We start from the raw sequence: 288,358 nt of genomic DNA on the forward strand, positions 1-288,358 counted from the left end.
TATGCGCAGCTGGAGCAGGTGTATAATGCTGTCCGCAACGGGACGTTAAGATCGTCATCGATGATATAAACGCTCAGATAGGACGGGAGGCAATGAACAGACCAATGATCGTGCCGAATAGCCTGCACGCCGCACCAAATGATAACGGCCAACGATGTGTGAACTTTGCAGCCTCCCGCGGTATGGTAGTCAGAAGTGCCTTTCTCCCCCGCAAAGACATCCACAAACCCACTTGGAGATCACCTGACTTACAAGTGGAGAACCAAATTGACCACGCTCTAATCGATGGTAAATTCTTTTCAGATGTCACCAACATTCGCACTTACCGCAGTGCGAATTTTGATTCGGACCATTACCTTATTGCAGTATGCATGCGCTCAAAACTTTCGACGGTGCGAAACACGCGTCAAAGTCGCCAACCACAACCAAATATCGGGCAACTACAGGACGCCGAAATTGCACGGAAGTACGCGCAGCAGCTGGAAGCAGCACTACCAACGGAAGAGCAGCTTGGCGCAGCTACACTTGAACATGGCTGGAGGGAGAAACGATTGGTTTGACGACGAGTGCAAACAGTTAGTGGTAGAGAAGAATAGAGCACGAGCGAGAATGCTGCAACACCAAACGAGGGCAAACGTGGAGCGCTACGACGCGCACGGAGTAGACAAAACTCGGTCTTACGGAAGAAGAAGCACCAGGAGCAAGATCGAGATCGCGAGGCGATGGAGGAACTGTACCGTGCGAATGACACACGAAATTTCTACGAGAAGCTGAACAGTTCCCACATAGGCTATGTACCACAAGTCGACATGTGCAGGGACCTGGAAGGCAACCTTCTCATGAACAAGTGTGAGGTAATTGAAACGTGGAAACAGTACTACGATGAGCACCTTAATGGCGATGTAGCAGAGAACGACGACGGAGTGGTAGTAGATCTCAGATAACGGCAGAATTCCTGCCCATGACCTGCAGAAGGTTAGAAAGAAGATCGGCCGGCTGAAAAACGATAAAGACGCTGGAGCTGACCAACTCCTCAGCGAGCTGTTGAAACACGGTAGTGAATCACTGGCTAAGGCGCTACACTGGATTATTGGGTAGTGCGTAGTGCGAGTTTCAGGGACACTCTCGAGTCTCTTCGAATCTCTGAGAGGGTTACGGCAAGGCGATGGATTATCGTGCTTGCTATTCAACATCGCATTGAAAGGTGTGATACGTAGAGCTGGTATCGACACGAGTGGCATGATGTTTAGAAGCTCTGTTCAGCTTTTTGGCTTCGCCGATGACATTGTAGCACGAACCCTTGAGATGATGACCGAGGTGTAGTCAGACTGAAGGCTGAAGTCGGACGAATTGTACTGGCTATAAACGCATCAAAAACTAAGTACATGAGAAGAAGAGGTTCCAGAGAAGACAGTATAAACCTCCCGCCACGAATTCATATTAGCGGTGATGAAATCGAGGTGGTAGACGAGTTCGTGTACCTGGGCTCACTGGTGACTGCTGACAACGACACCAGCAGAGAAATTCGTCGACGCGTTATGGCAGGAAATCGTGTTTACTTTGGACTCCGAAGGACACTTCGCTCGAATAAAATCCGCCGCCGCACAAATTTAACCATTTACAAAACACTGATCAGACCAGTAGTGCTCTACAGCCACGAAACCTGGACCATGCACGTGGAGGATCAACGCGCCTTTGGGGTTTTCGAACGGAAGGTGCTGCGTACCATCTGTGGTGGAGTGCAGAAGGAAGATGGATCATGGCGGAAACGCATGAACCACGAGTTGCATCAGCTGCTGGGGGAACCACTCATCGTTCGAACGGCGAAAATCGGGAGATCCACTACTACGTGTTTTTCGCAAGGTGTTTCTTCGAAAATTTAAGATACAAAATTCCCAATAATGGTACAGTACGGTATCATTCTAAATATTTGCTAGGAATCAATTGTCGATGAATGTGATTGTGTGTTGATGATAATATATTGAAAATGATTAGGATAAATTTGTTTATTCTGTTCGGGAAATATATACGTCAAATAATAAATCGATTGTATGTAACTGTTTTTTCGGCTGGTAAAATTCAAATAAGCCTAAGCATTACTCTTGGTTTTTCGTTGTTCAAAAAGAAGGTAACCAAATTTTAAAAAAGCAACGTTGGCAACACTGCACTGCACATCCAAACTCCTTCAAAATGGTATGTCAAGATCATCCGTAGCTTTTCAGGATTCCGAGATATCTGCAAATCAAAAAGGATGTTTTTCAAGTAAATTTCTTTTTGAGCGTCTTAGTAGAATGGAATTGAATATTGAGAATAGGTTATGTTTCCATTTATTTCTACTACAAAAAATCGAATACCCTTTAATCGAATACCGTCCGCAGATACGTATTTCGGTTGGTTCGGTTGATTACAACCATCATCAGTGCTTATGTGGACTGTTGTTTTTCAATGAAGGTTCAATGAAGGTTAGTCCAAACTCTACGACAACTCCTAAGTCTCTGACTTTTTCACAATGTTCTATAGTTTGATTCCCTAATGATATTGTAGAGTTTGGTGTTGTTCTTTTTCGATAGAATGATATTAGGTTGCATTTTTTACATTTAACTCTAGTAAGATTCTTATATACCATGTGTAGAATATGTGTATTTCATTCTGAAATTGATTGATGTCTTATTTTTTTCTCATTTTCAAAAAGAGCTTCATATCGTCGGCATAAAATACCAGTTGTAGTTTTTTGAGAATAGAGCAAATGTCGATGTTAAACGGCCCTTTGAAAAGCCCTGTTGCTTCTCAGTTATTCGGATTTCGATTTGGAGGAATAGTTTTTTGTTAACATTTGCCTTGAATAGTTCGTCAATGCAAGAAATTATGGCTATTCCACGATAATTACGTATGTCAGATTTCCAGCCATTATCAAGCACTAGAAATGAACTTTCGCAAGTTATCCAACACCTGCAAACTATCCTGCACATGATGTTAGTTTGTGCCAATATTTCTCGAGAAGTCCGCATAAAATGCAAAATAATCGCAGTCAATCTGACCGAAATACATTCATTCCATCGGTATGGTGTTTGTAAAGAAATGGAATCAAAATTGTATTCAAACATTCGTTTACAAATCTTGATTGATAGCCAAACGCGCCATTTGGACAAGAAGAACGAAGTCTTTTTTGTCCTTTACCTTGGTCGCTCTTCCACTACCTTGCTGGCGAACTGTTGTTGCGGTTTGCACGAAACTATACACAGTCAAAACCAAAGGACTTTCGCTTTTAAAACTGTACAATGTGCTTGCACAAGGCTTCTTGTTTCGACGCCATTTTGAACAGAACTGAGCATGCATATAAAAACAAAGAAATACTGGCATAAATAGGAGAGAGAGCATAACTATAGAATGCCTGCACCGATATCCATTAAACTCGGCATACGAGTTATTATTATAAAGTAGATGGTCATAGAGGTATTGAAAAAGGGGAGGAGTAACCACTAACCACTCAATAGTCAAGAATATTCATGAATAATGGAAACTTTTTAAATGAATTTGATGGTTTTCGGGCCCTCGGTTATGTCTGGATGCCGGAAGTTGATGTTCAGAGACCGAAACATGCTATTCGACGCCTTTTATTACTCCACAATGGTGACTTCCGGTTTCTGGGAAGCCATATGAAACTGTGACAAACGCTCATAAACCACCAATATTAGTACTTTTGCAGCCAATATAACACTCAAGAATCGAATCTCGGTGTCCGACAATATTTTGAAACTCGAAATACCGAGTTCTGCTTTCGGGAAATTCCGCGAACATTGATTATGTACTCGGTGATATGGGTATTTTCGGAAGCGAGATGAATTCCGTCTTCTGAAAAAAATGAGTAAAATTAAGGAAAATGCTCAAAAAATCCAAAACTTTGTTAAGTTTTGTTTCGGACCTGACAATACGGTAAAGTCTCCGCCAACCACGCTCGACGCCTGGGTTCGAATCCCACCGCCGACATAGGTGTCGATGGTTGTGAGGTGGCGTGATCCACTCACAACCAACCCTACTGGTCTAGATTTAATCCTAGCCGACACCGGGAGATTTTCTGAGGCGAAAAATCTCTGGGATCACGCCTTCCATCGCATGAGGAAGTTAAGCCGTTGGCGCCGGTCCGTTTATAAAAACGGGTCGTGAGTTAGGGTCCTGGGTGTGGAGTCGCCTCCCTGGGCGTCGGTGATTGGCCACAACAGTGGCGGAACTAGACCGACGGAAAATAAGCGAGAATAAAAAAAAATACGACAAGAAGCAGTAAATGTGTGTTCGATACTATTTGAAGCTCGATGTGATGATTTCCAGTTTGTGAAAAGCTTAAAACGCTCTAATATCGGTATTTTCTCAGGCAGGCTGACACATAGAGGCTTTTAATTAGCTTTTTTAACATTTATAATTTTTTACATATTCATCAATATTACATAAACTAAATGATGTATAAAAGTGAAATATATTACGATACGATTCGTGAGATTTGAGATTTGATTATATTGTTCAAATTTTTTTTTTCCACATACTTATTACTTTTTTTTTTCTTCATCTATATATACTTATTACTTGACATGGCACAAATACAATTAATGTTAAACGGCGCCAATTATGAAAAAAAAATATTGACATTCTTGATTTATATTAGGCGAAATGGCCCATACGGAAACAAATTTTTACAATGCGGTTCAAATTATAGACTCAATAAAGATATAGAATATCAATTTTTGAGTTCAACCAATCAGCTCTTAGTAACTAGTTAATATTGGTTCCCGGGTAAACCGGCTACTTAACTTGTTATTATTAAAGTACTGAATGACTCAATTTCTTTCCATGTTTATGAATGTTTAGCATCCTAGCCTTTCCTTCGTTCTTTTGCTAGATACAGGTTGATCCTACAAATAGCGAAAGAGTTTCATTTATTTCATACTGATTAGTAAAAGTCGAAGAGGTTGTTTGTAATATACGACCGCAAGGTTAATGTAGAATTACGACAGCCTGTCTTATATCAATGATTTTTTTTGCAATAGCTTTGGAAATACACTCGGTTAGGGTTGATCAATTTAATGGTGTGAAGCGGTATATTTTTCCGTATACTTTCGTATATTGTTACATAAGTATGAAGGTCGAAATTCTGCTGTGATGTCAAACTATAACCGTCTTCTTCATGACGCTACATCCTTGTTAATGAAGTGTTGTGAAATTACTAAAACGGACTCAGCACCGTGAGCAGAACTTGCCGAACTTTTCTGTTTGAAATCGGATTTGTTTCGTTTATATTGCCTGTTATGTACAGTATCAAGAAATCGTAATAAACATCACACTGCTGTGCATTTTCAGCAGCATCAAACCACAGTTGCAGTTTAGTAATAACCATTCATTATGCTCTTCCAAATACATTGAAAAAGGCCGGTTGCTGCAATTGCAATTTTCATTCAATGATCGCATCAATGCTTCATGGTCAGATAGCGCGCGATATCCGCTCTCACATAACAAATTTTTCGAACGTTGTGGAATGGTATAACTGAAAAAAAAGTGTGACTTACTTATTTCCAGTTATACCATTCTACAACGTTCGAAAAATTTTATTTCGTATGTCGAAATACTTATGTACGAAAAATAGCGCGCGATATCCGCTCTGACATAACCAATTTTCCGAACGCTGTGGAATGGTATAACTGGGAAACTAAATTATTTCCAGTTATACCATTTTTTTGCTCTGTGTGGACTCATCACTGCGACCAGAGACATTTTGATCTATTGTGATATTGCCCAGGTGTTTTCTGTACTCCGCACTTCATATTATTGGCAGTATCACTATTGAAGTGAATGATACGCTTTTCATTCATACCCGTGCTTGTGTGTGAGAGTTTACCCTTTCATTTCCAGCTTACTGCTCTACTATACCGAGCCTCTTTTCTATCCTACCAATATCGCCAAATTACATTTACCTGAACTGAGGCTACACCTAACGTTCCTCTCTGGCCAGGTTTATTCTAAGAGGGACTTAGTATGTCAAGAGAAAGGATTCTTATCGAAACCCCGTTCCTCGTGCCAAATCGCCAATTACAATTCCCTGTAGAGGGTAAATATTTCTGAAATCAGTTTTTTTATAAGAAGGACTTATTTTGTCAAGAGGAAGGAGTCTTATCGAACCTCGTTCCTCCTACCAACATCGCGTCACAATCACAATTCCCTGAAGAGGCACTCATGCTTCACCTCTGGTCAGTTTCATTATAAGAAGGACCTATTTTGTCAAGAGGAAGGAGTCTTATCGAAACCTCGTTTCACTAACCAAGACCGCGCCATAATTACAATTCCCTGAATAGAACTATTATACGTTACTCAGACCAGTTTCATTATAAAAGAGACTTTTTTGTTAGGATGAAAGTCAGCAGGTACTATAGAATTCGTCACGATCTATAGAATTCGTCACGATCAGCAACCAACATCCGTGTGGTATCGGTACAGTCATGGAATGAATTATACATAAAACACAAAGCGCGCATTCTTAGTCAACTAGGTATATTTTGTCGACCTTGTTAGGGAAAGAAGCATTGTACTACCAATTAGAGATCGACATTTGCGTTTCGACAACGTTTGCCGTAAGACGTAATTCTACGTCAAAAATTTGTAATTTTCCTATGTGTTTTTTTTTTCTCTGTATGGCGATTCGACCTGTGTGGTCTAGGAAGTAGTCTTCGGAAAGATTTTCATCCGCTCGTGCCAAAACGCGATAAACATGGACCTAACTTTGTATCGTATGATGAATTCTCGAAATTCTTAAATGTACGAAGGGTTTTACACCAAACTACCAGACAAGTTTGTTTTGGTCTTCAATTGCAATTTATTTTTTCAAGAGTAACTTTTCAGACGGACGTATTCAAAAAATGTGTCTACAAATATCAAACAAATCTCAGTGCTACATTCCGTTATCGGATTACAAAAAAAAAATCTATTTGAACTATTATAGTTTAAATTATAGTTTTTACATTTGTCCTCTTTAATTGATTCGCACGTTCCTCTAATTTTCGTTAGAATATTTAGAACACTATGATGCTCTGTTATTGTTGGAACTCTCAGTTTTACTCCATGATCTTGCTTATTTTTCATTTTCACCAACTGTCGGAAAATAGCCACCGGTAAACTTTAATTTATAGCCCATTATCGCAGTTATGATTTTTACTATACATATAAGCATTACCGCTACCGTTAGCAAACAACTCATTAGCATTAATCTTTACCAAGCACTGTTCTAACTTACCTTCCGTGCACTATCAAATCAATGAGTAAACCGCTCTCCAGCACCAGTAGCGCTAAAGCCACCGAAGCGTCGCTGCTCAGATTAACGTTCCTGGCGGCGCGTAACTTTGTAGCTCAAAGTTATACGAACATTCAAAGCTCTGACGTGCCGGTATTTGTTTGTAAACACCACGTGGGCCGGCACAACTTAATTGGCTTCAATTTTAATCAATATTCCGTTCGAGCTTAATTAAGAATATGATGTTTTTTTCCTCTCCACTCTCTGACTGTTTGGTTCAAGATGGATGTTTTTTCTTCTCATGTAATTGCCTCTGTACTTATGCTTCTCTGCATCACAAACAATCGCATCAGAAACGAATCGCCGAATAAGCAATAAGAATTCTACACAACTACAGACGCACAAGCTTAAACTCAAGATGTTTCCTGAAATATCACTTATCTTTGAGGCTTATCTTTTCGGTTTCATCTGAACGTAATGACTATGCAGCACCTAGATAGAACCGCCTCAACTACTTTGTCTTCTGGTTGCACTATCAGACAGCACTATAAATGCGACGGTTTGTTTTGCTTTCAGTCTGTTCCGACCCGTTCTAGGTTCTTCTCTTCTGGCTACAAGGTTAAAAATAGACCCGGCATTTAAGTAGTTCTCTGATCCAATGACACGGATTTCAAGGGCACGATTATAGCGAACTCTGTGAACATCGATGTACGTGAGGGTGCCGAGTTATTCATGCAGGGTGGGGTGAATCTTATCACACAATCCGATAATTAGCGTAACCAAAGAATGTACAACGTACCGCACTCAACAATCTAGACAAAAAGCTTCGCCGGGTACACCAAACAAAAAACTACTCCGCCACGGAATTCTCATCTCTTGCAACCACCATCCAACTCACGGAAGGCGCTGTGAGAAAATAACGCAAATCGAGCCTCTGCGCAGCATTAAAAACCAAAACAAAACACGAACCGATAAACCTCGCGCGCTTGCTCTGGTGGTAAAACGTCTGCACCGAGGGTCGTTGGTGGGTGGTACGGAAGCTCCAACTTTTCAGGGGCTCATCTGCTGCGTTGCAACTCAATGTGTACACATCCAATCTGCCGGTTTCCAATAAGACTAAACCACACTTGTGAGAGACTAAGCAAATTTCTCTCCTCTCTTCCTCTCACACACTCTCTCTGTCTCTTCATTCACACTCTTTCTTTTCGATCGAATTCTCCCAATTTTCACCAACAGCTCTCTAATTTTTCTTATCTCTAGGAAATTTCCCCTTTGCAGCATCCGACGACGTCAACGGATAACTATCTCGATTTGTTTTTCTATAGGACTCTATATCTTCGTATTTGTTGCACGCTTATTTATGCGATAGGACGCGAGAGCACGCACATGGCAAAGGCTCTTAACGCAAACACAGATCATCCAAGACTGATGTGAGCTCACGTTTGCTAGCGCCTGCTATGCTGAGCCCGCGCGCGATGCTATCCGGGTGTCTATATGTACACAGTAGCGATGTGCGACGCAGTCGGCTTGCTGGCCTTGCGAAGGGCTTTATGGAGTGTTAGCTATTCATGAATGAAAATGGGCAAAATGTTGTTGATGTGATAGCGGCGCGCGTCACCTCGAGGGATCTGTATACAGGCAGTTAGTGGATAAATGTAATCACTATGAGCCAGTGTGAGAGGTTTTACGCTAGACAACATTTAAAACACTTCTGCTGGGCGAGTAGAAGTGCTTTGTTTATTTTGCTAGTGTTTTTTTTTTATAGCTGAACATCGGTCGTCAAGTAGCTTTAAAGGATTAGGATTAATATTTCAGAAAGTAAACGAATAGGGTGCAAATAAAGTCCTATCCTATTTTTGATCTAATCGTTAAAGCATGGCTTATAAATACATTTTTCGTTTTATGTTTTTATTTTTTTTTAGATTTTTTAGGCACTTCAAAAAGTTAACGATGTTTGACAACAACATTGCACAGTGAAACTAGGCAATGGAAAAACCAAGACAACCCTGGTAATACACAAAGATCATAATATTTCAGAGTTCGAACCCTTGTCAAATATTTTCAAAGCTCGAACCTTTGCAGCAAATTTGTCATTGCTGCCAACAAGGCATTGATTTTTCAAACGTCAAGGAAGAACTGTCAGAAATTGTTGAACTTTTTATTTTCGAATTTTCAAAAGTTATCTGTATTTGCTATGTTGAAAAAAAGTGCTATTGTACTGAAGCCAGTTTTATCCTGTTCATTTCTAAAACCAAGTTCTTATTTTTCATTCTAGTCTCTTATTGTTCCATAATCGTTAGATGTATATATGGCTATTTCGGGGTCCACAACGAATGGACAAATTTTTCCAGCTGATCGCGGGGCAGGCTACAAACTTCACAGTGGTTACATACTAGTTGATTGCCACTTTTTTCGATTGGAGATATACTTCAAATAATATGTGGACAAATGAGTTAAATAAAAAAGCAACCATCTACTGACTAATAACGAACAACGACAGTTGTTATCGAAATATCATCGAATACTGGAGTTGCTTATTCTCATTTCATTTTAATCATCAGGCCACTCTTGCGTTCATCTCAAATATTCCACACGCATTTCAAATGTTTTGCGTTTTAAAAATATTGTGTGTGAATTCTTAAATCCGCGTGAAAAGCACATGAACTCCGAAGTCCGCGATGTCCCACGATGGAGCTTTAATCATCTGATCACTTGAAAAATAATTATATTTTAGGTAGATTTCCTTGTCAAAAATAATAGCGTCTGTTCACCAAGATGGTGCGGCTCAAAACAGCGTCTGTTCTCTATGTTAGAAGCAGCGCACTCAGTACCCGCATTCTTTCCGACTAATTGAGGGTCTGAAAGTACGACATTGTGTGCATATAATAGCTGCCCAATACATGACGTCAAAATTGTCTTCGGAGATCTCAACGCTTAGGTCGGCCAGGAGGAGGAAATTAGACCGGTTATTGGGAAGAGCAGCTCACACCAACTCAGGAACGAAAACGGCTTACAGACTTCGCCGATACTCCCCGTATCGATACACCTGGCGATCACCACAACAGACCGAATCGCAAATCGTTCACGTTTTAATTGACGGAAGGCACTTGTCAGAAAGCATCAACAACCGAACCTGTCGTGGCACAAGCGGTGATTCTGACCGCTATCTCCTGATGATCAAATGGTCGGCGTGCGACCAGACCGAACCAAGCGCCATTTTTTTGAATATTGAGTTTTTAACACTAGTGGATGTTAAAATTGATAATCTATTTTTCATGAAGACACGAAATCATTTGAACAGTTTATAATGGTATTATAACAAAATTTCTCTGCAGCAGTTTGCAGGAAGCATACGGGGTGAGTAAACTTTGATCGCCGATCACTCGAAATAATGTTTTTGGCGCTTGGTTCGGTCTGGTCGCACGCCGACCAAATGCTCCAAAGACTTTCGGTTGTCAACAACATCCGCTACCGTCGCCCGCCACGGTATGACCTGAAGTGACTTAAACTCCCCGAAGCCGTCACTGAGTACGAGCAGAGCCTTGAGGAGGCGTTGCCGGATGAGATACAGCTCATCGAATCCCCTCTAGTGGACTATGGAAAAAGTAAGTAATGTAAAAGCAGCTAACCTAAGCGGAATCGACTTAACGGCTGACTCGATGAAGAGTGTCAGACGACTCTAGACTAAAAGAATGCAACGCGGGCATTGATACTTCAGCAAAAGAACTCGTCAAAATGCGATTTAAACAGCAACGAGATAGCATACCCATCTTTTCCAGGGCAATAGAAGGGGACGAGCTGGAGTGGAATTGGAACATCTGTATCGTTCTCAGGAAACACGTGAATTCTAAAATAAACTTAAAGTGTCTCGCGCAGACTTTGTACCACGAGACGAAATGTTTCGGGTTAAGGATGGCAGAATTTTAACGGGTGAACGTGAGGTGATCGAAGGGTGCAAACAGACAACAACTAAAACCTGAAGTGCACAGAGACGAAGGACTAAGACGGCGGGAGAAAAGCCTTCGTTAGCACAGCGGATGTGGGAGACATACCGCCCCCGCCCCCGTCAATCTGCGGCGGATCCTTCAAAAGTGTCGCGAACATCAAATCCCCACGCACCACCTTTTCATTGATTTTAAGCCGACCGACTATCGACCGTGTAGACCTATGGAAAATAATGGATGAAAATGGTTTCTCTGTGAAATTAACAAGACTGATCAAGGCCTCGATGCATGGTGTGCAGTGCTGTGTGAAAATTCCAGGTGCGTTAACCCATTCCCGGTGGGTGATGCCATACGGCCATTGTAACAACTATACTTGCAGTTTTGAACAACGAAACTATTTCATACGGTTAGAGAAAAGGTCGATACAGTTTGGGTCATGTAGTTGCTGAGTAATACAAGTTTGAAGGTCATTTTTCGGGGTAAAAGCTGATTTCTCTCCGCCGGGAACGGGTTAAGCACGCAAGTAACAGCGACAGGGACTGTAACATGCGAGGCACGATCTTCAATAAATCCAGCCAGTTCATCTGCTTTGATGACGATGCACTTAGGAGTAAATAAAGTAGAAACTGATCAAAAGTCAAAGAAGCAAAAGTTTATTAACCATGTTCTGCATAGTCTCATTTTGAAGTGTGATACCTACTGAATCTTTTGACAGCTCCGGAAGTATTGTTAACCTTTGTTATAGCTGGTTGAAATCGATGAAATTTTAGTTTTCTGTTGATGCATTCGATGCTCCCGTACCGTTCACTGTTTTTCAAAACTATCAAGTGCAACGTAGTGATTTATCATCAAACCAACTATGGTTATTGTCAAAAAAGGTTAGTTTGATCCATCTGTGAACTTAAAAGACTTATAAACATTTTCGATATTGCCAGGGGACATTTTAATAATCACAAAAATACTGTAAATGAAATTTTTTACATGTCATATTATTTGAAGTAAGTTGAGTATCAATGAGTATCGATGTTAGCATTGAATTGCAAATGAAAGCTTGTATGTTTCTGGTCAAACTGGTGGTATCAGAATATCCGAACCAATCCGAACTCGTGAGTTACATCATTTTGAAAATCATCGACAAATTTCAATTTTTCAGCTTCCAACAGTGTTGTTGCCTAAGTTCCAAGACATAGATACATCAAAGTTTGCAGATTACGTCCTTAAAACTGCTTAGCTCTACATTCGGCTTTATTCTTAATATCCAATGACTCCTACTTTGCATAAAGTAAAATAAAATATAAAAAAACGGTCAAACTTTTTCGTCAGAAGCTATGCAAATGTTTCGAGTGAAATGTTTGTACACGGACAATGAGGATAATACTAGTGACTCTTCAGATTATTCTGAGTGCTCAGATTGAATAATAAACAAATCAATGTTAACCCCGAACCTCACTGATCTAAAAAAACAGTTATATTTCATTCATAAAGGCTCAGCCATATATTGTAGAAAAGAAACTACCATTGAATCCGAACTGCATCATCAGAAAAGTAACAATTCGTTCAAAGGTGGGTTATTTCATGAAAACTTTCAGACAACTATTTGTTATACTATATTTCCGATCCATTATACGTTTTCAGTCTCTAAAATAATTTTGATCATGTTTGATGCTCTAAGTGCTCCACTGTGCGACGTGGACCTTGTTGAAAAAACGTTCCAGGCGATTAGGCGTCGTACACAAGTTACGTAACGCATGAAGGGTGGGGGAGGGGGATTTAGTCTGCGTTACTTATTGTTACATAGAGAATAGGTGGGGTGGGGGAGTAGGGACAGTTACGTAACTACTAAGACTCGCATAGGCAGTAGCGTAGTAATCGACGGAGAGGCGTTCAAGGTAATTGACGAATTTGTGTAGCTCAGATCATTGGTAACGCCAGACAGCAACTGCAGCAGAGAAATCCGTAGACATATCGTAGCTAGAAGTCGTGCCTACTACGAGCTTTACAAGGATTTTAGGTCTGGTAAACTTCGCCCTCATACCAAGTACACTATGTAAAAGACGCTTATAAGATATGTAGTCCTTTACGGGCACGTTTTTGAACGACGTGTTCTTAGGACCATCATCGGCGGAGTATGTCAAAATAACGTATGGAGGCGGAGAACGAACCACTTTACGGCGAGCCCAGTATCCAGAAAGTCGCTAAAGATGGAACGGAATAAGTAGGCTTAAGGTAACGGCATAAGTTTTTTTCTGTGTTTGTGTTTTGATATACTATGTGTCCGTTGACATACTATGAGTATTATAGTATTATCAATTTGCATTTATTTGACTGCATGGTTTGTAAAGGGGAGAAAACGCATTACTCACCGAAATATTTGAAACATACATGTTCATACGAATGCATAACTTACCTAATATTTTAGAAGATTTGGGCTCATGTTTCGGATAACATCGCGTGGATCTTGTTTAACAAATTTGCAAGTTTCGTTACAGGTGTAATGGAAACGAACGATATAGTTACACTTGTTACGGCCAGCTTCAGACGAGTTTCATTTGCTATTGATAACGCCAATTGGTAACGTCAAACCGTTGAATAATAAGCGTAGATTTTTTTTTATTTAAACTGATGCTTTCCCATTTGGAACTGGACATTCTGTTTATTATACACATACTTCGTGGTCCAGTGTTAAAGTGTACGGGACAATAGCGGGGCTAACTATTTTATTAACAGTAACAGTTTCTCCCGAGCCGAGACTCGAATTTACGACGGACGACTGGCTTGTTAGGCCAGCATCGTGCCTCAAGACCAGCTGGATGGACTATCAAAAAATAGTTAAATTACTATATTAATGATCTGAAAAACCTAGCTAATCAACTAGTAAAATAAATTGTAAATGAATAAACCGATAAATAACAACAACTTCTGCTCTTTGCAGTTTTGAAAATTCAAATTTGTGATATAATCAATTATCAACTGATTATAACTTTTTTCGTCTCACATAACATTCATGAAGGCAGTAGTATCATATAGATGCAATACAGTAAAGTCTTTTTATGCACGGTTTCATTGAACACGGTTTTTTACGACGCTTTTTCAAATACCGCGGTTTTTTACGTCGTTTTTTTTTTCAAATAACGCGGTTTTTTCACACAGTTTCTTTTTTTGACGTTGACTAACGTCTATATCGAAGTTAGGCGCCTGAATTTGAAAATCTAGTAATTCAACCAGGGAAAACCAGGGAAAAGTGGTCAGGTTTTGAGCGCTTTTTTTGCAGTCATCTATAATCAGGTTTTCGAGGTTTTGGCATCAATCAATCAGAAATTCTTTTATGGTTGAATTTATGTTACAAAAACAAACTATTGTTTGAGATACACTATTGAAAAATTGGTATTTAATATCGATTGTCTAAATCATACCGCGCAGCCAATCACTACCTCTCTTCCCAAGCACAGTCGACACTAACGGATACAATCGATCTGTCTTTGTTGTTATTGTTGTTGTCACTTTCTGTTTCCGATGTTTATTTGCGTTCCTTGTCAATCCATTCTCTACGTAGCCCCTCCTTCTTTCTAACTAACTGACGAAGCCTTGGTATAAAACGTACCGTTCGAACATTTCATCCCATCAGTTTCATTACTAAACCGTACCGATTACATGCGGATGCTAGGTGTTAGCAGCTGAAAGGAGGAAAGACAAAAAAGTACCGGTCATCTCGTGCCGGTTTCATCCGTAATGCTGTGGCTGTTAGTAGTACATGGCTACTGCAAAATACTAAAATGGCTGGAATTCCGGAAGAACTAACCAGAAAACAAGAATATAATCGGCAACTAGCCCCATTTAGTGCCTCGAAATTGTGTATTAGAAGCGGCTAATTGAATTATCTGTTTTACAAAATGCTACTGCTAGCGGATAAAACCTTGCAAATATGCATCTTTTTGTTGGTGTTAATTTTACGACAGCGGCCGGCGCCTCATCATTTTGATTCCAAAACCGCACCATTGCACTATGGTCGGAATCGTGAAATTTTACGACAAAAATCTGTAATTCGGAAACCATAGATGCTAGAAATTCCTTGGCTTCTAGAAAGTTCGTCTACTAAGAGAAATCTACATTTTGGTATGACTGGTTACTAGAGGGGTTCTATTGTACTCAAAATAAAAATTGTAACTTTTTTTTCTTACGACATAGAGCAATATAGTCTTCCACAAAATTATAGATAATTTAATTTTATGAAACTTTGTTAAAAAAAATTATTTCTCTATCTTGGTTTTTAACTGTTTAATGGCAATTTTGCTAAATTCATTCGGGGTAGTTCGGAAAAAAACACTATTATTGCTCTAGTTTTTTCAGCTTCATTCGGATTTCAAAGTGATGTCCCAGTGACTTTTAGAGCATAAAAAACTGACATATTTTGACACTAATAGATAATTGCCAACTGTTCAGAGAAAAAAGTTACAGGTATTTTTTTGTTCTAAAATGACACTTTTTGGAGGAACCCTACTTCCTTGTTTGCACATATATGCAACATTTACTCCTTAAATTAAAATTAAAAATAGCATGACTTTGCTTAGAATCGAAAAAAGGAAAGTAAAAATGTTTGTGACGCAAGTAGATGTTGCTGCTGGTAGAGATGGCAACTCACTGGCACGTTTCTATCTTTCACACTGAGAAGTCATTCCAACTTCCCCTGAGGGTGTTGAAACAATAGCCAGCTATGAATAATAGTCTCTACTGAGTAAATGTACGAAGTGCGAGAATTGGATAAGCGATACAAAACTCGATTCTAGAACTACGTCTTTAACGTTCTGCGGTGGTGTAACGGAAATACATCTGACCGGAGATTGGAAGTTGTGGGTTCGAGTCCCACCTGCTAGTTAGTGTAATTTTCTATCTTCATTACTACATTTACTCCTTTAATTAAAATCATATATGCAACAACAACACATTTAGGATGAAAGTATATAATTTCAGCTTCAAAATCCATGTTGTAGGATTTGTCAACTTTTGTGCCCTTTAGGCCTAAAATGCATTTCAAAACTTGGAGTATTCACATAAAAAATTGCTAATCCACCATTCAAAACCATCTAGTTATTCCAACTTGATTTTTATTCGGAAAATTCGTTCGAGTGACTTTTGGGGCATGAAAGAGCGCTTATTTCGATGCCAATAAATAGTTTCCAGTGCTTGTTGAAAATAAATTATCGTTGTTTTGAAATGTTGTTCATGAGCAAGATCGCGCCAAATGACCTATGGTCTAATATCGACCATTTTTGATTTGAATGAAACTTTGCACACGTATTTGGCTTAGCAAACTGAGCATTTTTCACAGATGGAGAGATTTTTAACACCCATGAGTTACATTCTAAAAGGGCGTTTGCCTTTTGGCATAGGTTTTATTCGAAGCATTGTAGCCCAGAAACCGTTGGTTGTATAGAAAAACTGTCTGAGAATGAGTTGTAGGGAATTAAATATGCACCATAAAAAAAATATACACTGTACAAAAAAAAATTTTTTTTTAAATAAACATTAAATTTCAATTTAAAAAAAAGGAGTTGAATTTTTTTTTAATTTTTTTTTGAAAGAAACTTGATGTTATTACGCAACTTTTAAAAAAAAGTCCAGGATGGAGAAATGAAAAATAATTTTTTATGGTAGATTATTTTTTTTAAATTCCAATTTAAACATTTTTCAAAATATTTGTATTCTGATGATTTTAAAAGATGCAGAGAGTCATTTTGAATCAAAAAGCTCTTGGTAGTAAACATTCTATTTCAGAGCTTCGTAGCCGCAAGGTTACAGAGTCCGCTTTGATGAGCGAGTGGTCGTGGGTTCGAATCTTAGTAGAATCAGGCCATTTGGTTGTCAAAGGACTTTAACATGGGTTCATTATCAAGCTCTCCACTACATACCCTTCCTTCAAGCTGAATTCTATAGTACCCTTGCTGACTTGCATCCTAACAAAAAAGTCCCTCTTATAATAAAACTGTTCTGAGTAACGTATAATAGTTCTCTTCAAGGAATTGTAATTATGACGCGGTCTGAAGGAACGAGGTTTCGATAAGACTCCTTCCTCTTGACAAAAATATAAGTCCTACTTATAGTAAACCTGACCAGAGGTGAAGCATTGAGTGCCTCTTCAGGGAATTGTGATTGTGACGCGGTGTTGGTAGTTGGAACGAGGTTCGATAAGACTCCTTCCTCTTGACAAAATAAGTCCTTCTTATAATAAAACTGATTCCAGAAATATTCACTCGCTACAGGGAATTGTAATTGGCGATATTGGCACGAGGAACGAGGTTTCGATAAGACTTTTTTCTCTTGACATAATAAGTCCCTCTTAGAATAAACCTGGCCAGAGAGGAACGTTAGGTGTAGCCTCAGTTCAGGGAATTGTAATTTGGCGATATTGGTAGGATAGAAAAGAGGCTCGGTATAGTAGAGCAGTAAGCTTGAAATGAAAGGGTAAACTCTCACACACAAGCACGGATATATAAAAAAAAGCGTATCATTCACTTCTATAGTGATACTGCCAATAATATGAAGTGCGGAGTACAGAAAACACCTGGGCAATTTCACAATAGATCAATATGTCTCTGGTCGCAGTGATGAGTCCACACAGAGGAAAAATACATTCTAAAGGCATTGGTTTTCGAGTTATTTTGAATTTAAGCTCGAAAAATTATTAATATTTCGGAAAATACACGTTTTTCTTAATTTGTCCATGGTTCTCCAGCAAAAACCATACGTTCATTGGAATGCTTAATCAAAAATATACAATTCATTCTTTGACAACAAAACGATTCGATGAATAACTCAAGCGCTAAACCTTAGCCTACCTACACGTTCCCCTTGCCGAATGTTTTATAAAAAAATATGTTTGTCGTGCAACACTACCTACTTGTTTACTAATAATAACTGTTTGTAAAGTACGCAACCAATAACTACTGGGTTATCTATAATATCTGTTTTCGTATATAAATACGATTGCACTACCTCAGATGTGTTAGTAACAGTTTGCATTTTGTGAAGATGAATAAAGTGAAAATGGAATACACCAAGCCCAAATGCTGTAAACCCTTTCCTGATCATCGGTGCTCATCAAGCTTACTCAAATTAAACGAAAACGTTATTGCAAAATTAAAAATATTGAACAGTCAAGCTCATTTAAATACGTCTTTATCGATTTGTGATTCGTGTAGTTATTGGAATGATAGTCAAGCCACCATTCATCCCTTCGTTGTTTACTATTCAGAATCTGGAACACTTAAGAATATCAGCTTCATCATAATACCGGAAGTACTCCATCATGATACTGTTGCGGTTCAGGTGTTCATTGCCTAATTAATGAGTTTTTTGAAAACAACAATAGAGTTGAAAAAAGCGATATTAATGTCTGTGTGAGGCAGCTTCAAAATCATCGTACGGTACATTTTTGAGTAATGGTCTTTTGAAGGTCGTAAAGTACAAAAAAGTGATATAAAAACGACGAAATACAAAAATGTACCGTGCGATGATTTTGGAATTTTGACCAGAGATTCTGGATGTCATAACGAATCGAATGGTGTACTCAGATTCTTTGGTGCATTTTATTTTATAATAACGGTCTGTTTGAACACCGTAATACGCCCTTTTAGAATGTAACTCATAGGTTTAAAAAATCTCTGCACCTGTGAAAAATGCTCAGTTTGCTAAGCCAAATACGTGTGCAAAGTTTCATTCAAATCAAAAATGGTCGATTAAATTTTCGCGTATTTCCAGGCGATTTGAAATGATTTAGCTCTCATGTGTCATATTGTTGTAAAAACAAAATAAATGCATAAAATAAACACTAAAGTCGCTTTTTGCGCGGGGTATACGTGCTGCGTAAAAAAACCGCGTGAATTCCGGAATCCGCGTAAAAAAACCGCGTAAATTCCGAAATCCGCGTAAATTCTGGAATCCGCGTAAAAAAACAGCGTTAATTCTGCAATTCGGGTGAAGAGAAACCGAAATCCGCGCAAAAGAAAACCGCGCAAATTCCGGAATCCGCGTAAAAAGCGACCTTAGTGTACTCGAATATAGCTAGAGAAAACATTTTCTGCATTTAAGTATCTATAAATGATAAAAAATGTTTCTAGCATCTAAACGGTTTGTTCGATCGGTATAGTGTCTTCGGCAAAGTTGTAGATAATAATTTTGTCCTCAAAAAAAAGTAATTTTTTTTTCGAGATATTCAATTTATATATTTTTTGTATTTATTTTTTCGCAACTCAAAAAAATCTTATGGCAAGTCTACCCCTCTCAACGGGATTTATGGGCGAACAAGGCTCTGAAGCTAGAAATAGGGGGCCGTTCAAAAATTACGTAAGCTTTTTTTCCACTTTTTCGACCCCCCTCCCTCCATTGTAAGACATCGTAAGATTTTTTGATACTTAAATTCAATTTCAATTCAATTTATTCAATTTTAAAACAACGATAATTGTTTTTCAACAAGCACTGGAAACTATTTATTGACATCGAAATAAGCGCTCTTTCATGCCCCAAAAGTCACTCGAACGAATTTTCCGAATAACTAGATGGTTTTGAATGGTGGATTAGCAAATTTTTATGTGAATACTCCAAGTTTTTAAAGTCCAAGTTTAAGTCTAAAGGACACAAAAGTTGACAAATCCTACAACATGGATTTTGAAGGTGAAGCTATGTACTTTCATCTTAAATGTGTTGTTGTTGCATATATGTGCAAACAAGGGAGTAGGGTGCCTCCAAAAAGTGTCATTTTGGAACAAAAAAATACCTGTAACTTTTTTCTTTGAATAGTTAGCAATTATCTATTAGTGTCAAAATAAGCAGTTTTTCATGCCCTAAAAGTTACTCGAACATCGCTTTGAAATCCGAATAAAGCTGAAAAAACTAGAGCAAAAATAGTGTTTAGAGAGATAGAGAAGATAGAGAAATAATTTTTTTAACAAAGTTTCATAAAATTAAATTACCTATAATATTGTGGAAGACAATATCGCTCTATGTCATAAGATAAAAAGTTACAATTTTTATTTTGAGTACAATAGGACCACCCTAGTAACCAGTCATACCAAAAGATAGATTTCTCTTAGCAGAGAATCTTTTTAGAAGAAAAGAAATTTCTAGCATCTATGGTTTCCGAATTACAGATTTTTGTCGTGAAATTTCACGTTTCCGCCCATAGTGCAGTGACATGCGAACGCTAGGTGTTAGCAGCTGGAAGGAAGAAAGACAAAAGAGTGCCGGTCATCTCGTGCCGGTTTCACCCGTAATGCTGGTGGCTGTTAGTAGTACATGGCTACTGCAAAATATTAAAATGGCTGGAATTCTGGAAGGACTAACCAGTAAACAAGAATAATCGGCAACTGGCACCTTTTAGTGCCTCGAAGTTTTGTAATAGAAGCGTTGCAGTTCCCTCTTCTATTTGTTTTAATGGAATATAAGTCATGCGGTCGTGTCTTGAATACCACCCTCCTACTATTTCACGATTTTTCGTCCTCGCGTAAAACAGTTATATCAAGTAACAGTAAGCGGTAACAGACTGAAGTAGGGTATTTTTTACACAGTTACGTTGAAACACGTTTTTTAGAGGTTCTTTTTTACGTCGTTTTTCCAAATAACGCGGTTTTTATACACTGTTTTTTTTGCACGTTACGTAGAATCGTGTAATGAAATACTTTACTGTAGTATAATTTCAAAAATGGGCAACCATTCTGGAATTGGCTATGAGCTTATGTAAAAATGGTATTGATGATTACAGATATATCAGAGCCACAACAATTTGTTTGATCGGTATGACGTCTTCGGCAAAGTTATATTTAGATAATAATTTTGTATTTCCAAAAAATATGCACCTTGAAATCTTATTTGCCAACAAAAAAAATAAAAAAAACTACAATAAAAACTTTTTTAAGGAAATCGCTCAATAATACTAAAATAAACGATAATGCCTTTCTATAATTTTCATTTGCTTAATTAGGACTTATACGTATATGAACAAAAAACAGTGATTAGCTGTTGCTAAGTGATACTTCTTATCTATCCCTCAAAAGCAATGTCTATATAAACTGATGACTTTTAAAGCGAGGAAGGAGTGGGTATGTTTTCAACGGCTTTGAGAACTCCAATGGAATATACAGCGGTCAATGACAAATAATAATTGAAAAGAAAAGTCCCTCCATAGAAGGGGTGAGATTAGGCCAAAGTTCATGTGTTTTTAGCAAAATTATAGTTTGTTGTAACTTAACCATATTTGCGGTAGTTGTTAACAAAACATTTAAGCATGCATTGACGTATTTTGGATCAAACTCATTGCTTAAATGTATGCGTTATAAACTAAGGAACAAACACGTATCTTTTTTTGGCACAATCTTACCCCGGCACACAGTCAAGAGTCCATCGTTTCGTGAATATTACAGCATTAATAAAGTGTGGCAATTTCTCGAAGCATAACAATAGACCTCACCGAATCTCTTTAACCTCACTTTCCTGACAGTTAGTGGTAACTTTGTTTACGTTTTGTGCTTTTCTCTGGTGAAGCAATTGTGTGTGTAGTGGAAATTTGGCTCAATTTATGATTGTTCTTTTTTTTTTTTCTCCGTGTTGGGTATTTTCGTCACTGCGACCAATTTTTTGATATTTTGTGACATATTCCCCCTTTTTAATTTTGCTTAGTCAGGATAACGTATCACTATTGGAAGTGGTCGTTATAGTCTGGCCAATAGCATTAGTCCAGTCCGGTATTATACTTCGTATGAAGTGCACAACCGTACTGGGATTTGTTCTCCAGATTTCAGAGGGTTCCAGAAGACCTCTCTCGAAGAACTTATATCTTTTGATAAAAATTGCCGGACATCGGCATAACAGATGTTCCGAGTTTTCTTTTTCCATGCCACATACTCGACATGTATCATCTTGAAGTTTTTTCATAACCTTCAAATGATAACGGCTCGGACAATGCCCTGTTATTAAACCAGTATACGTGCTTAGATCTTTTTTTGAAAGATCCAGTATTTTACGAGTCATAGAAACGTTCGGAGTGATGAACCGTTTCGACTGCCTACCGATGAAGGTGTTTGTCCAGTTGGATTCCACTTTCAGAGTTTCCCATGCTTTTAGTTCCATTCTAAGGGAACAAGCGGATAGACCACAGAAGGGTTCTGGTCCTATGAACTGATGAGACGATCCAAGTCTTGCCAATTCATCGGCTCTTTCGTTCCCATCTATTCCACAGTGACCAGGAACCCAGTATAAGTCTACTTGATTATTACAACCCAGTGTTTGGAGTGATTGAACACACTCCCAAACTAGTTTTGATGTGCATGTCGCAGACTTCAAAGCCTTCAACGCTGCTTGACTGTCGGACATCATGCAAATGTTTGAGTGTCTGTATTTCCTGCGTAGGCATATTTCAGAACATTCTAGTATTGCTTGGACTTCAGCTTGGAAGACAGTTGGCCATTGGCCCATTGGAACTGACAGGTCTATTCCTGGGCCAGTTACTCCTGCTCCCACTAGATTGTTCATTTTTGAACCATCTGTGTAGAAAATGATTGATCCTGGGCGGAGATCAGGACCACCGCGTTCCCAAACATCACGCTCAGGTTCAAACATTCGAAATCGTCTTTCAAAATTGTATCTTTTCTCCATCCGGTCTTCATTGTTTATCACTAGGGGATTGATACGAATAGTTTTTAGAATACCTAGATGACCCGTTAAATCACCCTCAAAGAGCCTTAATGATCTTTTGATCCGTAAGACACTCTTTTCGGCTTCTAATTGTATGAATTGATGCAGTGGAAGCATAAACAGTAGAGCTTCCAATGCCTTGGTGGGTGTGCTTCTCATTGCACCCGTTATTGAGAGAGTGGCTAGCCGTTGAAGTTTTTCCAATTGTTCTTAATGTAATGGCTCCTCAGGCGTCGTACACAAATTAAGTGACGCTAAAATCCATATTTTAGACCCCCTCTCCCGTATGTAACGATAAGTATCGCCCATCCCCCCACCCTAAAATTACGTAACGCTAAACCCCCCAAAAAAATGATTTTGAAGGAAAACCACAGTTATGTAACTGTTTCAACTAAAGTTCATTTTCAATATAGCGTTTAAACAATCGCCGTTTCCATGCCTATTTATTGCAGTCTCACTATCTTTCCACAGTGCAATTTATATTGATCAGCCACATATTTTTCAAGTCAACTAAACCTAAAGCAAACGCCGATTGTCGGTTCTAAATTCCTTATAACCGCTGCCGCCAAAGTAATGGCTTCAGTTTAAACGTGGAAGTTAGTTATAATTGCCATCGTTCCGAAATATTGTTAACAACATGAGATCCAGATGCTAATTTTCGAATTTGAATAATTATGAATCGTCGATTCTTTTAATTTGCTTCAATTGTGTACGCTGCGGAAGAGCAACAAGCAACAGGTAGGTATATTAAAATAGTTTAATCATTGAATATGATTACAACAAAGCGATCCCGAGGGTTTTTACAACATGCTTCATTATGAATCAAACTTGTAGCGGAGTAAACTACGATTGGTGACATAGCGGGCCGAGGGAAGGGGGCGGATAACTGACGGTAATACAATGTAATTACACCTGGAGATTCTCATCTCAGATAGAGGTATCGATGTTCACGCCACCGCTGAGACTAGAGCTGTCCGCATAATTATCCACGGAATGTCGTTTATGCTTCTCCTTCCCTATGGCTAAGCCGACTAGCTCACAGCTACCGGACCAGATACAGAACGGTTTCCCGGCAATTATAACAACAAGCGAGAATAGTTTTTGATTACAGAAACAGATGTGGTGAAAGATGAGTGCATGATATCACGTAAGCAGTTATTATGGATTCTCGATTTTGTACCATTATTGGTTACTCGTCGTCTTTTGAAAATAACTATCGGTTTGTTCTACCGACAGCGTATATTGCTTTTTCCTACATGTAAATGAGAAACAGTGGTGGAGATTAAACCACGTTCACATAGTATTTTTTCCTGTTCGATAATTTACTCATGATTATTGTTAATTTTCAAAGGTAGAATAGTAACTAGTTTTGATGATTCTTAACAGGCAAAGTACACTGAGAAAACTAAAACAACTCAATGTTATTGAAGTGAAAAATTTACCGGAATTAAAAATAATGATAGTGTGGTTAAAAGCCCCTTCTCACTCAAGGTAGGCACATTAACTCTTAATGTGCTCAGTAATATATTTTTGTTTTTTGAGGAATTGATTGGTTTTATCAAATTTTCACCAATTGGGCGTAGGAAAGCACGAATTTTTTGAAGGTTAAATTCTGGAAAAGTTGTTTCCTTGAATCTCTGCAACACCCATTCTATTTTTAACATTTTGCCAAGACATGAGTAGCTCTGCTGGGACAATCCAATGCGTCAACCTCTCGGCCAACAATGGAAATATTTGTCTAATCTTTATGCTTTGAAGTTCAAAGCTGTCCGTATCGATAATGTTTTCAAGGCGGTGGGCGACATGGTCAAGTTTCCCACGAATGCTTTTCCCCCTGTTTTCCAATCGATGTACAAACACAACAGGGATTGTTGTCCAGCACAGCATTTCATATTTACATATTTTATCATAATGAATTATGGTTTCACCGTTGAAGATTTGTGACAAGAAAAAAAAATCTAAAGCAAATCGATAGCTTGGTTTGCCACATTATAAAAGGATTCGCTCGGCCATTCGGAATTTACAGTTCGATTGTGGATCGCGTTTCGTAAAGTTACTGTCTAAACTCCTTCGTGGCATTAGAAAAAAAAGTGTTGTACGGTGAACATGTTTCTTCACAGGTTAGTTTTCAACTAGTAGAGTTCACAGTTTATGTAGCTTAGTGTAGATGTTAAGATTAATCAAAAAGCTGGCTGTAAAATTAGGAACCTGAGGAATTTCACGTATTACTCCACTTAATTCAACGCACTAAACTGTTTGTGTGTGTGTGTGTGTGTATGTCTGTAACGCTCTCCAATTTCAGAGATGGTTGAATCGATTTTTACAGTTTTATTGTCAAATGTAAGGCCTAATTATCCCATAGGTTCCTATTGATTTTATTGTGATTGGACTATAAGTTAAACGATGTTCGTTTAATGTGAAAATATTGAAATTTTTTTACCGCAGAGATTTCGATACCGATTTGAACAAAGTTGATTTAAAGAAACCGGATAAGGCGTGTGGCTCGAACATTACGGAAAGAGATGTGATAAAAAACCGTTAAAATAATATTTTTTAGAACATTACGATAATTTGAAAGTTGTAGTACTCTATCCATTGAAATGGGATCCTAAAGCTTCAAGCGGTTTTCTGATTTTTATATATCAGCTGGAGAAGTGCAATTTTCTGAGCAAAACGTGAGTTTTAAAGAATATTTATCGTTTTCCTTCGATTTTTAAATGAAACATAAAAAACTGCTCGAAATGCCTTAAATGACAGTTCTCTCATATACCGTACATGGGTGAAACGTAGGGTTACCATTTAATCGGAGTTAAAAATCAGAACAACTTTTTTCCAGCAAAAATTTGATTAAGCTATTTTTATTTTTTGAGGTATCAATAAATAAAACACATAATGTGAGATTTGCACTTCAAAAAACGCCAAAAGACTTATATTTAAAGTATTTCTCGAACGATTCAATTTTGCAACTTTGATTCATTAGGCGTTAGTAGATACCTAAAAAGTTCAACACTAGTAAACTGCTTGAAATAAACTTAACAATTGTCAAAAAACGTTTAACAGTTTCAATGACTAGACAATATCTCTCGTCAAGATTCAACCTTAGAAAAAATCCATCATTCAGATAAATCAGGACAAATGCTAAAATATGAAAAATAAATCAGGACGCTCCAAATGGGTCTTAAAATCAGGACATGTCCTACTAAATCAGGACGGATGGTATCCCTAGTGAAACGTCATCTAAGACCTTTCGAGCAGTTATTTTATTGTTCATTTAAAAATCGAAGGAAAACGATAGACATTTTTTAAAAATCACGTTTTACTCAGAAAACGCGGCTTTTTCAAACCTATCTATACCTATAAAAATGCAGTCCGGTCTGTCTGTCTGTCTGTCTGTCGGTCTGTCTGTCTGTCTGTCTGTCTGTCTGTCTGTCGGTCTGTCTGTCTGTCGGTCTGTCTGTCTGTCTGTCTGTCTGATCCATATAGGCTCAGAAACTACCGAACCGATCAACGTGAAAATTTGCATGTAGGAGTCTTAGGGGCCGACAAAGGTTCCTATGATGGTTTGAGAACCCTCCCTCTTCTGAAATGGAGGGGTCCCATACAAATGAAACACAAATTTCTGCACATCTCAAAAACTAACCTAGCAAATGGAACCAAATTTGGCATGTGGATGTTTTTAGGAGTAAAAAGTATGTCCATATTGGTTCGACACCCCTCCCTCTTCTGGAAGGGAAGGGTTCCATACAAATGAAACACAAATTTCTGCACATCTCGAGAACTAACCAAGTGAATAGAACCAAATTTGGTAGGTGGATGTTTTTAGGGATAACAAATATATCCATAATAGTTTGACCCACCTCCCTCTTCTACAAGGGAGGGGTCCCATACAAATGAAACACGAATTTCGCACAGCTCGAGAACCAATCAACCAAATACAACCAAATTTGGTATGTGAATGTTTTTAGAGGTAACAAATATGTTCATAATGGTTCAACTCCCATCCCTCTTTTGTGTGGGAGAGGTTCCAAAGAAATAAAACACAAATTTCTGCTTATCTCGAGAACTCACCAACTAAATGGAACCAAATTTGGCATGCGAATGTTTTCAGGGGTAACAAATATATCCATAATGGTTTGACACCCCTCCCTCTTCTATAAGGAAGGGGTCCCATACAAATGAAACTCAAATTTCGCACATCTCGAGAACCAATCAAGCAAATATAACCTTCAGACCTTCAGACAACATGTTGAAATGTAAGATGGCGACTTCCAGTGTCTGGAAAACAGCCGAAAATGACCAAGTACCACCCAATATGAGTGTTTTTTTACCAGATTGACGCTCAGAGGCCAAAAATTGTCTACTAATGCCTTTTCGTTTTGAAATTCAAGATGGCGAGCTCCGGTTTCGGAAAAACAGCGGCAAATGACCAAATACCACCCAATATGGGTATTTCCGGGATTGTTATGATGCACTGAAGCCACAAATCGACCTCAGACAACGTTTTGAATTGTAAGATGGTGACTCCCGGCGCTGGAAAACAGCCAAAAATGACAAAATACCACCCAGTATGAGTGTTTCTTTAACCAGAATGACGCTCAGGGGTCAGAAATTGTCTCCAAATGTCATTTTAAAATCCAAGATGGTGACTTACGGTTTCTGAAAAATAGCCTAAAGTGACCAAATACCACCCAATATGTGTATCACCAGATCCAGAATGATGCATGGAGTTAAAAATTGACCTCAGACACCAGTTTGAATTGTAAAATGGCAACTTCTGGGGAACAGCCGAAAGTAACCGAATACTACTACATATGGATATTTCCGTAATCGAAATGATGTATAGAAGCCAAGCATTGACCCTGGACACCATTTTGAATTCGAAGATGACCACTTTCAGTTTCTGGAAAATATTTCAATATATTTCCGGAATAGGATGAACAAAAGCCAAAAGTCGAGGATGTTGTCATTCCGATAAAACCAATCATTTCAAACGATATAAACAAATCGCAAGGAATCAATGAATTTGAAATTTTTAAAATTATTAAATTAAACACTAAAATAGGCGGGACGAAGTTTGCCGGGTCAGCTAGTGATTTATAAAAGCTGGTATAGCTTTAGAACCCAATTTTGATAGTATATACAGAATACCTGCCAAATACAGCTAAAATTATCAAAATAAAACCTTTCTGTCCGAGCTTATGCATATGAAGATAAATCGTAAACTGTAGAAGTAATATTAAGGTTTGTGCGAATGTGAAGCAGACGAAATGCAACTATTTAAACTCATTTAAATTCAACTTTGTTGCGAAGTCCCAGGTGGTTCCTTTCTGTCTGCGAGGGTACCAAAAAGTTGCTTTACGCTACCAACACATAAAAGCCCACATTTTTTCTTTCTTGTAGAAATCAACTGCTAGAAAAGCTCCTATGCTTCGCGTTGCTTTTCGCCGTGCTGACATCGAGCGTTTCGAACGCGCAAGTCACTTTTTCGCGCGACTGGAACGCTGGCAAGCGGTCACTAGTGGAAGCAACACCGGCCAACGCGGAATGTGCTGCACTCTGGCGAACAATCAACGGACTGTGCATTGCAATCACGGTGGGCGCTGAGCTATATCCCGAGATTGACGTGTTGATCTCGGAATTCATAATTTCTGGTTCTATTATATTTTCAGAAAAACATTCAACACCTTACACTGTGTGAGGCAAGATCACTCCTGAAAAATATACAAAACGATGACGCGTCAATGGAGAACAACAGTGCCAGCAATATTCCATTATTTTCGAGTAATCGACTGTAACTGAACTGAATACGGTTAAGAACACTTTTTGCGCTGAATTATATTTGGTAAATGGTATTGGATGATGTTCACAATAAACATATGCAGAAATACAAAACATCAATTGTATAAATTCTAACAAACTTTTTTTTTATCGTTCTTCCACATTGATTTTCTTAGTTATGAATTGTAATTTGATTAATGCCTAGGTAGCTGACAAGTTTTTTTTTTCCAATAATCTAGAAGAATGCTGAAAATAACATAAGTGAAACATAACTAATAAATTGGATAATGTCTAATTATGTACTATAAATTTTGCTTGCGATGGGTTTTCTGTAAACATTATTGAATCGAGTGTCGGTTTACAGACTACTTAAAACAGCGGTGATAAAGTGCACACTATCACAAATATTCAGTTATATTGTGTCTAAGCTAACCGCTTTTTATTAATATTTTTCCAACAGATTACTTTATTTATTATTGTTTTATTAATAGCATAAGTTGCCATCGATGTGACTGAGCTTAGCGAAAAGAAAACAGAGAGCGGGGAATACATGGAACACTCTCTTACTCTAATCAGAGCCAGCGATTGATGTGGGTAGTGTTGGTAGTAGTACCCACTCGAAAAATATCCTATGGGTACTTACCAACACGGAATTATCCAATAGTCCAACTAAACTTAAATGTCGAATGAAGACTTCTTCGAAAAGACGAATCTTTTAAGCCCTACTGCTTAATAAAAACAAAATGTCAATTTTTTTCCATGCATTCCTTTGGCACTCTATTGTTGATGCTCTGTCGATTTTTCGAAAAAAAATGTTCAGGTATCAACAGGTATCAGCCCCTGGCTATGCCTTTGTCTCCCCCCTTAAATTCCGAACAACCCAGTCAGTGTTATGCCGGCCCTGACTCTAATGAAACGCTTTTTCGAAGAATTTCAAAATATTTTCGAAATACACAAAAACTGGAAATCTAAATGAAACTGTCGAGCTAAGAAACTGTATAGAAGATTATTGCTTTTCAACCGCTCCTGTGATATGTGGTACTATTTACCAGCTCGGAAGTGCACAGTCTTCCGAGACTTTAATAAAGTTTTATCGTAAGCAAACGTAGAGGCGTCGTAGAGGCAAACAATTTTTCCTCCACGCTCTACTATCTTAGGGGCTCCCAAATTCACAGGAATTCATTCCTGTTTGAGTTGAAAAGCAAATTCTATGATGACCAGTATTATGGTACTGCAGCAAATTTTTCGCAAGGGGTCATCAATGTTTTTGATAAATTCCTTAGTGTAATATTCTTAATGTTTATAGAAAATAACTTTTGGAAGTCATAGAATACAATACAACAAACAAGGCAAAGAACATTAATGTTACGACAACTAGTTTCTTAGAGCTGCATCATGCCTCGAGACCAACTAAACTTATCTCCGAAACTAACTGTTGATCGACGAGTCGCTAGTTAGGGTTGACGATCAACATTGAAACGAAAATGTAAATCTTGGTTCCAGAATAATTCTTCTGAAGACTGTAAGGCGCTACAAAATTTGTAGAAAAAGTTATTCACCCTAAACTGATCGAATGTCTGACGAACGGCTCAACATTGAATTTTTCCAGCAACACTGCTGCAGCATGCTGCTGTTGCAAACTCAACAACGTGATGAGAAACAGTTTCGCGTAGAATTAAGCTTGAAAGCGTGATTTTTTGCTCATAGTATCTTCGGAGAAAATGCTTAGAATATCAATCACTATATTTTGATAGTATTCGTTGTGTGATTCATACCCCTAAAAGTGATAAATCAGCTTTCTAAACACCCCTACGTAGTGAAAAACATTTTCGTGTAGGATTAAGCTTGAAGGTATGATATTTTGCTCACGTTATCTTCATTATCGGAGAGCTTGCTTAAAATATTAACTATTAAGTTTTAATGTAGATTGATTACTCCCCCTAAAAGAGGGAAGTAAACTTTCTAAACACTCACCTCGTGTGACAACTTGGGTTCTGGTGCCAATTCAATAGATCATACCCTGGTGTCTTTCAGAAAGGAGTTTGGTAGATACATAGCTACAATTTGCGCAGATACATGGCCAGCAGGTCACTACGAACCAATGAGGTATACACAGGTATACACAGGCCTCTGAAATATTGAAAGGTGATAACTTTTGTTGTTGAATTTTTGTATATGTTTTAATCAATATAAATTGCAATAATTATCAGTAATAAAAAATTAAGTTGGAGCCAAAGATGTTTCCATTTTCAACAGACAGCGGTTTGCAATCAACACGGGGAGCTAAAGAAAAACTTTGAAAACCTACCCTTTTCCAGTTGTTTCGGATCTTTCAGCGGCCTACCTTGGTGCCCGCTCAACCAACATCCCGCCCAAAGATCAATACTCTCTTTTTCTCTTTTTCAATAGACTTCATTTACCGTGGTTCGTAGTGACCTGCTAGCCATGTATCTGCACAAATTGTAGCTATATATCTACCAAATTCTTTTCTGAAAGACACCAGAGTCACACGAGGTGGGTGTTTAGAAAGTTTACTTCCCTCTTTTAGGGGGAGTAATCAATCTACATTAAAACTTAATAATTAATATTTTAAGCAAGCTCTCCGATAATGAAGATAACGTGAGCAAAATATCATACCTTCAAGCTTTATCCTACACGAAAATGTTTTTCACTACGTAGGGGTATTTTGAAAGCTGATTTCTCACTTTTAGGGGCATGAATCACACAACGAATACTATCAAAATATAGGGATTGTTATTCTAAGCATTTTCTCCGAAGATACTATGAGCAAAAAATCACGCTTTCAAGCTTAATTCTACGCGAAACTGTTTCTCATCACGTTGTTGAGTTTGCAACAGCAGCATGCTGCAGCAGTGTTGCTGGAAAAATTCAATGTTGAGCCGTTCGTCAGACAATCGATCAGTTTAAGGTGAATAACTTTTTCTACAAATTTTGTAGCGCCTTACAGTCTTCAGAAGAATTATTCCCAGGAAAATTTCCTACAAATATCATGTATTGGTATATTTTTAGGAGCCAACTGGAAATTTCTAGAGGATAAGTTTTGAAAAAGTGGATTTTCCCATATAAAATCGTATGGAAACTTTAAAAATCGGGCGCAAATCAGGGGTTCCACCGATCGATCTGAAAAGTTACACAGTTGTTACAGGACCCATAAGGAACACGAAAAGTGCATTGGAGCTAGTACTTATTTTTTGTCCCACCCTAATGATCATGTTGTTCGAAAATCCGGTGAGATGGAAACACGCAATTTTTGAATATTTTATGTTTTGATACATGTTTTGGTTAGTTTTGAATGTTTCTTATAATATTAGCCTTACGATTCTAATAATGCTAGCGTCATTCTCAACGGAAGTCAAATTCAATTCATTTGAGCACACATCAAATGAATCCTCCATCCCAATTAGTGCACAAATCTCACGTTTTAAAGAAACTAAAATTTACATAAGCAAATATTCGTTCGATAATTTGAACCTGGCTCAACAGATTTATGGCACATTTCTCCACCCGCGAACGAGCCAAGCCAACAAATAATTGAATAGTTTCCGTAGTGAAAATATTTATTTTCCAAGACATTTATTATTTCAGAAAACAAAGCGAGCGATAATAACGGATGAGGATGAGTGTGATGAGCATTAATGATGACTGTTCTTACACATAATTCAACTGTCAAACGCTACTGCTTTAGCGGGTACACACTGATTCGACGTGTTCAAGCTTCCCAAGCTAAAATCGCTTTGTGTGTGTAATACGTGGCTTTAACCCACGAGATGCCGCCCAGCTGAAGTACGGTTGCTAAGCAGTTGCGTTCGCAGGAGGGGAAGCTGAGATTCTACAAATCCTCGTTTAGTATTTGATCAGAAACATAATTATTTTTAATATCTTTAATTAGGAAGTGAAATAAACAATAATTCTGAAACCATTACGCCCCCAGTTAAAATCCTGAAACCTCACTGACAGCGATTCGGAATAGGTACACATTTTGCGTAGCCAGTTCCAAGCAATGGCCAGACGGTTTCGGGCGCACGGAACTTCCACTGTCACGAGTGGCAACCACCGAGATGTACAAAGGATGATGGAAACATGAGTCGACAAAAACTCAAGATTAAGTTTTAAAAAACCATCAAATAAGCGCAAAGCCGCCGATAGCCAACCAGAGAAGAACTAAGTGTGTATTATTCAAAATGGCGGCTTCCTCCAAAGAAGATAATGCCTCTTCATTATTGACCAGTAGTCAATCATCCGTCCGCCTTTCCACAGAAGATCAATCATAGCATGAATAATAATAATTCCTCATGAATACCCTGAAGATGGTGGCGATTTCTACGCATTCGAACAGAGCTCTGTGTGCACATGGATTCTTTTGGCTCGCGGAAAACCTAGCTTTACCTACCTATCACTCTCGAGTGGCTCTTCGCTGATTTGTGTGAGCAATTGATTTCCATTTGACCAGTCATAATTGCCGACAAAGGTTTACACCCATGATGGAAGTGAGTTTAAGTGAGAAGGCTCGAACAATAGATGCCTTGTTGTGATGAATTGAATATTCTGCGTGTTTTCGAATATATTTTTCGAAAGAATTTGATAATCTTTTTCAATCTACAAAGAAACTCGGCTGCTTAGTGAAGTGTGTAGGTCGAGAGCTCCTGTATTTAACGTCTAGAAACGCATATTGCAGTTGATTACTTGTGTACAGGTTTGATTGCGAAAAAATTAATTTGCAGTACACTCCAGGCAACATAATATAGTGACTACCCGAACAAAGCTAGTATATTTCTTTGTCCTTCAGAAAGACAAAATTATTCCCGCAAAATTGCTCTAAAAAATTTTATAGTCTATGTTTTGTTTTGTTGTGACAATGTCAGTAGAAAATTTTAATGGAATTCAGTATATTGTAAAAATTTAGCGCAAACCTGAGCCTGAGAATCTCCTATGGCAAAATTCGCAAAATTTTGCCGAAAACTTAAAAAATACTTCACTAAATTTAGGGTAGAAGCATCGGTTTTGGCCATAGCACCAGTTTTGACCATGATAGAATGAAATTGATAATTGTAAAGAAGTATTTTGAATTACTCCTATTTCGAAGTCTTCTATTGAAACCGCTGATGTTATTCGACAAATACATTACTTAATGTAGCAAACAAATATGCGTATATTACTTTTGATAAAGGAACTAATTATACTCTCCTAGGTTCACTGTACAGTCTAATGTTTAGGTAATTTGCAAGATATTTTTGATAGAGCATAATCTTGTTTAAGTTTGTACATTTCGTTAGCAAATTTTGTTATCAGCATCAAGCATACCTTATTACAGCACATGGATAAAAAATAGGCATTACGGAATGATTTTTCTCTGCAATATCAAAAATAACAAATGATCCATTCTTGACCACATATCAAAGCAATTCCATAATTCATAATCCTGATATTGGCCATATGTAAACAAATCCATGGTAACGTATAAACATTGATGCAAAACATGAAAAATACGAAGTTTTTCGGGCTGTCATAAGATATCGCATGAGATTCGTGAAAACGCAAAACTGGTTTTGGATAAGAAAGATTCTATAACTTCAGCACCGCTATTTGATATAATATATCTGTTCAGTATAATATATCCGTTCCGTATAATATATCCGTTCTCTATTTGTTCAGATTATTTACAAAATTGTGGCTTCGGTTGTATCTACCGAAACTAACGCTTCGGACTATTAACTATAGTTGATAAATAATACGAATAAGTTTCTATGTGAAAAAAGCAAAGAGCGGAAGGTTATTAATAAAGATAAATGACAGAAGAAAAATTGACAAAGATCAATGATGTGATGGCAGTGTTATTAAATATCCTACTCAATTTAAATAAAATTCTAGCTCAAAGTACTTTGCACTGCTAGCTATGTTTGAATATAATATTCTTATTTATTTTGATTAATAGATATACTGGCCTTTTAGTTAGTTAAATAACGAGGACTTTCTGCTGATAAAATATATCTACATGGTCAAATTATAAAATACAATTATAAAATAAATCCGTGTGAATTCAACTTTTTCGCGAATTGGCCAAAATAGGAGCCGCGAGTGGCCAATTAAGAAATGCTATGGCCAAAATGAGAGCCTAGAGAAGTTTTTTAGTTGGAAAATATATCAACAAAATAACTAAATTTTACTATTTAAACTCAATGTTAGTGAAAAATGAAGACGAGTTTATCCGATTTCCACGTTGAACTGATTCAATAACATACTTTTCGAAGAAAGCAGGCCAAATATCTCTCATTAATAACATACTATGGCCAAAACCGGTGCTTTTACCCTATAAGTTGAACTCTTGTCAAATACTACGCACCTAGGATTTGAAAACAAATCGTCTAAATTGGTTAAGATTTTTCGTAAACGTTTTGGATTTTTGCCATTTCCGAGGTGGGCTTAAAATAATTTCACTTACATAAAATATGCAAATTTAGAACATTTAAAAATCGGGTAAATTTTAAAACTGATTTTTATAAATCATACTTTTGTAATACGTCACGATACGTTTATACATCAATACTAATAACTAGGTCTAGGTATCAAGCTCTGTGCCGTGTCAAATAAATGTTGTGTGAACAAAAACCCTAAAGCTTGGGTTATTTAGTCGACCTATCTAGGAAACCATGTTAATGAAATTAAAATGTTGAGTAGGCACTCAGAATGAAAGTCATTTATTACACATTGAAGAAAATACAGCGGAAAATGTATTCCGATTTGGTTTCGATGAAATTTCAAACTTTTCTTCGTATATCATTTGGGCGGCATCCATAAATTACGTAACGCTCATGGCGGGGAGGGGGGTTATCCTTGAGCGTTACGATTTGTTACATAGGGGAGAGGGGGGGGAGTAAGATCAGCGTTACGTAACAGAAAATCTCTAAAGAAACTCTCCAAAAAACGAGCATTTTTATTAAGCAAATTCTTCTACAGCGTTACGTAATTGTTATGGGGGGTATGTGTTGGCGTTACGTTTCGTTACTCATGGGGGGTGGGGGTCCAAATATTGGGTTTTTAGCGGATGTCGCCTTATCATATTTCGAACAATCTGTTAGCTAATCAAGCTGCCATTTTGTTTCGCCATCTCGTCTTCTTTGTCGCATCCCGAATTATCTTCACAGGTTCAAAGGTCCATTGTGTGCTTTAATGTTGAATAATACGTTTTTTGGCAGTTCTGCTTGTAAGTTTTGGAATTTTTGTTTGTTAAGAAAATCGGGGGTTTTTTGTCCGCAACTGCAAATATCTTGCCAGATCATAAGTTTCCTACTTTATTTTTCGAAAAAAAAAATTCAATTTACTAGGGACATCACCTTGAGCAGTGCACAAGAGTCCAGAGATCGAATGCAGAGGAAAATTTGGATCTAGAGTTCGATAGCAATATTCTAAAGAAAAACTTCTTTCGCACGGTGCTCCCACAGACCGTTATTATAAAAAAATGCACCAAAGGATCTGAGTACACCAGTCGATTCGTTATAACGTCCTGAATCTCTAAAAAAAGTGATATGAAAACGACGAAATACTTATTGTAAAGCACGTTTTTCAACCATTTTCTAAAATAACTTCCAAAATAGTTTCTACACATTCCAAGTATTATATTTCAAGACATTTACAATTGGTGGAAAAATTTATTCGAAAATACCTCTCTCTAATGATCTAATGATCTAATGTCTCTGATGATCAAAACAATTCAAAATGTTCTAAGGTTTTTTTAATTCAACTAAGCTGACCTCACGACTTTTTAGAATTTATTGTCTTGACAATCACAGAAAAAGTTATAGAAGAAAAACTGATCTTCAGTCTTCAGACGACTACTACAGTTTTTTAACCAAACGTTTTGCAATGCTGAAATCGTAAATATCTCGTAAAAATACGACATTTTCATTTGTTTCTTATTCTTTTTGGGGCAAACATGAAAAATATCTATGATTTCATTTTGAAGGGCATATTTGACTCTAGAGCAAGATCGCGCCAAATGACCTATGGTCGAATATCGACCATTTTTGATTTGAATGAAACTTTGCACACGTATTTGGCTTAGCAAGCTGAGCATTTTTCACAGGTGGAGAGATTTTTTACACCCACGAGTAACATTCTAAAAGGGCGTATGCCTTTAGGCATAGGTTTTATTCGAAGCATTGTAGCCCAGAAACCGTTGGTTGTATAGAAAAACTGTCTGAGAATGAGTTGTAGGGAATTAAAAATGCACCATAAAAAAATATCCACTGTACAAAAAAATTTTTTTTGACCAAAAAAAATTAAAAATAATCATTAAATATCAATTTAAAATAAAAAGAGTTGAATTTTTTTTCCAAAGAAACTTGACGTTAATACGCAACTTTTAAAACAAAGTTCAGGATGGAGAAGTAAAAAATAATTTTTTAATGGTAGATTAATTTTTTTATGAAAATTCTAATTCAAACATTTTTCAAAATATTGTCCATGGTTCTCCAACAAAAACCATACGTTCATTGGAATGCTTGATCAAAAATATACAATTCATTCTTTGACAACAAAACGATTGGATAAATAACTCAAGCGCCAAACCTTAGCCTACCTACACGTTGCCCCTTGCCGAATGTTTTATAAAAAAATATGTTTGTCGTGCAACACTACCTACTTCTTTACTAACAATAACTGTTTGTAAAGTACGTAACCAATAACTACTGGGTTACCTATAATATCTGTTTTCGTATATAAATACGATTGCACTACTCCAGATGTGTTAGTAACAGTTTGCATTTTGTGAAGATGAATAAAATGAAAATGGAATACACCAAGCCCAAATGCTGTAAACCCTTTCCTGATCATAGGTGCTCATCAAGCTTACGCAAATTATACGAAAACGTTATTGCAAAATTAAAAATATTGAACAGTCAAGCTCATTTTAATACGTCTTTATCAATTTGTGATTCGTGTAGTTATTGGAATGATAGTCAAGCCACCATTCATCCCTTCGTTGTTTACTATTCAGAATCTGGAACACTTAAGAATATCAGCTTCATCATAATATCGGAAGTACTCCATCATGATACTGTTGCGGTTCAGGTGTTCATTGCCAAATTAATAAGTTTTTTGAAAACAACAATAGAGTTGAAAAAAGCGATATTAATGTCTGATGGAGCTGCCTCACAATATAAAAATAGAAAAAACTTTGCAAGTTCGAAACAAAATATAACGTCGATGCAGAGTGGCATTTTTTGTTGCGACTTCTCATGTTAAAGGCCCATGCGATGCAATTGGTGGCATATTAAAACGAATGGCAGGAAATGCAAGTTTAGCTAAAGAACATGAACATCCCATTACAAGCGCAAAACAATTGTATAATTGTAATAAAAATTCATCAAAAATGTCATTTAGTTGGGTATCATATGAAGAATATGAACAAGGAGTAACCCCTTTTCTGACAAGTAGGTTTAAATCCCTACGAATGATAAGTCCTAATTGCGAAAGCAAACAAATCCTAACAATTAAAATTACAAATTTCTAACAGTGTTGAGAAGTCACCATTTGTGATTGGACACACATACTCATTATTTACTAATATTTATCATAAATACTTAAGCTACTAACAAACAAGGAGTAACAGAATGGAGCAATATTTTCGAAAAATCTATTATGATAGCTGCCACACAAAAGTATTATTCTTTTGTTCCGACTTCAGAAAATAAGATACAAACGAAGCTGTTTTGAAAAGATGACGAATCATTTACTTATGATGTATATAAAATATAAGGTGAAACTAGTTCTGTAAAGTATCTATGTCATAAAAAAATATGTTCCTAAGATAATAAAACTCGAAAATAAATAATTGATTCGTATATATATTTACATCGCTTAAAACATTTAACTCTTTTCTTGAGAACCGTTCTCCCAATCGTTGTTGTCCAAGAATGAATTGTATATTTTTGATCAAGCATTCCAATGAACGTCTGGTTTTTGCTGGAGAACTTTTCCCTGCTCCAAATAAATGAATTAATAAAAATCTACAACACGTCATCAAAAAAAAAAAAAAAAACTATGGACAAATTAAGAAAAACGTGTATTTTCTAAATAATTATGTTTTTTCGAGCTTAAATTAGAAATAACTCGAAAACCAATGCCTTTAGAATGTTTACTACCAAGAGCTTTTAGATTCAAAATGACTCTCTGCATCTTTTAAAATCATCAGAATACAAATATTTTGAAAAATGTTTGAATTAGAATTTTCATAAAAAAATTAATCTACCATAAAAAAATCATTTTTTATTTCTCCATCCTGAACTTTCTTTTAAAAGTTGTGTATTAACGTCAAGTTTCTTTGAAAAAAAAATTAAAAAAAAATTCAACTCTTTTTATTTTAAGTTGATATTTAATGATTATTTTTAATTTTTTTTGGTCAAAAAAATTTTTTTTTGTACAGTGGATATTTTTTATGATGCATTTTCGATTCGCTACAACTCATTCTCAGACATGTTTTCTATACAACCAACGGTTTCTGGGCTACAATGCTTCGAATAAAACCTATGCCAAAAGGCATACGCCCTTTTAGAATGTTACTCATGGGTGTCAAAAATCTCTCTACCTGTGAAAAATGCTCAGTTTGCTAAGCCAAATACGTGTGCAAAGTTTCATTCAAATCAAAAATGGTCGATTAAATTTTCGCGTATTTCCAGGTGATTTGAAATGATTTTGCACTCTATGTATGAAAAAAAATGTTATTTTTTAAATTTTAAATGATTTCAATCGGCAAACAGGACGTAAATATAACTTTTTTTTTAATTTTTGCATTCGAAAGTACACATATATGATTCTTTGTTTTTTTTTTCTGAAACTAGAAATAATTCTATTTAATTTGTTCTTGTTTGTTTGTCGACTGTAGCGGTTAATGTTGTAGATTTATCGGCTTAATGAGTCCGTGTATAGAAGCAAAAAAGATTTTTTTTTTCTTAATCCGACAGTTTCGGTGACTTTATTTTTGAAAAAGGTGAAATAAAATCACCGAAACTGTCGGATTAGGAAACAAAAAATCGTTTTTGCTTCTATTAACGATCTAAGCCGATGAATCTACAAAATTTAATTTATTCGATAAACATCCAAAATCGATTGACTGGTTTGAAAATTATGAACTTTTGGAAATAAAATTCATCGAATAAAACCGGTTTTTCCGGTCATCCTTCTTCAGATATGGTTGCTCACAGAGTTCCAGGTGTTCTCAAAATTGCAAGGATTTATTTCCATAGAAAATAATTAGACCCGTGTTTTTTGTTGGATCGTTAGGGCGACTAGTTCCGAAGCAGAGTGGCAAAAAACGGTTTTTTCGTTATATTTTAAAGTTAGGCTTTAGGTTACAAAGAAAATTTTGGTCACTCTAATTTGTTATAACATGAAAATAAACGCTTTATCATATGTAACAATTTTGTAGTAGCAAGTTTTTCTCTAGAATATTGCTATCGAACTATAGTTCCAAATTTCCCCGGTTTGGTTTCTGAACCATTGTGCAATGGCTCAAAAGAACTTTTACCTGCTAGATTTAACAATCGTAACAATCGACATGAGGTGTGGGGCCTAGCGTAGTTGGTAACATTTCCGCCAACCACGCTGGTGGCCTGGGTTCAAATCCCAACGCCAACCTAACAGGTCAGATTTAATCTTAGGCGACACCGGGAGATTTTCTGAGGCGAAAAATTTTTGGGATCACACCGTATGAGGAGGTAAAGCCGTTGGCGTCGGTTCGTTAAACAACGGCTCGTGAGTTATGGTCCTGGATGGAGTCGCCTCTCCGGGCGTCGGTGATTGGCACAACAACAGTGGCGGAACTAGACCGACGGCAAATAAGCGAGAATAAAAAAAAACCTAAATTAATCCACCTAGCGGTCAGACCCAGCCTTTCTCATTCAAACTTATTATTTGTAGAAATAGATTTACATGAACGCTTCAATCCAATAAATGTGTATTCTCTTTTTGGGTCCTAAAATAATGATGTTGTAATAGAAGTATAAAATATGAAATTTGACGAAATGTAAATGCTCAAGAATAGCGAAATAAAAGAAATGACTCTTTATTTCGAACAATTCAATCACGAGCGATACCGGGAACATTCAAATAGTACGATACCACATCTAAATTATATTGAGGCCACATATATCGATCAAAGCAGGTATTGTTTTAAATAGCATTTGAATTTCTTTTCTTTCCATTACTTTTGAACCACATATCAAATTGTTACGAAGTTTGTTATTTGTAAGTTTGAGAGATGACTCGTTCGTATGACACTAGTTATGTTCAAATAAGTCGTGTAATCTTTGAGATAATAGACTTTAGTTGTTTTATTAACAATTTAATACATAACGGTTGCTTAGTTCGATTATAATCAAATGAAATGGGAACGTATAGGGCAGCCAGACTTTGAAACCACGTGTTCAATCATAATTCATCAGTTAAGCCTTAACTAGCCCGTTCATCTGATATCAATATTGTTCAAATCGGTTGTGCACTTTCTGAGATAATGAAGTTTCGTGATTTTCACAATTCTGTACATTACAGACGAAGTTACAGTTCGATTACAGTAAAATTCAATAGGGTGTTATGAGTCAGCTAGACCTTTCATTTGACACTAATTTCGTGAAAATCGGTTCAGCCATCTCTGAGAAAAGTGAGTGAGCTTTTGTATTCTTCGGGATAAGTTTCTTTTCATAGCTGGATTTCACATTTTTAAACATAACAGGCAAAGTAATAGTCCGATTGCAAAAAAAAAATCAATAGGGTCTTATGGGGTAACTAGACCTTTCATATGACACTGATTCTGTGGAAATCGGTCCAGCCATCTCTGAGAAACATGAGTGAAATTAAACAGTCTTCAGAAGACGATTCTTTTCATAACTTTTGAACCACATGTTCAATCTATATAAAATTAAAAAGTTAAGGGTTTTTAAGATAGCCCGTTCATTTGATACCAATATTGTTGAAATCGGTTGTGTGGTTTCTGAGATATTGATGTTTCGTGATTTTTACATTCTTAAACATAACCTCCAAAATAAAAATCCAATTACAATGAAATTTAATAGGGTCTTATGGGGCAACTAGAACTTTCATTTGCATATAAATTCATTGAAATCGGTCCAGCCATCTCTGAGAAAAGTGAGTGAAAATAAAAATCTGCACATACACACACATATACATACAGAAAATGCTCAGCTCGTCGAACTGAGTCGAGTGATATATGCCATTCGGCCCTCTGGAGCACTTTCATATCTTCGGTTTTGCAAGTGATTGCTATACCTTTCTAGGAGAAAGGCAAAAAGTTAAAAAATTAATAATTAGGAGTAAAATATTCGTGCTGAAGAAATAGCGAAATAAAAGAAATGACTTTGAATTTCGTTCATTTCAATCACGAGCATTACCGGGAACGTACGAATAGCACAATACCAAGTTTAAATTTTGTTGAGGCCGTATGTTTTAATCAAAGCAGTTACAGTTAGTAGTCTTTGAATTTCGTTTCTTTTCATATTTTTTGAACCACATATCAAATTGCTATGAAATTTTTTACTTGTGAGTTTGAGAGACAACCCGTTCAAATGACACTAGATATGTTCAAATAAGTCGTGTGATCTTTGAGATAATAGACTTTCGTTTTTTTTTTTTCAATTAACGTTTATTTGACACGGCACAATACAAGTAAATGTTTTACGGAGCCAATTATATCTAGAATCTTACTTTATAAAGTATCTTAAAAACTAAAGACAAATTTTTTATCCTCGCTGCCGACTACGAGTTGAAATTAAATCTATGATTAAAACTAAAACTCGGTTTAAAATTGATGATTTGTTGTTGGGGCGTCATGATGTTCTTCAAACAGCCAAAAACAATGAGCAGCTATTTGTTATGTTCTGCTAATCCAAGACACGAACAGTTTTCCTCGGGCCTCTAGTTGCTGGTATCGTGCGGGGTCTAGTTGCTGGTTCGGGGGTCCAAACGTGTACTTGCGGTTGAGTTGTATGTAGGCGGAAAGGAGTGGGACTAGACTGGCGCATGGATGGATTTCAGGAAAATGTATATGGAGGACATGTAGGGTAGGTCAAGGCTCGCCAAGACATCACGAACAGGTACAGCCGGCTGTCTACCCTCGGCCTGCAGGGAAGCTATTAGTTTAGACCTGGCGCCACGGTGTTCAGGGCAAGACCAAACCACATGTTCTATGTCATGATAACCTTCCCCATTTTCCCCAGGAAATACGGAGAGTGCTTAACATCTTTCATCGATCGGAGAGCCTCAATGGAACTGAGACTGTCCGTAAAGATGAAATAATGGTCCGTGGGCATTTTTTCGATAATCCCTAGGGTGTACTGAATTGCAGCTAATTCTGCGACGTAAACAGAAGCAGGATTATCGAGCTTAAGGGAGACGGTTAAATTGTTTTTGAAAATACCGAAGCCAGTGGACCCAACAAGAAGTGATCCGTCAGTGTAGAACATATTGTCGCAGCTGATGTTTCGATATTTATTGGAGAAAATTTTGGGGATCCGCTGCACGCGTAAATGATCCGGGATTCCACGAGTTTCTTCTGTCATGGATGTATCGAAAAACACAGTAGAATCAGAAGTATTTCATAAGTCGACACGATTTGGAATATTCGAAGAAGGGTTAATATTTTGGGACATGTGATTGAAATACAATGTCATAAAACGGGTTTGAGAATTAAGTTCGATTAACCTTTCAAAATTTTCAATCACGGGACGGTTCAAGACCTCACATTTGATTAGAATACGAGAAGACAGGCTCCAGAAGCGGTTTTTCAATGGTAGTACTCCAGCTAAGACCTCCAAACTCATCGTCGATTGCATGCAACCCAAGGCGATACGCAAACAACGATATTGTACTCGCTCCAGTTTGATCAAATGTGTGTTTGCTGCGGAGCGGAAGCAGAAACACCCGTACTCAATAACAGACAATATCGTTGTTTAGTAAAGCCTTATAAGGTCTCCTGGATGGGCTCCCCACCATTGTCCGGTTATTGTACGAAGAAAATTCACTCTTTGTTGACATTTTTTCATCAGATACCTCACGTGACAACCCCAGGTGCCTTTAGAGTCGAACCAGACACTAAGATATTTGTGTACCAAAACCTGAGAAATCGTTTTACCTATTAATTGTGTTTGAAGCTGAGCAGGTTCATGCTTCCTAGAAAAAACTACTATCTTGGTCTTCTCCGGAGAGAATTCGATACCTAGCTGTAAAGCCCAAGCAGACAAATTGTCCAAGGTATCTTGTAATGGTCCTTGCAAATCGGCAGCTTTGGCTCCTGTAACAGAGATTACACTGTCGTCTGCAAGTTGTCTTATCGTGCATGAATTTGCCAGACATTCGTCGATGTCATTTACATAAAAATTGTAAAGAAGGGGGCTTAAACATGAGCCCTGGGGAAGACCCATGGAGCTAATTCGAAAAGTTGTCCAAATCGCCGTGCGTAAAATGCATGTGCTTTTCGGACAACAAATTGTGCAAAAAATTGTTTAAAATTGGAGAAAATCCTTGTCGGTGAAGTTTACCCGAAAGAATGTCAATAGAAACGGAATCAAAAGCCCCCTTAATGTCCAAGAACGCAGACGCCATTTGTTCTTTGCGAGCATACGCCAGCTGAATATCTTTTGAAAGCAACGCAAGACAATCATTCGTCCCTTTGGCACGGCGGAAGCCAAATTGAGTATCTGATAGCAGACCATTTGATTCGACCCAGTGGTCTAAGCGACGGAGTATCATTTTTTCCATCAATTTCCGGATACAGGATAGCATTGCAATCGGCCTATAAGAGTTGTGATCAGAAGCTGGTTTCCCTGGTTTTTGGATGGCGATCACCTTCACTTGCCTCCAATCCTGCGGTACAATGTTTTGCTCCAGGAACTTATTGAACAAGTTTAATAAGCGCCACTTGGCAATGCTGGGTAGATTCTTCAACAAGTTGAATTTAATTTTATCTAACCCAGGCGCGTTATTGTTACAGGACAGGAGGGCAACTGAAAATTCTGCCATCGTTAAAGGTGATTCTATCGCGTCGTGGCCCGGAATCGCATCGCGAACAATGTTTTGCTCAGGAACAGAGTCCGGACACACTTTCCTGGCAAAATCAAATATCCACCGACTTGAAGACTCCTCGCTTTCGTTGACCGTTATACGATTTCGCATTCTTCGGGCTGTGTTCCAAAGAGTGCTCATCGATGTCTCCCTCGACGTCTCATTTACGAACCGACGCCAATATCCGCGTTTCTTTGCTTTAGCCAAGCTTTTAAGCTTGGTATCAAGCTCCGAATACCGTATATAGTTGCCAGGTATACCTCCCTTCTGGAAGGCCAAAAACGCTTCGGATTATTGCGTGTAGACATCGGAGCACTCTTTGTCCCACCACGGAGTGGGAGGCCGTTCTTTGATCGTTACGCCGGGATATTTCTTCGTTTGGGCTTGCAACGCGGCGTCGAGAATCAAGCCCGCGAGGAGGTTGTATTCTTCAAGTGGTGGATGATGTTGAAGCGACTCGAACGCTTTTGAAATCATTTCCTCGTATAACTTCCAATCGACATTCCGTGTGAGGTCATACGGAATGACAACTGGTCGCATGCGAGTTGACTACCGTGAGGATCGAGGATTACCTTCCATGTGCAATCCAACCGTAGCGACGTCGAACATAAGGATAGATCCAAAGCGCTTGGGCGCGCTGGATGTTTCGGGATACGTGTCATTTCACCGTTGTTCAAAATAGTCATGTCGAAATCGTCGCAAAGGTTGTAGATCAAAGAGGAACGGTTATCATTGTAAGCGGAACCCCAAGCCACGCCATGAGAGTTAAAGTCTCCCAAAATCAAACGTGGCGAGGGGAGAAGTTCTATTAAATCAAAGAGCAGCCGTTGCCCAACCTGTGCTCTGGGAGGAATATATATTGAGGCAATACAAAGCTCTTTACCTTGTATTGTCATTTGACATGCGACAACTTCGATGCCTGGAATCGAGGGGAGGTTAATACGATAGAAAGCATATGGGGTGTCCCGATCAAGGCGAATAATATTAAAATTATGGAAGTTAAGATCAGTATTCGAAGTAAGCCAAGTTTCGCGAAGGGAAAATGCATCGCATTTGTTTTTATTTATCAAAACTTTAAACGAATCAATTTTTGGTAAAATACTTCTACAATTCCACTGTAAGACAGAGACAGAATCCTTCATATACGCAAATGAATTAGGCATCGAAGGATACAATCGCTGCAAGGAGGGGCCATTGGGCAGTCAACTGCTTCAAAAATGATCTAACTGTTGGGAGGAATGCTGTAAGAAAAATTTTAATTGGATCGGGTATATTGAAGTTTTCAAAAATCCAGTCCACAATATCTGAAAATTTCACCAATCCAGCATTTGATTTATCAACTGGATGTGCAAAAGGAACAACTGGGGTTTTAGATGTTCCTGGAAGTGCTGGGAACTCCTTCTGAGACTTTAAATTCCCGAGTCCAGGAGGAGTTTGCTTTGGTTTTTCCTCAGCACTTTTTGCAATGATTGTATTTTTCATTTCGCTTTGAGAAATCCTAGGACCTTTTCTGGGAAGCTTAGGAGAGGAAAGATTTTTCCTCTTTCTAGACTCTCCAGGTTTTACATAGGATGTTTCCGCTAGTGAATCGTCCGAATCGGTTTCATCAGAGGGCAATAGATCAAAGGGGTTTGAAGTGAAGGGGGAGGTGGTCGCGGTCTTTTTAAGCATGTCTGGGTAAGAACGCTTCGAACGCTCCTTGAGTGACCGCTTGATTTTATCCCTGCGCTGCATGTACACCGCGCATGTGGAGGGCTCATGCTGATTTTCCCCGCAGTGAATACGTTTTTCAGCATTTACTCCCCAAGTAACACGGTTAGTCTTTAATAAGATTAGATACCGTAAACTGGGGTGACTTTGATCACTTTTTTAATTGTATCTCAAATATTTTCAGAATATACTGAAAACAATATTCTTTGATATTTTTAAAATAAGTACTGGCATGCATTGAAAAAGACTCAGTCACTACTTCAAAAGTTTAGCAACAATTTTGCTGTTTTTAAATATGCTCTAAAAATTTTACACCAATAATCATTCCGGGGTGACTTTGATCACTTCATTGTTTTGATGAATTTGGAGTAACACTTTGCTACTTCCACTAAATTGAACAGCCTTAAACGACTTAAACGAGTTTATAAATATGGAAAGCAATTTGGGGGCCATTCACATTCCACGTGAACAGTTTATAATGGCGAATGTCCAAGATTCATAAAAAATTTTTAGAATATATATGAATGATTATTCACTGAGAGAGAAGGTCGTCTAAAATCGTCAAAAACTAGTCCACGAGGAATATGACTTATAAAATTGTCCAAATATGCATGTTACTTCACGTCTTGGGTTTTTGTTAAGATGAAATAGGTAATACGCTGTGGAGAAAATTGGGACTCAACATTGCCTTCGAGAAAAAACTTGCAAAAATAACAATAAAATGTATTGTTATAATATTTGTTCATCTTAAGAACTAATCTGGGAACAAAATAAATAAACTTTACGTATCGCAACTTGTTGTTTTGAATCTGCTTGAACCGATTGTTTGTATGCAACAAAAATCGCCAAAAATACACTTTATTTTCAAATAATATTTTAGCATGAAAAACACTCTTTCAATAGCAGGAAATGCATGAATAGTAGCAATGCGAACATATATCCACATAATCAGTGAAGATTACGACAAATCCCAAGCAAAACGAACGCTTTTTTACCACCTTTTCAGAAGAGAGGTATAGTGATCAAAGTCACCCCGGTGATCAAAGTCACCCCAGTTTACGGTAATTGTTATATAACAAATATCGTCACTATAACGTATAAACTTTTATACAACTTGTTAACAACTCAAAAAGCGCAAGGGACGGAGCCAATATAAAACATATATTCAACTTCAAATGAATTGTTCACACGACTTATATAAAACAACTTTATAACGACTATAACCACCACTCTTACATGTCCAGTACCAACAAATGGTGGCCTGTTATTAATAGGTCATAAACAAATTGCACAAATGAGTTGAAATTTCACTCGCTGATGATTGTTTCTAATACATACAAAACAGATGACCCACGAAAATAATCATGGCTCTTCATTTGAGAAATTACCAAGACAATTCATTGTTAGAATAGGGTGTTGGTATAGTTTTTTATTCTCGCTCATTTTCCGTCGGTCTAGTTCCGCCACTGTTGTGGCCAATCACCGATGCCCAGGGAGGCGACTCCACACCCAGGACCTTAACTCACGACCCGTTTATTAACGGACCGGCGCCAACGGCTTTACTTCCTCATGCGATGGAAGGCGTGATCCCAGAGATTTTTCGCCTCAGAAAATCTCCCGGTGTCGGCTAGGATTGAATCTAGACCAGTTGGGTTGGTTGTGAGTGGATCACGCCACCTCACAACCATCGACACCTATGTCGGCGGTGGGATTCGAACCCAGGCGTCGAGCGTGGTTGGCGGAGACGTTACCAACCACACTAGGCCCCCGCTATGTGTTGGTATAGTGATTCAATACAATAAATCTACGTGCGGTTTCAGATTTGTCGTGAATATTTGCCTTGTACTTCGTTAAAATTTACGCGCTTCGAAAATACCACAATATGATGGTAATCAATATCATATTTTTTTTTTAAATTTGAAATAAAGAAAAAAGTAACAGATGAACTCTAGAGGAATGAGCCTCAGGTATATATTTTCGATAGGATTATATTATGAAACGTGCCTTTAGCACAGAAAAATGGCGTTGAATATTATTTTAGCACGCCGCTTGCGCTAACGAGGCAGCCATGTTGATTATTAGCATTCGTTAAATGGGTACACCGATTGCCCAAAGATTTTGTCCGTTATATGACCACTATCTATAAGGTTTATTTCGGTAAAAATATCACAAAATAATTGGAAAAAATGTACATTGAAACATCAAGGTGAACTAAGATGTCATGCACTATGTACTAATTATTTGAACTTTCTTACTCTTTTAGCAAACCAAGCGAGGAGTAATTTCTGCCACAATTTGGAGATGGAATCTAAACTAAACCACGCATTAAGTAATCTATTTTGAAATTTAAGCTAAACAGAAATATTCAAACATTGATCTGGGGTTATTAACGATGATCAAAATAATAATAATAAAACCGAAGATCGTTGAGCAAGACAAAAAAGAGAATGGAAACAAATCATGGCCGATCAAATCAAACGATTTTTTTGTTTTAAGTAAATTGAATGATAAATTTATTGATTATAATTTACTGTCAAATTTATTATTTATGTTTAATCAAACATAAATGCCCTGGGTGTTTAAACATTTTATATATATTTTATTTTTTAAATATTTTAAATATTTTATTTTAAATATTTTATATAATTTTATATATTTTGAATAATTTTGAATATTATAACAGTATTTTTGATCTGCACTGTATTTGATGAAGAAGAAATAGTTCACACAATAAAATCACATTTACAACTGATTTAAAACTGAACTACAACTTTTGCGGCCATTTTTCAATTTTGTCTCCACTATACGTTTTGCTGTCAAACACATATTCACCACTGTTGTCTCTCTTGCATCCTCAAGAAAACTAGTTATAAACATGTTATAAATCAGTTTTTACAGCAATTCGTAATGTATTTACAACTTCAACTTGTTATTTCGATTTAAAACATCATTCCGATTTAAAACATCAATGCGAGTGAATTAAAACCCAATGTTTTCCCTGTAACTTATTTATGACTTATTTATAACTTTTTCCTTTTCATTTTTTTCGTAAAAGATGTTGCATGTGTTACTTGGGACTGCAGTTAACCTCAGCATGGGTCTCTCCACACTTGCTGCACCGTACCTTATTGCAGCAGTAGGCCGCAGTATGACCTAACTGCTTACAATTAGTGCAATTCATTACACGGGGCACATACAGGCGCACAGGTAGACTCACCCGGTGGATCGACACGTGGCTGGGCAGTGCAGACCCGGCGAACGTAGCCCGAAACGAGTCTGACGGGGTGTACACTTTTTTGCCGCCGACGAGCGACACTGACCGCAGTTGCTTACAATCAATGATCTTTACATCGGGGCATGCGGCGTTCTTAAAGCAACCGATTCCGCTTTCCAGTATACACTTAACCGACAGACTCGAATCGGTCACGACGCCGTCGATCTCCACGTCTCGTGCGGGTACATATACGCGGTATTCTCGGGTAAAGAGCTCGGAACAGGCTATATCGTTGGCCTGTTTCAGGTCATTGACCACAACACGGAGCTTGTTTGGTCTGACCTTTGAAATTTCGGTCACGGCCTTGAAACGTGACGTCAGGTCTTTGGAAATCTGCAAAATATTCAACGATTTCGACTTCGGCCCTGCTTTTGGCCTAAAGTACACAAAGAACCGGCTGCCCGCCGCTCCGTCAGGATAAAGCCTGGGGCGTGGGGTGACTGAAACAGGGTCCGAAGAGGATTGATCAGGAAGGACAGAGTTGATGGGGTTTGAGGACGGAGGATCGGGGGGTAAGGGATCTACATCCATTGCGCTTAGGTAAGCGCAATAGGTCCGACAAGAAGCACGTACCTCTTTCTTAGCGTTTTCCAAACGATGCCCGAGTTGTCTTCGACAGCACAATCACCAGATCACAGCCACACGCAGCAACACAGCCAAACAGTAGCAAGTAGTGATGCACAGCAGCACAGGAAACCGAAAGCCTTGAGCACGGGTTATATAAGGATCTGAGCTAATCAGGATTCAGGACAAACAATGCAGGAAAATTCGGGCAAACGATGCCAGTTATGTATTATTTTATCCGAGTTGAATTCCTTTGAAAAAAACGCGGACTCGTAAAATGACGTCTATTCGCAACGCACACGTCTACTTCGATGAAGACTTTCGTTGTTTTTATAATTTAATACATAACGGTTGGAATAAAAATACGATTATAGTTGAATAAAATGGGAACCTAAAGGAAAGCCAAACTTTTCATTTGACACTAAGATTGTTGAATTTAGTCCAGCCATTTTTGGGAAAACGAGTGAATTTGAAAAGTCACCGGAACATGTTCCTTTTCACAATTTTTGAACCACGTGTTTAATCACTATAAAAATCATCAATTAACCTTTAATTAGCCCGTTCATTTGATACCAATATTGTTCGAATCGGTTGTGTGCTTTCGGAGATAATGAAGTTTCGTGATTTTCATATTTTGATACATTACAGACAAAGTAACAGATCGATTACATTGAAATTCAATTGGGTGTTATGAGGCAGCTAGACGTTTCATTTAACACTAATTTCGTGGAAATCGGTTCTGCCATCTCTGAGAAAAGTGAGTGAGTTTAAGTAGTCTTCGGAATGTTTCTTTTCAAAGCTGGATTTCACATTTTTAAACATAACAGGCAAAGTAATAGTCCGATTGCAAAAAAAATCAATAGGGTCTTATGGGGTAACCAGACTTTCCAAATGACAATGATTTTGTGGAAATCGGTTCAGCCATCTCTGAGAAACATGAGTGAGATTAAACACTCTCCAGAACACGTTTCTTTAAATAACTTCTGAATTTCAATTTTCATGAAACTCAAAAGTTAAGGGTTTTTTAAGTAGCTCGTTCATTCAAAACCAGTTTTGTTAAAATCGGTTGAGTAGTTTCTGAGATAATGAGGTTTCGTGATTTTCACATTTTTAAACATAACCTCTAAACTAAAAATCCGATTGCAATGAAATTCAATAGGGTCTTATGGGGCAACTAGACCTTTCATTTGCAATCAATTTCATGAAGATCGGTCCAGCCATCTCTGAGAAAATCGAGTGAGATTGGAAGAGCGCTATACCTTTCTACGAGAAAGGCAAAACAATCGACATAGACCTAGGCCACGAACACAGAAACAGAAAACAGTAAACGATTGGAAATTGGGTACTTGGAACGTCCGATGCGAAGCTGGCTTACTTGCTCGAGAACTACAGCGGCAGGAAGTGGAAAACGCAGCGATTCTGGAGGATTGGTGCCCAAATTCCGAGAAAAAGTGCAGTAGGCCCTATTGTACACACTGCTTATTGTACACCACATCTATCACAGTGGCAGCAAAGCATAGGAACGGAGCATCGGGTTCGTAGTACTGGGAAAACAAGAATTATTCGGTGAACCTATATGCGTGTGAGGATTAAGGGCAAATTCTTCAACTACAGTTTAATCAACACCTACACACCGACAAACGACAAATCAGATGACGTCGAAGATAAGTTCTATGAAAAGCTTGAACGAATCTTTGAAGAGTGTCCAAAACTCGGTGTAAAAGTCGCCATCTGATATGCAAACGGAGGGAGGAATTCAGCCATCTGGTTATTGGAAGGCATGGACAAAATTTGGCGATTTTTCATGGGCTTACCTCTATACGCACTGACGAAACTACGTATGCAGCATCAATCATATCAGCAGAAAAAAATTGATAGCTCTATCAGTCGAACTCTAACCGTGATAGCTAAAACAGTGAAGTTACTCCGTTCAGAAGTATTGAAAGAAAGCCCGGTTCCGGACGGCCGACAACTCTGAGCGAAAAGAAGCTCCAAAGGATGCTGAAGAGGGAGACCGAGGAAAAAGTGACTACATCGCTGCGTGCTCTCGACCAGGATGTTGGTGCAACTGGCTAAACAGTGAAAAAGTACCTAGCGAACGTGAACATACATGTCTTGAAACACAGCCCCGTCCACTAGTCTCGGAGCGCCTGAATGAGATGGTCAAGTCGATTTTCCCGACAACTCACGACGTGGCGGTGGTGATGGAGGACGAGACATGGCTCACACTGGATGGCAACGACTGGCAGAGCACTTCGTAATTTACCTCCCCCACGAAGGAAGTTGGCACCGAGGTGAAGTTTATTTCACACACGAAGCTCCCTCAGAAGGTGCTGCTGTGGCTGACAATCAGCGAGAGAGGGATGTCAAAGTTGCTCTTCTTCCGCTTCGCACTGACCGTGAATGGGGAAATTTATAGTACTAAGTGCCTGCTGGAAGTTGCGTCGTTCATCAAGAAATACCAAAAGGCCGAAGACGCGTTGTTTAAACCGGATCTAGCGTCGGTTAGACTGCCGGAAGGCCGCACGCAATGACGTAAAATTTTTTTGCGAGAAAGCTAACATGATTACCTTCCATAGGAAATTTATCAAACTCAGTTATCTGTCTTAGTTTATTTTTCATCACCATCCAAAAAAGTCCATTTTTTAACGAATACGTTACCTGGAGGCATCCAAATGGAGAAGCCTGCTCCCAGATCGATCACGTATTGATCGACGGTCGGCACTTCTCGGACGTTACTTATATTAGGTCTTTTCGGAGACTAAACATTGACTCTGACCATTATCTCGTCTTTGTAAGATCCGTGAACGGTTGTCGAACTGGACTTTCAAGTGAGGTGAGGAGCAAGATGAGCGAAACAGGTACAGGAGATGGATTATGAGTGACGAACAAGCTTTGGAGCCACCACCACAGGAGGAGATTAAAAGACGACTAGTAGACTGAAAAACGGACAGGCCGTTAGGAAGGATGGTATTCCGGCCGAGCTTCTAAAAGCATGAAGCAAGCGGCTGTACTATGCGATCCATCAGATCATACTGAGGACCTGGATGAATGAACAATTACCGAAAGACTGGTTGAAAGGCCTCGTATACCGAATCTACAAGAAGGGCCATCGACTGGAACCCCGCAAACAAAGTGATCTCCCTTATTCGGTTTTTCAGATTGAGTCCGTTAACAGAATCCTTCGTCGGCGAATACCAGGCTAGTTTTCGACAGGGGCGTTCTACGACGGATTAAATTTTCACCCTGCGACAGATCCTCGATGTGTTCCGGAAGTTCAACTTGCAGACTCACCATCTGTTTGCAGATGTTTACCTTCTTATAATAAAACTGGTCTCAGGAATATTTATCCTCCCCAGGGAATTGTAATTGGCGATATTGGCACGGAGAACGAGGTTTCGATAATACTGCTTCCTCTTGACGTAATAAGTCCCTCTTTGAATATACCTAGCCAGAGAGGAAAGTTATTGCTCCGTTAATGCTGGATGTTCCGGTGGTGTTGGTGATGAAGTCGCTTTTGATGGGTAACGATTTGAAGTAGTTGATGAATTCTTTTATCTTGATACGCTTGTGACATTGACAAGCCGCAAAGTGAAACGACGAGTTGCAGCAGTAAACAAGGTTCCGTAGTTTGCAAACTCGTTGTATAGGATACTGATCCTCTTGGTGGCCCTTTACGAACATGAAGCATTGACGCTGAAGGAAGCTGATCGACGAGGCTCGGAGTTTTTGAGCGTTAAGTCCTGAGATCGACACTTGGCGGTAAATTAAAAGATGTAGTGTGGTGCAGGCGCATGGATCACGAGCTATGTCAACGAGCTATATTCAAATATGCTGATATAGCGAAGGTAATACAGCGGAGCAGGCTTCTGTGGGATGGAAATCTAGTCAGAATGCCGTTGCTCGGTTGCTCAAGACAAAAGAAACTGAACATCTTTAATTCGTTCGACATTTGGCCGGTGAACGATCCGTTGACCAACAAAGTAAGTAAGTAAGCATTCACAAGTAACATCCAAATGACAAATCTTGAATTTTTTGGATTTTAATGGAACAATTAATACGTCCTCATTTATTTGCAACTATCAACAGACATAAAATAACTAGGCCTAATGGTTATCAATACGAAACACTACGAAACAGCAATTTAAATTTGGAATGTAAAACCCGATAGATGAAAATCAAAGGCAGATGAAGCTAGGTTGAAAGGTGTGGCGAAAAGGCAGTTGCAGCGCAGGTTTCTGGATGGCGCGTTAAGGTTGATCAGGAGAATGGGTGGGCAATCAATCCGTGATGTCAAAACATCTTAAACTATCATGGCGTGTGCTGTTTCTCGACGGAGCAAAAGAGTATCGAGCTGGAAAAACTTGCAGCGGTCCCCGCAGCGTCTGTGCTGTCTTCAGAAAAGCATTCTATGAGCGTAACACACAAACCGGCGCTGGATGCTTTCCATGCGATTCATTTGTATTTGATTTTTATTAAAGGACACATGACCTTTCTGCAGGTCTTTAAATTATTTTGACTCAGAACGATGTTTGTTTTTACTGCTTGAGATAAATTAAATAATAGATAAATTTCACAACTTTCTGAATGATATCAATATTACATGGGTAAAATTTAAAAGAGATCAAAAAAGATTTTTTTGGCAACTTTTGTTCAACATTTTCATTCACTATTGAAATACAATAATTTTTTTGCGTATATATTTTATCAAGTCGACAAATCACTTGTCTACAATTCGTCCGATTTGGGTCCGGTCCGATTGGCTTCGTTCCGGTTCCGATCCGGAGTCCGGTCCGAAGTCCGGGAACAAAAGTTGCCAGTTTTTTCGAGAGCGTTATTTTAGTGCAAAAATATTATTTATGCATGTTGAAAAATGTTTGACTAAATCAATACAATACAAACTAAGTTTTGCAATTTGTTTTTCTATTTTTTTATTATATTATTTCCTAATTGAAAAATTTGGAGTGTAGTAACAAAAAAGGTTGGTTCTACAATTTTCCCAGTTTTGGAACATTTATTTAAGCCAATATTTTAGTAAAAGTAGCTGCCGAATTCTTTTCCTACTTAATCTGTATATGCGTGATGTGACGAGGACCCGTCCCGAAGAAAATTTGTTTTCGAGTGGAACACTCGATGCAGGAACACACAGGACGTCTCTTGCCATTAACGACAGGTTCGGAAATCTATTTTTTAACTCCTTCGGCCAACATGTATTTACTGTTGATTTTTCGACTTTTCATGGCTGAGATTTTGATTATTTCATTCAGCTAAAATCGGGATATAATTTAGAATCAATTTGTGCTTCATGTTTCAGAATATTTTCACATTAATTTTTTATTTATTTTGAACCGTTTTCTGGAACAATTTTCTGTCATTTTAGACTTACGTAAATAATTACTGGTTTAATTAAACTGTTTAACTTAAGCAATATTTGTAACTTTCTGCACTCTCTGGTTGAGATTTTCTGCGTTTTGTAGGACTGGTTTCTGCTTTTTCAAACGTTTATTATATATTTTTACAAATTTGGAATTTAATTCAAAGTTGTTTTGGCTGCTGTTGAGCTTCGGAAACGACAAATCTTTGAAATCATTTTCTATCATTTCAAGCCTTGTGAAATTTCATCAATTGTTTTTATGCTTTGTTACGAATTTTGGCCTTATTCAAAGTGCTTAATTAAAAATAAAATATAAAAATTCATTTTCCACTAATTCTAAATTGAATTCCAAATATGATTGTGGATTTTTTAAATTCAATTTGGAATCTTTTCTAGAGTTTCTTCTTCTGATTTCTCGTCAGACTAGAATTTAGCAATTTTTTAGCTAAATTCCCAATTCTGAGTTCATATTCTCTTTTGAAACCTAATTTTAAATTGAATTGATTTTAATTTTTTTTATTGAATTGACTTTAAAAAATTTTTATAATTTTTTTCTTATTTCCTGATAACTTGTTATGAACAAGTCATTTTTAGTTGATGAGAGAAAACGTTCTAGTTATTTTTCAGAGTTTTTAAAATAATTAGAACATATTTTTTGGCCCCGAATCGAGATAGTTTTTCGCCTTGCCTGAATCTGCAATGATAGCCGTTTCTGGCAATTTTAAATTTGTTTAAGAATAAATATAAATATAAAGAATAATTTTTTGCATTTTCAACCTAATCATTACCCATTTCCTAGTGTTCACACACTTCAGATTTGAAATTGATTTTAAATTGATATTATTAGTTTCTTTCAGGCTTCAATACAATTTTATTGCTACTTAGAAACAATTTTTGCCTTTTTGAGCTAAATAAGAAGATTGTTTTGTTTTTTTCTGAATCCGCGTTCTGAATTTGAAATTCTAGATTTAAATCAATTTAATTTTATTGCTACTTACAAACAATTTTTGCCTTTTTGAGCTAAATAAGAAGATTGGTTTGTGTTTTCTGATTCCGCGTTCTAGATTTCAGAATTTTCGACAAAAATCTATTTAAAAAAATTTAATTTATTACTTATATAATATCATTGAATTCTTTTCATATTTATGGTGCATTTCTGGCTTAAAATTAAAATCTGATTGCTGACTTTTATCGAGAACTTTAGGAACATTTGAACATATATTTTATCTTTTTATAGTCTCTGTAAACGTTTCATGGCAATTGTGAGCTGAATTATGAACAACTGTGTGTATTTCTGTCCTTCAAAATATTTTTCCCGTTTTCTTAAGGATCTCTTGAGGCTCAGTTATTGTCTTGACAATATAGAAAGGACTAATTTTGCCTTTAGATTTGCCTTTTTTATTTGAAAAATATGTCTTTTTGATTTTAGAGGAGTATGCAAGCAATTTGAGAAAAAACAAAGACAGGCTCTGCATTTTAGGCCTCTAGAATACTGTTCAATAAACTTTGAATTGAATTTTAAATTGTTTTCGTTGCATCTGGTTTTTGAAACGCAAATTCTTTAAAATCAATTTCTGAAATTTCTGGCCTGAAGACATTTTCTCTAAGCTTAACCGATTACCAGTGGAGAAAAATCAGGTTTACCTCAAACAATGAACATTAAACTCTTATTACTAATCAACTATATGCATAATTAACATAAACTGTATTGCATATTAAGCATCAATCTATTCTCTAACGATGCTGAATAGTTTCCTCGTGTAAATTTTCAAGTATGAATGTTGAACTCAAATCAAAGTTTGAATGTCAGGTAATGGGGCTTATCACGGGAGTCATTTCACGGTGAAGTGACAACCATAATAGGCACGGTGAAAGTGATTCCCATTTGATTGCACGCGTCTTTTTTCACCGTGAGATTTTTTCACTTCGTTTTCACCGTGAAGTGACTCCCGTAATAAGCCCCAATGCCATATGGCATCATACGCCGGGAATGGGTTAGGTTACGATTTTTTTATTTTTGCTTATTTTCTGATGGTCTATTTCTGTCACTATTATGTCAATCACCGACACCCGGGGAGGCGACTTCAACTAGAATCTTAATTAACGATCCGTTGATTAACGGACCGGTGCCAACGGCTCCACTTTCCCTTGCGATAGAAGAACCCAGAGATTTTTCGCCTCAGAAAATCTCCGGAGGATTGAATCTAGATCAGTTTTAGTTGATTGTAAGTGAATAACGTCACCACACAACCATCGACACCTATGGCGTTGGGATTCGAACCCAGATCCAGCGTGGTTGGAGGAGGCATTACTTGTTTCAGGTTTAAAATATTTTTTTATCATAGTTTAGTTTTTGCCTATTTTAAGTTAACATATAAAATTTTATTGGAATCAGGGCCGGATTTAGACGCTGGGAGGCCCGGGGCAAATTTGTCTGTGAGGCCCTCTTTTCTTAAAATATTTAGAGGTAACGTTCTGGAAGGTGACGAGCAAAAAAAAGGTCGCCCCAGGAATAGGGGGGCCCCTTGAATCGGTAGGCCCGGGGCATTTGCCCCTTTGCCTCCCCTCAAATCCGGGCCTGATTGGAATCATTCTTGACTTCTCTGGCCTTCAAAATATTTTTTAGTAATTTGAAGTTTTGACCTTCCCTGGGCTTTGTAGGTTTTTGTTGGCGATTTGTAACCCAAGATTCAAATCTTGTTTCTTTTAAAAGAGTATTTTTACATCTATTGTGAAGAATTCGGTACATAACTTTGAAACAAACTCAGCCATAAATGACATTAGACGTTGATCCTGTAAAGTGGTGGTTGTTTTGATGTTTGATCGCCACTTACTGTTGAGGCCCTAATCAGTGCGAATGAGAAGGGAGACAAATTAGAGAAAAACAATCGCAGCCAACTGTTAGTGTACAGAACAATTGCGGGACTAGTGCTAGGATCCTATCGACTCCAACGGTCGTCTCTCTTAGCCGAGATTCTAACGAATCACGACTGGTTTGTTACTCCAGCCCCTTACCTCGAAACCAACTGAATGGTTCCTTGAGCCTTCCAGTGTTTGTGAGATGGCTGAAGATGTATAGTGCGTTGAACTAATACAACAGATCCCAAGCATGTGTAAATAAAAAATAATGTTAAAAATGGACATGATAAATTTCCCGGTTTTTCCGGTTCAGTTTCGAATTCCCGGCTTTTTCCCGGTTTTCAAGGTTTTCCCGGTTCGCTGACCACCTTGAATTAAGCACAAACTCAGAACAAGTTGCGCGAGTCTATCAGTTGTTCACTAGTTTCGAAGTGATAGCAGGAGCAAAATTGAAATAGCAGAAAAAATGTAACAATCAATGTCTTTCTAATTTAATAAGAACCATGTGATCAATTAAAGCATATATTACAGGTTAGAAAGGCGAGCAAGGCTATATGGGTTGACTTTTAATAAAAGCAGCGAAGAAAATCAAAAAGGATGAAAAACTTGCTGCGTTCTATGACCTAAATTAATTTTTTTTTTCACCGAAAATGTCCGGGGTCCGGAAAGCATTACCCGGTCCGCTCCAAAGTCCGGATGTCTTCGTTCCGGTCCGGTCCGGAAAAAAATCGGACTTTAAAGGTTCCGGTCCGATCGGACTCCGGACCGGACTTTTACCGGACCCTACCCGGTCTGATGTCGAACACTACTTACGACTACAAATCGGTTGCAAATTGGTACACATCCTTTGAAAATAAGATGAACGTCTGTCTCTGTGGAATTACTGTACTTTTGAAATAATTACTGCGTTATCTGAATGCCACTTTTACGACTGTCCGTCAATCATGAATATTGCTCAATGTTTTATAAATCAACATGTGAATACGTTCTGCTTTTCATTTTAGAAATGTGGTCTTAAATTTATATTCATTAAATAAAATAACTATATTCCTTGTTCTTCTCAAACTTTTCCGCTAAAGCTTTTTCAAATGGAAAAATATCACTTGCAGCCAAAATTGTCACTGAGCCGCCCTATCCATTTCTACCAGAACAAGAAAAAAGCACAAATTATCATCACAAACGTTAATTTTTCAAGCTTCTCACCGTATTCTCGTCAACAGGTACGTGTCATTTTTTCCCCTCTGTTGTTTAATCCTGCTGTATTTTTCATTCATTGTCACTGTCTGCCGGCAGATCATCCAAAACGGAAATCTAAAGCTGGAAGTCAAAACGAAGAGAAAAAGATTAAGCCTCTGTAAGCGATACAGTGCAAGATGGGATCAATTTCACTGACTTTCTAGGCTCTGGCTAAATATTTGTTCGTTGCCCAGCTGCGGAAATTGATTTCGGAAATTCCGGACACCCGCTCTATTTTTTGACAAATCTGCTTTGCTATTCTTCTGCGGGATAATCCAATACATCGAATATTGGATTTATGCTATCATCATCAACACCATAGCGGTTTAAATCCAAGCCGAGCGATAACGCAGTTTTTCCTTATTATTCTTAGCCTTTTGGGCTACCTTTTATCAGGCATTTATGTGTTTCCTTCTGAATTTGATTACACTTGTTGTTCAACTCCTCGGGGACGCTAGATCAATTATACAATTTATGCGGCAGGAGAATCATAAACTAATGAAAATAAATCAAAAATTCGGTCACTGATCCTAAAACAACATTTTCTACTGCAGTTCACTTTGATGTTGTTTGGTGAAGTGTTTTGGGAGGCCGGCAACGCAGGCGGAGCGTTTCAAGTGGTAGGATTCTTGCCGAAAGAATAACGCTTGAATCATCGAAAATCAAAGAGAACGTGAGAAAATGTTTAAATCTGTCGAGTTGCTTCTGATGATTTAGCTGATTGTAAGCTGTCTGCCCCCGGGCATGGAAACGACATCAAGCTGCTGATTTTGTAATCTTCATCCATAATACATACCTACATATGTACTGCTGTTTATTACCTGCCATTGACTAAATATTCAGCCCTGAAATTGTCCTATATACTGTACAGTATATAGATTCCGCTAGATAAACTATTATACGCAGATCCTATGAAAATCATAAAAATATTGTTCTTTCTATTTAAACTTTCGTCGCGTGCCACCAGCTAAAACCAGTGACGGAAAGTCAACGTATTTCAAGAACAAATCTCGTTTACCTCATAAAAAATCCAAAGCGGTTTTGAATTTAATGCTTGATAATGACGGAACCATTTCCAGGACAGAAGCCTTTGTGACTTTCAAACCTTTGCAGCCCACCAGAGAATACCTGCATTGTATCGGTTCGATAATTTACGATTAATTTATTTTCTTCTGACGTCTTCTCATTTACAAACCCACAAATATTAGAGTTCGTTAAAATACTGTACACTGAAGAAACGGTAGTGTAACACATATTTGGTGTGACGGCGATTATAATTTATTTAATGTTCTTAATAATGATAAATATCATTATTATACACAGAAGTTTTCGGGTTTCTGTTACTCGTGTTCTCGTGAATTTGTATCACGATAGGAGAATTTGGAACCATCCAAATACAGAACAGAAGCTTCACAATCGATAATTGGTGGAAAAGCTTAGCGTGTTGATGAGACGTCAAGCAAACATTCGGTTTTCTTAAAAATCGAAAATATCATTCCGAATCACATGTTTCCGAACGATCAATCACATCTAAAACCTGAACCTATTAGTCGTACTAATGCAATTAAACGTGAGAACCATTTTCATCCATTCGGTAACGAATCGCCGACTTGAATAAAACATTCATAAGCGATCCTCACGAAATCAACAATACAGGTCACTACGGGGAGAACGGGAGGTGATTGAATTATAATTGAAACCGAAATTGGGGAGCGAAACGTGCCACAGAAGTTTTTTCACCGTCATCCTACACGGCACTTTGCCGAACTGGACGGAAATTCTCTACACAACAGCAGGCTGCTGGCGGCATGCATGATTAAACTCTTATGAGTAAGAATCAAAGTCACTCACTTAGGGTATTAAAAATATATGATATTTTTCGGTGCTAGTTTTACATGACTGCTTCATTTTCGGCTAACTTTTATAAATGAAACATAATATTAGACGAAATTAAGACTTTTCCAACGACGAGCTAAAACATAACAGAGAAATATATCAGTTTTAATTATGTCCGGGCGCGTAAAAGAGTTGATAGTTTGGTGAAACTTACAGCCGGGCAGCATTTCGTCCAGCGGCAAGCAGTCTTTTAAGCTGATGAGACGAAACCGCGCGTGAAACTCGATGGCTGTCGGAATATTTGCTACCGTTTAAAATCGGCTGCTATCTGCGGCACGGATGATGCTGTATGGTAGATGATAAAAAATTGCCGCCTTGGTGCCAAAGCGGGAACGATGAAATTTCGATCCGACAGCGGCAGTTGTCTGATAGGGGATTTACGTTCTTCATTCAACATGATACTGCGGCCTGGAAGAGTTCGCGACTCTAATGCAGCCCCGGGTTTTGTCTTGTTTCATTGATAATCACTAGGTATTTGTTTGTTCAAAGAAAACTAATCCATAATGGTATTTCTGTAGACTCTTGTGTTTTGATGATTTCAACTACTAATAAATTGGCAGTTCTCAGCAAAATGAAAAGACATTTTTTATTATTCACTGTTTGATTGCTTTTTTTTATTCAGTATTGAATTTTGACGATACCCTCTTCTTTTCTTCATTTATCAACTGCACGAAGTATTTTGACTTATTTTTCAGTTCAACGAGATTTTAGACATAAAAATTTCTTTTGTCCCCACGGGTTTAGAAATGACTCAATACAGAACCTGATTATCAGTTAAGAGTGATCGACCATACCATACTAAATATACATGGGTCGAAAACGGCACGCCAACGTAAGTTTAGTCGATTTTTTTTTTAACGTAGGTCTATGATTAACTATTTGGTTTCTCATTTCTCCATGATAGAACAGAACTACATACTTGTAAATTGCCCTTCAAGGTTTCATCCCCCCTTAACAAAATCCAGTCAAAATGGCGAACACAGAATGAAAAAAACACGGGAGGGTCGGTAGGAACTTGCATCACGGCGGTAGGAACTTGCATCTACAGCGGTCGCTCTTTGGCAGATTTTGCATTAAAATGCTGTAGAAAACCAGGCAAAGAAAACCGCCGCTGAAGTAGTCTCATAACCTACATAAATTTTTCACAGTTTCGTGAAGAACTAAATGTGAAACAGAGTTGTGATTGTTTATTTTACTAAAAAAATACGACATTATTTTGGTTGCAATTATGAGTATAGGAAAACGAACAACATTTTTGGGAATGTTCTATGTATGTATTGACTTTTAAATCTATCACTCGAATTGAAATTATGCACTTTAATAGAAATACAAATAAAGAAAACTGCAATGTAAATCTGCTGCTTGTGATTTGATTCACGTTGAGTTTGATTTTTACCGGACTTTTCCGGATCCACAAGGCATACCCTGTCCGAAAGTCCAGGCCGGTCCGAAGTTAAATCTAACCTTTAACACACGGTCCGATCTCACTTCGTACCGGACTTTGTGGATTCTACCTAGTCTGATGTCGAATATAAAGGAGCTCGTAGCCTTAAAGTTAAAGAGTTCGCATCGACGCATGTCAAAGTTCGAATCTTAGTAGAATAAGTCATGAATTCGAATCTTAGTAGAATCAGACCGTTCGGTGTCAGCGGAACATTAACGCATGGACTATAATTCTCAAGCTAGCTCCCTTTCCACTACTCGACTCTCCCCTCACGCTAAATTCTAGCAAAAAAAACTTACAAACAGTTGAATGAATACCTAGGAAATGCCTATGTTTGGCAGAGTAACTAACGAGGCTCGATAAAGAAGATCAGTAGAGCCTTTATACAGTCGTGTAGAGGGAAAGGTTAAAGTATAAGAGAACGTCACTTACAACGGTGACAAAAGTACGTATTCCGTTAAAGTCGTTAGATACGATTGTAACAATTCCTTCTTTTCTTCCCTAACCGACAGTAAGGACTTAGCCGGTGCCATGGGCGTAGCCAGAATTTCAAATAGGGGGGAGGGGGTTGGGGGGGGGGTTCAAGTTTTTCAAAATTTTAGAGGTAAAAAATGGTATTTTGAAAAATAGAAATAAATACTAGTGTTAAGTGGTTGTTACATCAAGGCAACCAGTGAAAAGTTGTCCTTGACATCAGAGTGGAAAATTTGATTATTCTTTGTCCAACCTCGAATATAAATAGATGTTATTTAGTAAAAACTCTTAAGTTCATTTATCTTTGGACATATCATTTTGGCGACGAGGATCTCAAGAATCCACGAACATGGCTGAAGATAGAGTTGATCGGCAGCCGCAACCGGGAATTCAAGATATGATTCTCTGGATAGCCCAAATTTTTCAGCAGATGGCGGCCCAGCAGCAGCAGCCTCAGTATCAGCAGATTTTGGAGTCCCTCTCATCGAACATCACCGAGTTTGTCTTCGACGAAGAAAACGCAGTTACCTCTTCGAGAACGATGCAGGCCAGCTGAATGATGCGGCGAAGACACGTCTTCTTCTCCGGAAGCTGGACACCCATTCGCACAGCCGCTATATCAACTACATCCTGCCAAATCTTCCCAAGAACGTGAAGTTGAAAGACACAGTCAAGATTCTCAATAAAATCTTCGAGCATCAAACGTCAACGTAGTGAAATGCGAATCTGAAGATATTATCAGCTACGGCGGCAACGTCAATCGAGCCTGTGAAGATTTTCAGTTCCAGAATCATTTCAAGTGCCGCTGTTCAACCATTGTTGACCTCAGCCAGGTTTTCACTCCACGTAATGTGCTGAACGAGCGTTCGATCGTGCATGTTTCACATGGTAAAGCAAATGCAATTTTATTTGCTTTCTCAGTCGCAGGAAAGTAAGAACGAGCTTTAACTAGCAAGTCTCTAAGATCTAGCTCTTCCATGTTCTTACGGTCTGCTCTCATGCTGCTGCAATATTGATACTAAACTCCACCTCTCCAACACAATTGTCAACTTCGTAAAAAATTACGAAAGCTTCGGTTTTGCGCTTGAACTCGTATGCGTATTACGTTAGCGGGATGCAGCAAGGACAACGCGTAGGCAGGTGCGATATCTTCACCGAACCGTGTTTCCAGTAAAGTAACAAGAGAATCAAGGTAAGGAATTGTCAACACTCGGTTCCAATACTCCAAGCTAGTTGATGCAGGCAGATTTGCCCGGTACTTTTGCCGCTGCAATTTCCTTGGTGGATCAACTGAAAAACCTGTGCGATTCCACGCAACATAGGGCAAGCATTTCAATCAATTATTTTTGATCGGGTTGATACTTTACACAGATGTTTCTATGGGCTAAAGATATCGTTTTGTGCTATTAGAGTTATTGAAAACAAAATTCTGCATCAATGTCAAAAACCAGACCCCCCCCCACCCCCTGCCAGATTCAACAGAGACAAAACAGATACAAGACAGAGACAAAATTAAGACACGACAGTGACACCAGTGATAAGACAGAGACAAGAAAATAAATAATCCTTTTAATAATAAAATTGGCTACATAGTATCAATAAGCTCCAATAAGAAGTGATGTTGACCCGCTTTCGCGAGGTTTGTAAATGGCTGGGCACGTGTCGCTTGAGATTCTATTGGGGTAATCCACCTCTATCCAGCAACTCCAATCCCAACCTCCAGGAGGTGCCGAAAGGGATACGAGTAGCCTTAGCGAAAATCCGGTAACCAACCTACGGTGGAAACTATGGTCGTAAGCTGACTGGGAAGGGAGATCGTACGTGGCTGTATCTCAATGCTAGGGGCGACATACAACAGCGTCTGACTTATTGGAAACTCGGTACTTGGAATGTAAGGACTCTACTCAAATCGGCACGTGCAGGTATTCTAGCTAGAGAGCTGCGGAAGGTTAATGTGGAGGTTACTGCCATACAGGAGGTGATGTGGCCGAAACGGGAGAACACGAATCCCGGGCAGTAGATGCCTATTGCAGGCACTTCATTTGAGTACCATATCTACTACAGTCCACAGTAGTGACATAAAAGCAGAAAGGGTATTCGGTTTCGTGCTCATAGGGAAACAGATGAAGCGTGTCATTAGATGAAGGCCGATCAGTTGTCCGACGGATGTAGGTGCTGAGGTGGTGTTAGTTGGTGTAACTTTTGAAGTAGTCGACGTATTTATTTACCTGGGTACATTAGTGACATGTGACAACGAGGTTAGCCGTGAGATAAAAGGGGGATAGCAGCTGCAAACAGGGCCACGGATCATGTAACCAGCTGAGGTCCCGCAGGCTGCAAACCCGTACTGAACGTGCACTCTACAAAACACTAACCTTTCCCGTGGTCCTTTACGGTCATGAAGCATGGACGTTGAAAGAAGCCGATTAGCGAGCTCTTGGTGTTTTTGAGTGTAGGATTTTGCGTTCAATTCTTGGCAGCAAACTGGAAAATGGTGTTTGGCACAGACGCATGAACCATAAAGTGTAACAGGCATACAAATCGGCGAATATAGTCAAGCGGATAAAACACGGCAGGTTGCAGTGGGCTTGGCATGTAACCAGAATGCCTGAAAAACGACCAGCGAAGACTATTATTTATTTATTCATTTGGCATTCCGTCATGACATAGCCTGATAAACAAAGTTTCTCCAATTCACTCGGTTATTGGATGTTGCTCTCCAATCCTTGGGACCCCGTGTACTCTCCGCCAGATCTCAGTCCACCTGGTCTACCCATCTTGCACGCTGCGCCCCTGGTCGTCTTCTTCCTGCCGGATTCGAGACAAACACCATCTTGACAGGGTAGTTGTCCGGCATTCTTGCAACGTGCCCTACTCACCGTATTCGTCCAGCTTTGGCCATCTTTTGAATACTGGGGCCGTAGAGTTGCGCGAGCTCATGGTTCATCCTTCGCCTCTATATTCCGTTCTCTTGCACGCCACCAAAAATCATCCTTAGTACCCGTCATTCGAAAACTTCGAGCACTCGCAGGTCCTTCTCGAGCATTATCCACGTATGAAACGCCCATGGAGAACAACCGCTTTTATGAGCGTTTTGTACAGGTTACACTTCGTACGAGAGCTCGTGGAGCCCATTGTAGGCACGACTTCCGCCGATAATACGCTTCCGGATCTCACGGCTGGTATCATTGTCCTCGGTTACCAGTGAGCCAAGATAGACATACTCGTCGACTACCTTGAACTCATCGCCGTCGATCGTAATGCTACTGCCTAACCAATGTCAGTCGGCGTCGGTTCCGCCGGCTAGCATATACTTCGTTTTAGACGTATTTATCTGCAACCCAATCTTCGCTGCTTCGCGTTTCAGTCTGGTGTACTTTTCTGCCACCGCCGCAGTTGTTCTGCCGACAATGTCCATGTCATCAGCAAAACCAACGCATTGACTGGATTTGTTGAAAATCGTATCCCGCGTGTTGATGTCCGCTTTATTACACCCTGTAGCGGAATATTGAATAACAGGCAGGAAAGACCATCACCCTGTCGAAGCCCCCGGCGGGATTTAAAAAGACCCGACAATCCACCGTAGCCTTTATTAGTCTTATCAGCTTCCCCAGAAAGCCGTTTTTGTCCATGACATTCCATAGCTCTTTTCGGTCGATGGTGTCATACGCGGCTTTGAGGTCGATGAATAGGTGGTGTGTAGGATTCTGTAGGATCTGCCGTATGGTAAAGATTTGGTCCGTCGTAGACCGTCCTTCCACGAAGCCGGCCTGATAACTTTCCACAAATCTGTTGGCTAGGGGTGAGAGGCGACGGAAAATGATTTGGGACAGCACTTTGTAGGCGGCATTCAGGACGGTGATCGCACGATAGTTCCCACAGTCCAATTTTTCGCCTTTTTTATAGATAGGGCAGATAACCCCATCCTTCCACTCCTCCGCTAGCTGTTCTGTATCCCAAATTCTTGCAATCAATAAATGCAATAAGCTCCGCTCCGAGGCCATCCTTCCCAACCGATTTATTGTTTTTCAGCTGCTCGATGGCATCCCTTACTTCGCCTATCGTTGGGGCTGGCACGTCTTCTACATTTGTCGCACCCGCTGGATCGCTTTTTCCGCCGCCATGGTCTCCTGCCTGGGCGCCATTCAGGTGTTCGTTGAAATGCTGCTTCCACCTTTCGGTCATCTCACGATCGTCCGTCAGAATACTATCATCCTTATCCACATTTCGGCTCGCGGCACAAAGCCTCTACGGGATGTGTTGAGCTTCTGATAAAATTTTCGCGTTTCCTGAGAATGATGCAGCTGTTCGAGCTCTGCAAACCCCTCCTCTTCCAGGCGGCCCTTTTCTCCGGGATGGTTTGGGTTCACTGCATCTTCTGTCTATGTCTTTCCACGTTCTGACGAGTGACACTGCGCATCTTAGTTGCCCGCGCAACATTCTCCTCATCATCCACCCTCCTACATTCGTCGTCGAACCACCCCTTCCGTTGAGTTCGTCCCACATGCCCGATGACGTTCTCCGCTCTGCTGTTGATGACTGTTCTGATGGTGTTCCAACAGTCCTCGAGAGGAGCTTCCTCCAGCTGGTCCTCTTCCGGCAGCGCAGCGTCGAGCGAATACGCGTAGTTTTCGGCGACGTTAGGCTACTTCAGTAGCGCGAGCGTTGAAATCTCCGATGACGATCTCGATATTATGTTTTGAGCAGCGGTCGTACTCACGCTCCAACTGCGCGTAGAATTCATCCTTGTCGTCTTCGGTACTTCCGAGGTGAGGGCTGTGCACGTTTATGATGCTGATGTTGAAGAGACGGCCCTTGATTCTTAACCTGCACATTCGAGGACTGATTGGCCACCACCCAATCACCAATTTCCGCATCTCGCCCATCACTATAAAAGCTGTCCTAAGCTTATGCGTATTGCCGCAGCTCCGGGATGGCATGACCATCCCGGAACGTACGTACCATTGAGCTCTTCCAGCACACCTCCTGCAGCGCTACGACGTCGAATCTGCGGGATTTCAATATTTCGCAAATCACTCGTGCGCTCCCTTGGATATTGAGAGACCGGCAGTTCCACGTTCCGAGTTTCCAATCGTTAGTCCGTTTTCGTCGCATGGGTCTGTGCCGATTGTTCTAGTCCGAATTTTTTGTTCCTCGTTCATTACTTGTAGGTGTTTTACGGTGGCGGCTTGTAAGGCCTGCGCACCAACCCCCTGTCTCGCCGGAGGACTATGGTGCACAAAACTGTTTAGAGTTCCACGTTGGCACAAGGACGTAATCGGCCGCCCCTAATCTGGAGTACAGACGCCGTTTCGAGCCACTCCAGTCCTAACATGGAGGATAGACGCTCGGAGACTCAAAAGATCCCTCCTTTCATGTCAGCATACGACCAAGTTCCCACCGGGATTGGTTACCCGATCTTCTCTTAGTTGCTCGTATCCCAGCTGGCACCGCGTGGAGGTCGGAATAGTAGTGGCTGGATAAGAGGCTAAGGATTACATATGGGGTCTATTTTATTCCAGTAGGCGCACTTGACCCCGATGGTACGCATTATCCAGCCGTTCAACCAGTGGAGACTATATTTAGCAGAAAACCCGATAGAGGCCATCGACTTCGAGGTAGGCCCCGCACTCGTTGAATGTGTGCTGTTGACGAGGATGTCCGCGAAATAGGTGTTAGGGGAGTTTGGAGGATAGCAGCCCAAGACCGAGTGACTTGACGACGTATTCTGGATTCGGCAATGGATCGATAATTGGTCTGTCGCCGTAAAGGTAAAATAATATAATAAATACAGTCAGTTTTTTTGCACACGGGAGGTACATTCCAAATTTATAAATATTTGTAAACCGCGTCAAAAATGTCTAAATTGTGTTGAATAATTAACGTAAAAATATTCTCAAAGCGTTTGAACTTTGTCTGAATATGATAGTGGTTAAGACCAAATTTCAATATTATAAATTTTCAGTATTCACACCATAATATGCGATTTCTTTTAATTGATATATGATTACGTTCAGGCCTCCCAGTAGAAATGGTCGGGTTTCGGGTTTTCAAACCCGAAACCCGAACCCGACCCGTACCCGTCGGGTTCACTAAACAGTTTTGTGCACCATAGTCCTCCGGCGAGACAGGGGGTTGGTGCGCAGGCCTTACATGCCGCCACCGTAAAACACCTACAAGTAATGAACGAGGAACAAAAAATTCGGACTAGAACAATCGGCACAGACCCATGCGACGAAAACGGACTAACGATTGGAAACTCGGAACGTGGAACTGCCGGTCTCTCAATATCCAAGGGAGCGCACGAGTGATTTGCGAAATATTGAAATCCCGCAGATTCGACGTCGTAGCGCTGCAGGAGGTGTGCTGGAAGAGCTCAATGGTACGTACGTTCCGGGATGGTCATGCCATCCCGGAGCTGCGGCAATACGCATAAGCTTAGGACAGCTTTTATAGTGATGGGCGAGATGCGGAAATTGGTGATTGGGTGGTGGCCAATCAGTCCTCGAATGTGCAGGTTGAGAATCAAGGGCCGTCTCTTCAACATCAGCATCATAAACGTGCACAGCCCTCACCTCGGAAGTACCGAAGACGACAAGGATGAATTCTACGCGCAGTTGGAGCGTGAGTACGACCGCTGCTCAAAACATAATATCGAGATCGTCATCGGAGATTTCAACGCTCGCGCTACTGAAGTAGCCTAACGTCGCCGAAAACTACGCGTATTCGCTCGACGCTGCGCTGCCGGAAGAGGACCAGCTGGAGAAGGCTCCTCTCGAGGACTGTTGGAACACCATCAGAACAGTCATCAACAGCATAGCGGAGAACGTCATCGGGCATGTGGGACGAACTCAACGGAAGGGGTGGTTCGACGACGAATGTAGGAGGGTGGATGATGAGGAGAATGTTGCGCGGGCAACTAAGATGCGCAGTGTCACTCGTGAGAACGTGGAAAGACATAGACAGAAGATGCAGTGAACCCAAACCATCCCGGAGAAAAGGGCCGCCTGGAAGAGGAGGGGTTTGCAGAGCTCGAACAGCTGCATCATTCTCAGGAAACGCGAAAATTTTATCAGAAGCTCAACACATCCCGTAGAGGCTTTGTGCCGCGAGCCGAAATGTGGATAAGGATGATAGCATTCTGACGGACGATCGTGAGATGACCGAAAGGTGGAAGCAGCATTTCAACGAACACCTGAATGGCGCCCAGGCAGGAGACCATGGCGGCGGAAAAAGCGATCCAGCGGGTGCGACAAATGTAGAAGACGTGCCAGCCCCAACGATAGGCGAAGTAAGGGATGCCATCGAGCAGCTGAAAAACAATAAATCGGCTGGGAAGGATGGCCTCGGAGCGGAGCTTATTGCATTTATTGATTGCAAGAATTTGGGATACAGAACAGCTAGCGGAGGAGTGGAAGGATGGGTTTATCTGCCCTATCTATAAAAAAGGCGAAAAATTGGACTGTGGGAACTATCGTGCGATCACCGTCCTGAATGCCGCCTACAAAGTGCTGTCCCAAATCATTTTCCGTCGCCTCTCACCCCTAGCCAACAGATTTGTGGAAAGTTATCAGGCCGGCTTCGTGGAAGGACGGTCTACGACGGACCAAATCTTTACCATACGGCAGATCCTACAGAATCCTACACACCACCTATTCATCGACCTCAAAGCCGCGTATGACACCATCGACCGAAAAGAGCTATGGAATGTCATGGACAAAAACGGCTTTCTGGGGAAGCTGATAAGACTAATAAAGGCTACGGTGGATGGGACGCAGTGCTGTGTGCGGATTTCGGGTGGATTGTCGGGTCCTTTTTAAGTCCCGCCGGGGGCTTCGACAGGGTGATGGTCTTTCCTGCCTGTTATTCAATATTCCGCTACAGGGTGTAATAAATCGAGCGGACATCAACACGCGGGATACGATTTTCAACAAATCCAGTCAATGCGTTGGTTTTGCTGATGACATGGACATTGTCGGCAGAACAACTGCGGCGGTGGCAGAAAAGTACACCAGACTGAAACGCGAAGCAGCGAAAATTGGGTTGCAGATAAATACGTCTAAAACGAAGTATATGCTAGCCGGCGGAACCGACGCCGACTGACATTGGTTAGGCAGTAGCATTACGATCGACGGCGATGAGTTCGAGGTAGTCGACGAGTATGTCTATCTTGGCTCACTGGTAACCGAGGACAATGATACCAGCCGTGAGATCCGGAAGCGTATTATCGGCGGAAGTCGTGCCTACAATGGGCTCCACGAGCTCTCGTGCGAAGTGTAACCTGTACAAAACGCTCATAAAAGCGGTTGTTCTCCATGGGCGTTTCATACGTGGATAATACTCGAGAAGGACCTGCGAGTGCTCGAAGTTTTCGAATGACGGGTACTAAGGATGATTTTTGGTGGCGTGCAAGAGAACGGAATATAGAGGCGAAGGATGAACCATGAGCTCGCGCAACTCTACGGCGAACCCAGTATTCAAAAGATGGCCAAAGCTGGACGAATACGGTGAGTAGGGCACGTTGCAAGAATGCCGGACAACTACCCTGTCAAGATGGTGTTTGTCTCGAATCCGGCAGGAAGAAGACGACCAGGGGCGCAGCGTGCAAGATGGGTAGACCAGGTGGACTGAGATCTGGCGGAGAGTACACGGGGTCCCAAGGATTGGAGAGCAACATCCAATAACCGAGTGAATTGGAGAAACTTTGTTTATCAGGCTATGTCATGACGGAATGCCAAATGAATAAATAAATAATAGTCTTCGCTGGTCGTTTTTCAGGCATTCTGGTTACATGCCAAGCCCACTTTCAACCTGCCGTGTTTTATCCGCTTGACTATATTCGCCGATTTGTATGCCTGTTACACTTTATGGTTCATGCGTCTGTGCCAAACACCATTTTCCAGTTTGCTGCCAAGAATTGAACGCAAAATCCTACACTCAAAAACACCAAGAGCTCGCTAATCGGCTTCTTTCAACGTCCATGCTTCATGACCGTAAAGGACCACGGGAAAGGTTAGTGTTTTGTAGAGTGCACGTTCAGTACGGGTTTGCAGCCTGCGGGACCTCAGCTGGTTACATGATCCGTGGCCCTGTTTGCAGCTGCTATCCCCCTTTTATCTCACGGCTAACCTCGTTGTCACATGTCACTAATGTACCCAGGTAAATAAATACGTCGACTACTTCAAAAGTTACACCAACTAACACCACCTCAGCACCTACATCCGTCGGACAACTGATCGGCCTTCATCTAATGACACGCTTCATCTGTTTCCCTATGAGCACGAAACCGACTACCCTTTCTGCTTTTATGTCACTACTGTGGACTGTAGTAGATATGGTACTCAAATGAAGTGCCTGCAATAGGCATCTACTGCCCGGGATTCGTGTTCTCCCGTTTCGGCCACATCACCTCCTGTATGGCAGTAACCTCCACATTAACCTTCCGCAGCTCTCTAGCTAGAATACCTGCACGTGCCGATTTGAGTAGAGTCCTTTCATTCCAAGTACCGAGTTTCCAATAAGTCAGACGCTGTTGTATGTCGCCCCTAGCATTGAGATACAGCCACGTACGATCTCCCTTCCCAGTCAGCTTACGACCATAGTTTCCACCGTAGGTTGGTTACCGGATTTTCGCTAAGGCTACTCGTATCCCTTTCGGCACCTCCTGGAGGTTGGGATTGGAGTTGCTGGATAGAGGTGGATTACCCCAATAGAATCTCAAGCGACACGTGCCCAGCCATTTACAAACCTCGCGAAAGCGGGTCAACATCACTTCTTATTGGAGCTTATTGATACTATGTAGCCAATTTTATTATTAAAAGGATTATTTATTTTCTTGTCTCTGTTTTATCACTGGTGTCACTGTCGTGTCTTTATTTTGTCTCTGTCTTGTATCTGTTTTGTCTCTGTTGAATCTGGCAGGGGGTGGGGGGGGCTGGTTTTTGACATTGATGCAGAATTTTGTTTTCAATAACTCTAATAGCACAAAACGATATCTTTAGCCCATAGAAACATCTGTGTAAAGTATCAACCCGATCAAAAATAATTGATTGAAATGCTTGCCCTATGTTGCGTGGAATCGCACAGGTTTTTCAGTTGATCCACCAAGGAAATTGCAGCGGCAAAAGTACCGGGCAAATCTGCCTGCATCAACTAGCTTGGAGTATTGGAACCGAGTGTTGACAATTCCTTACCTTGATTCTCTTGTAACTTTACTGGAAACACGGTTCGGTGAAGATATCGCACCTGCCTACGCGTTGTTCTTGCTGCATCTCGCTAACGTAATACGCATACGAGTTCAAGCGCAAAACCGAAGCTTCCGTAATTTTTTACGAAGTTGACAATTGTGTTGGAGAGGTGGAGTTTGGTATCAATATTGCAGCAGCATGAGAGCAGACCGTAAGAACATGGAAGAGCTAGATCTTAGAGACTTGCTAGTTGAAGCTCGTTCTTACTTTCCTGCGACTATGAAAGCAAATAAAATTGCATTTGCTTTACCATGTGAAACATGCACGATCGAACGCTCGTTCAGCACATTACGTCGAGTGAAAACCTGGCTGAGGTCAACAATGGTTGAACAGCGGCACTTGAAATGGTCCGATGTTAGATTCTGGAACTGGTACATTCCAAATTTATAAATATTTGTAAACCGCGTCAAAAATGTCTAAATTGTGTTGAATAATTAACGTAAAAATATTCTCAAAGCGTTTGAACTTTGTCTGAATATGATAGTGGTTAAGACCAAATTTCAATATCATAAATTTTCAGTATTCACACCATAATATGCGATTTCTTTTAATTGATATATGATTACGTTCAGACCTCCCAGTAGAAATGGTCGGGTTTCGGGTTTTCAAACCCGAAACCCGAACCCGGCCCGTACCCGTCGGGTTCGGGTCGGGTTCGGGTTTGAAAATTTTTGAAGGTGTCGGGTACGGGTCGGGTTCGGGATTGGTGGGAAAAAAAATTTCGGGTTCGGGTCGGGTTCGGGTTTAAAAAAGGTCGGGTTTAGGTCTGAAAACCGGAAACCCGACTATATCAAATAAGCATTTTTGTAAAATGATGATGTCTAATTTCATGCAACTGCAAAAACACTAGCATTTCAATACCATTCGAGGCCCAAAGCTTCAGGGCAGCCTCAAATCGGTGCAAAAAATCTACCCCTCGAAAAAAATCTCGGGTTCGGGTCGGGTTCGGATTTCACAGTTTCGGGTTCGGGTTTCACAGAAATAAAATTTTCGGGTTCGGGTCGGGCTCGGGTGTGATACCTCCCAGCTGGTCTCGAGGTACGATGCTCGCCTAACAAGCCTGAGACTGTTAGTATCAGTAGGATCGTAGCTCTTGCCCCGCAATTGTTCTGGGAAGTCTGTGTGTAATAAACAGAAGGTGAGTTCCGAAACGAAATGTAGCACCAAAGCTTTACAATTACGTTAATCCAAAAACGGAAAACGTGATTGTAATGATCTTGATATCTTGTACCGTTTCTGAGTTATTGAAAAAACGACCCGCGTAAAAACCTGACTGTAATTGACTTTGTTTTCATCGCCGCTGGAAATCAACTGCATAATATATAATTTAAAACCTGTAGCGTATTAATCCGCCTTATTAAGTTGGATAGAATTAATCAATCTATGATAATAGCAATTAATAGTAGAGGGATATTATTTTCTTCAGTAGCAGGCAAGTGCACAGTGCAAACCGCTAAATGCTTTTTTTTATTACACTTTGTGTAAAATTCACGCATGTCTCGTTTCAAGCCTAAAAGACCATCTCAAAATCGTGTAAGTCTATCGATACAAGGCAAATCCATCAACATGCGCCTCGATAGCAAATCATTTTTCGTTCATCCTCGTCATCTGCAGACAGAGATAAACTTAGCTTTTTTTATGACCAGAAATTGATTTTGATTGAATTTAATATGATTTTATTTGATTTATTTCACCTTTTATATCCTTGTTCGTTTTATTTTACGAGCTGTTGTTATCTTCGGTCCCATTTTCCTGCTTATTTCGCTTCATCTTTGCAAGTTATGGTTCCCCCTCTACCGTGCAAAAGAAATTAACTGCTGTCCACTTTGTTTTATTCGCATACACATGCAATGATGGATTTTTTATTCATCCTAAAACATGGGTCTCGTATTAATGTGATGATTTTGCCTGCGGGAAACAATATGCCATCATCACGGGCCAAATGATTCATTGATGAATTCACGGTGTCCATACCGACAAGAGATACCTTTCGAGCTTATCAACGATATTGGCGCTATGACAACTCACTGAATAACGAAGCGTTTCATGCTAACTTTTATTATTCATCTATTAGGTATATATATAATAGGTATTTTATTGTTCTAAAAACAAGCTGGCAGCGATCGAGTTGACAAGAGCAAAATCTAAACGTTTTGTTTAACTTTATATGGGATTAAAAAGAAACGGTAAGGTTTATTGAGGAATGATGGTCTTATCTAAGTAAACTCAAAAAAATTTCAATTTTAATCAGGAATAATGGTGAACAGATTTGGTATATGCCCTTTTAATCTACCAATAAAAACAACGAATTATTTGATTTTGCCTATTTTCATTTCAATCGCATTTCTCTCCCAATGTGTGTAATCAATTTCAAGATTACTTCTATAGTTTTAGCAACCTTTCAATCAATTTTCAATTTCAAATTAGTATCTTTCGGACAGACTTCATATCTTGTTTTTACTCTCCAATAATTCGTTGCGAACTTAATAAAACGAATTTGAAACAAGTGATAAATTATAATTTTTTACACCCTTAATACATAAATACAGCGTCTAGTCGTAAAGTTCTAGAAAATACACTCAAACATGATATAATTATCATTACAAAAAATTTTTTCACTGTTGCAGTTTCTAATGATGTCGACTCTCAAATGAATATTACAAACAATAGAATTCCATTTCATTCATTTGCAGTTTAACTATGGTTCCTTTATTCACTAGAAGTAATTTTATTATTATAGTTAACCGCAAATCCCGACTTGAACTATGACTGAGTGAATTGCATCTCATATTTGATGAATGCGATAACTAGAACTGATAGAACGCTGTTCCAACTCCAGTACATGTATGGAAATTAATTTTTCTAACCCATCTACAATAAATCAATTACAATTAATGGAATGCGTTCCACACGCTGTACATTATCGACACCAGGTGGCTTTTATAACGCATTTTTGTGGCATCTAATCAAAAACTTGATTATTCGTAAGAAGTCAACGTCTTTCAATACGAAAAAAACATCAAAGTGCAAAGGGGTGTGCAATAAATCGATATTACATATCGTAAATATAATCACCTTCTTTCTTTCCCTGCTTCAGACCTACAGCTTGGCGAGGGAATTGCACACGGTTGAAGTCATCCCAAAATTGAACAATAAACCTTAAAACACCTCGTCAAGCCGTGAAGAAATTGAACATTTAAATCGTTTTAATAATAAACTATTAAAATACATACGTAAGCCATATTAGAGCGGCCATCGACCAGTCTTATGATGAAGTCCCGAGTTTGGGCCGGGTTGTAAAAGCTCTTTCCAATCAATATTCGAACAGACATCGAAGGATCGATACAAACATACAAGTATACATGGGTGCGTTTTCAACAGCAACCGAGCGGTGGGACGAATTCAGGGTTTGCTGGTCTGGCAGAACAAAAATATGATCTTGATTCCGCAGATTTTGCTAGGTTTATACATATCACTATTTTCCTAGTACTAGCTCCCCATATTCGTCTACAATACATTTCTCCTAGATACGGGGCTGAGATCACTAAAAACCAGACATCGACAGCAATAATAACCGGCAGAGACGAAGACGAATGTGTCGTATTATTTATTTATACGCCTGCTGTAGGGATATGCCTAATGGAATGGATCTGGTAGATTCCACATAATAGGCTGCAGGATTATGGATTGGTAATTAAAGTTTTATGGTGATAGATTTAGAGCTATCATTTTTGAATCTCAGCTTGTTCTCCTCCTTAGTGAGCTTTTTCCACTGACGCCCTGTCTCAGCCGAGCAAATATTTGAAAGCCATGTATCCTTCGCAGTTTATGATTGTTTATTGCACCGTTGTTGACTGGCTGCGGCAACGAATCGTAACATAGGTGGTCTCGATGTTTTGGATGTTACCATTGCGTATAATATATTCAATTGAAAAAATATTAATTTTTAATTAAACATTCCGCCGACGATACCGATTTTGAAATCAAATAAACTTCATTATAGACGAAACGTTTCAATGGCAGCTCAGCGGGAAAATACAAATCTTACTCTTCTTTCTGACACTTTTTTGACAGCATCCGTGGCGAAGAGAAATTGCTAATAGTAAGGAATATTGTGATTTGCCTATATATGATACGGGAAATTTATAGGCAAATATCATGAGAGAGCAGTGAAAAATTGTTTTGTTGAGAGATTTATCGCTCTTCCGTTTCCTTCGAATCAGACAGCTTTGTGTGAACTCCGTCTAACCGTGCAGCTGTGCGACTTGGGTCAGTATGAACGACGGCAGGTAATATTTTAAAAACGTAAAAGCGCCGCTCGTTGGAAGTAAAATAAGAACAATTAAATTATTTCGTTTGATCTTAAATTGTTTTGTTCTAACTAATACAACTATGCAGTAACGACTTGCTTTTTTCGTGATTTGATTATCGGATGGTTCAGGGTAAGGTTAAGTGTTCGGGTATTTTGGCTATTGATTGAGGTGTATTTGAAGATGTATTTTGCATGTCTTGGGTGCAAACATAGTGAGTATTACGCTGTTGGCAGCGTTTTTCCCGGATCCATGTTTTTTCAACTAATGGTAAGTTTTTCTCAGCGTCTACTGAACCGATTTGGCTGAATTTTTTTTTCTAGTATATGAAAATGAATAATCTAGCTTATTACACAGCCGTTTTTCAATATCTGAATTTTTCAGTGTTTTATAATTTTTAAATAGTAATTTTTCAGAAAACAATTTAATTTTTGACTTTAATAGTCGTTATTTTGGCAATTTCAGGAATTTTCAAAAACGGCTATGTAACAAGTTAGATAATCTATTTTTACAATGACTATGACTTACATTTTAAGTTATGAAGTAGGCAATGTATGTGATTTTTTCAAAGATGCGAAAAATGAACACAGGCTGAGGGTATGATTTAAACTTGGAAAAATTTTCTCTCGTCCAAACGGGACTCGAACCCGCAATCTCCGATGTCTCCAGTATCGCCAAAACACCATGTCAGAAAAATGTAAGGCATAGGACAAAAAATGTAATTAGCTCATGAAGTATTCCCAGCCTTACGGAGCTCTTTCGTAAGATGCGTTTCGGTGGAAGATTCGCAATCAATTGAATCACCTAGTCGTCTCTTTCCATCATATATAGTAGGTCGCTATACAAAGTGTGAGAGTGGTAATCGCTTAATTATAAGATAACTTCCAAATAACTAAAAGCGCTCAAAAAACAGAGCAATTTTAATTTAACTGAAGCGTTCTATAAAGCATGAAAACCCAGAAACTCGAGCTTGTCTAGCGTAATTCACTTTGTTATTTGTTTGTTATTTATTGTTGTTAAATCATCTGACACATTGGTGGACTTAATGATAATAAAGATTACTAACTAAATGCTAATTAATATTTACACTTTAAAAACAATTGAAACACGCTTTAAAAACAATTAAACCTGTCGTCTACGAAGAATTTTTTGAATGTTGTTACTGAGATGTTAAAATCGGATGAATCTGCTACGACGTTGAAGCTAGCTGACATGAAACGAATGGGGTCGTGTTGCCCATATGATACTGTGCGATGCGGTAGCGGTAGAAAGCTTCTCCTCCTTAAAGACCTTTCAGAATTTACGGGGCGTCGATTTCACCGGTTAAAATTTTGAAGACAAACACAGTGTATCGAAACGTCTTTGCTACAGTGTTTCCATGCCCAAAAGCTGGTAGCGATCCGAACACGCCGGTGGCTGCTGCGGGTCTCGCCACGGAAGAAAACGTAAAGCGTACCGTACAAATTTCCTTTGCACGGATTCAATTCTTGCAATCCAGTTTGCGTTGAATGGACACCATACTACGGAGTTTGTTTCAAGGACAGATCGCACCAGAGAGTAGAATAATGATCGGAGGCACAGTGGATGATGAAAATCCGAGGCTACTTTAAAAATGAAACCGAATTGTCGGTTCGCCTTTGCTGTGATCTCATTATAGTGTGGCCTGAAGGACAGGGCTAAATCCAACGTAACACCCTAATCTCGGACCTGGTTAACCCTTGTCAGAGGTTGACCAAGCATAGTAAAGCTGAACATTTCCGGAACATTTTTTCATATGGAACGAAATCACACAGCATTTCAGGATACTACTAACTGTCAACAGGTTAATGGAGCACCACTTTAGAAAAACGTCGACTTGTCGCTGGAGTTCGAGACAATCTGAAGTATTTCTTATTGTCTTGAATAACTTGACATCGTCTGCAAAAAACATTCGGCAATTTTCTGGCCACACTAAAGATACATCACTTATGTACAAGGCAAAGAGCAGTGGTCCTAAATTACTGCCCTGCGGAACGCCTGATACATTTGAAAAATGAGCAGAATGTTGTGATCCAATCTTCACGTAGAGTGTATGATTTACCAAATAGGACCTCAGCCATTGTACCAGAGCGGGGGCCATTCCAAGTTTCTCCATCTCAGCGAGCAGGATACCATGGTCGACGCAGTCAAATGCAGCTTTTAAATCAGTATAAACCGCAACAATTTGGGCTCCTTCGGTCATATTCTGCAGGCGCGTTGTAGTGAATTGAACGTGGTTAGTAGCGGTAGAACGTTTTGGATAAAAACCATGCTGATCGATCGAGATATAGTGTTTACAACTAGCGAAAAGTGCATCATAAAAAACGATTTTTTGTGCACCGGAAACATGGTCGATATTTTCCAACTGGTTGGGAAAACACATTGTCGAAGCGACAAGTTAAATAGAAAGCAAAATGAACTTACGAAAACAGCTTTACATTTTTTCAGGACGCAAGAAGGAATGCCATCTGGCCCAGAAGCGAAAAAGGAATTCATTTTGTCGATTGTAGCTTTCACTTGGCGGTCGGTTACTGTGAATGAGCTGAAGTCAATGACGTCTCTGCTGCCGTGAGATGCCAAAGTGACGTAAGTGCCACTTTCTCGAATATGAGTTTTTCATGCCAATGTGTTCATTATTCGAAGACCTATCTTCTGGTATCTTCCTTTTCGTTGTTACTTATTCGTACGTTGCATAAAATCAAAAAACAAAACAAAGTGACGTTGGCATACATTTCCATACAAAAGTGACGAAGAATTCTTTCGTTTTTGGACCGTACTGAAAAACTGATCACTTGGATCTACGTCACAATGTCATCTCACGGCAGTCTGGGGATACCATCTACAGCTGAATCTATTTCTGTAGTTGTAGCAGTAGAGCAGCGGAAGATCTGCTGAAAATGTTGAGCAAATAAAGCGCACTTTTCGAATGTCGTGTTACCTTGACGATTGTTCAAAAACATGTTCTTTGGTAGACCTTCTCATTTCCTTTTGCTGTTAACAAACGACCAAAAACGTCGGGGGTTTCGTTTGATACAACTCTGCATCCGAAGAGTATACCGATTGTACAGGTAGCGATTATAAATCCGATAGGAGTAGTAACTTGAAGCTTGATTGAATGTTTGTTTCGTTAACTGGTTACGTGTTCTGCAATATTTGCGTAGCGCCAAAGACCGCTGTCGTTTTAGTTGGCGCGAGCGAGTGTTAGACCATGGAGGCTTAGGTGCTGGCCGGCGAATAGGAACACACTGAACAAGTGTAGTCTTGATGGAGTCATTAAAATACCCAATTGCAACATCGAGGGAGAGTCCACTTTCCAAAAATTGCCAGTCGATTTGAGGAATTAAATATCTCAAATGTTCGAAGTCAGTTCTGCGAAAATCTAAATTTTGTTCGGTTGGACAATTCTCAAATTCAACGGGCACTAATTGCTTGACCGTGATTGCCAGCGCAGGGTGGTTGAAGTCTAGAGGTACTAGCGGCTCATCTGCCTCAGAAAATGCACACAAGGTTTCATTATTAGTCAGGGCCAAATCAAGGAGACGGTCATTACTATTAGTCACGTAGTTTATTTGGGACAGATAGTTTAGGCTGAAACCATCCACTAAGGCTGAGCTCCCAGTTGAGATCTGCGACTGGATATAGTCAATAACTGGCATATTATTATTTCTACAACTCCAAATCAATCCAGACTGGTTGTAGTCACCAAATAGCAATGCGGGATCGTCCCGGTTCAAACGGGACAAAACAGATACGATGGATTGGACATGATTTTCAATAGCAGTAACATCGGCTCTGCGATCAGGAGGCAAATAGATAACGCCGACACTGATTTTGTAAAGCGGCTTTGTAACTAATACCCACAACTGTTCGAGAGTATTACAAACGGGAGCGGGGTCAGAATAGCTACTAAAACGGCTAGACACAGCAATCAAAACTCCTCCTCCACCCGTTTTAGAACTGTTGCTCTGATTGCGATCGCATCGATACACGGTGAAAGCGCTGCCAAAAAGCTGTACTGAATGAATCTTGTCGTCTAGCCACGTTTCAGTCAATACAACTACGTCGTACTCACAATCGGTAACGGCCACAAAGAAGTCATCTATTTTTGTCCGGAAACCGCAAACGTTCTGGAAGAATATCCGTAGGCCAGGATTAGTCACGATGTCGGAATGATTTTTCGGTGGATGTCTAGTAGGTGCGGGGATATCAGGTGTTGAATTGTTATATACAGTAGAATACTTGCTAACACTAGCAAGCTGGAAGGCCCCTTCTCCATACTCAAACACAGGACCGGGACGACTGATGAGCGCAGGCTGCAGTGACGTGACTGTGTTGAGCGAATCGGGGGCTTCCAAGTTGCATAATTCGGTGCGTCCAGGGCAGGATCTAGAAAGTACAAATTGGTCGTCAGTAAAATCCGTCAAGTCGATTGTAGTGGAAACGTCTTCAAGCGATGATTTAGCTGGAATAACCGTTGTCTGGGCACAAGCACGCAACGATGATCTCACAATTAGTTCAGAGGTGTAGCGTGTATACTGTTCGAAGCAGGCGGTTGCATTCCATGTACCGTGCGAGCAAATTTCGGTGCATTTGGTCCCCAAAAATCTATCGAACTATTACGTTCCTCAAAGGGGCCATCCACGTACCACGTGGACAGATTTTTGACGATTTTGACCCCCCCCCCTCCTCCTCCGTGGACAACTGCCCATATAAATTCTATTTAGGCCGGTGTTACCTGCCAAACTCTCAAGTGTATGCATAGCTATTTTTCGCATTTGAAAGCATTTTATACTTACCCAAATACACCAGAAGAAGCTTGAGCAACATTCAAGTCCCTTCATTATTCCTGATCAATAATTCATGAAAATGTTAAGGACGGCCGCCTAATAAGCCGGAAATAGGTTTTTTACCCTAGAGCTTACAGATTAGTTGAAAGTGCTCTAGTGCCTTGGAAAAACTGCAAGAATTAAACTGGAACCTTGGCATCTCTGCTACCAACAAAAAGACGAATAGAGACTGATAGAGACACTTTCTAGCGTAGGAGAGTACGTTTGTGTGCACTATACTGGGGTAAGTTCTGTGAGGTCTGCTGTACGAGACGAATGAATGGTGTGTGAAGTCTAAAAATAAAGAGAAGCCAAGACTCTCACCGTTATGATTACTGTAAACATCAAAACGAGCGTATGCTTTTGTATTGCCGTTATTCGTTTTGGCTTGACAGTTCCCATAGCGGCAAGCGCCTTGTCTTCTCTCTATGTGTAGTGTATAGGTTCCCTAGAACGGTAGTATGCGATCTTTGCGGTCTCCTAAAATCTCCTAAAATCTCGTTAAGCATAGCTGGAAACTCCGTGCGAAGTAAAAAGGTGTAAATTTTTGACAGTAAAATCAATCGGAAAAACCTGGCTATGAACCACCCAAATATTTTACTAACCTGTACCTTACCATCAATGTGAAGCGAAATCCATGAGTTTACACTACGAGCAAAGTCACTAATGTGTGCATGCGTGAAAATAGTAATCCAAAGTGAAAAAGATTTTCGCCTTATTTGGAACTTTAAACAGTTCTCAATTGTTGAAATCAAATTATGGAACAATATATGTAACTTTTACTATTAATAAGGCATTGGATATTAATTTCAACGCAATATCCATTCTTGCTAAAGAAAACTACGAACTGCTTGGCAACTCTGCCGTCATCCGAAACCGCGGCGAACGAACGGTGAGCGAAGCCGCAGTTTGAGATTCGAGTTGAAAGCAAAATGTCGGGAAAACGTTGGTCGGAAGGAGATTTTTTAAGTTTGTTCCAAAAAAAGTTCTGGACAGGTTTTCAATCCTGATTAAGCAAATTTATACAATCACGACGGACAATGGTCAAAATTTCATAAAAGCTTCCGGATTGTTTCAAAACAAGCAAATTGAAAATACTTTGTATAGTGACGACGATTACAAAATTGATGATGAAGAACTAGAGTTGGTCCTGGAAGATCCAGAATGCATAGATTACGCTGAGAACTATGAATTGACCAGGTAAATATTTCTGTAAAAATAACATAAAATACAATTGTCTACTTTTAGTGATGATCTTGAAATCGAAGACCTTGATGAGGAAGATGAAGACGAGTTTGAGCTCCTTGAATTGCAAGATGGTCTGCCTGTAGTGAACACTCATTCAACCAGCGTTAGATGCGCAGCGCACACAGTTCAGCTTTCTGTCTACGATGTACTAAAAACCAAATCACTGTCAAGGTTTCTTACTAACGCCAGAAAGCTCGTGAAGATTATGCGTTGTCAACCATATGTGAATTCCTTCAAGCTGGTCCAATCTCGAAATCTACCGTTTTTGGATGGCGATACGCGTTGGGGGTCCGCTTACTTAATGAATCGGTTGCAAGATGAAAAGGATTTTATAAAAAAAAGGATAATTATATAGCCTTCTACCGCCGCAACTATTGAAGTCATTCAACACAAAATTTTGGCAGCGAGTGGATCAATTCGTATTGGCAGCCAAACCGGTGTATATACTAACCAAACGTATTCAGGAGGTAACTTTGCCACGTGGTTCGTTTTACCTCAATTGGCAAGAGTGCTGTTTTGAGTTGCAGGAAATTGGAGATACAATTTCGAAGCAGCTGCTCAAGGCATTAAATCATCGCAGACACATGTGGATGGATAATGCTGCATTCCTGGCGGCTCTGTATGTCGATCCTCGCCTAACTGATTTTTAACCAGCGGTACTAACTTCGGAGCAGAAGGAAACAGCCATCGTATGTTTACACAGAAAAGTTATTTTAATTTATATATGATTTGTTTTTAAAATTTGTTTTTGATTTTAGCAACATTTACTGGTAACCTGGAGAGCCATTCAATCTCTACGAACTACTGCAACGACACCGGAAAAGACATCGACTTCTCTAACAGCAAGTCCGAGTCCGATCGACTTACATCGGGTTCAAAAGTTCCTGCTTTCTTATAGACTGTCGAAGTCATCTAGTGACTTCAAAAAAACAAAGGTTATAAAATCGGTCCAAAAAAGCAAAATAGATCTAAGATCCGGAGGGCCGAAACGTATATACCATTCGACTCAGCCCGACGAACTGAGCAATGTCTGTTCGTGTATATGTGTGTGTGTATGTATGTTGTCTGTATGTATGTGCCGCAAAAAACTAACGCACCTTTCTTACAGAACGCAATATCCGATTTTGATGATCTTATTCGCAAACGAAAGCTACTGTTCTCCCCCAGAATGCTACCGAGTGGATTTTCGATTAGTGGCTTAGATTTTGAATTATTGATCAAAGAGTATTTTTTATATGAGACATTTAACTTTTAAGGCAAAATGAATGGCACGGAGGGCCATGTGTTGTATACCAATCGACTCAGATCGACGAACTGAACAATTTCTGTATGTATGTGAATGTGTACTTGTATGTATAAATGTGTAAATATGTTGTTTATATGTGTAGTATATCAAAATCGAACAAAAAAAAAACACCCTTTTTACAGTACGCATATTCCGATTTTGATGTTCGCATGCTCAAAAGAAAGCCCCGGAGCTCTTTGAAAATCATACTGAGTGCGATTTTTTATTGGTTGCTGCAGAAAACATAAAAAAATCGCTGTTTTGTTTGCAATGCTACGTTTTTAACAGCTGCAAAATTTTTCAGTTGAACTTTTATTTGATGTTTAATATTAGGTTCTAAATATACTTTTAACTCGAGACCAAGAATTTAAAAAATTGTGAACATAGAGATGCGATCATTTGTAGTTTGGATGAAACTGAAGCAACTTTACATGGCTATACACGTTTACTAGTGTGCGCAGGTGGAAAGTCACTTATTCCTATGATATGATACACTACGCTCATATAAGATATAAATATTGGTTTCTAAATTAAGACAAAGTGCAAATATGTTATTCCATTTCTCGTTATCGCAGGAAGTTTTATAAAGTCTTTATTTCGGATTTTATCGTACAGCCTATGCCATCGAAAAGAATAATGTTCTCGTCTACACTCCGAAAATCCCAATCTCTCAAATGTCGCGAAAACTTTCATTTTCAGATTATGCATTTGAGATAGAATTGAATTGACAACTTTCGTCAATGGTTATATTTTTTTCTTTGTAATGCTGATCTGAGGTTAATAGAAGTTTGCTTCAATTCGTAAAAAAGACTTGATGCTGATTCATAATTCTAGGTCCTGCGATTTCTGAGAATAATGCGAATGTGGTATTCAAACCTGGATTATGGGGAATTAAAAAAAAAAGAACTGCCTCAAACTAACATACATATTTGCTGTTCTAGTACGAAATCAGCATCTTTGTTATCTATTACTATTTACTGTTTACTGTTTCTGTTTATTTAAAAAAAATATGTTGCTTCTGTCCAGCATTTAAAAATTGGTTCTCGATTTAAAAAATAAGACTTATATACTCCAGTGATAACATCCATAATATTTGCGAAAACCACGTCAAGCTATAGTTCAAAGATCGTCTTTGGTTCACCTTCTGAAAATTATCTATTGAATTCATTTTATTCATAATTGAAATTGGATTTACGTTGCTATACGATTTGTGATTTACTGACCTACTGCCTATAATCGCATACCAGTCCCACGTGCATTATTGTCGTTCTTATAGAGAAGTTATGGTAAATGTCTATCTCATTATATCATGTCGAAAATATGGGAATAAACCACGCTCAACAGTTGAAATAACTTAAGCACGAAAAATACCTTTACGTGCTGTTTTCTCAACTTGATGAAAATGAAGATGGGACTGATATGCGATTATAGGCAGCCTAATAAGTATACAATTATAGTTAGTATAACAAAGGTTTCTGCACGACTAGAAGGATTAATTTAGGTTTTTAACTTTCTTCAACGCCCGTGTTTTCTAACCGCACCGCTTGGACTCACACTGAGGTCTTTTTTTACGCGGTTGGTTGTACCGCGTTGAAAAAATCCGCGTATAAAAAATCCGCGTAATTTTTAAAAATCGCGTAAAAAAACTCCGTTCAAAAAAAATAGTTCCGATTAAAAATAATGGCACGTAAGTAAATATAAACTTAAAATATGATATAAAAATGGTAACGAAACACACAAAATTAGTTCATAGCGCTTCTAAAATGAAAATTCATTGAAGAACATGACAGTAACTTTTTTGTAATAGTTTTGCCACATGTTCAAGCTTTCGTTCCATAATCGGAAGTTAATCGCAACGACCCTGACTCGTATCGTTATACAATTATTCATGTAATTTTGTTTCTTCTTCCCGAATCAACGGAAATTGCTTATTATTTGATAATAACAGCAAATATATTAATTATTTAGATTAATGAAACAGAATATTTCATTGTCATGAACCATACGATTGATTTTTTACTTCATTGGATTTACTTATACTAAACTTATTTGATATCGCGTAAAAATAATCTTCCAAATCGCGTAAAAATAATCCGCGTTATTCAAAAAAAACGCGTAAAAATAATCCGCATTATTGTAAAAAATCGCGTAAAAAAGTCGCGTATAGAAAAACCGCGTGAAAATAACCCACGTAAAAAAAAGACCCCAGTGTATATGAAACCCGTGTACAATAAAGTCGTTTTTTTATTCGGGGGATACGTGCCGCGTAACTTCCGGAATCCGCGTAAAAAAACCTCGTAAATTCCGGAATCCGCTTTAAAAAAAACCGCGTAAATTCCGGAATCCGCGTAAAAAAAACCGCGTAAATTTCGGAATCTTCGTAAAAAAAAAGCCACGTCAAAAACCGCATCAAAAGCGACCTTAGTGTATTTAATACACTAGCGCCAGTGCAGGAATGAAATGCATAGTATTAATTATACATTTAGCATACCAATACATATAACCAGCCCATCGAGCAAACCAAAACGAGTTTCACAAAGTTTTACAAAGAGCCACTCTGTGTTTAGGAACAATTTACTTCCTCTTTGTGTGAGTTTTTCAATCCTCTGTGCTCTGTGCACGAGAAATTAGTCAAAACAACAAAGAGAAGAGCAGGCGATTTGAAAACAGAGCAGGGTCAGAATCTCACTTCTCTTGTATTTATTCTGGGGAGAAACCATCCCTGCTTCATACGATTGCTAAAATCGTTAAAAATTACATAGAAACACTCAAATCGGAAGTCCTACCTCACCCGCCATATTCTTCAGATATTGTGCTATCCGATTATAGCTTGTTCCGTTCGAGGGCACATAGTCTTGCTATTCAGCATTTCAGAAACATAGCTTGATTAGGAGATAGTCTAAAAAAAACACTTTAATAGCAAAGCTATTCGTGTTCTGCCTGGAAGTCAAAGAACAAAGTTGTAGCTACCTCCACAAAGAAAAATCACGCGGACGAACAATGAGAAACGGTAAAGCAAAATTTTACTCTTTGTTATTCTTTGTACTGAGAACTTGTTGTCATTGCACTTGCCATAAGTGCAAGATCGTGTAAGCACGTATAGACGCTCTCTCATCTTCACTTCTCGTTCGCAGCAATGTTTCCGTTGATATTGGCTAAGAAACTATGTTTGTAATTGCTAGGTCTACAATTTCCTTGTGTTTGTCATTAATTAACTTTGATTTTTTTGTTAAGCATAGCTGGAAACTCCGTGCGAAGTAAAAAGGTGTAAATTTTTGACAGTAAAATCAATCGGAAAAACCTGGCTATGAACCACCCAAATATTTTACTAACCTGTACCTTACCATCAATGTGAAGCGAAATCCATGAGTTTACACTACGAGCAAAGTCACTAATGTGTGCATGCGTGAAAATAGTAATCCAAAGTGAAAAAGATTTTCGCCTTATTTGGAACTTTAAACAGTTCTCAATTGTTGAAATCAAATTATGGAACAATATATGTAACTTTTACTATTAATAAGGCATTGGATATTAATTTCAACGCAATATCCATTCTTGCTAAAGAAAACTACGAACTGCTTGGCAACTCTGCCGTCATCCGAAACCGCGGCGAACGAACGGTGAGCGAAGCCGCAGTTTGAGATTCGAGTTGAAATCAAAATGTCGGGAAAACGTTGGTCGGAAGGAGATTTTTTAAGTTTGTTCCAAAAAAAGTTCTGGACAGGTTTTCAATCCTGATTAAGCAAATTTATACAATCACGACGGACAATGGTCAAAATTTCATAAAAGCTTCCGGATTGTTTCAAAACAAGCAAATTGAAAATACTTTGTATAGTGACGACGATTACAAAATTGATGATGAAGAACTAGAGTTGGTCCTGGAAGATCCAGAATGCATAGATTACGCTGAGAACTATGAATTGACCAGGTAAATATTTCTGTAAAAATAACATAAAATACAATTGTCTACTTTTAGTGATGATCTTGAAATCGAAGACCTTGATGAGGAAGATGAAGACGAGTTTGAGCTCCTTGAATTGCAAGATGGTCTGCCTGTAGTGAACACTCATTCAACCAGCGTTAGATGCGCAGCGCACACAGTTCAGCTCCCTGTCTACGATGTACTAAAAACCAAATCACTGTCAAGGTTTCTTACTAACGCCAGAAAGCTCGTGAAGATTATGCGTTGTCAACCATATGTGAATTCCTTCAAGCTGGTCCAATCTCGAAATCTACCGTTTTTGGATGGCGATACGCGTTGGGGGTCCGCTTACTTAATGAATCGGTTGCAAGATGAAAAGGATTTTATAAAAAAAAGGATAATTATATAGCCTTCTACCGCCGCAACTATTGAAGTCATTCAACACAAAATTTTGGCAGCGAGTGGATCAATTCGTATTGGCAGCCAAACCGGTGTATATACTAACCAAACGTATTCAGGAGGTAACTTTGCCACGTGGTTCGTTTTACCTCAATTGGCAAGAGTGCTGTCTTGAGTTGCAGGAAATTGGAGATACAATTTCGAAGCAGCTGCTCAAGGCATTAAATCATCGCAGACACATGTGGATGGATAATGCTGCATTCCTGGCGGCTCTGTATGTCGATCCTCGCCTAACTGATTTTTAACCAGCGGTACTAACTTCGGAGCAGAAGGAAACAGCCATCGTATGTTTACACAGAAAAGTTATTTTAATTTATATATGATTTGTTTTTAAAATTTGTTTTTGATTTTAGCAACATTTACTGGTAACCTGGAGAGCCATTCAATCTCTACGAACTACTGCAACGACACCGGAAAAGACATCGACTTCTCCAACAGCAAGTCCGAGTCCGATCGACTTACATCGGGTTCAAAAGTTCCTGCTTCCTTATAGACTGTCGAAGTCATCTAGTGACTTCAAAAAAACAAAGGTTATAAAATCGGTCCAAAAAAGCAAAATAGATCTAAGATCCGGAGGGCCGAAACGTATATACCATTCGACTCAGCCCGACGAACTGAGCAATGTCTGTTCGTGTATATGTGTGTGTGTATGTATGTTGTCTGTATGTATGTGCCGCAAAAAACTAACGCACCTTTCTTACAGAACGCAATATCCGATTTTGATGATCTTATTCGCAAACGAAATATAAATATATAAAATATTTAATCAATTGTACGTTGAACCCAGATTTGCGAAAAATAAGAAGCTTTTACAGCTTTCGGGGAGCATTGAAGCAAAACCTGATCCCACAGTGTGCAAATGTAACACAATTAGCGATGCAGAAAACATAATAAAATCGCTGTTTTGTTTGCAATGCTACGTTTTTAACAGCTGCAAAATTTTTCAGTTGAACTTTTATTTGATGTTTAATATTAGGTTCTAAATATACTTTTAACTTGTGACCAAGAATTTAAAAAATTGTGAACATAGAGATGCGATCATTTGTAGTTTGGATGAAACTGAAGCAACTTTACATGGCTATACACGTTTACTAGTGTGCGCAGGTGGAAAGTCACTTATTCCTATGATATGATACACTACGCTCATATAAGATATAAATATTGGTTTCTAAATTAAGACAAAGTGCAAATATGTTATTCCATTTCTCGTTATCGCAGGAAGTTTTATAAAGTCTTTATTTCGGATTTTATCGTACAGCCTATGCCATCGAAAAGAATAATGTTCTCGTCTACACTCCGAAAATCCCAATCTCTCAAATGTCGCGAAAACTTTCATTTTCAGATTATGCATTTGAGATAGAATTGAATTGACAACTTCCGTCAATGGTTATATTTTTTTCTTTGTAATGCTGATCTGAGGTTAATAGAAGTTTGCTTCAATTCGTAAAAAAGACTTGATGCTGATTCATAATTCTAGGTCCTGCGATTTCTGAGAATAATGCGAATGTGGTATTCAAACCTGGATTATGGGGAATTAAAAAAAAAGAACTGCCTCAAACTAACATACATATTTGCTGTTCTAGTACGAAATCAGCATCTTTGTTATCTATTACTATTTACTGTTTACTGTTTCTGTTTATTTAAAAAAAATATGTTGCTTCTATCCAGCATTTAAAAATTGGTTCTCGATTTAAAAAATAAGACTCATATAGTCCAGTGATAACATCCATAATATTTGCGAAAACCACGTCAAGCTATAGTTCAAAGATCGTCTTTGGTTCACCTTCTGAAAATTATCTATTGAATTCATTTTATTCATAATTGAAATTGGATTTACGTTGCTATACGATTTGTGATTTACTGACCTACTGCCTATAATCGCATACCAGTCCCACGTGCATTATTGTCGTTCTTATAGAGAAGTTATGGTAAATGTCTATCTTATTATATCATGTCGAAAATATGGGAATAAACCACGCTCAACAGTTGAAATAACTTAAGCACGAAAAATACCTTTACGTGCTGTTTTCTCAACTTGATGAAAATGAAGATGGGACTGATATGCGATTATAGGCAGCCTAATAAGTATACAATTATAGTTAGTATAACAAAGGTTTCTGCACGACTAGAAGGATTAATTTAGGTTTTTAACTTTCTTCAACGCCCGTGTTTTCTAACCGCACCGCTTGGACTCACACTGAGGTCTTTTTTTACGCGGTTGGTTGTACCGCGTTGAAAAAATCCGCGTATAAAAAATCCGCGTAATTTTTAAAAATCGCGTAAAAAAACTCCGTTAAAAAAAAATAGTTCCGATTAAAAATAATGGCACGTAAGTAAATATAAACTTAAAATATGATATAAAAATGGTAACGAAACACACAAAATTAGTTCATAGCGCTTCTAAAATGAAAATTCATTGAAGAACATGACAGTAACTTTTTTGTAATAGTTTTGCCACATGTTCAAGCTTTCGTTCCATAATCGGAAGTTAATCGCAACGACCCTGACTCGTATCGTTATACAATTATTCATGTAATTTTGTTTCTTCTTCCCGAATCAACGGAAATTGCTTATTATTTGATAATAACAGCAAATATATTAATTATTTAGATTAATGAAACAGAATATTTCATTGTCATGAACCATACGATTGATTTTTTACTTCATTGGATTTACTTATACTAAACTTATTTGATATCGCGTAAAAATAATCTTCCAAATCGCGTAAAAATAATCCGCGTTATTCAAAAAAAAACGCGTAAAAATAATCCGCATTATTGTAAAAAATCGCGTAAAAAAGTCGCGTATAGAAAAACCGCGTGAAAATAACCCACGTAAAAAAAGACCCCAGTGTATATGAAACCCGTGTACAATAAAGTCGTTTTTTTATTCGGGGGATACGTGCCGCGTAACTTCCGGAATCCGCGTAAATTCCGGAATCCGCTTTAAAAAAACCGCGTAAATTCCGGAATCCGCGTAAAAAAAACCGCGTAAATTTCGGAATCTTCGTAAAAAAAAAGCCACGTCAAAAACCGCATCAAAAGCGACCTTAGTGTATTTAATACACTAGCGCCAGTGCAGGAATGAAATGCATAGTATTAATTATACATTTAGCATACCAATACATATAACCAGCCCATCGAGCAAACCAAAACGAGTTTCACAAAGTTTTACAAAGAGCCACTCTGTGTTTAGGAACAATTTACTTCCTCTTTGTGTGAGTTTTTCAATCCTCTGTGCTCTGTGCACGAGAAATTAGTCAAAACAACAAAGAGAAGAGCAGGCGATTTGAAAACAGAGCAGGGTCAGAATCTCACTTCTCTTGTATTTATTCTGAGGAGAAACCATCCCTGCTTCATACGATTGCTAAAATCGTTAAAAATTACATAGAAACACTCAAATCGGAAGTCCTACCTCACCCGCCATATTCTTCAGATATTGTGCTATCCGATTATAGCTTGTTCCGTTCGAGGGCACATAGTCTTGCTATTCAGCATTTCAGAAACATAGCTTGATTAGGAGATAGTCTAAAAAAAAACACTTTAATAGCAAAGCTATTCGTGTTCTGCCTGGAAGTCAAAGAACAAAGTTGTAGCTAACGATGGGCAATACTTCGAATGTTCTATAGGTACCTAATTACTTTTTTTAAATGCTCTCTCTTTAACATCAGTTGGAAAATTTTGCTAAATGGTGCGACATCAACAGGATGATTCTACATTCAAATAAATGTACCGAGATTTCGCTGACCATAAAAAAGCGGCCCATTATTTTCGACTACCACCTAGAACTGAAGCTTTTCGAAAATAAGAACTTGTTATGAATTATAATTTTAGGGAATCTCTGAGTTTTGTAAAGTTTTCTGAATTTCAGTTTTCGTAATAATTCGGAACAAAAACACAGCAAAGGATTTTCTGATACAGCGTCCCAAAAAATGCAATAAAAGAAATCGATTGGATAGAGTATCAGAGCACTGGTCTATGTATTCCATGCAATAAACACATAGAAAGTGTATCTTTACATTAGTAAGTAAATTTAAATTTAAATTGAGATATCACTAAAACACAAAAAAACACATATTTCAAAATTTCAGAACATGAATATTTTTTTGTGGACAATTTAAAAAATGATCATGATTTGCTAATACATGCTATTCAGTGAAATAACTTAATCAAAAAATTGTGTATATTTTCGAATTTTGTGTCATACTTTTACTTCAGTACTCAAAAAATTTCCGTACTTAGAAAGCGAGGACGGAATTATTCAATCTATTGAAGGAAAACTTACATGCAATTGTTTTAGATGAACTCATACGATTATCACAAGAAAACGTGAAATTCAGACAAATTTTACAAAAACTCGTAGATCTCAGAAAGTGGAAAAAATTGAAATTTTGTGCATTTTACAAAGTTTTATAAAACTTTATAATCTACAACTTTGTCGAAAACCGCAAAGCTCCAACACGCACTGGCCGTATTTGAACGGAAAGTGTTGCGGACATTATTTAGTGGGGTACAATCCGAAAGCGGAAAATTGCACAAGAGTATGAATCACGAACTGCAGGCACTACTTGGAGAGATTCTCATTGGACATGTCGCGAGGATGCCGATTGTAGATTGAACAAATCTCGTGAAAAAATTCCATTCAATTAATCGATCCGATTAAAAATAATAATACGTAAAAATATATATATACTTGCTTATATAAAAATGGTAGCAAAACATACAAAATGCGTTTATAGTGTATCCACAATGAAAACTCACTAAAAAGCAGGGCAATAAGTTTTTCATAATGATTTTACTATGTTTTTAAGCTTTAGCATTCGTTCCTTTATCGAAACTGAATCGCAACGATCATGGCCCGTATCGGTATGTTATTTTAAATGTTTCTTCGTTTTTTCCCCGCATCAACCGCATTATGTATTTTAAAATAACAGAAATTTTGGAACATTATACTTGTTCCAAAATTTCTGTTATTAAAAATTTACATTGATTAGATTAAAAAAAACAGCAAACCTTATTTTCATTGATTGATTTCATTGATCATACGATTACTTTTAGTGTTTTTCACATTTTTCACTTTTCATCAGATTTACTTATACTAAACCTATTTGATACCGCGTAAAAATAATCTTCCAAACCGCGAAAAAATAATCCGCGTTAAATGAAAAAATCACGCAAATAAAGTCGCGCATAAAAACCGCACAAAAATGACCCGCGTAAAAACAGACCCCAGTGTATATTTTTTCCCTCTAAATCAATGAAATACCCGAAAATTCTTTGAAATTATATCATTCATCTTTGAAGTAAATCATTCAATATTTCGAACAGCAAAGCTTTAAGAAACTTTTTCGAAAAGTTTTTTGACTTTAACTAGATTCAACGATTTCCTATTGAAGGATGAAAGGACTCTAAAAACCCAGGCACATTTACAAGTTTTAACAACATTGAGATATCGTAGCAATAATTTGATATTTATTCCTTAAGAATTTTATGAAAATTTCCCAATGTGTGTATCGCTCAATTATTGGTTAATAATTTCTGAACTGACCGTTGAAACACCGCTGGGGGAAAATCTCAAAAAGTTGTTTCGACAAATGATCAATAGGATGGGACAAAAAATAAATGTTAGCTCTCATGCACTTTTCGTGTTCCTTATGGGTCCTATAAGGGACGATCCATTAGTGATGTCACGCAAAATTTGGAAAAAATTACCTCCCCCCTCCCCCTTGTCACAAGCTGTCACAGCTTCCTTGACCCTCCCCCTTAATTACGTCACGTTTTTAAACACCCCCCTCTCCCTTTTTTGGTAATAATTGATTGAAAATCGAGAAATTTGTTAGAAATGCATTTTTTCTTAATAAGAACGATTTTACTGAAAGAAAAACTGAAACTAAAAGGAAAAGAAGATTATAGAAGATAACTAGAAAGCGTTTAGATCTAAGTCCAAGGGTGCTGTTGATGGAGTCGTATATCGACGACATAGAAAGCCAAGACAGTAACTGCAGCATCATTGCTGATTTTTGAAAGACCATCAATATTTAGTTCCTCTTCTTCAATCAATTCGCAATCCAAATCTTCTCAACAAATACAATAGCCAAGCATTTTTATTTACGTTTTGTCACAAGTTTTGTATTTATTGATTGGATTGAGAGACACTAAAAATTAATGAAATTGCGCTGTTATTCATAAACGAACATGCACGGTAAAACAGAATTAACGAAAATTATGCTTTTTAACGTGAAAAAAAATTGTCATTTATTTTATCTAAAGCAAATCTACAGCAAAAAAAGGGATCGTAGAACTATAAATGAATGATGCAAATATCATAAATAGTTCTGAGTTGAACTCTCAAGCTCAAGCTAACCTCCCCTCCCCCATATGTCACAAAATGTCACAATAATTGAAACCCCCTCCCCCCCTAAACGCGTGACATCATTAATGGATGGTCCCTAACAACTGTGTAACTTTTCAGATCGATCGGTGAAACGCCCGATTTGTGCCCGATTTTAAAGTTTCCATACGATTTTATATGGGAAAATCCACTTTTTCAATACTTATTCTCTAGAGATGTCAAGTTGACTCTTAATAAATATCAATACATGGTATTTGTAGGAAATTTTCCTGGGAAATACTCTTCTGAAGACCGCAAGGCGCTACGATGCTTATAGAAACAGCTATTCACCCCAAACTAATTGACTGTCTGACGGACGGCTCACCATTGAAATTTTCCAGCAACACTGCTACAGCATGCTGCTATTGCAAACTTGCTTAATTATTAGAAATAATTTCGCGTGGTATTAATTTTCAAAGTGTGATTTTTGCTCATAGTATCTTCGGGAAAGCCTCCAAGATAAATTTAAGCGATATCATTTCTCATCACATGGTTGAATTTGCAACAGCAGCATGCTGCAGCAGTATTGCTAGTAAAATTCAATGGTGAGCCGTTCGTCAGATATTCAATCAGTCTGAGGTGAATATCTTTTTCACAAGCAAGGTAGCGCCTTGCGGTCTTCAGAAGAGTTTTTCCCAGGAAAATTTCCTATAAATATCATGTATTGATATATTTTTAGGAGCCAACTGGACATCTCTATAGAAAAAGTTTTGAAAAAGTGTTTTTTCCCATATAGAATCGTGTGGAAGCTTTAAAAATCGGGCGCAAATCAGGCGTTTCACCGATCGATCTGAAAAGTTACACAGTTGTTATAGGACCCATAAGGAACACGAAAAGTGCATGGGAGCGAAAAAATAACACCATCGCTTTTTTCCCATATAACCGTGTCACAGTCTAATGATCAATCATTGAACCGAATCTTATTATGTTTGATATGGTTTGACTTCTTTCGGATAAAAATCCTTTTTTTCAAACTACAAACCGTTATTGAAATTCACCCACGGTACGGTTTTAGAAATCCGAAGAAAGGAATCTCCGTCGCCAGAGTCATGCCATCACCCCACTCCCGGCGATGTAATACGAATCAATTCCATTCTTGTAAGACTGGGAGGATATAAGTTTAACAAGTTCTTTCCTGATAGTATTGATACTGTGTGAACGGGAAAAGATTGGAGAGAAAACATCTATGTGATTACAAACGATACTGGTGTAACATATAAATTCGGCAGCCCACGTTAGCATGTCTATTCTTCGGGGAGTGCATAGAAACCGGCGCTGATACGTTCTCACCATGATCATAGTCAAAACGAACGCGAAATGTAGCTTGATTCATGATTCTGTTTGTTCGCCTCCAGATATTGTGTTTATCGAAAATTAAATATTGTTTTTCGTAAAGTGTAAAACGTGATACGAAATCGACTCGTGTGTCCTGCACCCAGAATGTCCTGCTCAACTCTAGGAGGTAAGTGAACTATGTTCAAAAGTTACAGAAAGCTAAAGCTAATGGGGCATTTCGCACCCCGATGCTTTTCTAGACAACTTTTGCACCAGACAATGGTCGTGCTCGAAATTCGTCGAACCGACATCCATCATTCAGCATCAACATACAGCAGCGCCAAAAAGTAATTGACAACAAATCGTATTAAATCAAGTCGAATAAAACAAAATGTATGAATATGAAATAAATCGCGACGCTTTGCGCTTCTCGATTCAGACCGTCTATCGGGTCGTACTAACAGAGAGGGTGAGAAGCAAAAAAATGCTTTCCATCGTACGTCGCCTTGGCATGTAGTGTCGAATTCAAATCGCCCTAGCCGGATTACCATCAGCACAGGCTAGCAGAGTTTGAAAAATTTATAATCATAAAGCAAATGTCAATTGGCATTTAGAAAAACATAGCTTTCCGATCAATTGAGTATACATTTGCCTTAGCTGATGTATGAGTTTCGCAGTTTTGTTGCTTCCATCGTGCAATCCACCTACATGTTTCTGGGTATTTTTTTCGTGTGGCAAAAGTATAGTGAATATACTCAACGGGCAGTCCTGTCTAGCTAACATTTTGCAGAGATTTTTTTATGTTTTGAAAATAGTATTTTTGCTGACAAATGGGACCGTTGCTGCATGTTTTCGTCCTATACTGCACACCAATGAATGAGAAAAATTGCAAGTGCCTTGGTTTCGTAACATTTATTTATGATTTTTTTGTGACAATTGCTACTCTGAGGTTGCCATGATGACCCTACGTTCGATTCCTATGGCTTGTAAACTTTCAGAACAGATTATAAAATAATAATGTACAATTTATTTCAAGCACCCTTAACATCATCTTCGTATTCTGAATTCATCACATAATGCGATACATACGTTTAAAACAAGCGTACACCAGTCATAAATTTGAAATCAACGAGATTATTGAAAATAACGGAACGTGTAAAGAATTTCCCCATCGAAGCATCGATGCGTACCCGATCAGAAGAGCATAACTAAAAAATTTCAAAATTCTATCAACGGAAGATACAAATAACATATCTTGATACGATTTTGTTTTTTTCTCATTAGCTTTTGATAACATAATTGAATCTGAATGAGTTATAATAACGAATCATGAAATGGAGTTGTTCTGAAATAAACCTAACAATTTTTTCGTCTCTATCAAAACCTGTTGTTTAAAACAATGGTTGTTATTATACTGTTTTATGTGCTATCTTATTTTGTTAGAAAGCTGATACGTCAGTAACAAAGTTGGATATGGGTTTGATATTAGTAGAATATTTTTTGTTATGATTTCTGTTATTTTAACACCTAACGGGATCAACATTAAAACACAACCTGAAAGGTTTTTCACATAACAAACTAACAGCCTCTGTTACATTTTTGTTTTTTCTTTCTGATCGGGTAGGTACAGCAATGATTGTGTTGAAAGCCTCCTAACTCCATTCTGTTCCATAGCGTACATGAATAACCTCCCACCCACCTCATCAATGCTGATTGTGTTGGTGTGTGCAGCGCCGCGCAACCGAAATCCCATGTGTACCACTGGTAAACATTAAAATCATCGTCCCACTCTTTTCTCGCGCGATTGGCGAACGCCTTCCAGTTACTATCGGTTCCTCTCAATAGCTTAGTCGAAGAAAAACAATAAGAAAATACAATCAACTTACCAGAAAGTGAGTGAGGGAAGAGAATATAGCCATGTTAGATGTTGCAGAGCCTCCGGCACCAATCGAATGGCAACGGTAAACAATTATCGGATGTTTACGAAAATCTTAACTGGCAATGGATTTATGAAATCTGTTAAATATAAAAAGATGTGAGTTGCTTTATGATTCTTCGAGTCTCACTATTCACATGAAGCTGTTAGAAACGATCCAAATTATGTTTGTTTGAAGGCACATGTTAATTAAATAAAGGTATAGAATTTGTTCAATCAAGTCGATGAAATAACACTTTTCATGGACCCTTTGTTTTTCGTCAAAACTTGGCTCAGTAAAATTGCTCTAGATCTAGAACTTTGTTTTGGAATCACTTAAACTATAGTTAGTTGATGGTCGGCATTCGAACATGGCCACTGCTGAAATATCCAAAGACTTGACCGTTTGTTTTTTCAATCTTACCTTACTAATAAAATTGCTGCGATACATAATATTTTCATAGAATTAAAAATCTTCAAAACTTTGTCCCTGCAATAGTAATTCTCATTATTTTTTTAACAATATATTGTCGCATTTACAATTATGCTTATGCTAACACACGCAGTGATAAATGTTTAGACAATGAAAGATTATTAAAAACTCTGGACTGAAAAAATTCTGAAATGGAAATTATTTTGAATCATTTTAATTGTGTTTGAAAATTTTAATACATCTTAATTTTACTAACCAATGTATTCTAAAAAAATATCATAAAATCAGTATTTTTTAACATTTTCACGTTGCTTTTGAAGATCATCTTAATATTCAGGAATTTTAATTCGATTCATAATTTTTTTCTCAAATTAAAAGTATCATTGTTTAGCGAGTATTTCAAACGAAATTTTATATCTAATCTTGAATTTTTTTGAACAGAAACCTCCAACTTCGATCATCCTAATTACCTTTCAAAAGGAATTATTCAGAAGCGGTAACTGCCTGGCCATTATACCCTTATTACCCCTTTATTGAAGAATAATTCTTGAACACTCAATAATTGTAATTATCTAATGTACCAACATCTAATTCTACAATATTGATTGAACAGCCTATTTGATGACACAAAATTTTCTTTGAAAATCGGTTCATATTCATGCACCGAACATTCGGATCATTAACAGCGAATTATTGTGTGCTGCGTCATCAAATCGTAAGCATAAATAAAAATGGTCGTGAGTTGAAGTCCAATCGGATCGAATAAATTGTTCGTAGAATAGCGTCGATACGAGCGAAATAGAATTGATTCTATTGTGAATACAAAATGGCGTTGGCAACCCAAATTATATACTTACTGACGCAGATAAACTGAAAAATGAGCAGCCGTCGTTTCGTTCTTTATTCAGTTTTGGCGAAAGCACTTCATTTCAATCAATTAATTTTCCATTATGAATTAAATTTATTGGCCCTGCTGTCTGTTAATTCAATAAACTCATACAAATCAATTTGGTGTGGAGTGCGAAGTGTCGTTGCTCAGTTGAGCTAAGTTTCTAGGGGAGATTTTGAATAGGCTTTCAGTTTAATAGAATAAGCATCGTCATCGCGACGCATCGTAGTCTATGTAGGTGCAGGCAGATGTACCAAGTTGGGGTCCGGAGTATAGCACAATGACTTAATTTGTACGAATGTGATTTATTTCTATTAAACCGTTCACTATTTATCACAGCTTTGTTGCCTCATAAAGTGTGATTTCAAGTGAAAGAGTGGCACACCCTGTGAACTATCAATTTTGCCGAGTGAATTGTTGACAGTTAATTTCTTTGTATAAATGATGTCAATCTAATATTATTTGTTCATAAGAATACGTGTTTTTCGTACTTTTGAAGATTATCAAGATGATTTTCAGTGTGCGTTTATTAGACAATGCAATTAGAAGTTGCTATAATATGAATAAAATCTAAATCGGTGTTATAGTCTCATTCTAATCCTTAGTATAAATGATTACTCAAGCACAACAATGTGTTTTTATTAAAAACTTTTTTTATTTAAAAATTAAAAACCTAGTCGACTTTCGACAGTCAATCTTACACAAATTTCAATCCAAAAAACCAAAGCTAGCTCCGACCACTCATGTAGTGCACAAAACTCTTCTAGTTTTTTTTTTCTGTTAAATCTATCCTTTATCGATTAATCATTAGAATATTAAGAATCACGTTCTGAGGGGTAAACTATTTCCCCGTTTGATATGAGAGTGTCGTCAAACAAAAACTATCCGTAAATGGCAAATTAGGATTATTACCTTTTTGTGACACCCCTCAAATTCTCTATTCCAAAGGGAACGAAAGCAGATTCGGTACTGTTCTTTTTGTGTTCGCTGCCAGATGATCCTAATATCGACGACGAAAGAAGAGACAACAAAAGACGGCAAAATATTTTCAAAAAGCAAACCGTACAAAAAAAAATCTCTTTTCATTTAGATTTTGGCAATTAGAACAGTGACATAGTTTGCGAACACGGAACCAAAATTTAGATCTGTGAAAATGTGACCTACAGCATGAGTAGAATAATTTCCGTTGCCAAAATCAGGGACTGTCAGGACAATAAAACGAATTAGGATCAATTTCGGGATAATTGATTTCGGAACATCTGCGTGCTATTACCGTTGTTGACATTGTCGTTATTATGCGATCAACATAATTGGTATTTTTGACTTTTGCCAAGAAGGGATAGAAAGGTCCGACTTCGGCAAGAAATGATGCTAGAGCTGAGAAGACATTTCACGGTAGAAAAAATGCAACTGCATTCTGAATCAGCATCACAGTCTTGTATACTGAATAATGAACTTGAACGGTCAATATCTTGAGAACACGTCTATGTTTAAGCATCAATAATTTTCGTGGCCAAAATACCCTTTATTTGTATCATACTGTCATCTTTAATTTTTTCCATTTTTGCTACTCATCTAATTGTAATTAACAGCTAGTCTGGCAAGCTATCAGGCACACTTAACCCAACAGACGGAAAACGTGATGGAATTTAAAGTGTTTGGCTATCTTGGGCACTCTTAACGACAGCTCCCGCAGTTACAAAGCAAATGTTTCACCAGCATAAACATCCCGCCATTTACCTGCTACATTCGCCATGAGGAAGGCTCTCCTGTACAGTAAGCTCGCTACGGTAAATCTTTATATCTATGGATGGTATATATTAGCTGTATACCATCGAGCCGATCATTGCTATGCCACGTTAGTAAATGATTGACGAACAAACAATGGTATACATAAACAACAGAATGGCGGTAGCCCGCGAAGGTTACCTGATGGCAAGAAGGAAAAAATAATAATAAATAGCACAAAACAAAACCACCACCGGGCCATCAAGCTATTCGCTTAGATAGGGCTCATAAATATAAGAAACATAATAAAACTTTTTCCAAAGCCATTTCAAAAAATTATTAAATATCAATTTAAAATCAATCGTGCTTAATCCAGTCCGTCGCTGTCTTTCGTCGTTGCGCTCACATCGGGTAAGCTTTATCAATTATGCTCGATATATATTTATCATGAATAAACTGAGCAATGTTGTCGATGGGACGGTTCGACAACAGTATCGAATAAACCTCGAAAGGATTTGAACACAGTGGATATAAATGCCTATTGAATACACGAGTGTCGTCAACATTTAATAATTTCGAATTTTACTATCTCATTGGCATGGCAAGAGGGACGAGGTTAAGCAGAAAATTTGTTGAATTTGTCATTTGTAAACGCTAACTCGATCTCTGCACCAATTGGTGGTATACGATAGTTCTATACTTCGCTTCAATTCATTAACGTGGACAAATAAGAGGTAAATGGATCCTAATTCAAACTTGAGCAAGACAGTTTTGAGCAAGGAACTTATTTCTATGATATTGGTTTGGCTTATCTCTGCAGTGTAGTAACCTTTTTGACGTAGGACTACGTCTTACTTTAGTAGGGTGGCATGCTGTGAAAAGTGTAACGAACATGTGTTTTCTTCCAATGTTGCATATTATGTTACTACCACTGAACGGATTTTGATCTCTACCTATCGTCTTGATCGAAAGCAAAAACAGTATCTCAAACTTATGGTATAATAATCGACATATCTTTGCATTAAAAAAATATGAAAAGTTGAGTTGAAAATCACTATTTTCATTTTGATTTCGCAATCTTCATCCAATCACATCACTATTTCAAAGATTAGTGTCTTAATCAACAGCTAAAATAATACCCAAGATTGTGATATAATATTTAAACCTTTTCAATACTAAACTAGTTAAAAACTGTGTTGAAAACCTTCTATCTTCAACCAGCTACAAATTAGCTTCTCCTTCGCTCGCTTTTGGCAGCTTGCTAGCTTACTACATAGAGAATGTGCGAAAATCAATCGCTAATTTCAATTACATAGCCGTGATGCACAGACGGCATTCGAACCATACCCTTATGGGATAATCTTCTGCGCGGAGTGTCTATTAACGATAAAAAATAGCGTCTAGGCGGATTATTTGATCAGTATTGTGATTTCGGCAAAATTGTAGATAATAATTTTCTCCTCATAAAAAAATAAACACTGTAAAACAATTAGAAGATAAAAATTGTTTTCGGCAAAAATCATACCGTTTTTCAGTTATTATCCTACCATGTTCGAACAAGCATCAATATTTGGGTAACAGTGTGTAGTTTTTGTAAAAACGGATATTTAAAAAATAAACTTTTGAAGCTATTCAGTTTAGTATTATTCTTTTAACTTCATCCCATCAATTTGTTTTTTGTTCTTACAACAACAATAATATCTACAACTTCGCTGAAAACATAACATAATTCAAGCAAACCATTTTGCTCTAATAAAATAAATTGGTTTTTTTGAAAAAGTTTACGGTTTATTTGTTCTTAGAACCGTATTTTTATTAACTACAGCTTTGCCGAAAACACAATGCCAATCAAACAAATCGTTTTTCTGATAGAGACTATTTTATTCATTGTCACGATTTTGGATAGTTTCTTTGAAAGAGCAGTCATGAGCAGGGCTCTACATTTTCGCAACAAAACAGTGAAACTGAATATCTCGCGCTGTCATTTCGAATCAAACAGTTTCATTTTCACTTGATTCCTTTCGGCTACTGTCATCGAATCACTTCTTACTCTTTTTCCCGTCTGTTGTACATCGGATCATTTCAAATGAAACTGATGACTAACTGATGACGGAGAGGGAGACTCTTTCCTTTCCTTTACCGTCTCAATTGAAATTAGCACCGCATCGCGTCGTTTGGTGATAGTTTTCTTATAGCGCAAGCTGTAATTAGAAGGCAACGGCATCTAATAAATACGTCAAGCAAGTTCCGATCAATATTTCCTTCCTTTTTCCTATAGATGTTCGTTAAGTACTGTATAGAAGCCTCCTGCTTCCGTCAGCGCTCAATGTCATTTCCAATTGAGAATCGTCATGTGAGAGTGATGGTGATAATCTCCGCTTTCAATTGAAAAGCATTGGTATCAATTTCAAGCCCTTCAGTTGTCAAAATCAAAGCAAGAGCTTTCGACTGGGTGTCATGTGATTCACGAAGTGCTCGAAAATGATACAAAAACATTTCAATTGAAAGCGACGGGTCAAAGCGTCACTATAACCTGATAATTGTCAATTGAAAATGACTTTATCAGGCTCTGGTCGTGAATCACCATGAACAACTGATATCATAAAATAACCTCCCTTTCAAAAAAGAAAAAACTGTTGAAAATTTCAGCGAAATCGGAAATGGCATGTTAGAAGAATATTTAATCTTGTTCTCTGTTAATGAGCTGCATAAGTGAGTTAGAGTTCTCTGTTAATGATCTGTAACTTCACTTGTAAGTGATTAACACGGCAAGCATGTATTGCTGAGTCTACTTACCTAACCAATCAGACGAGAGTCGTGGTAGCTCGTGCTGTATCAAGAAGCTGTCGTCATGTTGCTCGGTTTTGGGCTGTGTTTCTCCAGTTTTCCAGACGTTTCATTACCCGCAAGTCTCTTTCGATCTGGTCGAGCCATCGTGGTACCGACAGGGTTACTAAAAAAAAGTGATGTCGCAGAGTTGTCGTCCGGCATCCTTACGACACGTGACCGGCCCACCGCAACCTATTGACTTTCGCGAGGTGTGCAATGGGTTTCTCTCCAAACAGCGCGTGCGGCTCGTGGTTGATGCGCCGTCACCATTCTCCGTCTTCCGTCTGTACTCCATCGTAGAAAGTCCGTAGCACCTTCCGTTCGAAAACTCCAAGAACGTTAGAGTCCTCCGCGAGAAACGTTGTTGTCTCTATTCCGTAGAGGACTATCAGTCTTATCAGGGCTTTGTACACCGTCACCTTTGTGCGTCGTCACACTCGACTCAATCGAAGTGTCTTCCGACGTGAAGAGTAAGCACGGTTTCCAGCCTGGATGCGTGTCTGAATCTCTTTGCGGGTGTTATTGTTGGCGGTCATTAGTGACCCCAAATACACGCACTCGTCGACCACCTCAAGCTCATCGCCGTTTGCAGACTTCAATTGGGATGCTGATGTTGTTCTCCTTGGAGCCTCTAACCCGCATGTGATTCGTTTTCTAAGCATTTATTCGCAGTCCGATTCGTTCGACTTTGGCTTTCAGTCGGGCGTAAGTTTCCTCCGCCGCCGCAAAGTTACGTGTTGTGATGTCAAAGTTATCCGCGAGGCCTAGAAGCTTAACAGACCTCATGAGAATCGTGCCATCCGGGTCGATGCCCGCCGTACGGATCACACCCTCAAGAGCGATGTTGAACAGTTAACAGGAAAGTCCGTCATCTTGTCTTAATCCTCTGCGCGATTCCTAAAACACGCACGTAGCACATCACTTGCGCCATGCTGGCCTTGATCAGTCGAGTCAGTTTATTCGGAAATCCGTTGTCGTGCATGATCTACCATAGCTGTTCTCGATCGACTGTATCATAGGCCACCGTGGAGTCGATGAAGATGTGATGTATGGGCACATTGTGCTCGCGGCTATTCTGTAAGATCTGTTGGATTGAGAAGTTATGGTCCGTGATGACACGGGCTTCCATGAAACCCGCTTGATACTAGCCTACGAACCTCCTTGTTAAGAGTGATGGACGACGAAACAGGAACTGTGAGAGTATTTTGTAGGCATACCATGGTAGTTGAGGCACTCCAGCTTGTCGTCCTTCTTGTAGATGGCGCAAACGACTCCCTCCATCCACTCGTCTGACAGTTTTTCCTCCTCTCAAATCCTGGAAATGATCCATTGCAGAGCTCCAGTCAACGCCACTCTCCCATTTTTTAAGAGCTCGCCTGGCAGTCTGTCTCTGCCTGCGGCTCCAGCTCCTCATGTTCACGATCCTCTTGCTGGCGCTTCTTTCGTCTGAGAATCGTGGTCATGTCGTTCCGTGCCCTTTTGTAATTGGCCTTATTCTACGCAAAGCTTCTCTGCCGTGGGTTAGTACCGCATCGAGCTTTTGTGCGTATTCCTTCACAGCCGGGGGTCCTGCAGTTGCTTGGTGTTGAGCCGCGGGATTCGGCGATGTCGCGCGAGATATACGGTCGACAGTATACGCAAAGATATCGCAACTAGGTAGTGGTCCAACCCAATATCCGCACCGCGATTGAAGCGTACGTTTGTAATGTCTGAGAAGAGCCGGTTGTCGATGAGACATGGTCAATTTGGTTTGCTGTACGTTGGTCAGGTGATCTCCAGGTGGATTTCCTTTCGGGGAAAGAAGGTACTTCGGATTGTCCGTCCTCGGACGGGGCTACCGTCTTGGGTTATTCCAATTGTCAAGACACCGCATTTAATAATACAGCCGTCCACTCCGGTTTCGACGCTGTTTGAGCCGCCCCTAACATGAAGAACAAACGCCCCCTCCCTGTCAGCTGACGACCAAGCTCCCACCGGTTCACCCATCTTCCTTTTGTTGCTCGTATCCCAGTCGGAGAGCTTCGTAGCCGCAGGTTTACAGAGTCCGCTTTGATAAGCGAGTGGTTGTGGGTTCGAATCTAAGTAGAATCATGCCATCCGGTTGTCAAAGGACTCCAATTAACATGGGTTTATTCTCAGGCTCTCCACTACATACCCTTCTTTCAAGTTGAATTCTATAGTGCCCCTGCTGACTTCAGCCTAACAAAAAAAGTCCCTCATATAATAAAACTGTTCTGAGTAACGTATAATAGTTCTCTTCAGGGAATTTTTGATAAGACTCCTTCCTCTTGACAAACAAATAAGTCCTACTTATAATAAAATTGGCCAGAGGTGAAGCATTGAGTGCCTCTTCAGGAAATTGTGATTGTGACGCGGTGTTGGTAGGAGGAACGAGGTCTCGATAAGACTCCTTCCTCTTGACAAAATAAGTCCTTCTTACACACTTAAAACTGGATCTCGAGCTCGGCAAAAAAAAACATCCGAGTTCACTCGGCAACTTTGGATTTAACCGATATTTCAGCAAAAAAATGCTGGTTGCCGAAAGTCGTCAGATCATTTTGCCGAGACTTCCTCCAAAAAACTAAGCTTGACGAATCTCGTCTCTATTTTTTGCCGAATTTATCATTAAACACTGTTGATGCCGAGGTCAGCAAAAGCATTACTGGTATTTCGGCATATTTTTTTTTATTTTAAAAATGTAGTTCTGATTGGTGGGAAGGGAACTCAAAGTGTTGTTTTAAATCGTGTGAATACAATATGGTATTTATTTCAAGGATGGGCATTAGATGTAGTTTTAGACTAGATGTTTTGCTCAATGCCCTACTGGCGAGCAAGATAACGATAAGTATTCAAGATTTAGTATGAATAAATCACTTTACTTACTAAAACTCATCGAGCTCATAATTTATCTTTTGAAAGAAAATTACCGAAATCACAGCGAAACTATTCTCTGTGATTGGATTCCACTGAAATACGGCTACCTGGCCAGAAAGGAACGTTAGGTCTAGCCTCAGTTCAGGGATTTGTAATTTGGCGATATTGATAGGATAGAAAGAGGCTCGGTATAGTAGAGTAGTAATCTTGAAATGAAAGGGTAAACTCTCACTCAAGCACGGATATAAATGAAAAGAGTATCATTCACTTTAATAGTGATACTGCCAACAATATGGAGTGCGGAATACATAAAACACCTGGGCAATATATATCACAATAGATCAAAAATGTCTCTGGTCGCAGTGATGAGCAGAGTTGCCATTTTCACAGATTTTTCTGTAAAATCACAGATTTTTTCCCTTTTTCAAATCACAGAATCTGTGATCACAGATGACAGATATTTTTGGAAAATCACAGATTTTTCCCATAAATGCCGGAAATAACAAATTACCTACATTCTACAGGTTAAACTCAAAGATTCGAAGGTACGATTTTCCGGAAGCTCGAATAATCATCCGTAGAAAATAGTTCGACTATCCGGAGTCATTCCTTTCGCAAATTTCGAATTCGTTTACAATTCCGACATTTGCCTTTTTATCGATTCCATCTAGGAATGCTAGTTTTTCGCGCTATATGCTGCTTAGTTAACTCAATGAAGTGTGCAGAGAGGTGAACTGATTGAATCACCTCATTATGATTGAATTTACGATATTTTGACTTTTACCGTATCCAACGTATGGATGAGTTTCTTCTGACTAAATCATGACCACTTTCTCTGATGCGCAGCTTATCTGGTCTCAATACCAACCTGAAAAACACTTAGTTGAGGAACAAGTTGACTGTTCCAATGCAATTTTAAAAGCTAAATAGTTATTTTAATTATAAGTGATCAGTTCTCACTCAACCCAGCTAGCTCTTTATGGGGTTATATCAGGGTCGGCAACCGACTGATGGGGGACTCATGCAACCCGACGACTTACCGTTAGCGAAGCGGAACGATCAAGAGACGTTTAGGAAAGGGTAACTGGCTCTTAATATACAAAAGAAAGGGGAATTCATGCTATAACTATTTATTAACTATCATCGATGTAGCGCTAAACGATGAACGTTGGGGCCCATTGATGAACGATGCGCAGCAGGAGAGGAGAGGGACATACCTTGAAGACACGCGTTCCGGATGATGTCGATGGTTCCGAAGAATCCCACGGCTTACCCAGGATGCCAGACGTAGCACACGGCTCACACGGACGATCCGCCGCCGCAGGGTAGAAGGCCCCAGAGCCAGGTGGACCACCTCCAAAATCGTCCACGTGTTCGCACGGCGGTAAAGGTGTAACCACAGGGAAGTTGATTCCGGCTACTCGTGGCCTATTGATGAAGTCCGCTGGGAAGAGACTGACAGCTCCCGAAAATCGCCCTCTGACGAACGTTGGTCCTCGGCACTACTCTCGATAGCCCTCTGGCTCGACCGCCAACTCTGGCTGACCAAACTAATCACCGCCTTCTCGAAATTCTATCACTTCTTTGAACTTTCGTTAACTTTAATTTTGTAATCTTCAGACCTTCTCGATCTGTCATGTTCCCGATCTTGTCCTCTCTCTCTCTCTCGCTTGTTCTCTCTCTCACTCTCCTATCTCCATATCGGATACCAAATTTTCGTGCAGTTGCACAAGTGGTATAAACTTTTCCCTGGATCATTTTAAGGGGTGGGTTATTTTAGTGCGGACTTTTTGCCGTCTTTTATCGTTGCGGTCTTTCCGTTACAAATATATATGTATATTTCGGGGTTATTACCATTTCCCTGGGCTATGTTTTACGAAGGCTTTAGTGCCTTCGTGCTAAGCCCCAACACCTGGTCTGGATGTTCCGGGGTGGACACGGAAGGTCTCTTTAGAGAGCCCAGGGGTTGCATTTTAGACAGTGCCCCCTCACTTCCTCAAACGGTAACGTTCACATCGAATATTTTTCCGCAATTTTTCGAAGCCTAATTATCGGTTGGAATGGGTACACTTACCCTATGTTAAACAAAAATACAAAATGATTCAGCAAACAAAAATAAACTAACAACAATTAACAGAAAAGAACCAGAAAAACAACAAAACTACTTTACTTAACCTACCTGCATACTAAAATTTTACATCTAACATTTAACTCTACAAAACCCACACCAAAACGTCTCACATTCGTTACCGTTTCATGTTAACAACATGTCCGGTAACACAATCGAGTGGAGAAAAATTTAATGTTAAAATAAAACATTTCAATCAATCTCGTTTCGTTTTTAAACAAATAATCATACCCCAGATATGATCACAGATTTTTTATCGTTGGTCACAGATTTTCACAGATTTTTGTCGTCAAAACACAGATTTCGATACGGCAACTCTGGTGATGAGTCCACACAAAGGAAAAAAAATCCCAGTCGGTACCACGCAATATGCTTTGGACCACACTGGGGTCTATTTTATGCCAACTAGTGCGGGTGTACTGCTGTTTACGCACTGCCCAGCAGTTTACCAACCGAGTTCATTGCTGTTCATTATTTGAGACCGATTATTTTATGTGAGATGCAAACAGCCAGATAAAGTTCAACCTTCGCTCTGAAATTGGCAAGTATTCATCAATGTAAAGAGAACAATTTTGCTTCTATATAAAAAAATTAAAATATCCTCAAAATAGAATAGAAAACTATCGTAGTCTCACGTTAACCATGCGGTCGTGTCCTGGATATTATTCTGCTACTTTTTGTAGTTTGTTGTTTGTAGTTGTAATAGTTTAAAAATGTGGTCAACAACAATGTAACCTCCAATATAACTTTTTCATAAAAAAAATATATATTTTCACACCAAGATATTTTTTATAATTGTGTTACTTTAAAGTTTGTGATAATTTAAGGACAAGAAAATTTATCAGGAAATTTATTGAGAATATGACTTTCAATCAAATTTAATTAGCAATGCAAAATCTGTAAATTTTCGAAAGATCATTCGAATTTCCATAATTAACAATAATCTGAAGATTTCACCCAATTCTCTTCCAATAGTAGAGATTTCCTCAAGTTTCTTTTATTGATATAAATCAAAGTTTGAAAACTTTATTGGCAGATCAATAATATACAACCATATAACAGTAATCTAAGAGCTCAAAATATATTATGAAAAATACGTTAACAAGGTGCGCTTCATCTAAGTGAAGGTTTCTGTGCGATTACCCTCTGGGGAAACCGCAAAATTGCCCAGCCTCGTAACAGCAGCATGTCATCAGAAGTATTCAACAATCGTCCACCAATCCTCGCCGAGAGAGACTAATCCGTCACTCATTTAAATTATAATCGATTTTTAAACAGAAATTAATTGGCTTCCATTTACCCTTCAGTTTTTTTCAGCCTATTTTAACCGAACCATCCCCCTGATGCTGGAGATTGATGTGTACTTTTGTAACGCATTCAATTTATTTCCAGAAAATTGCGGCTTACGGTATTGACTCAGGGATGCCTCGCTCTGTCCTGCTCTGATAAACGACACTTTGGTACGCCACCAACCGAGCCTCACACACTCTAGCCTGCGCCATTCGAAATCATAATCCCTTGCCGACGCGCGCCATCGTGCGAAAGTAGGTTGCCTCTTTCTCTCTCTGCGTGCCCGCCACATAATCTAGAAACAACCAACGGGGTTGAAGAGATTCGTTGCTTAGAATTTAATTACACCCTAATTCATCATCCATTTTTACTCGACAGCAATCACTCAAAACAGCTCTGCCAAGACATCCCCTAATCGAATTTAGTGAGAACTGCTATCATTTATGTAAATATTTCTTCCGAGATTTTGGCAGCATCCTGATTATCATTTTGTAGGTTCACTACAAACTAGTCCCTTTCATATGAATTATATCACATGAATCATGAGATATGACTGTTTCATAAACAGTTCTATATTATTACTATTTTATTGTAATGGTAAACATGTAACATGAACCGTAACACTGACTAGTTTGAATCAATTAAAAATGTTTTTGCAGTACACTAAGAACCCAGTTTCGTTCACTGTGTTCTACTCAGAGCTCATAGGCACACGTTAGAGTACTACTTCTTATTTTTTTTATATTATAGCACCTTATAACTTATAGGAATATTTGAATTTAGAATCAATATTTTTATTGAAGTAGTCTTTAGTGAAAAACTCAAACTACCGAGAACATTCTGTAAAATAAAAAGAGATATGTTTTTCTGAGTTTTTTGTAAATATAAAAACAAATTAAATGGAATAAATAGGAATTTATATAACATTTAATAAACTCTTGCTATTCCTACTATTGTCACTAAGTTGCGATTGTAAAAAAAATCAAAAAGATTTATTACTTTCTTCATCGGGACATCTGAAACCCCATACACAAATATTGAGTGGGAAAATTAAAATCAATATTTTGTTAAATTTTTAACTAATTTTTGAACTTTGATCTTAAATATATCGAAGTTTTACTAAACGTGAGAGCTTGAGAGGTCCTGGCTTGCAAAAACCACTATACCAACTATATTTCCACTGATAATAATATTGTCTTCTGTATTGATCCTAGCAATAGTGAAAGTATCCGAAAAAATGTCAAACACACTTCCAACTATTTCAAAAGATTTGCTGGACTATCATTGCATTTTTCGCAAAGTTTTTGTGCGAAATTAGAACAAAATCTGTACATAATAAAACCTTTAAAATTTATTAAACATCGAATCGAAACTAATCTGCATAATCGTTTGCATCAAAACAACATGCGTATAACGTTTGCATTAAAATGGACAAAATTTGATGGTTTTTCATGGGTTTACCTTTACACTCACTGACAAAACTACCAGCCATAGTAACCCCTGAGTCAGCAGAAAAAAAATTGACAGCTCTATCAGACGAATTCCAACCGTGAAAACAGTGAAGCTACTCCGTTCAGAAGTGTGCGCGTTCAAAGAACGATTCCCCCTTCGCGTCGAAAAGGACATCGTACGGCAGCTTGTGGACACCGGATACGCCCGTTGCTGCATCTACAACATCTTGGCACTATTGGACAACAATCAGAGCAATGAAAGAAAGCCCGGTTCTGGACGGCCGACGATCCTGAGCGACATCAGTGCGTCTTGAACTGTCCTACAGATCAGACGTTTTTTCGGTTGCTTGTGGACTGGTCTTTGACTGCCTATAGCTTCAAAGTTTGTGTTTTGTCAGTGTGTCTTTTAAAGACTACCTGAAAGTTATTTTCCATCAGTCTTTCTCAAGACTACCTACTTTTGAATTGAATATTTGTTTTAACTTTTTTCGTATCACCTGAAATGGCTGGACGGAAAAAGAAACCTCGCATCGCTGCGGGGAGGAAAAGAGAGGCATCCCTTTCTGACACTTCGAGTGTCTGTAGTGACAATCCTTTTGATATTTTGCCTGAGCAAGAAGCTGGTGAAATGGAAGTTATTAATAATGAAACTATACAAAATATAAAATCTTTAAAAAAGGAGAAAGTTCCACCTATTGTGGTAACTATTTCTTCTGAATTTAATATATTCAAAAAGGAACTTTCAACGTTTGTTTCTGACGTTAAAGTTACCTATCAAATTGGCCGTAGAGGTGAATGCCGCTTATTAGCCGACTCAGTAAAGGGCCGTGATCGTCTTGTTCAGTATTTAACTGACAAGATGTACAAATTTTTTACATATGACACCAAGAACGCCAAGCCGTTCAAGGTTGTCTTGAAAGGTCTCACCAACGATCAAACCGTTGATGAGATCAAACTTACTTTAACAGAATTACTTGGCATAGCCCCTACCCAAGTAATTCTAATGAAACAAAAATCACGAGGCGAAAACAGTCAGAGAACTGGAATTTCCCTTGTTAATTATTTAATTCATTTTAACCGCAATGAGGTTAACAACTTAGAATTTTTTTGAAAAAGCACATGCTTTGTATAATGTGCGTGTAAAGTGGGAAATTTATAGGAAGTATGGCGGAGGTGAAAAGCATATCACCCAATGCCGTACTTGCCAACGTTATGGCCATGGTTCCAAATTCTGTAACATGGACCAAAAATGTCTTAATTGTGGAGACTCTTCTCACAAAAAAGACACATGTCCTGTGAAAGAGAGTAAAAATTTTCGCTGTGCGAATTGTAACGGCAACCATATGTCAAATTTTTATCAATGCCCAGTCCGTTTAGCAATTGTTAAGGCAAGGCAAGGTAAACAAAATTCAATTTCTCAATTAAAACCAACTTCAAAACAAAATTCTCCAAGCGTACCAGCGGCGCATAGTTTACCTACTCTGCCGCTCATAGCAAGTCCGTCCCATTTGCGTTTTGGTGCTGACGAGAAAACAGCAATTGAAAATCGTAACGCTTTGGGTGAAATTTGGCACTCAAATGCTTTTTCAATCAAGACCATCAACAGAATTTAGTACTGCAATGACAATCTAACACTTTTACATCATAAAACTTGTATAAACACCGAAATTTGACCAAAATTTGTTGAAAATCATAAGCTGGGACTCACATGCGATTACTTTTACGGTACGTAGCCAGAATGTTAGCAAGTCAGTCCCATAGCCGGCTACGACCGGTGATGAAAAACAAACTACTGCAAATCAATGGCGGTGCTATAGCTTGCGTTTGGAATGAATCCACCGCTGGTCAATTCATAAATGACCTTCTCTCGTGCCTTATTAAACAAGTTTTTTGTGAGAAGCATAACATAATGTACCAACTGCGCCGCTCAGAATAAAATTAGATTTTGTTTTTACATTTGATACTACTGATAAATTCGAAATCAGTGTAGGTAACTTATTCTAAATTTTCCTGAGAGCGGTCACACGTTCGTGACGGCGGACAGCTTCGACGTAACAGTGGAAGCAAATATGAAAAAACAAATATAGCTTAGGAAAATGTTTGCTCCGTTAAAAAACAGTTAAGTAGCGTACCGAAGTATTTGATATAACTAACAAATTCCTCAAAACAAAATTCATGACAATAATGTTACAATTCTGGCCCACGTCTTTACATAAAATACGGATAAAATACGAAAAGTAGTATTTACTCAAGAATGCTTTAACTAACAATACAGTGACACACCTGAAGCGTTCATTGTCAACAACCAACAGCTGAAAGAAGCTACTGGTGGAAACTTTGTCTTGAAGAAAACATTGTACTATCAGCTAGAGCCACACGATGTAGAACGTGTAAAATTCAATCAAACCTCCTATCGAATATCACTTGGTACATCTAATTCTAAACCTGAAGACCATAAGTTGTGGTAAATATCACATTTTTCGTAATCATTATTGGCTGTGGGGTTAAATTGCGAAGATTTTTGCAATGGGACCGACTTGCGATCACTTTAGCTATGGGACAAACCGACTTGCTATTTTTTTCATAGTTCCTCAGAACGAAGTATTCAAAAATATTTGTTCTATCGAAAGTAGAATAAAGTAAATAAACTCAAAATTGACAAAAATGCAATTGGGACGGACTTGCCATGAGCGGCAGTACTCCTTTGCATACCCGTTTAACTTATGCACAGGTTACAGGTAGTTCGAACATTATACCGCCTAGTGTTGGTAGTTCGAAAATGACCGTTAATATGGGTGAGCAAAACACGCTAGAAAATAATTGTACACCTATTACTCCATCTAATATTGCTGCCGAAAATATTTTTTCTAATGTCAACTGCCTGGGGCCTATTACGGCAGGTAAACTTTCTTTTTTGCAACAGGCAATGTTCGATCTTATGAAAGCCATGTTGCAGGCAAAATCAATGTTTGAAGCCATTCAAATAGGCACAAATTTTACTATTAAAATTGTTTCTAATTTAAAATTTAGCAATGATTTTAAATAAAACAATTAAAATATAAAATTGGAATGCTCGCTCATTGAAGGCCAATGAGAATGAGCTTTTTAATTTTTTAACAGTAAATAATGTGCATATTGCAATTATTACTGAAACATTTTTGAAACTTAACATAAACTTAAAATATGATCCCAATTACGTGGTTCATAGATATGATAGGATTCAGGGTTCCGGCGGTGGAGTTGCAATTGTTATTCATCGCCGAATCAAACATCGTGCTCTTCCCCATCTTGAGACGAAAGTTATTGAAACTTTGGGAATTGAAGTTCAAACTGAACTTGGGATTTTATTTATTGCCGCAGCATATTTACCATTTCAATGCACACGCGAGCTCAAAAATTATTTTAAAGGTGATTTACAAAAACTCACCAGAAATCGTTCGAAATTTTTTATAATCGGCGATTTTAACGCTAAACATCGTTCATGGAATAATTCTCAAAGTAATTCCAATGGCAAAATTTTATTCAATGATTGTTCTTCAGGATACTATTCTATTTTGTCTCCGAATAGTCCTACATGCTTTTCTTCTGTAAGAAACCCTTCAACAATTGATTTGGTGCTAACAGATCAAAGTCATGTATGTAGTGATTTGATCACACATGCTGACTTTGATTCTGACCATCTTCCAATAACTTTTTCTTTATCACATGAATCAGTTTTAAACCCTATGAGCTCTGTTGTTAATTATAACAAGGCTAATTGGGAAAGATACAAAACTCATATTGAGAGAAATTTCAATAATGAGCTTGATTTGCAAAACGAAGTGAATATTGATTCCGCTTTGGAAGCATTAAAATGTACAATTGTTGATGCCAGGAATTATTCTGTTCCAAAGGCTCAAGTGAAATTTGATTCATCAATAATTGGCGAAAATCTTCAACTTCTAATTCGTTTGAAAAATGTCCGCAGACGTCAATATCAACGTTCTCGTGACCCTGTTTTTAAAACTATTTATAAAGATTTACAGAAAGAAATTAAACATAGATTTACTCTTCTGAGAAATCAGAATTTTGAGTCTAAAGTTGAAAAATTGAAACCATATTCAAAACCATTTTGGAAGCTGTCGAAGATTCTTAAGAAGATTCTTCTATTCCAGTTTTAAAAGATGGTGAACGTTTTCTTGTATCCAATGAACAAAAGGCTCAAAGACTTGCTCAGCAGTTTGAGAGTGTTCATAAATCAAATTTGAATTTTGTGAGTCCAATTGAAAATGAAGTCACACGTCAATTTGATTTAATTTCTTCCCAGAATTTTTTACCTGCAGAAATAATTGAAACTAACTTGAATGAGATTAAATAAATTATTAAAAATTTCAAAAATATGAAAGCACCTGGTGACGATGGAATCTTTAATATACTAATCAAACATCTCCCTGAGAGCACAATGGAATTTTTAGTGAAAATTTTCAATTGCTGCTTCAAAATTGCATATTTTCCCAAATTATGGAAAAATGCAAAAATTACTCCCATTTTAAAACCGGATAAGAACCCAGCTGAAGTTTCAAGTTATCGACCAATCAGTTTGCTTTCTTCAATAAGTAAACTGTTTGAGAGAATTATTCTTAACAGAATGATGTCACACATCAACGAAAATTCAATTTTTGCAAATGAACAGTTTGGATTTCGCCATGGGCATTCCACAACTCATCAATTGCTCAGAGTTACTAATATGATACGAGCTAACAAATCTGAAGGTTATTCCACTGGAGCTGCTCTTTTAGACATAGAAAAAGCATTCGACAGTGTTTGGCATAAAGGTTTGATTGCGAAATTGCAAACTTTTAATTTTCCAATTTTCCTAATCAAAATTTTAAAAAATTATCTTACTGATCGAACTCTGCAGGTTGTCTATCAGAATTCAAAATCTGATAGATTTCCTGTCAGAGCAGGTGTACCTCAAGGTTCAGTCTTGGGTCCAGTCCTGTACAACATATTCACTTCAGATCTTCCTGATTTGCCTCCAGGATGCACAAAGTCATTGTTCTGCGATGACACAAGCATTTCCGTAAAAGGAAAAAGTCTTCGTGTCATATGCAGTCGATTGCAGAAAAGCTTAGATATTTTTTCTTCCTACTTGCAAAAGTGGAAAATCTCTCCCAATGCTTCTAAAACTCAAATGATAATTTTTCCGCATAAGCCTAGGGCTTCTTTCCTCAAGCCAAACAATAATCACGTTGTCAAGATGAATGGGGTTATTTTAAGTTGGGTTAATAAAGTTTAAAGGTTAATTAAGTTAGGTTAAGTACTTGGGACTTATTTATGATAAAAAACTTATTTTCAAAGAGCACATTGAGAGTATACAAGCCAAGTGCATCAAATATACGAGATGTTTATATCCTCTCATTAACAGGAATTCTAAACTTTGTTTAAAGAACAAACTTTTGATTTACAAACAAATTTTTAGACCAGCAATGCTTTATGCTGTACCGATCTGGTCAAGTTGCTGTTCAACAAGGAAGAAAACACTCCAAAGGATTCAGAATAAAATTCTGAAAATGATTTTGAAGCGTCCTCCTTGGTTTGGTACACTCGAATTACATAGACTTACTGGTGTTGAACCATTAGAAGCTATGTCAAATAAAATTATTAACAATTTTCGACAAAAATCGTTGCAATCCTCAATTGCTACGATAAGCTCTCTTTATAGCCAATAAGTTAGCAATTAAGTTAGTTGTAAGTTTACTTCCCCTTTCCTGACAAGTAGGTTTAAATCCCTACGAATTATAAGTCCTAATTGCGAAAGCAATCAAATCCTAACAATTAAAATTACAAATTTCTAACAGTGTTGAGAAGTCACCATTTGTGATTGGACACACATACTCATTATTTACTAATATTTATCATAAATACTTAAGCTACTAACAAATCCCCCCTTAAAAAAAAAAAAAAAAAATCCTGAGCGACAAGAAGCTCTTCAGGCTCTTCAGACCGAGGCAAAGTGGCTACATCGCTGCGTGCGCTTGGTCGGGAGGTCGGTGCAACTGGCCAAACAGTGAAAAAGTGCCTGGCGAACATGGACATACATGTCAGAAAGCAGCAGTCCCTTTCACTAGTCCGGAGCTGCAGGCAATTACGCAGTGGCAGCGCCTGAATAAAATAGTCGAATCGATTTTCCCGGCAATGTGGCGGTGGTGACGGACACGAGACCTATCTCACTCTGGATGGTCCTGCCAGAACACTGTGTATTTCGCTCCCGCAACGAAGGAAGTGAGCATCGCGGTGAAGTTCCTTTCACACACCAAGTTCCCCAAGAAGGTGCTGCTGTGGCTGACAATCAGCGAGAAGGGGATGTCAAAGCTGCTCTTCTTTCATTCTGGACTGGCCGTGAACAAGGAAATTTATAGTACCAAGTGCCTGCCTGAAGATGCGTAATTCATCAAGAAATACCGTAAGACCGAGCCCGCCCAACGTCCCCAAGTTGCGTCCCATCGAGGATTTCTGGGCAAGCGTGAAGCGTAAGATCTACTCCAACAATTTTGTCCCGAAAACTGAGTAGGAATTGATAAATAAGCAAAGCAAAGCCTGTACAGTACAATTGCGGGGCTAGCGCTACGATCCTACTGACACTAACAGTCTCTACCGAGCCGAGACTCGAATCTACGACGACTGGCTTGAAAGGCCAGCATCGTACCTCGAAACCATCTGGGACGTGAATTGATAAATAAAACGACGAAAGAATTAAAAAAAAACATGCATACAAGCATGTTTTCGTCTGCCATGGCGAATGTTCCGGTTAACTGCCTGAAGGCCGCACGCAACAACGTAAATTTTTGTTGCGAAGAAGCTAACATGATTACCTTCCACGGAAAACTTATCAAACTCAATTATCTGTCTTAGTTACTTTTTTATCACCATCCGAAAAAAGTCTTTTTTTTCAACGCATACCTTATTTTAAAATATTAAGGTAGTTTCAATATTTTAATGGTCAAATTTCTAAGGTAAAGGTCATTCTCTATTTGACACACTTAAATTCTTGTATAATTGACCCTATGATATCAAAATATAATATTTAGTTTTTTGCAGCCTTGTCCAGTCACTCATCTTTGTGTTTATCAACACATAAATTGCATCACATCAGTTTTTAGTAGGCATTGTAATGAGCAGAAAAAAACGCACAACCTTATTGAGCGGTGCCTTTGCGCATAGGGAGAGTATAATTTAACTACACATATGAGTAGGCGAGCCAAAGCTGCGTGCTGTTGAATAAATTAACTGTGTCTACACCGTGATAATAAAAAAAACTCAGTGAGCATAGCGCAGAGCCCTACGTAACTGCTACAGAATACTTTATCAAGAAAACAGCCAGAAAAGTTTTCAACCAGCTAGAATTTTCATCATGGTGCTCTTATCAATGAGCAATAAATGTGCGCTATCTATATTTTATCGGTTGCAATCAAGAAAGTCTCTCTGCGAGAGCTTTGTGCGCTTACTCTTCACAATACAAGCTTTCTGATGTTGCGTATTTTGTGTTCTTTACATTTGCTTCCAGCGTACGAAAAAAACAATTAACTCACCGTTATTTTTTAACATGCTTCGGTGTTCTGTGCAAAATATATGAGCCTCTTTGTTACATACGATGAGTATGCCAAGACTTGTTTTTTGTTTATTTATTTTTTTTTTAGTTTCTAGGCTTTTGTGTTAAAAATGGTTTGAGGCATAATGTCCAATTTCGTCACCCAAAAGATACTATCAGAACCAAATTTGGGTGCCACATTTTAGTCGCCGCTAATCAAGAAAAAACAAACTATTAATTTTTTAACATTTTTCAAATACTTATTAAGGATTTATAATGATTGACCCACCCAGCTGCTCTCAAGGTACGATTCTAGCCTAACAAGTCGTCGCAGGTTCGAGTCTCGGCTCGGGAGAGACTGATAGTGTCAGTAGGATCGTAGCGCCAGCCCCGTAATTGTCCTGTACACTTAACAGTTGGCTGCGAAGTCTGTGTATGTGTAAACAGAAGATCGAGTTCTGAATTGGAATGTAGCACCAAGGCTTTGCTTTGCTTTGCTTATGATGATTTTACTGAAGCCCGTCGAAAGACGAACCTGGGCACAGGACGGTTAATCTGAAACTTTCCTCCGCAGTGTAATTCATGCTAGTGTCAAAATCAAAACTACATCCGTAAGAGTTGTTTGACCTTGGATTCTCTTGAATGACACACAAGAATATTTGTCAAAATAAGATTATTTAAGCTCTTCAGTAATATACTAGTTAAAACGAAAATTTATTTTCTATTTCCGACGTTCCGTTTTTTATTAAAACATTTTTAAGGATTAAAAATCAAAACGTCGGAAACAGAAACTAAATTTTCGGTTTTTATTAGCAGATGGCTATAATCAGTCGTAAGTTTTTCAATCTGTTTCATAAGAATTTGAATTTAGTAAGTTTAGTAAGTTTAGTTCACAATTTAAATCGAAGTAGTGCTTATCATAAGCTGATGTTTCAATATTTTCATACACAAAATTTTATTTTCACAAATTGCTATGTAAAAACTTATACGAATCAACATAAATATGGAGGGTACAATTTATTTGGGAAACATCGACAAGAGGTTAGTGAACATGAAAAGTTGATAATTTACGAATAACGGTTTTAATTACGTTCGATCAAAATATCTTGTAGTTTTGTCTTGGGGCTTCCACATGACTAAACCACTGAGCAATACAATCGTAAATCTCTTGAATCCTATGTCTGATATCTGAAATAATTATTTTGATGTGGATTATAAATTGGGTAGAAACGGAGTAAACATACTTTCGGTATGGATCTCACATTCAGAATAATTCCGATTTAGGTTAATTTTGCGAATTAGGAATAAAAAGTTATAAAATGTACTCAAATTCAGTTTTCGAAGAGATTTGATTTTTTTTAAAGAACAAAAAAGCGCCTTGATAGCGTCGTTGAAACCGTAGGGTGTAGCTCGAATAAATTATTAAGATGCCAACGCTTTAGCCGTAGTGATGCAAACATGGACATTAAACTGAAGTTTACTAACAACGATGACTCTGAAATCCCGGATAGAGGCAACGCGTTGCAAAGTTTTAGCTCCAATGGAACAATCAAATTCGATTCTGGTTTGCCGGCGATTAAATGCAATGGATTTACATTTTCTCGATGTTCAGTTCCATCACGTTTTCAAGGCATCAGCGTTGTAGCTCATCTATATCCGTCTGCATCGCGTAGCATTCGAGGTGAGACTTCACAATGCAATAAATTTTCATCGGCCTACAGCAATTTAAATATGAGTGGACCTAGAGCGCTACCTTGTGGAGCACCAAATGCGATTGTAAAAAAGGCTGGAATGCGAGCCGTTCACGTTGACAAAAACAGCTCGCTTTGCCAGATAAAAGCGTAGCGATTCCGTAATCCAGAACGAATAATTGAGTTTCATTATAGAGTAATTGAATGGAAAATGTGAAAATTTTGATATTTTTTTGAACTGTCGTTTTTTATTTGGCTGAATCTTTGCACAGATGTTTTTCTGGTATAAAAATGTCATGTTGTGCTATTGGTAATTTTTTGGAACCATATTGAGAAGGCCTTATGTAAAAAATTGTCCACAATGTCCACAAATATTTTTAGTCAAAACGGTTCAAACGCTGGGACATTCGCGGCAAAGTTGCAGATAGTAATATATATATATATATATATATATATATATATATATATATATATATATATATATATATATATATATATATATATATATATATATATATATATATATATATATATATATATATATATATATATATATATATATATATATATATATATATATATATATATATATATATATATATATATATATATATATATATATACCGTAAGAAAAAAATGTGATCTATCCTATTAGGGGTTAATAATTCCCATTTCACCTCATAATACTTATTCTTATTAAATTTTTCAACCAATTCAACCATTGCAAGCTTTGCTCCAAATTATATGAGTTAATGTTATTAATCATTTTTATTTCACGCTTTACTGTTGGTTGCTTTAGCTTACGCTTTACTGTTGGTTGCTTTAGCTTAAAGAATATGATTTTATTAAAACAAATTAAACATCAAATCATTAAACAAAATTAATTCGTATGGTTCTTTGAAACAAGGATAACGTGTGAAATTTTCTCAATGAGCCCCGAATGGTTAATATAGAAATTCGATCCTATCAAGCTATAAACTCAGAGAAGAGAATTTAAATTTGTAAACTATTTACACAAAGAAAAAGGTAAACTGTGTTAACTTAGATCTAGACTTGGAGATTTGATCATAAGCCGACTAGGATGATAGACCAGCATCGTAGCTCGAAATCAGCTGAGAAGCATGTTACAGTGAATTATAGAAATATAATTAGCTGGATTTTCTTTGCAACCTAAAACTAAAAATTCTGCAAACTAACCTCCAACTAAATCTACCTTAGTTGATTTGCTTATCTTAGTAAATATTTGTACATTACTTTAACGTGCACAAGGGGTCAAATATTGATTTCACGATAAGGAATGATTGCACATGCAGACATTACGTATCTACTCTAAACACGAGAATGTCAAGTTGTAACGAACCTACCTTATTGTTTATTATTTCCCGTTCCTTTTGCATATGGTGAATCGATTTCTCGGTTCTGTCGGCAGTCAATATGAAGAACATCTTTCAGTTGGCTTACTGCACCACGTGATGTATATTACTTACGAGAGAGGGAGGGTGTATGATGTCCATCAATTTATCATAAAATCTCGGAACTCGGATGGAGTGTCATCAACACGTGTCCGGTCGTACGCCGTGACACGCGTTTTCGTACGCAACAATATTAACAAACAATCTCACACAAATTCATTTTTTTCTTCTTTTCTTTATTAAACTTATGCAAGTTTTACAGATGGTTTGCGTTAGATTTTGATTTTATCATAAAGTACTAATAATTAGATATCAATTGCTATGACATAAGGAAATTTATTTAAATACTGAGAATTCAAACATTTCACACTGCTTATTGCGAATCATAACGTTCAGCCACGTTATGCTGTGAAATCATTTTTTTACATAACTCCTGTTAGATCTTACGCAACGGTCGTCTATACACAAATATTCAGTGGTCAATAAATAATGTTTTACTTAACTGAAACTGGAATGTAAAGTCTTTTCACTATTATTGAATATGCAAGCAGACTTCCTTCATGACTGCCAACGGTGTTCGCTTTCGAGAAAATATCACACTCTAAATACAATGATAGTTACTATGGATCACATTTCTCATCCTCAATCACGCTTTCTCACTCTATCACTCTTCCCGTTCTATGACATATTCGCATCTAAATTATCATTATTTAAATTAATGTATAGTAAATTCGATTTTTGTTCTTAATTTTCAACTTTCAATTTTTAGACTCGTCAAAAATACGTTTTAGTTATTGGGTTTATACGATTTAATGAAATTTTCATTTTATACAATGCATTCGGCAGATCAGTAGTGTACTTTTTTGTATCATAGTGTCATCTGTAATTCAATTTATTTGAGTGAAAGCATTGTGCGAACAAAGAAATTTTCGATTAACCAAAATGTGGGTTACCTGCGCTTACACGGACACATGATACAAAAATGCTAACATACGACCCTGCACAATAAATATTAAACTCAACAAATTCACTCAGCAGCCCTACAATACTAATGCCGCATATCTTCCTCCATTCGGCAACGCTTCCGACTACTGCTTCCTGTGTCCACTAGGTCCAAACTTTCCGAATCCGAGTCCATTGGCTCGCTGCAGTCTCCATCACCGTCGCCCAGCTCCTCCTGTTTCCGCTTGGCGGTGGCCATTTCAGCCGCATGCTTTTTGCGCCATTTGGTACGCCGGTTCTGGAACCACACCTGGAACAAACCAAGAGATAAAATCAGTTAACATTCGTTAATTGCAGTTGAATGGCTGTTCTGCTTGTCAAGCAGCATCAAGAAACTGTAATTATCGTCGCTCAAGTGGCAATTCTAGAGCGACCAACACGCAGCCACCGAGAAGTGAACGTTTTCTCACCAACGAAAAATTCCACACTGCGAGCGGTATCAGCGCGAGGATAATGTGGTCCCGGAGCACAGCAGTAAGGATCACGCGTTCGGTACACACAAACGCAACGGCTTTTTATGGCCTCATTATGGGCGTTTAATTGCGCGCATAAAGTGCCAGTGAAACGCGCCCAAGAATAAACAGTATCATTCTTCCCGCTTGTTGATGAGCTCGTTGATTCCGTATGTTGGATAAATACTGTGCAGTGTTGCCACCGGAAAAAAATTTCAACGCAATTCTATTTAACGAGTGTTTTGTGGTTCAGTAAGGATACTCGCAACTTTCGATCTTAGCGCTCGTCATTATTCAAACTATATTTTTATAAGTTCAATTGTTCAGCTAATTATATATGATGTACAGCATTGCTGTGACAAATCAAAGCTGAATACAGTAGTTTGGCAATCCGGACGTAACCGGAAGACAAGATGACACCGAATTTTAAAAACGGCCTGTGAGGCGAACAGCCACCAAGAGGCGTCATCTTTATCGCAGCTATCATGATTATCATCGCAGATTTTAATCCGATTACGAAGCAGCTTTAATTTTAGAATTCCTTCTCGACCTTCGAACAGCCCGTGGCGGAAACACTACAGAGTGTGCACGGCAATACGGCGAAATGATGATTTTTAAGTGCTTTATTATTGTAGCTAAAATTAGGTTGCTTGGCCGAAAAAGGACAGGACCGTGAGCTAAATGAGAAATAAACAAGGCACTACACCGTTTGAAACAGAGCATTAGCGAAGTGTATTGGAGGTTGCGGAATCTGATTTTAAGCTTTTACCTTAGTTATGGCATAGAGTTTAGAGTGTTTGCTCATTGAATGCAATCCATCGTCGAACGAAGCGAAACGGCAAAGCGGAGTCATAAATAACGAGATTATAAAAAAACTAAAGAGGAGATTTATTGTGGTGTTCGAGAGATGGAATGGACACAATAAAACATACAACAGCTACAACAAAAACAAACGGGAACGCGTCGGAAAAACGGGAACAGTGCATATTTGTGTAATGGATGCTAACGATCTTGTGACTCCTGCCATTCAGTTGCAGGCAAATTCCGAATCAAACAATCCATGAAGCAATTCCGGTCACTTCGCGATCAAACGAAATGGTTGTGAGACTGGTTACAAGCAATAAGAATTTATGCCAATGTTAGCATAGTTTTAGTTATCATGTTCTGGTAGTTACAAGGATACAAAATTCTATTGGAATATAAGTGTATTCATCTTAACAATTTTGGTTATGAGTTTGCTAGGGATGTAACATGCGCGGTTGCAATTCCATCATTAAGAAAAAAAAACCCTGATTCTGTGTACTTCCTGGAGATATTTTAAAAAGTATTTCACTAACTTCGAAAAATCAAGATGTTCCGTCTACACCAGATAATTTATTTTCAACAAGCATTGAAAACTATTCATTGACATCATAATAAGCGTTTTTTCATGCCCCAAAAGTCACTCGAACGAGTTTTCCAAATGAAAATCGGGTTGGAAGAACTAGATGGTTTTAAATGGTAGATTCGCTAATTTTTGTGTGAAAACTCCTAGTTTTTAAATGCATTTTAAAGGGCACAAAAGTTGACTAGTTCTACAACATAGATTTTGAAGGTGAAACTATGTACTTTCATCCTAAATGTGTTGTTGTTGCTTATATGTGTCAACAAGGGAGTAGAGTGCCTCTATAAAGTGTCATTTTAAAACAAAAAATACCTGTAACTTTTTTTCTCTGAAAAGTTGAAACTTATCTATTAGTGTCAAAATATGCAGTTTTTCACGCCCTAAAAGTCACTCGAACACCGCTTTCAAATTCGTGTAATGCTGAAAAAACTAGAGCAATAATAGTTTTTTTTCGACCCATCCCGAATGAATTTATAAAAATTGTCCTAGAACAGTAAAATCACAGAAAGGTTGTATGCAAAGCCACGACCGCAAGGTTGAAGTAGAATACTTTTACAAGAAAGATAACTCGGCTGCTTGCGTGTCAGTCATTTTTTCTAGTAAATAAACGTTGACCGTTCATTGGCAGTATTGTAATTTCTTTATGTTTGATATATATATATATATATATATATATATATATATATATATATATATATATATATATATATATATATATATATATATATATATATATATATATATATATATATATATATATATATATATACATATATATATATATATATATATATATACATATATATATATATATATATATATATATATATATATATATATATATATATATATATATATATATATATCATTGAATATTTTTATATTTTGTGCAAATGAGAAGTTGAAGTGCTGCCGAATTGTTATATGCACATTTAATACGACATCATTAAACGGAAACGGAAACAGTAAAGAAACCGGAATCGAGATATTTCACGACAAAAATCTGTAAGTCGGAAACCACAGATGCTAGAAAGTTCTCTACTAAGGGGAATCTATCTTTTGGTATGACTGGTTAATAGGGTAGGCCTATTGTACTCAAAATAAAAATTGTAACTTTTTTATCTTACGACATAGAGCAAATTATAGATAATTTTATTTTATAAAACATTGTTAAAAAAATTATTGCTCTATCTTGTTTTTTTGAAGTAGAATACTTCTCTCAGGAAGTTCGGCTACATAGGGATGTGAAATGAAAATCTAAAACCGAAAAAAGTGAAAAATATGTCCAATTTCAAATGCTAATAAATCGGTTAGTATTCGATGGATTTCCTTCGTTCTTGCAGCAATAGATTGGAAAATCTTCTAAGATTCTTCCCGAAATAAGATAATTGTCATTTTATTATTCACACTATTGTACTATTGAAAATAGTCAAGCCTTGTCAAAACGAAAAATTCGACCTCTGATTGGTCGTTATATGCTTGCTTCCCAAGCACGGTCGACAGGATCATATACCTTGCGATTGAAAACATGCTATTTGGCCTATATAAGAGCCTGTTTCAGCCGGAGCCGCTCATAATAGTTCTAGACAGCGACAACAGCAGTCGTCCTTCCTTAGCAGCAGCACTAGTCCTGTGGTTGGTCACCACGTCTCAGGAGAAGCGCGGTTTTTCTCAACGTGTGTCGCCAGACAGCCATTATTCCCCCCGTGTTGGGGCAGCATGAAGATTGCCATCAGGAAATCCAATTTTGGAAATCATAATGCCTTTTTCAAGGCAAATAAACAAGTCATTGAAAGTTAATAATTTTTGTCAACGCAAGCAAGCATTCTGTGTTGCATCCTAGCAATTCAAATCTGTCGCACCCGTCGAATTTACTAATGTGAAATAACTTCCACAGTGCATGTTGTCCGTGTATCCCCCAATGTTAGAGCAGCTCAAATGTTGTACTTAGCAACCGATTTTGAACCGCAAAATGCTTTTTTCAAGGCAAATAAAATAATTGAAGGTTAATAATTTTCTGGCATCAACACAAGCAGACATGCTGTGCAGGATGCAATCAAATTCTGTTGTAGTTGTCTAATTTTTACTTTTACTTTATTTAGTAAACCCCCCACTGTAGGGGCAGCGCAAAGGCTGCGATCAGCATGACCAACTTTGAATAACAAACGGTTAACGGTTATTCACTAAAAATTCATCCAATTCAAAACAGGTTTTTGTCTGAGTACAATAATTTGCACAAAAAGATATTAAAAATTTTACCGCATTATCAGACGCGTTTCTCCAGTCATGCCTCGTGAACGTGAAGGTTCCCTATCACAGACATAGATTTCGTGCTCCAGCACGTTACAACACGTGGAAATTGTCTTTTTACTAGTGCAACATTTCTTGGAAGTGTTTTATTATTCTCGGGTAAGAGACTACGAGTGCATTTACTGCATTTATTGAGAAATCCATCGGAAGTGTATTCAGTGCTATGTCTAAATATATGAACGCCAAATACAAGCGTGATGCTCGGAAACGCGCGAAGGACCAGCATGGGGGAAGTGCATCGAAGAAACCAAGTACCAGTACGGAGGTCAATGTAAAAGCAGCCCGAGGTAACACGTGTCCAACCTCTGGTTGGGACGCTGGAGAAGGGCCTTCTACTAGAGGTAGGAGAAATCGAACCATTTATTTATTCCTTATGCTCTCATGTCTAATTTACCTTGGATATAATACTGCGAAAATGATGAAATTTATATATTGTCGTGCATGCAATATAAGCATAACTTTTGAACTCTCCTAAGGGATGTAATATAAGGCAAAATAATTCTAACTTTTAATTCTCATCATTTTCGTTGCATAAACAAAGATTTATAAAAGGTACAACAGTTTACTGAAACAAAAGGTCTGAACTGCGCCTAAAAGGTTCCGCACATGATATACCATAAGTCCTCATTTAAATGTCATATCTGCATAACAGAGCACGAAAAGTTCTGATTGCATTTTGAAGTAGAATACTTCTCTCAGGAAGTTCGGCTACATAGGGATGTGAAATGAAAATCTAAAACTGAAAAAAGTGAGAAATATGTCCAATTTCAAATGCTAATGAATCGGTTAGTTTTCGATGGATTTCCTTCGTTTTTGCAGCAATCGATGAGAAAATCTTCTAAGATTCCTACCAGATGCATGAAAGTGCAATTTTATTATTCGAACTATTGTACTATTGAAAATCCTTAAGCCTTGTCAAAACACAAAATTCGACCTCTGATTGGTCGTTATACGATTGCTTGCCCAAGCACGGTCGGCAGAGTTATGGACCTAGTGAATTGGGAATGCATCATTTGGCCTATATAAGAGCCTTCATCAGATAATAAACAGACATTTCATCGGATATTAAATTGAACAACAGAAATTTGAAAAACAAAAATGAATTTTGAAGAGTTAATATTTTCTCGTTTTGCGCTATAATCCAAAGTTATAATCTGCGCTGTAATCCAAAGTTATACTATAGAGTACATACTCTGACTATTATTACGTGTTACGTGCGTCGCTTAGGGTTTGGCTTCGGTTATGCAGAACGCGAATAACGGCGCGATGCGATTCGGCAAGATGAAATGTGTTGAAATGTATAGCTCTACTTCGCCTTAAAAAGAGCTGTACATTTCACCACGGTAAGGCGAATCGCATCGCGCCGTCATTCGGGTTCTGCATAACCGTAGCCTTTGTTCCGTTTCCGTTTAATGATGTCGTATTAAATGTGCATATAACAATTCGGCAGCACTTCAACTATATATATATATATATATATATATATATATATATATATATATATATATATATATATATATATATATATATATATATATATATATATATATATATCATTGAATATTTTTATATTTTGTGCAAATGAGAAGTTGAAGTGCTGCCGAATTGTTATATGCACATTTAATACGACATCATTAAACGGAAACGGAACAAAGGCTACGGTTATGCAGAACCCGAATGACGGCGCGATGCGATTCGCCTTACCGTGGTGAAATGTACAGCTCTTTTTAAGGCGAAGTAGAGCTATACATTTCAACACATTTCGTCTTGCCGAATCGCATCGCGCCGTTATTCGCGTTCTGCATAACCGAAGCCAAACCCTAAGCGACGCACGTAACACGTAATAATAGTCAGAGTATGTACTCTATAGTATAACTTTGGATTACAGCGCAGATTATAACTTTGGATTATAGCGCAAAACGAGAAAATATTAACTCTTCAAAATTCATTTTTGTTTTTCAAATTTCTGTTGTTCAATTTAATATCCGATGAAATGTCTGTTTATTATCTGATGAAGGCTCTTATATAGGCCAAATGATGCATTCCCAATTCACTAGGTCCATAACTCTGCCGACCGTGCTTGGGCAAGCAATCGTATAACGACCAATCAGAGGTCGAATTTTGTGTTTTGACAAGGCTTAAGGATTTTCAATAGTACAATAGTTCGAATAATAAAATTGCACTTTCATGCATCTGGTAGGAATCTTAGAAGATTTTCTCATCGATTGCTGCAAAAACGAAGGAAATCCATCGAAAACTAACCGATTCATTAGCATTTGAAATTGGACATATTTCTCACTTTTTTCAGTTTTAGATTTTCATTTCACATCCCTATGTAGCCGAACTTCCTGAGAGAAGTATTCTACTTCAAAATGCAATCAGAACTTTTCGTGCTCTGTTATGCAGATATGACATTTAAATGAGGACTTATGGTATATCATGTGCGGAACCTTTTAGGCGCAGTTCAGACCTTTTGTTTCAGTAAACTGTTGTACCTTTTATAAATCTTTGTTTATGCAACGAAAATGATGAGAATTAAAAGTTAGAATTATTTTGCCTTATATTACATCCCTTAGGAGAGTTCAAAAGTTATGCTTATATTGCATGCACGACAATATATAAATTTCATCATTTTCGCAGTATTATATCCAAGGTAAATTAGACATGAGAGCATAAGGAATAAATAAATGGTTCGATTTCTCCTACCTCTAGTAGAAGGCCCTTCTCCAGCGTCCCAACCAGAGGTTGGACACGTGTTACCTCGGGCTGCTTTTACATTGACCTCCGTACTGGTACTTGGTTTCTTCGATGCACTTCCCCCATGCTGGTCCTTCGCGCGTTTCCGAGCATCACGCTTGTATTTGGCGTTCATATATTTAGACATAGCACTGAATACACTTCCGATGGATTTCTCAATAAATGCAGTAAATGCACTCGTAGTCTCTTACCCGAGAATAATAAAACACTTCCAAGAAATGTTGCACTAGTAAAAAGACAATTTCCACGTGTTGTAACGTGCTGGAGCACGAAATCTATGTCTGTGATAGGGAACCTTCACGTTCACGAGGCATGACTGGAGAAACGCGTCTGATAATGCGGTAAAATTTTTAATATCTTTTTGTGCAAATTATTGTACTCAGACAAAAACCTGTTTTGAATTGGATGAATTTTTAGTGAATAACCGTTAACCGTTTGTTATTCAAAGTTGGTCATGCTGATCGCAGCCTTTGCGCTGCCCCTACAGTGGGGGGTTTACTAAATAAAGTAAAAGTAAAAATTAGACAACTACAACAGAATTTGATTGCATCCTGCACAGCATGTCTGCTTGTGTTGATGCCAGAAAATTATTAACCTTCAATTATTTTATTTGCCTTGAAAAAAGCATTTTGCGGTTCAAAATCGGTTGCTAAGTACAACATTTGAGCTGCTCTAACATTGGGGGATACACGGACAACATGCACTGTGGAAGTTATTTCACATTAGTAAATTCGACGGGTGCGACAGATTTGAATTGCTAGGATGCAACACAGAATGCTTGCTTGCGTTGACAAAAATTATTAACTTTCAATGACTTGTTTATTTGCCTTGAAAAAGGCATTATGATTTCCAAAATTGGATTTCCTGATGGCAATCTTCATGCTGCCCCAACACGGGGGGAATAATGGCTGTCTGGCGACACACGTTGAGAAAAACCGCGCTTCTCCTGAGACGTGGTGACCAACCACAGGACTAGTGCTGCTGCTAAGGAAGGACGACTGCTGTTGTCGCTGTCTAGAACTATTATGAGCGGCTCCGGCTGAAACAGGCTCTTATATAGGCCAAATAGCATGTTTTCAATCGCAAGGTATATGATCCTGTCGACCGTGCTTGGGAAGCAAGCATATAACGACCAATCAGAGGTCGAATTTTTCGTTTTGACAAGGCTTGACTATTTTCAATAGTACAATAGTGTGAATAATAAAATGACAATTATCTTATTTCGGGAAGAATCTTAGAAGATTTTCCAATCTATTGCTGCAAGAACGAAGGAAATCCATCGAATACTAACCGATTTATTAGCATTTGAAATTGGACATATTTTTCACTTTTTTCGGTTTTAGATTTTCATTTCACATCCCTATGTAGCCGAACTTCCTGAGAGAAGTATTCTACTTCAAAAAAACAAGATAGAGCAATAATTTTTTTAACAATGTTTTATAAAATAAAATTATCTATAATTTGCTCTATGTCGTAAGATAAAAAAGTTACAATTTTTATTTTGAGTACAATAGGCCTACCCTATTAACCAGTCATACCAAAAGATAGATTCCCCTTAGTAGAGAACTTTCTAGCATCTGTGGTTTCCGACTTACAGATTTTTGTCGTGAAATATCTCGATTCCGGTTTCTTTACTGTTTGGTTTCATATCCTAACGAACACTTGCCACAAGGGTATCAAATTGATAAAGTTTATAACGATTTGAAAGCGGCCTTCGACAGAGTTTACCATCGTATCCTGCTTACTAAGTCGGATCGTCTTAGTGTGTCCTTGAACGTTGTCCACTGGTTCGAATCGTACCTAAGCAATCGCCGATTATTTGTCAAAATGGGTTCCGTAGAGTCAGGAGAATTCATAAACCGGTCAGATGTTCCGCAAGGCAGCAACTTGGGCCTGTCTAGCATTACCGAACTCCTGTCGACTGTGAAATCCTACATAGTGTAATTAACAGATTTTACGACTGGTGTCAACACAACATGATGGTTACACTGGTCGACAAAATGAAATGTTCATTGATTACTTTTGCGAGTAAAAAACATTCTATTCAAAAGAACTACCGTATAGATGTTGAAACCTTTACCAAAACTAACGTAGTGCAAGATTTTGGGGTTATGCTTGAACTTACGGGAACACTACAGTCACATAATCAACAAATCTAGGCGGAATCTTGGGTTCATTCTCCAGATGTCAGCTGAATTTTGTGATCCTTCCTGCCTGTGCTCTAAGTACTAAAGCCTAGTGCGATCTGTACTGGAAACACCGTCGTGTGGAGCCCTTTTCGCAGCATCTGGATAACCAGAATAGAAAAGGTCCAATCGAAATTTATAAAATACGCTTTAAGACTCCTCTAGGTACAACTTCTTAGGAAGCTACCTTTTAACTCCATACCAATTATGGAGCTCTAATCCCAAGCAGGTCATTAGTTTCATCAACTAACATCATCAAACAGTTCTACTCCATCAATGAGTACGAGCAATCCGTAACCTGTGCACAGCAATCGGGGCCAGCCACAAAAGACAATCAGCAAGACTATTGCAGTGGCATTTCAGTGCCCAGTGCCCTTCAGGCATACAGGAGAAGACTACTTCCTTGGAGACATCCAGTTGCGCTAGCCCGGTGCAGACTTTCAGTAATGGACACCCTCGAAAAGCGACAAAATGTGCAAAAGGTGAGAAACTGCTAGGTTCCGAAACGCTTTTTTTACAGTGAGGAATGTTGATTTTTTAAAAATAATTTTATAAAACTTTTGGCAAACTTTGCTTGATATTGATCCCAAAAATCAATAATTCAGTCGAATGCTATCACAAACTTCAGCTACATTAGTGCTGCAAAATGGCGCTGGTGGTGGTTTCAGGGATTTTCCGTAACATGTTGGATATGAAACAGTCTTTAATCACAAAATGTTGCTTGAGAAGAAATACTCAGTTGCAACATGTTTTACAGCCAAACAGATGTGTCATTAATTAAAGCGCTTCTGCTAGGCTCCGGATATCTTAGCTTCATGCACAAGGTGTCTACAAAATTAATTACATCAAAAAGATAATTATTCTAAATATAAAGCTCATCCGGTGACAGAAACCTGGTAAAAGCGATTAATATTCACAACAAAAAATATTTCCTTAAGGAAAAAAAACAAATGTAAACCCACCCACTGCACCTTCAACCATTGGAATGCTTCTTCACCTAGAAGCACGAAGTACGCTCTGAATTAAAGCAAAATTATATTCAACTGCTTACAATCGCAATCCCAAGAAGTCATATCTGGCCGCAAGGCGCCGACTGCCACAAGCGGATAAAAAAAACTAGAGCTCCCCCGGGAAAATTTAATAAAATGCAACGCACCGCTTACGGCGGAGAGAAGCGAGTAAAAGTTTAATGTTGCGACATGTTTTTGTGTGATGTTTGGTTTTTAATTACCTTTTTCATACCATTTCTAGCTTTCGGTCAGTTCGTTTTGTTGTTTTTTTTTCTTCCCATTAAAAGCGCAGGCACAGAGATGATGCTAATTTTTGCAGGTACTTTTGCAAAAAATCGTCATACAAGAGTTTCAGTCAAACATTCTATTTTTACAATCATAAAAAACACGAGTAGCTAGGCAAACCAATTGCAGCACATTGGACGATAAAGCAATCCAAGAGAAGCGCAATCAATCAATTAATTTTACGCCATCTTTTTTTCACTCGATATCTGAAACAGCCATTTATTCCCGAAAGATGGAATCGACAGGCAGCATAGTAGAGATGCAATATCGTAGTCTCCGTTCTCCCAGCAGCGTAATAAAGAATGCTCGGCGCATCATCATACTGTTAGGGCAGACAGGTCGTACGTTTTTCGATAGATCCACCCGCCTCCCGTCGCTCGGTCCATTACATAGTCACACACAAGCCCGGGTGCTGGCCAAACAGGTAATATGCAAGTCGTTTCGATTGTGAGAGTCGTTTCCATTTTCCTCTAGCAACGTCCCGCGCAAAATAGTGGCAAAATCCATTTTTATTGCTTTAACGTGGATCGTAAATTTGCCGTACGTAGTAGCAAAAACAGTTGCAAATGACTTTTTAGTTAAAAAAAAAATGGAAGCACCTTAGATGTGTGCATGGAAATAAAATTGAAATGAATCAATTCAAATTAAAATTACAAACATAGTAGCGAAAGGTATTAAGTTCGTGCTTGTAACTAGAAACAGTCAAAGGTATCCATTATTTTTCGCTTTTCTATCAATGTACGAATTAAACTGTGAGGTATATTGGTAATTTGAGTCCTGATCCTCTGTTGTTGTCAGTTATTTGCAATCAATCTGCATAGCATAGCATAGCATATTTGATCGCCCGTGTGTTGCCCGCGATTGACCAGAATCAGCTGAAATTGCACAAAGAACCGTCAAAATGGTGCCTAGGAGTAGCAAGCCATTCTCAGTGTATAATTCCTGGTGATCTTTCTTTTCACTGGTCAATAACGAAGCTGGCCACGCCCAATGCAGATCAATAGAGGAAGGGATATCGGGAGTGTTAGTTTAATACTTGTTGCTACTAGAGACCGAGGAATCCTCTGCATCATCCACAAGTATCAAAGGAAGGAATTAGTGTTAGTGGAAAGGAATTGATCTGGATCCATCGAGGTTGATGGTGCGATCTTTTCTACACAAATTTGCGCACGATATGGTTACTTCTCGGTCTCTGGGCAACCGGCCACCACGAGACGATATAAATAGAACCGCGCCACGATCTAGTTATCTTCGGCAACCTACCAATCGTTAACAGTCTGTATCACACCAAACTTCGCGTTTATTGCCGTTAACTTAATTCAAATTTACCTTGAAACGAATGGATTTCGTAAAACGCAACAACCGCACGCCGAACGCAAACTTCTGGTACCAGCTCAAATAACCGATAGAGCGCTGTATTAAGATAGTCACACTGAGCGTTGTCAAAATACCGCGCGCGAAACTGAACTGCCTTCTCCGAATGCAAACAAGAGCGTGCCGACCACTAGTATGACGAAAAAGCCAAAACACCCGCTTTATTAAAAAGAAAAAAAAGGAAAAAAGGGAACCGGCAAAACAGGAATAAATTTGGCATCCATGCAGGGTTTGTCTGTGTCGCGATTGAAGAATAACAATATTCATCGAACGAACGAAACCTACTCTGAATCGTAACGTGCTAAAAAAGAACCAACGGGCGTACAGTCTTCAAAATAATGATTTGGTACATCTCGGAAATCACAATACACCGATAATCCTTAGATGAGCAAAGCTCACCAAGGCCGAAGACACGTTTATGCCGGAGCAATATGTACGACTGCTTTATTCCCTCTCATTGACGCATACGCGAGAGGACACGGTGCTTCGCCCCGATAATCTTTTGTTTTGTATTTAAGTTAAGATCCCTACTGAGTATAAAAACTGGCAAAATTTCATGCACTCATAGCTCAAAAATTTAAAAAAATGCAATATGCATATCGAACAAGACAGAATTATAAGTTGATTGATAAAATGCCAAAGCAATCGCAATCAAAATTTAGTTGCTATCCCGACCAACAAGATTTTCACATAATTAATAAAAATTGTCTATGTGTTTCAATATTTGTTCAATAGCTAGAAAAATCATAAAACAAGGGTATACAACTGGGCCAAATGTTCGTAATCGTTCGGTCAGGCCGCGATAAGTTTCTGAATTATAGTCTAATGCTACCAGTTTCGTGTTGTGAGAGCCAGCGTGTATAAAGGTTTAAAGCTCTCACCTATTGGGGCAATTCTAATTTTTTAAGCAGAGCTTTAGCAAATGAAATGACTTCACAAAACCACGTTAGAATAAATCTCGACATATTGTAAGCAATGCACCCAGATTGGCATTTATCAAAAAAATAAACATATAAATAGACCAATTATTTTCAAAACGGCTGATTGACAACGCAGGCAGGGTGTTTGAATATTCCTGCCGACGTCAGCTCACACGAGACGCATGAACCGCAAAAACTAAACATAACACTTACTTCTTGTAGATTTATTTCACTTTTAAAGTTAAAATAATTTTTTTTTCTGTGTATATATCGAAGAAATATCGATTGACACGTAACAACTTGCACATCCCTACAGAAAGACAATGCAGGTGTTACAGCAAAATTTTCCAATTGGAATTATCTTTCTAGCGCTTTGTTATTGAAACAATTTTTTCTAACTGGCGCTAGTTATATGAAACAATAATTGAACGAAAGACAGCAGAATACTTAGCTTTACATAAGTTCTTCGACCCTTTTCCTTCCGCCTTCGTTCAACATTTACTATAGCACTTGCCACTGTATGACGTAACACTTTAACATTTTTTTCTTCGTTGGATGTTGGCTTACAAAAAAAAACCCGAAAAATAAAACACATTTTACCGGACGATTTTCACATGATATCGTTCTTTTTTCATGCCAACTTCACACAATACAAACTTGAACTATTATGTCAATTTAAACTGCAGAGTCTTTTTCCATAAATCCAGCAGAATACACTCGAATTACGCGAAAATATTACGGAGTAATTTTTAACGCGCCTACCAATGGCCGTGCTGCCAGAAACTCCCCTCAGTTATTTGCAATCAATCTGACGCAAAAAGTGAGGATATTAACTTGCATTGAAAACTTTATTCTTGATGTCATAAGCCATACAGTATCCGAACCCAATATCAATTAAACTTCTTCCATTCCTAAGTTATAATAATTCAACAGTAGTTTATTGCACATCAGCAAAAATACCTAAAATTATGCTAAAATTAGTGAGTGCCGAATGCATCTTTCACTGCGTAACAAACTAGCCATCGCATACCATATACATATTCAATACCAGTCAAACGAGCAGATTGTTTAATTTAATTAAAAACAACGACTATGACTACCCCATTTTGTTGATGAGATATGAAAGTAGGGCTATGTTTTTGATTACTGATGGCACTGTATGCTTTCTTCAAACAGGGTTTTTCGGTGACATGCGGTTCAAATGTATACAAATGACTAATTCAAAGATCTTGCCTCGGCAACCAAAAGACGCAACCCAACCTCGCAAGTCCTTCAGCGTATACACTGGATAAACGAATGCTGGCAGTCGTATGGTAAGAGTGAAAATAATTTTATGTCGAAGCCGACACACAGTATTGACGAACGGCTAAGCTTCGGATTGTTCCAGACAGGACGGTTTAGTGCGCTGGCTAATAATAATCGGACCAGTTAGGAGGGTTGTTGTGCAAAGAACTTCGAAATTACTGGTCCTAGGGACCGGGAGCAAAACATGCCGAATGACTATGGTCATGCGTTGATGTTGATGAAGCTAAATGACTCCCCGAAATGGAGACCGGCTCGATAAGCAGATGTCGGAATGATGGAAACCAACTTTGCTGTTATCGTTGCTGTCGGTTTTTACGATTTTCATTACTTTAATCAACCTAGATGAAAGCGTAGCCATAAAAAGATAGTAAAAAGTTAGAGGCATATCTGCAAATAGTTTGTCGTAGTCATGTTTTGGTAATGCTCTTGTTGTGCAAGCTAAGTGTTTGTACAACAAAACTGAGCGGAGAAGAGTCCTTCTATTTAATCTAAATTAAGAAAAAAGGACAACGAATATTGTTCGCTTGGTAGAGGAACTTTTTGAGTTGAGAATGCAAATAACTACGATGAGGGCGCACACTGGTGACTTAACATGAGAGTTGGCTTTTAATCAGCGCCATAACATATCACTACTTAATCCCAATACAAAGTAATAGGTATCATTATTTTGAATTAAAAGTTTGGACTGTAAAGAAAAAGTAAAAAGGCAAGATGCGATGGAGAGGTAGTAGATCAACGAGGATGTGCAAGTTGACAATAAAGTGCCGGTTCTTCAACTACAGCATCATCAACGTGCACTGTCACATGAAAGGAGACCCGATAATGAGAAGGAAGCTTCTACGCGCAGCTGGAGTAGATCTATGATACCTTTTCGCGACGGAACGAGAAAATCGTCACCGGGAACATGAATGCTCAGGTAGAACGGAAGACAATGTACAGACCAGTAATCGGGCCAGATAGCCTGCACGTCGTGTCTAATGACAACGACAATCCGTGCGTGAACTTAACAGCCCCTTGATATGGTAATCAGGCAGTACCTTCTTCCGCCGCAAAGATATCTACAAACTCATCAATAGATAGAGATTTATATCGACCACGTTCTAATCCTCGGAATGTTCTTCTTCAACGTCAACAAGCATCAGCTCGTAGTCGGCAGCGAGGATAAAAAATTTGCTTTTAGTTATTAAGATACTTTAGAAAGTAAGCTACCAGATATAATTGGCGCCGTTAAACATTGAATTGTATTTGTGCCGTGTCAAATAAATTATAGATGAAGAAAAAAAAAACGTCAACAAGCAGTGCGAATACAGATTCGGATCACTACCTAGTAGCTGTATGCATGCACTCTAAACTCCCGTCTGTGTAAAATAGCGTTCGCTTAAAAAATGGACAAAAATTACCGATTTTTCATGGGTTTACCTTCACACGCACTGACAAAACTACTCGTGCAGTACCAATCATAGTAACCCATGAGTCAGCAAAAAATATTTGACAACTCTATCAGTCGAATTATATCTGTGATGGCGAAAACAGTGAAGCTTCTACGTTCTATGCCTAACTGTGCGCATTCAAAGAACAGTGGGGAACTGCGTCACAAACGGACATCGTGCGGTACTTTGTGGACGCCAGATAGGCCGTTTGGCATCTACAACATCTTGGCACTATTGGACAACAATCAGAGCATCGAATGAAAGCCTGGCCGACGACCCTAGGTGACAAGAAGCTCCAAAGAATGTCGAAGAGGAAAAGGTGGTTAAATCGCTACGTTCGCATGACCGGTAGGTCGGTGCAACCGGCCAATTAGTGAAAAAGTACCTGGCAAACATGGATATACATGCCAGGAAACGGCAGCCCAGCCACTGGTCTCGATGGCAGCGGCTGAATAAGATGGTCAAGTCGTTTTTCTCTGCGAATCGCAACGTGCCGGTGGTGATGGACGACGAGACCTCACCTCTCACCTTGGATGGCAACGACTCGCAGGACAATTCGTATTTTACTTCCCCCACGAAGTAAGTGAGCTCCGAAGTGAAGTTCACAAACTCCTAGTTTCCCTAGAAGGTGCTGCTGTGGCTGAAAATTAGTTCTCACTGATGGGGGGATGTCGAGGTCGCTCTTCTTTCGCTTCGGACTGGTTGGGAACGGTGAAATTTATTGTACGTGTTTACCGGAAGTTGCGTCGTTCATCAAGAAATACCATATGGGTGAAGACGCGGTACTCAGGCCAGATCTGGCATCGGCCCACAACTTGAAGCGATCGTTGGAGGGGAGATGGAGTGACTGACTACCCAAGTCGGCGAACCCGCCCAACGTCTCGTCTGAAGCGTAAGGTTTTCTTCCACAATTTTGTCGCGAAAACAGAGGAGTAATTGATAAATTAAATTAAGAAAAACATGCATGTTTTCGTCCACCATAACGAATTTACTGGTTATGATTCCAGGCCCTGATCTCCTGGAGTTGGAGGAGGGGATTGGCCGGCTAAAAACAATCAGCTGTGAAATACGGCGGAGAAACACTAGCTAGAGCCGGGCACTAAATCATTGCCGGAATTTGGGAGGACGAACGAGTACCGGAGGAGTGGATGCAAGGTATTTTATGTCCCATCTATAAAAAGAGCGACAAGCTGGAGTGCTGCAATCACCTGGCAATCGTTCTGCTTAACGCCGCCTACAAGGTACTCTCTCAAATACTTTGCCGTCGATTATCACTATTTGTGAAGCAGTTCGTGGACGTACCAGACAGAATTCATGGGTGCCCGCGCCACCACCGATCAAATATTCGCGGTTCGGCAGATAATGCACACTCTGAAAAATATACACGTAAAATCCACCTGAAAAATCACGTAAGAGACTGACCTTTAGAAAATCTGACATTAGTAACTTTCGCCTAAACTTTACGTACGATCCACTGTCAATTCACGTGCAATCGGTCAAATTATGATGTAAATTTATAATTATGAGGTTGGTATTTGTGTGTGCGGCTGTGGTGTTACGTTTCCGACAACGGTATTTACGTGAATTTTTAGTATGCAAAAAAGTCAATATGGCGTACAAAGAACTCCTTAGCTGCTCCAGCTAATTCAATATGGGAGAGCACGCATTGTAAGTAGCCAGAATAATATTCAGATTGTAGTATTGTTAAACTGACGTTACGTTAGGTGGGCTGTAAATAAGCCCTGTTCTAATCATTATTCTGTTTTGCTGGCGACACTGGCTTAGAAGCTGCCGATCTGTATGGATGTATGTGTGAAAAGTGTGTGGAAGAAAAACTTAAAGCTTGGGCAGCCACGTTATTGTAAATTCGACAGTCACGGCGACAGCACGTATTAATAAAAAGTTCGAAAACCTCGTGTCCGTGTTTCGTCATTTATTATCTACTACAACAGCGGTTCTCAACCTTGGGTACGCGTACCTCTAGGGGTTCGCGAAAACCTTCAAGGGGTACGCGAAAGAAATATCAGTAATGGCGGATAAAGCAATTTTGTTTATAAAACTTTATTGTTGTTCACACTTGCTCTTAAAATGTTAAACATCAAAGTTTAATTTGAAACCTAAACTAGACTACCACAATATGATCTACCACTACTCCCTCCCACTCTGCGAGAACATTCCAAGCCAGGAAGTACAGTTGATTTGAAAAATATCGCCAAGGGGTTCGCAGACAAAAAAGGTTGAGAGCCGCTGTACTACAAGATTAACAAAAGAAACATCTAAATCTTTTGAATCTTTTAAAGATGGTGAATTCTTTCCGAACCTCCGGAACGATTGGAATCGTCAACAGTCAGTTTCGAGCAGAACACCTCCTGCGCTAGCTGCGAGTCAAAACTATGAACGTTTGACAAGTCCTGTTTCTCTCCTGCCGGAAATGTTGTTTCTGAGCAAGTAATTATTTGTTGATATTTGGAAATAAATTTTATTTTTTGTATGCGCTGTGTATTCTATTCACTTGAAGTTCACGTAGATTCCATCTGAGTAACACGTAGAAAGTACGTGAAAATCATGTAAGGTTTATTCGTTCTATTTATAGTTTCACCTAGATATCACGTAAAAAGGTACGTGAAAATCAAGTTATAATTACCTGACTAACATGTAGATGATTGACACTGAAGTTGACACTAACACACTGACACATGGTCGGCTTTCGAGAAATCGGCAAAAGTTATGTAAAAAGAAGGTGGATGAGAACCAGCCACTTTTTCGGTAAATTTAACTTGCATTTTTTTTCAGAGTGCAGAAAAGCCGTGATAATGAAAAAATTTCATCATCAAATTTCAAAAGAACCGAACATGTAGGTACATTTTGCTCATTGATCCAAAAAAAGGTCTGTGCAAAAGTATCTGCAAATCGGACGGGTGCCTCAAAGCGCTCAAAATTGTGACTTTTTGACCCTCGAAAATCTACCAAGGGAGGAGTACCTACATAAAATACTCCAAAAGTCAGCTCAACTGTTTGGTTTCGCCGACGACATCGACATTGTGCTCGGGCCTTTGATAAGATGGTGGATACGAGTAGAACTGAAGCCAAAAAGATTGGACGGGTCATTAATACATCGAAGAATAAAGAATGTCAAGTCTTGTTGGAACGCAAATTTCAACCAATGGGAGCTAAAAATAGCCAAATAGCAGATATTCCCGGAATCAGAATAATATTCAGTGGCCACAAATCGACCCTAAATGCTATATTGAGTTCCAAAATGGCAACTTCCCGTACCTGGAAAACTGCCAGAACTAGCCAAATACCACGGTAGTCGACTCCAGATGCCATTTGGAAATCTGAGGTTTTAAATAAGCCGAATGATAAACCAAATGATGAGTAAATTCTAATCATTTCATGATCACTTGGTTTTAAATCATTTCCATTCAGTTCAGACGTTACATGAATTGAACCTAAAAGTTATTTTGGAAATGAGAAATTTAAAGATCACATTCTTAGTCATTACTTTTAGATTCCTAATCAAATTTCAACGTAGAAGAAACGCTTACAATTTTTAACATTTCGGATTCGAATATTTCCCTAAAACAAATGTCTAGCAGTTTATCTAGTCTTGTACTAAATCGAACAGGAACTGAGTTTTAGGCTGAATAGGGTAACGGGGGTATTTTGGCCAGCTTTGGGAAGTGTTCGCACAGTTCATTAAAAACAAACACAATTTTTCAACATAAATACCTACTCTATTATACCATTGTTAAAAGCTAAGTGTCTATTTTAATATACACCGTTCAACAATGCAATATATTGAAAAATATCCTAAAAATATCAAAATTTCTACGAAGTACTAAAAACATATTTTGGTCCACCAAATTTTTACTTTGGCCCACTTTTATATCTACAGACGTGTATGGAAATAGTTCGGACTAATTATATTAAAGATCATCATCGGTATTTTTAGAGAAAAACTAGTGGGTTTGAGAACATCCTTCTGCTGTGAATTTTTGTAAATTTGAGGCATATAAAAATGAAGTGATTTCGCTTATAGCGGTTTGACAGGTATTCTCATCTAATTTCATATCGTTAAATGTGATAAATTAAAAAATAATTACCTGTAAATTGTCACAAGCTGCTTCTTTGTTCACGTGCAACGGCCGAACGGTAATCAAAGAGATGTCAAAACTTGGCATGGCCAAAATATGTTTGCTTCAGAAGAGGCAAACATATTTCGGCCATGCGTTTAACCACTTTTTCAATTTTTTCCAACATGTGAGAGTATACTGTTTCTATGACATATTATTGATGTTACTACAACAACGAATTATTTCAAAAGCATACATATTTGTTACAGTAGCTTCCGGACGTTGACTTGTATATTACCACTTCCTCTTGACTTTGGGTTGACTCAGCCATGACTTTGAATATGTATGAACTAATTCCAAAATAACACTACCTAGAGCCAGTTTTTCGCCGAAAATTATAGTGTAGTATGATTTTCAGATGTGTTATTCAATGTTGTATGCATAGTTTTCTAATATTCATTGAATTTATCAGATAAAATGCGTAAAATGTTACCGGGTGGGCCAAAATACCACCGTTACCCTAGTTTAGGCTTAACATTTCGCTGTCGACACTTAACCTTCCTGTTTATTGGACACAGGCTTTACAATCGATTATAAGTATACATGACAATTGCCGGGCTAGCGCTACAATCCTACTGATAGTAACAGTCTCTCCAGAAACGAGATCTAAACATGCAACAACTGCCTTGTAAGGTCAGCGTTGTATCTCGAGACAAGCTAAGAAGACAACTATTGTACTATTGAAAAATTTGTACCCTCGTTGAACGCGGATTTCGGACAATTAAAGCTAATTGGGATGATGCCCAGAGGCCGGAAAACAACCCCAGACGCCATTTTGAAATCTAAGATGACAACTTCCGGTTTTGGATCCATTATAATGCTCAGGAGCAAAGAAGTAAGTCGTTATTGATGTTAGTGGTGCTTGTGTATCGTGGACCCTTCTTGGCCATCGAGCTGATGTAAGTAAGGGCTAGTCCATTCCACGTGGACAGCTTTGGTCTGTGTAATGTCTACGGGTCTACGGTCCATACAAAATTTTTATAATTCAGTTGTCCACGGAGGGGGGGGGGGGGTCGAAATCGTTAGAAATCTATCCATGTGGAATGTGGCTCGCCCCTTAGCAACAGCTTCCGCTTCCTCGGACACGGCCTACTAGGCAAGATTCCTCGGCAGCAGCAAGTGAATAGCGGTTTTAAATTATCAGAAACGCCGAATTCCAACTCACACTGTAATAGGGTCCATCATTATAAAAATGGTTAAAAGGAGGAGTGTGAACAAACATTTGGAATAGTTTTGCGTCAACTTTGCGGCCGTGTCTTACACACAATTCTTCTGTAATTTGGTGTATTGCATTTGTTGCATCACCTGTTCACGTTTTGCTGAAAGCAGTGGTGTAGCGTGAACGGGGGTCACCCGGGCGGGAAATTTGAGTGTCACCCCCACCAGTTTGCACTGAAATCATTTTGTTATCGAACATTATGAGAGTTAAATTCGTTCGTTTTCAATTGTACTATTTTTTTTAAACTGATTGAAAAATGGGCCCATTTTTTTGAAAATTGGCTGGGATTATACTCTAAAAAGCAAATTTATATAATTTTCGAGGGATTCACGACCTCGGATTCACGTCACGGATATCACCCTTTTGAAGGTGACACGTATGAAAAATTTTCTCATGGGTGACACCAGGGGCGGACCGCCCCCAACACGCTACGCCAGTGGCTGAAAGGCTTTATCCAAACTTTATAAACCAAAACATTTCTAACCAACAATTTCTAATGTCACACTAATGCTCCAATGCAGTGAATGCATAATCCAATTCAATGCTTTCGAACTAAATAAAACTCTAATGTCACTGAAACTTATTGTTTATTTTTTTTTCATAACAAAATATAGGTTAACCGATTAGCACTTTGCGAAACATAGTTTTGATAAAAAAGTATGTCTAGCGGCCAGCAAACTAGCAATGTTTCGTTCTAATCAAAGACAGTCGCGTTTATACTGACATATTCTTTAAAACCCTATAAATTTCATAACTAATTGAATGCTGCATTAAAATTTCGTTCTCCATATCGGACCGTCTAAGCTTTCAATTGAAACTCCTATTTATACAACCGTATCTTCTTCCGGTTCAGCTGCTACCAAAGCATACCTACACTGTCCATAGAATGAATGTTTTAATTTACTAGCAGTAACACATGTAATTATATTGCTATAATGATATCATAACTTTGCATCCCTTTATCTGAATGCCCGTCCGCCGTTGGTGAAGAGACTAGAACAAGCAAAAAAAACACATTCCCTTTCTGCTAGACGCTATCGTTCAAGACCAACTGCAATGGGCAGTTCGAGCAAATGGAGAAAGAAACGGTTTGAAGCTTCCAAGTCCAACACATGTGCCGGAGTCACAAGTGGCAGACACAACAAAAGCAAGCTACAGTGGGCAACGAATGGAACCCCCAACAAACGGACCGAGGCAGCTAACGAATAAGGAGCTTCTGATTTATATTAATTTAATCTTTTCTCACTCTTTTCCGCACCAGAGCACATGATTGTGTGGTATTCTCAGTCCAACAGTTTTCTCTCTAACCTTCGCAAGAAGCGTACCATATGTGGCTCATGTGGTAGAATGCTGGATTCTTTTCCGGTAAACCAGTTTTCCTAAGCTCCCCCATCCGAAGAGCTTCGACGAAGAAGGACCTGGAAAGCAATGCATACTCTTTGCTCATCGCAAATATCTCCTGGCTTCCTTGATGGTATTAAATTCAATGTAATTAATTCACTCAGCTGAGCGCTGGTGGGCTCGTGAAACAAGCCAGCAAGACAGAAACAGCATAATTATTACTTTTAAATGTGTGTTTATTAATGAACCATCATTAATTATCATCAAACGGGATTAATACCCGCTCCCGACAGTAGCGACACTCGAGAATCGATGCGGGAAAAACCGGCACCAGTCGGTGTGCTCCGAAAAAACTGCACGATGAAACTGTTTCCTGCTACCAAACCGTCGAAACCTATCATCGTTTCACCAGCGGGCACCTCTTCCGCCGTAACCATCCACCTACTCGGGCCACCGAATGCTACGGCAGTCGGTAAAAAGTAAAACAGTGAAACAATCGAGTTTTAATCCTCATAATTATTCATCAATTTCAAAAACTGTCAGCTGTAATTAGCTCTCGTGCCCCGGATATTAACCCGTTCTGAAGCGAGACACGCCGGTTGCGGAACGGGGGAAAATAATAATTATTCACTGGAAGCTGGAATGGAGAAGCTTCGAAGTGACACAAATTGGTTGAAATTATTATATTTGTTGGAATAAGTTATGGTTTGCCTTGGCGATTGGAACTGGTGCTTGTTTTGTTTAAATGGGATGGTGAAGGTACCATTTGTATGAACGGATACCCATATTTGTGGTCGAACTATCTCAAAAATAGACGTATTAGTTGCTAACGGCTACTATTTAGACAAGGTAAATTACGGTGGAACCGCTTCTATTAGAATAAATGTCTACCATGAAATCGAAAAACTGTTAAAATTAATCAAAAATCACCAGCCTATTTTTTGACTCTTCTAATAAAAATTGAATCCTATTTTAACAAAACAAAAGGAAAAAATCGTGTTTATTATAGCTACTGCTTGTATTTTTTGGAGTGTACTAAATATTAATTTACCGTATAAATATCTTCTACTTCCCCATCACTTCACTATCACTATGTTCTCCCCCCTCCGTGTACACAACTGTTCAGTGTTCATGTCTGACAAGAACAGGTGTAAAATTTTCGCAGATTCATGGCAACATTTTTCAAATTGCTAACGCCTGTGATGCTCTGCTCGACCCCCATTCCGAGCGTACATCAAGCCAGAGGATCTAGACAGCAAAGACGATGAAAACAGATTTATCTACCGCCTGTTTGCAGAATGAAGCCACCACCCACCAACAAACATATACACCCACACAGGCGGACGGAAATGTCTCTATATTCTTTTCCACCCAAATCATCATCATCAACAACAACGACAATGAGCCTCCAGCTTCGCTTACATTTCGCCTCGCAAGCTGCGGAAAACGGTTGAAAATGCCTTCCGAAAATGGGGGACAACGATTCGGGTTTCTTTCACGTGAGCTTCATTCTTATCACATCATGGAATGCGCGTCTCTTCCGCTAGGGTCGGCTTGATTCTGTGCGCAACCTTTAATGCGGCTGAAAAAATACAGCGTCAAGAGGAAATGTAATTCAGCTGCCTCCATCCAATATAAGGTTCTCGCAAAAGGAATGTTAGAAGAGAAAGCAATGATCCCCGAGGCAAAGACGAATGTAGACAGCGGAGTGTTGAAGTATTTGGAAGAAATTTGTTAGACTGTGTGTTTTACATGCGCACAGCCCTCTCGGTACAACCACCAGCCGACAGAGAAAACAAGGCATCATAATGGTGTCGAACATGGCGAGGGCGGCCTGTTTCCGGTGGAGCCGGTGGGGTGTTATTTCCATGTTATTGGGTGGTAATAAATATACGCGCAGATTGTACGTTTGACTTTCGATGCAGTTTGTTGAAGAATCGATGGTATTTACCGCAATTACTGCAACGGGAAATAGTTGTGAAGTCGAACGAAGTGCGTAAACCATTCGGGTATTCTTATTCAATACGATTGTTTGCAGTGACCTATGATATCCTATCATAGTAATTGATGACGGGAAGGGTAAATCTTACCGCCTTTGATCACAAACAGAGCCCTTCTTAAGCAGAATTGTGGTGTTACTAATAGAACGTCGAAAGGAGACTATCAAAAACTAATCATGTGGCGACTCTCGTGACCACAGAATTCAGCTTACAGCAGAATGAATTGGTCCAAACCACAAGCGCAAAGATAAACACGTGAATCCTCACACTGAATGCCATTTATCGAGCGAATCAGACCGTTTGCGGGCGAAAGATTTTCAACTATCACTATCGCTGCCATGTAGAAATGAAGAAAAACTTTTTCCAAGGTGGTTCATATATCTGGAAGATACTGCTAATGATTAGCGTTAGCTTTAATTTTAATACTTTGTTGAGGCATCTTCTAACATGTATAATAAGCATGTTTGTTAGCCATAACCGAAATTAGTGAATTTGTAAAAAGGTAGTTGAAAATTCTAGTACAAAGATAATAAAATGGAGTAGTATTCCATTGTTTAATAAAACCTAACTTTTTCTCGCCAAAGTCACGTTAACCTTCTTTATCGGAGTTCATTATATATCTAGCCTTCGTTTGATTTCAATTAAATTACTGAGACTCATATTGCTACTTCATATTCCTTCGCAAAAAACACGTATTAAACAAATTAGTGATCAATTTGAGAGCTCAAAAATAGTTTTTGCAGTAGATAAGGAAGCCATGTTCTTTCAACCTAGCAAAAAAAGGTTGTGACAACTTGTATGCAATAAAAAGATAGGATATACTTCCCATGCTTGCGTACAAGCATCTTTCACATCTACAGAAATCATAATCATTAGTAATAAATTGTGTTAAAGAACACGGAAGTGATGGCCTTGACGAAGAAAACGAATTATTGGCGAGAGCCTACAGAGGGTGGTCAAAAATAGAAGTAGGAAGCCATTTTCACCGTAGAACTATGTCTTTCGCCTCTGAGGAAGGGTGTAAAATGAAAGTTTGAAATCAGAACACGTAATAATTTTAGTCCAATTTAAAATGCTTCTAATTCGGTTAATTTGAAGCGGATTTCCTTCATTTTTAATGAATCATCTTCTTTCAGGAAGTTCAGCTACATAGCAGTGTAAATTGAAAATCTTAAAACGCAAGCGGTAGGTGCAGCGGCACTTCTTCTATTGCTGCTTTTGTGGGGTACTGGCGCTGATGTTCCTGTAGATACATCAACCGGCGTTTACTCCAATGAAAATTACACGCAAATTTTTTCCTTGTTACTTTAAAAGCAAAAACCAAAAATTCTCCCTTTCCACTTTTCCAGTCAACTAACAACACATACTGTCTCATGTGTTTTGCAAAGTAAAGCAAAGCCTTGGTGCTACATTCCGATTCGGAACTTGACCTTCTGTTTACTATACACAGACTTCGCAGCCAACCGTTAAGTGTACAGGACAATTGCGGGACTAGCGCTACGATCCTACTGACACTACCAGTCTCTCCCGAGTCGAGACTCGAACCTACGACGACCGGCTTGTTAGGCCAGCATCGTACCTCGAGACCAGATGGGGAGGCACATCTTACGAAAACACGAGTCTGGCCGTTACAAACACACGCAAGCTTTTCACTCGTTTCCAAACAAGAACGAAAAATGCTCCTCTAGGTATTAAATTTATTAGGGACCATCCATTGATGATGTCACGCGTTTAGGGAGGAAGTTTCGATTAGTGTGACATTTTGTGACATATGGGGGAGCTTGAGTGTGACATCACATTTCAACCCAAAAAAAAAATAAAGTCGCACCTAAAAACAGAGTTCAACTCAGAACTATTAATGATAATTGCATCATTCATTCATAGTTCTATGATCCCTTTTTGACGTTGGACTGAGTTAGACGCCTGAATTTGAAAATCTAGTGATTCAACCAGGGAAAAGCAGAGAAAAGTGGTCAGGTTTTGAGCGCTTATATATCAGTCATTTCTTTCCAGAATATCGAGGTTTTGGCATCAACCGATCAAGAATTTTTTTCAAGGTTAAATTTATGTAAAACAACCTATTGTTTGAGAAAGACTATTGAAAAATTGGTAAATAATATCGAAGTAAAATAAATGACATTTTTTTCGTTAAAAAAGCATAATGCTCGTTAATTCTGTTTTACCGTGTCGTTTATGAATGACAGCGCAATTTCATTAATTTTTTAGTCTCTCTCAACACTACAAAAATTGTGACAAAACACTAATAAGAATGCTTGGCTATTATAACGTGTGCAGAATTTTCCGATTACGAATTGATTGGAGAAGAGAAACAGAATAGGGATGGTCTTTCAAAAATTAGCAATGATCCTGCAGTTTTTTTACCTCTGTGTGGACTCACTCATCAATGCGACCAGAGACATTTTGATCTACTGTTATATTGCCCAGGTGTTTTCTGTACTCCGCATATTATTGGCAGTATTACTATTGCAGTGAATGATTCGCTTTTCATTCATATCTGTGCTTGTGTGCGAGAGTTTATCCTTTCGTTTCAAGCTGACTGATCTACTATACCGAGCCTCTTTCTATCCAACCGATATCACCAAATTACAATTCCCTGAATTGAGGCTACAACTAACGTCCCTTTCTGTCCAGGTAGTTTTTAAGAGGGACTTATTATGTCAAAAGAAAGGAGTCTTATCGAAACCTCGTTCCCCGTGCCAATATGGCCAATTACAATTCCCTGTAGAGGATATATATTCCTGAGATCAGTTTTATTATAAGAAAGACCTGTTTTGTCAAGAGGAAGGAGTCTTATCGAAACCTCGTTCCACTAACCAAGACCGCGCCATAATTACAATTCCCTGAAGAGAACTATTATACGTTACTCAGACCAGTTTCATTATAAGAGAGACTTTTTTGTTAGGATGAAAGTCAGCAGGGGTACTATAGAATTCAGCTTGAAGGAAGGGTTTGTAGTGGAGAGCCTGAGAATAAACCCATGTTAAAGTCCTTCGACAACCAAATGGCCTGATTCTACTAAGATTCGAACCCACGACCACTCGCTTATCAAAGCGGACTTTGTAACCTTGCGGCTACGAAGCTGCAGTTACTGCCTCGGCTTTCTCTGTCGTCGATATGCGACTCCATCGACAGCATCCTTGGACTAAGGATTAAACGCCTTTTCTAGCTATCTTTTATAATCTTCTTTTTTTTAGTTTCAGTTTTTCTTTCAGTAAAATCATTCTTATTTAGAAAAAAAAAATGCGTTTTTAACAAATTTCTCAAAGAAGTTGTAACAGTTTATGACAATGGGGGAGGGGTTGATGATTACAAACACTATCTCATATGCTTCTTGGAATCACATCACGATCTGAAAACTGCGTTAGGGAAAAGAAACAAACATTTGCTTCCTTGTAAACGGATGCAATCCATGTTGAAAAAACACTCATTGCTTCATGGAAACTCATTTGGATCTGCTCGATTATGCAAAACTCATGCCAACCTAGGAAACCCATATTCGCATCTCCGGCAACTCTGGTAATTCTGTATTACATATCTTGATTTCAAAGTAAAGAGAGGGGAACGAAACAATAGTGTTTCTCATTAGACATTTGATACAAAGAAGCTACAGGAGGGATTTGGCGTATATGTGAATAAAGGAGACTGAAATGAATTAGATGGTTGTATTTTTTTTTATTCTCGCTTATTTTCCGTCGGTCTTGTTCCGTCACTGTTGTGGCCAATCACCGACGCCCAGGGAGGCGACTCCACACCCAGGACCCTAACTCACGACCCGTTTATTAACGGACCGGCGCCAACGGCTTTACTTCTTCATGCGATGGAAGGCGTGATCCCAGAGATTTTTCGCCTCAGAAAATCTACCGGTGTCGGCTAGGATTGAATCTAGACCAGTTGGGTTGGTTGTGAGTGGATCACGCCACCTCACAACCATCGACACCTATGTCGGCGGTGGGATTCGAACCCAGGCTTCGAGCGTGGTTGGCGGAGACGTTACCAACCACACTAGGCCCCCGCTCAGATGGTTGTATATTCCACTGCAGAAACGTATACAAGCGCGTAGCTGTCTTTCATTTTATTAGTTTGTTACTTTTTTGTCTAATGCGCGGTCATAAGACACGAAATGTAATAAAATGTTGCCCAAAAGTAACAAAATATTCCCCGTTTGTGGTGGGTGTACTTAATTCAAAAGGTAATAGTTTTATGTTCATTCATTACACTTCATTCAAAATGCCAGAACTTCTTCAAAAAGACTGTTGAATATTCGACTTCAACTCCATGTCTCAGCACGAGCTTAATTTTTTTTCAAGGATAACAAAATGATGCGTAATAGACAGTGTTAGAAGAGCCTTCCAATTTATAATCTAAGTATTGAGATTTGGTAATATTATTTGAATCAAACGTTTACAAGATTTTTAAAATATTTAGCTCCCTCCCGTCGTTTCAAACAGAAGTTCCAATGCCTCCGTCATACGTAATTAGCATTAGCTTAGCATTAACAGCTGCAAAACTTCGTAGGTGATGTCAGTAACAATTCTCTGTTTACGAGAACAAATTACCCTCGTTTGTGAGCAGCAACATGAAATTTGGGATCTAATCAAATGTTGCTAAACAAAGGTCAGATGTCTCCAGCGAATTGTTACCGCCCTGGCCATGTCCTTGCAACTGTGGGGAACGAAAAAGGAACGTTAGGCCAACATTTACTTAAGAGAACCGCAGAGAACTCTACGTGCCCTCAGAAATGTTACGTGAGATGGGAAATTTTAGTAAGCAAGGGAGACCCTGGGATACATCTTATAGATGTTACGGGTCGATAATTGATTATATAGGTCAGCGGTTCTCAACCTTTTTTTGTCCGCGTACCCCTTTGCGATATTTTCATATCGATTGTACCCCCTGGCTCGGAATGTTCTTGCCGAGTGGGAGAGAGTTATGGTAGATCATATTGTGGTAGTCTATTTAAGGTTCCAGATTAAACTGTAGCTTGTTTGATTGCTACAGTTATGTTTTAGGGGCTAGATTTACCAACAAATGAAGTATCATAGAGAAAAATTGCTTTGTCCGCCATTACTGATTTTTTTTTCGCGTACCCCCTGAAGGTTTTCGAGTACCCCCAGGGGTTCGCGTACCCCAGGTTGAGAACCGCTGATATAGGTAATAGGGGTCGATAATTGGTACATAGGTATGAAACTTACCTGAAATTCATCTAGTAGACTTGTGAGTTTGTCTGTTTCCATAGTCAGTGTTTGTTTACAGTGATGGTGCGAACATATATTAGAAAATCTTTGAGACCGAATCGGCATCCCACGACAAACGTTGGCCCATTAGTTGTACTTCATCACAGTTTCAAGATATGTTCTATAAGAGTGCTCATTATACCCCGTGGGTCCTCATTATGCCCCAGTGGGGTGCTCATTGTGCCCCACACATCGATTGATTGCTAGTTTTTGATGCATGAACCTAATTTGTGTTTTTCACCATTATACGATAAATTTTTCAATTTGTGAATAGTGTACCGTAAACTGGGGTGACTTTGATCACTTTTTTGAATATATCTTAAATATTTTGAGTATGTACTGAAAACCAAATTGTTTGACATTTTTAAAATGAGTACTGGCACGCATTGAGCAAGATCATGTCACTTTCTCAAAAGTTTAGCAACAGTCCTGCTGTTTTTGAAGGTGCCCAACAATTTCCACACCGATCATCATTCCGGGGTGACTTTGATCACTTCTTTGTTTCGATGAATTTGAAGTGAAACTATACTGCTTTACCAAGTTTGAATAATTGAAAACGACCTTAAATGAGTTTATATGAAAAAGCAATTCAGGGGTTATTCACATTCCACGTCAACAGTCTATTCGGTGAACGTCCAAAATTTGTACAAAATTTTAGGATATATATATATATATATATATATATATATATATATATATATATATATATATATATATATATATATATATATATATATATATATATATATATATATATATATGAACGACTGTCCACGGAGAGAAAAGGGGGTCTAAAATCACCAAGAACTAGTCCACGTGGAATATGGCTTACCCAATAGTCCAAAAATGCATGTTAAGTGATGCTTGGGTTGTCGTGAGAAAAAAACATATAATGTACTATGTACTCAACATTACCTTTGAGGAAAAAAATAGAAAAGCAATAATGAAAATCGTAGTATTAATATTTTTTTAGCTTAAAAACTAGTCTGGGCACAAAATAAACAAACTTTACGTATCGCAGCTTATTGTTTTGTATCTGCTTGAACCGATTGTTTGTATGCAATAAAAATCGCTCAAAATCCACTTTATTTTAAAATCAATATTCTAGCATGAAAAACACTCTTTTAATAGCTGGAAATGCATGGATAGTAGCAATTTAGACATATCTAAACATAATTAGTGAAGATTACGACAAATATCAAGCTTTTCGAGCGCTTTTTATCACAAATTCAAAAAAGGGGTAGAGTGAGCAAAGTCACCCCGGTGATCAAAGTCACCCCAGTTTACGGTACCTTTAATTATAGATAGTTACTTCAAGTTTTGCATTGAAGACAGCTTAATATTTTTGTTGTTTTCCATGCTTAAATCAGCAACCAAGTTAGGGTGCTCATTATGCCCCTATTCCCCCTACTAAACAGATCTGTATGAATCTACCTCTACACGTCGATGATCAAAGCAAAAAAATACAACGCCGCCTATATGTCAAAAAACAATTCCAGTTGAGCATATAGTATGCCAACGCAAACAACTCGAACAGAAATAAATAATATTATAATAAATAAATAAATAAATAAATAATATCACTTATCTCGCACGAAATCCTCCTAAGGCTGCATATTCCGATAGGAACACCAACACTAGTAATTTTAATTGATTTCACCATTTATTTTCGCGCAAAACACACTTGTAATGAAGAAATTACGTGGAGATAAAAACGCACACAAACAATCGGCCTTGTTGCCAGTTTCCTCCCCCACCCAATGCCTCCGTCAAACATAAATTCACCATATATCCCGCTGCCGAGGAAGCACAGAGGTGCAGTCAGCATCACATTCAAACTGTCCTTTTCAGGACATGTCATTTTGAATTCCAATATCACGACTTCCAGTTTTTGAAAACAGGCCAAATGGCCGAAAACCACGCAATATGAATATTTCTGGCCCAGAGACCGAAAATCAACTCTAGACGCCATTTTGATTTCAAAGATGTGGTTTTCAGTAATGAATAAATACCATTTACATACGAATTGGCTACTCTCGGTCAGTACAAATCCAGTATTACGGAATCAAGATAATGCCCAGAGATCGAAAATTAAATTCAGACGCCATTTTGAAATCCAAGAAGGCGATGTCCGGTTCCTGAACAAAGTAAAGGAGAATGGCTATTCAAATACAACAACTGTGAAAACCGAAACCTGATCAAAAACCCAACCAAAAACTTATCAAAGAGGGTTGACTGACGAAAATGAGACTCACCTAAGGCAAACTTATGTGATTAAATACTTCCAATGGTGAAATTACGAAGGGTGCAATAAGCAAAATCTCAACAGGTAGAACTACGTGAATTTTAGAACACAAAATTCTAAACAACAGGAAGCGTAGAGGCAATATTACAACGATATAAAAAAAATTTAGACAGCACAAAGACAAAAGCAAATTGAAGGCGAACAGAAATAAAATAGAGACAAAGACAAAGTATCGTGCCGTGTCAAATAAACTATCTAAACTAAGAGACAGAGACAAAACGCGTGCAAAATTGAAACAATATCGATAAATTTTCTAAAACAATCCACAAGGAACTAGAAAGTTTAGTGTCAAGCCCGCAATAGAGAGCCTCTCCGAATATCGGAGATTGACACAAGCAAGCAGCAGAATTAGACCGTCAGAAAATAAACGAGATAATATAGGATAGAAAGATACAAAACAGACATCATGCGAAACCAAAAAAAAAAAAGATAGAGGTAAAACAAGAACCTGGCAGAGACAAAAAAAGTCACACAATAAAGACAAAACCAGAACAAAACGAAACAGAGGTAAAACAAAAATATAGTAGAGACAAGCTCATCTCAACTCATCAAAATGAAACTTGTTTTACTCGGCTTGTTGATTTGGTTGCTAAATTTTTGTGTTTTCCTAATTTACTCAACCTAGATATTTTTTCTATTTCGCTGTTTGATTCATAACGTAGGTCACATCGCACCACTACGTGAATTGATAAGGTTTTTTTAAACTCTACATAAAAAGTAGTGGTCTCGAGATGCGATTGTGATGTAACAAGCCAGTCATCCAAACAACAAGTTGGAATCCAAACTGGAAGATACAATGAGTTAAAAAAAATCATGTCAGCGGAGTCCGTGTTAAAGAAACACGAGGTCAAAATCCTCAATCGGGATGCAGCTCCAAGGCTTGATTTCCTTGATATAAATAAATATAATGTCGTTTCAGTGTCATAAAGTTATGGTGTAATATATAAAGCGTATGTCACCCGAACGAGTGCTGTTGACAGCTGCACTTTTGTCCATTTTCTAATGACTAATAATATTCCATCAATTGTAAACTGTGCCCTACTTGTTTACCCGGAAGGCTCACCCATAATTTACCCTACGCGAACTGTTACACTTTTAATTGCGTGCACCCGCCCTATCAATCGTATCAGTTACAGCCGTGGTAAGGGATTGCTCCGGAGAGCCAGCGTGAATATATTGATGAGGTGTTGAAACGTTTTAGGGTGTTAATTGTAACATATGTGCCATCGCTCGTAAATACGTCAATACAAATGAATGACGACGACGACTACCAAAGCAGTGCCGGTGGGCAGTTAACTCCTCGGTATCGCCTCCACGCTGTGGGACTAAAATTCAAGCAACGCAAGTTATTTATGGTGATAATCCAAACTCCGTAAGCGATCTAGCAGAAAAAGACCACCGTCCGGACGTGGTGACCCTTCATACTTTGGGAGGATTTCAATTGGCCGGAAAGGCAACAGTGGAAACTAATTGACAGCTTTGATGGCCATCCGTTCAAGTCTGTAGGCTCCATCGGTAGCGCTGATTACGTCTTTAAATTAATAATTAGGCCAGGATTTGTCGCGCATAAAATCTAAAAATTTATGATCAATATCGAAACGATAAACGGCTTCTCGTAAAATTTATTGCGCGCCCAGTGAATTGAAGACGAACTGAGCCCGAGCAATCCAGCAACCGAGAAGCTAGGAATGGGAAAGATGCAGAATACGCTTCTCGAGTCGAGAACAACACTTGGATATTTAGGTAAGAAAATCTTTATCTTTTTATCGTTTAATCAAAAACAAAGAAGTCTGCTTACAATAAAAATAATAGAATATGATGTCAAACAACTCAATTTTAAACAAATTCAGTACTGAAAACAAAAACAATAATCTGAAACATCTGATCCAACATTCTAGCGAATTGATACCACCCTGAATCGGAAAATCAATAATGATGATTCTTCTGTGTTCTTCTTCTTATGTAACAATGTTCTCTCTCGCTATCGTAGCCTGAACAAAAACCTAGCCGAAACATCTGATGCCCCCCGTTAGAAAAAGGGAAAGGGCATACGTTCAGTCCGTGTCGGAGAATATGAAATTTGTAAATTGTATATTAAAACTTCCAATAATTATTGCCTCATATTTCCTTACCCTGCTAACCGGTCCCCGGGGAATGCGGTGTTTATAGCATTGAGGATTACTGTGATTATAAACAGGCTATGAAGTACGGAGCAGCAGCGAAAAAAAAACTTTGCGTTCTGTCTGTATCTTTTCAGCTTGAACTGCTTGTTTTTTTGCAGGAAATTTTCTCCACGCCGCGGTTGTTTTTTTTACAAACGAGGGTGTTTATTGTAACATATGCGTGTAAAATCCGAGAATAATTCCTGATAAATTCGAACGATGATATGCACAAATGGAAATTATCTGTAAGTTACTAAATCAAATCAATAAAAAGAATTATTTTTGACTCGAAACTAGTGTCATGCTTGTGATTTTTTTTTTCAAATAACACGAAAGGGAACATTCAATTGATGTTATACAGTATAAAAAGAACTAGGGATGGGAAGCTCAAAATGCTAAACAAAATAAAATGAAAGTTATAAAAGTTTGGCCCGTAATAATTTAATTATCATTTTGATTAAATGAACACCACCGGGTTGGCTCGTTTTTCTGCACTCTTTCGGTGGAACCAATTTCTTATACAGTCTGTCGTTATCTCAGGGTTCAAGTTTATCTGCTGCCATTTTTTTCTCGCCAGCCTGATGGATATCATACAGCGTTACCGTACGAAAAGGGGTGAAATTTTTACGCTCGATGTTAGCATGATTTTTTTTTCTTTGTATTTTCAGGATTTGCAATTAAGAAAGATTAAAAAATTATGACAACTGTTTCAGCCCGGCGCCGAGAGATACTGTTTTTTTTTTTGCTTCCACGATATTCTGGGGTAGATCAGCGTGAATTAATGGCTCCCCGCCGCTTGAAGCAAGTGACGGTGGCAAGTAATGCGACACATTTTGACTAAATCTGATATTATCTCATAACAATGTAAAAAAGGAGGACCCTTCAGCCGAGACAACGAATCCCAATCGAGTTAATGTTCTTGGAACATCTGAAGCCTATTTTGTGCGGCATATATAAATAGTAAAACAAAGAAAAGGAATATTCTTTGAATATGCTGGAAATATGATGCAAGAAAAATCTCCAAAATTTTATAAAAACGAATCGGAGATTAATTAAATTTAAGCAAATGTTATACTATTCGCAGAAGAACTGTGTCATGTGATGTGTAATATATTTCAGCATTGAAATAATATAAGTTTAGAGCTCAAAAATGATTCCTGAAAATTTTTAACTTTGGATTTCTCACAAGAAAATTTTTATAGCTAAAGCTTAGGTGCTAACATTCTGCTATTAAAATTTGAGTTTCCTGTTTATTAGGCGCAGACTTTGCATCCATCTATCAATAAATAAAAAAAATTGCGAGCCTGCTATTCTACTGGTATTAACTGTCTTTGCCCAGAAACTGCATTCGGTTACTCGAGCTCTGAGATCTCTCGTTTATTTGAAGCCTTATTTTGTTTGTGGACCCGATGTTGATCGTAAGTTTTTAGATTAATTAAAACTATTATAGTTTGTTTTATGAGTCAATATTTTTTCAACTGTCATTTTTGGACACATTCTGAGATAGGGTTGCGAATACTCTGCCTATAATCGCATATCAGTCCCATCTAAATTTTCATCATGTTGAGAAAACAACGCGTAAAGTTTTTTTTTTTTGCTTAAGTTATTTCAGTTGTTGGGCGTGGTTTATTCCTGTATTTTCGACATAATATAATGAGATAGAGATTTACCAAAACTTCTCTATGAAAACGACAAGAATGCAGGTGGGACAGGTATGCGATTATAGGCAGTAGAGTAAACATCGAGATCGTCACGAAAATTGTCCAACTCCAAATGCTAATAAATTAGTCAGTTATAAACGGATCGATTAAAACATAAGTTGCGTCCATCAAAATGTGGAAAATTGTGATTTTATGATGCTAACTGTTATACTATTAGAAAATATAGAGCCTTCTTTTGACCGCAGATTTTGACCAATCAGAAAACAAGGCCGAATATCATCTAATATGGCTATGTGATTTAAGGTTTTCAAAAACAGCCAAAAATGACCAAATACCACTGACAAATTCCGGAACAAGTATCATACCCAGAAATCGGGAATCAACTCTAGACTCCATTTTGAGGAACAAGATGGTGTCTTCCGGTGCCCGTGAAATAGCCAAAAATGACCAAATATCAACCACCTAATATTAGTTTTTCCGGAATTGGAACGATACCTAGAAACATGAAATCAAACCCAGGCACAATTTCGAAATTCATGGTTGCCAAATCCGGTTCCTGGCATAGAATGGGCATATACTGCCCAATATGGATGTTTTCGTAACCGGGGTGATGCACAGAGGCCAGAAATCGACCTCAGATGTCATTTTGAAATCTTAAATGTAACATCCGGTTTCTGGAAAACAACCTATTGCAATAAACGCATTGGCTTAAGACCGGCTGTCGAGATTATACGTTGCAGTCGTGTCTCGTACACATCCTCAACTCAACTTTTAAAGCACGATTAATTTTTGAAAAGGGTTCATGTACAAATGGTATTGATGTTATTATTTTTAGAACCAGAACGGTTTTTTTGTTCGATGTGGCGTCCTCGTTAAAGTTGTAGATAATTATTTTGTCTTCTCGAAAAAAATACACATCACGAATATTTTTTTTTAACTTAGCAAAACATTAATGATTGTTTCATCATTTGGAAATAAGAAAAAAGCTGAAATTTTCCAACAAAAAATTGGACCAGAACGGTTTGTTTGATTGGTATAATGTTTTCAGCAAAGTTGTAATTACACAGTAATTTTGTCATTCATGAAAAAATTAAAATTAAAGTTGAAATTGAAATAGAGTTTAAAAAATAATCCAATTATTTTTACCAGTGTATTTTTTTAAAGGACTTAATTACTATCTACAACTTTACCGTAAAAACTGTGTTGCAAATAATTTCAGCTCTAAAAGTATTTTCAAAATAATTTGACATTTGACCTCAATAATTCTTAAAATTATAGATGCTGATATTAAGATAGACTATGTTGTATAGATATGTTTATGGCAATAACTTCTTTCTTATACTAATGAAATAACTGTACAAGTATACCGTGCCTTTGAAAAGATTCACAATGGTGCCAAATATCCGCATTGGGTAGTTTTCGGACATTTTTCCTATCTTTAAAATGGCACTTGGAATCGATTTTCGGCCTCTGAGCATTATCCCGATTATGGAAATACCCATATTGGATGATATTTGTTTTATTTCTTTGCTTCTTCCCCTCTCCTAGATGAGGGAGGGGTGGTAAACAATCATAGAAACATTTCTTCTACTCTAAAATGTTCACATTCCAATTTTGGTTTTATTTGCTCTATCGAATCTTGAAATTTGTGTTTCGCTTGTATGGAAGCTCCAAATTTTCAACGGAATGATGCATGTCAAATCATATAATATCTTAGAAACAGTTCTCGTACCCATAAACCCTCACATGCCAAATTTGGCTTGATTAGTTTTCGAGCTATGTATGGTATTTCATCTGTATAGCAGACTCCTTTAGAGATTGGGGAGGAGTGTCGAACTACATAGAAATATTTCTTGTCCTTAATCGTGATTAATCTCTAGTTCTGCGGAAATTTGTGTTCCATCTGTATGGGAGCCCTCCCTACTAAGAGAGGGGTCTCAAATCATCATGAAAACCTTTCCCGACCCCAAAAACTCCTGCATAAAAACTTTTACGCAAAGTCCAGTCCAGTGTGACAGCAACTGCAGCGGCTGAATACCGCCCATTCCAAGAGGAGGACCACCAAAAACCAAAATTCATGGGAATGTTCGAAAAAGTATAATCCTTCATTTTTTCCAGTTTGAGCTATTACAATGCACTTTTTTTTCATTTTGTCGACCAGTGTAACGCATGATGAGGCTTCCATTATAGATAAAATATAGTAGCTACCATATTGGATCATTTAATGTTGTTTCGATCAAAATACGTTTAATTTTTTTATAAGCACCGCCCATTTAGCCGCTGCAGTTGCTGCACGTTTTTGTGCAATATCAATCAAGAGCAAACCGTAGAGCATTAGTATACCTACTTGACAAAGTTATTCGAGAGAAAAATTAAAAAAATGGTAATTTTAGTTCTACTTATGGATATATTAGCTTTTCAGAACTCTAGTAAAGGATGTACACTCAAACTGCTCTACAAAGTGTCACCGTGAGAGCGATACACGTTATTTATGCCAAAAAATAAAAAGAATAAATATTTCTTCTCTGGTTCTTTTTTAATATCATGGTAGAGTAATAAAGTTACAGTTGTATCAGCTCAATTCAAATCTTTCAATTTTAAATTTGATTACGGCCCGCAAACGTTTCTCAAAATTATAACAAGCTTCACTCACAATATCCATCGGCATTTCAACCCAGGTTTTCACCAAACGGTTCTTGAAAGTATCCGGAGTCATATGTTTTACTTAATCCAGCTTTTTTAGCATGTACCCCCCAATGCTGAAGTCCATTGGATTCAAATCGGGAGAGGATGCGTGCCATTCAGTGGTGCTGATAAAACTCGGTAAATTTCCGATGCACCACTTCTGAACAACCAATACACGTTAAAAGCAGATAATTCCTTGGCACACGGCAGCAAATGATCTTTAAAGACGTGTTGTAGATAGTATTCTTTATTGTTTTCACACTTCTGTCGATGAATAGCAATGGCAAATTTTCTGTGTTGGAGATGGCTCCCAAACCATCGCAGCTAAAACATTCCGCAATCGTTCCACTCCTCTTCTATCGGCTAAGATATCACGAGGACATGCTCCATACACACGATCATTCAGCTTGATCAAAACAGCATCCAACTCAAACAATTTTTCATCCGAAAAAAATATGTAGTGCGCAGCGTGCGTCTTTAGCAGCAATCGAGATCTGGCAACCCTGTCAGCAATATTTCTGCGAGATAATCAGTTAATCTTTTGTTTCTTGAAATCTCCGTATCCAAGGTCATTTCATTCAAGCAATTTATTTCCGACCGGGTTGGATTTCGCCTGATACGTTCTTCAACCGTTTTGATCACCGCTGCATTCCGCACTCTCCGTTTTTTGGCCCGGCTTCTGCTGGGAGACAACCGTTTCTCGAATCGTTTGATGGCCCTGTTCCCAAATAATCTACTAAAATTCAGATGTGACGATCCGTTGGGTAAAATCAATTGAAATTTTGAGTAGAGATAGTTTGGCGTGTATTTTTGACACTGTGAGTTTTGTGAATTGATTTCATAAAGTGTGCAATAGTCAGCAAAATTTCGATGGAAATATTTGGTAACGTTCACTTTCAAGTGCCAAAACAGAACATTGTATTGTTGCCTTTCTCCTAGAGAGGTATAGCAATCACTTGCCAAACCGAAAGTATAAAAGTGCTCCAAAGGGCCGAATGGCATATATCACTCGACTCAGCTCGACGAGCTGAGCATTTTCTGTATGTGTGTGTGTATGTGTGTGTGTGTATGTGCAGATTTTTATTCTCACTCACTTTTCTCAGAGATGGCCGGACCGATCTTCATGAAATTAATTGCAAATGAAAGGTCTCGTTGTCCCATAAGACCCTATGAAATTTCATTGTAATCGGATTTTTATTTTAGAGGTTATGTATCAAAATGTAAAAATCATGAAACATCATTATCTCGAAAACTACACAACCGATTTGAACAAAATTGGTTTCAAATGAACGGGCTGCCTATAATACCCTTAACTTTTGAATTTCATAAAGATTGAACTTGTGGTTCAGAAGTTATTTACATAAACGTGATTTGAAGACTACTTAATCTCACTCATGTTTCTAAGAGATGGCTGAACCGATTTTCATAAAATCAGTGTCAAATGGAAGGTCTAGTTGCCCCATAAGACCCTATTGATTTGTTTTGCAATCAGACTATTACTTTGCCTGTTATGTTTAAAAATGTGAAATCCAGCTATGAAAAGGAACATATTCCGAAGACTACTTGAACTCACTCACTTTTCTCAGTGATGGCTGACCTGATTTCCGCAAAATTAGTGTCAACTAATGAGTCTAGCTGCCTCGTAACACCCTATTGAATATAACTGTAATCGGACGGTAACTTCGTCTGTAAAGTACCAAAAAGTGAAAATCACGAAACTGCATTATCTCAGAAACTACACAACCGATTTGATCAATATTATTATCAAATGAGCGAGCTGGTTAAGGGTTAACTGCTGAATTATGATTGAACACGTGGTTTCAAAGTTTGGCTGCCCTATACGTTCCCATTTCATTTGATTATAATTGAACTTAAGCGACCGTTATGTATTAAATTGTTGATAAAACAACGAAAGTCTATTATTTCAAAGATTACATGACTTATTTAAATATAACTAGTGGCATACTAACGAGTCATCTCTCAAACTTACAAATAGCAAACTTCATAACAATTTGATATGTGGCTCAAAAGTTATGGAAAGAAAATAAATTCAAAGGCTATTTGAAACTACACTTGCTTTGATCGATATTTGTGGCCTCAACATAATTTAAATGTGGTATCGTACTATTTGAACGTTCCAAATTCATTGATTCCTTGCGATGTGTTTAAAGTCTGCAAATGCACGATGAATCGGCCATAAGATATGATCAAAGTCAAAAGACAAATCGTTTGAAATGATTGGTTTTATCGAAATGACAACATCCTCGACTTTTGGCTTCTGTACATCGCCCTAATTCTGAATATGTTCATATTGGGTGGTATTCGGTCATTTTCAGCAAATTTTCTGGCATCAATCTGACACCGGAAATACTCATATTGGGAGGTATTTAGTTATGTTGGTTGTTTTCCGGAAACTAACAGTGGTCGTCTTTAAATTCAAAATGGTGTCAAGGGTCAATGTTTGGTTTCTATGCATCATCTCGATTACGGAAATATCCATGTTGAGTATTATTTGGTCATTTTCGACTGTTTCCTATAAGTTGCCATTTAGCGATTCAAAATGGTGCCTGAGGTCAATTGTTAGCTCATTGCATCATTCTGGTTCCAGAGATACTCATATTGGATAGTATTTGGTTATTTTAGGCTGTTTTTCACAAACCGGAAGTCGCCATCTTGGATTTCAAAATGGTATTTAAGATAATTTCTGGCCTCTGAGCGTCATTCTGGTTGAAGAAGCGCCCATATTGGTTGTAATTCGATCATTTTCCGCTGTTTCCCAGGAACCGGAAGTCGCCAACCTAGAATCCAAAATGAGGTCTTTAGTCGATTTCAGCTGCTGTGTATCATTCTAGATCCGGAGATACTCATGTTAGACGGAAATCGGCCATTTTAGACTGTTCTCCAGAAACCACAAGTTGCCATCCTACAATTCATAATTGTGTCTGAAGTCGATTTGTGGCTCCAGTGCATCATTACGATTCCGAAAATATCCATATTGGGTGGTATTTGGTCGTTTGCCGCTGTTTTTTTCCGAAAACGGAAGTCGCCACCTTAGAATTCAAAATGGTATCTGTGGTCGAATTTAGCTCCTGTGTATCTTTCTTTATCCGGATATTATTACATTGGGTGGAAATCGTCCATTTTTGGCTGTTTTCCAGAAACCGGAAGTTGCCATCTTACAATCCAAAATGTTGCCTGAGGTCGATTATGGAACATATTTAACCTGCCAAATATGGTTCCATTTAGTTGATTAGTTCGCGAGATGTGCAGAATTTTGTGCAGAAACATGTGCTTCCATAAGAGGGAGGGGCGTCGAACCATTATGGACATATGTATCACCCTTTAAAACATCCACTTGCCAAATTCGGTTTCATTAGCTTGGTTTGTTCTTGAGTTGTGCAGAAATGTATGTTTCATTTGTATTGGACCCCTCCTTTCCAGAAGAGGGAGAGATCTCAAACTATCATAGAAACCTTTACCAAGACCAAAAACCCCTACATACAAATTTTCACGTCGATCGGTTCGGTAGTTTTCGAGCCTATATGGATCAAACAGACAGACAGACCGGACTACATTTTTATATGTATAGATTACAACATCAATATTTTAGAACCTAAAGAGTGAATGTACATTTATTGGATTGAAGCGTTCATGTAAATCTATTTTTACAAATAAAAGTTTGAATGAGAAAGGCGAGGTCTGACCGCTAGGTGGATTAATTTAGGTTTTTTAATGCGAATTTGCTAACAGGTACGCCAAAAAAGATATTAAGTTTGTTGCTCGTTGACTCCCACAGACACTGCGTTCAACAGCCGCGATTTTTCCGAAAAAGTGAAATTTAAGTTCCAAATCAAACATCCGGCGGGTTCCATGATGTTTGGCTTGGTAGTGTCCAACGGTTTAAAAATGTCACCTTTTTGCCTTTCTCCTAGAAAGGTACAGCAATCACTGCGAAAACTAAAGGTATGAAAGTGCTCAAAAGGGCCGAATGTCGTATATCACTCGACTCAGTTCGACGAGCTGAGCATTTTCTGTATGTGTGTGTGAGTGTATGTGTGTGTAACGCTCTCCCAATCTCACTAGATTTTCTTAGATATGGCTGAACCGATTTCAATGAAATTAATTGCAAATGAAAGGTCTAGTTGCTCCATAAAACCCTATTGAATTTTATTGTAGTCGGATTTCTAGTTTAGAGGTTATGTATCAAAATGTAAAAATCACGAAACATCAATATCTCAGAAACTGCACAACCGATTTGAACAGAATTAATTTCAAATGAACGAGTTACCTAAAAACCCTTAACCTCTTGAATTTTATGAAGATTGAACTTGTGGTTCAGAAGTTATTTAAAGAAACGTGTTCTAGAGACTATTTAATCTCACTCATGTTTCTCAGAGATAGCTTAACCGATTTTCAAAAAATCAATGTCATACGGAAGGTCTAGTTGCCCCATAAGGCCTTATTGATTTTTTTTGCAAACGGATTATTACTTTGCCTGCTATGTTTCAAAATGTGAAATCCAGCTATGGAAAGGAACATATTCCGAAGACCACCTGAACTCACTTTTCTCAGTGATGGTTGAACCGATTTCCAGAAAATTAGTGTCAAATGAAAGGTATAGCTGCCTCATAACACCCTATTGAATTTTGCTGTAATCGGACAGTAATTTCGTCTGTAATGTATCGAAATGTGAAAATCACGAAACTTCATTATCTTAGAAACTACACAACCAATTTGAACAATATTGATATCAGATGAACGGGCTAGTTAAGGGTTAACTGATGAAATATGATTGAAAACGTGGTTTCAAAGTTTGGCTGCCCTATACGTTCCCTTTTCATTTAATAATAATCGAACTTAAACAACCGTTATGTATTAAATTGTTAAAACAACGAAAGTCTATTATCTCAAGTATTACACGACTTATTTGAACATAACTAGTGTCATACAAACGAATCATCTCTCAAACTTACAAATAACCTGTATTTCACTGCCAAGGATAAGTTTGATGTTTCAGAGAACTTCCGAACACAGAGTTGTCCAAGTTCGCCAAGATGTTCTTCATTTGGCAATCGTTTTGCTCCTACGAAAGCGGAGTAGACCTTTTGTTACCTTAAGCACCATGAATTGGTAGGCGGAGTTGCTAATAAAATTTTCGATTCAACTGAAAAAAGGCTGAAGAAAAAGTTGGAAAAAACTGGATTCCAAACAAATTGAAAAAAAGGAAAAAAATGATTGTGAGAAAGCTTTTCTGTTATGGGGATTGAATCCAGTGTCAGTTTTGAATACAGCAACTAAAGAGATAACTCTTCGCAAAAAATTACTCATTTTAATCAGAACTGTTATGTTTCGGGCTTACATTCCGTTAAAATTATGGACTGAAAAATTTCCTCTAACAGCAGCCAAATTTAAAATTATGCAATCAATCTATCTCAAAATTAAGAAAATAGAGCTTTTGCATTTACTTTTATATATAACAAAAGTACTGACGCAACATTTTCTTCCGTTACTTAAGTAAAGTTCAAATTTCAATTATTTCTGACTTCACTATGTTTTGGTATCCAATTCTTCTAACAATTACTGCTACGCAACAGAAAATAAATAGAAGATTTTTTCCATAGTCTGGTAAGATCTATTTGTTTGGTTTTATCTCAACCATATCATGCAGTCTTCAATTTGACTGTGTTTCGTGCGAGAAGATAGAATACTGAAAAAGCCCGTTGAGAATTGTCAAAATAATTTATCAATCTACAAAATTTATATTTTAAAAATATTTCCGAAAACCAATCGGAGCTTTAGTGAATAAAACACTGTATAAAACTGTCAAATATCTGAAAAAACTGGAAGATTTTGGGAATAAACTGTTCGACCGGATCACTTGAGAAAAAACTGGAGGAGTCCAGTTTAAACATTGGCAACCCTGTTGGTAGGTGTATTTGAAAGAGTGTCTCCAAAAACGGTTTCTCCCTCTTCGAAAGGCTCAAAACCGGCCACTATAGCACTACACGAAAGACGTGCTGGAGTGGTATAAAACGATTAATGTCGATTCCGTAACAAAAGTTCATAGCTCCCCAAATACACAGGAGCTGCGCTAAATCGAGAAATACTGGGCTATCATGAAGAACATATTCTGAAACATTCTAAAATAGTGAAGAAAGCATGGGTAACCTTATGGCCAGCGTTAGGGTCAAAGTGCGGACATTTGGATTTTGGGGCGAAAAAATCAATGTTGGAAAAACTAACGTTAATTGTTTCTTTTTACACCATGAAAATTTGATGACAGTCGGATAAAAACCAAAATTTCAAATTAAATGTGTGTGTTAGGATTTTAACCCGTACACCCTTTAAAAGACATCTCTGTAAGTTGATAAAAATATAATTATATTCAAATATAGTGTAAAAACAGCACGACTTGCTTCATGATAGCAAATCTTTTATAAACTCTATGTTTCTCGTTGGCAGACAGACTTTTATATCATTGTAAGTATTCAGGCGAATTTATCAGTTCGACAGGATAATTGAACATCACCCACATAATGCACATGTTGAGGACAAATTTCCATTGCAACAAGGGCCAAAATCACACAGCGTGCATAATCAGCAAACAGCACACAAGTGTCGCATTAGACAGCGCATGATATCAACTTTATCTGATTATTATTTTCTTTCTCTCGGCTCAGTTTTGCACGTCGCACTCTAGCAACACGACAATCATATGGCGAATCATCAGAACATTTCCAACTGTTTCCGACACAGGAAGCGTAGGGCTCGGGTTTCTCGTAGATAATGAATTGAATGACCGTTTCAAATCGCAATCGCCGTTGTCACTTTTAGTGCCCATCATCATCATCGTCAGCACCAGGCGTAGGTATGCTCTGGTCATTACCGGAACTCGGCCCGTATGATCCGGTTCACGGTGTCATGTCCATGTTTAGCTCGCCGAGTGATTTTATCGCCACTAGTACAGACTAATTGATATGCCACGGTGTCGTCATAAAAAGATACGACTGTTGCGTTGTTGTCGGCCATTTTCCATCCGATTGCCAGTGAAGATTCGATGCGAAGAGTCTAGGGGTCGCAATTACGAAGTGTCGGGCACGCATAATGATCTCCGAATGCGTTTCTCCAAGTAGACTTCTAGCTTGACCACGGAAAACGCGATATGGTCCGATGCTGTTTTGTTAAATGGCAAACTCACAGGAGATTTGTGGCCGAAAACCGCCATCGTGGCCGGACGGGAGTATATAGATGGCTATTAATATTCAGAACTTGATAGACTTATCATTATTTAACCACCACAGCGAACAGACCCTGCCGGGCAGGGTCTATATTTGCAACGCAGCGTAAGCATCGATGAAATCGAAAATCGCACCACTAACAACACATCGCCGTGGTTCTTTCCTCGTACCCTTGCACCCCACCACTACCATTCTCGTAAATGCGCGGATTCAAACAAGCATCACGAGATGAATATGGAGAGGTCATTTGCTGAAATGATAGCACTTTGAAGCGAAACCGTTTCAACCTAATTAAACTGAGGGGATGAGAACCGAGAACGAGATTGCATTCGAAGCCGTTTGAAAGGGAGACTGCGGTGCCGTTTGTTTGCCATATATTTGCTGTTATTGCAGCAAATTCATACAGATATGTTCAAAGCGTTATTTATAAGCTAGTAGATTGCATTATTCGGCAGAATAATCGGCGTTATGAGAAACAATGAAGAAAGGGTCCCCAAAGTCTGTTTACTCTTGGATATAATTAGAATATGGTAGAATTGGCATAATTGAATATGGCTGAATTGGCGTATCCTAATCGAAAAAAAGTATAAACGTAGAATATTATGTAGTGACTGCAAATTTTCAAACATTTTTTCAGAAATCTGGCACACATACTGTTAATTCTTAACAAAGAGCACTATATGTATTCATACGAAAGCTCCTAAATCGTTTTCCTTATTTCTTGCATGTAGAGTCTAGAGGTCCATTTCCAAGTAAAAATGTTTTACTATTCGATTTTAAAATAATTTTACTTCCAACTTCACAACGAATAAAATAAAAAATTCTCAAAAACAAACCGTGAACATGGCGAAATACAAAGGCACGAAGATTTATGCATTAAAACCACGTTATTTTTGTTTTATGGTAGGCGATAAATTTCTGTGATCTTAGTTTCCTTATTATTGGTGCGATCATATATATAAAAATAAGCTTTTATCAACATCTAACCTTAAGATAAAGCAGTATTTATAACTGATTTTACATAGTTCGAAACACTTTATATAATTGCATAATATCTATAATCCAGGAAATAATTTTCCTTGTATATTTCAGTTATCTTTCATACAGAACCGACCTACACCAGGATGTATAAGATTTGTTAGTTTATTCTTTCGCATTCAAAAGTTTATTCTTTCATTCAAAACACATAAACTCATTCGAAACACGAAACAAACTCATACGAATGATAATCGATTGGAGAAACAGAAACCCACGCGCATTCCTCTCAGAAAATCGTCACTGTTTATCACATTTTAATTCAATAGACTTCTCATCTAATTCGATAAAGAACCTTGAAAAATCACTCCACAGGAACGCCGCGAGCTCACTTTCACACCCCTCTCTATTTGCCATTTCCAGCTTCGTCGAAAAGCGCATCCCTTGATGGGAATCCCATTCATCTCAATTTAATAAAGGAATCATTTAGCTAAATTAAATCTCTTAACATCGCATTCACCCCTAAAGTGGATCATGATAGTGCCGAAACGTTTCCTCCGATGACGGCAAGCGGAACAGAACACTAAACAACAACGCCAAACGATGATACACGACTGTAGTGCTTACTTGTTTAGGATTTCCCGCTATAGATGCGCCGAAGTCAACAGTCGGGAAGGAAACAAGGGGATAATATTCTGACCGTACGCACAATTACCACCCTATTTTTATACGCTCTGCGTGCAAGTCAGGGAACAAAATTTCCAGCTGTCTGTGTTTGCTATAGGAAAGAACGGAATTGAAAAGTCAGCATGAGCCGGTATGCCGAAACCTAAATACGAATCCGACGGGTGAAGTTTGCCTTGTACCAGACCATTGCTGGAGGAGTCAGTTAAGTTTGGTTAGGATTGTTGCAATTCTAAATTATAATTAAAAATTAGAGTGAATATGTATGATTGTATTGCTCGAGTTAAATTTTGCTCTGTATTTACTTTATATATGAATTCAACAAACATTTCCAAAATTAGATATGTGTTTACCGCTATTTTTTTTTTTAAATAACTATTAATGTTGAAAAACGTTGAACTGTATAAGTGAATGAATTTTTACCCCAAAATCTCTCTTGCTCTTCCGGATGCATTGATTACACATAACATTAACCTATAAAGCATTAGGGTTAAATATTCCCCTTAAACCTTTTTCTTTTATGTTTCTTGGTAAAAACTCTTCGAACGAAAAAATGTGCGCGAATACTACTTTTCAAATTCAAACAAGAAGCTTTGAAGCCAAAAAATAAATGGTCGCAAGTTTTGATTGTAGAGTAAATCGTAATTGTAAACATGACGATCTAATCGTCAATTAATCGTTTCGATAAAACTACACAACCAGTAGATTCAAAGATAAATCTATCCGCTAGTGAAACCATCCACCGTATAAAATGCCTATTTTAAAACATTGACTGTTATCTTACGTTCATTTTCCTGCACCGTGGTTGATTTCATCACAATGACACGCACAACGGGCGTCAACAGAAGTAATCCTCATGTTGATAATAATCTTTACAGCAAAAAATTCGCCGCTCTAGATTCAAACGCCCGGTGGGGGAAAATATTCTCTCCAAAAAAAACTCTGTATTAGAACATTCAATTTCAGTCCCACCCTAGTATCTCGATGGTTGCCACGTTTTTTTTACACTTCTTCGTACAAATTGATCCGAGACTATCAGACCGCAAATAAATCGTCCCGGTTTGCCACCACCACAGCCGCTGCTGCCAGCCGTAAAAGGATATCTGGCCTGGGCTCATGGTCCTCTAACGCGGTCGTAATTTCAAACTTCTGTCTTTTATTTACATCAAGAGGGCTTTTAAATGGTTTAACGCGTTTTAAAACACACGCGAGAGCGTCGCACGTTCCGTTCGTGCTGTCCCGTGGTGAAGTAAAGCAACGGAGGAACCGCCCTCAATTATTTTTATTGTCACCACCGCTAACCGCCATCATCCACCACGGGCCGTTTTCATGCTCCGCTGACGTACAGAATTCGGATCTCAAAACTTGCGACTGGTAACGGCCAACTTTTTGCCAAGGTTCATCAGGATACACCGCATTTCGTGGCTGTAGTTTGGGAATTCGATAATATAAGCACCCTTGCTGGTCTGTTGTGTTGTGGATGCAGAAAGGTACAACCGGGAAGATTCCCTGTCGGTTTTTATTAACATTGGCGTTGAGTGTTTTGTGTATGAACTTGGTGGAAAGTTTTTAAACTTTAATTGAATGCTGTTTAAATTGTGTTCAAATGTTATGGTTTCTAATTTCGTTTCTTTCCGCGTAGATTATTTTTCTGTAAACTGTAAATTGATACCGCGCGCATGATCTCTGAGCATTAGGCCAACATCAGATCAGATCAGATGTATTTGCGTTCAGAATGCTTCTTTAATCGAAATTTATCAACCACCAACAACAAGATCTACCATGAACGAAAGTAGAAATAACAACATCTGAAAACTTCCAACCACTACCCAGCAATGGCGTACAGAGACCATGAAAGTGCCATCCTTCATTTAACCGTATAAAAGCACCATAAATCCGACATCGTCGCACTATTTTCTGGTTCCAGCTTGAGACAAGCATTGCCATCTTCGGCTTTATCAGCAGAAAACAAGCCCAGTTATTGGATATTGATTCAATTTTCCCGTGGAGCATCTTTTTATTGCTTTGCCGCATCGATTACGACCCCTCCGGCCCTCTCACGGAACGGGACAGAGGGGATGATTATGATTGCTTTGGTCATAATTCCTTCTTCTTTTTTTCTTGCCCTGCTACCGTTCCGAGCTCCAGAATCCAATGAAGAATACCAAACGGGACAGTAGATCGAAATCGGGGGGGGTCAGGTCGATTGCAAAAGATTAAATTTGTTTCAGCCTGTCAGATGGGAGATATTATTTTTACTGATTCGATCAAAATCGTATTTTTGGTTATGGCAATTTATGGAGCTGACAAACGGTTATTATTTCCACGATTTTTCGCCTTAGATACTAATAATAAATAATGGAAGCATGTTTTGCTGAATTTATATATTAAACTTCAGTATTTCACCCTTTCAGAAAAGGTCATTTTTGAATCCTGTTTCTTGAATTAATGTCATCCATTTCTAACAGCCCAACCCAATTCTGCTATACCGAGTCCAAGCTACTAAACTCTAATGGAATTTATACCATCGGACCATAAATAGCTTGAAACGTACTAAATCGATCTGAGCTACATATTCCAAATCAGGACCGTGCTGCATTAACTTGTTACAACTCTCTGTTAATCTTGCTGTTGCGTTGATGGATCCTCGTTTGCCAACACTTTCGCCTTTATGGCCCCGTTGATTGTCTCGGGACCAAACGAGATCCACTTAATTATTCCTCAAGTTTTACGATGCTTTATTGCACTAAAGACGAGCTTCATGCGACTGTCCGCCGGACAACAGTGCTTAAAATAGCCCCGTATCGTAATGTCGATGGTTTGATAAATTTCGATTGATATACGATGCACTGTAAAGCTATGACGAACGTAGAACGATCGAACCAAATTGTCAGAATTATTCGTCTTATTTTAAAGAAGAGTAAGTGAATAAGAGAGCAGCAGAATCTATTTTAGGATAGAAAATTAGTTAGGTCAAATAAATGCAGATTATCGTGGATCGCTTTAGAACTACAAAACGATAAATTGTTTGAAGAGGATATAACATGAGACAGACATACAATTAGTTTTTTGTGTTATTCTCTCGACACGTTCACACCAATACTGCCGAATTCACGAAGCACCTAATGCATTATGCAGCTGTTATAGACATGAAACGGAACTCGGGTGCACCAAAATTTTATAATCACGACATCACAATTTAACAAAAATCCTTGAAAGGACGCAAATTTTTGTTGCAAATTCACAAAAGTTTACCAATGTATGTAGTAGTAGTAGGATAAATTTTTTCCACATCTAATCAATCACAAGAAAAAACTTGGGACTAGTACCTGAGTCTTTCATTACTTCCCTACTATCGTCGAAGAAGGGATGTAGGAATGATTCTAAATGTTGCAGGATTAAAAGTATTGTGTTAGTTAGAGATACTCAGATAGAAAGGAGATAAGCGATGAAAGAAATCGCTGATTTGGCAACTAGGTTTCACATATCAGAGGTGCCAGATGTCTTCTCAAAGCGCAATGTTGACTTACTTTTTTATTAGGGAGCTGCGTAGCCGCAAGGTTACAGAGTCCACTTTGTCAAGCGGATGGTCGTGGGTTCGAATCTTAGTAGAACCAGGTCATCCGATGTCAAAAAGGACTTAAGCATGGGTTTATTCTCAGGCTCCCCACCAGTTACCCTTCCTTCACGCTGAAATCTACAAATACCTTTGCGTGACTTCCTCTTAACAAAAAATGAGTCCCTCTTATCAATAAAACTGGCCAGAAGGACGTACGACGAAACTTCTCCAGGGAATTATAATTGGTGATATTTGGCAAGAGAAACGAGTATCGGTATAGTAGAACAGTAAGCGTGTAAGGAAGAGTAGCACATTACACACAAGCACTGATGAACAATAATAATAAGCATGCCACTTCTCAATAGAGGTATTGCTATTAACAGAAGTGCGGGATACAGCAGACACCCGGGCACATCTCACAATAGATCTACGATTCTGGTCGCAGTGAGGAAGCCCATACAGGAAAAAAAAACTTTTTTATTCGACTCGTATAACTGATGGTGACGGTGGAAGTCCTGGGGAATAATAAAGTTCATCACAAAAACCGTGAAAATGTTAAGTTTTATGTTTATGTTTAATTTTATATACTTTCATCATTATTTTGTAGACCATACAAAGAGTTTGTGAACCACCAGTTAAAATCACTATGATGAAGCAATTTTGGAGCATTCTCGATTCATCGTTCAGCAATAGAATATGAAAAACGTGTAAAAATAAATATATTTTTTATTGAACCTTTTTGCAATACCTCTCAATGTGTCATCTTTCTTGTTCGTTTGGCTCGGATTTTGACATGTTCGTTTGGCTCACAACACTCTCTTCGCATATCTCTCCCTCTGAGTATTGCTAGTGTTAGAAGGTTGGTAATATACAAATACAATCTTGACATAAAAAGGGTATTGCAATTCCAGGAAATATATTCAAGAATATTTAAATACATCTACTGTTTCTTTAAATTGGTCTACTCTCACATATCGTTTTATATTCTCGACTGACACATTGATTGCGAATATATCATAAAAACCTCTTATTCAAGACCTACACAATTTTGATTAATCATAAAACACAAATTCGAATCTGCCCTTTTTTTTTTATAGGCAGCACTATTGGCTAACTGTCTATTCACCAGCAGACGGCGGTGGCACTGCAAGAGTACCTAATTTGTGGATTTTTTTTCCGTGTTTGACCGTACCGGCCTCAAAATAAATAAAAGACTTCAAGAACAAAACGAAAAAAATGCTTATCCTACTCAGAACGATCCGCTGACTTTCTTCTCAATCATTACAGAAAGCAGGAGCACTTGAACTTTGGGCTTGCACTAGTTGTTGCCAGTTCTCGAAAACCTCAAACCAATTCAAATTTACCAAAAAATCGAAAAAAAACGTCAACTAATCATAACCTGTTTGACTTTCTAGATGCAGTATGAGCAACAACAACAACAACAACAACAAAAAGCTATTTTTTTACTTGTTTTTGAAGAATATTTTAAATTTCTGCCAAAACCAGTGAAAAGAAAGATCACCAGGAATTGTACACTGAAAATGACTTGCTACTCCTAGGCACTATTTTGACGGTTCTTTGTGCAATTTCAGCTGATTCTGGTCAATCGCGGGCAACACACGGGCGATCAAATATGCTATGCTATGCTATGCTAATATTTTAAATTTCTGCCAAATCTGTATTTAACTGTGGTTACATTTAATTCAAATTTCAACAACAAAAAGCACAACAGGAATCACGCAGTAGATTTGCGGTATAGACCATCGCACGGGACGTCATGCATTTGAGTTTTACAGATACTGGTAACTTTGTTTACATTCGAGCGATGCAGTTCAATTTTCAATCTTAGTAGATCATTTCGATTGTGACCAAAATACCCTTTAAATGTTGTGCGTGATGTACCAGTACACTAAGAACAATTATAAATTGAGCAGTAAAAATCACTACGCACACGATTGCTCCACAAAAAAAAAGTGCAGAGTCCAAAACAAAAATAAAGGTACCACACCACTATCTCTCAGAAAAGTGAGTTAAAGAGATTCGGTGGGATGGTCTATTCATAGAAATAATAGATATGGAAGCTCTCAAGATATGACGGTTTGAGTTTCGTCTTTTCATGCTACCAAAACCAAAATTTCACTCTTTTCTCAAGATTTGTCTATCCATTCGTCCATCAACAACTGATAAAAATCTGTTTACAACGGGCACAATAAAAATCCTATTTAAATGTAACTTTCCCAGCAAAATTGGTCCGCTCTGGTTTTTTTCTAGTTATAATATTTCCGTTGATTTTTTCTTTACTGCAATCGAGGGTATTCATGCTGCAGCAAACGGGTATTCAGCAAAAGACCCGTCAAAACGTGATGCGATATACAAGGTGTTTAATAAATTTGAATGCACTGTAAAAACGAGTTTGAAAACGAATAATAGAATATATTCTTTTCTGAGTCAATTTTAACCTTTATGACATATTAGCTGAGAGCAACGAATTAAACGAATTTTGAGTATAGTTCAGTACTTGGGCGATGTAGATTTTGATTCTAGGATAGTTTTAGCATGATTTAAGCCAATAAAAAAAATGACAAGAAAAAAATTTTTTGGTGGATATTACGGTTAATTGCGGTCCCTGGCAACTTGTCTCCAGTGCGTGGAGACTGTGGCACAGGTGAAATCCTGAGGCATGTCTCACCAGGAAAATAAATAAGTAGTCTACCGCCGTGATCTTGAATCAAAATGAAGAAGAAATAGAAAAATTATGTAAACCTCCTGAAGTACGCGTGAAGCAAGGTAGCATGCGGTCAAAAATGTATTGGCCAGTTTGCAAGATGATTTTTTTTGGTAGATTACCCACAGTCTTGCACGCGAAAAAGGCTTTAAGTTCTCATGCCATGACAAATAATTCGAATAGGTAAATAATACTTCCAATTGAAACCTGACACTTAAATTCAATTGATTATAAAACATTATTTTCACTGGGAACGTAATGATTACCTTACAATACTTCGAAATGTTCCTGAAATGATATTCTAGGCTCGATTCACTTCAAATTATGTGCTTAACCGAAAATAGGCTGCTTTCGATATTATATAATATTAATGGTGCGCCAATTAACTCATTATTTAGTATACAAACAATTGTATTCCCTCTGCCATTTCCAACCATGCTTCGGGTCCATGAAAATTTGCATTTCAATTGCACCCAAACACAACAGGCCAACAAAATCATTCGGCTAATAACTTAGCAATAAAAATTGTTACCAATTTGTCACGCCTTTTTACCAACCGTAAAACAGTGTGTTCGGTTACCCCCAATCCAACGACAATCCAGATCGCAAATCCTGTTCCCGCAGTTGGCCGCAGAAATGTGAGCGCGTCTCTCCTTACGCGTTCAGCCGCACTAATGGGATTTTGATGGAATCTATTAAAAGCGCTTTCTCAACAACACGGTAATCGCCTGACAACACTGTAACGAATCGCGATTATAAATCGGTAGGAGAATTAACTGCGATCACTGCGTTTGCCTCCTCTTTCCGATGTCGAAGCATACAGGCAAAGGAAGGAAAGTTTGAAATTCTAGGGTTATACCACAGCTTGTGACTAACAGAGTGCGGAATGTCGCCTTTTATCAGGGGTTGGCATGCGGCTTTGGGATTTGACGCGTTCAACTCGTCTGATGTACAAGTTAGCCACTAGCGACATCGATTTTGAAACTGAATTTAACAAATTTGTTTTTGTCATATGTTTGAATTCTAGGTATGACATTATTTAGAATGGGGTGTCGCAAAAGAATTAGGATGACACGATGGAAAATAAGTGAGATTTAGTACACTAGCTGCACTAAGAATGGTACCTGTCACGTCCTATGTTGCCGCCGGTCGACTCATGAGCAATTTGGCATTGCACTGAATTGTTACAACATAGGTTCAAGAGCTAATCACTAATTCGAAACAAATGTGCAGTCTATACATAGTCAGAATCATATTTTAGGTTTACTGATCAGGGCAACCAAAATAATAATGTGACTCATTGTATCGTAATTGTAATTGTAATTGTGTTATTTGTATACATATTTGTTGGCTATTTGATTCTGTCCTTATAATGATTCCATTTATTATTATACGCAGTGTTAAAATCATAGAATAAAATAACGTAACTGAAAGGAGTTTTTCTAATACTTTGCTCACATAGTACATTTTCCCAACTAGATTTTCTCCATGAGTTAACTGAAATAGCGAACGTAAGAAAAGGTTCATTCGTACGTGTTGCACCAGAATGTAACGATAATTCAGCAATTTAAAACGAAGTTAACCGACGCATGAAACGTACTCACAATTAAAATGTAAATAAAACCTCCTATCCATATGCCAAAGCAGCCATCCAGATATGCATTGCTTATTTACAGATCGTGATACCACCAGCGTTTTGAATCTTAATTAACTCCCTGGAACAACAGCAAAAAATCACACCGGAAGCAACACCCGTAGAAAGCGCTAATCCTACAACCAGTTCCTGCATGCATATCTTCGACTCACTGGCAATTTAATTAGTCTAGTATATACCATTTGGATGGTTGAAAAAAAAACAGCAACATAATACTTCCACCACTATGTTTGCGAGGAAATAGCTGCACTGCAAGCTATAGTTTCTTTCTACACCATCGAGTTCGATATTATTTAAAAGCTGCACTATTTACAAAGAACCGAAGATAATCATCACAAGCGAAAATTTTGCGGTGGATGCCTGTTCTTTCCGCCCGTTGGTAACCCTTTCCAAACCACTACCATATCAGAAGTTTTTGCTAAAAATGAATGTTGCATATAGAAAAACATAGAACGCAATCATCTTCAGAATATAACGTATTCAAAAATTGAACTGCTTTCCCGCTGAACGAACACTAAAACTGTAGCGCAAAATCTCCGAATTCATTTGCTATGGTGGTTTTCCCAACCAACACGGACACAAACATAAAGACTAAACCCGGAGAGAAGTGCTCCCGAACGCTCGAGAGCACACCGTCGTGGTTCTCTTCATCAGCTTGATAAATTGCACTCACCCATACTAGTGACGCAATTTTCCACCAGCGCACGTTTGTGTTAGTGGATAATGGAAAAATCAGAATGGGTTTCTCCCTTCATCACTCTGTAGGGTTACACATGTAGCTGAGTTAAGAGGGTATTTAGAGTAAATGATATGTTTAAACGTTTCCTTCCGTGTGCCGACCGCCGATGATGGTGCGATGGAGGGTGGAAAATATGAATGGGACGGAGCAACCCCAGTAGATGAACGGAACCGTTTTTCCTCTATCTGGTTAAATCTTTTGTTATCCCCAATTACCTCTGGTGGTGTTGTCGACTTGATGAGTAGGCCAGCCCGGAACGAGTGTGGGAGAAGGCGCGAAAAAGGGGGAATCACTGGTGTTGGTTGGCGTTCTCTGCGAGGATAATCATTTCAAAACAAATCCTTTGCGAACAGCAGGAGAGATACCCGGTACCCAATTTGGTGGAACGGAATCTTCGACACGATGCCAGGCGGTCGTCGTCGGAAGGCGATGCTTATCACGAGAGCAAATTGAGATCATTACATTGTTTGCATGTTTTGATCTGGGACACGCGCTGGTACATGACGGAATATAAAGTTGTTTACCAACAAAATTTGGATCGCATCTCTGTGCATGATACTTTAACGCACGAAGGGGGAAAGATTCTCTTATTAATCTCTTTTGGTAACAATGTACCAGTGAATATGTTTCATGTGCAGACAAGTTTTGAGTTAATGACTTTTGCAAGAATCACTCATCAAATGGTACTGTTTTAAGCAACAATCAAATTTCGTAAAAAGATGCTTTCGAATTATACTTATGCAGCGATTAAATACTGCATAACCATGGACAGCTAATTGAAATATTCATAACAATTCTACTTTTTATAGTTATTTCCTAGATTTAATTATTACTAACGTGATATAAGCTTCAGGCCAAATTCTTTTTTAGAATGTTCACCAGGCCATTTCATTTAAAACGCTTTTGTGTCACTGATAAGCATATTTTAAAATTTACAGTTATCAGTATGAAAAGATGTTTTCTGAAGTAATAACTCCGTGTTTTATGAATTTATTATTTGATTTATTGTTATATTTTTTTATTGTTATGACAATAATGTACTGTAAAACACAGTTTTAGTTTGCATGTCAAGAAACGTTTTCGGGAATTGTTAAAAATGACACAATGATGACTATGTGTAGCTATGTTACTATTTACTGAATTTATTTCTTAGGGAAGCTGATTAAAAGCTGATCAAAAAAAGCTAAATTAATCCACCTATCGGTCAGACCCAGCCTTTCTCATTCAAACTTATTATTTGTAAAAATAGATTTACATGAACGACACTTTGGAGCACTTTTATACCTTTGGTTTTTCGAGTGATTGCTATACCTTTCTAGGAGAAAGGCAAAAATCAGGAGTTTTATTTCTTTAAACTATTACATTTTTTAAAAAGGATTTCGAAATTTGCTTAAAGGTTTATTAAGCAACTTATCATACACTTTTCTCTATACTAAAATTCAAAAAGAAAAATAAGTTTTTCTATTATCTGATTAAACCCGAAGCCGAGAGTCAAGACAAGTGTCGATGGTTGTGGTGTGGCGTGGTTATCTCACAACTTACCTAATCGGTCTAAGTCCAGTCCTTGCTTATAACCTGAGATTTTGTTAGGTGAAAACACTCTTGGATAACATTTTAATCACATGTGGTAGTAAAGGCGGTGGCACGGAGAATACAGCGTGCGCGAACAAACGAACAAAGGATCGAGCGCCGCGCAGCATTCGGTTCTGCAAGATCGGCGCTGAAGAGTGCGATTAAGGCAAGCAAGAGGGCCTATCTCGATAGGCTATGCGCGAGTGGCAATACGAACCCATGGGGTAACGCCTGAAGGATTGCGATGGCCAAGACTAAAGGCGCGCTGGCGCCTGCAGAGCGATCACTAGCGATGCTAGAGCGTATCATCGGGGGACTTTTTCCACGCCACGAGCCCAGTCCTTGACCTTCGGCAGTCGAGTCTCACGCCCAAATTTCCAGTATCTCAGACATAGACCAGAGAAGGTCAACCAACCTGCCGAACATCCGATTCTTGAGCGACGACAGTCAAACTGGAAGTGGTCTTCAACAGCGGTAAAGCCACAAACACACGTTGTGAATGGTTCATTTTTTCCGAACAAAGTGCGGTGAAAACCTAAATCAATCCACCTAGCGGCCAGACCCAGCCTTTCTCTTCCAAACTTATTATTTGTAAAAATAGATTTACATGAACGCTTCAATCCAATTAATGTGTATTCACTTTTTAGGTTCTAAAATAATGATGTTGTAAAAATAATATGATGTCAAGAAATAGCGAAATAAAAGAAATGACTCTTAATTCCGAACAATTCAATCACGAGCGATACCGGGAACATTCAAATGGTACGATACCACATTTAAATTATATTGAGGCCACATATATTGATCAAAGCAGGTATAGTTTTAAATAGCCTTTTAATTTCTTTTCTTTACATAACTTTCGAACCACATATCAAATTGTTACGAAGTTTGTTATTTGTAAGTCTGAGAGATGACTCGTTCGTATGACACTAGTTATGTTCAAATGAGTCGTGTAATCTTTGAGATAATAGACTTTAGTTGTTTTATTAACAATTTAATACATAACGGTTGCTTAGTTCGATTATAATCAAATGAAATGGGAACGTATAGGGCAGCCAAACTTTGAAACCACGTGTTTAATAATAATTCATCAGTTAACCCTTAACTAGCCCGTTCACCTGATAATACTATTGATCAAATCGGTTGTGTACTTTCTGAGATAATGAAGTTTCGTGATTTTCACAATTTCTTTTCATAACTTTTGAACCACAAGTTCAATCTATATAAAATTCAAAAGTGAAGGGTTTTTAAGATAGCCCGTTCATTTGATACCAATTTTATTGAAATCGGTTGTGTGGTTTCTGAGATATTGATGTTTCGTGATTTTTACATTTTTAAACATAACCTCTTGAATAAAAATCCAATTACAATGAAAAAAGGATCTTATGGGGCAACTAGAATTTCATTTGCATATAATTTTATTAACATCGGTGAAAATAAAAATCTGCACATACACACACTCACACACACACCCACACCCACACACACACCCACACCCACACACACACATACACACCCACACAAACACCCATACACACCCACCCACACACACCCACACCCATACACACACACACACACACACAAACACACACACACACACACACACACACACACACACACACACAAACATACAAAAAATGCTCAGTTCGTCGAACTGAGTCGAGTGCTATATACCATTCGACCCTTTGGATCACTTTCATATCTTCGGTTTTGCAAGTGATTTCTTTACTTTTCTAGGAGAAAAGCAAAAAGTTAAAAAAATTATTAATTAGGAGTAAAATATTCGTTCTGAAGAAATAACGAAATAAAAGAAATGACTTTAAATTTCGTACACTTCAATCACGAGCAATACCGGGAACGTACGTATAGTACAATACAAAATTTAAATTTTGTTGAGGCCATATGTTTTGATCAAAGCAGTTACAGTTTTAAATAGTCTTTGAAGTTCGTTTCTTTCCATAACTTTTGAACCATATGTCAAATTGCTTTAAAATTTCTTACTTGTGAGTTTGAGAGACAACCCGTTCAAATGACACTAGATATGTTCAAATAAGTCGTGCGATCTTTGAGATAATAGACTTTCGTTGTTTTTATAATTTAATACATAACGGTTGGAATAAAAATACGATTATAGTCGAAAAAGATGGGAACCTATACGATAGCCAAATTTTTCATTTGACACTAAGATTGTTGAATTTAGTCCAGCCATTTTCAGGAAAACGAGTGAATTTGAAAAGTCATCGGAACATGTTTCTTTTCACAATTTTTGAACCACGTGTTTAATCACTATAAAATTCATCAATTAACCTTTAACTAGCCCGTTCATTTGATACCAATATTGTTCAAATCGGTTGTGTACTATCTGAGATAATGAAGTTTCGTGATTTTCATATTTTGATACATTACAGACAAAGTAAAAGACCGATTACATTGAAATTCAATAGGGTGTTATGAGGCAGCTAGAACTTTCATTTGACACTAATTTCGTGTAAATCGGTTCAGCCATCTCTGAGAAAAGTGAGTGAGTTTAAGTACTCTTCGGAATATGTTTCTTTTCAAAGCTGGATTTCACATTTTTAAACATAACAGGCAAAGTAATAGTTCGATTGCAAAAAAATCAATAGGGTCTTATGGGGTAATTAGACCTTCCAAATGACACTGATTTTGTGGAAATCGGTTCAGCCATCTCTCAGAAACATGAGTGAGATTAAACACTCTCCAGAACACGTTTCTTTGAATAACTTCTGAACCACGCGTTCAATCTTCATGAAACTCAAAAGTTAAGGGTTTTATAAGTAGTTCGTTGGTTTAAAACCAATTTTGTTAAAATCTATTGAGTAGTTTCTGAGATATTGATGTTTCTTGATTTTTACATTTTGATACATAACCTCTAAACTAGAAATCCGATTACAATAAAATTCAATAGGGTCTTATGGGGCAAATAGACCTTTCATTTGCAATCAATTTCATGAAGATCGGTCCAGCCATCTCTGAGAAAATCGAGTGAGATTGGGAGAGCGTTACATACACACACACATACACACACACATACACACACACATACAGAAAATGCTCAGCTCGTCAAACTAAGTCGATTGATATACGAGATTCGACCCTCTGAAGCACTTTTATACCTTTGGTTTTTCCAGTGATTGCTATACCTTTCTAGGAGAAAGGCAAAAATGTTGCGTTGCGCAGATTTCTGTTCGGGACACGAAAATTCACCATTTGGAGCAGTGCCGGGGCATCAGATTCTCCAGCTTATGCAGATGAACAAACATTGCTGTATTTTTCTTGTATCTATCAGGGTACGGAGGCAAATTGTCGGGGTTACTCCATGGTAAGTTCCGCAGTAACAATCGAATAAACCGTTTTTGAGCCCGTTCTATCCTAAGGTTCCACGTGACCTGGTAGGGGTTCCATACAGTACTAGCATTTTTTAAAATCAGTCGTACAATTGCACAGTATAGTGCCTTCCAACAATACGGGTCAGGAAAGTTTTTAGCCACCTTGGATACAAAGCCCAACTGTCTTGTTACTTTAGAAATCAACCCTGAGCGGTGCAAATCAAATATCATTTTCGAGTCCAACAGGATACCCAAATCAGTCACTGCGGTTACTCTGGTGAGCGTAATGCCGTCAATATGATAATCATTGATAATTGGTTGTGATTCACGATGGAACGAGATGACTTAACATTTTTCCACGCTAACAATCAACTTGTTTCTGTGGCACCAATCAGCAAACAAACTGAGACAGGTTTGTAAACGGCGACAATCATCCTGCGTTTGGATGGCAGCATATAACTTCAAATCGTCAGCATACACCAATTTAAAACAACCTCTATTCGAAATCAAAGCAGCATCATTAAAGAATAGAATGAATAGTAGCGGACCGAGATTGCTACTTTGTGGGACTCCGGAATTGTTTGTAAATGCCCCCGATACGCAACCATTAATCCGTACCCGAAGTTCACGATTCGTTAAGTATGATTCTAGCCAGGACACTAATTGAGTAGAAATCCCAAACCGAGACAACATGTTAAGCAGTATTTGATGGTCAATTTTGTCGAAAGCTGCCTTTAAGTCTGAATATATAGCATCGACTTGCACTTTTTTTCCATATTCGTTATACATTCCGAGGTAAATTTCATCAAATTTGTTGTAACCGATCTACCAGGCATAAAGCCGTGTTGGTCAATTGAGGTTAGTTTTTCGTGACATCTAGCATTATTTCTATAATTTCCAACAGTTTTGAGGCTGGGGATATGCTCGGGATCCCTCGATAATTAATCACATTGTAACGATCACCACATTTAAAAACAGAACTCATAAAAGCCTGCTTCCAGATGCGAGGAAATTTCATCTGCTGGAACGAAAGGTTGAAAATAATACTCAACGGTAGCGCTAAAGAGGCAATGCACCGGCATATCACAACAGCTGGCAGATCATCAGGACCAGGAGCGAACGATCGTTTCAATTTTTTCGCTGCAGTCAATACCGTTTCAACATCCACAGCAAATGCGTTGAGGTCGATTAAATCAACGGGAACATCGCGGATGGCGTCACTTATCTCCGTTCTTGAAGCAGGATTCTTTGAAAATACCAATGCAAAATGCTCAGCGAACAATTGGCAAGAATGTCAATACACAATAACATCAGATGATGCCGTAAATTCCATTGACAGGTATTGGGCGCACGTTTTAATTCACTTAACCCTCTAGTGCCCAGTGCCGCCTTTAGACGGTACTCAGTCACACCTCTATAAAGCTTCAATCAATACTTAAAATATGTTCAAAAAGATCCATAGTGATCTTTTCGAAGTCCGTCTGAAAATTAACTTAGGCACTAGAGGGTTAAACGGTAAGTGCCCCAGGCGGGTGATCTCGGGGGTTGGATTCGCGTAACCTTCGCAGTCAGCCAATTGTTCAATATAGAGCAAAACGATTCTGCCATTTCATCAACATCATTAGGTAAAATCGCATTCCAGTCAATGGTGGTCAAATATTGTGAAAGCGCCGCAAAATCTGTTTTACGGAAGTTCAAAGGCCGCTCATTTCGACTTTCAACTGATTCTTCACATACCGCTTGTATGATGGGATGTTGAAACTTATGAAATCGTCGGCTTAGCAAATGACATAACACTAGAGATCTACGGCGAGTTGATCGAGAAGCTCAAGTTGACGGCCGTGCACTGTATACGCAAGGTCGAAGACTTGATACACTCCAGGAAACTGGAGCTAGCGCACCATAAAACAGAGGTCACGGTTGTGAATAATCGCACATCAGGGTAGCAAGCAGCGGTCAGAGTCGGAGACTGCACCATAACCTCAAAGCGATCTTTGAAGCTCTCAAATATAGGAGTCACGTCAACTGTTCCTGCAAGAGGCCTTAAACGGCTATTGCAGCACTATCTCGAATGATGTCGAATAACTCAGCGGTGCATGGCAGCAAGCGTAAACTTCTTGCCAGCGTGGTTTCGTCCATACTTAGGTATGGGGGCCCAATGGTCCAAAGCGCTAGGTTATCTAAAGTTATCATGATACACTGAAAAGTACCTACGGGCTCATGTGCCTGAGGATTCCGAGTGCGTTTCGTACAGTGTCATACGACGCAATCTGCGTCCTGTCCGGCATGATGCCTATCAGCCATTAGGGAGGACGTAGAATGCTTCGACCAACGTGACACAAGGGGAATACGAGGTACCAGAAGATCATTCTCGATGATTAGATGGCAGTAGGAATGGTCCACTTCCACGAAAGGTAAATGGACGCACCGACTTATTCCGGTGGTATCCGGATGGGTCGGGAGGCGACATGGAGAAGTTAACTTCCACCTGTCACAGATGCTGTCAGGTCATGGTTTTTTTTTTATTCTCGCTTATTTTCCGTCGGTCTAGTTCCGCCACTGTTGTGGCCAATCACCGACGCCCAGGGAGGCGACTCCACACCCAGGACCCTAACTCACGACCCGTTTATTAACGGACCGGCGCCAACGGCTTTACTTCCTCATGCGATGGTAGGCGTGATCCCAGAGATTTTTCGCCTCAGAAAATCTCCCGGTGTCGGCTAGGATTGAATCTAGACCAGTTGGGTTGGTTGTGAGTGTATCACGCCACCTCACAACCATCGACACCTATGTCGGCGGTGGGATTCGAACCCAGGCGTCGAGCGTGGTTGGCGGAGACGTTACCAACCACACTAGGCCCCCGCATGGTCATGGTTGTTTCAGGCACACACTACATAGATTCGGGCATGCGGTGTCCCCCATGTGCCCCTGGTGCGTGGATGCGGAAGAGACTGTTGAGCATTTCTTCTTCGTATGTCCTCGTTTTGCGCGTGCGCAGAGTGACAAGATGGTGGTGAGTGGGCCAAACATTACTCCGGACAACCTAGTTCAAAGGATGTGTGGAAACCCAAACATTTGAAGGGTGGTTTAAGCATCCGCCTCTCAAATAGTCTTAGAGTTGCAAAGCAGGCGACAGGTTGACCACCGACACGCCAGTGTTAGCTAACTGCCAGTCTCCAAGTTAGTTAGCTGGCAGACTTGATAGAGCCAGGAGGTAGCCGCTCTCTGAAACAATACCTAGCGGTCATCCTGGGCTGGAGACTGCCGGGTTTTTAGTGGGCCAAACCCTACACTACCTGAGGTTGGTCTCTCAGGTGCTTGGCAGCAAAACTTCCCTCTACTTCAGGTAGAGAAAGAAGGCGGCACCGGGCTGTTAGTCAACTAGCTAGGAAGGGCCCTAGATGAAGTCGCCTTCCCGGGCGTCACCGGCACAACAATAGAGCGAATAGGCCGACGAAGAAAAGTGAAATAACAAAAGGGATTTGGTTAAGTAGATGCTTATCGTGAGTGGGTTGGTCAATCCACATGTAATTTCGAAAAAGAGATGGGATGAAAGATTCCGAGGTTCTATTCTGGATTCAAGTTCCAAAACTAAATCTGGGTTATTCCATCTCAAGTGTTCGAATTCGAACAAAATTTGTGGGTTGATGTATTTTGGACCGGAACTTGTAAATCCAAAATTTTGTACCGATTGGTGGACTTCTCGGCCATGGAGACTGACCCCTGATTTCTCAAGATCAGTTGTAGTTCTTCACGGTCCCAAGTTGGGGGCAGTCTCAAAGGCCGAAAATTTCGGATTTATAAGTTCTGGCCCAAAATACACCTTGTCACCTTGTTATGGATGACTATTCCGGTGGATGTCGTTCTTCTGAGGGTGACACGCATGCACGCATTTAAAGGCGGAAAAAATTATTTCCATTTTTTTTAATATTTCAATAGTTTAGCATTTACTTCGGATGAATATATGAAAGGAAATACACCTTAAGACAGTTGTGTTGTAGGTAAGACACATTCGTTATCCAAGCTCGAAAATCAACAAAACAATAAAAATAAATAAGCCTTCCATGAATATATAAGGTCGGTGCTTTCTGAATTTTGTTTTGATATTTTATAATTATAAATTCCAGTTCTGCGCTCGGCCTATTTGACGTTTAGGCATAATTACAGAAGACCAGCTGGCAATTCATTCATATATAAATGAGTGAATGAGAAAATATCTAATTAAATGGCAGAGTTTTAAACACAGGCAACCTTATTTGAACACAGTATATAAATGGAATACGTAATTTAATAGAACCAATACAGCAGGGAATTCAAATTGATCAAACAATGCACAACAAATCTTTTGTCATCTGCAAATTCACCGCACGCTCCCCCGTTACACACGCCGCAATCCTATCATAGAACAGCCTGTTAATCAAACCAGCAAAAAAAAACCATCCCTGAAATATCCTCACCTAATTACCCAATTTGTAAACCGACATATCACCAAATTCCCCGGCTTTACAAAACATCAATTCCTCACAAATTCAATAGTGCGAGGCATAGAACCACCCCTTTGAACAAAACAGAAAACTAACATAAAAAATGCGGTTGAAAGTGGTAACACAAACAGGAAGGATGCAGTGTCGAGCAAGGGTACCGAAGGAATCGTTTAATTCAATTGACCACCGTGTCCGTTCGGGTTGCAATGGGCCAGCCGACGCAATCTATCGATACTACAGAAATAGCATCTATAGCTGCGCTAAAGCGGACACGAAAGAACGCCGTTGTCTACAGCGATCAAAATCTCATCCGTTATATTTCCTCTTCGGTCGACCCTGTCGGCAGTCCAACCCGCCCCGATTGTAACTGCTATATACGTATACACAGTGAGCATTGCGGTTTGATCCTAGCACGACATTGGGTGAAGTACAATATCGACGGCGCTAGCGGAGCATGACGGGGGTGTAACAAAAGTGCAAACGTTGAAAAGGCTTTCGAACACCTCGTTTTTCATTTCCGAGTGGTGCGACCGACGGTCGAATGTTCGCAATGCAGAGTTGTCCTTTTCCCTTCCAATATAGACAAATCGTACCTTCTGGTAGAATTTGACCTTTTCAATTAAATGCAATACGCTTTCGAAATCCTTCGAACAGTTCGCCATAAAGGGAAAGCGTCAAGACGCCTTTCACAATGCGTGGTTTATGCGGTAACACCCACTTTATCCCGTATTTATGAATAAGTCGTCATATGTTTTGAGACCGAAAGAACCCATCAGAAAAATCTGTTACATTGGGATTTTAGCAGGTTTTCCTTTTGTTTCGGTGCCCATTGAACGCCAAGTTTATGATTTTTATGAGGCAATATATGTCCGCTGCCTTACCTTAACTTGAGACTCGGTCATCCCCAGCGCATAAGCCAGTTTCGCCCGTTCCGGTCCGGCCAGATACTTGGTTTGCTCGAAGGTCTTTTCCAGTGCGAAGATTTGCTGCCCGCTGAAGGTCGGCCTGGTGTGTTTCTTTTTGCCATCCTTATCCTGGTTGTGATGTGATTGTGATAGACTAGCTGACACTGTAAAGAACGGATACAGAAAGAAAAAGAGATCAGCTACTGTAACACAGCACATTTTCGGTGGTGTGGTGACCAACGCGGCTCACCAAGATAGAATGTTATGTGATTTTAACAAGCCCTCACGACAACAGATAATTACAAGTCATCATCTGTCGGCCCCCAAGGGGGATTCCGCACAGCAAGAGCTTGTGTGCTCGGCAATCGTTTGACCAGCGGCTAGTAAGGAGACACCTTCACACCAGTAGCTGTACCTAGATAGACATACCGTAACATTTCTTGTTGTAACAATGTCATTATTATTTCTCATTTGCTTCTGTGCAGCTTTCCACTTATTTGCACATCACATCGACTCTGCCGGCTACCAAGCCGTATATGTCGTAAAATCGGATGACATTTGAGTACGTGTTTCGCATTAAGCCAAACCAGCTCCGGTGGTAACCGTATGCAGCGGCGACTGACCAGTGAGTAGCCAGAAAGCGCAGCTGTGAATGGAGTACGAACCATAAACGCTACATGTAGTAGTAACAACCTGGATATGATGCACTGCGGAAAATCACGTTTTTGCAAACTCTTCAAAAAAGCTTTAATTTTTAAGAAACTGAAAAAATCATTCATTCAAATCGGAATCCCAAATATAACCAGGACAAAACTAATGTCATACAGCAATAACAATAATAACTGATACACGGTCAGTGTGAGACTGTACATGCCTTTTGGGATATAAATAAACCTACAACGACAAGAAACGCGCAGAAAATATTTGCACACCAGCATACAAGCAAACGGAACATTTCCAGTTCGCCTTAAGCGGAATAATAGCTCGAACGACGAATAGAAAGAAGGAAAATGTTAACTCGTCGGTAATTGGAAGTAACTTTATTTAATGAAACCATATACGCTACATCTACTGTGTTCCCATATTGTTCGAATGTTTATGGAAAAGCACTCGGGGAAATGGTTGGAAAACGCTGCAACGCTTGAATAAATTGAAACTTTTGTACCACAAGCTGCCCAGCCAATTGAAACCATACCTCAACGGAGAAGTACACAAAAACTGACTAGCAATAACCAGCTAACCAGCCACAACCACAATTTTCAAGTCTGAATATATGAGCGTAATTTCCTCAATTCTGTAATGATTAGTATTTTCAACGCATACATAAACTTTGTAAGTTGATTGATATGAATGATTTATTCGGTTACTAAAATATATCAACAAATTTGTATTAAGATTCAATTTCCAAGCAATATATTGTAATATGAAACCATTGCATTGAGGGCGGAAGTAAATTGAAAATTCAAACCCCACAGGTCTTTAGTGAGTCTACCAATTCCGTGAAAAATCGAATTCCGCAGCGCTTCCTCAACAGATCGATTTATTTTTCGATAATTATCAAAAAAAATTATAAACATTGAACCTAAAGTTCAAAAGTAAACATAAACCAAAATGTAAATATTATTTTCAGAATAAATAGCACATCAACCGATTCATCTAAACGCACTGTAAATCGCCATAATAATAACTACTATGGGATGGTAAAAGCTTCACATATAATAGTTTTATGGAATGTGTTATAACTGGAAAAACATTTTATATTTCACAATATCTCCAAAACTTATTACTCGTTACAAAAGCTTTGTATGTTGCGATTAATCCACAAGTAAACCTAGAAAATATATTCATTTAGATTTAAAGACACAATTCAATATAAATTTACTGATTTTACTCTTATACAGGGTGTCACCGTGAAAGTGATACACATTATTTATGACATAATATTTAAATAGACGAATTTTTCTTCTCTGGATTATTTTCTATTATTATAGTAGAGTAGTCAAGTTACAGTTGAATCAATTCAATTCAAATCTTTCACCTTGGCATTTGATTACAGCCCACACATGCTTTTCAAAATTATCACAAGCCGCACGTACTACTTCGACCTGCATTTCATCCCAGATTTTCACTAAACGGTTCTTAAAAGTGTCCAAAATCATGTTTTTAGCTTACCTAGCTTTTCCAGCATGGGGTACAAATGCTGAAGCCCAACAGATTCAAGTCGGGAGAGGATGCGGGCCATTCAGAGGTACTGTTAGAACACGGTAATCTTTCGTTGCACCACTTCCAGCCAATACTTCACGCGTTGAATCTTGTTGAAAGCATCTTTCTTCTGTCTGTTGTGAGCAGTTGTAATAGAGATTTGGCAACACTGTCGGTAATATTTCTGCGAGATATTCCATGAATCTTTTGTATCTTTGAAGCTCAGTTCCAAGGTCATTTTTGAGCCTATTTTCTCGAACCGTTTGGTGGTCCTGTACACGTATAATCTGTTCAAATTCAGATGTGACAGCTTCCTTCTAATCTGTACGTTGGTCCTTCCATTAAAACACAAAATCTTGATTTGTTCTTCACTTGAAACTTCAATTTTCATCTGAATCACTTTATCACTTACAAGTGAACTAAAAACATGTGTCGTAATCGAAACAAACACAGCTGATTAACAAGGTTGGTCTCTCGAAGCGAAAAGAGACACGCAAACATGTGTATCAATTTCACGGTGACACCCTGTACTCTTAATTTGATAATGGTTAAATCTGTACACACATAAGCACGAGATATATGTCGTAAGGATATCGGACGAAACTCCAGTCAAAATTATTCTGGATGACGACCCAACAGAAACGCGGCGTCGTGGCGCGCAACGTGCACGGTGGATCGACTAAGTGGAAGGAGATCTCCGCAGCCTACAAGAGTCTCCGCAGTCTGCAAGAGTGGCGACGGGCCGCCATGGATTGAGTACAATGGCGTCGGCCACACAGGCCTTCGTCTGATAGGTAAGGTAAGGTAAGTGTTAAATTTCCGTAATAATTATTTTTCAAATTTCAATTTGATCTGGCAAAGATTCCTTGGTAGTTGAGCTTTGAAACAAATAAACTGTTTCTCAAACAACTGATTCAATTTAATTTCGGCAGTATTATATGTTTATTTAAGTTTTGGGTAGCTGCTAGTCTAGACTAAGTGATGAAGCTTTACTAACGTCAGTTTTTTTTAAACAGCTTCGAAAAGCAACATCTTTTTCCACAGTAACCTTTTTCTTGTTGTCACCGTGAGGCGAGATTTGTAGTGAGCCCCTATTTAACCTCTGGAGTCGATTTTTGCTCGTAATATCAACTCAGTTCCGAAAATACTCATATTGGGTTGGAGAAAAAAATGTCGTATATCTGATCGAAATTTGATGCTTTATTTAACATACTTAAGCAGGTATTAGACAACGCAAATATTTGCTATTTTTGGTACGATTTCTATTTGCACAAAATAAAATCTGTATTGAAAAATAGCAAATATTTGCTTCGTCTAATACCTGCTTTAGAATCATCCGATTTAAATCATATATGAGCCATTTTGTTCACAAGTTTGTTGCCATTTAGAAGGCAACTTTATTATTCCCCCTTTATAACCCCCCCCCCCCTTCTCCTTATTTGCAAAGAAACGCAGACAGCCAGTTTTCGCAAACCTATTTTGTGGCCAACTTAGTATCACCAAGAGCGTTTTGCATAGACCGGAAGAGATAGTAATCACTCGGTGCCAGGTCCGGACTATACGGTGGGTGCGATAGAACATCCTATCCGAGCTCTCGTAGCTTCTGGCGGGTCATCAAAGATGTGCGAGGCTGAGCGTTGTCCTGGTGGAAAACAACACCATTCCTATTGACCAATTCTGGTCGCTTATGGCCAATCGCCTGCTTAAAACGATCTAGCTGCTCACAATAGAAAACCTAATTGAGGGTCTGGCCTTAGTTGAGCAGCTCATAGCGGATGATCCCCTTTCTTGCGTCAACTCGTGTGGCACCCAAACATCCAGCTTTTTTGGATTCCAATCTTCTGCAAATGGTTTCAAACAGTTTCATGGTCCCAGTTCCTGGCCAATCGAGCGAATGCTCACATGCCGGTCTACTTGGATGATTTCCACGATTTTATCGGTTCTATGACGATTGGCCTACCAGTATGGGGTGTATCTTCGACAGCCACTACACCAGAACGAAATCGATCAAACCAACGCTGGGCTGTGCGAATCGTTACAGTATCGGGCCCTGGCCACCTCGTTGCATTTTTACCACTCAGGTAGTAAAAACGTGAAACATAACGAATTTCTTGCCTAATGGACTCCATCTTTGGCGCGCTATAACTTGAGACTGAAACGTACGATCACAACACTGTCAAAACGTCACTTGTAGCACAGATTGTCGTCTCTAAATATCACTATAGTATGACTCGACGCGGGACAGCTGGCTACGCAAACGGTAAAAAGTCTTGTCCACAGCCGCAATCCGTTTTTTTGCCTCGAGGATTACTTCATTGTCACACGTTACGAGTGAGTAACAAATGTAAACAAGTTCATTAACCACTTCGAGAGCATCCTCATCGTTCATCTTCATAGCACCCTCACCCGTAACTACCATGCTCTCTGCCAGCCACCATGTACGTCGTTTTGGCAGTGTTTATGGTGAGTTCAATTCTTGCAGCTTTCCTTCTGAGAGGCGTAAAGATCTCATTCACAGTTCTACAATTAACAACGACGATATAAATGTCGTCCGCCCAAAAGCAAGTGGGACTTCGTGATGATGGTGTCGCTCCTCTGCTCTTCGTATCACACCTTCGAAGACTATGTTGAACAACAAGCTCGAGAGCCTTTTTCTTTGCTCCAGGCCATCCAACGTCAGAGACGCATCCGAAATTTCGGCCACTATTCTAACGCCTTGTGTAAAACAGTCAGCGTATCAGCTTAAGCAGTTTTGTTGGGAAGCCATGTTCAAGCATTATATGCCACAGCTTGTTGCATTTCACTTAATTGTACGCTGTCTTAAAGCTTAGCTTAGTTCTGACTGTACATATCAATGGTTGCTACTCCGTGATGGGTCCGAGCCACTCAAGATGCACAATGAATCAACTAAAAGAACGACTGGGAGTGGTAATTCCTTTTCACTGTGCATCATTCAATGACCCGATTTTTTATAGATCCATAACGGCGCCGGCCACGTCCTTACAGTCAGGTGGGGATATCGTCGGTTTCGTGCAATACCGGCACAACTCAAAAGTTTTCCATGCTGCAGTCAAATGATACCAAATATTATTAAGTTTTATTTCACGAAGATTTGATTCAAAATCCACATAAAAAAACTGAGTTATAAGTCGATGTGTCTTTGAAAGTTTTTAACTTGCTCTTAGATTTCTTGGAGACGATAAAGGTTATTTTAAACGCCAACTTTTCAGTCCCGTTTCTCTTCGAACTCTGAATTTCGAGTTATGCCAGTACCGCACGAAGCCTTCAATAAGGAAGGAATGTTAGAATGCAGTCTTTGCTTTGTTAGAGACCGAGTATACCTCTGCATTCCTACAAAGACCACGGAAGGGAGTTTTTGTTAGTGGGGTGGGTTTTAGATCAGGATTCACTTTGATAAGTGATAGGACCATGATTTAATTGGATTAATGTAACAATATAGATATGATCATATACATATAATGTGAGATTAATGTAGATGAATTCTAAAATACAATAAGAATAATATGGCATGTAAAGAAGATTTCGGTTGGCTGCCTTGCATAGCTGAAATATCCAAATTTTCAACGCAGAAAACGCAAATGAAATATCTAGAAGAGACTCGAAAAACATATGAAAATGATCCGTCATGTTGTGCTAAAATAGAATAGATGAACTTATATTGGACTTATTTATGACAATTCTATAGTAGTTATTGTGCTGGTTTCGGTCGCTGAAAAACTTAATTGAAATAAATTATTACAACATTGCATCGCAACTATTCACCGTATAAAGTCATTTAAACATTGTAGATATGATCATATATAATGTGAGATTCTTAAAAATAAATTAAGAAATACAACAAGAGGCATGTGAAGAAAATCTCGATTGACTGCCTTCCATAGCTGAAATTTTCATATTTTTAAAGTGGAAAACGCAAAAAATAATCAAAACGGATTCGAAAAACATATGAAAAGTGTCCGTTATATTGTGTTCCCAAAAAGAGTGATGGACTTTTTTAGACTATTTCATGACATATCAATAGTTGTTGTTTTGCTCCTTTCAGTGGCTGAAAACATGAATTGAAATAGGTTATTACAAAAACGCTGCCGCGCTTGCACATATGTCTAGCTCTTTTCTTCGACTATTCAACGCGTAAAATCATCTAAACAAATCATCCACACGTTCACGCATTAATCACAACCACGAACGTTATCAGCAAAAGGTGGAAAAATTGGAGTACCGCGATGCGACGATTCACAGTTTGAGCGAAACAGAAACGACCTCACATGGCTATAGACTATTTTACGGAACGTTTCAGAACTCAATTCATGAATAATATTTTCACAGAAAACATGGATCAGCAAATACCGTGTATCCTACTCTAGCAGTTCGTAAAATGGTAAAATGGAATTGCGCACGCAATAATATGAGTGAAAAAATGCAGGTCGCAACTTTTTCATGTACACCTCTCGCTTTTCCATCCGCTAACAGACGGCGCTGCGAGCGTACTTTATTCGTCGGTGTTTTTTGTGCGTCTCGAATAACCGACTGCAAAACAAACCACATATTTTCAAAATAAAATGTTACTTAGCTTGCTTAGAATGTCCTGGTGACTCCTTTTTTCACTGTTTCGGTAACCAGCAGAACTTAATTTGTAAAATTCACTGAATATACTAATATTATTTGGGGGGAAACAGCTTAAATTAGCTAAATTTCACGTAGAGATAAAACAAGCACAACACTTTTCGGGCCTTGTTGCCAGTTTCTCACTTAATTGTACGCTGCCTTAAAGTCAATAAACAGATGATGTGTTTGCAAGTTGTGTTCTCAAAACTTGACGAGACTCTGACTCAAGGTGAACATCTGGTCCGTTGTGAATCATCCCGCTTAATAACCAAACTGGTATTCACTAACAAAGACTTCCTACAACGGTCTCAATCTATGAAACAAGATGCGGAAGAGAATTTTACATGAGGAGTTAGGGAGTGTTATGCCTCGATAGTTGCTACAGTCGAGTCTTTATTCCTTCTTATATTTCGAGCGTATGAGTCCTTTCAATCAGTCCATAGATAGTTTTTCCTCAGACCATACCCTTTGATTAATATGGTGAATTGCACTCCCGACTTTGAAAAATTCGGCCGGTAAGCCTTCCTTCCTTGTGGCTCTTCAGTTCTCTGCAACCTTTTTCACCCCGTCCAAGGTTGACGAATCCACAACGTGTTCATACTTTCCAATTTCTCTCCTATTCCCCTTGACGACTCTTCTACCTTCCTTACCGTTCAACACCACTTCGAAGTGTTGTTTCCAACGCCTGGCAATCTACGACATATCAGTAATCTATTTCACTCCCTGTTATTACACAGAACTAGCACCGTCCGGTTCCTGTTTCTGGATATCGCTCTTTAGAACTGTTGAAAATGACTGTTTTACCGAGCAGTGGTCCAATACGTGTTCAGTAGGGTGCCTTGTAAATCAATTTTTATCGCTATGAAACACGAATTAAGCTGAAATCTTGCCTAGGGACTTCTTTCGAGAAGACGAAACTTTTTGGTCCTATTCTAATTCAGACACTATTTATTTGTATAAAAACGTAATGTTCATGCATTTTCTGAATGTTTTGAAGCTTCTGTACCACATAGAGAAAAAAATTCTATAGAATCTTTTTTTTTCAGGATTCTTCACAATTTTTTTCTATCACACATTCGCCCATTGTCCGGTAAAACGTACAGTATAAAACTTGTTTGAGGAAAGTCGATAAAAATTTTCTTCGTCATTTTCTACTTGATTATAACAATACAAACTTGTGTCGTGAAAATCGCGTTGGAGAAAACTCTAGCTCTAGACCCGGGCCATAATGGGTTAAACTTGATACTTGACAAATTCTAATAAACATTATAAAATAAATGCCGGCATTGAAACAGTAACTACATAGGTACAGTTGATTGGAAGGTTTTTCATTTAAAAAATAAAACGAAGTGAACTCATTTTCGAGGTGAAATCATAACACCTCTACAATAACAAAAAAGAAAACAGTTTCGGAAAGTTTGAATTACGGACGGATCCATCTGTCATAAATAAATTTTTCGTCCACGGTACAGCTTGACTTTGATTTATATTTGTCAAGCAAAAGATATATAAAAAAGAAAACCTCTTTATATTTGTTCTATAAATTCATCTTCCAGTCTACTAAGTACTAGAGTATGAAGAAAAATCCCATAAAATTTGCTGTGCAGTAAAAAAGTTTGCAGCTCGAGATAGATCATATCATCGATTGACCGATTGTTTTTCGGCAACTGACATCTGAAATGTTTCACAACATGTTTGAAAACGTACGTCAGTTTGGCAAAAGTTGACCAACAATTAGGGAGTTGTGAATAATGGTGATTGCCATTCCAAAATAGCAGTCTAATGGATGTTATCCGTTATATGCTAATATCATGAATTGAGTCACGGTTCGTCTGGTGGGCATAATATACGCACATTGTAGCTAATTCGAATTAGACCATTAATATCAAGAACTAATGAAAATCTAATTAATATATAAATTGTACTGAAATGAGCACATTTTGAAGCGCTATACCGCGATGAGATAGGCAAGCAATCGAAATGGGGAGATACGTGACATCCCCGTGATCGATAGCGCGAACATCACTCTAGACGGACAAACACGCAAGTTATAATTAAAGCATATAATTACGGCAGGGTCGTATGAATTTATGTGAGATAATGAGAAAACACGCGCCGATTCCCGGTGCGGTTGACTTGGGGAAAAGCCGCGAAACAAGCTCATATTTGCATTCGGTTGACATGGAACGTATGTACCGGGGTTGCATAGATAGGACATAAAATATCAGTGATGCGAGTAATTATAGAATGAACAATACCTTTATTACAATCAATACGATATAAATTGGCGTTTATGTCCACTGCTACTTCAACGGCATTCAAATGCTATATTCAATCATTATCGAAAATAATCAACACTTATTCTGGGTGAATTCTACGAAATGTTTCAAAATGTTGCTGAGAAAACATTGTAGATGATAAGAAAATCAAATATCAAATATACATTAAGATTTGGTGTCCACTTCCAAAATATGTCTTCCAAGCCACTTTTCACTTTTATTAAATGCTATAACAGATGTATTAACGGCCATATCGCTGAACAAGAGACCAAAATAATAAAGTTTTTTTTTGTGCGGAATCAAGTACACCGGGTGATTCATACCGTTAATATATTCAGCGTCATCTGTCGATAATGACGCGTACACATCAGACGACAGGCCCCTACGGAGCTTTTCGTTTCTAGTTTGCTTGAAACGTATGATAACAGTAAACTGAAAACGTGTGCTACGGCGAAACGAAGACCATCATCATAATAACCGAGAGACCAGACTATGTTCCTTCTGTTTTCGTGCGAGTCAGCAGCACCACCGGCAGGGAAGGTTCTACCCGACATGGCATATCAGCCGTTGGCACAAAAAAACTAGACTAATGATCATTAAATGCCATAATTTCGCAGTATTCTCGTCATTTGGCGAGTTCTTTTACAGTGCGACGATGGACACCATCTTTTAGAGCTCACAACTTTTGACATGAATAAACGACGGCTGTTTAGTTAGAAGAAATTGATACGTAATAAAAACTGCGTTTCGACAGTTGGGATTTTATATGAGTTCGATTTAAAACAAATTCTTGGTAGAAGATAAAGGCAGAATCAACAACCATTGTAATAGATTTTTTTCTGTTAAGGTCTAGCGTCTTACCGTGAAAATAAACAAGGGACAAAACAATCATAAGTTACTAGAAAGTCTTCCAATCCAAATAACGCGAAACATATATTGTTATGTTTCAGTGTTTACAATTCTATTCACACCCATCATCTCTCTCCATAAATTCGCTAAACGCTCTAATTAATTATCGCTGTCCATTCAAAATGGTATAAAACTACCTATTAAACGAAGCTAAAATAACCATAAAAGAGTTATCACTTTCTCCGATGCATCCCGGCCCACAGTTCCGGACAGGCAAGTGTACTTTCGAAATCGGCGTCTTCAGCTTGACCATTGCAGTAGTCCGCTCGGAATGGCTCGTATATCGTGACCAGCAGCACCGAAAGTATAAGAAGCGCCAGTAAAAGTCAGTCTATTAATCTCCAACTATTGGGCGAGAAAAAGCGTGAGTCGTAAAGCCGCACTAAACAGTGGTAGGGTAGGATGATGATGATGATGTTTCTACTAACAGCCACTGAAATAAGCACCCTTCAGCTCACGCAGATCCTGTCCTGTGCACCAAACACAAACACCATTCGACTAAACTACTTAGGTACATACACGGTAGCGCTACTTAAGAGCATCAATTTTACCTTTCTGATCGTGGATCCTTGCTTCCCAAGTTAGCGTTTTACCCTAGCGACGACCAACTAAAGGCTGTAAAAATTAATTTTATTGCCTCCAAGATGTGCACTCTTTCCATTATGGCATATGTGAAAAGGGATATTTTCCGGAAATAAAAGATTTTTATTGCCTCCCGCGGCGTATTGCGACCCTTATCGCCTACGGAAACGGTAGATCCTAGGTCAATTGTATAGTGTCTGTAAGACTAAAACACAATGCGACGACGGTAGAATGAGGAGATGAATTGTTACCTTCCAACCCAGAACCAGTCACAGTAAAATATTTATCGTTCTCATTATTTTAATTATTATTATCGCTCTAATTGTTATTTTTGTTCGCGATGATTTAGTGACCCAACAATGTTGGAGCGACTAGAGGTACGTGCGCATAGATGATCCTTCGGAGTCCAACAAAATAGGGTTCAACTTATTTGTAGGCCTTTCTGTGAAAGATGAAATTAGCATACAAATCGTCGGTTGAATTGGTGGAAATATGAATAATTAATCTGAATCACTCGAAAAGCATGAAAAACCGGTACGGGATGAATATACGCGGTGCTGTTTGATAAATCATTGAATAAAAAGACCGGAGCGGATGTTGATAATCAGAGTCAGGGAAAAAGCAAGCATATAGTAGCTAATTGAGTGGAAAATTTATCGTACCATGTCAATTTATGATACCCTCTAAATATGAACTCTAACTATTATCTGAATATTTTATATGAAACAAATTTTCGCTATACAACCTCACAATGCACTGCAAACAAATCAACCCTTTTCTCATGAAAGAAAAAAGGAAATTTCCCATTAAAGATCCGTCTCTCGTGAACGACTATCGCGATTATTAAAATGGAATCAATGTAGAGTTGTCCTGTGAAGCCACCTTCGGTGAATGAGGACGAAGTTCATTTTTGTCCAGTACTTTGGACGGTCTTCCATTACCTTCCTCGCGAGTAATTGTTGATATTTGCAGAATATTACACAGTCGAAACCGGAAGATTTTCACTTTTAAAATGGTTTACCAATAAATTTCTACCGAGATTTTTGGCAGTTCACAGAACGTTCCTAAACCACGTGCTCATTAAGAAGAAAGAACCACACAAGGGTTTGAACGGGTTTAAAGAGCCATCAAAATTCCACGTGGACGACTTATTGGGTAGGGGGTACGCAAATGTCTACGCTTATCCACGGAAAGGGACACGGTCACGGTATTTTTTCCAAAAAATGGAATAACACATTGGCCTATAGCAAAAATTTTAGAAATATTCTTGTTTTTAGAGTTGTGGTTAGCTATATTTGAGCTAATTTGGAATCATTTTATTAGTGGCCTGCTTGTTTTTAGAAAGATTCTTCAGACATGTTGGGCACATGTTGAGAAATTTTCAAGAATTTCAGGAAAAATTATTTTTGTCAAGGATATTTTGTCGAGGTTTTGTAGAATTCAACGTAAGAAAAGGGTTAATAAAGAGCCAGAGAAAAACTCCATTCTCAAATCCGCTGACATCGAAAAGCCTGATTCTACTAAGATTCGAACCCACGACCATCCGCTTGTCAAAGCGAACTCTGTAACATTGTGTCTACGCAGCTTCCTCCCAAGTAACACACAAAACATGTTAGAAAATAAGTCGCAATGAAAGCACTCATATATGTGTACTACAAGCGAAACTGAAAACAAGCTTGTTTTTTTCTGTTTTTGGAGATGTTTTTAAAAACATGAGTTCAACAAACAATAACTTTGTCTTTTCATAAGACACGCAACCTCATAGGCGTAGCCAGAGGGGGGCAGGGGGGGGGGGGGGTGCCCCCCCCTAATTGTTGAATTTGATGCATAATTTGGTTTTCAATAACTCTAATAACGTTTGCGCTAAAAAATAAGACATAAATTCCCAATTTTTAATAGGCATGCAGCAACAATCATATTAACCCATGAGTCATCAGAAAAAAATTGATTTGCGAGTTTAAATAACAGTAACCCGCCGCGTCGAAAACGGACATCGTGCGGCAGTTCGTGGAAACCGGATACGTCCGTTCCGCCATCTACAACAACTTGGCACTATTGGACACCAATCAGAGCATTGAAAAACGTGGTTCCGGATGGCCGACGACCCTGAGCGACAAGAAGCTCCAAAGGATACTGAAGAGGAAGACCGAGGGAAAAGCGGCTACATCACTGCGTGCGCTTGGCCTGGAGGTCTGTGCAACCGATCAAACAGTGTTTGGCGAACATGGACATATATATCAGGCGAACATGGACGACGAATGCCTGTTCACTAGTCTCGGAGCTGCAGGCAATGAAGCAGCGATGGACGACGAGACCTGTCTCACCCTGGATGACAACGACTGGTAGGGCACTTTGTATTTTACTTTCACCACGAAGGAAGTAAGGTGAAATTTCTTTCACACCCCAAGTTCCCCAAGACGGTGCTGCTGTGGCTGGCAATCAGCAAGAAGAGGATGTCAAAGCTGTTTTTTTGCCTTGGCTTCTATGTATGATTTTTTGACAAAGTTTGATGCGAAAATAAGTTTCCCGGAGTTTGAACATATTTCAACTTAAGGGACAAAAATGGCGCCATTTTGAATTTTTGAGAAACTGGAAATTTTTGAGGTTTTTTCGACGCCATTTTGTTTCGAGACCAAATATCAAAATTATAAGAGTTTGTCCACATATTAGCATCTTTTAACCCATCTTTTGGAAAAAACAGATCTTAAATCGGACAAAAACTGAGCTCAAAACGGTGATTCTACGAAACCGGTTTTAGTATAGTTTTAGTATATTCCACAAAGCAAAATAATATCGATTATTTCTGAGTATTAATGGTAATTCGCTAATATCTTAAAGTGGTAGTCAAATTATATCTTATTTTGAGTGAAAAAGTCTCAGAAATCGAATGGTAGGTGTCTGATCAACGTAAAATGTCAGCAAAATGTCGATTTTGCCCCAATTCCCCTACAATACTAATAGGTTTATCTGCTGACATTTTACGTATATCAAACCCCTACCATTCAATTTCTGAGACTTTTTTACTCAAAATAGGATATAGTTTGACTACCACTTTAAGATATTAGCGAATTACCATTAATACTCAGAAATAATCGTTATTATTTTGCTTTTGTGAAATATACTGAAACTATGCCAAAACCGGTTTCGTAGAATCACCGTTTTGAACTCAGTTTTTGTCCGATTTAAGATCTGTTTTTTTTTTTCAAAAGATGGGTAAAAAGATGCTAATACGTGGACAAACTCTTGGAATTTTAATATTTGGCCTCAAAACAAAATGGCGTCGAAAAAAACACAAAAAATGCCGGTTTCTCGAAAATTTAAAATGGCGCCATTGTTGCCCCTTAAGTTGAAATATGTTCAAACTCGGGGAAATTTAGGTTTTGCATGAAAATACACAAAAAATTATATATAGAAGCCAAGGCAGAAAAAAGTCAATTTTTGTTGCACTGTGTAATTGATTGAAATACTTGCCCTATGTTGCGTAGAATTGCACAGGTTTTTCAGTTGACTAAGGACATTGCAGCGGCAAAAGTACCTGGCAAATCCGTGTTGATCATTAACTACTAGTATTTATTTCTATTTTTCAAAATGCCATTTTTTACTTCTAAAATTTTGAAGAACTTGCCACCCCCCCCCCCCCCCCCCCACCTAATCGAAATTCTGGCTACGCCCATGCGCAACCAAATAACAATACTACGTATCTGTAAAGTGCTTTTCCTGTGGACAAAGGTCCTAGTAATCAGCAGACAACGTGGAATTACTTGTTCAAATTAATATTTAAATTACTTGAACGATTTCTATATTTATTCGAGGCGGTTCAAAATACATCATGACAAGAAAAACAAAACGCTTGCAGTGAAACCAATAGCACTCCAATTTTGGTTATTTTATTCTAACAACGTTTTCTAGTTTTGTTAGATTTCAGGTCCAGATAACGTTGAAACTATGCGAGTTTTATTATTCAAGCGAAAGAAACAACTCATTTTGAAAGCTTGAACATCATTTTTTCTCTTAAATTTATAATCAACTAGAACTGCCACTGATAGAAACGATTGTCGATCTAGTTACACTGCGCGAAACATTTGCGCATGCGCTGGTTAATAGTTGTCATAGCAACGGATTCGCGCATTGCCGTATAAGTATTCGAGATGTATTATGCCACTTCAGCATATATCAAGATGGCTTGACAATTTTTTTTTTTTTTATTCTTTTATCACCAATATGAATCACCAATATTAAGTTTGAAATCCAATTTGTGGTAATTTGTGGTTAAGTGGTAGCTACACTCAAACGACACTTTTGACACCGAAAATGTTTTATTTGATATTTCGTACTACCCTTTTTCTGTCTCTCCCTACACTTTTTCTGTCCCTGACGACACCCGAAAAAAGCAGAGTGTACTGTAGGAAGTTACCAACACATTCACACGTATGTGTCAAAACTGGTTTGTTTTGGTTTTCTTTCCACGTGGTAAAGTATCAGGTAAATTTTTTCTCTGCACATTTGCGAGATGGACATATGAAATGGAAACGAGACAAAATGATGAATGCGATAATGACCAAAACAAAACGAATTGACAACTATCCCATTATTACGCATACCAATGCAATGACACTGAAAATGTTTTATTTGAAGCTGCAAAGTATAGCACGGAAAAAGTGTAGCTACACCGCGAAAACGAAAACGACATGAGTCAAGCCATCTTTAAACATGATTTTGCTTCAAATGAATCAGACAACGATGATATATACATCAATCGAAAGCGCTTAATTTGTGGTTCACGAAAATGTAATTTTGAGGTCATAATTACTAGTGTTTGTACGTAAATTTGTGTTTTATTGTTCACGTAGCTCTACGTTTTGTTTATTTGTTGTTGACGTTGGTGGCCGCTAGTGGCGTTGGCTGTTTGCGGTGTTTGTCACTGTTATACTCAGAGCCGGATTTAAGGGGAGGGCCGGGGGGGCCGGCCCACAGTGGGGAATCGCTGGTCATCGACCCAAAAATTAAAATGCGAATTTCATTTCAATTATATTTTTCCTATAGTTGTATACTATTGAAATGTCAGAGTCAAAATTTTTAGAGCAGTACGACAAAATTTGAATTTTCTATGATTTTTCAAAGTGTACTAAGTCAACGTTTTTCTTAAAAAATTGCAATGTTGCGAAATTTGCTGGAGCCTCAAGGGTAACTTGTATCTTGATCACGTCTAAGGAAAAGTTGTCTATAAAATAGTGGAGAATAAATCCTCATCATTGGATGATGTATAATCTCATTGTAATACTCAAAAAAAATAGGCAGAATCAAACAGTCAACAGAATAACAAATAGCTCGTTTTATTCTGATAATAACAACGTTTTCAAACATGTTTGAGTATGATTAATCACACTGTTTTCATATTAACAAGTTTAGCCCATCAATATTTCGATGTTTAACGCAATATCAAAAACTAATCATTATTTATGTTTCGTATCACCAGCACTTTAACTTTGTATCATACTAGTCACATGTGAAAACAATCGTGTAAATACAAACCATGACATAATAAATCGCCTGCTAATTTCTACAGAACAAATAGTGAGTTATTATTTTGACGTTAGAAACTACATTTTGAAAACTCTCCTTGAAGATAACAAAACTGTATTAAAAAAGAACACAAAATTGAAAATGAAGGTGGAAGTGAATAAAGAGAAGAATGCGATAAAAAGACGCAATGTAATATGGTTACTAAAAAAACCAAATCATAAGTAATTTTCATCACGAAGCATATTTTTCAATTGATGTTTTTTTTCTCAATAACTGAAAAATATTTCGATGTTTTTTATGGCATATGAATGTCTTTGAAGCATCATGCATTTCCAAAAAATTGAACCGACGTAAAATTTTTCTCATATAATATATATAAAAAACATGAAAATTTCCATGGCACATTTTCATGCAAAAATAACATCAAATTCGGACTCAGCGTCCCAAAATTATATAACAACCATGTATTTTCCATATTTTGAAGACATTTTTTGCTTGGCCAGCATTTGTATGGAGTCGCCCCACTGTGCGGCCCGGGCCTCCACATTTTTTAAGCCCCCACAAATCGAGAAAAAGTTTTTTTTTTTTCTATTAAAAAAATGAGATTCAAATTTCGATTTTCAGCAAGAAGCTTTGAACAGACCATTTCAAACTGAAACTTTCCTTCAGTGTTATTTTTTCGCGAGCACCAACTACCTTTTTAAGAGTTCAGTTCGGATTCTCTTGGAATGACACATACCAACACACTATTTGAATCGAACCAGCGCGCATGGGAGGTAAAGCAGAAAAAGAAAATAACCCACAAGTTTTTTTTTTGATGCATTATTGTTGCTCACTTGTCCGAATCAGGGATACCAGATGTGCTTTGCAAAATGCAGATTTTCAGAGTCCGTGTGCAGGTTTTACAGACCTGCAAAAGCAGGGCCGGATTTAGGCAGGTCCCACATTTTGAGGAGATGGAGCTGCTGAATATCGATGTTGTACCCAAGTTGGTGAACAAGCCCAACGTTCCCAAGTTGCGTTCCATCGAGAATTTCTGGCCGAGCCTGACGCGTAAGATCTACTCCAACAATTTTGCTGCGAAAACTGAGAAGAAATTGATAAATAAAACGATGAAAGAAATAAAAAACATGCCCACACGCATGTTTTCGTCCGCCACGACGAATGTTCCGGTTAACTGCCGGAAGACCGCACGCAAAGACGAGGAAGCTAACATTATTACCTTCCATGGAAAATTCAAAAACAATATCGCACGTTTAGCCTTGGGGCTAATAGCGGTCTCGATCAACTAGATTAGTTGAGAGAATTCGTTATCGATATTGTTTTTGGCACATTTTGCATGTGTAGGATAATTACAACGGTACACAGTTCCCCAGTGCTGGCCGAGAAAATTTCCAGCTCGAAAAGATCCTCGACTCGATCGGGAATCGAACCCGATATCACAACCGTGTGGGAGAGCTAGCCGACCGACATCGCTAACCACAGAGCCACGGAGACCACTTTGGAAATTCATCAAACTCAATTATCTTTCTTAGTTATTTTTTATCACCATCTGAAAAAAGGCCATTTTTTAACTTACTTTTCATCGGTATGGTATTTTGGAAGAAATGGAATCATAATTTTATTTAAACTTTCGTTCTGGTATACATTTTGATTGATAAGTAAGCCACTAGGCTTGAACCATGATATGACAAGAAGAAAAAAGTTCTATTCTGTCCACTACTATGGCCGGTCTTTCACTACCTTCCTGGCGGATTATTGTTGAGGTTTGCAGAAAATTATACGCAGTTCAAACCGGAAAATTTCCGCTTGCAAAATGGTTCAGCGTGACCTTTTTGCCAAAATTGTTGTGCAGCTCATAGCGAACTGTACAAGGCGCTTGCTGAATGCTCCTTGTTTCGACGCCATTCTGAACAGAACTGGGCATGCATGAACAAAACAAAAAATACTGGCATAAAGAGGAGAAAGAGCTCAGATATACATACCTACTCTCATTTCTCTCTGAGCGTGTATGTTGTGTACTGAGAGAGTCAAAAAAATTTCAAATTTTTAGTTGTCACCCCTTAATGGTAGGAAATACTAGGCTTTTAGCACGGATAAAAATAAAAGCATATCGCTTACTCTCGAAAATGATACTGCAAGAAATAGAAGTGCGGAATGCAGAATACATAAAAAAACTCAATAACATTTGCGTGAAAGTTAGAAAATAACACATTCCTCAACCTTTTTTCTGTTGTTTTTTTATAATTTTTTTTTGGGAAAGCGAAAAAACAGCATAGTGAAGTGTTGAACCATTTTAAAAACAACTTTATCAATTTAACAAATAATATTTTGTTCATGAAAATCATATGAAACATACGTTGTATTGTATGAATTTGCAGCACTAAGCTGATTATCCATATGAACACAAAACATTTCATCTTTTTCATGTGCTATGTACCCAACAGTAAAAAAAAACCTGTAAAAATAACATCCATAATTAAACAATTCATATTACGATAGATTACCGATCTTTAGGTACCAATGAACTCGGAATAAATTCTAGTTTATTGGCAACATAAATCCCTCAGTACACACTCCTAAAATCCGAATCATTTCCGGTGTAGGTTGGTCACGTAAAGTTTTCAAGTAATACTAGGTAACTAGGACAGTTATCCAGTAAAATTTAACCCGTTTCATCAAAATTGATTCATTTGTTGTGAAATTTTTATAAAACCAATATTGCTACTAGGGATCTGCTGAAAATTCAGTGCGATGCGTTTAGAAAAAAAACATTTATAGTCTTTTTGAACTAAAACTAAAATAAAAATGTTTTTATTTGGGATTTAGGATTCTGTTTCATTTTTGTATTACATGATTTTTATGCTTGTCATGATTTTTGATAAAACAAAAGCGAAAATATTTTTAATTTTTTGAAAACAGTGTACGCCAAAATTGACAACGACATGTTCTTATGACTGTTTTGAACTTATTTATTTTACAAGTACTAATAATTGTACTTAGAATAGATCTTCAGGAAAAAGAAACTTTTGACTTAGTAAGTGCATTTATATGAAAAAGAGGAATACGTAAAATTGTCCATTTCCGAAAATGGAATAATTTTTGTCAATAAAAGCCCAAGAGTAAAAACTTCTTAGAACTCTTTCAATTTAAGTTTAATGTTGTTCAATTTTACAATCTCTGATTAAATTTTCAAGTTTTTTCGTCTTTGTGTACAGTTTACTAAGTAATTTTCAAACAGTTTGTATTTTTAAATCTTCCAAGAAAATATGAAAAATGAGTCTTTAGAAATACCGATAATATGTTGAAATAACTAGGTACTATACTTATGATGTTAGTAAATGATTTAGAAAAAAAATACGCGAAAAAAAGTTTAATGCCAAGAACAGAACTTGAATGTTTGGCAAGTGGTAGTGATATCTTTTTTTTTTTCAATAAATTCATTCCACTCGTCGTATATTACATCAAGAAAAATAATTAATTATTGTTGCTATTATCATAACAAACACTTATTTATACTACACCAATCCGTTGACCAGCATCCCATGACCTCGTCGATTCAAACATTTCATTATTGATTATGCTTGCACAAAACGGTTTTTCCGCTTGTTTCTAGCAAAAGAGCGTACTATCGAAGGCCTCATTTTCACCGCCCCATCCAGCGATACATATGTATAGGAAAATAAGCAAAATAAATTTTCTCCACCTTTTCCCATTTCCGCTTTATTCCTTCCGACGCCTCCCCTTCCGCATTACTATTATGTTGCTGGTTTTTCATGTGTAGGTGACCGGATTCTGCGCCTGTCCTACGTGCGTGTCTGGGTGTGTAGCGAGTGTGTTTATAATGCTAGAGAACATAAATGTCTGTAGATGGATTTTTGAATACTTCGTGATTGGATGATTATGGAGCATCATCATCGCACAGCAACAGAGGATCCGCCATGCTCCAAAGTACAAAAGTGGCAAGCGTTAAGAACGGAGAAAGCGAGACAGCACCAGCTGAACTTTGCTGGTATTTTATGTATATTTATGAGACGATCTCCAAAAGCAGCCTGTGCTCGCTTTGTGTTAGTGTGTGAATGGAAAATGAACCTTTTCTGGCTGGAGAATATATTATTCCGAGCCATATCTGACGACATTGCTACTGCCTGAATCTGCAAAGCAGGTCCGGATGATGGCCTTCCCGAGTCTCGGAACAGACCCTACACCACCACCCAAGTCCAGCCTCTTCTGTCGCAATGCTCGGCGTTTTGCCTACACCGCCACAAAAGCACACATTGTTCCATATTAGAAGCTTTGCGAACGGTTCGTTTACACTCATCAAATCTAAATTGAAAATCATAAACGAGCATAATGATGAGCCTCTATGTTTGTTTTTTCCTGGAGGTCCGGACCCGAGTCTTGTTGATTCGCTACTTTGTAGGCCCTTCCATGATGGCGTTTTTATATGTTGTATACGATGAAATTTTGTATCTTTTCGTCTGAGTATCACAGCTGGAATGGCTCGTTTACATTATTCGCATTCGGGTGGAAACTGTGCAGCGATTTAACACAATTTAATATATTGATTTTCTGGTCTGGGTAAGTTGTTTTTATATCAATAGAGTTGTTCGGAGTCATTGAACTGTAATGGCTGACTAAAATTTTTGTTAATGTTGCTGACAGTAGTGTGCGCAGTGGAAGCGAATGGTCATGTATTAGAATTTTCAGTATAACTATTTCAACACGGGCGTTCGTGCTAGACGACTTCAGTGATCTTGATAACAGAAATGTTATTGTCATATTTCGTTCTTATTCTGTTGTGTACAATAAAAAGCTTCAGCTTGTGCCAGTGAAAAAGCTGGTTTTATCAACACCACATAATAATTAATATTGCTTACCTTATGGTACAGAAGAGATTTCAACCATACCTGCTGCATGGCTGTATGTATGTTAACAAAAGGCTATGCTAAAATCATGAAACGAACAACCACAGATTGAACCTGGATTACGTGCAAATATAAACGTTTCTAATTTTGTGAATCACTACCGAAAATCTTGCATTTCACACGCTGCTCACGTAACCATCTGTGGCTGGCGCGTACCCACTCTCATCAACAAACAACCCGCCCCCTCCACATCGACCAGGCGCAGCCACTCATTTCGAATCGAGCAGCATAAGGAAAAATCACTCGAGTTGTGATAATTAGATGTAATAGAACCTACCTAGAGATGTATGAACACTCGCCAGCCCGGTTTCACATTCCAAATCGTAAGCACACATGCACGTACGGACCGTGTTGTACTCGTGTATTCGCAATATGGCACTCGTTTGCGCGAGTTGAATGCCGTCGCACATTTGTTTGCTTAGTGATTCCGCGCCGTACTCTAATTAAATGTAATATAATACTTTGCGGCAATTCAAACCCGACGAACGCGACGAGGGGAGAATAATTATTACAGCCGACACGAACGACACATTTCACCGTGGGATTGATGCCGATAGTATGGTGCGAGGTGGCAATTATGATTCAATAACTGTTTGCCTCTGATAAGAAGATTACCATCTTTATGTTGACCGTGGTGGGGGAAAGGGGGTGCTTGACAAGCCAATCAGTTGATTATGTTTGTTTTGCGTTTTGGATTTGTTATGATTTTATTGCTACATTATGAATGAATATCAAGTTGGTAACGATAAAACAAGATATGCTTAGTGTCGAAAATTACATAAGCATTTTGAACTAAAGTTCTGAATTTTTATTCATATTTTGTTACTAATCACCATGGAAGAAGTATCTCACCAATTTCGGACACTCAAAACTGCTAAACAGACTCATAAAATCAAAATAATCAGGGAAACCTGATCAGGGTTCGTGCAAAGAGCTGGTGGTCTTCAGTGCTCGATAAACAAACAACAGTAGCAAATGTTGTTACTAAATCATAACTGCATCCAGTCAGAATAAATTTCATTTTACAAAAAAAAAATAGCAATCGAAATAAAAGCAGCCTTGCCAAGATTCACAAAAGTTTAAAATTTGAAAAAAAGTTTAAAATTTAAAATTGTTCGAAGACATCTGTTTTAAGAGAATTTCAACAGCGTTTCATTATATTGATTGAGAAAGATAATTGTTACATATTTTTCAAACAAGCTTCACCTACTCAAATTGTTCTGTCGATTTTTCATCACTTCTACACTACTGATTCTTTGTATGAGGAAACTCGACCTCGAATATTTGCGATAATTTTTAACGCCTATCATGACAGGTGATGTTTTGTTATCATGCGAATTCTATTAAGTACATGATTTAAAGGGCGCGAAAGCCACGGAAATCATTTTACCCGCTCAGGCATCGAAGCCCAAAACCCTTCCAAAAAACGTTCCATTAGACATGACTAAATTGAATTCCTACATCAAAACCTAAATTAATCCACCTAGCGGTCAGACTCAGCCTTTCTCATTCAAACTTATTATTTGTAAAAATAGATTTACATGAATGCCTAAATCCAAAAAGGTATATTCACTCTTTGGGTTCTAAAATATTGATGTTGTAATTAAAGTATAAAATATGAAATTTGACGTAATGTTAGTGCTTCAGAAATAGCGAAATATAAGAAATGACTCTTAATTCCGAACAAATTAATCACGAGCGATACCGGGAACGTTCAAATAGTACGATACCACATTTAAATCATGTTGAGGTCATATATATTGATCAAAGCAGCTATAGTGTTGAATAATCTTTGAATTTTTTTTCTTTACAAAACTTTTGAACAGTATATCAAATTTTTATGAAGTTTGTTATTTCTAAGTTTGAGAGATGACTCGTTTGTATGACACTAGTTATGTTCAAATAAGTCGTGTAATACTTGAGATAATAGACTTTCGTTGTTTTACAATTTAAAACATAACGGTTGCTTAAGTTTGATTACAATCAAATGAAAAGGGAACGTATGGGGGAGCCAAACTTTGGAACCACGTGTTCAATCATACTTCATCAGTTAACCCTTAACTATCCCGTTCATTCGATATCAATATTGTTCAAATATGTTTTGTAGTTTCTAAGATAATGAAGTTTAGTGATTTTTTCGACATTTCGATACATTACAGACGAAGTTACATTCCGATAAAAGCAAAATTCAATAGGGTGTTATGAGGCAGCTAGACCTTTCATTTGATACCAATTCTGTGGAAATCGGGTCAACCATCTCTGAGAAAAGTGAGTGAGCCCAAGTAGTTTTCATAGTTTTCATAGCTGGATTTCACATTTTTAAACACACGTTTTTCACATTCTGACGCAGCGCCATAACTAAAAGTTTGATTACAATAAAATTCAAAAGTAACCTAAGCGGCACCGAGATAGAAAGAATCGGTCAGACCATCTCTGAGAAAAGTGAGTGCGAAAAAAAGGTGCAAATACACACGTACACACCCACACACAAACATATACACTTACTCATGCATATATGCAGGAAATGCTCTATTCGTCGAACTGAGTTGAGTAGTATATGACATTCAGCCATTTCAATCATTTTTCTACCTTTTAATTAGCCAGTGATCGTTAGGAGAAAGTCAATATGTTTACTTTCATTATGTGATTTCACATTTTTATAAACAACGGACTCATTTACAATCCGATTGCAATGAAATTCAATAGCAACCTATGAGGCAACTAGACCTTTCATTTGACACTGATTTTGTGAAAATCGGTTCAGCCATCACTGAGAAAAATGAGTGAGTTTAAACAACCTCAGGATAACTTTTTTTACATAACTTTTGAACCATATGTTCAATCATAACAAAATTCAAAAGCTAAGGGTTCTGGGGACAGCCCAATCATTTGAAACCAGTTTCATTGAAATCGGTTGTGTGGTTTCTGAGATATTGATGTTTCGTGATTTTTACATTTTGATACATAACCTCTAAACTAAAAATCCAATACAATGAAATCCAATAGCAACCTATGGCGCAACTAGACCTTTCATTTGCAAATAATTTTATGAAAATCGGTCCAGCCATCTCTGAGGAAAGTGAGTGAGAAAAAAAAGTTGCACATACACACACATACACACATACACACATACACACATACATACCTACATACAGAAAATGCACAGTTCGTCGAAAGAAGTCGAGTGGTATATGACATTCGGCCATTGGGACCACTTTTATACCTTCGGTTTTTCCAGTGATTGCTATACCTCTCTAGGAGAAAGGCAAAAATAAGGACTGTATATTTTTTTGCTACCGAAATGATACTATTTCCCACTAATTTATTACGATATTATTATGTGTTGCAAGATTTAGTTTTCAACCTGAAAAAGCAACACGTTTAGGTGTACAAAGCAGTATTAGCCGAAAATAACAAAAGAATCAGTAATTGCGTATCGTTGCTTTCAATACAAAATACTTCGCATATCCAGAAGATATTTTAAAACCAGCATGAAAAGTTCCGTGAAAATGTAGAAGGTGGTACACAAAACACGACCGTATCTTTGATGTAGATATTGAGAAATGATATAGATATTAAATGTGTACAAACTCAAATACCTAACGTTTTTAAACTTTCCTAGCATGTATCCCCAGATACTGAAGTCTAGCGAGTTTAAATCCGCTGACGATGCTGACCATTCAGATAACCTGATTAAACAAGGCAAATTCTGCTTACACCTTTTCTGAACGATCAATGCATTACGCGCTGGTACTGAATCCTGTTGAAAGCAAAAACTGTTTTTCCCAAAAAGCATTTTAGCGCAAGGATGCAAATGGCCTGTGATAACGTGTTGCAAGTAGTTGTTTATCTTCACGCCCCTGACAATGAATAGCAATGGTAATTTCTCTGTGGTCGATATACCTCCCCAAACCATCACAGCTGACGCATTTTGATATCACTTAACTGCTCTTTTATCGGCTTGTATATCACGAAGACATGCTACATAAACCTGGTCATTTTGGTTGTTCAAAGTAAACAACTGTTCGTCCAAAAAAAATAATGTTGTGACCTGTTCATTAGTTCATTCATGCATTTTTCGTGTTCCTTATGGGTCCTAAAACAACTGTGTAAATTTTCAGGTCGATCGGTAGTTCTCTATTTTGCGCCCGATTTTTAAAGGTTCCATACACTTTTATATGATAAAATCCACTTTTTCGAAACTTATTCTCTAGAAATATCCGATTGGCACCTAAAAATATATCGATACATGTTATTTGTAGGAAATTTTCTTAGGAAAAAGTCTTCTCCAGACCCGAAATCGCTGCGATGCTTGTAGAAAAAGTTATTCACCCCAAACTGATTGAATGTCTGACGAACGTCTTACCAATGACTTTATCCAGCAACACTGCTAAAGCATGCAGCTATTACGAACGTGCTTAAGGATAAGAAAAAATTGCGTGGAATTAAGCTTTAAAGTATGATTTTTGCTCATAGTATCTTCGGAGAAGCCTCCAAAATAAATTTTACGCGATATCATTTCTTATCACTTGGTTGAATTTGCAACAGTAGCATGCTGCAACAGTATTGCTAGAAAAATTCAATTGTGAGCCGTTCGTCACTATTTTCTCTGGAACCGCTTTCTCTCATGTACTTGGTCTTCGATGCGTTTATGGCCAGTCCAATTCTTTCGGCTTCAGCCTTCAGTCTGATGTACGTCTCCGTCATCTTCTCAAGGGTTCGTGCTACAATATCAATGTAATCAGCGAAGCCAAAGAGCTTAACAGACCTTCTTAAACTCGTGCCACTCGTGTCGATACCAGCCCTACGTATCACACCCTCCAAAGCGCTGTTGAATAGCAAACACGATAATCCATCACTACCGTAGCCCTCTTCGAGATTCGAAGTGACTCGAGAGTGTCCCCGAAACTCGAACTACGCACATCACCCGATCCATCGTCGACTTGACCAACCGTGTCAGTTTATCCGGAAAACCGTAATCATGCATAACCTGCCATAGCTGATCTCGAACGATTGTGTCGTATACCGATTTAAAATCGATGAATAAATGATGTGTGGGTACGTTATACTCTAGGCACTTCTGTAGGACCTGCCGTACCGCAAATATTTGGTCCGTGGTGGCCCCCATAAATCCCGCTTGGTATTGTCCCACAAATTCCCTCGCAAACGGTGATAGTCAACGGCACAGAATTTGAGAGACTAAATGAGTATTTGAAAACCTTTTAGCCTTTCTCCTAGAATAGCAATCACTGGCAAAACCGAAGGTATGAAAGTGCTCCAAAGGGCCGAATGGCATATATCTCTCGACTCAGCTTGACGAGCTGAGCATTTTCTGTATGTACGTGTGTGTGTTAGTGCAAATTTTCAATCTCACTCGATTTTCTCAGAGATGGCTGGACCGATTTTCATAAAATTATTCTCAAATGAAAGGTCTAGTTGCCCCATAAGACCCTACTAAATTTATTGTAATCGGGTTTCTAGTTTGAGTGTTATTTATCAAAATGTGAAAATCACGAAAGTCCATTATCTCAAAAACTACACAACCTATTTTAACAAAATGGGTTTTAAATGTGTGGCTCGGTAACGACTCTATTACATATGTTCAAAAAGCAATCAACTTAGGATTCGTTTTTACTACTAATCTCGAATGGGACCAACAAGTTGACATTTGTAGTAAAGGTTAAGAAGAACGTCTTCCATGTTAAGACAAGATGTTAAACTTAAACTGCTCAAGTCATTGATATTGACGCATTTTACCTATGGAACCGAGTTCCTAATGAATGCATCTACTAGATCTAAAGATCGATTGAGGATAGCTCTAAATCGTTGCATTCGGTACATGTAAAACTTATCGCGTTTTTCAAGGGTTTCCCATCTTCAAAAAAATTTACCGGGTGTTTCCTTTCATGATTTTCTGAATCGCGCGTCTGTTTATGTTCATACAAAATTTCTAGGCTCCCGTCTCCTATCTACCTATTCGAAAAACTGCAATCATCTCAAAGCTCGAGGAATAGAAATTATACTATACCGCGATATAACACAGCTCATTATGGAAACACTTTCTTTGCAAGGGCCACCTGGAACTTGCTTCCACCAGGAATAAAAAACAACAATTTGATATGTTGTTCAATAGTTATGGAAAGAAAAGAAATTGAAAGCCTATTTAAAACTATACCTGCTTTGATCAAAATATATGGCCTCAACATAATTTAAATTTGGTATTGTACTTTTTGAACGTTCCCGGTATTGACTCCTTTCCTTTATTTCGGTATTTCTTAAGCACTAACATTATGTAAAATTTTATATTTTATACTTCAAATATTACTTCAGAAACAACATCAAATTTTTGGAACCCAAAGAGTGAATATACCTTTATTGGATTGAAGTGTTCATGTAAATCTATTTTATCGAATAATAAGACTGAATGAGAAAGACTGGGTCTGACCGCTAGGTGGATTAATTTGGGTTTTTAATATTATGATGAGATTATACATTATCCAATGATAAGGATTTGTTCTCCACTACATCGACCAGTATATCGCATATGGAGCAGGTTGACGTAATCTATACGGATTTGGAAGCGGTTTTTGATCGATTCATCGATCATCGAATACTTTTACGAAAGCTCACTCTACTTGGTATATCGCGACAATTCATTGACTATTTACGATCCTACTTATGTAATCGAACAGTAAGTGTGAAGCTAAGTTCCTGTATATCCTCCACTTTTTGACACTTCTGAAGTACCACGAGGCAGTAATATGGGACCGCTGCTTTTTCTGCTCTATTTTAACTATGTGACATTACTTTTGGGTGCTGGATGTAAGCTTGTGTATGTCGTTGACCTAAAATCTTGTATTTGGTTGTGCGATCGATAGATGATTGTCGTGACTTACAGAGACAGCTGGATATTTTAATAACTTGGTGTCGAAGAAACCGGCTCATAGTGAGTACTGCAAAATGCCAAATCATGACGTTTTACCTGTCTGCCAAGCCTATTTCGTTCGATTTAAGATCGATGGTCATGTACTCAAAAGAGTTGATCACGCAAATAACCTCGGTGTCTTGCTCGACGCCGAGTTAAATCATCTATAATTTCTAAAGCAACTCGACAGCTCGGCCTCATTGGAAAAATAGGTCGTGAATTCAAGGACCCATACTATTGAAAAATTCTATATTGTTCACTTGTGAGACCATTATTGGAAAACGCGCGTTTGATTTGGTCTTCTTATCAACTTGCATGGACTCTTGGGATCAAACGAATACAAAAAAGATTTATCCACTTAGCATAACGAAATCTTCCCTAGCGTGATCCTGCCAATCTACCTCCGTACTCCGAGTGGTGTCGTCTTATTGGTACGCCTAAACAACACAGGAAAATCCAACAAGCTGTATTGGTGCAAAGGTATTTGAGATTCATAATTTACAGCGCAACTGTGTTTCAAACATTGATCTAGTATGCAGTGCATGCTGTGTACAAAACGTCAACGACGCGTCTATGGAAACAGAGTAGAGCAGGAAATTATGAATCTTACTACACTAAATGAAGGCGCAGCTTATTGCTTTTAAAATGAAATACCAGCTAAACCAAAAGAGTTAGATGCTTGGTGTCAGAAAACAACTTGTAGAGTAGATTTAACTGTTTGATTTAGTTAACAACAAAACCCATGTTTATCACACATTTCAGAGAGAGAAATGCAATTAAGTTCTCAAAAAACATTTGATTTCACATTTGTTCTTTTCTAAGTGCTTCTTATTCTCTCTAATTTGACGTTTTTAAGACACTTTTGATAATTTTCTCTGCTTTCCAGCGAAACCAACAAAATTAAGCTAGCTATCATACTACTTATGCTAGAGCTCTTTGAAGGCAAACATAACCGAAAACTGCAAAAGTGAATAACTCTGCAGTAGTTAAATTTTGGCCATATGCGTAGAGGGATTCTTTTCATCGAACAGGGTCCTCTATCACCCCTTAAAGGACTTCAAGTCAGCTTCCTAACACCCTGTATTTTTAACAAAAGATGATGGGGTTTTCTATGCTTCCATGAGAACAGCCTCTCACCCAGCTGGTCAAGTCAGTCGTCGTATGTTCGAGTCCCGGCTCGGGAGACTGTTAGTGCCAGCCCCGCACTTGTCCTGTACACTTAACAGTTGGCTCACGCAAAAGTTGGATGGTGCGAAACAAGTACATAATTGTGCGTTTTTAGCGCAATTGTTGATGTAATTCGGAACCAGTACAATGATTGCGTGTTGGGCATAACGCAATTGATGCTCTAGCGTTTCTTAAATGTATTTGGCAGCTCCAAACTACTACACCCAAACAGTTTCAACTGGTATCAAGCATTGCAAAGCGAGCGAGAAGCAAAACCTTTCTCCTCCTTTCTGCTTGAGGACGAGACATATGCTACGCTTTTCAAGTCTTTTGCACACACGCTTTCGAGATACGTTTTCTTCTTCATGCATTCCTCTGAATAGCAGCAAGCACGCACCGACAGTATGAGTGAGAGACTAACAGCACTGGTATCAAGTATGTACAGCACGGATGTCTCGCTCATTTCGTGAAGCAACGAGATATCGCCTTTCGCGTCGCATAGTCTTGTCGCACATACATGGAAATTCTACAAGCGAGAGAGAAATTTCTCTCGTCGCTTGAGAAAAAAGCGCGTGCAGTCACTAATACACTCGACGTGAGAAATAAAGTGTCGGTGTATGATACATATTCTGATTTCATTTTATGTCAATGTATTCGCAGTACAACTGTTGCGTTATGCGTTTCACACATTTATTGTGCGATTTCTGTGCAACATTTGTGCGAATCGGGAAGACACAATGATTGTACAAGACTTCAACTTTTGCGTGCTGCGAAGTCTGTATATAATAAAACAGAAGGTCGAGTTTTGAATCGGAATGTAGCACCAAGGCTTTGCTTTGCTTTAGCTTTACTTTGTTTTGAGGACGGCCCCAAACTGGCTTTTCCCCATTCACTAACTTTCATGGAGACCGATAAGGTCAGATTGCAATAGATTAAATGAAAATAAAATTGCGTCTGAGGTCAGATTTTGAACTCTGAGCATCATTCCGATTTCAAAAGCATATTAAATTGTATTTGACCAATCGAAAGTCAGATGCACCTCAAACACGAAGAGAATAATATCAGTAAGATCATTGGCGTCAACGAATTTCGTATTTAATTATAAGATGAAATAAAATAATAATAAAATAAATATGTCTAGATCCCATCGTAAATTCTTAGATTTTTTTCCGTCACTATGATTTCTTTCGTTAATATTTTCTATTTATGTTTATTTTCAATTAAATCTTTCATGACTCTTCCCAAAAAAAAATTGCTAACTTTATCCTGCAAAACTAACGAATACGAAGCTTGGTTTATGAGTATTCAATTATCAATGTATTTTTTCTGAAATTTTCAATTCATCAAGTCCAAACCAGACTGAATCATTTTCAGTTAGTCTCGCGAATTTGGCGAAAGACAAATTTTCAAGTATCCAGAAAAATCTCATACCACATGATAAATAAGGTCGATATACTAAAGGAAAATTTATTACAATTGAACGCCTTATAACTTCACTTCTAAAGATACACTGCACTTAAGCTGTGCTGCTAAATGTATTGGCATGTGTGATGCTAGACTAGATATCAATTGATTTCAACCATTACCGTTGCTGCATTGAAATAGCTTTCGCCCAAAAGCCTTGCATCAGAGTGCGAACACTTATCGGGATTATGTATAAATTGTCCTTTTAGTCGGATGTACCAACAGACGACGGCTTTGTTCGATCATATACTCCACCGGCTTTCAGAAATGCATTAGCACTAACCCTTTGGTCATCCCATGGTGGCCAGTGCCAACTGGTTTTTGATTCTGGATTTTGCCGTAATTGCTGAACACGCGGTACCTGATAAAATGCTGTGTATTGGTCTATCGGCCGGAGCCAAGAAGCAAATGTGCAGTCCAATCTAGTACGATCCAGATGCATGCTTTCATGTGCTGATGGACAAAGTGCAGGTTACCACTGCAGTGCATGCGTTGCCAGTTGCCATTTCCTCGTACGAACACAGTACAACATAGTTTGTAGGAAGGACCATACTAGGACACGATATCTGATCAAAACATTAAGAGACTTTTGTCTCTATTATAAGTCGTCCATCCGCATGTCAATAGATGGATAATGATGATTCCCGATGCTACACGGTACACACCGGGGTGCATGTCTGTCGGTTCCAATCTGTTGTTGATAATGTTCGAAAATCTACGCCTCTGAACTCATTTTAGCTTCGTTCACTGACCAAACGATGGCGGCAGAAGCCCTGCTGTGGTTCTTCACATATTAAGTGCAAGTGCTGGTGGATCGAAACTGCATGCAAAGCATCTCCAAATGATGTGGAAATTATAGAATGTCCTGCAAGTTCAGCAATGTGTGCACTGCATTAGGCTGCCAACACTATCAACGCAAGCTGGAGTGTGAGAGTTTTCTTCCTCGTCGAATTGGCTCTTTGGAAAGTTTTTCTTTCTCCTTTCCTGATCATCAATTATTCGAAACATGTTGACCAGACCGGGCTCATTGCTGCTAAAACTTCCGTAAGTATCACCCATCCCAGCAGACACTCCCACAACCAGCCAACCGGTCGGACCTTCTCGTATCGTATTGTCGACAGAGATAATTGACCGACAGACAGCTGTTAAATCTCTGCTTTATTGATTTCCCAAGCTGACTAACGACTACGGCCGTACGGTTTCGTTTTCCAATTAAGCTTGTTGTAAGTTCCATGCGCTGGTGTCTGATGCAGGATTTAAAATCTGATACAATTCAACTAATGACAGTGATAATAGCACTCATACTAACATTAGTTTGCCATCGATTCTAATCTTATCAGAACGAATCATATACACTTGTCCGCTCGCATCCCCATAAGTTATTTATTACTAATCAAGTCCTAGTTGAATTCGAACCGAAATAAAAAATCGTAAACTTACTTGAACCGAGTCGTTCCCGCCACGCAATAGGGTTAGTAACAAGCCCTTGCAGACCGGGCCAATAGAGATGCGTTCGGTCCACCAAGGGACCCGAGTGTGCCTTCAGTGGGGCTCCATGGCTTTGGGACAGATACTGAGCCATATTGGCAGCGGCAGCCACAGCTGCCGAGAAACGAGGCATTCCACCTGTAAAAATGGGAAATGACAAAAATGTATTCAAACATTGACCAAACTAAAAAAGCCTGTTGAAATAATTCAGTATTATATGGTTTAAATATTATTGAAATCCACAACTTCTTCTATAATTTGAACAAAAATATATTAATTGTGTGGATTTAAGTTATGAATTATCAATTGCTAATCAATCATTATTTTGAGTAATATTGGAGCGTATAAGACATTAGTAAATTGATCGCTTCAAGCAATCAATATCACACAGACATGACTTGAAACAAAGATTCTTTATTAGCCAGATAAACTAACTAACTGGCCTGAAACTGAAAATACTAGGATCTGCGAACTATTGTCGAATTCATTTTTTGCGGCGGTGTTGCACCGTCCCGAACTTCATTTGCAGCTCAAAAAAAACAGACAAATGAAACTACACACAGCTGTAAACTACACCCTGTTTTTTGAGCGCTGTCCGGAACAGAAAAAGTGTAGTTTTGGTGTATCCAAATAGTATATGTCGAGTTCGTGTTTGCTGGTGTAGTTACACCGCAAAAACGGATTCGGCATATGTGAGTCCTCTGATATCACGCATGACTGCAAAATTGTATAAAGAAAACTGCTTTTGTCGAACTCTTGACTGTTTGGTGAAGTTTTCGAAGACCAATGGCTTGACATGTAGAATGCGTTTGTTACAACGAGGAAGGAAATAACAACGGATTCCAGGATTCTCGTTTGATAGTACCTACCAATATATATGTATTTTTATTTTGAATCGATGAGCCTACGCCTATGCTAATACATAACAAAAAAGCATCGCCGTTAACGTGATTTCATCATTACCACAGGAGTTAATATAACAGTGTTCAAAAGGTTTTATTGCTGGTTGCGAAAACAGAAGTATAATGTTAACAATATGTTTTGAATCAAGGAAATATAGTAATTTGACAAAGATCTGGTTTAGCCAACTGAATTGTAAGACCGTCGTTTTTATACGCTACAAGAGTCGCTTCTATTTCTGTGTAACAAGGCAAAGTCTGAAGAGTCATTGTAGCAATGAGCTAGTGTGCATATACTTTTAAGTATTTTGAGCATAACTTATTTCGTAAATCAACCCTGCTAAAAGGTTGTGGATTTCAGTAAATTTGTGGCTCCTTGTTGTTATACTATTTTGTTTGGTATATCACCTGTACGTGGCGCTTGTGTGCTTTAGATTGTTTGTTAACTAAATTTATCTCTCGAATCCAACCACTTTGAAAGATGTGGTCTTCCAGAAACATTTTCAGAATGTCAAAGGATTCTAGTTTAAGGACAGTTTAGTTGGAAATAAGACCAGTAAGTAGCGTTAGTGTACATTCAGCTCTGAGTGTTATGAATTAAATGTACCTCGAAAAATCAACTACTTAGAAATTTGCGGTGCTCAGCAACTTAGTGATTACCTATAATTCCTCGAAAAAAAACTACGTAATTTGAATTATTTCGATTAAAATTCTTTTTGCTGACTGGTTTACAATTTTGCTTCTCACTCTTGAGAAGTACTTTCATATGAGCAGGATACAACAAGAACGCATTAAACTGTAATAGTGTTTAGGCTGATCAAAAGTGACTCATAAATTCTGAGGCCATGTGGACAGCGGCGTCATCCATCGTTCAGCAATACCCACCAGATTAAAATATTTCTTAGTTGACTTTACCACCATTAGTGACAATGGCCGAAGACCGCTACATTATTGAAAATAAAAACTTTGATTAAGACCGCATCTTTGTAGAATGTCGGACCCATGAGATCAATTGCAATCAAAATACGAAGAATTATTGTGTTCAAACCAACGGCAGAACTCTGCCTAAAACTGTCCACCATACAAAATTTTGACCTTTTGAGCGAGTTTGCTGAAGACTGCAAACTTCTTGTTCGTTGTAATTACGAGATATCTGCCTATTTTAGGAGGTGCTGCAATATATAAACTGAGTGTTGCAACCCTCCTTGAAGCGATTCCAAGCTGTTGTCGGATAGTGTATGTCATTTTTTTTTCTTCATCTATTGTGTGTATGTCATTATCATTTAACATTATATAATTATACAATTATTCTTAAAAACGTTGACATTAAAGAATGCTCTAGAACTTAACTTTTAAAGAATGTTATCTCACATTTCTCCATGCTGAACTTTTCTAAACTTCGCAATAGCTTCATGACCAAATTTAAAGAAAAATTAACTTATTTTCTTGCTATTCAAAACATTGTGTTTATTTAATTTTTTTTTGCTAGAAAGATTGTTCGTTCGATTTGTTTTGTTTTTTTTTTTGCAACATCAACCAGACAACTTGTTCTTATTAAATCTTTACAACTTAGGATTTCTGAGCTACCATGCCACATTACTATAAATACCGTGTATGCTAAGCTAAGATCTAGTCTGAAAAATTCGTCCACCTATGTAAAATAATCAGTACTCTAAGTCAAATACGTGTACAAAGTTTCATTCAAAATGGCCGGTATTGGACGATCGGTCATTTTCCATGAAATGGTTCAAATGGGTTGTTGTTATAACGTAGAAACTTTTTATTTTAAATCTTTTGCTCGAATACACAGGTCGACAAATGCGATAAAAATAATTGCCCTAAAGCTCAAACTGGAAAAAAATGAAAAATCTTAGCTTTTCAACCATTTTTATAATTTTTCTGAAAAAGTTATCTTTGCTAGGGGCACCAAAATGTACAGGGACGGATAAAAAGATCTACAAGAACTAGGGCCAAACCTGTGTTTACCAGTATTATCTTACTTCCAACAAATAAACGAACAATATGCTCGCACATGCACAATGCACATGCCTTGGTTTCGAAACTATTTTGATTTGTATTGGTTGCTCCTCCTGTGTTTGAAGACTTTTTCTAAACTCATTGTTTAACAGATCACTTCAACTTTAACTTATTATAAATACACAATACAATATTTCAAATCATCAAGGAACAAAAATGTATATATTATAAATATTTTTATTCACATAATAAAAAAGTAAAAAAAAACCAATAATGAAAAAATAATTACTTTATCAGATTATACAAAATCATCCAGACATTACAGAGTTTACTCACTTCCCGTGGTGAGGAACCAGTTCGATCTTCAAACCCTGATTACTTATAATCCATAAGCACAGCTGTCACAGACTGCATTACCAATGAATGATAGATTTGTTCGCTAACCATATTTAAAAGTTTTATATGTCATTATTTTACTTTTCCCATAGTTTTTTTTTTATATGAAGCTGTCTAACTAACTAACTAACCTACTTATTTCATCATAGAGATTTACTGTACCATCTCTTACTCACTTAGTCAAAATAACTAACGATTTAAAAAAATAGATTAATATGGAATAATCACCGTTTGAAACATTCTTAACTGCACTTAAAAGGTTCGAAGACTTTTTTCGCAAGTTATATTTTTGCAGTTCAAGTTAATATTAGACTAACCGATTCATAAAAATATAAACAACCACTGGTGGGCACCCCTAACTGAAAATTTTTTGACGCCAATCGCTAATCCGCTAACTGAGCTAACTAAGCCGATCCGCTCACTTGCTCAACTAAACCCAAATTAGCGGAACTTTCGTTTATCGCTAACTTATTAATACTTAGATTGTCAAATGGCTATACTTATTACTCACAAAAATTTTGAATGCTATTTACAATAAGAGGTTTGAGATTCACAAAACAGTGTTCTCACTTGAGGATTTTCTAAAAAACAAGGAGCAACGAAAGTGAGTCTGCTTGTAGGTATGCAAAATACTTTCAGGAATGTTTTGATAAAAACTCAACTTTTATCTGGATTGAAAAAGTAAAATCAAAAGTGTATTGCAAGTTTTTTACGTGCTAAAAATTTAATTTAAATCACTTTGAGCTTGTTCTTCAAAATGCTTCTCTGGCTTGTACGATAACTGAAACCCTATTATAAGATAAAATTACTGATTTGCACTTGTGTTAAAGAGAGGAACTTTAGACAATTAAAACAATTGAACATTGTTCGGATAAAACATACGTTTCAAAAGTAACTGTTGCAGTAAAGTATTATCAAAACAATTTATGTACACCATCGAAAACTCACAGTTTTTGTAAATAGTTTTTTTTTGTCGCTTCTCTACAAAATTAGCGAATTAGCGATTAGCGTGTCAAAAGCCAAAATTTTAGCGACGCTAACAGGTCGCTGATCTGCTCGAAAATTAGCGAAATCGCTAAACTGCTAACTGAATATTCGCGAAATCAAAGAAAATACTGCATCTTCAATTTTTCAGCTGTTTTTTTACCTCAATACCAATTTGTAAAACTGCAACAACAAATATAAGTAAATAGAAATTCTCCATTTTGAAAATCTCTTAGGACGTATAAATCAGAAATGAAACTTAGTTTTTCTCTAACGGAAAGCTAAGCAAATTTTTTTTCATATGGCCAAGCAGAGTTAAATGATTTTGTATTTCCTAATTCTCAACTCTTTAAAACCAAATATCACTTCAACAATTTTCTGAAATAAAAAATTGATTCATACACTTAGATACTCATTCGTTCGTTGAAAATCCTAGGATATCATATCAATTGTAACATACTAACACACAGGATTTCAACAACATCTTTAGTATTACTAAATATATAAATATCATAAGTGTTACACACTCTAAAGCTTTGTGATGATGTCATATAATTCCTGAAATAAATTATTTGATCAGTCTTGCCGATAAAACATAAAATATTGTTTACTTAATTATCTAAACCTCACAAACACAAACAAAAGATATGAACAGAACAATACCAACCTCCTAAGGCATTCAATTGGGCACTGGTTACCGGCGGCGGCCGCGATAGTATCGTATCGATCCCGTGCGGATTAGGAGCTCCACCGCCTCCGGGCATTCCGGCCGCTTGGTGGGTTTGGGTTTGCGGCGGTGTCGTTTGTACCGGACTGCCGCTCTGCTGTGCTTTCATCTCCGTCATCGAGTGGAGTGCGGCGAGGGGCGGTCCCAGAAAACTCAACTGCAGTTTGTGATCCAACATGTCGGAGATCGTATGCGATTTGGTCTTCAGGTGGTTATTGTTGAGTAAGTTGTTGTTGTTGGAACAGTTGGGATTGTTCGGATTGTATCCGCCACCGACGGGTACAATGGCAGGATTATTGACACCAAGATGGGATAAATTTTCAGGACTACGGGACCCGGCGCTATCGTTGTGAGGACTGTGGTAGCCAGTGAGGTCGTCCTTAGTTTGACTAGAATAGGACCGCGAACTGTCAACAGGACTGCAAGTGTCTTGACGTTTGTCCCGGATATCCGAGCTGTCTGAGTTGTAATTTATCCTCCCGTTTGGACTATTTTCACGACTCAGAATGTTAACCTCATCGTCTTTGTTCTGCTCGTTGAAACTAAGATTTTCCTGGCTGTCGGGATAATCTTTCTTCTGATAACAATATGTGTCCAAGTTTGTATCCCTGGATGGGCTTGAATTCCCAAGGTACAAATTCACAGGGCTTGTGTCATTGTTATTTCGAAACCCCTGTGCAAGGTTCAACAAGGTATTTCCGTTTGACTGAGGTAAGTGCTGTTGAATTGGACCTTGATGCACGTTGGTCGGATCAAAGACAGATGGATCTCGAAAACCGAAGTTGTTCCCAAAATTAAATCCATGCGTTCCCAGTAAACCGGGTGATCTAAACGCCGCCAGGTTAAAAGAGTTTGATGCACAATCCGGATGAGGAAAACCACTCGTTGGGTGCTGGGGAGTACCACCGCCGTAAACTGCTGGCACTGCTAGGTTTCCTGCTTTAGGGCTTTTGCCGCCCAAATCCGTCAAATAATGACTACCCAGATTGACAGAATGATCGGCAAACGAATCACCTTGAACTCGATTGAATAACAGGGTATCACTCAAACTCGTTGTAATTCCTGTTTCAATTATTGTAGTTTCGTGTAATATAAAAGTAATAATAGACACTACAGCTTTTCCATTCACTTAAACACTGCTGTTGATCTGTAATCACAAACACTGCAAACCGTATGCTTCACTAATCTCCAATCAGTTTAATCACCAAACCGATTATTCACTTTATTCAAATAGAAAACGCGCGTCCGACTCACCGGGCCTAACATAAACGAATGAATTCGAAAGAAATTGTATCCTATTCAACAACGCACCGGGAATTGATTTCAAATGACTCGACTTTTGGTGCTATTGTTGCGCTTTTGTCATGCTGTTCAATAGCCCAGTGAACTATGCTCATATTTGCCGTAGAATTTCCTCTCACTCATACACTTGTTCCGCTCCAAGAAGCCTCCGTATCAACACGCGTTTAATCGCGACAACACACAATAATCGTTGTCAATTATGCTTTCTTCTCTCACCGCTTACTCAGTGCCGACAGAAACCGTAGGACCAAACGCCAAAAGAGTCGCGTGCTTACGCTTTGCTCAATGCTTACTGTATCTCGCAGTCTCCGGAAAGATGGCTTTTCCACCCAACTCGACGAGGTTTACGTTGGTATGTGTGATATCATCTGTGCATAAAAGAGAACAAGTGCCTCGATGTACAGCACGGACGATTGTATAGGTTTTAACTGCTACCGTAAAAGAATGGACACGCAATGTGCATAACGCTCCGCCCATCGATTAAAAAAGGATAAAAAGGTGGGGCATATAAGCACCAACACTAGCCTACACTTCACTGCCAGAAGTGTATTGCATGGTCGGGCGCATGCAGACATTGTGAAACACGATAGAGAAACAAGTCAATGTGTAAGTTCATTATTGTAGTTCTATCTCGTTTCATCGGCTCGTCTCCAGACGGTAAAAGGAAAGCATCACACATCGAATGGTGAAATGAACCCGTTCTTGGTTTCTTTTAGTTCTTCTCGCTTCACACGGAATGTGAAGTTCCATTTTATAATAATCTGCTGTACAATGGTGAGGAAAGATTCTATTTCACATTAGTAACCTCCCTCGCGACCACCCAACCTATCGGCAACCACCCACCGAAACGATTACTTTAGTCTCGTTCTTTATATGGTGGGGAGAATGAGAGTTAATGTACTTCTCTATTTTCGATTCGTTTTTACTCATTTTCTATACAACGTAATAATGATGTTGGAAATGTTCTACGGTAGATAGTAAATGAAGACAACATAAAGAACTATGATTCCGCTATATCTGGTGCACGAATTCATTTTACGTAGAAGAGTAGCTGAGAACACTAACCCCGGAATGATTGATCCTAATATATGCAAATAAGCAGGCTGATACTACAAGTTTTTATTTTGATTACCACGGATTACTTTATAAATTAAATATCTTGCACTACTTATTCAAATCACATAAAGAAAAACTCTTTAGACATATTTAGATGTTTCAAGAGTTCTATTTTTCGTCTTTCCAAAACAGCCAAAATATAAAAAATTAGTTGAAAAATAACTGAACTAAACATAAAAATGTGAGCTAAGGTAAAAAACAGGGTTTTGACCATAACTAATAATTTTTGGGGTATTTGAAAAACTTCAAGTAAACGCGCAAGTAACATTCGACTGAAGCTCTACAACCCACACTAAGTCACATCAAAAGTTCTTGCATTTTTTCATCATTTGTAGCTCCGTGAAATAATTGCGCAATAGAAGCTAAAAATTCTGGTTTTCTTGAAAAAATATATAACTTAGCCAAATATCAAACGATTTTTACAAACCTACTTTCAATTGATTCGGAATTGAATAAACATTCAAAATTATAGTATATGTGTGGTATGCTTCTCACAAAAATAGACGGAAAATTGACAATTAAATTGAAAAATTGCGTGAAAAAGTCTAAAAAATTAGATTTAAGCTTAAATAACTCGACATAATTTATTGATATTAGAACAAACCTGTATATATTTTGAAAGCTCTATTTGTCCTCTTTCTAAAACTGCTTTAATATTGGAAATCGGTTGATAAATGACTGAGTTAAAAAATATTATATGCGCTGAAGTCCAAAAAATCGTATTTTGACCATAACTTCAGATTTTGGGGTTGTTTGGAAAATTTCTAGTATGAGCGAATGTTACACTCAACAAAACCTACAACCTACACTAGGTCACTTTAGAAGTTCTAAATCGCTGTAGCACAGTGTATTTTTCAGCACAGAAATCATCATTTATCTTTAGTATATCGAAAAAAAGCACATTGCCAAAAGAATGTATGGATTTCAATGATGATCAATTTCATCCCAATTCACCTCATAGTACCTTATAGAATTATCGAATTTATTTCATGAAGTAGACGATAGCAATTTCACCAATGGCCATAGAGGTTTACTGAAGCACATTCCAGTAGTTGTTTTAAAATTATACTATTTCGGGAAAAATGTACATGAAGCTAGTTAATTGGAAACTATTATAAAAATTGATCAATTTCACCCCGTTCCATGGTACCGTGGAAGGGGGTGAAATAGATCACTCAAAAATTCGGAATAAAAAGTAATGATCGATATATACTGTTTTTTTAACGTTACATAATGGTTGCGTGTCCTCAAATACAACGTTAACGAGACTTACCTACCGGCCAAAAGTAACTCTTGAGTGCCCTGGGTAATTTTATATATTTTCGAAAAATGTCTTCAACCCTCTAGTGCCCAAGTTAATTTTCAGACGAACTTCGAAAAAATCACTATGAATCTTTATAAACATTTTTAAGTATTGATTGAAGCTTTTTACAGGTGTAACTGAAGACCGTCTAAAGGCGGCACTGGGCACTAGTGGGTTAACTTAGCCAAAACTCAATCAAATTTGGTCGAACAAAATGACTACAAATTTTTGAATGTATTCAAAGTAAACTCAATTCACGGTAAATTTCGTTCGTAAAGAGCTAACATAATTTCGCACCATACCATCAAAGTTAACCCTTGAGTGCCCAGGGCAGTTTCATATACTTTAGTAACTTCGCCAAAACTCAGTGCCGTTTCACGCAAAAGTGCTATGGTAAAATTTCCCCTTCCTTAATGTGTGTTATTTATTATTTATTTCTTCACTAGTTGAACGTTCCCAGCGATGCTCGGGATCAAAGGTTTCAAAGATAGATTTTTTTATATTTCATTGCTACATTAGCTCAACTCACTTCAAAAATATAATTCACATCTTATACTTCCATCATCACTTTAAGTACTTCAATATTCTGAGAGCGCACAGAACGGAAATACCCATATTGGATTGTTTTTTGTGATTTTGGGCTGATTTACAGAAACTGGAAGCCACCATTTTGGATTTCAAAATGACGTGGAGTTCAACTTTCGAAAGTATTGAAATTGTTGGCCAAATGTCACTTAAGAAGACATAAATTTGCATGTTTCACGTAGTTTTGTGAATAATATCTCAAATTCAGTAATCAGATACTTGTAATTTTTCTTCAAACGTCTTCTCTGAACGTTAACAAACATTTAAATGAGAAAAAAACTCGTGTCATCGCTGTAAAATGACGTATGGAGTTCCACTTTCGGAAGTATTGAAATTGTTGGCCAAATATCACTTTAGGTTATTTTCCTGAAACCGGAAGTCGCCATTTTTTAATCCACAAAACTTCGTAGAAAATAAGATAATAAAAGATTTTTAATGCTTAAGCTGCCTCTTAATCGATATTCAAACAAATGAATCGTAACCTTTCCCCCAGCTAAATGTCCCAAGAGTTCTAGTTTGGATTAACGTAAAAAAAGTAAAACAGTAAGGATAAGAGCTGAATGACCTTCTGGTTAAAAGCTCTCTAATAAAAATCAAATTCAAAAGTACAAAAGTAAATCGAATGCCGTAATATGTAACTATTCACAAAACTACGAAAACTTGTTGAAAAAACAACGTGGAATGTCCACGGCAAAAAAAAAGAATTTATATGGGCATTTGTCCACGGGGGGGTTAATAATCGTTAAAAATCTGTCCACGTGGTATGTGGATGGCCCCTAACGAAGTTCCTCAACTAATCTGGTTGATTGAGAACGCTATTAGAAGGCTAGCGTGCCATATTGTTGAAAAAAAGAATCACATGTCTCGCTTTGAAATTCGATTTTGAGGCAAATTCAGCATAAAAAGTCCTAATTTTGCATATTTTAAGTAGTTTTGTGAATAAAATCTCAAGTTTTAGTAATCAGATACTTGTTATTTTTCTTCAAATGTCTTTCCTGAACGTTAACAAACATTTTAATGTGAAAAAAAATCACATGTCATCGCTTAAAATTTTGATTTAGAGGCAAATTCAGCATAAAAAGTCATGTTTTTGCTTGTTTTACGTAGTTTTGTAATCAGATCCTTTTGATTTTTCCCAAATATCTTTTCTGAACATTTTCATGTAAAAACACTCACATGTCATCGCTTATATTTTTTGAACGATTTAAAATGATGGTGGTGACTGTACACCACTGAGACGGAGGCAATAACATCAATAAGATCAAGCGTTACGGAATTCCATTTTTATATAGTAGATGAACATTTGAAATTGCTTAGTTTCGAAATAATTTTCACACAAGATTTCTTTGTTGAGAATATTTCAAGGACTGATAGAGAGCCACATTTGATGAAAAAACAACTGATATTTACTACAACTGTTATTTATTTTCATTAAGCAGACAATGTGTGCAGCAGGGAAAGCGAAAAATAAGCGAACTGGAAATATGATACAGATTTGGAGCAAGGCCGAATGGACGCAAGGCTGAATGGACGCAAGACCGGATGGATGCAAGGCCGAATGGACGCAAAGCCGAATGGACGCAAAGCCGAATGGACGCAAAGCCGAATGGACGCAAAGCCGAATGAACGAGAGGCCGAAAGCGATATTGTATGATCGTATGATATCCAATTATCGTGACTATATGTCAGCATTCACTGAACCGATTTTAATGAATTTTTTTCAGCATGTAAAAATGGATTATCTATCTTGTTACTAAGCCGTTTTTGAAAATTCCAAAAATTGCCAAAATAGCGGCCATTTCAGGAAAAAAAATTTTTTTCGTGAAAAATCACTATTCAAAAATTCATAAAACATTGGAAAATTCAGATATTGAAAAACCTACATAGCTGTGCAAGTTAGATAATCTATTTTTACATGCTAGAAAAAAATTTAAGTCGAATCGGTTCAGTAGATGCTGAGAAAAACTTACCACCAGTTGAAAAAAAAAACATGATTTCATGAAAAAGCTATCAACAGCGTCATATTTACTCAAATATAGTCCATGATATGCAATATACAGCTTCAAATCTACCTTAACCAATAGCTAACACATCTTTACACTTCACTCTTCTTTAAACATCCGGTAAAAAATTACGAAAATAATTAATTTTCGACCTTCTACAGGAGGGTCTCCTCTAAGTAAAAAACGGCAATTGGTTAATTAAATTGATGAACTCCACGTTAGCTGTAAAAGTAATACTTTTTTTATGCTTCGTTTTTCGTCAAAACTTTGCTCACCAAACTTGATTCTACCTTCAAATTTCTTTATAAAATTACATCAACCGACATATCTTCTGAAAACGGAAAAATATAGGCTTTTTTTACAAACACTAAAATTCGTGGTCGCTATTTTTCGAATTTTTTTCTAAAATTGCTGTAACACATGATATCTTCAACCAACCTTTATCAGAATTGAATAAAAAGAGCATTATTTTGCGTATATTCACACACTGGTTGTTAAAAGATTGAATTTGGTTACCATATTGTTTTTTTTATTGTTTTTTTTAAATTTCTATATCTTTTGTCTCTTTTTTCGTTTTTTTTCATTTTCTATTAAATTTCTGTTTCGCAGTCGGGAATTTTTCCCAGTTGTTCCCTCTCAGCCCCTTTATTCCTCTCCTAGAACATCGACACTTAAATAACAACAAGAAAAAACTCATATTATCTCACTAAATCATGCCCCATGAGGGGTTGGTTCCTTAGTCTTCTTTAGATTTCGCATAGAGTAGAAATTTCTTTATTTCAATCACCTACCGAAGAAAACAGTTTCGTTGCACTACTTCGCACAACTACTACGGTATTCATTTGACATCCGATCAAAGTTTTTTTTTTTAATAATGAACCACTTTGCACTTTATTCATTCAACACTAGTACTGACTACGCTGAGAATATTGTAATCTTTGAAGTATTCATCTCTAAGCTTGTTATTTTCCTCAATATTGGAAAGAGCAGAGTGATATTCATCACTCACTTCGTACCCAGTATGAGTGTTGCGTGTAGCAATTTTTTGCACCACACTTTTTTCTTCTGCTTTGTGCTGTGTTTCTGCTGCTCGCAAAAAAGTTAATAGTTGTTGTTGTTGTTTTACTTTCCTTGCCATTTCCTATGCTTCTAAACTCTCCACTCTTTCCAAATAACTGACGAAACCTTGATATAAAAGGTACCATTCGAACATTTAACCCCATCATTTTCATTCCAAAACTGTACCGGTATCTTATCACACCATCGATTTGAATTTCTTATTCGTGCGTTGACCGGCAAAGTGAACGGTTCTTTCTGACGCAGCAGAAAGCTAAATTTATTTAAATTGATTGTTCATTCGTATGTATAAATTGCTATAGCACGTGTGTGAATAGCTTTATAGGGTGTTAATCGAAAATTCAGTATTTTCTCGTTTATTCATTAATACTTCATTAAAAATATTAAAACGCCTGAACGAACACGGTTGAATAATTCGACTGTACAGCAGCGATTTAAACTTCTACAGCCAATCTTTATTCATCAAGGAAAAAATACTGCCGTTGAATGACCAACACTTATTTGCTAGAAATTTCATTTAGATCAAAACAGGATCTTTTAAGTCTACGGGACTTATCGGTAAATTATCGGTAAAAGGAGTATAATAAATTATCGGTGAAGTTTTCTCGATGAGCATACATTTAATTTCCGTTTTTGTTTCTCGGCGCGCGGTTTTGTTTTAGTTTCTCGCATACAGAGAAAAAAACAAACTTGTCTCTATCGTGAAAAACACAAAACATTCAGAAATACTCTAAATCATCATTGATGAAGTAATATATTTTCCTGTCATTCGCCAAAAACCTTGGTTTGGCGAATGAAAAGCGTGTTGTTGAGTTCTTACTTCTTTAAGTTATTGAAATAAACGTAATTTCTTAAAATGCATAATGTTGATCGGTTTAATGTCCAACAATTTCCAATCTTAGAATTTCCGCTTAAATCGTTCTGGTCTCCAATTTTAGATAGTCTCGTTGAATTTGCTTTTTGCTAAGATAGGAAAATTTTGCTAAGATAGGAAAATAAATTAAATGATTGTCTTAGTTGAGCAGCTACGAAGAAAGGTTTTTATATTATATTATTTTTTTTAATGCTTCAACGTCTCCGCATTTAGAAATGCACTGTTGAATAAGGTTTCAGAAAATACTAGAGTGACGATTCCGTCTACTGTTTGTTTTGATGGAATATAAAAGTAGTCCAACGTCATACGGTCGTATCTTGGATGCCACTCTCCTCCTTTTTTGCAGTTACGAGATGCGAAGCAAACAATGCAACATACTTTCCTACCTAGATGCTTCTCTCATTTGATACATGCTCAAGAGACACTGCAGTGAGCTCTTTTGTGTAGTTGTTAAATGTCTTTCGTGTGAGAAAGCTCACATCAGTTTATTATCTCTCTGCTGAGATATTTCGGATTCCACCCCGGTCTCCCGGTGTTTTTTTTTTTTCATGCTCCTCAGATACACACGATTTACTGCTCGTCATCTTAAGGCGGTTCTTCGTGTAACTGAACCATCGTATATCCAACACGGAAGAGCAACTACGAAATGTGCAGTCGTTCAAGCTCAAGCTCAATACTAATGTTTATACAGCGTACATTAAACCAAAACTTAGTGTTTTGTACAGTATATACACACTGCTATTACCCACGTTATACCAAAACAACTTACTTACTACGACGTTCTGTGGCTAAGTTCATTCATGAAAACCATTAATTGTAAAATGAATATTAAGGGCTAAGGTACCGTAACATGAATGTGCGTATTGATTTTGTTCACAAACCTCAGGTGGGTATAAATATTCTCTCAATCTCAACAAAAGTATAAATACCATCTTGAATCTTGAAGAGCAATAAAATAAAATAAATCTATAGAACACAAATATCCTTTTTTTTTCAGTCTATATGGCGGCAAACAGTCAGTCAGTATAAACTTCCGAATGGTTTTTGCAGGTAGGGAGATGATTCTTCTAAAAAAAAAATTTATAGTGCCAACAGCAAATTTGGTGAGCCAAGTATTAATTTCTAACTAACGAGGGGCTCATCAATTCCATTGACCAAATACACATAGGCTTTCAAACAAACAACTCATCAACTTAGGCTTTAGGCAAACAACTTGAATCGTTTCTAACACCTTTAGATCTCAACAGGAATTGTTCACATGCTATAGTCTGTGTATGTAGTTCATATGTAAACATATTCCTGAAGACTTTAAGCATATATGGTCGGCGTTCGACCAGATCGAACCAAGCGCCATTTTTTCAAAAATTGAGTTTTTATCACCAGTGGATGTTAAAATTGATAATCTATCTTTCATGAAAAAACGAAATCATTTGAACAGTTTATAATGGTATTATAACAAAATTCCTCTGCAGCAGCCTGCAGGAAACATACGTGCTGGTTAAACTTTGATTGCCGATTACTCGAAATAATGCACGCCGACCAAATAACAATAGCAGTACTAAAATATCAGATTAGAAAAATGCTATCGTTGTTTTCATTGCTGGCACACATCCATTCGGCCTTACGTTCATTCGACCTCACTTCCATTCGGCCTCACTTCCATTCGGCCTCGCTTCCATTTGGCCTCATATCCATCCAGTCTCACATCCATTCGGCCTCACGTTCATTCGGCCTCACTTCCATTTGGCCTCACGTCCATTCGGCTACACGTCCATTCGGCCTCACGTCCATTCGGCCTCACGTCCATTCGGCCTCACGTCCATTCGGCCTCACGTCCATTCGGCATCACGTCCATTCGGCCTCACATCCATCCAGTCTCACATCCATGATGTGTAACCTATTAATTTCCAGACGTTGAGTACAACCACATTAAAAAAAATCGTATTTCATGAACTACCTATGCATTCTTTTGATCGGTCGAAAAAAACTGAAACTTTGACCGCCTTGAAGCACGGCTCGCAAAGTCCGATTAAGTTGAAATTTTACACAGAGTATGTTTTTGCCACACTAATGCTCCTACCAGAAAGCAGCAAACTCATAATAAATCAAATTCATGTATTACTTTTTTATTCACATTACAATGGGTAATATTCCGCAATTGACTACAAATATATAAAAACACGGACAAATGTAATCTAACCAACAGGTAAATAGACATATCTTACTGTATAATAGTTTTTATTATTTTTTAAAAGTCAGCCTTACATGCTGAACAAATTATTACAAAAAACCATACGGCGTCAAGAAAAACTAGTTTCGAAAACCAACTCTTTTTTTTCGTTTTTTTTTTGTTTAGTGGTATTTAACTTGAATGTCTTAGTTTGCTTCATGCTGATTTTGTATAAACTGTTTTCGAGAAGTTTTACTACTGCTGGTAATCAAAACAACTTAATTTACCCAGGGCAAATACCAAGTCCAAGTCAAGCATCGCTTAGTATATGTATCAGTTCTCGTATGGTTTCCGAATCTCACAAACATTATTCAAACCTTTTCACGAGTCAGCTAATTGTCACAGTTCATCATTACTCATAATGTGATCATAACTGTCTTCAAACTAGAGATTCCATCGTCTGTAATCAGCCCAAGATCATTGCTCAAACGATATAATATATGTAGGGCTTTTTAACTGACGATGAACATATAAGAAAAAAAAATAATCTATTCGGTACGTGTGGTAGCATTCAGATGTAATGGGTTCCGCTCCATTCATACCTTGCCGGAGTTGAATGAGAGTGTAGAAAATTTTAGCTGAAAATTATTGACTCCCTGCCGGGCTAGCCGAGTACGTTTGTCACTCATTCATAGCTATTTCCAGTCTTCATCTTTGTAGCTACCAAAAGTTGGCAGCCGACGTCTGCAGCTATGGGATCGTTGTATGACGATGAAATACATACCGTTCTTTGGTTGAAGCGAAGGAAAAATATACCCATAGAAAATCGGATCAAGGGAAGCAGAAATTGTGGTGAAAAATAACTGACACAAATAGGAAAGGTATCTAAGTCAAAAAGATCGGCATCCCGTTTCGTTAATCGAAACTCACTTGGCTCATGTTGCAACAATGTTTAAATTCTGAATTGTACAGGCGGGCCAGAATGATTGACTTATGTGTAAGAAAACTAGGAGCACACCGAGTTCCAGATAGTGAATTATTCTTATATTTTCTAACATTCAAAAATAATTGGAAACGAAGCTTAACATAACTTACTGCGTGCAACTGTGAAAAAAAATCACAGGAGGGTTGTGTGCAAAGCCACGACCGCAAGGTTGAAGTAGAATACTTTTACAAGAAAGATAACCCGGCTACTTGCGTGTCAGTCATTCTTCCTAGCAAATAAATGTTGACCGCTCATTGGCAATATTGAAAATTCTGTGCAAATGAAGTTAAAGTACTACTCAATTTCAGTTTGCACATATAAATACGACCTTCTTGAACAGGCAAAGAACAAACTCTTTACGGCGCAAACAAGTTTCAACAGTCAGAATAATAAAATGTACAGCTCTACTCAGCGCTGTACATTAACCCACGGCAAGGCGAAACGTCTTCGCAACGCAGAACGCGCCAGTATGTAAACGGCCTAACTGGCTTTGTGAACGCGTTCTAACAGGGCAGTTTGTTATTCAAAGTCGGTTATGCTGATCGCAGCCTTTGCGCTGCCCCTACAATGGGGATACTGAATAAAGTCAAAATTAGACAATTACAACAGAATTTGATTGCATCCCTCACAGAATGTCTGCTTGTGTTGATGCCAGAAAATTATTAACTTTCAATTATTTGTTTATTTGCCTTGAAAAAGGTATTTTGCGGTTCAAAATAGGTTGCTGATCACAACCTTTGAGCTGCCCTAACAGTGGGGGAATTAAGATACACGGACAACATGCACTGTGGAAGCTATTTCGCGTTCAGTAAATTAGACGGGTGCGACAAATTTAAATTGCTAGGATCCAACACAGAATCTTGCTTGCGTTGTCAAAAATTATTAACTTTCAATGACTTGTTTATTTGCCTTGAAAAAGGGATTTTGATTTCCAAAATTGGATTTCCTGATAACAATCTTCATGCTGCCCCAACACGGGGGAGGGGGGGGTGGAATAATGGCATTCTTGAGACACATGATGAGAAAAACTGCGCTGCTCCTGAGACGTGGTGACCAACCAAAGGGCTAGTGCTGCTGCTAAGGAAGGACGACTGCTGTTTTCGCTGTCTAGAACTATTATGAGCGGCTTCGGCTGTAACAGGCTCTTATATAGGCCAAATAGCATGTTTTCAATTGCAAGGTATATGATTCTGTCGACCGTGCTTGGGAAGCAATCATATAACGACCAATCAGCGATCGAATTTTTCGTTTTGACAAGGCTTGACTATTTTCAATAGTACAATAGTGTGAATAATAAAATTACAATTATCTTATTTTGGGAAGAATCTTAGAAGATTTTTCAATCTATTGCTGCAAGAACGAAGGAAATCCATCGGATACTAACCGATTTATTAGCATTTGAAATTGGACATATTTTTCACTTTTTTCGGTTTTAGATTTTCATTTCACATCCCTATGTAGCCGAACTTCCTGAGAGAAGTATTCTACTTCAAAAATAATAATACATGCCAATGCTTTCCCGGACGCTATTGCATCTGTTCCGCATGACCACTCTTTCCTCAGTTTCGACTTCTTTAATCTCTTCATTGTCAACCCAGCACATGATGAATTCAATTTCCCACCTTTCGCTCACCTCACGGCACAGAATTTATGCTTTGTTTGGCATTCCCACCAGTCATCCGTAGACGGTTCCGAACGATCATTAGCTATTATTGTATTGCTGCATATTGTAAGCTAAGGTAAGCAACCAATACTTTGTACCACCGTAAACAGCACGATACCGGATGTCCTCACGGAAGAGGAATCTTTTGAAAGAAGAAATTGAAAAAAAAAACACTGGCTCTATGCTTTCCTTGCATTGAAACTGAGTCGGAGGATTATTATCATTGATCATTTGGATACAGATTTACAGAATTTCTAATCGAGCTGACAGCTGATGCGTGTGATTATATTTGACTTACAGATAAAGGCACCAGTCTGTCGTATTAGTCAAATGAATTTTAATTTAGAGAATTATTTGATGAATATATCAATAGCCTATTTTTTTTTTGTCCTTAATAAAATCGCCTCTAAGTCTTCTGAATTTCTGAACACATTGAATCCTAAAAACAAACTTTTTTCAAAATCAAGAGCTATTAGAATACAAGAACCCTAAAGAGAAGTCATAAAAATATTTTCAAGCGGCGTGAAAAATTATTCTAGAAGGGGTCCATACGATTTGTCGTTATGTAATTGGAAGCAATGATGCCACAATTGATGTTGACTAATATTTGAGGACAAAGTAATGAAAATAAGTACATTCTTCGAAGGGAAGCAATACCGCCTTTTAATCTGCACAACATTAAAACTCAACCGTTTCCTAGCAGTAGGGGCGAACTTTCCGTCCCTAGATGAATAATGATAGATATAGGATATAGATATTTTACAGATCATTTACATGCGTGTTGCGTAGATCTGCATGGGCTCAATGATTTTTCAGGAACCTTAAAGTGTAGTTTAATTTCGTACATCAAAAACTATTCGATTTTATTTCAGTCAACAGAATAGTTTGTCATTTGGGATTTAAAGCAACAGTAAACCAAGCTTTGAGATTAGTCGTTTCATTGCCAAACTTTGCAATTGGATACCCTAAAATACATACCTGAGCAAGTCTGAAAATTTAATTTTAAATTTTTCAAAAAAATTGTAACCCAACAACTTCGTCCACACTGTTAAGTGAACCCTTATTTGGCAAAAAATGGCCATATAGGATGCATAAAAGCCCCTATGTGCACAATTCTACAGGCCAAATACGAACATTGCAGAAAATATTGTTTGCGATTTTGTATAACTCTGCATACCATTTCAAACTTTTTGTTACATTTAATTTTATAAGAATGAAGTGTTTTACGATTATATCTGACTCATTATATTGCTTCATATGTAACTTTAAATTGCGTTTTACAAAATTTTAATTTTGAACGATGTAAACCAAATGTTGCATCTTAAGCACATCAAGCGACTTAGAAATAAAATATTTACACAATTCTAGTTTACTGGGAAGGCATCAAAAGCTCGATATCGATGAACGATATATTTCAATTATTTCCAATACGATTGAAAACTTTAAAAGTTTCTAAACATTTGCAATTTAATTAATCGTCTCAAACACTTGCTATTGTCCAATTCGATCGCCATGCCTTGTTACGTTTCATATTCTAAATATCAACACAAATAAGACATAAAATTGATTATACCGTGCACTTCAACCGAAGGTGGCAAAAATCAATTCCGTGCAATTCCGAACGAAAGATCATTACCAAGACCAATCCTCTGCTGTATGGTAACAGCCTTCACGGTTATAAAAGCATCGTACGAGATAGCATGATCCACCTTTGCCGAATCGAATTAGATCCGCGATGCACGAAATAGTACCTACGAGCGAACGAGAATCCTTTTTTGCACCCACAGCGGAAGGTGGCGGCTCAAAGGTAAACGTTTCGTTTTTTTTTTTTAACCAACACCGCTACTATGGCAAGTTATACCGGATACGGTGAGCCCTAACCTCGAATAGAGAAATGACAATATCAGAATGTGCCGCAATCATAATAACAATAACCGATTGTACCTTCACCCTATGGTTGTACAACCTTTACGGAAAAGAATTGGAAATGTTGTTTTCGATGTGGCACCGTGGTTATATAACGCGCATAAAATTGTGTGTGGTTTTTGATTTTGATATTTTTACTACTCTCTGCATGCCGGCAAATTGGTTTTCGCAATCAACACTGCAAAATTTTTCAAAAATTTCAACCTTCACTCTAACGTTCTTAAAAATTCATTAAAACCCATCACGATAAATGAGCTTTCAAAACTGACTGTTATAGGTTATAGGTTAATATAGATGAACGCTATCTGCAGAAAAAAAAATTCTTACAGTGTACGACCGCAAGCTACCCAAACGAAATAAGCCCATTTTTCTCTCTTCGACACATATGTAAAAGTTATAAAAACTGAAATCTCTATTACCATATTTTCCCGGTTCGATTGTTTTGATTGCGCTCGGTTGATAAGACATGGTAGAATTCTGCAGCACACCTACACTGGCCACCTCCACAGAACCATACAATCAACGTACTCAGCAACCAACTATAGTCAACACACAACTGTGATACAGACACTGAAATTCCACGTCATGCTTGTGGAACAATACCAAGATAATATCACCAAAATTGGAAATTTCGTAAACAAAATTTATAGCTGTTGATCGCAACCAATTCGTACACTTATTAAAATATGGCACATTATTCAGGGGATATGCTAGCATTCAAAAACGCTAATAACAGAATTGCGATCAACATTACTACGGCATTTACCATTATTTGAAATGATTGTTTTGTTTTAACTCTTCGTCTATCACATGTTCTAAAACTTATATTTATACCAGATGATTCTGTCCAGAACAACTTTCATACAATTAACCGGTTTTCTCCTAGAAAGGTAAATCAATTACTAACAAAAATCTGTATTGGGCCTAATGCATCACAAATATTTTTCCATAATTGGAAAGTTGTGCACAGAAAAGGGAATTTGATGTAAATGAACTCATATTTCTCTCGAATACTGAATAAGACACATAATAATGACTATTTCAGAGTATTCCAACGATGTCAACAAATTCAAAGCAAAAAAAGTTCTGGTCAATAAAAACATTCTCACAGTCTTGGGGATATTAGTCTGGATTCAGCGATTTTTTTTATTTGAAAACTAGCCACCTAATTCCGAAGTTCTCATTATTTATTAATGTGACCATTCATACATTTTAAAAAATAGATGTTCAGAATATGGTAACGCATAAGTCACTGCAGCGGATGAAAACTGGAGAAACGTGATGAATTAACAAAGGTACGTTTCACCGGATGGTTTATCTAAAGCGTTGATTGAAAGATGTATAAATCTCAAATACTATTAAATAGAATAGTAACATATGAACCAGCGAGACCTTTCAATTCACGCAGAGATAAATATATCTTTGAAATCTATAAAACCTATAATATCAGTTCAATCCACGAACTATAAACATGATACCTATGAATTGTTAACAATCTATGAAACCTCCGTTACGTATGATATTTATAAAATGTTTGAAATCTATGAAATCTATGAAAGGCTTCAAATGGCGAGTTGACAACCTGGAAGAAGCGTCAATCATAGCCCTCACAAGTGCCAATCTCACACCTCCACGAGTCATATGATCACACTAGGCTGCCAGTTGGAACATTGATACAACGTTTATGTACTCTGGGCGATGTTATCATCCGACAACAGCTAAGCGGGAAGGTTCACCATGATTGTGCGGCTCAAAACAACGTCCTGGTGTCAGCGTGGGACTCTAAACGGAGCTGATACGATGGTCCGCCAGCAAAGTAGGGGGTTAAGGTAGGCCCAACGAGCCGCCCGGAAAACAATATGTTACAAACAACGTAGGAGAGAATACGAATCGGAACAATCGACTTGGACCTAGGTAATGAAATAAGAACTATGATTGGAAACTTGAAACATGGAACTACAAATCGCTCTACTTTCCTGGATGCGACACGATAACCTACGACGAGTAATATCCATACAACTTCGAAGTCGTAGCGCTGCAGAATCTTTGTTGGACAGGACAGAAGGTATGGAAAAGCGGGCACCTGCTACTTTCTACAGAGTTGTGGCACTGGCTGGAAACTGACTTCATAGTAGTGGGTAAGATGCGCCAACGCGTGCAGCCGATCAACGCAAGTATGTGCAAGTTGAGGATTAGGGACCGGTTCTTCAACTACAGCATCATCAACGTGCACTGCCCACATGAAGGGAGACCCGACGACGAGAAGGAAGCGTGGGTCTATCCACCGCAGTGCGAATATGTTGTTGCCATTACCTAGCAGCTGTGTGCGTGCGCCCAAAACTTTCAATGGTGTATAACATCCGCCGAAGTCGAACGCCGCGACCAAATATCGTGTAACTGCGGTACGCCGGGGTTGCACAGGAAAACAGGCACGGAAAAGCCAAAACTCAGTCTTTCGAAGGAAGAAGCACCAGCAAGAACACCGAAATCGCGGATCGATGAATGAGCTGTACTAAGTTAACGATATTCGGAAGTTCTACGAGAAGCCGAACAGCTCCCGTGAAGGCTTCGTATTCATTCAAAATAAAAGCAACAACATCTAGTTGCAAGATATCAAATTTATGTCTTCGGCAAAGTTGCAAAACTAAAAATTTATGAATTTTTCTCGAAGACACTGAGTGTAAATATTGTAAGACCATTGAGATATAGTTAAAGTTGCTTGAGTTTGAATCGCATTTGATCGAGTTGACATATTCTACAAATTTGTTGATATCATTCAGATACACAACTTTTTTAAGACTTCATTATCTGTCGAATGGTTTGCTCAGAAAATTAATTTTGAGTCCAAATTTTACTCATTTTTCAATCAATATATCTCGATAAAAAGTACTTTGTGGCAGCCGAAATTAGCATCATTTAATTAGTCGTTGTATACACTAAAAGTGTACGAAAACTCATGCCGGGTATAATAGATTTCCCAGCAATCTTTTCGATCATTCCAATCAATTTTCTGATGACCTTGTATACGGATTTCACACTAGCTCGACCAAATGTTGGCAGCAATCTCTCAGAATTCCATGAAACTTTCAGTTTGGTCCCACTGTGCAGCGATGCAGTAGAGCGCGAGGACGGTATGGCAACTGAGCTTGGTGCACGAGCAGAAGACAACAGAACTCCAGCGCCCGATCTCCTGGAGTTGGAGGAACAGTTTGATCGGCTCAAAAACAATAAAGCTGAAATACGGAGGAGAGACACTGGCTAGAGACGTGCACTGTGTCATTGTCAAAATTTGCAAATAGATATACGACACAATCGATCGAGACCAGCTATGGCAAATTATGCACGACTGCTGACAAATTAACGCGGTGGATCGTGTGTAGCACGAACTTTTCAAAAACTCGAAGAGGTTTAAGGGGCCATCCACATACCACGTGGACAGCTTTGGGGGGGGGGGGGGTTAACTAATGTCCACGGTCCATACAATTTTTTCAGAATTTATATGGACAGTTGTCCACGGAGGGAGAGGGGGGGGGGGGGTCAAAATCGTGAAAAATCTGTCCGCGTGGTATGTGGATGGCCCCTAAAGCAAAGTGATGGTCTCTCGTGCCCATTGTTTAATATTTCCCTGAAAGGTGTAATTAGAAAAGCGGGGAGTAACACGAGTGGCACGATATTCCAGAAGTCGGTTCAACTGATTGGCTTCACCGACGCTAAGCCAATCACTTATATGAGAAAAAAGTACCCAGAAAATTTCAAAAAAAAACTACACAAAATGTTTATCTGCCCGAAAAAACACGCTGTGCAGTGGCCTTGGGAAATTAGAAAAATCACCAAAATCATGATTTTTTTCTTCAGACGATACCAGACCTCGACATTTCTTGCATTTCAAAGCCATCTGGCACTAAAAAAAAATCGAAACCAAAAATTTTATGCACCCCACTCCGTTGGGTTAATTTTTGGATTTAGGTCCGATAGAGCTGAAATTTTGCACAGGGTGTTTTTTCGGGCATGTAAATATTTTGTAAAGGGTTTTCCAAAATGACCATTTTGGTTGGCACTCTAACCAACGCTATCGACATTATGGCTCGGACCTTTGTGAAGATGGCGGACACGTACATCGGAATGAAGGCCGAAACCGAACGATTGGATTGCATCGAGGACGAAAAACATGTAAGAAAACGTTCACGAGAAGACAGTGCTAACCTCTCATCTCGAGTTCAAGTTGGTGGTAATGAAATCGAGGTGGTCGACGAGTTCGGGTACCTGGGTACATGGTAACTAGCGACAACTATACCAGCAGAGAAATTCATAGGTGCATTATGGCTAGAAATCGTGTATACTTTGGTTTTCGAAGAACGATCCGATCGATTAGAATTCTTGAACTGCTTGGGGAGCCATCTATCGTCCACATAACTAAGATTAGCGGGTTGGGCTGAGCATGTCGTAAGAATGTCGGACGAAGATGTTTCTAGAAACCAACCCGTGAGCAATTCTCGCTTAAACCGTCCCACTGGTGACATGAGGTCTTTAAAAAGGATATTTTTGAGTCTAAATGATTTAAAGTAGTGGAAAAATGAGAAAATCAATTTGGTTAGTTCATATCGATGGATCCCTCGGGCAATATGCTGAGTCTGTGATGTGTCTCTGTGTATAGTGTATATTACTCAGTTGTTTGATTGTTGCCACCATGCTTGGTTTCGCTCTTTTGCTCTTTGAATGCTCATTAGGCTATATTTTGTCATGGAGGCAGAATTCGAACAAGTCACATATGAAGCACTAGTTGAGACACTCTATCTTTACAATTTGTCTGAACATTGTAATATTGAAATTGCTATAGTTTCATAGCCAGAGTTGTTTTATTTTCGTAGGTACCAAAAGAGCAGCTCTTCCGGTTTTACAAGCTTGGCAAGACGCCTGTATCAATGGCAATGCCAACAATACAATGTAAGGAAAAGTCCTGGATACGTGTGGCCTTCTACGAAAACGTGTGTTTTGTATGCCCGAATGCTTCTTTTGAACAACGCATTCTTGTAAATTGTAACTAACAAAAGTTAAGTACAAAATACTAAGTTTCTAGTAACTTTTATAGAAAATACTCTGTAACTCTGTACCCAATGAAGATATGAATTTTGTTTGTTCAACGAAGATTCATATGTTGGACGTTCTAAAACTTTGCTGAAGAAGCCATTTCTCTATCTCTCAACATAAAAAAGTTAGTATTATCGATATATAAAAACCTACTGTTACATATGCTCGCCGTACTCTAATATGGGTGGATTGGGACAAATGAAACCTAAAGGAGTTTCAAAACTACTGACATCATGACTCCACTTGCCCCTTTTTAACCTGTGCGTTCTTGAAGTTATCGAAAAAATAAGCTAAAATATGATATAACTTTGTAAGGAAAAGTCCTGTAGATATATGATCTTCGGTAAAATTGTATATTTGGTGCGCCCTAACTATTCCTCCGAACAACAATTTCGTATAAAATGCAACTAACAAAAGTTAAGCACAAAAAACTAACTTTTAAGTAAGTTCCGCATAATATATTTTATAACTTGTACCGAAAAAAGGTGGATTTTCATTTGTTCAACAAAGTTTCATATTTCTGAATTTTAAACAACTTTTTTGAATAAACCATTCCTCTATCTCTTAACACAAAAAGGTTAGATTTTAATTTTTAGTACAGTAAACTTTTCAAATTTTTTGACAATTTGAGATTATGTGGGTCATTCATACAAACAATTGTTCCGAAGACATTATTAAGCTAAAATGAAGGTGGAAGGCGCTATGGAATTAAGTTCCACTGGCAATGGTGATGTCAAATTTGAAATCGGTGGCCATTTTTTTTTTCTACTTCAAGTGAAAGCTCTATCATTTTTCTTTAAAACTACATGCTCGTTGTAGTTGCTCGTGTAGTGTAATTGCTCAAAACTTAACTTTTCTAAAAACCGGTTAAACGTTTTGTGCCCAAGTGGTCCATCAATATGAACTAACCAAAATGGTTTTCTCATTTTTTTACTACTTTCAATAGAAACATCCTTTTTTGAAGACCTCATGTCACCAGTGGGACGGTTTCAGTGAGAATTGCTTCCGTAAAAAATATCTTTTTAAAAACAAAAAGTGATTTAAAAAAAAAATATTTTTCGTAGATTTTTTTTAAAATAAGTTTTTTAATAAACAATTTAGTTGACTAAAATTCTTCTAAACAAAAGCCATTACAAACTGCTCCCGATCGACCATTAACCGTTTGAAAAAGTTTGTGTTGGAAAACTTTTTTTCAATTTGCTGCAGAATTTCCAAATTTTCTTTAGATTAAATTTTTTGTTTACATGTTATCAAAATTTTCGTATAAAAGTGTTATGGATACTTAACACTGGTAAAAATGAAAAATTTTAGCTTATAAGGGCTCCAAAATAATCAGAAATCGTTAGAAAACTGAAATCTTTTTCGAACAGCTATTCTAAGCTTTAGGGCAGCGTTCAATCAAGCGCAAAATTATCTTATGACAAAACTAATCAGTAAGTTTTAATTTTGTTTATTTTTCATTCGGGTTATGGTTAAGGTGGGAAGCATTGTATTGATTCGACTAATTAGTTTTAATAAATGATTTCCTTTCGTTCATTACTCTTAGATCCAGGTAATATAATCGCCAATCAGAAGATTTTCACATTTAGGAAATGTTTCCATTTACCTACGTGTGCTTCACTTGTATTTCCAATCCAATTGCTGTGAAGAGGAATGAAATCCAAAATATACTCACTCATACTATACGCCAAATCGCAGCCACAATCGGAAGGGTTGCATCCGTCACCGCTGGCAATGATCAATCGTTTTGTTACAGACAAAGATGAATTATAAATAATTTCCTTTTGATTGATTTGTGGCGGTTGCAAATGTTATATATTTTATTCACGATTATTTATAACAATTGATTGCTACCGGTTACGCTGTCACATGTAACCAGTACTGCGGTGGATTCTGTCACTGGCAAAAATTTATTATACCGAGCAGATTTCCACAAATGGGCGGTACCTTTTTTGAAGCGCAAGGGAATTTTATTTTCCGAAAGCATCTGAAAGAGTTATTAAGTTTTTTTTCCTAGTAATAGGGAGCGAGTTCAATCTATGCCAAAATATATACAGCAAAATGCAAACATGAACGATTTGAGCTGGGCTCACTAAACGATTCCATTTTATGCTAAAATAAGGAGAGTATCGAGCATCAATAAAATTCAGTTGCCATATCGTGGCGAAATGTAGCCAATAAAAATCGAATGTTCCACATTTTTATGACACTTTTGAATGTGTTTGCGTTGGATTTAGATTCCGCATGTACCTACAGGAAGAAAGCAGAAAACAATGGGGCTGCTGATTTCTTGAGAACTGCGGTATAATATTTTCTTGAGGTGCTGTTTTGTGGTTTGGTGCAGTAAATGGCTTTTTCAAAAGTGTTTTATTGATTTGATTTTTTGTGTGAATCGAGTACACCGACACGGGTCGGCTGAGGTGCGATTATTACCAGCTGAAAACTAATATCGACGGTAATTGGTTTCTTTTGTAGAGTCAAATAAATGTGCAAGACAATTTGTTCATGGAAAAAAATTATTGTTCGGGATTTATTTGCTTTTGCATAACTAATAACGAAATGTAGTAGACTGAAAACGCTTTTTATTCGGTGCGTATAGAAACGTCTTAACTTCAAAACCCACGACGAAAAAAACCGTGTAAATCCGTGAAAAGGTGACTTTAGTATATTGCAAACTAATTCATCTTATAATCCAGTGCATAGTGCGATTTACGACAGTTGAAATTGCTTTTATCCGACTTCCGAGTGAATACTTCAGCATATCAAAAACTGTTTAAATCGTTCATGTTTTTTCTTGGGGGAAGTCCTATGGATGCGTATACAGCAAGTTTAAAGCCTGGTCTGATTTTGTACGTTATTAGGGGGAACGAACGCTCGTAAATTTTAATGTTTCAAATTTGCGAAATGCATAGTGCAAGGAAATTTGCATCGTTTATAGAGCGAAATCAGTTACGCAACACATGCTAGAAATAATAACGTAGAGATGATTGTTATTGATTGGGCCTATATTTTATTTGAGAAATTGATTTAAAAAACCACGTTGCATAGATGTAAGATGGAAAAACGTTATTAGCATTAAACGTTAATTATTCAAACGAACCGTTAATTAAAATCTAAATCTTGCTGTCATAGCAGCTTGAGTCCAAGATGTTCTGATAAAAAACACCCTCTACCATGACAAGGTTTGCTTCATTCAAGTGGCATAAAAAATCTTATTAAAAAATTGAAACGTGAGCTTTCGACTGCACTTTGCTCACAATTTGTCAAGATGACGACAACGAAATGAAAATTAAAACAGTGTGCGGAGTCGGCATGCAGAAAAAAAAGTTACCGTCCACTTGTCCCCACCGAGGGACAAAAAATATCAAGAAAGAGAGGAAGCAATCACAGGTCCAGGAGAAAAAATCTGTTTTTCAACACAAATGTTTTTTCAATGATTTATTATTCAATAATGAATGGTACTCTCTAGATGCTTGCCAAGATGTCCACCGAATCTGTTCCAACATTTCAGTTGTTATTTTTGCTCATTATTCAAATCGCAATCTTACAAATTAAGCGACCCTCATCGGCGAAACGTACGCTGTGCTTTTCCCGATTTCTATTTCCACGCTATGATTACCGAACATTCGGATCTGGCAGGCAAAAAATATTTCTCCCTTACTTTTACTCTCTAGTTACGATTTCCGCTGTCAATTCACGAAATTGATTTCTGCTGCAAAACGCAATCGTTTATTTTCTATTGTCAATATCATAAGGCATAAAGCGCAATCACAATTTCGCAATCTATATTTTACATTTCAACGGTATAGCCAATTCTCGAAACGTAATTTGCGTTCACGTAGGCCTAACACTATTTTTTTTTCATCGTTCTCAATACCTTTGCGCTACTAAAAGTATCGTTACATCAATCGGTTTTCAATTAGCATTTTCACAATCGAATTTATTTACAAAAGTTATTTTTTACAGTTGAAGGATTTCGCGCCATATCGACTGAAGGGCTGGCAGCACCCTTTCAGAATCAATGAAACTTTGTAGTTGCATAGGCCTTACTACCGTAAGCGGTTTTGCATTTTTTTTTGAAAATTTATTTCTACTAACATTTGAAAAGGCTTATAAATCGACTAGCTGACCCGGCAAACTTTGTCCCACCCATTTTATTCTGTATTTAAGCAATTTTAAACATTCTGAATAGATTTCACATACATCCAGAGATTGACCTAAGCAAAATCATCTTGAATGACCTGGAAACACGCAAAAATTCAATCGACCATTTTTCCGTAGATGGAGAGATTTTTTAGAGCCATGAGTTATTTTTGAAAAGGGTGTATGCGTATTGGCATAGGTTTTATTCAAAGCATTGTAGCTCAGAAACCTTTGGTTGTATAGAAAAGCTGCCTGAGAATGAGTTGTAGAAAATTAATAATGCCTCATAAAAAATATACACTGTAAAAAAAAATGTTTTTGACTGAAAAAAAAAATTGAAACTACTCGAACTCAAACAGTCCCAAACCATGGTGTGGCTTTTGCAGTTCGTAAGAGTCGTCTCGCCAGCTCTGCAGTCTGTGTAGGGTCCGCAGGTCGTCCTCCACCTGATCGATCCACCTTGCCGGCTGTGCACCTCTTCATCTCGTCCGTGACGGATTGGCGGATCAAGAACCATCTATACCGGGCTCTCGTCCGACATCTTTGCGACATGCCCAGCCTGCCGGAACCTGCCAATCTTAGCGGTGTAAATGATAGATGGCTCCCCAAACAGCTCCTGCAGTTCGTGGTTCATTCGCCTTCTACACGTTTCGTTCTCCATCTGCAGTCCACCGGAGATAATACGCAACACCTTCTGCTCGAAGACCGTAAGGGCGCGTGGTTCCTTCACAAGCATAATCCATGTCTCATACCCGTAGAAGACTACCGGTCTGGTCAGCGCCTAGTAGATGGTTAACTTGGTGCAGCGACGAATTCTGCTCGATCTGAGCGTCCTCCGGAGACCAAGTAGCACCAAGCACGATTTCCTATCATAATGCGCCGCTGAATTTCTCTGCTGGTATCATTGTCGGCAGTGAGCCCAGGTACACGAGCTCATCGACCACCTCGATTTCATCACCACCCACTTGAACTCGAGGTGGAAGGTTAGCACTGTCTTCTCGTGAAACCCCTTTCTTTCATGTACTTCGTCTTCGATGCATTGATTACCAGTCCAATCCGTTGGTCTTCGGCATTTTGTCCGATGTACGTATCCGCCATCTTTACAAAGCTCCGAGCCACAATGTCGATATCGTCGGCGAAGCCAAACAGTCGAACCGACTTTTCGAATATTGTGCCACTCGTGTTAATTCCCGCTCTTCTAATGACACCTTCCAGGAAAATGTTAAACAGTAGGCACAAGAAACTATCACCTTGCCTTACACCTCTTTGGGTTTCGAAGGGGCTCAAGATTGCTACCGATACTCGAACTACACACATCTTTAGATCCATCGTCACTTTGACCAACCGCGTTAGTTTGTCCGGAAATCCATATTCGTGCCAAATTTGCCATAGCTAGTCGATTGTGTCGTATCCCGATTTGAAATGAATGAATAAGTGGTGTGTGGGCACGTTGTATTCGCGGCATTTCTGCATAACCTGCCGAACTGCGGTATCCGTGGTGGCGCGAGCACCCGTGAGTGCCGCTTGGTAGTGCCCCACAAACTGCAGGACTTCGGAGGACTGAGTTTTGGCTGTTCCGTGCCTGTCGGTATCGTTCTCATCACCGTGCGGCGCTCTTCTCATCATTCAGCATTCGCCGTCAAACCAGCCATTTCTATGATTCAGAGCACATGGGCCTAGTAGCACTACAGGGGATAGGATGCTCCTTTAGCCATCTTCAAGAGTAGCTGCGCCAACCTGCTCTTCCGTGAGTAAAGCTGCCTCCAGCTGCTGCGCGTATTCCTGTGCTCATTATTTGATCGCGGCATTCGACTTAGGCGGGTATTATATACCGTCGATAGTTTTGAGCGCATGCGCACAGCTGCTAGGTAGTGGTCCTAATCTATATTCGCACTGCGGTAGGTGCGAACGTTGATAATGTTAGAGAAGAACCTGCCATCGCATTTATGTCCCCAATGACGACTTTCACGTCCCGTCGTGGGCAGCTTCGGTAGACCTGCTCCAGCTGAGCGTAGAACGCTTCTGTCTCGTCATCGGGTCTTCCTTCATGTGGGCAGTGCACGTTGATGATGCTGTAGTTGAAGAACCGGCCCTTTATCCTCAACTTGCACATCCTTGCGTTGATCGGCGGTGCTTGCTTTTCCATACCTTCTGTCCTGTCCAAGTTCCTGCAGCGCTACGACTTCGAAGTTGCGTGGATGTAACTCATCGTAGATAATCTCGTCGCATCCTAGAAAGCAGAGCGATTTGCAGTTCCATGTCCCAAGTTTAACATCGTAGTCCTTATTTCGATGCCTAGGTCCATGCCGATTGTTCCGATCCATATTATCTTCTACGCTGTTTGTAACATATTGTTTTCCGGAGCAGCTCGTGAGGCCTTCCCCAACCCCTCGACTCGCCGGGGGACAGTCGTGTCAGCTTTGTTTAGAGTCCCCGGCGACACCAGGAAGTCGATCAGCCGCTCCTAACATGGAGATCAGACGCTGTATTGAGCCGCGCCATATTGGTGGACAGACGCTCAGGTTGACGAAGCATTTCCTCTACCACCGAAGTACGGTTTACGCGCCAACGATCGCATAGCACCTTCTCGCTTAGCTATTGTCGGATGACAACATTGCACTGGCAACATCAGCCAGTTGTGTCCGTGTTTTAGCTGGTAGTCTATTGTATTCATATGACTCGTTAAGGTATGAGATAGAAACTTGTGAGGTCCGGAGCTAAGTTTCTCGCTCCTTGCAGGTTGTCAATTTACCATTTTGAACCCTGTTCAAACAAACCGCTTTGACTTTAAAATATGTATCTTTTATCAAGACACTCACCTCAGAAGATAATCCTAAAATTTAATATATGTCCACACCAAATTTTGTTTAGGTCGGAAATTCTTAGTAGTATACATAAAGTGTCTAAGAACGAGTTGTGAGGAATTGATAATGCTTTGCAGAATAAAAAAATGAAAAAAAAATTTCGGCAAAAATAAGTTGAATTGAAAATTTGAAAATGTTTGTTGCTACAATTTTTTTTTTCGTAAAAACAAAACTTTTAGTAAAAAATTCAAGATGGGGAAATGTGCGACAGATTGTTATATTTAAGAAAACTTTTTAATTTTAATGTTTTCGAGAATAATTATATTTCACAATTATTATTATTACAATTATTACAATCGAAAATCTTATGGCGACTAACTTTCTAAATGCTTCCGTTTCCGCGATACACTAAGGTCGCTTTTTACGCGGTTTTTTACGCGGATTCCGGAATTTACGCGGATTCCGGAATTCACGGTGTTTTTTTATGCGGCACGTATCCCCCGCGTAAAAAGCGACTTGAGTGTACTTTAAAATTGAATTTGAAGAGTTAAAAAAATAAAAATAATCCTTTCTCGTAAGTTGTTCGTGATTCTCCAGCATAGATTCACAAAAATGTAGTGATCCATATCCTAATACTATTTACTCTCAGACAAAACGATTGGATGAATAATTCAGAATTTATGTTTACATTGGCGATATGTTTACCTTCGCGGAGATAACTCTCTGACTGCTAAAAGATTGTTTGAATAACCCGCGGAAAATATTTTGTTTGCTAAGTCAAATATACGTGCAAAGTTTTATTCATTCAGAATAAGAATAACTACCGGCATGTAAATCAATTCAGCCATCATCATGAAGCAAATGTTCAAGCGCCATTAGATTAAACAGGCATTCTGAGCACAGGCCTTGAGCTGCTAGTAAATTGGAACAAGTTTAAATGGTCGCGCGAATTTTGAAGATAAACAATCAACAGGAGAAATTTGAAACGCTCTTAAAACAAAGAAGCTCTGCGTAAACATTCTCCATTTTCGCCTATTTTCCATAAGCAACCTTTATAATACCAGTTGTGGGTTTTCTTTTTTTATCATTTTTCAGAGCTCCAAATTTATATTCAAAGCGATAATTTATCATTTTGGTGTTATGTACTGATGATGGCAAATCTGATGGCACAAAATTTGAATTATTATTTCACGCGCTTCCTCATCTCACTCATATATGGCATTGAATGAAATCCCCATTTGATACACCACAAATATGCATTTAATAATTGAAAAGTACGAAATTATTGTGGAAACTATGTACACTCGAAAATTAGACTTCTAAAAATTGCTTATCAAAATTCCATCTGTTTTCATCGCGTCAGAGGTGCATCCGACAACTTTTTTTTGCAGTCGTCTGCTGATAACCTGTGTTATGTTCCACATCCTTGTGCACGCTAGTTTTGAATTCTAGTCGGGCATACAAACCGTACAGTTATAATCATAACGAGATTTATATTTATCATCACACACCATATTCTCTCTAATGTTTGTGATGAAAATCAGCCCACAACACCGATAGAACGGATGACGAACCCTTTTTTCTCTCCCGCTCCCGAATAACCCTCTCGAAGGATCCAATTTGGTCACAGAGAATCAGCACACAATTTCAATAAATATCGAAATAATTTGGAATCAAATCTTCAAATGGGATTCAATTTGTCTCTTCACCCCTGTGTTTCGAATAGCCGATGTGGACTTTCTTCTCTAGATTTTTCTCCGTTCGCATAGCATCCGTGTACCTAACAAAGTGCCTGCTTATTATTCTGCTTGAAAAGGGATCAGTAAAAGATAAAACGACATATTTAGAAAAGATAAAAATTGAAAACATCTACATAAAAAGATAACAAGCGCTGACCAATCCAGGGAGGAAAATCTCACTTTTTTCAATCGCACATCGATATCCGAAGTCTCGGAATACTTTTTCAATAACCGAAACCAGATCCGTTACGGGTGGAATTTCAACTAGTTCGCAGCAACATTTTATGTCTCACCCTGCAAATGCAGGAAAAACAGACGCCTGCTGACCCCTTTCCCAACATTTGTTATGCTGTCCGTGTCTCTATTCTAGGAAGTCCGGCAACAAGTGACCGCATCTAATTCAACGATGTGTGGGTGAAAATATGCAAATTGTGAAGGATGCTAGAATGGGTATCGCCAAGTCAACGTTTGCATTCTATCTCACATATCTGCTACTGAATGCTAAAAATTCAATAAAGTGATAAGAGAATTTCACAGTTAATTTTGCACAGACTGCAGGAACTGAAACTGAATGCATAAGTAACAGTTAATGTGAGATAAGTTGTACTTAAAACACAACTGAGAATCATGAAAATTTTATAACTGAGATTTGAGGAATTTTGTGCACAGGAAAAAAATTAAATATCTTAAACTTGTACAAAATTGGTGATAATGAAACTATAAAAGTTTCGACTTTTATAACAAATCTACATCGCTAACACCCCGTCACATTTAAGCTACTTTTGGAATATATCACAGCGGAAATGAAGTTTTTCTTGTATTCAACGTGCATGAGCTGAACACCAGCAACCAGGTTTCTTCGATAACGTTTGCGGTAAAAAAATGGACAAAAATTGCCGATTTTTCAAGGGTTTACCTTTAATCGCACTGACGAAACTACTCATGCATCATCAATCATAATAACCCATGAGTAAGCAAAAAAATGACAACTCTATCAGTCAAACTCTAACTGTGATGCTTCAAAGAACGGTACCCCGCCGCGTCAAAAACAGACATCGTGCGGCACTTTGTGGACGCCGGGTATGCCCGTTCCGGCATTTACAACATCTTGACACTATTGGACAATGATCAGAGGATCGAAAGAAAACCCGGTTCCGGACGGCCAACGACCCTGAGCGACAAGAAGCTTCAAAGAATACTGAAGAAGAAGACCGAGGAAAAAGTGGCTAAATCGCTGCGTGCACTTGGTCGGGAGGTTGGTGCATGCGGTAAAACAGTGAAAAAGTATCTGGAGAACATCCATCCATGTCAGGAAGCGGCAGTCCCGTCCATTGGTCTCGGAGCTGCAGGCAATGACGCAGCGACAGCGGTTGAATAAGATGGTCAAGTCGATTTTCCCGGCGAATCGCGACGTGGCAGTGGAGATGGACGACGAGGCCTATCTCACCCTGGATGGCAACGATTAGCAGGGCACTTCGTACCCCACTTCGTTACCTCCCCCACGAAGGAAGTGAGCACCGAGGTAAAGTTTATTTCACAGACCAAGTTCCCCAAGAAGGTGCGGCTTTGGCTGACAATCAGCGAAAAAGGGATGTCAAAGTTGCTAAATTTATAGTACGAAGTGCCTGCCAGAAGTTGTGTCGTTCATCAAGGAATACCATAAGAGCGAAGACACGGTGTTCTGGCCAGATTACTCCGTCGCATCGAAAAAGGACATCGTGCGGCAGCTTCTGGACACCGGACACACCCGTACCGGCATCTACAACATCTTGGCACTATTGGACAACAATCAGAGCATTGAAAGAAAGCTCGGTTCCGGACGGCCGACGACGCTGAGCGACAAGAAGCTCCAAAGGATGCTGAAGAGTAAGACCGAGGGAAAAGTAGCTACATCGATGCGTGCGGTCGGCCAGGAGGTCGGTGCAACCGGCCAAACAGTGAGAAAGCACCTAGCAAACATAAACATACATGTTAGAAAGCAGCAGTCCCGTCCACTAGTCTCGGAGCTGCAGGCAATGACGCAGCGGCAGCACCTGAATAAGATGGTCAAATCGATTTTCCCGGCAAAGTGCCTGCCGAAAGTTGCGTCGTTCATCAAGAAAAACCAAAAGGCCGAAGACACGGTGTTTTGACCGGATCTGGTGTCGGCTCACTACTCGAAGCGATCGTTGGAGGAGATGGAGCGGCTGAATATCGATGTGGGATCCAGGTTGGCGAACCAGCCCAACGTCCCCAAGTTGCGTCCCATCGAGGATTTCTGGCCAAGCCTAAAGGCCTAAACACAATGGATACGTTGCGCCTAAAGGCCTAAACACAATGGATACGTTGCGGCTGCGTTTGCGGCAATTTGACTGTTAGCCCATACATTTTCTGTCAAATTAACGTCAACGCAACGCAAACGTATCCATTGTGTTTGGGCCTCAACGCGTGAGAACCACTCCAACAATGTTGTCACAAAAACTGAAGAGAAATTGATAAATAAAACGACGAAAGAATTAAAAAACATGCCAACACGCTTGTTTTCGTCCGCCGTGGAAAATGTTCCGGTAAACTGCCGGAAGGCCACATGCGAGGCCGTATTTTTTTGCAAGGAAGCTAACATGATTGGCTTCCACGGGAAATTCATCAAACTCAATTATCTGTCTTAGTTATTTTTTATCACCATCCGAGAAAAGTCCATTTTAAACGCATACGTTATTAAAGAATTATATAAACTATCGATTTTTCCATTCACATCAGAACTTGATGTCATTGCTTGGCATTCAGTATTGAAGCGGTTCATCAAAACAAAATTTTATTGATTCCATTTGAGTCCTCAAAAATCCTAAACTTATCGGATGTCAATTACTAATGACTCCGCTTGGCGTGTTACATTTTGAATGTGTATGAAGATTTGTTTGAAATAATTTTTCTATATAAATAATACTCTTTTTTTCCTTTCACGGTTTTTTTTCAGTAAGCGAAAAGAAAGTGGGCTCCCCAATTGCATGTTTCTTGGAAATGACAGTGCGGAATCACTTGATAGTATTGGCTCTTTATTTCAGAAACATTTCTCGAGCGTATTTAATTCGACTTCTGCAAATACGTCTCAAATACAGAGCGCCCTTCGCAACGTTCCTCATAACATGTAGTAAATCTAAGTAATTTAAGGTTTTCTAACGAAGATGTTTTTTAAGCCACAGAAAAACTGAAACCTTCTTCGTCAGCTGGGCCTGACGGCATTTTAGCCATTGTTCTGAAAAGATATGCCATCGCGCTTAGTGTTCCGCTATGTTTCCAATCTATAAACAAGGCAACAAACACGATGTGGTGAACTACAGGGGAATAACGTCTCTATCCGCTGCATCAAATTTTTTTGAGATTTTACTCGGCAATGTTTTACCCGGTGAATTCAAGCCATATATCTCAACAGTCCAACATGGTTTTTACTCAGGTAGATCGACCACGATTAACTTGCTAGAGTTTACATCGTACTCTATCAAAAACATAGAGAACAACGGGATGCAAGTGGATACCATCTATACAGATCTGAAAGTAGCGTTTGACCGCGTTGATCACAACATTCTGTTGGCTAAAATTGAACGCCTTTGTGCATCACACCATTTTTCTAAGAGGTTAAAATCGTACACACTGTACATTAAATTCGGCAACACCGAGTCAGATAGCTTCGCTAACCTGTCGGGTGCTCCTGAAGGAAGCAACATTGGAACATTACTTTTTAGTCTGTACGATGTTTGTTACGTCATTCCACTGGCTGTAAACTAATCTATGCTGATGATCTCAAACTGTTTCGCATTCATTCGGACTGCAAAGAATTGCAAAAATATGCATTTTCTGGTTGGTGTAACCGTAATTTACTAACAATCAGTGCTTCCAAATGCTCCTTAATTTCTTTCACACGAAAAATTAAGCCGCTACCTTGAAATAATAGTATATGTGAAGAAACCATCGAGAGAGTGTCGGTAATAAAAGATCTAGGTAGATTGCTTGACTCACAACTGTCCTTAAAGCACCACTATCCTAATATCATTGCACAAGTAAACAGAAACCTCGGGTTCATGATGAGAATCGCCAAAGAGTTTTCAGTACAAGTCAGGTTTCTGCGTTAAGCTCTAAGAATACTTCCATAGCGTGATTCTGCCCAATTACCTTATGCCAATCGATGCCGTCTACTTGGCATTGACACACTAGCAAAAAAAAGACATTTACAGGGCTATATTCGTGGGGAAACTATTAACTGGCGAAATTGACGCTGCAAACATCCTGTCTAAAATCAACGTGAATGTACCCTATCGAAACTCAAGATTGCGAAACATTCTGCGTCTCCCAAAGACTATCTCATAGAATCTCTTTAACCTCACGTTTCTGACAGTTAGTGGTAACTTTGTTTACGTTTTGGACTTTGTGCTTTTTTTCTGATGGAGCAATCGTGCGCGAAGTGGAAATGCTGCCCAATTTATAATTGTTCTTTGTGTACTGGCACCCCACGTACAACATTTAAAGGGCGTTTTGATCACAATTGAATAGATTTACCATAATTGAGAACCAAACTGCATCACCCGTAGGTAAACAAAGTTACCAGTAGCTGTCAAACTCAGGTGCGTGACGTCACCGTGCGATAGTCTATTTCATCGTACAGAATATGTCCAAAACGAACCCATCAAGGCGATATGTGACGTCTTCAACAATGTATTTTACTTATTTTACTTCAACGCATCTAATGTTACGTTGTAATTTGTTAGCCTTAGGGCATCCTTAACAATGCGCTACTATTTAAGTTGTTAGGGTGGCTGTGTACAGCGCGGCTATTTTGCTAACTCACCCGTTTTCACACCGGTGGTTGCTGTCGTCTAAGTTTGACATTTCATCCAGCATAAACCTTTAGCAGCGCTGTTATCGGGCTGCCAAATTTGAGAGCGCGATGATTTCCGGAGGCCCAGCTCTAGCGCGTTTAGCAGCGAACGGTACGGTATGAAGTGATGATAAAGCGCTGCCAAACGGGGTATAGAAGCGCACCGTTAAGGATGCCCTTAAGTTAAAATTGTGTTTCAACTGGTTAAGTAAATTCATGTGTCATATTTTAGTGTATTGATGTGTTGTTCGGCTTATGCCTTGTTCAGACTACGCCGGATATCACCTGATATCGCCAGATGATATCGGATATCAACTCGAGTGTTCACACTACAGTGAGCTGATATGATTTGACATTTGGTTTGGTAATTGAAAAGAGAAGAAAACAAAAACAGGTCAAAGCTAAAACAAGACAACAAGAGCAATGGGATTAGGATAGAGATGTCGGCTAGTTGGCTCGCACCAACGCGAACTCTCATATGCGGTTGTCAAGATGTGCGGGATGAAAATAGCAAAAATATTTCCTCCCTTTTTTTTCGCATGCAACGCGAATTGCGAAATTTGTAGGGTTGCGTCAAATGACTGTTGGCCGCGTTGCCAACTGCTGGAAATGTGGTTATTATTGGTTTTCGAACATGATATCCGCGATAACATGTAGCCGAGGTGATATCCGTTGACAGCTCGATTGTATGGGATATCAGGTAATATGGATGGTGATATGGCCTCGATAGCACGAATCGTTTGATATCAGGTGATATGCGGTGTAGTGTGAACGGTATATTAGTTTGCAAAATGTTAATTTTCAATCAAAAGATAGTGTGGTTCTTACGCGCATTTGACCGTTTCGTAAGAAATTTCTCAAATCGGCTTTTCTCCACCCAATCCACTTCATTGAAACCAAATATGTCAGATGATATGAATACAGTAAAGTCTTTTTACACGTTTTTTTACACGGTTTCATTTTACACGGTTTGCACGATTCTTCGTCTTCGCGTAAAATTGTTACAGTAAGTAACAGTAACGGTAACAGACTATAGTAGGCTGTTCAGTACACAATTTCTTTTTTACACGGTTCTTTTTACGACGTTTTTCCAAATAACGCGGTTTTTCGCACACGGCTTTTTTTTTGCACGGTACGTAGAATCGTGTAAAAAAGAACTTTGCTGTATATGAATACAAATACAAATCCAAATATTTTGAATGGTATTCAGCTATTGAAAAAATACTACAACTCTGTTAATTTATTGAATCTTTGTATGCAAAAATAAGGAAGAGAAATTTAGCTCTCACTCATCAAGCATCAAAATGTGATCTAAATAAAATGAAAAATAATGATTTAAAAAACCCGTTGTACCTTTGGAAAGTTAACAGCGATCCAATATCAAGAAAAAGTTTTCTATGTATTCATTCATATGCATGCATCGATTTAACTTATTTCACACACATCTAACGTTTACGGCAGATTCATTGATCATTAAATCGTTACAGCCATGTTATATTTAGCCCTCCGTGGAACACAACTTAATTGTATAATTACCGTGTAAATCACTTGTAAACAAGGGCGCCTGCAGTTTCGCGTAAATCTCAAACTCACCCCCAACTTTACGCTGTGGTAGTATTAACTTCGTCAACACAAGAAAGTGTAACATTTATTGCTTTTCGGTAAAACAGCGTACGCCACGTGGCAGCCACGCGTTGGGCTATTTGCTTTTGTGGGACTTGATCCTTGAGTTGCCACAAGCAGCAAACATATCTAGTATTTCACGAGCACCAAAAAAATGTGCATGCAATATTTCTGGTTGGGAGAACCTTAACAAACATAAACATGATCTCGCCGGCACTATTGAACCAACAAGATGGAACTTCAATAATTAACTAGGACGGATTTGAATCTATTTGCATTCCGCTCGCTTCTAGTCAAACAATCCCGGACTTGAGTGTTTTTTGTTAGATTGCGACTAACTACATTTCGAATTCAATCATCAACAGCCACATTTACTATCATTTGGCATACCCTATTCGAGTCTAACCCTCCGCTTGCCACTTTTCTAAAACAAGTGTCATCGTCTATATCAAACGAGCGCCTTTTGAACCGAATAAGCGACTAACTAGTTTTGATTCCCTAAGCTCTACCCCGAAACAATCCCAAGGCGTCGAGAAATTAGAACCGGTATTACGAGCAATGTGCTTTTCTGTGGAATCTTTTGCATTTCGCCGAGAGGATTGGGACTAATCGAACAAGGCCAAACGCCGTAAATCTGAATCAAGAATGCATTAGACGCCACATATTTTCGTAACGATTCCGATTCCCGTTTTTACATACACATGTGACTGCCACCACTTTAGCAGTTCACTGCGGGTACATACCTACATACTCGAAACCACAGCCGAAACACAAACATAATAATCGGATATTCAGTGCCAGCGGGAAGCAATAAAATCCGAAGAAAATTAAATTATAAACACATTTCAACGACTTTCCACTTAACAAGAATACGAAGAGCGACAGGGATGGTAGGGTCAAACCACAGCAGAGTAACAAAATATCCATAGAAGCTATTTGAAGGAGAACTTTTAAAAAATATCTCTGTTCTTACAGTGCTTGAGCTGACCGCTTTTCCTAAATTAAAATTTATTTCCATGCATGCATCAGTTTGCAGAACCGAGCGGTTTGGCGAAGAAATTGTTTTCGCCAGTTAAAATACATATATTTGCGAGACAGTTTAATTAAGTAATGTTTGATCGCAAAATAACCGCTCGTGATAATGTACAAGACGTTTCTGATTGCTTCCCAACAATAGTGTTTGTAATTCCAAAAGACTTGTTAGAATATCACACAAGAGGTGTTGAAAAGTTTAAATTTAAATGTTACCATTAAATAACTCAAGAATAACTCGAGTCAAGAATTACTATTGTTATTACTGAGATATAATGCTAATTTGCTCAATTTATCATAAAGTGTATTTTTTTTCTTCATCTATAGTTTATTTGACACGGCACAAATACAATTCAATGTTTAACGGCGCCAATTATATCTGGTAGCTTACTTTCTAAAGTATCTTAATAACTAAAAGCAAATTTTTTATCCTCGCTGCCGACTACGAGCTGAAACTAAATCTAACTTAAAGCTAGAATATTTTGCATTAAAAGCACAGGTTTGCTGTTTGATGGTTTTCATTGCCATAGGTAAGCAGCATATTAAATTTGTTCCGCTGCTGGGCCAAGATATTACGGACTGGCATATTGGGTTGTTTCCATCGGGCCTTGAGAGTATCGTGCGGGTCTGATTGCTGTTTCCGGATCCGGGGTCTTAACGTGTTCTTGTCGTTTGGTTGGATGTAGGCGGAAGGGGATAGGACTAAACTGGGGCGTGGATGGATTTCAGGAAAACGTATATAAGGGACATGTAGGATAGGTCACGGCTCGCCAAGACATCACGAACAGGAACAGCCGGCTGCCTACCTTCGGCCTGCAGGGAAGCTATTAATCTAGACCTGGCGTCACGGTGTACAGGGCATGACCAAACAACGTGCTCTATGTCGTGATAACCTTCACCACAGGCACAGATACCACTTTCCCCGAGCCCAACACGACGGAGATGCGCGTCAAATCTATAGTGATTGGACATAAGCCGGGACATCACGCAAATGAAATCCCGACCTACATCCAACCCCTTGAACCACGGGTTCGTCGATACCTTGGGGATTATGGAATGTAACCACCTTCCCAGTTCCCCCTTGGTCCAAGAATTTTGCCAACTGATGATCGTATTCTGACGTACAAATGCGAAAAATTCATTAAAGGCAATTGGTCTTTCATAAATATCACCGTTTGTTGCGCCCACCTTAGCCAAAGAGTCCGCTTTCTCATTACCCGGTATCGAGCAGTGAGAAGGGACCCACGCTAAGGTAATCTGAGTAGATTTTTCGGATAAAGCACTCAGATGTTCCCGTATTTTCCCCAGGAAATACGGAGAGTGCTTAACATCTTTCATCGATCGGAGAGCCTCAATGGAACTAAGACTGTCCGTAAAGATGAAATAATGGTCCGTGGGCATTTTTTCGATAATCCCTAGGGTGTACTGAATTGCAGCTAATTCTGCGACGTAAACAGAAGCAGGATTATCGAGCTTATGGGAGACGGTTAAATTGTTATTGAAGATACCGAAGCCAGTGGACCCATCAAGAAGTGATCCGTCAGTGTAGTACATATTGTCGCAGTTGATGTTTCGATATTTATTGGAAAAAATTTTAGGGATCTGCTGCACGCGTAAATGATCCGGGATTCCACGAGTTTCTTCTATCATGGATGTATCGAAAAACACAGTAGAATCAGAAGTATTTGATAAGTCGACACGATTTGGAATATTCGAAGAAGGGTTAATATTTTGGGACATGTGATTGAAATACAATGTCATAAAACGGGTTTGAGAATTAAGTTCGATTAACCTTTCAAAATTTTCAATCACGGGACGGTTCAAGACCTCACATTTGATTAGAATACGAGAAGACAGGCTCCAGAAGCGGGTTTTCAATGGTAGTACTCCAGCTAAGATCCCCAAACTCATCGTATGGGTCGACTGCATGCAACCCAAAGCGATACGCAAACAACGATATTGTATTCGCTCCAGTTTGATCAAATGTGTGTTTGCTGCGGAGCGGAAGCAGAAACACCCGTACTCAATAACAGACAGTATCGTTGTTTGGTAAAGCCTTATAAGGTCTCCTGGGTGGGCTCCCCACCATTATCCGGTTATTGTACGAAGAAAATTCACTCTTTGTTGACATTTTTTCATCAGATACCTCACGTGACAACCCCAGGTGCTTTTAGAGTCGAACCAGACACCAAGATATTTGTGTACCAAAACCTGAGAAATCGTTTTACCCATTAATTGTGTTTGAAGCTGAGCAGGTTCATGCTTCCTAGAAAAAACTACTATCTCAATCTTCTCCGGAGAGAATTCGATACCTAGCTGTAAAGCCCAAGCAGACAAATTGTCCAAGGTATCTTGCAATGGTCCTTGCAAATCGGCAGCTTTGGCTCCTGTAACAGAGATTACACTGTCGTCTGCAAGTTGTCTTATCGTGCATGAATTTGCCAGACATTCGTCGATGTCATTTACATAAAAGTTGTAAAGAAGGGGGCTTAAACATGAGCCCTGGGGAAGACCCATGTAGCTAATGCGAAAAGTTGCCATATCGCCGTGCGTAAAATGCATGTGCTTTTCGGACAACAAATTGTGCAAAAAATTGTTCAAAATTGGAGAAAATCCTTGTCGGTGAAGTTTACCCGAAAGAATGTCAATAGAAACGGAATCAAAAGCCCCCTTAATGTCTAAGAACGCAGACGCCATTTGTTCTTTGCGAGCATACGCCAGCTGAATATCTGTTGAAAGCAACGCAAGACAATCATTCGTCCCTTTGGCACGGCGGAAGCCAAATTGAGTATCTGATAGTAGACCATTTGATTCGACCCAATGGTCTTAACGACGGAGTATCATTTTTTCCATCAATTTCCGGATACAGAATAGCATTGCAATCGGCCTATAAGAGTTGTGATCAGAAGCTGGTTTCCCTGGTTTTTGGATGGCGATCACCTTCACTTGCCTCCAATCCTGCGGTACAATGTTTTGCTCCAGGAACTTATTGAACAAGTTCAACAAGCACCTCTTGGCATTGCCGGGTAGATTCTTCAACAAGTTGAATTTGATTCTATCTAACCCAGGCGCGTTATTGTTACAGGACAGGAGGGCAACTGAAAATTCTGCCATCGTAAAAGGTGATTCTATCGCGTCGTGGCCCGGAGACGCATCGCGAACAATGTTTTGCTCAGGAACAGAGTCCGGACATACTTTCCTGGCAAAATCAAATATCCACCGACTTGAAGACTCCTCGCTTTCGTTGACCGTTACGCGATTCCGCATTCTTCGGGCTGTGTTCCAAAGAGTGCTCATCGATGTCTCCCTCGACGTCTCGTTCACGAACCGACGCCAATATCCGCGTTTCTTTGCTTTAGCCAAACTTTTAAGCTTGGTATTAAGCTCTGAATACCGTAAATAGTCGCCAGGTATACCTCCCTTCTGGTAGGCCTTAAACGCGTCGGATCTTTGCGTGTAGACATCGGAGCACTCTTGGTCCCACCACGGAGTGGGAGGCCGTTCTTTGATCGTTACGCCGGGATATTTCTTCGTTTGGGCTTGCAACGCGGCGTCGAGAATCAAGCCCGCGAGGAGGTTGTATTCTTCAAGTGGTGGATGATGTTGAAGCGACTCGAACGCTTTTGAAATCATTTCCTCGTATAACTTCCAATCGACATTCCGTGTGAGGTCATACGGAATGACAACTGGTCGCATGCGAGTTGACTACCGTGAGGATCGAGGATTACCTTCCATGTGCAATCCAACCGTAGCGACGTCGAACATAAGGATAGATCCAAAGCGCTTGGGCGCGCTGGAGGCTTCGGGATACGTGTCATTTCACCGTTGTTTAAAATAGTCATGTCGAAGTCATCGCAAAGGTTATAGATTAAAGAGGAGCGGTTATCATTGTATGGGGAACCCCAAGCCACGCCATGAGAGTTGAAGTCTCCCAAAATCAAACGTGGCGAGGGAAGAAGTTCTATTAAATCAAAGAGCAGCCGTTGCCCAACCTGTGCTCTGGGAGGAATATATATTGAGGCAATACAAAGCTCTTTACCTTGTATTGTCATTTGACATGCGACAACTTCGATGTCTGGAATCGAGGGGAGGTTAATACGATAGAAAGAATAGCACTTTTTAATCCCTAAAAGTACTCCTCCATATGGGGTGTCTCGATCAAGGCGAATAATATTAAAATCATGGAAGTTGAGATCAATATTTGAAGTAAGCCAAGTTTCACAAAGGGAAAATGCATCGCATTTGTTTTTATTTATCAAAACTTTAAACGAATCAATTTTTGGTAAAGTACTTCTACAATTCCACTGTAAGACAGCGATAGAATCCTTCATATACGCAGTTGAATTAGGCATCGAAGGATACAATCGCTGCAAGGAGGGGCCATTGGGCAGTCAACTGCTTCAAAAATGATCTAACTGTTGGGAGGAATGCTGTAAGAAAAATTTTAATTGGATCGGGTACATTGAAATTTTCAAAAATCCAGTCCACAATGTCAGAAAATTTCACTAATCCAGAGTTTGTTTCATCAACTGGATGTGCAAAAGGAACAACTGGGGTTTTAGATGTTCCTGGCAGTGCTGGGAACTCCTTCTGGGACTTTAAATTTGCAAGCCCAGGAGGAGTTTGCTTCGGTTTTTCCGCAGCACTGTTTGGTTTGTTCGTACTTTTCATTACACTTTGGGAAATCTTAGGACCTTTACGGGGAAGTTTAGGAGAAGAAACATTTTTCCTCTTCCTAGACTCCCCAGGATTGGCATAAGATGTTCCCGCTGATGAATCGTCAGAATCGGTTTCATCAGAGGGCAACAGATCAAAGGGGTTCGATGTTATGGTAGAAGTGGTCACGGTCTTCTTAAGCATCTCAGCGTAAGAACGCTTTGAACGCTCCTTAAGTGACCGCTTGATTTTATCTCTGCGCTGCATGTACACCGGGCATGTGGAGAGCTCATGCTGGTTTTCCCCAAAGTGAATACATTTTTCAGCATTAACACTGCAAAAATCTTCTGCATGAGTCTCCCCACACTTGCTACATCGTGCCTTATTGCAGCAGTAGGCGGCTGTGTGGCCTAACTGCTTGCAATTGGTGCAATTCATAACACGGGGTACATACAATCGCACAGGCAGACGAACCCGGTCGATCGAGACGTGGCTAGGGAGTGCAGATCCGGCAAACGTAACGCGAAACGAGTCTGACGGAGTGTAAACTTTTTTACCGCCGACGAGAGACATGGACCGCAATTGCTTACAATCCAAAATCTTCGCCTGTGTTTCGGTATTTTTGAAGCAACCGGTTGCGCTTTTTAGGATACACTCGACAGACAGACTCGAATCGGTTATGACACCGTCGATCTCCACGTCTCGTGCGGGTATGTAAACGCGATACTCGCGTGTGAAGAGCTCAGAGCAAGCGATAGCATTGGCCTGTGTCAGATCACTGACCACGACACGGAGCTTGTTAGGTCGGACCTTGGAAATTTCGGTCACGGCCTTGTACCCCTTGGTCAGGTCTTTTGAAATTTGCAGTATGTTTAATCGCTTTGAATTTACTCCTGCCTTTGGACGAAAATAAACAGTATAGCTGCCCTGTTGAGATCCGTCCGGGTAAAGCTTGGGGCGAGGGGGGACTGGAGAATGAACAGGGGAGGGGGTAACAGAAGGGTCAGGGTCAGGGGGGTTCGGGGATGGTGGCACGGGAGGCGAGGGATCTATATCCATCGCGCTAAATGTAGCGCACGAGCGCACTAGCGCCGACAAGAACACGTACCTCTTTACTTCTTCCTTCCAGCAGTGGTTGTCCGATCGTTCGAAGCTGCACCCAAAGCAGCCAGCAGCACCAGTACAGCAGCACCAATACAGCCACCAGCAGTGAGCCGGGTGTGAGATCACTCAGCACAGCGACACGGACTCGACTGTCAACTGATGGCCTTGAATAAAACACTCTTTTGTTTGGCTATTCGTACACACGGACCGGATTGTAATAGAACGACCACTTTTCACGTCCGTTTCTGTCGAGTGTTCGACGCGGAATGTATAAAGTGTATTGGCAAATGTAGAAGCGTTTCAAGGTTTGTTGTCAATTAGCTATTCCAAACAATTATTAAATTCTATGAAGAGTGATGCATTTTAATAAGTAAACTTTATCAGAACGATGATGTTGAAATAGATCTAATAATTGAAGGGGAGTGTAAGAGATATTTAACCAAACGAAATTAATTTGCTACACATAAAAACGGGTTGAGTTGTAGTTGAAATATGAGTGCGGAAGAATATTGAAGAGATAAAAATAGTTTCGCTCCGGAATTTTCGTAGGTTTGGTTTAAGTAGAATTTGTTTAATAAAATCAAGCTAGCAAAAGATTCCGGATGGTCGTTGTTTGCTCCGAATGTACGGGAACTTTTGTATTACAAGTCCCTGGCAAAGGTCTTAAATGTCAGTGGAGTGGAGCCTCAAAGTAATTAAATTGTCACTTTTTTGATGCTTTTGAAACCAAATGTCTTCAAAAATTTGAGCAAAAACATCAAATTTCGACAGTTGCTCATTCTTAAGACCTTCTATATCGAAAATTTGATTTTTTCATCGGTCTAAGAAGTGAAACTTTGATTGCTTCGAGTCAAAGCTTCATTTATCATACAGTCATACCTCGATATAAGGCAACTTTTTTTCGTTACGTTATGTCGAAGCTTGAAAAAAAAGTTTTTTTCATTGATGCAAAATTCTTGATGGTTATTCAAAGGTGCGCGGGAATTTTATTTCGTTTCACCTAGCAGTATATATTCGTAGACAAACCCCAGTCACGAAACGCTGAGAAAAAAAAAAAAAAAAAAAAAAAAAAAAAATATATATATATATATATATATATATATATATATATATATATATATATATATATATATATATATATATATATATATATCAATTTTATCCCATTTTACGGTACTTATTGGTTTCAAAACTTACTAAAAACATTTATTCGGAACTTCATACACCCCAAAATTAATTGTTGTACTTTAATTTTGAGATATTTAGAACAGTTACGTTATATCGAGGTAAAAGTTACGCTATATCGAGTTACGTTACATCGAGGTTGCCTTATATCGAGGTTACTTTATATCGATGTATGACTGTACTTCAATAATATTATTATAACTGACCGAACGTTACAGATTTCATGTCAGAGCAGGTGAGCCTTATATCGAGGTTTTCCGTAAAAGAAAAAGTATGCGTGTCATATGCAGCCGATTGCAGAATTGTTTACATTTTTCTTTTTTACTTGCATGCAAGAGTGGAAACTTGCTCCCAATTCCAAAATCAAATGATCCTTTTTCCTCATTAGCCTAGAGCACAAACTAAAGGTTATCCTCAATTGATTTAAGAAGTACTTGGGTCTAATTTTCGATGAAAAAGCTTTAAAAAAGCACAAATTGAGAGTATACAAGCTGCATACAAACTGCAAGATAAGATGTTTGCATCCTGTCATTTACAGAATTTCTAAACTTCATTTGATGAATGAACTATTAATTTACAAACAAAATTTTCACCAGCAATACTTTACGCTTTACCGATCTAGTCAGGCTGTTATTTAAAAAAAAATTGCCACGAGAAACTCTCTTCTTCGAGTAGGTTTATATCCCCCTTTTACAACCTCAGTTTGGAAGAGACTGTTAGTGTCAATAGGATCGTAGCACTAGCCCCGCAGTTACCCTAAACATAGGCGTAGCCAGAGGGGGCAGGGGGGTCGTTGCCCCCTCCCCCCTAATTGTTGAAATTGATGGTGAAAATAGACAAAAATTGCCAAATTTTCCGGTTCCGGCATCTACAACATCATGGCACTATTGGACACCAATCAGAGCATTGAAAGAAAGCCCGGTTTCGGACGGCCGCCGACCCTGAGCGACAAGAAGCTCCGAAGGATACTGAAGAGAAAGACCGAGGGATAAGTGGCTACATCGCTGCGTGCGCTTGGCCTGGAGATCTGTGCAACCGATCAAACTGTGCTTGGCGAACATGGACATACATGTCAGGCGAACATGGACGGCCAATACCCGTTCACTAGTCTCGGAGCTGCAGGCAATGAAGCAGCGGCAGCGCCTGAATAAGATGGTCAAATAGATTTACCCGGCAATTCACGACGTGGCAGTGGTGATGGACGACGAGACCTGTCTTACCCTGGATGGCAACGACTGGTAGGGCACTTTGTATTTTACTTCCACCACGAAAGAAGGAGGCACTAAGGTGAAATTTCCCACACACACACACCGAGTTTCCCAAGACGGTGCTGCTGTGGCTGACAATCAGCGAGAAGGGGATGTCAAAGCTGCTCTTCTTTCGCTCCGGACTGGCCGTGAACGGGGGAATTTATAGTACGAGGTAGTGCGAGAACTTTTAACCGGATATACTCGAGATCCGGTTATCCGAAGCTCGGATCACGGAAGGGTAAACGAATACTGTACGGATACTCGGATAACCGGATACGGATCATCGGATAGTCGATTATTGGGGTATCCGGATATTTATTATCCGGATATCCGTAATTTTTTTCTGTCTTTTGAAACCCCGTCAAACAAAACGTAACACGAAAAATGACTTTTTTCACAATCACCCATCCCCTCGTAAGTAATTATTTACATAATTGTCTTTAAACTATGTTCGGATACAAAATCCGGATATCTGGATATCCGACTATTCGAAAATCCGGATGTCCTGTCGGATAATATCCGGATATCCGTTTGATCCGGATTTTGGATATTTGCCAGATATCCTATGCCGGATATCCGGATAGTCCCAGCACTAGTACGAAGTAACTGCCGGAAGTTGCGTCGTTCACCAAAAACGGCCGAAGACACGGTGTTCTGGCCGGATCTGGAGTCGGCTCACTATTCGAGGCGATCGTTCGAGGAGATGGAACGGCTTAATGTCGATATGGTACCCAAGTTGGCGAACCCGCCCAACGTTCCCAAGTTGCGTCTCATCGAGGATTTCTGGCAAGCCTGAAGCGTAAGATCTACTTCAACAATTTTGTCGCAAAATTTCAGGAGGAATTGATGAGTAAAACGAAAAAAAGAATTAAAAAACATGCCTACACGCATGTTTTCGTCCGTCACGGCGAATTCCTGTTAACTGCCGGAAGGCCGCACGCAAGATCGTAGATTTTTTTTTGCAAGTAAGCTAACATAATTACCTTTCATAGAAAATTTATGAAACTCAATTATCTGTTTTAGTTATTTTTTTACCACCATCCGAAAAAATTTGCATACGTTAGCACAAAACGACATTTTTAACCCATTGAAACATCTGGGTAAAGTATCAGACAGATAAAAAATAATTGATTGAAATGCTTGGCCTATGTTGCATGGAATTGCACAGGTTTTTCAGTTGATCCACTAAGGTCATTGCCCCCCCCCCCTAATCGAAATTCTGGCTACGCCCATGGTCCTAAACACAACCAACAGTTGACTCCGAAGTCCGTACGAATTAATTTCATTTGTGTCTTATGACTACTTTTATGTTTAATAAAGCGGGCAATGTAGGTAAATGATTGGTAAATGGCTGGACACGTGTTACTTGAGACCCTAATGTGATCACTCACCTATGTTCAGCAACTCCTATCTAAACTCCACGAGGTACCAACCGAGATATGAGTAACATTAACGGATATCGGGTAACCACGGGTGGAAACTTTGGTCGTTTGCTGACTAAGACGGGTGTCGTAGGCGAACGTGTCCCTATGTTAGGGGCGGCGCCCAACAACGTCTGATCCGAAGTGGGCGGTTGAATCATGAAATGCTGTATCCCACCAGCTATAGATGGCCGACCCATCAGCAGGATTTGGGTATCGTGACTTTGGTAAGGTAGTTTACCAAAACTTCTCCTAACCACGAACAATGAGATTATACGAAACGGATCAATCGACAAAGACCTAGGGTACTAACACTGGAATAGAAAACGATAATCGATTGGAAATTGGTTACTTGAACGCCCGATCACTCAATGAACCGGTGCGAGCTGGTTTGTTTGCTGCAGCGACAGGGAGTCGAAATCGCAACGATTCGGCGGCCAAATTCCAGAGAAAGGAAATTCTGTGCAGTGGACCCTATTGTGCACGCTTCTTTCAAGTACTACATCTACTACAGTTGCGTCAAAGTAGCTGAACGGAGCATCGTCTTCGTAGTGCTGGGAAATCAGAAATCGAGAGTCATCCGGTGGAAACCCGTAAATGGCCGTATATTCGTGTTACGGATTATGCTCAAGTTCTCCAACTACAGTTCATGGACCAGCAAACGACAAATCCGATGACGTCAAAGATGAATTCTATGAACAACTTGAACGAATCTATGACGAGTGCCTAAAACACGACGTGAAAGTCGTCGTCGGAGATGCAAACGCACAGGTTTAAAGGAGGGAATTCTTCCGTCCGGTCATGAAAACAATGAAAATGGCCTTACACTGATCAATTTTGCCACGACCAGATAATTGGCCATACGTAGCTCCTATTTTCCACGTTCGAATATACCTGAAGGCATCCACACGGAGAAGCCTGCTCCCAGCTTGATCACGTACCGATTGACGGTCAGGACTTTTCGGATGTTACTGATGTTAGGTCTTTTCGGGGTCCAAACACTGAATCTGACCATTATCTCATCGTTTGTAAGATCCACGTCCAACGTGCTGTAATCTCGCACAAAGAGAACGATGCATTTCAACATACAGCAGTTGAAAGCTAATGGCGTGGCAGAAGAATGCGTCGGAGAGCTGGATCAATAGATCACACAACAGCAGAATTAACGAGTGGAGGATGTAAATAAGCTGTGGAGTAGGAGATACGTCGCGTGGAAGACAGCGCAACAGCTGGTTTCATGCTAAGTGCCAGTGAGTGACGAACGAAAAGAATTATGGCAGGAGCCATGCCGCATGCTCACTGCAGCTACGCGTCAGAACAGAGAGATACAGGAAGGTAAGTGCTACCGAAAATAGAGTCAACGCGAGTGCAAGAAGCAGGTGCACGCCAGCGCATAAGACATTTTGCGGGGCTTCTATAGAACAGTCAACAGAGTCAGAATCAGGAATTTCCTTGTGCTGGTGATGTGTAATAACAAGGACGGCAATCTGCTCACGGATAAACCGACCGACGGTTACAACCAGGAACAGGATGAGGATCATGAGCGACAAACATGCTGTTGAGCCACCAACATAAGAGGAGGGTTAAAAGGCGATTAGTGAGCAGAAAACAACAAGGCCCCTGAGTAGGGTGGTATCCCGGCCGAATTCCTGGAAACGGGAAGCGACCGGCTATACCATGCGATATACCAGATTTTACTAGGTGAATGAATAAATACCGAACGACAGATTGGAAGGCCCGAGGCATTACGTTGCTCAACTCCGCATAAAAAGTGAAACGACAAGTCGCAGCTGCCAACAGGGCCTTCTAGTCAACATGACCAGCTCAGGTTCCGTAGTTTGTAAACACGCACAAAACCAGCGCTTTATGGAACGCTAATCCTCCCGGTGGCCCTCTAGTGACATAAAACATAGACGTGGAAGGATGCTAGCCGACAAGTGCTCAGAGTTTTTGAGCGTGAAGTTTTGCGATCGATACTTGGGAGTAAATTGGAAGATGGAGTGTGGCGCAGGCGCATGAATTACGAGTTGTACCAGGTTGTACCACAAACATACTGATAGAATGAAGGTCATACAGCGTGGCAGACTTCGGTGAGCTGGACATGTGGCTCGAATGTTTGACAAGAGAGCCGCCAAAACTATCTTCAACAGAGAACTACGAAGAGGCCGTCGACTTCGCGGTAGGCCTCGCACTCGCTGGATGTGCGCGGTTGAAGAAGATGCATGAACTGCTGGTGTACGAGGTGACTCGAGAACGGCTGCCCAAAACTGTCTATCGACCAACAAAGTAAGTGAAGTAAGTAACGCGTGCAATGTATGTTTTACGAGAATGCGAAGAATGAGCAAGAACAAAAGGTGGGACTTAGATTTTGTGAAAATTATCCTCATCCAGACGAGACCGGAACCCGCGATCTCTAATGTCTCCAGCATGGTGCAGGGTGGCCACTCAAAACCCGAAATTGAATTCCCGGTTTTTCCCGGTTTTTCCCGGTTCGTTCAAATATTTTTCCCGGTAAATTGTACTTCTGATTTCTGTAGTTTTTCACAAGTTAAGGATTAAACCGCATGACTTTCGATTTGAATCCCAATTTGTTCAAAGTAATTTCTGAAACGTGTTCAGCCCTATTGAAATCAAAATAAAAATCGAAAAATGTGACGGATTTATCTTTTTTGAGAGGAGATCTTGTCCACGAGTATTTTTTAGGTTGTAGGAACAATTCTCGCCTCAACCATATAAGAATCAATATATAAAAAAATATGTTACACATTTCTTAAAAACAAACTTAATTTTAATCGAGCCAATCAGATTTTCAAAACACTTCAAACACATTACTTCAGCAACGCAAGCACCTCGTCATCCATCAGTGCTGTCTCTCTCTGGGTGTCCGCGAGAGGTTTTGCCTTTTTCGTTTCTATCGGCCTTTTTCCCGGGCTTCTTCGTCTTGATCAGACTGCTCCTTCTTTTTTGCCTTCATCAGTTCAACATATCGGTTATGTGAATTGCGAGCGTAAAGGATCAACGACTAGCAAAGCAAAGCCTTGGTGCTACATTCCGATTCGGAACTCGACTTTCTGTCTGTTATACACAAACTTCACAGCCTACTGTTCAGTGTACAGAACAATTGCGGGGCTAGCTCTACGATCCTACTATCACTAAAAGTCTTTCTCGAGCCGAGACTCGAACCTACGACGACTGGCTTGTGAGACCAGCATCGTACCTCGAGACCAACTGTGAGGTGGGGATCAACAACTAGGTGATATCAATTTCGTCTACTCCACCGGCATCTTGTACTGCATGGTATACCAAGCGCTGTGCTACAAGGCTTTCCTTTTCCTAATTCACGACCAGGCACTCCAACGTGGCATTGCCATGCAATAGAATCGAAATCTTCTTGATAATCACGGTCAATTCAAGAAGGTTCTTGCCTGAGCAGGTTATCAGATCTCTCCAAAAAGTATCAAGGCGCTTCTCGCTACGGCGTAAGAAGTCAGCAATGTCTTTATCGAATGCATAAGGTTTGTATTGTACTCGAAAAAAAAGCACCATTTTTATCCGTGTGCATTTTTTTTGTTCGTAGGAAAAAATTGATGAAAAGCTGGGCATAACTGGTTTGGAGTGTATTATTTACATGTGCAAAATTTCATAACAATCGGTTAAATGGTTATTGAGATGTCATTGAAACAAGAAAATAATCGTCGTTATGGAAAATCAGAAATCCGAGTTGCTTCTATGTATTGATGCGAAAATAAAATTTCCCGGAGTTTTAACATATTTCAACTTAAAAGGCAACAATGGCGCCATTTTGAATTTTTGAGAAACTGGAAATTTTTGAGGTTTTTTCGACGCCATTTTGTTTAAAGACCAAATATCAAAATTCTAAGAGTTTGTTCACATATTAGCATCTTTTTACCAATCTTTTGAAAAAAAAACATTTTAAATCGGACAAAAACTGAGCTCAAAACGGTGATTCTACGAAACCGGTTTCGGCATAGTTTTAGTATATTTCACAAAGCAAAATAATATCGATTATTTCTGAGTATTAATGGTAATTCGCTAATAACTTAAAGTGGTAGTCAAATTATATCTTATTTTGAGTGAAAAAGTCTCAGAAATCGAATGGTAGGTGTCTGATTAACGTAAAATGTCAGCAAAATGTCGATTTTGCCTCAATTCCCCTACAATACAAAAATAGGTTTATCTGCTAACATTTTACGTAGATCAGACAGCTGAGTGAACAACGGGTACCATCAATAGTGAAATTTATCGCACTGAATGCCTCCAGACGCGTCTGTTGCCCTCCTGCGGTACCACGGAGGCGAGACATTATTTTGGCCGGTCCTTTCATCACGCGTGAGCGTTGGATTGATTAAGAGAAAATAACGTATTTTGTGTACTAAAAACCGCCAACCAAATTCACCAGAGATTCGTCCGGTGGAAAGATTTTGGGCCATAACGAAGGCCAAAGTTCGAAAATCATCCAAGGTGATTAAGAACAAGTTTGAGTTGAAGAAAGAATGGATAAAAGTGACTGAAAAGGTCGGCTTCACTGTTGCGCAAAATGTGATGAGGGGTTTTAAGGAAAACGTGCGGGCTTTTTAGCGATAAGAGGGAAATTGAATTAAGTAATTATGCCGAAACACAATTCATTAGTTCATTCCCTGAAAGTTTCAAGACAATTCGACTTAAAATAAACTTTTGGCGGATACTTGTGTGGTGTGTTTTTTTTTCGAGTACAGGTCTTACTCAACAGTTGTGCTTGTGAGTATTCTTGGCGTTATTTAGTGGAATTCCCGGTTTTTCCCGGTTCCAAACATTTCCCGGTTTTTTCCCGGTTCTTCCGGTTTTTTCCGGTTGGGTGGCCACCCTGATGGTGTATTCACCAGCTAGACTACTGGGAAGGTAATTTTCTTTTAGACCAATGCCCGATTAACTGAATTTGCAAAGCTTGTGTCAAATAAACAGAACAGCACAAGCCACCTCGATTATAATTCTGAATAAAAAGAAGAAGTATCATTTGGCAAGAAACTGCGAGTTTTCAATTTTAACGGTAGCTACAATGTGCCGTGTCAAATAAATTAAAGATTAAGAAAAAAACGGTAGCTACTGAAGTTTTAAAGGAGCTCGTAACCTCAAATTAACAGAGTCCGCTTTGACAAGCGATTGGTCATGAGTTCAAGTCTTAATAGAATCAAAAGACCGTTCGATGTTAGAGGGACATTACACATTCTCCCTACGTTGACCCTTCACGTAAAATTTAAAAAAAAATACAACGATTGTTACACTTCCTTTCTTTCTTACATAACCGACCGTAAGTACATAGCCGGCGCCGTTGTCGATATTATACAAAGCGGAAGCTGCTGAATTGTTATACACTGAAGGTGGTAAATTATTCCCAAATGATCCATCTTACGGTGGTTCTTTCTGTAACTTCACTAGCTCAGATCCATCACGGAGGAGCAACGAAATGTCCGGTCGTTGCTAAAGCTCTCAAGCTCAACGGCAGCTACTTAAACTCTTGAAGCGGCATAAGATTTTAAACTGACCTTGATAACAGTGTTTTAAACGGGCATTTTTCGATATCACAATCGAAGAAGCAACATGAAACAAATATTTTGGTCATATTGCAGAAAATTGAAAATCTTGATATTTTTTCCGCATGTTTGTCTTATACATGCGGAGGCCCCTATTACAGAAAACGAGGCAAGCAACTCGTCTCGCCCGCAGTCACTGACGAGGCGAGCAAAATGTTGTATTAGAGAACGCGAGTAAAACTTGGCTGGTGACAGCTGCATGACAAACAAGTTGCTCGTCCAAAATCCAGCCGACTCGCCATCTGCAATACCCAAAATTGGTCAGACGAGTAACTCACCGCTCGCCTCGTCTTCTGTAATAGGGACCAAAATATCAAAATTTCCTGCAATATGACCAATATGTTTTTGTTTCTTCTCGATTTTGATATCAAAAAACCATAAAAATGCCCTTTTTGAACTGTTTTTTCATAATTGTTTATTTTTATTTTAGTTTAACAGTGCTTCAGTTTTTTCACAGTAGGTAAGTACTAGTTTTGTGAACCTCTATAACTCTGTATATTTTCACCGATGTAAAATGTTTAAAAAAAATATAAGGATCTAGAGCTGATTTAGTTCGCTTTTTGTTTGTATATCACTAATTGTGACTAAATTAATTATCTACAGATAAATCGTTTAACTCAAACCTTTGTAAGGGTATGTGGCGGGACCATCATCATTCTCCAGAACTGTAGTTCAACTATTTACAACAATGCCAAATGTATTTCAAACGGCTTTTTTCGAAAAAGCAGTCATGATCTTAAATGATGATCCAACATCATAGAATGATACATTAATCAAAACCAAGTAAATTTGTTGCTAAATCAGCAGTAGTGTGAAAATATTCTTTAGACGTACCTGTTGCTTATGAAATTGATCAACGTCTTGAGTTCAAAATACCAATGTCTTAAAAAACATTAAAATTTTGTCCGATGACTCGATACTTTCCCATTGGTTCGTTGGATATAGACTCATGGAAATTTCAGTGGAATAAATTAGAGCTCTGGATAGAAAAATAAAAACTAAGCAGAACTGTCAATAAGAATTATAAAAGGTTTTAAATTAAATATAGTACAAAAAACAGGTCAACAAGCTACTTAAAATTTATACAACATAACGATATCCATTCAAAAACAAATTTACACCATAAAATTAATTGAAAATTTGACTCAAAATCGTTGCTAATTGATCTTAACTTTGTTTACCATCACCCACTTTTGACATATGATGATATTGAAAATTTGAAATTTATTGTATAACAAGAAAAAAATTTATTGTATCAAAAGAAAAAAACAATTGTAGGAAATTTTTGAAATATTCGCTATTCTTTTTATTTTAGGGTGCGCGTGCATGCTCGAACAATTCTTAACTTCAATTTTCAATAAATCAGTACTTTGAATTGAAATTGAATTGAATTTACCGCATACTTGCTTCGAAAGTATCATCGCTGATCTTCCGAAAAACAATTTAAATGAATTAGATTTACTAGAATGCATTTTTTATTACTTCTGAAAACTGAGAATCACCTTCATAATTAGAGTGGATTTGCATACTATACCATGGATTATTTCTCATATTTTGAAGCAACAATTTAAACAAAAAAACATTTTAGTTGAAGTTTATTTTCGAAAGCTAAAAAAAAATACCAATAGAACAAAATTTTTATTTCGGTATGCTATTTACTAAGCGCACTATTACAGCTAAATACTGCATTACGCGTTTCATTCACTTTATTCCGCCTTTGGATGCATTCGCTGCCTGTGCTTAATCAGAGTACTGGAATCAATGAATCTCTGGCCACAGGGTACACATTCGTATGGTTTCTCACCGGTATGGATACGTCTATGTATGACAAGAGTGGTGTTCCTCTTAAACTGCTTATGACAAAATTCGCACTCGAAGTTCTTCTCATCCGAATGCACCAGAGCGTGGCGATCAAGGCTATGCTTATGGATAAATGTTTTCAGGCAAATGTCGCACTGGTAAGCTGGTGCGTTCAAATGTTTAGTCTCATGATCCTTGAGAGTTAACTTCTTCTCAAACTTTTGACCACAATGAGAACACACATAGAGATTCTTATTCTCCCTGTGAGTGTTGTACTGGTGCTTACGCAATTTCGGCTCAGTAGAAAACTTTTTACCGCACTGATCGCAATGGAAAAGTTCCAACGTCAGCTGGTGAATTTCTGAAAGATGTTTCAATAACATATGATCCAGACGAAATTGTTTATTGCAAATTTTGCAAACATTTTCTGAAGGATCTTTTTTGCTCATAGGATGTAAAGGCTTGTTGGATTTCTTATGAAAAGCGCGATGACGTGTGCACTTTTCGAATGTAGTGAATTTCTTCGGGCAAATGTTGCACGAAAACAATGGTATATTGAAATCTTCGTGCTCCTTTTCAATGTGTCTTGCCAAGCTGCTGTTGCTGTCCAGCTTCTTGCTGCAAACTTGACAAGTTAGTGGAGGACGAATTTTCAGTTCCCTATCGTCATCAACATCTTCATCGATGGGTGCATCTGGATCAGGCTTGAATTTCCGTTTTTTAACTAGTACTTGCTGTGTACTATTTCTACCGCAACGTTTGTTCTTAAGATGACGTGACAAATTACAAGCATGTAAGAAAGCTTTACCACACGTATTACAAACATTCTTCTTTCGCCCGGTGCTTTTTGGCCCTGAACCGTGAGCTTGCCTTAGATGCACTTTAAGATGACTTTGGAGTTCAAAACTTTCATCGCAAACGTTGCATTTGAAGTCTTTACATACAAGATTGTGGTTAGCTAAATACTGCTCAGAACAGTAACGTCGTGGACAATAAAGGCAAACAAACTCATACACGTGCGAGATGTAATGCTTATTGACATCTTCTAACGTGTCAAAGTATCCCAGGCATTTGTCGCAATGGAAAGGAAGCATGTCAGCATGAGCTTCATTCAAGTGCTGTACTACTTCTGTAGGACAATCAAACCTATCTAAGCAAATATAACAACAAGGAATGGTTTTGTCATAATATCCAGCATCTTCTTGTATAAAAGTGTCTTTAAAGGCTTCATCTTTTGCATCGAAATTATCTTTGCCAGCATCACCCTTTAAAGGTTCGTCCGTCAAATATTCTTCTTGCATACGATTGTCATCTATCATGGGTACTTCCTCGTACACGTATTCTTCCTCTACAGTTTCGTCAACGGTGTCGTGATGGTCCTCGTCGGCAGGAATGCTATCGCTAACAGACTCGCCGTCTTCCCCTTCCTGCTTGATGATATCGTCCGGCACGGTTCCAGCTTCACTTTTGATGAAAAATTCGGTACCCTCATCCTGGACATACTCTATTTCGGTGTTTTCAATTACCATTCCATCAATTATGTAGGCTGCCGTTATTTTTTGAGGCTGCGGAAGGTTTTTTTCTAGCTTTGGTCTTCCTTTTTTGGGTGTTGGAATTGGTTCTGGATAGTGAATTCGTTTATATTGCCTAATCGAAAATAGAAAACGTTTTTACAAGTGTTAAGAAACCCGAAATATGCGAATCGATTTTTTAACGGATATGCAAATCAATAAAATGAAGACTCATGTTAACAGACAACTTAAAATTTTGCTTGCATAAAAATCAAAAGTAATATAAAACCCTTAATCCTGCCCTGTAAACATTACTTACGTCCACATAACATCAAAAATCTTGTTACTACCGTCGAACTCATTTCGAATATTTTCAATTAACCGCACCTTTACCACACAATTTGAACATGCGTTTTGAAACGGTCCGCAAGCTGTTAGCTGGAAAGTGAATAGAAAAATGTTCCATTATCACGAAAAATGTACCAAAACCGTTCGCAAGTCACCTGAATTTTCAGCAAACCTTCGATGACATTCTTTAACTCCTCCTGGCTCAATGCGTCTACCATTGGACTGATTTCCTGATCGTTAGCCAAACACAGCCGACAAGTGTGATCGGTTAATTCTATTCCCTGCGCTGCCATTTCTAGAGGCAGTTCTTGACACAGTTACCACACGACAATAAAATCACTTTTCTGCTCGTTTTACAAGAAAAACTACGAAAAAATTCAGCGCTTGGCTCAGAATGATGCTCAAAATGGAAACGCGATGCGAAGAAAAGATTTGACGTCTATGTTAGCTGCTTACCTCCCGTAAAATCAGGGATGCCAGATGATTTCACATAATTTTATGGCTAACTGCTGAATCATAAAAATCAAAATCAGCAACTTTGCTAAACTGTTAATATGGGCTCATAACTTTAGTTCGATCAAACAACCTTCTCATTTATTATGTCCTATTAATAACATCCTAAAATCAACTTGGTTCAAAATAAATTACCTTTGTGTTTATCCCATACACTGGCAACTCTGCACAAAACGCCAACGACCGTCGTCAAAACCTGAGTCAAAACGTACAGCCAACAGAGACGCTTTATTCGCGACAAGTATTTTTTTCTTCAACGATTCGAATCTGGAAAACATGAAATAGAAGAATAGTAAGTCACAAAACTCGATACATCGCCTATAAGCATATTTACACATGAACGACAAGCCAACATAAACATAACCAACACAACTCAAATAACCGTTGCTATAAAATTAGGCCAACCCCCTCACGAACGATGATATTTTTGAGCAGTGCTGCCAAGTATATAGATTTTTCTGTATTATACAGATTTTTTGACCACGATACAGATATAGATTTGTACTGAATTTCAGCAGTCGAATTTTTTGACAAATTTTTTGCCTCACAAAAATTTCATCCGAACATCAGTTTCCAGTTTTTCGAATCCAGCTTTCCACGAGTGGTAATGGCGGACAATGCACGCAGCCCATTTTGACGTTTTCTGTAGGTCGGGTAGTTTTCAATCGCAGTAACGGAGTGAAAAACATAAAATTTTTGCAACGTAGCATAGCAACTTTAATAAACAGTTTTGTTCATTATGATCCGTGCATGCGCACGACGAAATCCAAATAACAAAACGCCCATTGTTTGTTGAAGTTGCTACGCTACGTTACGATGTTGTTATATTTTCTACTTCGTTACTGGGATTGAAAATTACCTGACCTAGAGAAAACGTCAAAAAGGGCTGCGTGCACTGTCCGCAATTACCGCTCGTGGAATACTGGATGCGTTTCCCACATAGCCGCCCAACTAGCCGATTCGCATAAGACACTCCACGGATGATGTTTCACTGCTTGTACATTTGTTATTGTTGTTTTACAAGTTGCAAAACCAAATTACAGCCGAACACAAAATCTTTTAAAGTCGGAAAATAAAATCTAAAGTAATATTTTATTGTTTAAAGGATTGCTACTTGGATTGTCCCTGCAATTAAACTAAACCTTGACGTGGTGCATGGGCTTATAGACAAATCAGTGAATGAACAGCGATCACATTCACTTCTGAAAGTGGGTAAAATATATATGTATATATATGTAAATGTATATATATATGTATATATATATGTATATATATGTATATATATGTATATATATGTATATGTATATATATATATATGTGTGTATATATATATATATATATATATATATATATATATATATATATATATATATATATATATATATATATATATATATATATATATATATATATATATATATATACGTTACACCACGACCGACCGGCCTAGGCGCAACCGGAGCCGAGACGTCAGCAAAAACCCAGCTGAGGCCCGTAGCAACAAGCGGAGGAACCAAACCAGCAACGAAACCATAAATTGACAATCGATGACGACTGCAGGATTCGATCGAACCACGCGGACAAAGGCTGCATCAGAATCGAACCACCGGAGGAACGACGAGTCAGCGGATTTAGTTTATTTAAGCTTTCTAGATTTAATTTTCAATTCAGTCTTGTGTGTAATTCAGTAGTGATCGGACATTAAAGTGTTAATCGTAGTAATAAAGTTTTTTTTTGTTCCCGCGATAAATCACGGCATAATTGGCGCAGTCGCAAGGCCAAGTGGTTAGACAAAGTGAACAGTGTTAACAGAGTGAATATCTAGTATCACAGTCACCGAGTTCTACAAAGAGGAACAGCCCACGTCTATGGCAGACAACTGATACACCCAGCAAGAACAACCCCTGAGTGAACATCAAGGACTTGCGGATATCAGAGGACCGATCCCGCCATTTGGAAACCTACCCCATCCATCCGTCACTTCACACCAAGACTCCAGGAGATGAAAGCAGTAATCTTCCTGTAAGTAACCACAATCATTTTTCTAAGATTAACACAAACAAAACCATACTAATTCAGAGGTGCGAGCCCCCACCAGCGGTAAGCGGACACCTGAAATATCACAAAGTGAAAAAACAAAACTAATAACTAACCGTGAAAGTGCAGTGTAAGTGAATACTGACAACAAATCTATACGCAATACAAAGCAAACGAAGTTAATTTATTATAATGGCCGAGCGCGACTTAATGATCTCACCAGATCTCGCAGCCCCAGAACTTTATAAAGAAGAGCCACAACCAGCTCCTCAACCAGCCCCACAACCGGCAATCACAATTGAGGGTTTACTTCAGCACATAAGAAGTTTAACCCAGAACCAAAATGAGTTGATTGAACAACTCAGAAATTTAAAAGAGAAGGCGGATGATCCTTATATGCAATTCAGGACTCCAGACCCAATCAAAAATCTAACAACATTTAGTGGAAATAAAAAAGAGACCCATGCATGGCTGGAAGACGCGGAAAATACTCTCGAACTTTTTAGAAGATACCGAGATGAACCAGTGTATAGCCAATTAGTCAGGGCAGTGAAAAATAAAATTACGGGCGAAGCCAAAGAGATTTTGATCGCTGCTGGCAACCCGAACAGCTGGCTAGAAATTAAAGAGGTGATTTTGAATTCCTACGGGGATAGACGTGACCTTACGTCACACATCCAATCATTATTCTACATAACACAAGGGAAAAAGACAATTCCTGAGTATTATAATAAAATCAAAACCATCGACACCGCTATCAAATCGACAGCAGCGACGATGGAAGATTATCAGAATGCAACTAAGGCAATAAACAATTTAGTAAGCTTGATGACGCTTACTAGATTCATAGATGGCCTCACAGACGAATTGTCTATGCATGTGAGGAGCTATAGACCAAAAACATTGGAAGAAGCCTACGCTATAACAACGCAATACGCGAATGCCGCGTACAGGCAAAAATTTAACAAACATTCCAGTTCAACCTCTAACAATTCATTCAATTCAAAACCGTTTTCAAATTCCAACAACGGTAATCAGACGAATACAAAACCCAACTACACGAACAACAACAACAACAGCAACAACAAGCACGGTAACACGTTCAACGCGAAACCGAACGGATCAGGGAAATTTAAAACCCCTAGAGGTCCACCGGTGGACGACGACGTTTCAATGAAAACCGCAAAGTCCCGTACGGAGGAGGAATTCTCCTCACACTAACCTTTTTCTGCTCTTTTGCAATTTATATCATCAACAGAAGAACCAAATCTAAGGAAGATACCATCCTGAAAATCCATAAGCATGCTGAAACCACCACGGAGCCTAAAGGAACCATTGGAAAAGGAGAACCCGCAACCTTACCGAGGCTCGTCCTTTTCGAAAAATCGTCCGAGGACGGACGACAATCTAAGGGGGGAGACGTTACACCACGACCGACCGGCCTAGGCGCAACCGGAGCCGAGACGTCAGCAAAAACCCAGCTGAGGCCCGTAGCAACAAGCGGAGGAACCAAACCAGCAACGAAACCATAAATTGACAATCGATGACGACTGCAGGATTCGATCGAACCACGCGGACAAAGGCTGCATCAGAATCGAACCACCGGAGGAACGACGAGTCAGCGGATTTAGTTTATTTAAGCTTTCTAGATTTAATTTTCAATTCAGTCTTGTGTGTAATTCAGTAGTGATCGGACATTAAAGTGTTAATCGTAGTAATAAAGTTTTTTTTTGTTCCCGCGATAAATCACGGCATAATTTATATATATATATATATATATATATATATATATATATATATATATATATATATATATATATATATATATATATATATATATATATATATATATATATATATATATATATATATATATATATATATATATATATATATATATATATATACATGTATGCGTGTGTGGTGTATGTGTATGTATGTGTATATGTATATATGTAAGTATATGTATGTGTATATGTATGCATAAATGTTCTAAAATTTCAAGTGGGTTAGCGGGAAACAATTACAAAAACAACAAAGTGCAATTCGTTTTATGACAGCCATTTTGTGCTGTCAAATCTACAATATTAAACAATTCTAATGTAATAATAACTCAAACGCTCGAACATTTGCTTGGCTAAACGCTAATAGTAAGCGAACCATACTCCAACCATATCTCCCGCATAATCAATAACCATAAACGATGATAATCCATATGGTTTAACGATACCCTATACAGTTGGGACTATAACCCGAAATAGTTGTTAGGAACGTTTTATGGTTATTGATTTTGCGGGCTCCTCTCTCTTGCTGTTTCTCTTACATGCATATACAACTACACTGCCTACACTGATAACTCAATGTAATTGTGTATATGCGTGAATGCAAATGCCTGTGAATATATGCTAATGAAGACATGTATCTGTATGGATGTGTTTATGAATCTGTGCATATATGTGTAAAAATGCATGTATGTGCGTGCGTGTATATGCATGCATGTGTGTACATGCGTGTGTACTATGCGTGTGTGTTGGTATGCGTGTTTGCGCATATATGTATATATATGTCGATTCACGTATGTGTATATATGCTTTGATGTGCATATATGTATGTATGTGTGTATGTATGTCCATATGTATATGTATGTGTATGGGTGTATGTGTATGGGTGTATGTATGTGTATGTGCACACATGTCTGTTTGTATGTTTCCGCGCATGTGCGCGGATGTATGTGCA

General features: G+C 38.4%; 3 protein-coding genes across 3 annotated transcripts; 1 reads left to right on the plus strand and 2 right to left on the minus strand.

Moving 5' to 3' along the window:
- The first annotated feature begins 24,913 nt into the window (after positions 1 to 24,913).
- LOC129730717 (adipokinetic hormone/corazonin-related peptide-like) lies at positions 24,914 to 28,813 on the plus strand. The gene is made up of 3 exons (XM_055690265.1): positions 24,914 to 25,016; positions 28,297 to 28,489; positions 28,566 to 28,813. Exons 1-3 carry the CDS (start codon positions 25,003 to 25,005, stop codon positions 28,689 to 28,691), a joined length of 333 nt encoding a protein of 110 aa, XP_055546240.1. The 5' UTR covers positions 24,914 to 25,002; the 3' UTR covers positions 28,692 to 28,813.
- A 95,225-nt stretch (positions 28,814 to 124,038) lies between these two features.
- Positions 124,039 to 229,050, minus strand: LOC129732068 (homeobox protein 10; the record flags this gene model as incomplete). The annotated part of the gene is made up of 4 exons (XM_055692563.1): positions 124,039 to 125,036; positions 190,822 to 191,009; positions 222,891 to 223,076; positions 227,862 to 229,050. Coding segments are annotated over 4 exons (1,767 nt in total), but the record flags the coding sequence as incomplete, so codon positions are not given.
- A 51,929-nt stretch (positions 229,051 to 280,979) lies between these two features.
- LOC129727679 (zinc finger protein 623-like) lies at positions 280,980 to 283,534 on the minus strand. Its single transcript, XM_055685726.1, has 3 exons — positions 283,228 to 283,534; positions 283,044 to 283,162; positions 280,980 to 282,860 (listed from the first exon to the last, which is right to left on the minus strand). The coding sequence occupies exons 1-3, from the start codon at positions 283,363 to 283,365 to the stop codon at positions 281,120 to 281,122; spliced, it is 1,998 nt and encodes a 665-aa protein (XP_055541701.1). The 5' UTR covers positions 283,366 to 283,534; the 3' UTR covers positions 280,980 to 281,119.
- Positions 283,535 to 288,358: the final 4,824 nt, after the last annotated feature.

Source organism: Wyeomyia smithii, chromosome 3 (genome assembly GCF_029784165.1).
Source record: "Wyeomyia smithii strain HCP4-BCI-WySm-NY-G18 chromosome 3, ASM2978416v1, whole genome shotgun sequence".
NCBI lineage: Eukaryota > Metazoa > Arthropoda > Insecta > Diptera > Culicidae > Wyeomyia > Wyeomyia smithii.

What these genes read in the sequence shown, in the direction of transcription:
- LOC129730717 (XM_055690265.1), top strand. An exon ending in GACTGTGCATTGCAATCACG is followed by an intron (nt 28,490 to 28,565) that starts GTGGGCGCTGAG and finishes TTATATTTTCAG; the next exon opens with AAAAACATTCAACACCTTAC.
- LOC129727679 (XM_055685726.1), bottom strand. Translation starts at nt 283,365, where the DNA reads ATGGCAGCGCAGGGAATAGAATTAACCGATCACACTTGTCGGCTGTGT. An exon ending in AAGGTTTGCTGAAAATTCAG is followed by an intron (nt 283,163 to 283,227) that starts GTGACTTGCGAA and finishes TTCACTTTCCAG; the next exon opens with CTAACAGCTTGCGGACCGTT. An exon ending in ATTTTTGATGTTATGTGGAC is followed by an intron (nt 282,861 to 283,043) that starts GTAAGTAATGTT and finishes ATTTTCGATTAG; the next exon opens with GCAATATAAACGAATTCACT.